Source organism: Artemia sp. Qi Xiang Cuo, chromosome 5, assembly GCF_049724085.1.
Source record: "Artemia sp. Qi Xiang Cuo chromosome 5, ASM4972408v1, whole genome shotgun sequence".
In the NCBI taxonomy this organism is placed as follows: domain Eukaryota; kingdom Metazoa; phylum Arthropoda; class Branchiopoda; order Anostraca; family Artemiidae; genus Artemia; species Artemia sp. Qi Xiang Cuo.
Window position 1 is genome coordinate 76583382 of NC_142798.1, and position 288358 is coordinate 76871739.

Here is a 288358-nt window from a genome sequence, read left to right on the forward strand (position 1 = left end):
GGCAGGTAGAGGTCTGCTACGGGGACACAGATTCTCTACTGTTAAAAGTAAAAACCCCAAACCTACTTGATGATTTGGCGCATGGTGAAATCATCAGCTCGCAGATGAACTACACCAATTGGAGTGGGCTTTACCCAGAGCTAGTAAAACGTTGGGTCCAAAATCAGCTTTTATTTTTTAAATCAGAAATGGGAAGTGACATGATTTACAGTGGTATGTTTGTAAATCCGGAAGTGTACTTTTTACAGACACACGACCAGGAAATCAAAAAACGTTGCAAAGGAGTACCCACGTGCTATGTGGATAAGAATTTCGACATGGACATATATAGGAATTGTATTGTTCAAAATTCAATTCCACGAGCCAAATTGTTGGCAATTCACTCACTCAACTACAGGAACTTCACTGTAAATATAGAAAAAATTGCCATGAGCACAATTTTCGACAAGGTCTATGTTTGTCAAGACGGTGTGACTACCCTCCCCCTGGGGCAATATTTAACTTACGACCGAGCCGAATGTGTTAGCCATAGGGAAAGTCTCGGTTTGAGTAAAGTCCAATAAGTTTTTCCCAAAACCTTGGGGGGCCTCGCAGTCTTGGGGGGCGCCCAGCCGGCCGCCAGCCGGGGGCGCCGCCACTACAAAGTTATTTTTTTTTACTTAGAGCAGATTTTTTTATGTGCTTTTGTAAATATACATGCTGCATTCAAATTAAAAAAGTGATATTATTTTTCATTAAATGTTGTATTTGTAAATACAGTATATTTATTAAAGTGCATTTTCTAGTGCATTTTTTAAAATTTTTTTTTATTATAAATTAAAAAAAAGTTCATTTTTCTTCGTTTTATGTAAAGTCCTATTTATAATACAAGAAATGCGATTGTTTTTTGTTTTTGTTCTTCTCATCATTACTATTGAATTGAGTAGTAGTAATAGGGGATATTAGTTATTCATTATACTAACATATTATACAGTTAGTTGTTTGGGTTAATTCTTAAGGGGAACTTTTTTCAATTTATAACACCATTCAGATCTTTTCTGTGTGGACCGTCAATGTCGGGCAAGACAAAACTCTTAACTAAAATAATTAAAAATTGTGATAAAATGTTTGTGGAAAAGCCGAAAAAAATCTAATATTGTTACAGTATTTGGCAGGAGTCATACGATAAAATATAAGCAATTGGCACAGCGGGATTGGTGCAGATACAATTCATACAGGGACTTGATGGTTTCAACATTATTGAACCAAACTCTTGGCTGATTATTGACGATCTGGCTAAATCTATTGAACAATGGTCCCTGGAAATGCTGCAATTGTTCACCGTTCGCTCTCATCATGAATAGATTTCAATTACTCTGGTTCTACACAATCTCTTTCATCAGAGCAAATGTATGCGAACACTTGCATTGAACTGCACCTACTATATCATCTACAGAGTTGTTCGTGATTTTAGCTCGCTAATAACTCTCAATAAACAAATCTATCCAGGCACCCCCAAATTTCTGCTCTCAGCGTACAATCAGGCAGCTAATAAACCCTACGGCTACATCCTATTAGATCTTAATCAAAATACACCCAAGGATTTGCGTAAAGTCCCAGATTTGTTTGACAATTAAATTATAGTATATCTCCCCATGAACAGTAAAAATACCTATTAGTTGCTATCATGACACTGAAGAAACTACATGAAAATTGACATTTATTTCCCCCTCTAAGAACTTTGGAAACTCCGATTAGAAAAACTATACTACAACATTCTATTGAAAATGATTTCATTTAACTAATGTCCGAACTTAGCTTAAATTTGATTGAAGGCAGTAGTCAATTGTCATAACCAGTTAAGCAGCGAACAGGATACCAACGTTTCATTTTGCGTACTGGGATCGTTAAAAGCACAGGAAAAGAAGTTAAAAGGAAACGACTTTTTCAGGCGGGCGGTAGCTTTTTCACTCTTTTACTGCCGATAATTGCAGGACCAGTAAACAGTTTTCTCTAGAGAGAATGGCAAAACCCTATAAATTGACTCCAATAGAACTCGCTCTCTCACCCGTGGAACACTTTGAGAACAATTTGAGTAAATTCATTGACAACGAGAATATTGAGGATGATAAAAACGGATTTTACTTCAAGATGCACTTCACTGAGTGGATAAACATAAGCCCTATCGTGTGAGGGCCAGTGGTGTTGATCACAGAAAAGAATCCTCTCCTCAGGATTCTGCTGCTGCTGGAACACAATCAAAGAAGAAATTGGATTTAATTGTATCGAAAATTAGAGATCTAATGCCCCACTCATATCTTGAACACAGTAAACGACTCATAACTTATCTCATGGAAAGTGGTCAAGATCATATTCAAGTTGATGGCAATGGGAAAGAGATTATAATTCAAGCCAAGAGCTATAAGCTACTTGATTTAATCTATGATATGGTTACAAATCGTAAAGGACTATTATCATTTGACGCTCATCTATACAACTTTCTAAATATATTAAACTTTCCCAAAAGCCTTAATAGCAATAGGCAAATTCTAAAAAATTAAATGAACATGCACCAACACCATTAAAATGAACATGAAGAAGAAGAAGAAGAAGCTTTTAAATCAATTTTGGAAAATACTAGCACACCTAGTGAAAACTTGATAATAAGGAAGAGCAGCAGCACACCACTGATAGCTAGACAAAAGCAAAGACGTATCAAGTCAACGTCACCACCACCACCAACCACCAGTGTACAAAAGGGTAGCGGACGTGACACTGCACGTTTACGTTCAAAATGGTTGAAGTTATGAAAGGTCTTTATGGAAATATTGGTGAAGCGGGTAAATATTGGTGAAGTTCCCACACCACTCTTTCCAAAGTCACTGGTGTTCACACTAAAAGTGTATAAGACTATCTACAAAATGAATCAAGTTAATCACTGCATAGAAATCATAGACTTCGTGCTAATCATTATCAAAAAACTAAAGCCTTTTTCCCATCGCATATAATGCAAGCAGATCTCTTAACTCTAGATGAGATTCAAAGACGTCACAATATACCGTACAAGTACATTCTACTTGCAATCAGTGTTTTTAGTCGCTATGCATATGCCATTCCATTGTGGTCAAAGAGAGGTGTTGAAGTGGCTCAGGCCGTAGAAAGTATTATCGAACAGGATTCGTATAAAAAAATTCAAACGGATCGCGGTAGTGAATTTGTTAATCCCCATGCTGCAAAAGTACTAGCAAAATATAATACACTGCTCTATCATAGTCATAGCCCTATAAAGGCTGCATTGGCCGAACGATTGATAAGAACTATTCGACTTTTAATTTCAACATATTGTACATTGAAAAATACATCTGCTTTTATTCATTATTTACATAAAATCATGTTGATTTATAATCAACGACCTCATCGATCGTTGTCCAATTCAACCCCAACGGAAGTTCATCATTCTGATCATGATATAATTGACACTTTTCTTAAACAATATTCCAATGAAACGAGTGTCAAGAAGAAAAATTCAATGTTGGTGATACTGTTCGAATTAATAGAACAACTAATTTTTTTGAAAAGGGGAATTACTTGTGGTACACAGAACTTTTTAAAGTGGCAAAAATCCTAGACACTAAACCCATAACTTATCGTTTGCTTGATAACAAAGATGAAGAAATTCTCGGCGGCTTTTATGACTATGAACTACAAAAAGTTAAAAATAATAGTGAAATCTATCAACTTGAAAAGATATTAAAGACTCGTACTCACGGGGGTAAGTAACAGTTACTTGTTCGGTGGCTAGGATACAACTCTGATTTTGATTCTTGGATCAGTGTTGAAGATATTGACAATGCCCAATGATTTCTATGTAACTTTTATGTCCAACGTTTCCGATCCTCTCTACAACGACTTGAATAAGACAAGTGATTTTTGGACAAAACTCTCCCCCACTATAAAATTTGACGGCACGTATGAAGTGGCTCTTGTCGACTGTATTCTCAAAAATACCTATGACATCCTGAGAAAGGATCGTGTGCATGATATAAACGTTATACCATTTGATTGGTCACTCTTTATCGACTCTGAATGGGTTGAAGCACTTAAATCTAGCGAATATCCACATGTCAAATTGAAATATATTGAATATGATGATATGAGAGATTTGTGTCGTGCAATCAATAGAAAAATCTCATATCGTAGGAATGGTACATTCCATTTTAATTATTCAATGGAACACGATAGGATTTACATTACATCACCTGTTGACAGTGAAATAATTATACTCAGTGATAATCTGAGAGACGTTCTTGGCTTTAAACACAATATGATAAATGGGGAAAATGCTGTCACCGTAAACGGGATGGATCAAGTTATTTTTGCTGATTATCCACCTGGTTTCGCCTCGGACTCTTGCTTATTTATCTATGCATCCTTTGAGGAAACATCGAGAGTTGGTAATTCAAATGTCCCCCTCTTACGTGTTCTTGAACGAAAAACAACCCATGAAATTGTTCATCACTATAATATAAAGCATCTTCAGTATGTTCCTGTAAACACTTCGTATTTGGAACTCTGTCAGTTAACACTAAGAAGTGAATTGGGTGATCCTCTAGCAATAACAAAAGGCTTAGCAGTGATTACATGTCATTTTCCACCCATTGTCGGCGACAGCACCATCACCTAAATTGAACAATAGAAGAATTCCATTTGTCTGTCCCGATATCGATTGCTATGCTGGTGCTCTGAGTCCACGTCAAATAGGTCATGGATTGTACTACTACAAGGGGCGTACTGCAATGTCTGGCTATGGTCTTGGTAGCTGGTTTGCTAGGCTATTTTGTTCTGCAATACCCCTGGCCAGAAATTATCTTGTACCTGCTTCATCAAATTTCGCTGCATTAACACTACAAGACTGGGGGGTTAGGAAAGAATTTCAAGGAGAGTGTTAAGGAAAATATTAGATCTTCAGCAAGAGCCGTTGGTTAGCAATTAAAATCTCGGCAAAATGGGGAGGGATTCAAAAGGATGTGTGCGCGTCATTCACTCATCAGTTTCCACCTAGGCGGGAAGCGAAGGACATCAACAAGGACTTCGAGAAATAAAACAGCGAAGACCAATAAGAAGAAGAAAAAGAAAAAGACTGTTAGATCAAAGAAGGATTTCTTCTCTTAAGATGACTTGTCTCCCCCACAAGGAATCATATCCATCAATCAGTTCCTCATTAAATCTATTCAATACTGAAAATCTCGATATCAGGTTCAAGTGTTGCTTCTACTAACAAGTTTACCCCCAGAGGCCCTTTTCAGAGGATATACACTCTCAAATATTTTCCATTTAATACCCATTTGTTTATGTTTTAACAGTATCAATAGATTTAAATGCTGCGGTGAATAAATAGTCAGATAATACAACTCCAAATGTTGGCGATGGTCTCTCCTATGAAAACTGTATTCTACACAACCTGTTCAAACAAATTAATGTATTTATTAATGATACATTGGTGAGCTCTAGCAATAATTTATCCAACTATGCAAGCTACATACAGTTTATGATGATGACACCAAAGGCATACAAGGAGTTGAGAGGACAATCATTGGGCTATGAATATCGATCAGGTGTTGATATTGACGGCGAGTTCACTACTGCAGTGACCCAAGAGTATCATCTGGTTGGAAAATAAAATCATGAGATATTCAATATATCTCAATGGTTACCCCGTAATGTCAAGATTGACATAAAGTTTCAACTGGCCCCATCGAATTTCATTTTGAGAAAAACACTTCCTGCAGCACCCGATGCAAATGTCATATCTCATCGGCAATTCTCCAAGTCCGAAAACAACAGGTTATGAGCTCTGTTGCATTGGCAGTGGAAAAGCTAAGAGCCAATGGCAACAACTTTAAACTTCTTGTTCCCCATACAATCACTAATCAACGTCACATTGCCATTGGCTCTCGTAGCTATAGCGATTCATCATTTATCAATGGAGAAATCCCATCAAAATTGGCTTTGGCCTTTGTGAAGAGTGGCAGTGCCGTTGGATCCTGGACTGAATGCCCCCATGATTTTAATTTTTTCGGTCCATCTAGCCTAGTGTGTAAAGTGAATGGTATTCCACTGCTCACTCTATTATTTGACAAAAAATCCTATAGAACTCTGTATGAGTTGACCATGCAATACCTAGATCATGACTCCCAACTATTTGAAAATGGAATAACCGATTCAATGTTTTAAAAAAATCATGGTGTAATTGTTTTTGACCTGTCTGGCACTCAAGATATGAGCATATTACGAACGGGGAATGTACGTTTAGAGTGCACATTTGCCGATGCTTTGACTGAGAGTATCATGCTAATATCATTGAGTCAATTTGAAACCTATTGGGAGATCACACCCGACGGCAGTGTTCTGCTAGACCTAGCACCATAAACGCAAACCAAATAATCAACATATTTAATATGGATCCATAGATGTCCCAGTACAAGTCCTATTGCATACCATTGGACTTCTTTGAAAAAATTCCAAGTGTTAACAATATCCTTACCCTTGTTAATAGTAGTCCATCAACATTAAACACCGGTTATTGGCTATGTATATTTCAAAGGGCGAAGAATATTGAATTTTTATCTCCTATTGGCTGATTATACAAATTCTACACTTTACATATCAGTAGCTTTATTGAAAGCAGTGGGAAAGCTATTATTCAAAATCAACGAAGAGTACAGGATTTAACAACTAAGACATGTGGCTTTCATGCACTACTCTTTTTCATGTTCAGATGTCGTGGCTATACCTACAAGCAGTTTCTCGACATCTACGTTAAATTACCTCGATTGAACGACTTTCTAGTGGAAAATATACTTACAAGCGTGTTTAATATTTATTTTTGTGCCCTACGAATAAAATATTCTAAAAATGTATTTTAAATTGTTTATTAATAATTGAAAAATGTATGTATTTGATAAAAACGACTTTTCTACTCTTTAGATTTCATCTTCTACTAGGTATTTGTCGATAACAACTAATGCAGGTAGATCATCCGAATTCACAGTATACTGATCCTGATGTACTGCAATGTCAGGGTCGCATTTTCTACAGTAGAGTGTAACTTCACTCTTGTCATATATCTTTGTATAGTAAATGATACTATTCTCATTCATTCTATAGAATTCACATGTTTCAATTTGTTTATTTGAAGTAATGTCACAAACAGTGTCACAATCATGCTCATCAATCATTGTGCAATTCTCACATGATGACCAGCTGGCCAGTGTGCACATACATAGTGGACATGTATGGAACATTTTTCATGTGTTGACAATCTCACTGCCACAATGAAACTGAGCCATCAGCAACAACAAATTGACTGGGATAGAGAGAGAGAGGAGTAAATCATCCTTGAACCCCATCTTTCTCATGAGAAAAAGGTCTAATGATGGAGAATCACTTTTCATTATATCGACAAGCATGCCTTGAGAAAATATCTTCCTTTGAATAGACAACTCTGTAAAATCATCATCTAGAATCAAATGTTTTTCCATAAGCACTAGATTCCCCATGATTCGCTCTTTCTCAAATCTATCCATTTTTTTAGAGTCCTAACATTCTCACAACCAACTTCAGACTAATCAGATTTTTTCTATGAAAATCACTCCTTTTATTTGCAACCAATCACCAATCAAGTTATCGTATATTGAGCAACCTCCGCTGTCTCTTATTGGCCCTAAAAAAATAGGCGTTGTCTAAAAGACAGTCCGGTTGAAAACGTGGAGTTGAAACATACTTGTGGGGGGAATCCCCGTTCGTACTGCTCACTTTTTTGCAATGTGTAGGAACCAGTGGGGAATTCCCGCTCGTTTGGAAAGGTACCAAGGAAAGGCAAGCAAATAGCATGTAGTTTCAAAACGTGTTTAATCATTTTATAGGTTTTGCATGCTTTAGGGAACATAAACCCTTAGAATGGCATGGGAGGGAACATAAACCCTTAGAATAGCATGGGGGGAACATAAACCCTTAGAATAACATGGGAGGGAACATAAATCCTTAGAATAGCATGGGAGGGAACATAAACCCTTAGAATAGCATAGGAAGAAACATCAACCAAGCAAATCCATAAGTACATGCTCTGGAAAGACACCAAGGAACATAAGGCAAGCAAATCCATAAGTACATGCTCTGGAAAGGTGCCATGGAACGTAATCCCCCCAAATAGCACAGAAAGGAACATGGTCGGCTAGAATTCCATAGATACATTCTACTGAAATTGTCTATCAATTCATCTTGGAACTGGGATATTGCTTGGGATTTATCCATGAGAAATTTGAACGAAGTGGACGATTCACCGACGTATTTTAAGCGGCTTATCAAAGTCAACGAGAACGTAGTTGATCATAGCCAAGAACAGTAAGGCAGCAAGCTTGGTACAATTTGGAGCCCCACACGTTATTTCAACCCATTCAGAGTTGATATCTCCGGCAAAAGCGCATAGATGACAAAAGTGCATAGATGAAAAAAACGCATAGAGGGCGAAAAACGCATAAATGTGTGACCAGTGTCACACACTGGTGAGGGCTTCTGAGAAAATAGACTATCAACAACAGGGTCTATTTTCTAGCCCCCATTTTTTTCAGGTTTTGTGCAACATTTATATTGCTGAATAAATCGAACGCTTTACGGCAATCAGCAAGAAGGGGCTCTATTATGGTGTTTTCCTGTCTAACCATTCAGTTATCAGGTGATAGATACGCACACGAGTAGGGCTATTTCCTTTGAAACAGTCATACTGGAAAGGGTCTATAGAAGGGTTGATTTGCGTCAGGAGTTCACGATATATAAAATATTCGGTGACCTTGGCGAGAATTGGAGCTATTGATATTGGATGGAGTTGTTCAAATGATTTTGGGTCCTTCACTTTAAGTATAGCCCGGACATATGCTCTCTTACATGCTTGAGGGAAGATTTGATCTCTGAAGCACTTATTTGTTACGAACGCCAAAGGTTTGGCCAGGAGTGGTGCATATTCAATTAGAACTTTGATTGGCAGTTCTCCGAGATATGAAGCGCAAATCTTCCTTAAATTCTCCAGTTCCCTACAAACTGCAAATTCATGTATCTCAGCAAACTAGTAGTCCAAAAGGCTAGCTGTGTGACTTTTGACATCTGTTTCAATAAGTGATGAGTAAGTGGAATATATATTTGCGAAGAATATGTTCACTTTGGCTGACGATAGAAGAGTTTTATCGTCTTTTTGTGCCTTCAGGTCACTGCTAACACTCTTACCAGAAAGCCACTTGACCTGGGTTGGCTATTTTCGGGGACCAGGTGTAGAAGTGGTGACACTTTATTGCGAACGCATACTTTCTGTGCCGGCCTGTTAACTTTCACGATGCAGTTACGGAGTTTCTTTGCAGCAACAGTTCGACCACTTGCGTGCAGCTTGCAGCGGGTCCTGATTAGGGTTTTAAGTTCCTTCGTTATCCAAGGCTTGTCGCTGTCGCTTACCACAACTGTCTTAGTGGGGGAAATGTTCGGGATATTTCTGCAGGAGTATAAAAGTTAGTGACTCGACTTTGTGGTTGATCTCTCTTAATGAACAGATAGACTCCTTAGTCATGGGTCGAGTTTTAAACTTCTTCTTCTATGGTCTGGGGAAAGTCGTTTTAGCTTCCCACAGAATGATAAAGTGGTTGGAGCTTTTTAGTGGACCGAGGGAACGGGGAAGGAGGAAATACTCAGAAGGGTTGGTAAGTACGAGATCCAATATACCACCACTCTGGTGGGTGGGAATTTCCACGACTTGCTGCGAGTTGAGCATGCTGGACACCCATTGTTTATGAGTTTGATTGAAATCGCCGGTAACGCACGAGCAGCGTACTGACGGTGCACATTGTCAATAAATGTTTTTAGATAATGTATGAAGTCTTTTCTGATCTTAGCAGTTTCAGGATAGTACACAACTGCGAGTATAAGACATGAAAATCGTCTAGAGAGAAAATTCGGCTTGCATTCAGCCCATATCACATATTGACGTGTGTCCGTAGGTTGGCTTAACAGCTTGCATGGTATGTTTTACCGAATTTAAACGCTAGCCTCGATCGCGCCTTGTATTGAAGATGTTTGTATAATCGTCAATACGGCAAGTTCCCTCAGTAATGTCCCAGCATTCCGTAACAGCTACAATCGGGCAAATCGTCTGTTTGATAAGAACTTCTAGCTCATCTACCTTGTTGTTCAGACACCTCGCGTTACAGAGCGATATCTTTGGCAATCGTGTCGGTGCTGTTTAAGGTAGCTTCAGGTTTAAGATAAGGTGGAGGCGTATATTGAACTAAATTCAGTATCCGAGGTCCCTTGCTTCCATGAGGTTTCATTCTGTTCTCTAAAATCTGACGGGAATCAAGAAATGCTGGTTTAGCCTCTCGCCATCTACGTCTAAAATTTGGCGTCAAGCAGGCGTCAAGGCGTCAAGCGTCTACAATTTATCCCATTTGGTGAGCTTTTGAGTTGGTGGGCTTAGAGTAGTTTAAGGAAGATAGATGACGCTGTGACCAAACAAAATGAATTAGCCTTGTGTAATACAGCTTATTCGTGTCAGATCGTCATGATTAATACACTTAAGGAAGCTAAGAGAAGTAGTTCTTCGATTACTTGCACTATTTCTCTTTTTCATTTCATTTTTACTTGGTCATGTTGTCGTACCCGAAACGAGAGTGGAAGGGTTTCAGCCTTCGATGTTCACTCCCAAAGATTTAAACAAGGTGTTTGTAAAAGTACCTAATATGATACCAGTGATAGCCTCCCCCCATCCTCCCCTCTTAATGCATTCATTGCTATTTTGAATTTACTAAAAACGATTTCTGTTAGACAGGAAGGATTTTATTTGTCACAAAAATCAACAACATCAAAATGATAATCACAGTACTAACCAACATCACAAGAAAAAAAGTTTTTTTTAGACTGATTACTCCCGTGACATCCACTCTAATCTTTCTATTTTAAAAAGACATTTTTGTTGTAAAAGTCTTTTTTATTGCTTTAAATTTCAACATGAACAAATTGATGTCTATTTGTTGAAGCAATATTTTGGAGGGATGAATCAGTAAATGATTTAACATTTGGTAAACACTGCTGACGCAAGTTGCAACACAGCTAGAGAAAAAAAATTATAAAAGCAACGAAGTATGGATACAAATTTACTGCTTGTTGAACTAATGGTACTTGAAGGGTTACCTAATTTTAAATTATAATGATATAAAATTTTAGAAGAGTCAGTAATCTTCAATGATGGAAGATAAACTATATTTTGTCCTTCTTGAAACGCGAATGACTATCAGGTCTTTGAAGGATTTAAGGTGTAATAGGCTGACAATTTTGCAGTAATTTATCTTTGTTTTAAGTTTGACTAATTTATCTATTTTAATTTCTGTTTTGTTTTAGGATTCATCTTTAATAATTTATATTTGTTTTGGGGGTGAATTATTTTATAATATATTTTTGCTGTCTTGTAATAATACTTTATTGTTACCCTGTTTACATAATGGGGTAAGATCACACTAAGAGGAGTATGAAAGAAAAAGAAAACGAAAAGCACACTCACAAAAATCATGCACAATTATTGACAACTTATCTTTTAAACATTCATTCAACAAGCACTTTTTGACAAATCTAAAAAACACCATATTGTCAAGAAATGTAACTAATACGAGTCCAAACATGGATACTGAGAAAATACTTGGAGAACCTAATGAACAATGATCGCATTTGCCTTTACTCAGAGCCGGAGAAAAGTTACCAAAAGAATGTAAAAAACAACACATGCGGTGCGAAAAACGCGTTAAATAGCCGACCAAGGCTTCTCTTACCAAATTTACCCTTTACCCTGTCGAGAAGCTCGTAAGATTTGCGTAATTTTTCCTTCAAAGAATAAATTTTAACCTGTCTTGTGTATCTAAATTGAATTTAAAAAAACAAGTTTTTTTTAACTGAAAGTAAGGAGCCACATTAAAGCTTACAACAAACAGAAATTATTATGTACATAAAGGGGGTTGCTTTTCCTTAACACCCCGCTGTTTACGCTAAAGTTTAATAGTTCAAAAAAAGGCTTCTTATTGTTCTAATTAAGCGAACATTGTGTTTCGGGAGTCGTTCCTAAAGAATTTGGACAGAATTCAAACTTTAGCGTAAAGAGTGAGGTGTTGAGAATCGATGTGCTCAATCGGACAAGATGACTCTCAAGTGTCGAAGACTACTCCTTCCATACGTATTGGCTTAAGAAAATATCACTAATCTCTAGAAGTATATCACTAATTGCGAAATTGACAATACACCGTATAATATGATCAGGGCGTCTTTTCATAATAAACCGAGGGGCCAAGGCTATACTTAACAAAAACTATCAAATTTCAGTGATCTATTGCCTTTTTTAATTCCAGCAGTTCCTTTTCATCTTTAAAGTATTACACCGGCCTCTTCCCCTGCAAATCCTGTAATTCTTATATTTGATTTCATTCTGTTCACAGAAACCAGACGATTTTCTGGCCTGACGCAAATTTGGACAAATTTTAACAAGGAAGAAAGTCCTATGATCACTATTCAATGTGACGGTGGTGTCGTTAAAGCCAAAAAATCCTTGTTAGTAGCAGTAAGTGATGTCTTCAAGGCTATGCTAGAATCAGATATGCTTGAAAGACGAACAAATCGTGTCTTAGCAAACGATGTTAACTTCGAAACCATGAAAACTATTATGGATTATTATAAAGAAGGAACTATTTCTGGTTTTGAAGCAATGAACGGGAATGCGTTTACATACATTGTGAATAAGTATATAACTTTCTTCGTATTAAAGAAGAAATTGCTGAATATTTGTTAGAAAAATATTTTATCAAACAAGATGTTAAAATTGTTGAAAGCATTTTTTCGCTTATGGTGATAAATGTAAGAAAATAATAGTCATAAAAGAGATTGCGCTTATCGTTGCAGGAGGGAAAGAAGCTCCCTAATTTGTTGTCGAATTTAATAGTTCTGAATTCATAGAATTTGCAAAAGTTTGCTGTGCTGCTTTGATAGGCAGTACGTTTGACAGATATCATATATTTTTTAAAACGCTTTACAATTGGGCTTCAAAAAAGCCTGAAGAACGATCGGTGGCGATTTTGGAAATTACAGGAATGACCGATATGGATTATTTTCAAAGGAAAATTTTCAAATTCTGCTAGAGAATCTGACACTTTCTCAAAAGTTTCAAGGACTCAAATCATTGCTTGGACAATTTGTAAGTCATCTTCCAAGCCCTAACTCTAAACTCTGGCTCAAAAGCCATGAAATTCCTGCTTGTAATTTCAGTATGTTTACAGAGATGAGTCGAGCTTCTGCTCTGACCAAAATTTTAACTAATTTTGATAAGAAAGAAAGCCCTGTGATTACTATTCGATGTGATGGTGGTGATGTTGAAGTCCAGAAATCCCTTTTAACAGCTGTAAGTCATATATTTAATGCATTGTTAGAACCTGATATGCTTGAAAAACCAACAAATATTGTTCTAGCAAATGATGTAAACTACGAAAACATGAAAACTATTATTGATTACTATAAAGAAGGAAGTGTTTCTGGTTTTGAAACAAGGAACAGGGATGCATTCACGTACATTGTTGAGAAGTACAAATTTCTTGGTATTAAAGAAGAAATTGCTGAATATTTGCTCCTAAGCAATTTTTTCAAACAAGATGTAAAATTTCTTGAAAATATTTTTTTCACTTATGGAACCAAATGTAAAAAAATAACAGTTATAAAAGAGATGGCTCTTATGACTGCAGAGGGGAAAGAAGCTCCCCAATTTGTTGCCAATTTTAATGCTCCGGATTTTTTAGAATTTGCTAAATGTTGCTATGATGCTTTGACAGGACATACATTTAGAGGATTCCGTGGTTTCTTAAATACACTTTACAATTGGCTATCAAAAAACTCTGAAGAAAGGTCGGTTGCAGTTGTGGAAATTATAGGAATGATAGATATACGAAAATTTTCTAGACGAAATGTTCAAATCCTTCTCGAGAATTTACATCTTTCACCGAAATTCCAAGGGTTGAAGCTTATACTTTTAAAATCCCTTAATTTTACGGAAAAAACAATATAAATTGCTCTCTGGTTTGAATTCTGGTTTAGATAAATGTGGTGTGCTCTCTTGTTTATCGAGTCGACCTCTTAAATGTAAAGCATGCGATCATGACTTTTGCCATCCATTCCATAATGATCCTGACTGCAGTGGAATTCATCAGTGTGACCATTCAGGTCATTTGGTTCATTCTGGTGCAAGTCAAAAACATTTTAGTCATCCAAATAAATCTTTTTTTAGCTAAGGGCTGCTTTCTATAACATATTGAATATGTTTTGAATTTTCATCAACATGTAAATTTAGGATTTTGAGGAAGATTTTATAATTTTGGTTTTGGAACTGAAACACAAATTCCGTGGTATGAAAATTTGTGTTTGATTGTTTAGACCATATCCAAAAATATTTTTTCATTTTTGAGTCCCTTAGTTATATTTACGGCAAGGAACAATTATATTGACAGTCTTTAAATTATTCAAAAACATTTTCTATGGTATATCGAGCATTTAATATAAATGAATGGGATCCAAACATACGGTGTTTATAGAAGTGTTTACAATCGTAACATTTCAACTGAGAAGAAACGAACGTAATCGTAAAAGTTTACTAGATGATGCAGGAGCTTGCATATTAAAAGGAAGTGGTAAAAAAATGTCAAATGTTGAATTGCAGTCATGATTCCAGCTACCCTCTCCGTAAAGATGATGACTGTCATGGTTGTTTTCTTCGCAGAAGGGATTGTAGGATTGATCATTTTGGTGCATGTTTGATGCATTCGGAAAACATTTACTCATCCAAATAAATCTATTTCCAACTAAGGACTGCATTCTGTAACATATCGAACATTTAGTGTATAGAATTTAGGATCTAAACTTAGAGTTTTGTAAAGTGTTTATAATTTCTAGTGTTAAACTGAAAAAATCAATGTATGATAGCAGTAATGACAATTTGGATATTTTTATTGTATATGATTTTGAATTCTTTCATTTGTATTTCATTGTTTGTAAATACTTAAGAATAAACTATTTTCATTTCCTTGTCAATTTCATTTCCTTGTCAATTATTTGAGGAGAAAAAGGGAAAATTAGACGACTGAAATCTTGAAACTACACAAGTGGTTAAGCAAAGATATAAACAGAAAAAAGTGCATTCAAAGCAAGAAACTATGATAAAAATCGTAAAAATCTAAGCAAAATTTAAGAAAGTGACTGACTAAAAACATACAAATAAAAATATTAAGCCGGCCTCAAGTTCTTAAGATTTGTAAAAGTATAACTCGAAAAACTGAATTGGGAGGAAACCAGCGAGATAACTTATTATGTGATTGAAAAGTTCTATTTTTATACTTTGCTCTTTCAGATAATTCTTTATGGAAAAATCTACTTTCATTTTCTCTTCAAGTATCTGAAAATCCCTCAGACGGCTTGTTGCCGCAAATAAAAGACAGGGGTGGCTTAAAGACATAAAATATGACACTATTGTACTTGAATTAGCGTTGGTAAAAATAAGTCCATATAAAGGTAAGCGAATAGTCTTATTCTTATTTTTATTCTATTACTATGGGAAAGAAAGGCAGAGGTAAACGCATGGGCGTAGGCAGCATATTGTCTAAGGGAGGGCAGTCGATAGCATGATGGAGGGGGGAGATGAGGTTATGTCCGCATGGGCGTACGTAGCTTCTTGCCGAGGGGAGGGGGCAGTCACTTCTGTGATGAAGGGCGGGGGGAAGGGGGAGTTATAAGCGGAAGTTATATTGGCAGTTCACAAAACCTTACATTGCCAGCAAGTTCTATCATACTTATGAAATCCTTATTAATAAGTAATCACCAAAAATTATAAATCATCAATATGCGTCAGCATTAATCTTTTTGGATTACAGCTAAATCTTTCCAAGATATTATGGATGATTGCTTCTTGTTTGAATTGAATAAATTTGTTTGAATAAATTTCTGTTTATTTCCAGTTTTTTCAACCGTCTACCTTTTATCAACTGCTTTTCCAACCATCTGCTTTTTCAGCCATATCTAATGTAAATTTGAAGGTCTATGGTGGGCAGCTGCCCCCCTGACTCCCCCTCCGTACGCCCATGTGTAAAAGTAATCGAATTGAAGCTGAATTACCGGACCCTGTGATGAACTCTACAAGTAATTCTGATGGTAGCGTTCTCGCTGATTGTCAGAGGTCAAATACAGAGAATATTCTTAAAATGGTTCTTAAAATTCTTAAAATTAAAATTCTGGAAATGGTTCAGTCCATAAATGCGAATATTGTGGCACCCAAGCATAATGCCTTGGAGATAAAAACTGATTTAAGTGCAGTGACCAATTGTGTAACATAGATTGAAAATAAAAATAATGTGCTTGAGCAAGAACTTGCAACAATAAGTACTTCTGGTCTTGAAGAATATTGTGGCAGGCTAATCTGAGATAATTAATAAATGTAACGAGGAAATGAATTCAGTAGTCAGTCAATCGTTTATTGAAGGAAATCGCAATAAAATGTGCAACTTATTATTTTGGGGCCTAAATAAAGTACCTATTAAGGATGATAGCGGAAATTTATTCATTTGATAGCGGAAATTTGCCGTCTTTTAGTGTTGTTCAGTGCTCTAAGAAATTTGTAAAAATTAAAGTGGACAATACTTACGTTCAATTTTCTTGAGTAATGCGAAAAAACTTAGAGGGAAACAATTCAATGTGTATAAGAATGTTTTTATTGGCGATGATGCTACGCCTCGTGTGCGCATTTGCGCAAGGAACTCTGGGTATACATAAATGTCTAGTGGAAAAAAGAGTGAAATGCTGGGTACCCCCTACCCTCTGTTAATTATGTCAAAAAGAAAACACTGTAGCTAAAGGGCCTTGGTACAATGCGGAGGGTGTGTTGATACCGTAATTTGTGCATTTTTGTTGATTACGTCTTATTGAAGTTGTGTTATATTAGTTTTTGAGTGATCTTTTGACCTTGGGGTTCGTGTAAATTACTAAGTTGTGAGCCGTTGCGTTAGGAGCTTGATGGATGAACGGGTTACAGGCAATATTTTCATGGCCTGATCTTTTTCTTATTAGTGTTTTGAAGTTGACTATTTTTGTTTTTCTTTTTGATGTCTGTTTGTTATCTTTATTATTATTGAAGTCATCGTCTTAATAATCTGGAAGCTTCTAATGTAGAATTTGGAGGTATATTTACGGAACAGCTACGTGTTCCGTAAGTGGATTATTATTGTTTTTCTTTTTGATGTCTGTTTGTTATTTCTAATATTATTGAAACCATGTACCGAGGGTCTTTTGGAATTTCATGACAATGCATAATTATGATCGTGATTCCCGGAGCATTAGCCATCTTTATAATCTGGAAGCTTCTAATGAAGATTTGGAGGTATATTTACAGAGCAGCTACATCGGGGTTATGACATTGGGGGCAAGGCAATACAAATTTATTAGTTCGAAATATTTGATTAAAGATGTAATTTAATCTGAATATTGTGATTTGAGAGGCCTCAAAGTCTTCTACCTTAATTGCCAAGGGCCAAATTCTTTGTTTAATTTTTTTAATGAAATATGCGAACTTTCTCTGTTTTTCAGGTTATCGGTCTTACTGAAACCAGGCTGAATGACCACAATTCAGCTCTCTTACAAATTCCAGGATGCAATTTTTACAATAGGAATCGACAGTTTAGACTACATGGATGAAATTGAGCATATATTCGAAGCGATATTGAGGTTTTGGTAAGAAACGACCTAGTAGTATATCAGGAAATGTTATTTGTATCATTTACTCTTCAGCTTAGGCTGAAACTTAAAGATATACTTGATACTAAATTATGAAGGCTGCTTTCTGGCTCCATACTAATATTTACGGATCTGCTGGATAAAGAGCTTTTGAAATTAATAGCTGGTTCACATCCATTTATGATGCTCGGGGATTTTAATATTGACCTTCAGGAGCTTGACACGAATGTTTCTATGGATTTTTGCAGCTTTGTATGTCCTATGGTTTATTTCCTACTATTAATATATGCACACGAGTCACCACCTCATCATCGAGGCTTATTGAAAATATTTTTTTTCAGATTTGCATTTTTCAAGTCCAAGAGTTATTATTATAGATGTAGATGATTTTGGGGTTTCAACAACACTTGAGGTTTGTATTCCCCCAAAGCCAGCACCAATAATTCCAAAGAGTCAGATGGCCGTGTTTAGCCAGAGTAACCTTAAAAAGTTTAAGCAGAAAATTGCTGAAGTCGATTGGAATAATTTGTTCGATCTAACAGATGATGTAAATACGAGTGTTCGAAGATGTTATGATATACTGACTTTGATAATAACAAAGACTTTTATCATGGCTCGTTCGCATCAAGAAAAAGAATCCTAAGAAATCATGGCTGTCACCAAGCTTGTTCCGTTGAATCAATGAAAGAGATCAACTTTATAGAAATTCCTTAAATAATGAAAATGATCCGATTTGTTCAAGAATTTATAAAGATTATAGGAATCCCCTTAATAAAGTACTGAGAAATGTGGAGGAAAAAAAATCGAAAATAAATTCACTGAAACTTGTGGTAACCCGGCAAAAACATGGAAAATAATTAAAAGCGTGATATCGTAAGAAAATTCTATTTTCCCCGATGAAGTAGTAATGCGGAATGGTTTGCCAACGAAAAACCAGAAGAAGTATGTGATGCTCTTTCTCAACATTTTACTAATATTGGAGTAAATTTATCATCCCGTATTGTAAATTCTGATGATGATCCTCCTTTGGAGTTTTTTTATGAAGACTCCAACTGATATTTCTATGTATATGAAACCCTTCTGTCATGACGAAGTAGAGAAAATTATTTTGGTGATGAAAATTACGTCGGTTAGTAGTGATTCACTGAATTTTCTTGTGTTGAAGACAGCGTTTCCTTATATTGATGATGTTTATACTTCCCTTATCAATGTGTGTTTGAAACAGGAAAGGTTTTCTGATTGCTTGAAAGCTGCTGGGATAACTTCTATTTTTAAAGGTGATAAAAAGAATGATCTTGGAAATTATCGGTCTATTTCGGTCTTACCTGTTATTTCTCATGTTCTAGAAAAGTGTATTAACACTAAAATATATGATCATTTGGAACTGCATAAAGTGTTAAATCCAATTCAATTTGGTTTCAGGAAAGATAGAACTACAGAGATAGCATTATCATATAAAACTTCATTCTTGATGATAATCTTAGCGTAGCTGGATTGTTTTTGGATTTGATTAAGGCATTTGATACTGTTGACCACCAAATACTATTGCAAAAATGCGAATTTTATGGACTAAGAGGGGCTTCTTTGGCTTTGCTTCCTGATTACCTCCAAAATAGAGACTTTGGCTTTGCTTCCTGATTACCTCCAAAATGGAGACTTTGGCTTTGCTTCCTGATTACCTCCAAAATAGAGACTTTGGCTTTGCTTCCTGATTACCTCCAAAATAGAGACTTTGGCTTTGCTTCCTGATTACCTCCAAAATTGAGACTTTGGCTTTGATTCCTGATTACCTCCAAAATGGAGACTTTGGCTTTGCTTCCTGATTACCTCCAAAATAGAGACTTTGGCTTTGCTTCCTGATTACCTCCAAAATGGAGACTTTGGCTTTGCTTCCTGATTACCTCCAAAATAGAGACTTTGGCTTTGCATCCTGATTACCTCCAAAATTGAGACTTTGGCTTTGCTTCCTGATTACCTCCAAAATTGAGACTTTGGCTTTGCTTCCTGATTACCTCCAAAATAGAGACTTTGGCTTTGCTTCCTGATTACCTCCAAAATGGAGACTTTGGCTTTGCTTCCTGATTCCCTCCAAAATGGAGACTTTGGCTTTGCTTCCTGATTACCTCCAAAATGGAGTCTTTGGCTTTGCTTCCTGATTACCTCCAAAATAGAGACTTTGGCTTTGCTTCCTGATTACCTCCAAAATAGAGACTTTGGCTTTGATTGCTGATTAACTCCAAAATGGAGACTTTGGCTTTGCTTCCTGATTACATCCAAAATAGAGACTTTGGCTTTGCTTCCGGATTACCTCCAAAATGGAGACTTTGGCTTTGCTTCCTGATTACCTCCAAAATAGAGACTTTGGCTTTGCTTCCTGATTACCTCCAAAATAGAGACTTTGGCTTTGCTTCCTGATTACCTACAAAATAGAGACTTTGGGTTTGCTTCCTGATTACCTCCAAAATGGAGACTTTGGCTTAGCTTCCTGATGACCTCCAAAATTGTGACTTTGGATTTGAGTCCTGATTACCTCCAAAATTGAGACTTTGTCTTTGCTTCCTGATTACCAACAAAATGGAGACTTTGGCTTTGCTTCCTGATTACCTCCAAAATGGAGACTTTGGCTTTGCTTCCTGATTACCTCCAAAATGGAGAATATGGGTTTGCTTCCTGATTACCTCCAAAATTGAGAGTTTGGCTTTGCTTCCTGAGTACCTCCAAAATCGAGACTTTGGCTTTGCTTCCTGATTACCTCCAAAATCGAGACTTTGGATTTGCTTCCTGATTACCTCCAAAATCGAGACTTTGGCTTTGCTTCCTGATTACCTCCAAAATGGAGACTTTGGCTTTGCTTCCTGATTACCTCCAAAATAGAGACTTTGGCTTTGCTTCCTGATTACCTCCAAAATTGAGACTTTGGCTTTGCTTCCTGATTACCTACAAAATAGAGACTTTGTCTTTGCTTCCTGATTACCTCCAAAATGGAGACTTTGGCTTTGCTTCCTGATTACCTCCAAAATGGAGACTTTGGCTTTGCTTCCTGATTACCTCCAAAATGGAGACTTTGGCTTTGCTTCCTGTTTTCCTAAAAAATTGAGACATTGGCTGTGCTTCCTGATTACCTCCAAAATGGAGACTTTGGCTTTGCTTCCTGATTACCTCCACAATAGAGACTTTGGCTTTGCTTCCTGATTACCTCCAAAATAGAGACTTTGGCTTTGCTTCCTGATTACCTCCAAAATAGAGACTTCGGCTTTGCTTCGTGATTACCTCCAAAATAGAGACCAGTACGTTAACCTTAATAGATTTTCTTCAAGTAAGTCTTGTTAAATGTGGTTTCCCCCAGGGCTCTGTATTAGGTCCTACTCTTTTTTCTATTTTTATTAATGATCTGCCAAATGCTGTTGCAACTACTTCTAGAAGTAGGGATTTAGTCGATCCTGCATCTTCTGGGTCCTGGATTACTACACCCTTATTTGCTGATGATGAGACGTTGATATGTGTTGCTTCAACTGAACAACTACTTACTTCTACAATTAATGCAGCAATGACCAAGACATGTATATAGTTGAAGGTAAGCCGGCTTGAAATATATATAAGTAAGTCAAATTTTGTTATCTTTTCACGGTCTCTAAGTTATTATTCATGGATTACTGAAACAGCTTCACCAAAAGGAATTGTTAAGCGGTCGAGTTCCGTTAAGTACCTTGGGATTATTATTGACGAAAATTTATCATTTAAGTACCATGTTAAAGCTATAAGTAAAATATTATCGCGAAATTTATGAATTATCCGAAAATTAAAACACTTTTTTTCTTTATATATCTTATGGTTATTATATTTTTTTTTCTGATGCATCCATAAATTGAGGATTCCTCACCTAGTCTCAAGTAGGACTGCTTTTTTAGTTATTTACAGAGGGGCAAAGTTGTGGAATAAGCTTATCCCAAGTACGAAGCAATTACCCATTAGCCAATTTAAATCTGAGCTCGGTGTGGGGCTGCTTGGTAAGTATACCTTCGAAACAGACTGAGGCTGATGGAATTAAAAATGACAATAATGTTTTCTTTTTTTATTCGAGATCATGATAATATGTTGTTTTATTGTGTATGAATTATTTATGAACGTTTTTTTTTTCGGTACTTGGTTTCACCCTTCTGCATACTATAGATTATCCTTGAGGCTTTTTAATTATTTTTTTGTCTTTTTTTTCTTCTACTTTTATCTTTTTTGTTAGTAGCACAATCTCACAAGCAACGCTTTTGGTGTTATACCAATTGATTTTGTCTCTTTTTTTTGGATAATAAATTGCTATTAATACTCTTACTACTACTAATGCACGGAACTAGTAACTACTTAACAAATAGTCAATTTTGTATTTTATTCAAAACTATTTTTTTAAAATATGCTTATAAAGGGTCCCCTTGGTGACTTTTCTTTTTAAGAATTTTACCGACTTTTTAGTCGGGAAAAGCTCAAAGATTTTTAAGAAAGTTTAGCAGTTTTTGCGTCACTTTTCATAGAATAAAAAAAAAATACTAACACTGATAACAATAGTAATAATAAATTACTTTCTAACCAATATACAACAGCGCAAGTACGAACAGAAATTATGATAAATAACGAGTCAAACTAAAAATAGCCGAAATTACATAAGCAGGGCCGATATCCCCCATGCCTTCTTAAGACCAGAATATAATCTGCACTTTACTGGAAAAATAAAAATACATTTTAAATATCTTAACTTTTTGAACTTTATCAATCGAAAAGGATTAAACGTTAAGGAATTTACTGTAATTAATGCGTCTTTCTTCAATAAAGCGCAAGTTATGTTCTGGTCTTGAGAAGGCAAGGGATTTACCAGCCCTACCCATGTAATTTCTGCTCGTTTGAGTTTCATTTATTTATTTATAGTGATTTGCGGTAGCTTTACACTTGGTAGATTACTCGATTTTATTTCTGCTCATTTTTTGGTTTAATAGCGTTATTTTCTTTTCTTGCTTATTTTGTGAATTTTTTTTTTAAATTGATTTATGTTCGTTTTTGTTGATATAGTCTTTTACATGGAAAAGGAATATAATACATTATATACGTATTTTTTTAGGGGGGGGGGGGTTCAAAAAGTTCGTGGTAACGAACTCCAAGGAAGGAGCGATGCGGCTCAGTAGTAACCGAAACTGTAAAAAACCAAATTTTCATAGCAATAGATATATCCAAAGAATTGGTTTATTATGCTGATTCCAAATACATGAGTTTCATTAAGTTGAGTATTACCCATAAAAGGCTACGAGTTCCAGAAAATTTGCCTGATTTTTGAAAAAGGGGGAAACCGGCTTAAAAGTCAAAGAATCCTTATGAAAATAGCACAATAAATTCAGCGCATCAGAGAGCCATCAGCGTATCAGTGAGGTTTCAGGTCTGATCTGCAAAAATGTCGAATTTTGTATTTTTGCTAGAAGAAAGATGAACGATCCGTTTTTATTTGTTTTTTGTTGTTGTTTTTTTTTCAATTTTTTCCAAAGGTGATCCTATCGACAAATTATTTTTAGAACACCGGGAGATGGCTCATTCAAACACAAATTAAAAGTTTTAGTGCCTTTTTTAAGTGACCAAAAAAACTGGAGGGTAACTAGGCCCCCATCCACGTTCCTTTTATTCCAAAAATCATCCGATCAAAATTTTGAGATAGCTATTTTGTTCCCGCATAGTTGAAAGGCCAATAATGGCCTTTTGGGATAACATAGCCCCCCATATTCCCTAGAGAAAGGTCTTTAAGTTGTAAAATACATCCATTATTTACATATAGTATTTGTTATTGCGAATTCTGTATACATTTTTTGGTGGGGGGGGACTAGTTTTCGGCTCGTAAGATTTTCTATGGGGGGAATTTGCCAGAATTCTTATTGCTTTCTTTGCCGACTCAATTTTACGCGTGGATGTTAAGGGTGATTGCCCAGGATAACTTTTCACTGGGATTAAATTGTTTAGGGAATATATCCATGGGGAGGTGTATTTTTCCGTGGAGATGCAGTCAGATTTCCTTGCATTATTTAAAAAGCAACCAGAATTTTTTTTTTTTAAACAAGTTTTTTCAACTGAGAGTAAGGAGCAGCTTTAAAACTTAAAGCGAGTATAAATTATTGCGTATATGAGAGATGTTGCCCCCTCCTCAACATCTCGCTCTTGTTTAAGTTTGAATTTTGTCCCAATTCTTTAAGAAAGACTCCTGAAACACAAGGGTCGTTTAATTAGAACTTTTAAGAACTTTTTTAAAAGTACTAAAAGCTTTATCGTGAAGGCAACACCCCTTGTATACGTAACTGTGGTAAAGCTTTCTAATTTAGTTAATTATTAATTTAGTAAAAATGTATAAGACGCAAATATGAAGTTTTGAAATACCACTTTTTATTAAGATAAGGAACATATCCTGCTAAGTTCTGCTTAACGGGAAATTGAGTAATTACCACTTCCTAGCGATTACGTGGGAAGGTGTGGTTGATAAAAATGTATAAAAGCTACATTTTATCGGAAGGGGGAATCTGACACTAACTTTATGCCAGACTGACCTCTGGTCCGTTGTTTTTAGAAATACCTTGGAACTTTGTCTTATCATTGTAAGTGTCTAAGTATCTATTTATATATTATTATTGTTTTTGAGACTTGTGGTCTACTTGGGACAGCCAGTCCCAGTAAACAGAATATATCCGATTATATTATAGGTTAAATGAATAAAAGCTTTGTATTTTAGACTACCTCTCTACGATTTACTGTTAACTCCTCGAACATACCCAGTTGGTACGTCTCATAAGTTCGTTCACAGCCTAAGGCACGCTACCAAAGTTTAATTACCTTATGGCCAGAGTTTATCTCCCCTGTAAAGGGAGAATAAAGGCATCTACGACTACAACCCTCAAATACCATAGAATAACACTTCACAACAACTCCCCCAACTACTTAACATAATTGTGTAAGTTATTACACAATGCTTATATATATATATATATATATATATATATATATATATATATATATATATATACTATGTTTTTATCAACTTTAAGTTTTAACTAGTGATTTAATTTTTATGTAAATGTTTGACCTCGAGTCAACGTATTAAAAAAAATTTTGTGAAATAATCAGTTTAGTATTAAGTTTGAAAGAATAATCCAGCAAGAAACATAATGTTTCGATTCAAGCGGGTTATTATTTTTGGAGTAATTAAAAAAGTGGAGAAAGTAATTAAAAGTAATTAACTTTCGAATGCATTGATATATACGTAAACTCAGTGTTTCTTTCTCCTATATATTTAAAAATATATGCTTTATGTATATATTAATTTGGATATTTATTTTAGATACAGCAGTAGCAATTTTTTTTGGAAATAAAATTTTTCTTAGTATCTTTTCGGATCCATTTTTCCTTCAATCATATTTTGACACATTTTTGGGAAGTAAAAAATTTTGAAGACACTTCAAATATATCCTGATACTATCATCTCATACTCGATCAACTGATATTTTGGAAACTATAGCAGTAATACAGACTTTACTACAAGTTCGTCAGAAAGTGAGATAAGATCAGAACTTAATTTAGGCCTAGAAAATGTGCTACATAGCCCAATGGCTTATGTTATTGAAATATGTGAAAATGCTTTGTGCTGGAAAAATATGTGAAAATTTAAAAATCAAAATGTTATATGTAATTTACCCAAGGTATTTCTAAAACAAAAAATAAACGGTATATCAACCACATCACACAGATAAATTAAATTATTAATTGGACTTAAATTTAAACTCAAATAATTCATAATCTCGTCTAATATAACTTGAAATCTAATTTTAGCGGAACCATTAATATTATGTTTAAGCCGCTTGGGGTCAAGTTAAAACAAAAGATGCATATGAAGAAGGATAAAAGAGTAATTTTCAGTCCTAGAGACAGAGAAAAAAAAGAAACAAGGATGAATTTCAAATTGAAATCCTTCGACAAAAACAAAAAAGAACATAGCCTATATTGGACCAAAAAAATAGCCCTAAGGAAGCCGAGTAAGGGTAGATGCACATAATCATCCAAAGATGACAGAATAATAGCTGTAAACGAAATTAAGTATTTTTAAAAAGCAAAATATTGAGAATTGGGACAATTCTTCTTTAAATGGAGAGTATTGTGGTAAAGCTTTCTAATTTAGTTAATTATTAATTTAGTAAAAATATATCAGATGCAAATATAAAGTTCTGAAATACCACTTTTTATTAAGATAAAAAACATATCCTGCTAAGTTCTATTTAACGGGAAATTGAGAAATTACCACTTCCTAGAAATTGTGTGGGAAGGTGTGGTTGATAAAAATATCTAAAAGCTACATTTTATCGGAAGGGGGAATCTTATACTAACTTTATGCCGGACTGACCTCAGGTCCGTTGTTTTTAGAAATACTTTGGAACCTTGTCTTATCATTGTAAGTGTCTAAGTATCTATTGTTATATTATTATTGTTTGTGGACCTTGTGGTCTACTTGGGACAGCCAGTCCCAGTAGACAGAATATATCCGATCATATTATATGTCAAATTAATAAAAGCATTGTATTTTATACAACCTCTCTACGATTTACCTTTAGCCTCTCGAATATACCCATTCGGTACGCCTCATTAGCTCGGGCATAGCTTAAGGCACGCTACCAAAGTCTAATTACCTTAGGGCCAGAGTTTATCTCTCCTATACACTATAAACTATAGGCATCTACGACTACAACCCCCAAATACCATAGAATAACACTTCACAACATAACAGTTTCTGTTCGTTTTAAGTTTTAATGTTGCTCCTTACTATCAGTTGAAAAAAAATGTTTTTTTTATTTAATTCTGTAAAAATCCATAGCTTGCATAAATTTGGGGGGTTAATATACCCAAAATCCCTAGAGACATGGCTAATGAACCGTTCAGCTATGTTGAACAAAATGGCTGTCTCAAAATTTGGATGGAAAGTTTTTGAAAAATTATGGGCTAAGGAGGAGGGATGCTTGCCCTCCAATCACTTTTGACTCTTAAAAGCATACTAAAACTTTTCATTTCCAATGAAATTAACTTCTTTAAAATTTCAATGATATTACTATCTATGATATAGCGGCACTGTCTATAATATTACTTATATGCCCTTTTAAAAACCTGCATGCATATAGTCTTTTCATGTAATTAATTAAAAAAAACTTTTTCAACAAAATAAGTTTTTCAAAGAAAATTAAAGAGCTCTATTAAACAAAAAATGAGCAAAAATAAAATCAAACAATCTACCAAACCTGAAACTACCACAAATCAGCATCGATAAATAAATGAAACCCAAAACGAACAGATATTACCATAAATAACCGAGTCAAACTCAAAACGAGCAGAAATTAACATAAGTTGGGCGCAAAACCCCTATGCCTTACCAAGGCCAGAACACAATTTGCACTTAACTGAAAAAAATATAAATGTTTTTACTTTTATAACTGTAATAAATCAAATAATTTTAACATTTTGATTACTAAATATCAGTATATGTATATTAAACTGACAATGCAGATTCATTTGTATTCTTTTCAGTAAACTGCAAATTTTGCTCTGCCCTTGGGAAGGCATAGGGGTTTTGCACCAAACTTATGTTAATTTCTGCTCGTTTCGAGTTTGACTCGGTTATTTATTGTAATTAATTAAAAAAAGCTTTTCCCACAAAATAATTTTTTCAAAGAAAAGTAAAGAACTCCATTAAACAAAAAATGAGCAAAAATAAAATCAAATAATCTACCAAACGTGAAACTACCACAAATCAGCATTGATAAATAAATGAAACCCAAAACGAACAGAAATTACAACAATTAACCGGGTCAAACACAAAAGGAGCAGAAACTAACATAAGTTGGGTGCAAAACCCCTATGTCTTCTCAAGGCCAGAACAAAATTTGCACTTTACTGAAAAAATATAAATGTTTTTACTTTTATAACTTTAATAAATCAAATAATATTAACATTTTGATTACTAAATATCAGTATATGTATATTAAACTGACAATATGCAATCATTTGTATTTTTTCAGTAAAGTGCAAATTTTGTTCTGGCCTTGGGAAGGCATAGGGATTTTGCACCCAACTTATGTTAATTTCTGCTCGTTTTGAGTTTGACTCAGTGAAATATTGTAATTTCTGTTCGTTTTGGGTTTCATTTATTTATCAATGCTGATTTGTGGGAGAATTAAGGGCGTGAGGGGGGGGGGGGGCTAGTTGCACTCAAATAACTTTCGACTATTAAAAAGGGTACAGGCCCTTTGAATTTCCAATCGAATGAGCCTGTTTTGAAGTTTCTACGACAACCCCTTCTATAAAAACCTTATATGTCCCCAGGGCATAACTTAAAACCCTTGCCCTGAGGGTTGTGAGGGAGGGCCCTCCTAAAAAAGAAATTTTCTATCTGTAAATCAACTACGCTTAACAAAATGGCTATCTCAAATTTGTGAGTGGCTGGGTTGGGGGGACTGATGGGCGTGGAGGTGGGCGCTAGTTGCCCTACAGTCACTTTCGACTATTAAAAAGGGAACTAGCGCTTTGAATTTCCAATCATATGAGCCTGTTTTGAAGCTTTTACGATAACGCCCTCTGTAATAACCTGATATACCCCCAGGGCATAACTTAAAACCCTTGCCTTGAGGGTTGTGGGGGAGTGTCCTCCTCAAAAACATATTTTCTATCTGGAAATCAACTACGCTGAACAAAATGGCTATCTAAAAATTTTGATTGGGTGTGTGGGGGAATGATGGGCGTGGGGAGGGGGGCTAGTTGCCCTCCATTCACTTTCGACTATTAAAACGGGCACTAGCCCTTTGAATTTTCAATCGAATGAGCCTTTTTTGAAGTTTCTACGACAACGCCTTCTGTAGAAACCTTATATGCCCCCAGGGCATAACTTAAAACCCTTGCCCCGAGGGTTGTGGGGGAGTGTCCAACTCAAAAAGATATTTTCTACCTGGAAATCGACTACGCTGAACTAAATGGCTATATAAAAATTTTTATTGGGTGTGTTTGGGGGAATGATGGGTGTGGGGGGGGGGGCTAGTTGCCCTCCAATCACTTTCGACTATTAAAAAGGGCACTAGCCCTTTGAATTTCCAATCGAATGAGCCTTTTTTGAAGTTTCTACGACAACGCCTTCTATAAAAACCTCATATACCCCAGGACATCCAATCACTCCAATCACCCTCCAATCACTTTCGAATATTCAAAAGGGCACTAGCCCTTTGAATTTTCAATCGAATGGGCCTTTTTTGAAGTTTCTACGACAAAGCCTTCTATAAAAACCTTATATACCCCCAGGGTATAACTTAAAACCTTTGCCCTGAGGGAGTTTCCTCCTCAAAAACATATTTTCTATCTGGAAATCAACTACGCTGACCAAAATGGCTATCTCAAAACTTTGATTGGATGTGTTTGGGGGAACGATGGGCATGGGGGGAGCTAGTTGCCCTCTAATCACATTCGACTATTAAAAAGGGCACTAGCCCTTTGAATTTCCAATCGAATGATCCTTTTTTTAAGACTCTACGACAACGCCTATAAAAACCTTATATGCCCTCAGGGCATAAGTTAAAACCCTTGCCCTGTGGATTGTGGCGGAGTGTCCTCCTCAAAAAGATATTTTCTATTTGGAAATCAACTACGCTGAACAAAATGGCTATCTCAAAATTTTGATTGGACGTATTTGGGGGAATAATGGGCTTGGAGGGGGGGGAGGGGGCTAGTTAACCTCCAATCACTTCCGACAATTAAAAAGAGTACTAGCACTTTGAACTTCCAATCGAATTAGTCTGTTTTGAAGCTTTTACGACAACGCCTTCTATAAAAACCTCATATGCCCCCAGGGCATAGCTTAAAACCCTTGCCCTGAGGGTTGTGGGGGAGTGTCCTCCTCAAAAACATATTTTCTATCTGGAAATCAACTACGCTGAACAAAATGGCTATCTCAAAATTTTGATTGGGTGTGTGGGGGAATGATGGGCGTGGGGAGGGGGGCTAGTTGCCCTCCATTCACTTTCGACTATTAAAACGGGCACTAGCCCTTTGAATTTTCAATCGAATGAGCCTTTTTTGAAGTTTCTACGACAACGCCTTCTATAAAAACCTTATGTGCCCCCAGGGCATAACTTAAAACCCTTGCCCCAAGGGTTGTGGGGGAGTGTCCAAATCAAAAATATATTTTCTACCTGGAAATCGACTACGCTGAACTAAATGGCTATATAAAAATTTTTTTTGGATGTGTTTGGGGGAATGATGGGTGTGGGGGGGCTAGTTGCCCCCCAATCACTTTCGACTATTAAAAAGGGCACTAGCCCTTTGAATTTCCAATCGAATAATCCTTTTTTGAAGTTTCTACGACAACACCTTCTATAAAAACCTTATATACCCCAGGACATCCAATCACTCCAATCACCCTCCAATAACTTTCGAATATTAAAAAGGGCACTAGCCCTTTGAATTTCCAATCGAATGAGCCTGTTTTGAAGTTTCTACGACAACGCCTTCTATAAAAACCTGATATGCCCCCAGGGCATAACTTAAAACCCTTGCCCTGGGGGAGTTTCCTCCTCAAAAACATATTTTCTATCTGGAAATCAACTACGCTGAACAAAATGGCTATCTCAAAATTTTGATTGGATGTGTTTGGGGGAACGATGGGCATGGGGGGAAGCCCTCTAATCACTTTCGACTATTAAGAAGGGCACTAGCCCTTTGAATTTCCAATCGAATGATCCTTTTTTTAAGACTCTACGACAACGCCTATAAAAACCTTATATGCCCTCAGGGCATAAGTTAAAACCCTTGCCCTGTGGATTGTGGCGGAGTGTCCTCCTCAAAAAGATATTTTCTATCTGGAAATCAACTACGCTGAACAAAATGGCTATCTCAAAATTTTGATTGGACGTATTTGGGGGAATAATGGGCTTGGAGGGGGGGGGGGCTAGTTGCCCTCCAATCACTTCCGACTATTAAAAAGGGCACTAGCCACTCCAATTTCCAATCGAATGAGCCCTTTTCGAAGTTTCTTCGACGACTCCTTCGATACAAAGTGCCCGGGTATGGAGAAAAAAAACAACACATATTGCCCACATCGTTCTTTACCTAGGCAGCACTAGCGCGCTGCCTATGATTTCTGTTCGTTTTGGGTTTCATATATTTATCGATGCTGATTTGTGGTAGTTTCACGCTTGGTAGATTATTTGATTATATTTTTGCTCATTTTTGGTTTAATGGAGTTCTTTATTTTTCTTTGAAAAACTTATTTTGTGGAAAGTTTTTTTAATTAATTTCTGTTCGTTTTATATTGACATAGTCTTTTCAGGGAAAAAGAAAATAACACTTTAAATCTTTTTTTTTTAGACTATAGTTTGGCCTGCTATTTGTATGCTGGAGGAAAATTTCCAGCAATTTTTAACAACATACACCCTTTTAAAAATCTGGACACCAATAGTACTGTTTAATTTAGTTTCATACCTTCTCTAGTTGACCTGAAATGGAAAACTTGATACCATTTGCAAAAAAATCTGTTTACTTTCTTTGATAGCTTGGATACACTTACGCTATTTTGATTTGGTTAAATTTTAAGAGCAGAAGTAGCCTCGAAAGTTTGAACATAACACCCTCAGTCGTTCTTGGGATACTGCTGAGATGCCTTATTGGGAATTAGCATTATCACAGTGCATTTTTATTTAATCTTAAGGCAACATTTAGTTTTTAAACATAATGGGTAAATGGGAGGGTGGGAGAGAAGGGGGATTAGTTGTCCTCTAATCACTTTCAACTATTAAAAAGGGCATCAGCCATTTCTATTTTCAATCGAATGAGCCCCTTTCGAAGTTCCCACGATAACTCCTTCGATACCAAGTGCCCTGGTCTAAACAACAACAACAACAAAATATATCACTAATTACTTTCGACTATTAAAAAGGGCACTAGCCCTTTGAATTTCAAATCGAATGAGCCCTTTTCTGAAGTTTCTACGACAAAACCTTCTATAAAAACCTTATATACCCCCAGGGCATACCTTAAAACCCTTGCCCTCAGGGCTGTGGCGGAGTATCCTCCTCAAAAACATATTTTCTATCTGGAAATCAACTATGCTGAACAAAATGGCTATCTCAAAATTTTTATTGGATGTGTTTGGGGGAATGATGGGCGTGGGGGGGGCTAGTTGCCCTCATATCACTTTCAACTATTAAAAATGGCACTATCCCTTTGAATTCCCAATCGAATGAGCCTGTTTTGAAGTTTCTAGGACAACGCCTTCTATAAAAACCTTATATGCCCCCAGGGTATAACTTAAAACCTTTGCCCTGAGGGTTGCGGGGGAGCGTCCTCCTCAAAAACATATTTTCTATCTAGATCTCAACTACGCTGAACAAAATGGCTATCTCAAAATTTTGATTGAATATTTTTGTTGGAATGATGGGCGCGGGGGGGGGGGGGCTAGTTTTCCTCCAATCACTTTCGACTATTAAAAAGGGCACAAGTCCTTTGAATTTCCAATCAAATAAGGCCCTTTTGAAGTTTCTACGACAACGCCTTCTATAAAAACCTTATATAACCCAGGACATCCAATCACCCCAATCACCCTCCAATCACTTTCGACTATTAAAAAGGGCACTATTCCTTGAAATTTCCAATCGAATTGGCCTTTTTTGAAGTTTCTACGACAACGCCTTCTATAAAAACCTTATATGCCCCCAGGGCATAACTTAAAACCCTTGCCCTGAGGGTTGTAGGGGAGTGTCCTCCTCAAAAACATATTTTCTATCTGGAAATCAACTACGCTGCACCAAATGGCTATCTCACAATTTTGATTGGGTGTGTTTGGGGGAATGATGGGCGTGGGGGGGGGGGCTAGGTGCCCTCCAATCACTTTCGACTATTAAAAAGTGCCCTGGCCCATTGAATTTCTAATCGAATGAGCCTGTTTTGAAGTTTCTACGACAACACCTTCTATAAAAACCATATGTGTCCCCAGGGCATAACTTAAAATCCTTGCTCTGAGGGTTGTGGGAGAGTGTCCTCCTCAAAAACACATTTTCTATCTGGAAATCAACTACGCTGAACAAAATGGCTATCTAAAAATTTTGATTGGATGTGTTTGGGGGAATGATGAGCGTGGAGGGGGGGGGGGGCTATTTGCACTCCAATCACTTGCGTGACAAACTAGTTCAAACATGCTTGGAAAATCCATTTCACCTGTGTGCTAATATTGTGATTTTTCTTAGAGAACGGGAAAAATAACTTAGTGCTTGGTAACGATACTAGATCGAATTAAGGACTAATGAAGGATTACATTTGTACATCGATAAGATCTAATATGTGAATATGGAAACCAAACATGAGAGGCTGAGAAAATACAAAGTGCAGAGTTTTTGCGAGAGTTTAATTTTAAAATGGATTGAATACCGGCACTTTCGCAGAAAGTTGATACAATTTCTGGACTTTCGGATAGCATTTCTGCCTTACAAGTACAAATAAATAACATTAGTAGCCTGCACAGCTATCTAGCAATGCTAAGACAAACGGAAGGATTAAAAGAGAGCTGAGAAATGTGAAATCAAACCTAGTAGTCACATCGAACGAGCTATTATTACCCGTAATGACCTATATCGACCAGGTACTCGTAATGTGGAACCCAGAGGAAGCCATTCTCCAAGAAAAGGGTTTGAAAACCTCGTAGTGAGTTTTCACAAGTTGATACAATTTCTGGACTTTCGGATAGCATTTCTGCCTTACAAGTACAAATAAATAACATTAGTAGCCTACACAGCTATCTAGCAATGCTAAGACAAACGGAAGGATTAAAAGAGAGCTGAGAATGAAATCAAACCTAGTAGTCACATCGAACGAGCCAACCAGCTCGAAGCAGAGCAGAACTAATTTAATTATATATAAATATACTTCTCAACACCTTGGCGAGTATACTGTAAAACAAGAAATAATGGGTTTATTAAACCATGCTGTGCCATCTCTCGAAGTAAATCGAGGTGATTTATGACATTTTTAAATTGAAATCAGGGCCGGTAGTAGTGAACTAAACTCGGTCGAAATCAGAGACCATATTTTAAGAAATAGTTCCTTATTAAGAAGGGTAGGTCTATCGGTGGCCCCAGATTACACGGCTACACAAAGGGAGGCCCGTAAACACTTAGAGAAAATCATGAATCTTGCGCGGAATGACGGCCGTGATACAAAGTTACGAGGTGACAAGCTGTAACTATTATCGGCATAAAAATTGAAAAAAAATTCTTGAATAACATTGTTGGTACAAAATCAACACCTGCAGCAGAACCTCATTTTTTAGAGAATAGATGGGCTCTGAAAGTTAGTCTAGGGATTCAAAAACTATCTATTTTATTATTTGCAGATGATATTGCTTTGGTGGCTAGTACGACGCAAGATCTGCAGACACTTCTGAATCTCATAGAGGAATATTTGCAGATGAAAAAATTAAGGCTGAATGTTGAAAAGAGTGAAGTTATTTATTTTTTTTTTTTTTTTTAAGAAAAGTAAGTGGCGAAGAAAATTATAGATTTACACTTAATAATAAGGAACTGAATATAAGTAAAAGAGTAAAACATTTAAGATTTGTTTTATCGGGAAATGGAAGCTTAAGAGTCACGTTGATGAAATAATGAATAGAGGCAAAGTGGCCATGTCTGCAATTTTAGAAACCCGACAATAATGGGAATTAAAATAGAATAGAATAGTAATAGAATATGGAGCAGAAATTTGGAATGGAGAAGCGGCACAGCAGCTGGAGTCCCTACAGCTGCAATATTATAAAAGACTGTTTGGACTACATCAGACTACTCATTCAGAGATTCTGAAAGGTGATATGGGCCTGTTTTCTTTAAAACTCCGTCGGTCTATGTTGATGCTTAAATTTTGGTTGAAGTTAATTAAGAAAAATGAAGATAGACTAAGAGCGGCATATGATCAGACGTTAAATAATGTTTTGAAAACTTCGTGGTCATCTCAAATTAAGTCATTACTAGAAACAGTGGGAATGCCTTACTTATGAAATTAGTTCCCATGGAATTACTTATGGTCTTAGTTCCCATGATTTAGAAATCCTGGTACGATTTGTTATAGAGGGTTGAGAAATGCAGTATTGGCAAGGTCTAGTTTTACATTCTACAACATTGAAACATTATTGACTGGCTAAACCTAGTTTTGGAGAGGAAGTTTATTTTAAATTTAATATACTGGCTGTGATTTTATGTCAAAGCATTCAGCTTAGGGCGAATTGCCTTCCAATTCAGAGCAGGCAAAAGCTGTTTGCAGAAAAGATAGTGGTTCCAGAAGTACAGTATAATTATACTCTTCGTAAAGATGAGGATGAAAACTTGGACCATTTTCTCCCGAAGTACCCGGGGCTCTTTGATTTAAGGGAAAAATATTTACATGGGATCGATTTGCTATTTCCTGGTATTATACGAAGTAGTAACCCAATCCCAATATTTCGAGTTGGTGTGTACATAGATAAAAGCTTAGAAAGAAGGATAAGTTTATACAATTAATCTATTTTGCCTCTACATTATGTTTTTGCGTTGTATTCTGTTTCTGTGTGCTTTATAATTTGGTCTGTTGATGATTTCCTTATTTTGTATGTATTTTTGTGTGTTTATGGCTCTTGTGCTTTTGAAATACGCTGATCTCTATATCTGTTTATTATTGTCTTTTGTGTAAAACAGTGTGAAAATTCATTATTATTTATTGCATCTTATTTTTAGTATTTAAAATTCTTGCTTTGTACGAATTTCACGAACATCATATAATAAAATACAAAAAAATCAACAAAATTTAATGCATACAAAACCAAAAGAAGTCTTCCAGATATACAAAATAAAAAACTGCTATAATTTCCTTTATTAGATTTCAAATTGAAGTACAAAATATCCATTAGAAAAATTAAAACGTATTTAAATATATATAATATCCAGAGAGTAGCCTTAAATTAGTACATATAACTCCAACAATGTTGCTAGTTAGTATAAAAGTCAAACAGTCGGAGTAGATTAGCTAATAATGAAAACAAAGTATTTTTACAGATACTACCAAGTCAAATATCTCTTCAAAATTTCGTCCATTTTATTATTATTGTTTCTCCCTAAACTATGTTCGTACATAACTCAAGATTTATTGTTTGAAATGAACAAAATAAATGTGGCAAGAAAGAAAGGGTAAGAAAGGTCCCGAGAAAGAAATATATACACAGATCTACTCTTTGTGGGTTGTGAGGTTGAGGTTGGTGATGGGGTTTAACCTAATGGGGGAGGAGGCCTAACACATAAAGGTGTCCCCAGTCCACCTGTAGTCCGACAAACGTTTACATATTTATGTGGAACCAAATTCTTTCATCCATTTTACATATTTTTCTAGATCGTCAGCTGAAACTGACTTATTGCATCTTTTGATTGCTTCATCAAAGTCTTCTCTGGTTACGGGTAAGTCTAACTCTTCTTTAGACAATTGCCGGATTTGATCTGGACGTAATCCAGCTATTTTCCTCCTCATCGACATCATAGACGCGTCCCTTGAAAGCAATAACAATTATTCATAAAACCATCATAATTATCGTCTAAAATCATCACAATCATTATAAGCAAACTATTCAAAAACTAGCAACATGTAATGGAGATTGAGATTCAAGCTCTGGTCTAGCGTGAAAGGCTTTCTACAAAAATATTATTAACATATTATCAAAATTTACTAATAGCTCCTCTCCTTTTTTTAATAGAGTTGACATAATAGACATAATAGAGTTATGACATAATAGAGTTATGTAACGTGAAATTCTAAAATGATAACTGATGAAAAATGAAAGCTTAATACACCAGTTAAAGGCTAAGGTAATTACGTAAAATACGTATATATTTATATTATTCCCCCTCCACAAGCTTGGGCCTTCACAAATGTGGACCGATGCCACATCCTTCCGCTCAGTGCAATCGAAAGCACAGGCCTTAAACTAAAGGGCTAATCAAAAATACAGAATGACATCACCTCCCTGCACTCACTACAGTCAGCAGCTTGGGGTTTCAGTCCTTGCAAATGTAACTAGCTCGGCTTGAGGGGTGCTTTGACCTTCATAACTGACACACTAATTATCATGACGTCACATTAAAAATAAATTCGGACTTTTATTGACTTCTTCGATCTTCGTGGTTCAGAAATTATTATTTTTCTGGTAATAATTACCAGATTTTATTATATTAGATAATAACATAGCATAATTACAGAGTCTATTATATATATTTTATTTATTGATTTATTTATTTCCCTCAAAAACGAGGAGTATATAAAACACATAAATGAAACTGCAAAAGAAAAACAAAATATTTCAAGAAACAAAGCAAAGAATGGATTAAAAATGGGCTTAATAGCATAACCGAATAAAATACGTAAGAAAAAACAGCAACAAAACATCAAACAAATTCTGGACAAAAGGGAAAAGGTTGTGCATAAAGAGAAAAATTTTCAGGCTTGTGAAAACATTATCCCTCTTAATCCTAGGTAATCCCAAAGGTTCTTTAATTTTTAATCTCAAGACTAATTCAGTGCTACTAAAACAAATAGGAAAACCAAGTAAAAATTTACAATATTTAAAATAGAAAACGCGCATTGAAAAAAATTGCAGATTTTAAAATCTCTGAAAAGATCGGTGGGATAGAGAACATGGGGGAGGGTGACAGCATTAAAAAGAGAACCTAAAATATCTCGACGATAGATATAACGAAGTCGTATTATTGAGCCAAATACCTTTCTAATTTTTTCTTGAATATCAAAATTAGCAATAAGCAAAATAGAATTATTACATAATTTTTGGCTTTCCTGGCTTCAGTAGTTTGACTTATCTTTCAGTACCTACGAAAAAGTGGGTACACCAACAAAGGGGAGGTTTCCAGTAGGCAACCTCCTACTTACAACCTCGAGCTTCAAATACAGACTAAAAAGTATTTTTGCAATTCCAACTTTTCTGTTCTATCTAAATGTATATAAAAAGAAAAATTTCACTATGAGGCCATTCAGACCATGAACTTTATCTGAACTACAGTCACTTCATGTTTTACCCTCTGTAGTCACAACTACTCTGATTCTGTTACCCTAATACTTTAGTTGACTTTTCCTATAACTGAGTAGACTCAGTACAAGGTCATTAGAATTTGTGGCTGTTCCAGTATGTCGTATATTCCAGTATGTATTCTAGTATGTTGAAAATTTTGCTTTTTGGATTCTGGGATTTTTGACAATGGTGGTCTTAGGGTGTTTAACATAGCCTCCATTTAAGGTCCCCCGAAAAATGTGTCTGATTCCAAGTTCAAAAAGAATCAAAATAGTTGACATAATTCAACCATCACTTACTTATTTTTTTTTTCGTAGATGTGAAATAAAAATACGATTTTTTTTCGACACGATAAATTACCTATTTACAGCTTTCGTGGGTTTTTGAAGGTGAGCCACAAGAACTGCTTTCGGTCCCCATTTTGAAAGAATATTTCTGCTAGCTAAACTATAAGACGTTTATCTAACCAGCTACCCTAAGCTACCTTAAAATTGAACCGGAAGTAGAGTGGCAACCATAACTAAAAAATTTGGTTGCGCAAGGATTTTTTTTTCAGCTCTTCAGTTTTTTTTATGAAGACAGAAACAAAATTCAAAATTTGGGGGGGGGGGTCGATTTTTCCAATGAAATTACCGAAACGGCATTGAAAATTGCGTATATTTTTAAGTTCCGTTCATTCTGCTTGAAATCGAAAACGAAAGATTTATGGTCGAATCACCTTTTACAAACAAAAGATTTGGTTTTAATTGATTTGGAACGGACAAAGCATAAAATAGCGTCAATCAGCTTATTCTCCGCTTACCTATTTTCAATTCTCTGCATATACAAACAAAGGGGTGGATTTGGCTTCTAGGGGCATCAAACTTCAATTCCAGGATTAAAAATATATTTTTTTCTCAATTTTTAGTTCATTATTAGTTCTAGGATTTGTCATTCCTATAGCATTTCATCAAGTCTAGACATAGGCATGTTGATTGACATAGACCCGTGAAAAACAGAACAGAAAAAATAATTGTGTGCAAAGCTTCATAGTTGTGTTTGCTAATTTTGTAGTATTATACTAATTTTGCCAATTAAACTAATTCTGTCTCATTATTGCACTAACAAAGACCAATACGCAAGAAACAATAGTTTTTGTTGTTTTGTTGTTTATTTTAAGTATCAATTCCCACTCTTGTGAGCTACTATACTCTTTCTACATGTCTACATAGGGAAAATAAATGACCATGTTGACAATGGACTACAATATGTGCATTTGGGCATCTGCATAGTGAAAATCTACATCTACATGATGAAAAAAAAAAAAAAATGTTGACTCGGCATTAAAATATGTACAATGATTGTACCAAAATTATAAAGTTTTTAGGGCAGAGTTACAATTTGGTCAGTGTTGCCACGTAGAACCGTGAAAATAAATAAGCAAGATTAATTCCTTAAATGTGACAATGCTGTGTGTTTATCAAAATTTAAACATTAGTAATCTGTTTACTCCCAAAGACAAATACACCTTTAAAGGAAATAAAATTTAATCAAAATTTGAAAACAAAATTTATGGGAATCTCAAAAACTAACTGGGAACATCTCAAAAATGGCGGTGGGTTAAAATAAAAAGTGCACCATTGGAATTCCATACAGGAAATTTACAGCCCCCCTCCACCTTGAATAACAAGGAAAATCACTTTTTGCATAGGTACTTTAACGAAGAACCATCTTAAAGAGTTATTTCTTTCTATGCTCCTTAGCTATGCCACTCCGTTTGTTTGTCTATTTTTTTATGCGCTCCTAGAAGACTGGACCACTTATGCAGAGATTCTAACTGGTAGGACTCATCCGGCTCTCTGGCAGTAGTAGATCAAGAACGGGGTATCTGGAGGGTGGCAGTAATATATCAGACTTTCTTAAAGCTTCTTATAGCAAATGACACCCTCTCTGACACAGAGTCTAGAATGGGGGAGAGCATAAGGAGCGGGAGCTGATGAAATGGTTAAGATAAGAATGGAGAATCGTTTTTGCTAGGGGAGGGAAGAACAAATTGATTCTTTTTCCAATTACTGGTTGAGTACAACCTCAAGTTTCTTATGGTCGAGAAAGGGTGGGGTACTTTGTTTGGGGGGAAGAGCTAGGGGAACTCAGAGCTTTATCTTCAATATTGGTACAATGGTATGATAAATCAATAATAAGCTAGAGATGAGGTACCAACGCCTTTAAAAGAAAGCTCGGCCTTCTTAACCTGATTGGCTTTATGGGTTTTTAGCTTATTTTTATTGACTTTTACCCACACTTTTTTTTTTTTTTTTGATACTCGCTTGAGGCAAAAAATCCTTCATTAAAACTCCATCTTGTTCATTATAAACTGAAGTTCCAATTTTTCCTTATTCTTTAAAATATACAGTTTCGTAATTTTTCACGTTACCAATTCAAGAAAATATATACCAACTTCACTCTCTGTGTTATTTTAATGACCGTCCCCCGTGCCCTCAAAAAATTCTCAGAAATCTCCACCTAGCAAGTTAGAAATGTGCACATCTATGGAACCACAGCCTATAAGCCATAGACAATACAGATTTCAAACTGAGCAATTGTTCGGTAGCTGATAAATCTGGGGCGTAGACTCGTTTGTCTTCCGTTTCTTCGAAAAAAAAAATAATTAAAGAACCTTGCCTATGAAAATTAAACTTATTTGCAGCATTTAATCTTTACAAACTAATTCGATAGAATTTAATATAACTTATGAAATAATCATAAACTTTCTGGTGATTAGGCTACTTATTGGTTTTGAACCTATGATCATTTGATATATATTGTTTAACATAAATGAATTGATGGTTTGAACAAACTGACCGTTCAATAGACGTGTCAACACTGTCTTCAACCATAAATCACCATCATGATGAATAGCTTCAAGACACACCTAATACCCGACACTCCGTTTTGACAATGTAAGATATGGCTTTTGGACATCTATACTCATCTTTTGTCTGTGCTATAGGGACACAAGGATAAATAAAACTTTAATAAAACTAAACAAATAAATCAATAATAAATTGAACTAATCAAAAATATACTACCTGCAAACGTTTGTAATGTCAGCTCCAGAATACCCTTCCAGCTTTTTGGCAATTTTCTCCAAGTCTACGTCTTCATCTACCTTCACCTCTTTTAAATTGATATTCAACAGGGATACTCTTCCTTCCAATGTTGGTAACGGGATATAGATCCTTTTTTCTAAGCGTCTTCTTAGAGCTTCGTCTACATCCCATGGAAAATTGGTCGCTGCCAGAACCATCACAACCTTGCTCGCATCATCACTGGAATTGGAAACCGCAACGTAATAATTGATTAACATATTAAATCAGTTCGTTTGTCGACCGATATTAATTGATTAATCGGATAATCTACTGAACTGATTAATTGAATTGTATTTGGATAGATGTACCTTCGTCTATATCCCATGGAAAATTGGTCGCTGCCAGAACCATTAAAACCTTTCTTGTATCATCACTGGAATTGGAAACCACAACTGAATAAATGATTGATTAACATATTAAATCAATTCATCTATTGACCGATATTGCTTGATTAATCCGATAATCTACTGGACTGATTAATTGAATTGATTAATTGACTAATTGATTCAATAGATTCATTCCAATGAGTCATTAATAAATCTAGAATTCGTAAAACGGTCAATAAATCAATCCACACCATTAATCAATCAATCATTACATGGATCAATCATAAATTATTCAATCAATCAGTTCAGTTAATTAGTCTATTGGTCAATTAATGTAGGCAAACAAACAATAGCAGCTTGAAGGTACAACGGTCGAATAGATTGTTTAATTGACTGATTGACGAATTACTTATTTATAGGGTTACCACAGGCTCAAGGAGTCAGAAATAAGGACTTTTTTTTGGCTAAAAAAAAAAACTTTTAGAGACCTTCCTTACACGAAAAAAAGGACAAAAAGGAACCTGGTCTAGCTGTTGTTTCCCGTATAAATAACGCACTCAACACCAGACTTTATGTTGAAACCGACCTCTCATAAGTTTGAAAACAGGAAGGACGACAATGTAGCGTCATCATTTTCTGGAAAGATATGGGTAATGTCAAGATGATCCGACCCCTTGGCTTTCCATATGGATCTTCTCGTGTTTCTTTTTTTTCTCGATTTTCAACTACACAGGTACAAAAATTTGAAAAGTACACAAGTAATAACTTTGATTACTGACCAGAAAATTATCACAAGACCGCACGATTCCAATATCACAAGCTTCTTTGGGGTCTTTTAGGGACCTTCTCCAGTTTTAAGGAGTTTTAGGGACACCCCAAGGGAAATTGGTCACTGCCCGGACCATTGCAACCTTGCTTGGATTATCACTAAAATTAGAAACCATAATTGAATAATTGACTTAATTTGTTTATTGGCCTATATTAATTGATTAATCGAGTGAATTGATAAATCAACCAATTGAAAAATGCATTTGGTCGGATGTACCTTCGTCTACATCCAACAAAAAACTGGTCGCTGCCAGGACCATTGCGACCTTACTGGGATCATTGCAGTAATTGGAAACCAAAACTGAACAATCGATTGATTAACAAATTGAATCAATTTGTTTGTTGACCTATATAAATTGATTAATAAAATAACTAAGTGAGGTGACTAATCGACTAAATTTGTTTATTGTCTAACATCAATTGATTACTACTACTACTAACAACTCACTGCAGCACCAAGCCATGTGAGGCCAACTCAGCTACGCATGCTCCTCCTCCATTCTTATCTATTCAAAGCCTCCCTCTTTACATCCTTCCAGAAGTTCCTATTTTCCTTAAATCTTTCTTAATGACTTCCTCCCATCCCAACCACGGACGACCTGCTTTCCGTTTAGCCTTAGACGGTTGGGCGAAAAAGGACAATCTTTGGCAATCTGTCATCCATCATTCGCAGAAGGTGCCCTAGCCATATCAGCCTTTCTCTTGTTATAGCCCTAGAAAGCAGGATTTAATCGCACTATTCGTACAGCCTATTGTTTGAAATACCGTCAGTCAGCCGGTTACCCAAAATAATCCATAGGCAATTTCTCTGGAAAACATCTAGCAAATTTTCATCCGTTTTTCATAGCACCCATGCTTCAGAACCATATTTGACCGCTGTCATCACTGTAGCTTCCAATACTCTAATATTGGTTTTCAGATTTATCTTCCTATTCTTGAGAACTTTTTTCAACTGTGAAAAAACACCCTAACATCTTTACTGCTCCCACCATCTTTACTAATAACACTACCGAGGGATATGAAGCTGTCCAGCGTATCTATTTTTTAGTTACCCAACGTTACCTTTTCATCTTCACTTATTCCTAGCCTTAGCAACTTAGTTTTCTCAACATTATTTTCAAACCTATTCTAGCACCCTGAACTTGCAAAACCTCTAAAATGTCATCCATTTTGTTCGCAATTTCATCTAGGATGCTTAAATCATCAGCACAATTTATGTCAAGGAAAGTTTTCCTCACCATTTACTTCCGTGTTCTTCCATTGCCTTTACTTGGCTGCTTAAAATAAAGTCCATCAAAATGATCCATATAAAGGGGAATAGAACAAAACCCTGCTTCACTCCTGATTTCATATGAAACCAGCTGCTAACATCATTTCCTACCTTAACCGCAGCAGTACTATTCTCGTACACAGCACTATCACTTTAATGTATTTGTCTGGTATACCATACAAGGATAAGACCTTTGCTAAAGCTGTTCTATCGACCGCTTGCTCATAATCTATAAAAATGAGGACTTGAAGTACTTGATAACTCAGGCGCTTCTCAATTATTAACCTAAGAGAGAAAATTCGGAAAATTTGGTCGACACATCCTCTACCCTTCCTAAAACCATACTATTCTTCTCTTATTACTTTGTCTACACCATCTCTCAGTCTGAAAAGTATTAAATTACTAAGTAATTTGCTACCTACAGAGACCAGGCTAATGCTTCGATAATTACAACAGTCACTCTTATCACCTTTCTAAAAGGGTGGCTTAATTAGGGTTTTCCCATAATCGCTAGGTACTTCCTCTTTTTCAAATATATTCATAATCTTCAGTAACTTATTTCTAACCTCAGAGCCACCATATTTGAGAAACTCGTTTACCACAATATCAGCACCTGGGGCCTCATTATTTTCTATTTCTTTTAGTACTGTCGCTAATTCTTCCTCAAAAAATAAATCTTCTTCACATCCTAGGTATCACAAACTGTTTCCTTTTCTTCTATATCTTTTCTTTGCAACTCTCAGTTTAGCACATTCTCAAAATGTTCTGCCCATCTCTCTTTAACTCTTTCCTTATCACTAATTGTGGCCCCGTTCCTATCTTTAACTGAGACAAGTCTTGATTGACTGCTCCCTCTTAATTTATTAACTTTTATGAGGTCTAGCCGTATTTTCCAGATCCTCGGCAATTTTATCCTAACTTCCTTCCCTAAGACATCATCAGCAACTTCAGAAAATATTTTCGTAAAATCATTTCATCCATCTTATCCATTATCAAATTTTTTAACTTTCCAGCTTGGTTTTCAACTGTTCCTGGAAAGTTTCTCTTAAATTCTCATCCAGCTGTCTACTAATATAATAACTTACCGGGGGTAGTTACCCTTCCGAAATTTCAGTTTTAATTGACCCTAGACACTACTAGATGGTTATCTTTACTTTTAATATCAATAACGACACTCCTATATGTCATATTCTTGTATTGATCCTGCCAGTCTTCAGTTTACAATAACATAATCAAGGTTGGCTTTCTTACCATCACGTGAATAAAATATTAACTTATGGGCCATTTTATGACCAAATACTATATTGGTTATAAATAGATTGTTATACCTCAAAATAATTGTAGCAGTCTGAAGCCATTACAATTTTTTTCCTAAATCAAATTTACCTACGCTTGGATACCATCTATCCCTATTTTTAACTGCCTGGGCCTTAAAATCTCCTAATAAAAAGCTATATTTCTACCTGGGAACCTGCCTATTTGCTCCTGTAACTGTAAGTAAAATTCATCAGAGTCAATACTATCTCCATCAGTTGGTTCTACGGGGCATATACCACTATAACTGCTACCCTGCAGTTTTTATTCATAAAATGAGCGATTAGTATTCTATTATTGAATACCTTCCCAGCATGGGCACCCATAAGGGGAAGGGGGGCAGGAGGGGGCGGCAGTCCCCTCCTGGCTGAATGATGTTGCCTTATTTTCTATATTTCTGTTTTGAGATGTCTATTATATTCTATTATAGCATTAAAATATTTCTATTATAGCATTAAAAGTGCCAATTAGACCAGGTAAGCCCCCCCCCCTGGAATTCAGCTTATGGGCGCTCATGCTTTTCAGTCTAAACAAGACTTATCAGCTTCCTTATTCATCATGAGCCCTATTCCCTGTCTATGTACCCCATCCTTCCTGCTTGAGTAAACAAATTCTATATCACATAATTTCATGCTTCCTACGCCTGGAATGCGCTTCTGAATCAATTGATTAATACAACAATTTGCTTAGCTCATGAATAGACTAATTGATTCATTGATCGGTTGACTATTTGATTGACTGGTCAATCAAGGGGATTAATTAATTGACCATTTGACAAATTCTGATCATTGCTGAAACTGGAAACAATAATCGAATAATTTATTGATTGACCGAACTTATGTATTGAATTATATTAATTGCTTCATATAACAGTTTATAACAGACTAATTTACTGATTCGTTAATTGATTAATTGATTGACTGATTAATCGAGTTGATTGATTGATTGATTAAAATGCTAAGATTCCAGTTGAAACAATGGTTTCTGAAATTTATGATGCAATGCATATTCAGTCTCATTCGGATTCTAAAACGGTTGAAAAATATGTAATAGCATGCATGCCCATAATTGATCTATTACAAAATCACGTAAATCAGCTTGAGTTCGAGCTATAAGACATAGAGCAGGAAGGGACAAGTAATTCTCTGTTGTTTAATGGTGTGAGGCCGATTCCTTCGTAGAGTGTGGGGGACACCATGAAGCGCATATTGTTGTCAAGATGGGTCTAACTAATATTAAGGATTCAGAGAAATGTTAGAAATAGAAAATGTTAGAAATAGAAATGTAGAGAAATAGTTAGTGTTTAGCGATTTAGAGTTGGAACAAATAATGCGCAAAGGCCAGATAAAGTTTCCCCTGTTCTCGTCCAGTTTCCATCAAAAGAAATAGCTCGCCATGTGTTTAAAGCGAAGAAGCAGTTAGTGCCTCAGGCTTATTGGTAGCTGAGAACCTTACGAAACGTAAGCGCAATCTTCTGAAGACTTCAAGAGATAAATCTGGAAATTGCAGTGTGCGGTCTGATCAAGGCCGTATTTTTGTGCGCGAAACTAAGACTGCTCCAACCAAGCATGTCTGGTCTAATGATTACCTTTAATAGAGTTTTTTTGATATTTGTATTATTTTTTTGTTATTTTTCTTTTTTTTTCTCTTTTTTTCAAGTGCTATTTCTTGTTCTTTTATATGAAAAAGCGATAATAATGTCTTATCAAGACCGATTTAGTCTTCAGGATTATTTATTAAGAAATATTGCCGGCGATGAGGATATACCGATTGTTGAGCTAAAGCCTATAAGTGAGAGCAATTCTATTTGGTTGCCGTACATTCATGATATAAATGATAAGAGTCTGCGATTATGTTCTTGAAATGTCCACGTGACTACAAGCTACCTGGATATTTTAGAATTAATTGAACAATTTTCTTCTTCTTTTGATATTATAGGATTATGTGAAACATTTTTTAGTTCAAACCAGTCTCTCTCACTGTATTCATTTCCAGGTTATGATCTTCGTGTTCAGAACCGAGTGGTGATGGGTCGTGGTGGTGTTGGATTCCTTATAAAGAATGGGTTGAATTATAATGAAAGGTATGATCTTAGTGTATGGATCGAGGGTAAGGTTGAAGTTTTTTCAATTGAAATTGAATTTGATTGGAGAAAAAATATAATTAGCATAGTGTATTAGCCGGCCAGTGCTCACTTGGAGGATTTTTTGGGAGGTATGAGTCAGCTGAATTCGAAGATACCGGCTGAAGCTAGTCATATTGTTTTGGGTGATTTTAATTTTAACCTGCTTGATTTGTGTAATCTTAATGTTGATTTTTTAAATTTTATGATATCGAATGATCTATACCCGCCTGTGAGTATACTCACGAGGATTTTTGGACAGAGTACATCCCTAATTGATAATATTTTCGTTCGTTCTGCCAATTTGAGGCTTTGGATGTTGTGGCCTTTCCTGGTTCTGACCATCTTTGATTGGTGAGTGTTATGAAGTGTCAGTTGTAGACCAAAGAAAAAGAAAATAAAGACAAGGTTAATGGAAAAAGGGACTCTTCTAAAGTTTGTGGGGGAGGTTTAGTTTTATCAATTGGACCCCTGAGTTCTCAGAAGAAGAATCCCCTGCTAGAGCATTTTATAATCTAATATCTGTTATTTTGCCCATTTATGATATTGCGTATTCTATTAAGGTAATGAAAGTGAAGAAACAGGAACCCCGTAAGCCATGGATGACGAGGGAAATACTGGAAGAAATAAAGCTAAGGATTGAGCTTTATCAAAGATATCTAGATGATAAAAGTGATGTTTCGTATGAATTGTTCTAAAAACAGGGCAATTTAGTGAACAAATTGCGTCGCAAAGCTATGGCCGAATATTACGACAGAAAGTTTTCAAATAGTAAAGGAAATATGAAAGAAACATGGAAACTAATAAATGAAGTAACCGATGGGAATGCTGAAATTGGAAGGAATGAAGTACAACTTGAAGGGTTCGCCACAGATGATAAGTCTGAATAGCAAATGAGTTTGGTAATTTTTTATCCAATATTGGTATTAAAGTGCAAAATAGTGTAAAAAATAGATGTCAACAGGTTCAAGAATACCATTATATGTGATAATAGAGGTGAGAGTTTCGAATAGCACTTTGATCCGTGTACATGTGTTGAACAATTTAAAATAATAAAATCTATGAATTCGAATTCTGCGGGAGTGGACGTCTTATCTCTTCGAGCGTTGAAGGCAATAATGCATTATATTCTACCGTCTCTGCTTTTTATTATAATCGTGTCATTTGATAAAAGGAATTTCCTTAACCAATTAAAAATGGTAAAGGTGATAACTTTTCATAAGGGTGGTCCTATAAAGGGAATTGATAATTAGAGATCAATTACGATCCTTCTATTGTTTTCGAAATTATTAGAAAAAGGTGTTCATAAGCGTCTATATAGTTTCCTACAGGCTAATGGTTTGCTGAGTGAGACCCAATTCGGATTTCACAAAGGGCACTCGACGACGAATGCTTTGCAACAACTTATGGAATCAATTAACAGAGGTATGGATAGAGGTGAAACACCTTTGTCTATATTTATAGATATTCGCAAAGCATTCAATACAGTTGATTTTCAAACACTGCTAAGTCGGATGGAGTCGTTAGGTGTCCGCGGAAAGTGCTTAAATTGGTTTTAAAGTTATCTCACAGGGAGATAACTTTAAAGTAGTGTTAAATGATGTGGGTTCAGCAGCAATTCCAGTGACGTGTGGAGTACCACAAGGATCAGTGTTAGGTCCGCTTCTTTACCTCATCTATGTTGATCTCATGCGTCTTTATTTGAAAGATAGGGGTCTTATCTCGTTTGCTGATTATACTGTTTTAACTGTGTTTGCCTCATCTGGGAAGGACCTGGTGAGAAAAGCCAATGTCGACTTGAAAAGGCTGTAAATTTCCACTTCATTAAGTCTATTGTGTATAAATGTTCGCAAGACATCTTTAATGACGTTTTGTAGAGTTGGTACATCACTGGATGTGTCTGACCAGGTAACTTTATGGGGTAATCTAGTTCAGCAAGTTGATCATCTTCGCTACCTCGGTTTTTATCTTCATTCCCATCTAGCATGGAAGTGTCACAATGACGCAATTTCGTCAAAAATTGCCCGTGGGGTAGGAATACTTTGACGTCTGCAGCACTTTCTCTCTCAAAGAATACTTTTAACTATATATTAAACGTTGGTTTATCCATATTTTTCCTACGGTTGTCTCTTATGGAGCAGTAACTTCTTATGCAGCTATAGAAGAGTGCAAGTTCTACAAAATAAAGCTGTTAGAACAATCGGTAGGTATGTCCAGGATGTACATGACACATGTGCTTGTTTTAGTTCCCTGAAGCTCCTTAATGTAGGTCAGATAAGAGATTACCAAGCTGCAGTATTTGGGTTTCAGTGTAAGAATGGTTTAACCCCTAAATGTTTTTAAGAATTTTTACCAAATCAATAGTGACCTGCATAATTATGGAACTAGGCAAAGTGATAATATGGTTGTTGATTTGCGTCGCGGCATCAGGTCTTCATTGTCAATGAAACACCTGGGTCCATCAGTATGGAATGAGCTACCATTGAGCATTAGAGCAGCGGATCATGTACCTCAATTTGAAAAGAATTTAAAAGGTTATCTTTTTTTTGGGGGGGGGGGGGAATTTGTTAATTATATTAGGGCTGGTAGGTTGGATAGGGGAGGAAGATGAGCTGGAGAGGTAAGGGCGGGTAGGGGCCAAGGTAAGGTTTGAAGGGCAGGGTGGGGGAGAGGGAGTTGAGCATTTTGAGTGATGGAGATTGGATTTGTTATTATTATTTTTCTTTTATATTTTATTTATCTGTTATTATTTTTAATTCAAGTATTCATTTATTTATCTATATTTTTTTCATATATATAGGTTATAGCTTATCTATTTTTGGTTTATTTATAATAGTTTTAATTAAATTGTTGTGGTTTATGTAGATAGTTGAGTTAATTGGTAAGTAGTTACGTGGACTTTCGCGCGATCTCAAACCTTCATAGGTTTTCTCCAGCGTGAAAGTGTTGTTTAATTTATTTATTTATTTGTAAATGTGGATTAATAAAACTTATGAACTTAACTTAATTGACCACTTGGCAAATTCTGGATTTATTAACTGACTCGCTGGAACTGGTCAAGAAAGACTCCATAGAAAGACGGCTTTCATTTTGTGAAAGTCCGATATTAGTATCGTAGTAACAGTTTAAAACCGCGTACCTGCTAGAGGCAATTCCATCCATTTGGACAAGAAGCTCCGATTTTACACGCCTGGAAGCTTCATGCTCACTTTCTGAGCCTCGTCGAGAGCATATTGAATCAATTTCATCAATGAAGATGGTACTAGGTGCATAGAATCTTGCCTAAAAAAGGAAAGGTTTAATTAGGAAATGGGCGATTTAAAACTGAAGACAATGCGTGAAAAAGGGGCATGGTGGGTTGCGAAATTATAGAACCAGAAACTTCTTTCTTTGGAGTGCCTGCGTGTGGGTGGGGGTTGTCGTCAAAACACGGAAAAAATTATTTTTTAGGTTAGAGTTTTTAATTTTTATGAGGAGGCCTTTGTTATTACTACAATACCACTTTAAGGTTTTTAAGGTAATTTTACTGCCACTTTAAGGTGTATTGTTAGGGCTTTTTGAACAAAAAACATTGACACTAAAACTTTATTATAAAACAAAACTTATAAAAACCTTATGAGAAACAAACTGAGCCTAAATGGACTTGGAAGGGAAAAGAGGGAAAAAGAAAAAAGACCGAACGAAGATTGAGCTACAAACATACAAAAAAGTAAGCCATATTTCTTCCGAGGGGATCCTATCCCTCCTGTTTTGCCGTTACCAATATTTTAAAGCACTCCTGATATGAAAGGCAAGAATGTATTAATACAACTTTAAGTTTTTTTGTATTTTTTATCAGGGCTTTCCGAAAATATTCTATACTAGAACTTTCTATTTACTAGAGGAAGCTTCAGAGGGACTAAATCGGCTTAAATGGTTCTTTGAAAGCATAAAGAAAGAAAGAAAGATAAAGCACAAGGACTTCAGGCAGATCGAGTTCAAGCATACACACAAATTTCAGCCCCCCCCCCCCCCCACTGTATTCAGGTATGCTGTTACCAAGATTTTAAAACTCTCCTAATATAAAACTCGTGACTTTTTAAATACGAATTTAAGGTTCTTTTGTACTTTTTATCGGGGCTTTCTGAAAACAGTGAAAACTAGATTTTCTATTTACTAGAGGAAGCTTCAAAGTGACTAAATTGACCAGTTCTTTGAATCGTTAAATAGAAAATGTGACTTTTTAAATACGACTTTAAGGTTCTTTTGTACTTTTTATCGGGGCTTTTAGAAAACAGTAAAAACTAGATTTTTAATTTACTAGAGGAAGCTTCAAAGTGACTAAATTGGCCTAACCGGTTCTTTGAACCGTTAAATAGAAAATAAATAAATAAATAAAAAATAAAAAAGCCGAAGACTTTGGACAGATCGAGCTCAAAACACATATTTTCATTTCTTCTTAAACTTTCTCTTTACTAGAGGAAGCTAAGTATCGGCTAAATCAGTTCTTTGAAGGCATAAAGAAAGGAAGATAGATAAAAAAAAAACAAAGAACAACAACTTTGGAAAATTCGAGCTCAAACACGAAAAAAACAAAAACTTTAAACCAAATATTTTCATTTCTTCTTCATTCATTTCTTCTGAAAGGACCCCCTCCCTCCCCACATTCAGGTATGCTGTTACCAACATTTTAAACATCTCCTAAGCTACTAAAAAGGGCCACTAAAACTTTCAATATATGTTTCAATGAGCCTTCACCCTATGTTCTAAGACCACTGGTTCAATACGATCACCCCTTAAGAAAAAGATCCATGACTGAAACATATCCAAAAAAAAGAAAAAAAATCCAGATCCACATTTCAAAAAAAAGCGCAATTTTGCAAATTCGGAAACTTAATGATTTTAACGTGATTATTCGGAATCACTACAAAAAGTCAATTCTTTTTATACCCATATTGTTATCCAAAATTAGATTTGTAAGAATTTCGGTTACTGTTGATACTATGATACTTATACAAAAGATGGCTGTATCTTTATCAAGATTACTGTTGCCGTAACTTGGGCAAACACATGGGTAATAATTGCAGTCCGCATCCCCCCAAGCATTCGCAAAAGTTTTTCTAGCTTTTTGGATTAACAGACAGATTTTCAGAAGCCGAAACTGCAACCTAATACTGTCAGTTTTCTTCCGTATACGTTGTTTCACCCACAGACTAGGAAATCTGAAACCACGGTATGACACAGATAACAAATGGCGAAAAAGATGAATAAAATAAAAAATATACAATGATATCCTATCGTTGAAATTTTTTCTCAGTACCACTCTGCTTCCGCAAATCCGGGATATTCCAGGGTGATATGCATAATTAAGTGATTCTTGATTTAATTGTTTCAATTGGCAGTAGGAGTCAATGGTTGATTAGAAATAAATACAAACAACAAGTAGAAACAGCGGGGAATTTTTTCTTAAGACAGAGGAACCTTATCCCTAAATGAATATTTCGACCCTATATCCAAGGGCAGTCCTCAGCAAAACAAATGAACATATAAAAAATTTTACATTAAAATAGGATCATTAAAACTGAAATCTTTTTAAAACAGTCCTAGCGTCCTTACTTCAGGGAAGTTCAACCAGGACTGGTAAATCAAGTGAGGTGAAAAAAGACAATTCATTCGAGTGAAATAAAAACAATTAAAAGCACACTTTCAATGCTGATATTACCTTTATGCCAGCTAGCCTCAAAGGTTTTTCTGTAACAGGTTCCGTGGTATTGTCTACTAGTTTTGTAATATAATTTGTATAATTTGAACTACTTCTATTACTACTACTTCCACAATAGCTTAGGCTATTACAACCAATTCCACTGCTACTACTACTACTAGTGCTATTAAAGTGGCCTAAGCTATTGTGGAAGTAGTGGTAACAGAAGTAGTAATAACAGTAAAATTAGTAGTAGCATGAGTAAAAGAAGTAGCATTAGGATGCAAATATTTTTTTTTATTAGTTCAACATCCCTCACAAGCCCTGTTAGTTTCAACTTCACACACCAAACTGTTCCTTAGATATTACTGTTACAACCTTTTGACAACCTGCATATAGACGGCGTGTTGTGATTCAGCTGACCTTCCCCCCTCGGAATTCCTTAAAAATATCATTGTCATACCCTTAGGCATAGTTGTAATAATAGTCACAGTATTAGTATTTTTTTACTAACAATAGTATTGAATAGCTGTAGTAAAGCAGCAGTAGTATTAACATATTGTCTTTTGGTCAGTAGAACATCACTCTCAAGTCAGGGATGTTTCAACTCAATACAATTAGCCATTGCTATGACATTGCTGATATGACCTTTTGATAACCAGTATCTTCATATACTTCTTGAAATTTTCATCTCAAAGCTCTTAACCTTACAAGTACTTGTAATATAAGTAGTAGTAGTAAATGTAGCAGTAACAGTAGTAGTAGCAGTAGTGTGCACATATTGCCTTTTGGTGAGATGATCTTCCCCTATAAGCATTTCTCTAAAAGTTCCAGCTTAATACCCAAATCAATTCTTGAGATATGCTATTTTTACAGTGAGCATACACACAGCGCTTTTGATTTAGTTCAAATTTCCCCTCAATATTGTAAATGAAGTAGCGTGGTAGTAGTGGTGGTGGTAGATGTAGAAGTATTGGTAGCATACTAATAGTGCCTTTTTGATCATCTTCCTTATCATTTCATGGATGTTCCAATTTAATATACTCAGTTATTCCTGTGTTACGCCCTTTTGACAATCCGCATACACATAACTTGTTTTGATTTATTTCAGCACTCAATATTCTCTGAAAGGCTCACCTGAATTCCCTTCATCTTCTTGGAAAGTTAAGTTCAAACATGCATACTTTTGCCAATAACATATTCTATGTGTAAACAATGAACGAGTTGACTAACTTACAGCCCTTGACGTGAGGACCGAGGGGAGGTTGACATCACCAAAAACATAATTACTGGACCTTTCAACAATGCTGACCGAAATAGCTCTTTTAAAATTTCGATCGGATGTGTTTTTGGGAATGATAGGCTTGGGGGGGGGAGGCTGATTGCCATCCATTCACTTTTGACTCTTATCCAGGAAACTAAACTTCCGACTTCTAAATCAAATGAGTTCCATCCGATCCAAAGTTTATGCGACCACCCGTTCCATAAAAAGATTGAAAGCCCCGTAGCATAGCTTGAAACCCTTGCCCATGGGCTCTGGGGGATTGTGTCCACCCTAAAGAGTTAGATGATTTTTGAACTAATGGTAACAAAATGGCTATCTCGCAAATTCAATTGAATGCGTTTCGAGAAAAGGGGATGTCAAGGGGGGGGGGGCTAGTTGCTCTCCATCCTGTTTGACTCTTAAAAGGGAACTAGAACTATACATTTCCAACCAAATGAGCTTCTTTTAAATTTCACACGACCACCCCTTCCATAAAAACCTTAGATGCCCCTAGGGCATAACTTACAACCCTTAACCCCAGACTCTGGGGGAGTCTTCAACCCCAAAGGTCTTATTATATGAATTTTGGACTATTTTTGAATAAACAGATATCTCAAAACTTCTATCAGATGCATTTGTGGAAAATACGACTTGGGAGGGGGCATGGCTGCCCCCGATCACTTTGACTCTTAAAAAGGGCACTAGAACATCTGATTTCCAATCCAATGAGCCCCCTTCTGAATTAATACGATCACTCTTTCGATAAAACCTAACATGCCCTCGGGGCATAACTTACAACCCTTGGACGGAGGGTTGGGGGGGTGTCATCATCAGACATAATTTCAAGACTTTTAAACTACGCTGAACAAATTGGTTATATCAAAGTTTTCATGGGACGTTTTGGGAATTAATGAGCGGGGGGGGGGGGGCTTGTTGCCCTCTAGTCACTTTTGATTATTAAACAGAGCACTAGCCATTTCAATTTCCAATCGAATGAGCCCTTTTCAAAGTTTCTACGACAACAAATGGTCATCTCAAAATTTCTATCAGATGCAATTCAGGAAAATACGATTCGGTGGGGGGTATCCACCCTCTGATCACTTTGGATCTTAAAAAGGGCACTAAAACTTCTGCTTACCAATCCAATAAGGCCCCTCCAAATTTTATACGACCACCCTTACTAAAAAAAAAAAATTATATGTCCCCCAGGACATAAATTACAACCCTTACCCCTAGGGCTGGGAGGGGGGGGGGGGGTGTCACCCTCAAAGACATAATTTCCGGATGTTTTAACTATACTGAACAAAATGGCTATAGGGGGCTTAGTTACCCTCCAATCACTTTCGACTATTAAAAAGGGCACTAACCCTTTCAATTTCCAATCGAATGAGCCCTCTTCAAAGTTTCTACGACAACTCCTTCGCACTGCCTTTGATGATGGTCACTTTATATATGACCGAAATATCTATATCACTGTCTTTTAAAAGATTCATCCTTATTTGAACTTTTATTTATTGTCTTATTTAAAAATCCTACCCGTTTGTCTGTATTTTCATTTCATTTAAATTGTAAGCAAAATTGTGGTTTGGGATTTCGGATTATGACGGTCACAGACACAGTATAAATATATTAACAGTAGCAAAAAGTCATATACTCTCCATTAAAATTTGTTGGCACACATCAGTCAAGACCTTTCTTCATGACTCCGCCTTCGCACACGTGCAATTACATATGTTTAGCGCATTACGAGATGCTTATGGGAACCCTATTGCTCTGACCCAGACGGATTTTCTGTTTCCGTGCGCTTTGATCCATGTCATTTCTGAAGAAAATTTTGCTACTGTTATGTATCTATACTATGGTCACGGATTTAAAATTATACTCTAAAAATTCTTTGCTCCACTGGCAACTCCGAATCTTGTTTTTCCCTCAGATTTGTGGGTCCCAACTTCTAAAATATACTGTATATCTTTTGACGGTAATCCATTCAACAATATGCTTAGTTTGAATTAGTCTGAATTTCAAACAGTTTGTTTTAACGAACTGTAAGTAAAGGACCCGGCTCAATAGTAACCGAAACTCTAAAAACAGATTTTAATACCAATAGATACATCAAAAGAATCAAATTTTAATGCTGATTTCAAATATATAAGTTTCATCAAGTTTAGTCTTACCCATCAAAAGTTACGCGCCTGAGAAAATTTGGCTGATTTTCAAAAAAAGGGGGAAAGACCCCCTAAAATCTATAGAACCTTAATGAAAATCACACCATCAGATTCAGCATATCAGAGAACCATACTCTAGATGTTTCAATGTCCTATCTACAAAAATGTGGAATTTTGTATTTTTTGCCAGAAGAAAGATCACGGATGCGTGTTTTTTTTTTTTTCCCAGGGGTGATCGTATCGACCGAGTTGCCCTAGAATATGGTGGGAGGGCTCAATGGAACGGAAATTAAAAGTTCTAGTGACCTTTTTAAGGGACCAAAAAATGGATGGCACCTAGGCCCCCTCCCACGCTCATTTTTTCCCTAAGTCACCCGATCAAAATTTTTAGATAGCCATTTTGTCATCATCAGCATGGTCGAAAATATGATAACTATGTCTTTTAGGATGACTCAATCCCCCAAAGTCCCCGGGGGGAGGGCTAAAAGTTATGAACTTTACCCAATGTTAACATATAGTATTGGTTATTGGAAAGTATACAGACGTTGTCAGGGGTGATTTTTTCTGGTCGTGGGGGGGGGGATGGGTCAGGGGTTATGTGGGAGGATCTTTACATGGAGGAAGTTTTCATGTGGGAAGGGACATTGCTATGCAGGGGGCGGGGCGCCGGATTTCCCAGCATTATTTTAAAAAAATCAGAAATTAAATTAAAAAAAAAACAAGTTTTTCAACTGAAAGTGAGGAGCAACATCAAAACTTAAAACGAACAGAAAATATTACGTATATGATTGGGTCCGCCCCCTAGTTAATACCTTGCTCTTTAAGCCAAAGATTTTTTAGTACTTTCATAAGAGCTATTTATTCTAATTAACAGCCTTTGTGATTAAGGGTCATTTTTAAAGAATTGAAACAAAATTTGAACTTTAACGTAAAGAGCGAGGTATTGACTAGGGGGCGAACCCCCTAATATACGTATTAGAAATATATGAATATAGAAATTCATTATTTAAGTTAGTTCGTAAGTTACGTATGTTTATTACTAATAAAAATTTCTCTACACTCAACCTTCCGCAACTTCTACACCTGTCTAAAGATAGATGCTCATAAAGACGCCACATCAATAACATAGTGAATGAAGAGGCCCCAAAACAACCTTCGAGGATGGATAGGACTTAAGTCAATCACTTATAGTCCTTAGAACAGAAGAGGTCCCAGGAAAGTCTGAACAATTATGGTGCTAAACTACACTTTTGCTAATCCAGGTCTGTCGGAAGAGATCCTGATACCTAATAAAAAATCCTTTGTTATATTGTTATAGATAAGCTTACAATTTCGAAGAATTACCATTTTGAATCGAGAGATCCTGATACCTAATAAAAATCCTTCGTTATATTGTTATAGATAAGCTTACCATTTCGAACTATTACCATTTTTAATCGAGAGATCCTGATACCTAATAAAAAATCCTTCAATATATTGTTATAGATAAGCTTACCATTTCGAACTATTACCATTTTGAATCGAGAGATCCTGATACCCAATAAAAAATCCTTCGTTATATTGTTATTAATTAAAAAAAACTTTTTCCACAAAATAAGTTTTTCAAAGAAAAGTAAAGAACTCCATTAAACAAAAAATGAGCAAAAATAAAATCAAACAATCTACCAAGCTCGAAACTACCACAAATCAGCACCGATAAATAAATGAAACCCAAAACGAACAGAAACTACAATAAATAACCGAGTCAAACTCAAAATGAGCAGAAATTAACATGAGTTGGGCTCAAAACCCCTATGCCTTCCCTAGGCCAGAACATAATTTGCTCTTTACTGAAAAAAAAATAAATGTTTTTACTTTTATAAATTTAATAAATCAAATGATTTTAGCATTTTGATTACTAAATATCAGTATATGTATATTATACTGACAATGCATATTCATTTTGAAGTTTTGAAGTTTCTATGACATCGCTTTCTATAATAACCTTATATACCCCAGGACATAACTTAAAACCCTTGCCCTGAGGGTTGTTAGGGAGTGTCCTCCTAAAAAATATATTTTCTATCTGGAAATCAACTACGCTGAACAATCACTTTCGACTATTAAGCAGGGAACTAGCCCTTTGAATTTCCAATCATATGAGCCTGTTTTAAAGTTTCTACGACAACGCCTTCTATAAAAGCCTTATATGCCACCAGGGCATAACGTAAAACCCTTACCCTGAGGGTTGTGGGGGAGTGTCCTCCTCAAAAACCTATTTTCTATCTGAAAATCAACTACGTTGAACAAGATGGCTATCTCACAATTTTGATTGGATGTGTTTGGGGGAGAGATGGGCGTGGGCGGGGGGGGGGGGCGGGGAGTGGCCCTCTGATCACTGTTGACTTTTCAAAAGGGCAAAAGAACGTTTAGATCCCGATTAAATGAGCCTGTTTTGAAGTTTCTACCAGACAGCTTTCTATAGAAACCCGATATGCCCCCAGAAACTAGCTTAATACCCTTGCTCTTATTCTTTTGGGGGAATCTTCTCAAAAGATATTTTCTCTCTGGAAATCAACTACGCTGAACAAAATGGCTATCTCAAAATTTTGATTGGATGTGTTTGGGAATGATGGGCGTGGGGGGGAGGCGAGTTGCCCTCCAATCACTTTCGACTATTAAAAAGGGCACTAGCCCTTTGAATTTCCACTCGAACGAGCCTGTTTTGAAGTTTCTACGACAACGCCTTCAATGAAAACCTTATATGCCCCCAGAGTATAACTTAAAACCCTTGCCCTAAGGGTTGTCGGGGAGTGTTCTCCTCAAAAACCTATTTTCTATCTGAAAATCAACTACGTTGAGCAAGATGGCTATCTCACAATTTTGATTGGATGTGTTTGGGGGAGAGATGGGCGTGGGCGGGGGGGGGGGCGAGTTGCCCTCCAATCCCGTTCGACTATTAAAAAAGGCACTAGGCCTTTGAATTTCCAATCGAATGAGCCCTTTTTGAAGTTTCTACGACAACACTTTCTATAATAACCTTATATGCCCCAAGGGCATAACGTACAACCCTTGCCCCGAATGTTGTGGGGGAGTCTTCTCAAAACGTATTTTCTTTCCTGAAATCAATTCCACTGAACAAAAGGGCTATCTCAAAATTTTGTTTGGATTTGCTTGGGGTAATTATGGGCGTGGGGGGGGGGGCTAGTTGCCCTCCAATCACTTTCGACTATTAAAAAGGGCACTAGCCCTTTGAATTTCCAATCGAATGAGCCTGCTTTGAAGTTTCTACGACAACGCCGTCAATAAAAACCTTATATGCCCCCAGAGTATAACTTAAAACCCTTGCCCTAAGGGTTGTCGGGGAGTGTTCTCCTCAAAAACAGATCAGGAAATCAACTACGCTGAACAAAATGGCTATCTCAAAATTTTGATTGGATGTGTTTGGGAGAATAATTGCCGTGAGGGGGGGGGGGCTAGTTGCCCTCCAATCACTTTCGACTATTAAAAAGAACACTAGAACTCTCGATTCTAATCAATCTCTTTTGAAGTCTCTACGACCACCCCTTCTATATGAAGTGCCCTGCTTTAAAGAAAAAAAAAAATAATAAAATGTACATTGTCAACATTGATCTTATATGCCCTAAGGGCATAACTTAAAACCCTTGCCCCGAGGGTTGTGGGGGAGTGTCCTCCTCAAAAAGATATTTTCTATGTGGAAATCAACTACGCTGAACAAAATGGCTATCTCAAAATTTTGATTTGATGTGTTTGAGGGAACAACGGGCGTGGGGGGGGGGGGCTAGTTGCCCTCCAATCACTTTCGACTATTAAAAAGGGCACTAGCCACTCCAATTTCCAATCGAATGAGCCTCTTTCGAAGTTTCTACGACAACTCCTTCGATACGAAGTGCCCGGGTATGGATAAAAAAAAAACACATTGTGCCCACATCGTTCTTTACGTGAATATTCTCCTAAGTCCCTATTTAAGGAAATATTTTTATTTATTATGAGCCTAATTTCGATTGATTCCCGGACTACCTGTTTTATCCCCAAATCACTACTACTGAGAGAAGATTTTTCAAAAAGTATTGTGTGGCTGGGATTATCAAATGTATGGCTAGCTAAAGCAGAATCAAAGGAGTTATTAGAACTATTAGCAATTAACGCTTTGTCTATGTCTTCTTTTTGCTGGTGTTTCCGTTTTTCTAGATTCTGATGAGTTCTGCCAACGTAGTAATTGCCACAATCGCATGGTATTTGATAAACCCCTCTTTGGCGAGTAACTGGGGTTTTATCTTTACCGGAGTTTAAGAAATATTAGTGAAAACTAAATACAGATTGTTTTTTGTGCAAATATTTTTTATTTTTGTTATGATTCTTGGTATGTACGGAAGATAGATTATATTAGAGGGTTTTTCTGGAGCCTCACATTGTGAAATATCGTTGATATTACGAAAATGTTTTTAGTCTACGGTTAATCGTATTATTGACAAAAGGAATGGGGTATCCGTTGCCAAAAAGAATATCTCTGATAAAATTTATTTCTGCTCTTATGTATGAATCGGAGCAAATGTTCAGGGCGCAAAGGTCAATGAGAGAAGTTACAACTGCTTTTTTAACTTGTGGGGAGTGATTTGAATTAAAATGAGGATATCTATTGTTTTGTGTTGGTTTTCCATAGATAGTGAAGCCCAAATTATTAGTATTACGGATAATTAGCACATCTAAAAATGGTAGTTTATTTTCAAATTCAATTTCTAGGGTAAACTGCTTATTTCTATCATAAGTATTAAGATGATCTAGGAAACCCCGAAATTAGGCTCAAAATAAATAAAAATATTTCCTTAAATAGGGACTTAGGAGAATATTCACTGAATTCTTTATACTCAAATTTAATTAAAAATGATCTAACAAAATATTTTATTAAACCAATTGACAATGGTATTGAACCCGTTACAAAAAGGCCTTTAAGACTAGCTGCTAAAAAAGCAAGATTAGCTTTGAGAACTTGCAGTTAATAATTTCATTTTATTTCGTTTGAATGAATTCATCCTCTCTCATTATTTTATTTATCAGTCCTGATTGAACTTCGTTGAAGTAAGGATGCTGGGGCTGTTTTAAAAGTTTTTAAGAGCATTTTTAGTTTTAAACTTCGTATTTTAATGTAAGTTGTTTATATATATATATATTTTTTCTTTAATGCTGTGCTGAAGACGGCGCTTGGACATAGGGCCGAAAAATTCACCGATTTAAATTGCACTGTCTTGAAAAAATTTCCCTATTGTTTTTAAGTTGTGTTTATTTGAATCTTTCGTTAAATTTCTACAGAGAAACTTACCATTTCGAACAGGAGCCGAACGATTTTTTCAGATTCTCCTCTATATTTTGACGTCGGGGTCAAAGATAAAACATTTAAATGTTCTTTTATATTCAGTGGCCATGACCACCAGACACAAATCTTTCGTTAAATTTCTGCAGAGAAACTTACCATTTCGAATCGGAGCAGAACGAGTTTTTCAGATTCTCCTCTATATTTTGACGTCGGTGTGAAAGATAAAACACTTAAATGTTCTTTTATATACAGTGGCCATGACCACCAGACACAAATCTTTCGTTAAATTTCTGCAGAGAAACTTACCATTTCGAACAGGAGTCGAACGAGTTTTTCAGATTCTCCTCTGTATTTCGACGTCAGTGTCGAAGATGATACATTGAAAAACGTTGTTTTACATTCAGTTGCAACAGCTTTGGCTAGCATAGTTTTCCCTGTTCCAGGAGGTCCAACCATTAAAATTCCTTTCCATGCTCGACGAATACCCTAGACAAGTATATAAAATTATCAATTAAGGATATATTTTCATACCTGCACAAACATTAAGAGGATACCTTTGAAGTACTCTGGACAGTGAAAATGAACTCTGATTATTTGAATTGGTTAAGAGAAAACTTTCACAACCGTATATATCTTTAGATAATAGAAGAAAAAAAAATAATTAGAAATTCCACTCCTAATGAGAAAGAACTTCACGTGCAGTTATGCGGCTTTTGGCTGTAGCGGGCGCCAATAATAAAATTAAGATACGGGAGTAGAAAATAAATTGAAAATATAGGGTACCAAACAGCTTAAGGAGGTGCAGCTTTTCTTTGAAGGTATACCTGTTTCAGAGATTCAACAGATTGTTAATGTATGAATTTCTATGGAAGAAAAGTAAATTTTAACTCACTGTTCGATTTTATCTAATTTGTTTGTTTAGCTGATAAAAATTATTATCATATACATTATTACCATATATCATATGCATTATATCATATATAAACATTGTTATCAATTTTCGCCGTTCAAAGTGGCAACACAGACAAAATACCCCAAAATTAGAGAAAAAGTAAAATATATATTTGAAATGATGGTTAACATTCCAAGGAGAGAAGAAATAAGGTTAACATTCATACCACATGTGTGGATCCGCAAGTGAAAACGTATTTCATTTGATGTATAAGGGTGAAAAATTGAAAGATTTAATGGAAGAATCTTAGGGGTATGTGAAAGGATGAAGTGTGTAATAATTGCGCTTAAGAATGTATTTTACGATACGATTAAGAAAGCAGGTATACTGTTAGCTATGCTTTGTTGGGCTAAATATGAAGTACATCGAAGATCACTTGGTCATGGGCGTAGGGAAGGGGGACAGGGGAGGGCAGCCCCCCCCCTAGAACTCCAAATTTACATAAGATATTAGCGAGAGTTTTTCGTATGTCGGAATTTTTCTGTTGGATTGTTCACTGGTAAATGGTCGAAAAAGCTGGAAAAGCTAGTGTAGGTGACATTAAAGTTTAAAATTAAGTGAAAAAGATTATTATGTCACCGAGAGGAGAGGAGGTGAGAAAAAAAAAAGCTGGAAATAAACAAAAAGTTCCAAATATCGTTTCTCATATAGATATTAACGTTTCGATAGTCATTATTGATTTTTGGTCGGATATATAGATAGGAGATTGGTCCACGATGGGCAGGCTTTAACTTTTTTAATTCTCCAGGAATTGATTCAAGCGGTAAAAAGTTGCAGAGTATGCCAAAGCAAAGGTAACTTATTCAATTTGAAGAAGAAAGAAAATTATTCCTTGAAGAAGAAAATTAAAAATACTGCACAACTTTTCCAACTAAAAACGTCTCTATGCAAGTAGTAAAAAGTGCCGAGCGTGGGCCACCCCAGTACTAATTTGACTGTCTCTGGTTTACGTTCGGCCACCTGACAAAAGAAAGAGAAAATCGGCCAAGGAAACATTAAAACTTTTCTGCTATAAAATTATGAAAGAATATGGTCAGTATAAGAAACTACAAATAAATTTCAGTAAGGTTTAAAAAAAAAACTAAAGAGCATTGATTTCAAATTGTAAATTGACTGATCACACCAAAAGTAAGTTGTTCCGCTAATCTTGATGTTCCACCTATCAGTGGTTGCAGTTTCATTTCAACTTCTGTCTTTAAGACACTATCCATCTCGTCAGATAGCGCAAAGTCTATTATTCCAGTCTCCTTCGGAAAGTGGACCTTAAGTTCTTCAGTTACTTCTTTTTGATAATAATATGGTGAACAGGATTTCCTTTCTTGCTCTTCAGCTCAACCAAAATGTAATCACCAGCCTTGACTTTCTCAGTGTCAAATTGGAAGTTTCTGATAGGGGCTCGTCTTCAACGTCCATACTGAAGTTTGAAGAGTTTTTGCATATAGGCTAATTTACAATCATCACTCCAACTGCAACTTTTGTTATGAGAAACATGCCTTTTGCTTTATAGCCTTTTCATTTCTGTGACATTTTTCCTTTCAAGGACTAGGACCTTCCTGGCAGATACAGCTTTTATCTCAGCAGTAATGCGTTCTTTCACAGGGGTGTCAGTGAGCAATTCTGACTTTTTCGTATTTTTTTTCCTGTCGATTATTCGTGTTCAGCCCTTTGGAAAGGGTTATACATGGACGATTTCTTTTAAGAAATCTTCTGCTGACCTTTGCTTCTCATTTAGAGACAAAACCTGTGCTGTGTCTGTTTCGGGATCTATGTTAAAGAAGGAGTCTAAATGTCACACAGTACTTGCGCTGAGCATAGAAACTTCTCTTGTAAGTGCTTCACTAGATGTGGTAGGCATTTTGTCTGAGACATATGACGAGAGGAACTCATAATCCTTTAAGACATCTCTGTTAGTGGGGTAGACCCCACTTGATCTGAATCCATTGACCATGGGCGCCCATAGGCTAAATTTCAGGGGGGGGGGGGCTTACCTGGTCTAATCGCCACTTCAGTGCTGTATAATTGAAATCTCAAGACAAAATATCAAAGGCAGCGCGATAGCGCTGTCTAATTAAAGAGCGATGTGGGCACAATATATTGTTGTTTTTTTTTTAGACCAGGCCACTTACAGAAAGAAATGTCATAGGAACTTGAAAAGAGCTCATAGAGGGCAACCAGCTCCCCCTCCCCCACGTCAATCAGTTCTCCAAACACATCCAATCAAAATTTTGAGACATCTATTTTGTTCAGTGTAGTTTAAAAGTCCGGAAATTATGACTTTGAGAAGGACAACCCCACAACACTCAGAGCAAGGGTTGTAAGTTATGCCCTGAGGGGATATAAAGTTTTATAGAAAGGTTGGTCGTATAAACCTCAGAGGGGACTCATTTGATTGGTAATCAGAAGTTCTCATTTGATCAGAGGTAATCAGAACAGTCAAAAGTGATTGGAGGTCATCCAGAACCCCGCCCCCCCCGTACACCAATCATTTCCCCCAACACATTCAATCATAATTTTTGAGATAGCCATTTTGTTGAGTGTAGTTGAAATGTCCAGAAAATATGTCTTTGAGGATGACTTTCCCCCCCCCATAGAGCCCTCAGGTCAAGGGTTGTAAGTTACGCCCTGGGGGCATATAAGGTTTTTATAGAAATGGTCGTCGTATAAACTCCAAAAAGGACTCATTGGATTGGTAATCAGAAGTTATTGTGCTCTTTTTAAGAGTCAAAATGATTAGGAGGTAAATAGCCCCCCCCCCCCCCACACACACACACGTCTTATTTCTCCGAAACGCATCTGACAGAAATTTTAAGATGCGCATTTGTTGTCATAGAAACTTCAAAAAGGGTTCAGTCGGTTGGTATTTGAAAGGGCTAGTGCCCTCTTTAATAGTCAAAAGTGATTGGAGGGCAACCACCTCCCACGCCCATCATTTCCCCAAACACCCAGTCAAAATTTCGAGATAGTTATTTTGTTTGACGTAGTTTAAAAGTGTAGAAATAATGTCTTTGAGGATGAGAACCCCCTCACAGTCCTCAGGGCAAGGGTTGTAAGGGATGCCCCGAGGGCATTTCAGGTTTTTATGGAAACGGTGATCGTGTAAACTTCGGAGGGGGCTCACTGGATTCGAAATCGGAAGTTGAAGAGCCATTTTTAATAGTCAAATTTATGGGAGGGCAGCTATACCCCCCCCCCACGTCACATTTTCCCCCAATGGATCCGATAGAAATTTTAAGATAGCCATTTCTTAAAAAATAGTCCAAAGATCCCACAACACGGCCTTTAGGGGTTAACACAACCCCCCAAAGTATGGGGATAAGGGCTTAAATTATGCCCCGGGGGATGTATGGCTTTTATGAAGAGGTGATCCTGTGAACTTTAGAGGAGGCCCATTTGATTGGAAATGCATACTTCTAGTTCAATTTTAAGAGTCAAGCGTGATGGAGAGAAAATAGCCCCACCCCTCTCCCTGATATCCTCTTTTTCCTAAATACATTTAAATCGAAATTGTGTGACAGCCATTTTGTAGCCAATAGTCCAAAGAGAATATAACAATGTCTTCAGTAATTAAATATAAGAAATATTTAAGCGGACGTTGAACTAAATCAAAACAAGCACCACTCTATAATAGCTAGAAATATCATTGAAACATTTAAAGAAGCTGATTCGATTCAAAATTTTCCCAAACACATCTAGTCAAAATTTTGAGACAACTATTTTGTTCAGCAAAGTAGAACAGTCCAGCAGCTATGGCTTTAGGGATATTGGGCATGTCAAACCCCCACAATTATGCCAAACTATGGATTCTTATAGAAAAAAAAACTGAAAAAATATAAAATATTGTTTTCGTTAAAACGACATTGTCAATAGAAAACGAACGTAAAATAATCTAAAAAACTTTTTCCACAAAAAAAGTTTTTCAAAGAAAAGTAAAGAGATGAATTAAGCCAATAATGGGCAAAAATGAAGTCAAGTAATCATCCAAGCGTAAAACTAGCACAAATCACTATCAATAAATAAATGAAACTCAAAATGAACAGGAATTAGAATAAATAGCTGAGTCAAACTCGAAACGAGCAGAAACTAAGATTAGTAGGGCTGATAACCCTCATGCCTTCTCAAGACCAAAACATAATTTGCGCTTTACTGAAAACAAAATATGTTTAAATATTTTCACTTTTTTACTTAAATAAATAAAAAAAAATGTTACTCACTTTTTTTACCCATTTTTTATTTTAAGGAATAAATATCAGTATAGGTATATTAAACTGACAATTCACGGTCATTTTTTTTTCAGTAAAGCCTAGGCTATGTTCTGGTCTTGAGAAGGCATGGGGGTTGTCAGCCCTAGTAATGTTAATTTTTGCTCGTTTTGAGTTTTGAATTGGCAATTTACTATAATTTCTGTTCGTTTTGAGTTTCATTTAATTGTTTATAGTGATGTGTGGTAGTTTTACTCTTGGAAGATTATTTGACTTTATTTTTGCCCATTTTTGGCTTAATAAAGCTATTTACTTTTCTTTGAAAACTTCTTCTGTGGAAAGTTTTTTAAATTAATACAAATATATGACACCGTCATTCAGCCGGGGGGGGGGGTGCCCCCCTTATGGGCGCCCATGCCACTGACTATATTCTCAAGAGGGAATGCCCTTGGATATGCTTTCCCCCGTAGCTCATCAATGTTTTAAACTGATATAGTTTTAAATTTATGAGTAGTCATAAAACTTACAGCTTTCTGGTTTTAGTAACCCTTAAGGGGCCCCATGACTATCCTTTCTAGAGGCTGTAGTTTGTGAGTAGTTTGGGTAGTGACAGTTAAAAGTACAACACCATTATTTTTAGTTAGATCAAGCAATTCAATGGTTTATCGGCTGATCTGGTTGTCTATTTTCAGAAATACAGGAGGGTTTGAATTGATTGATAAAATACTACAAATAAAGCAAAAAATGGGACACAGTCATCCAGCCAAAAGTATTTTCTGAGCCAATAATGATGGTTCCTGGTAAAGCTCCCTAAAGCAAAATTTACAGAGACTGCTTTCCGGGGGAAAATAAGTAGAGGTACTGTGTTGCCAATGCATTAACACCAGCACGAATCGTGGTCAACTGACTTTTTTCTGCTAACGTGACCTTCCTTATTTATTTTTGGCCTAACAGTGCAATGATATTCCAAGCTCGTGGATGTTTTTCAGACCCAATTCGTCAACATTCCAAATGTCTTGTGGTCTGAACATTTGTTTATCTAGGTCTCACTCCAGGTTGTCAAAGAAAGTTCCTGTACGATGACTGTTGAAAGCAGTTCACCATCATCCGCTTGTACCTTTGGGCGTTCTTACTGGTAGAGTTTTAAGGCGATCTATAAAACCATGGCGCCAATCTTTACCTGCAATTAACTAAAAAACACAAGTTTTTTTTAACTGAAAGTAAGGAGCGACATTAAACCTTAAAACGAACATGAATTATTCCGTGTTTGAAAGGGGCTGTCCCCTCCTTAACGGCTCGCTCTTGACGCTAAATTTTGACTCTTTCTCGCAACTCTATTTTTTTTAACAAAAAAAAACTAGTGTAAAGAGCGAGGCGTTGAGGAGGGAACAGCCCCTTTCATATACGGAATAATTTCTGTTCGTTTTATGTTTTAATGTCGCTCCTTACTTTCAGTTAAAAAAAACTTGTGTTTTTTAGTTAATTTCTGAACGTTTTTGAATTAATTGGCTCGCCGTACATGAATAATTAAAACGAAATTTGCATATTAATTTTCCTCTTTTTGGCTAATTGGCTTTCTCGAAATTTTGTTCTGACGTAACTTACGTAACGAATTTCTATATTCGTATGTTTTTATTACGTATATTAGGGAGTTCGCTCCCTAGTCAATACCTCGCTCTTTACGCTCACGTTCGAATTTTGTTCGAATCACAAACCCCTGAATTACAAAGGCCGGTTAATTAGAATAGATAGCTCTTTTGAAAGTACTAAAAAACTTTAGCGTAAAGAGCGAGGTATTGACTCGGGGGCGAACTCTCTCATATACGTTATAATTTTTGTTCGTTTGTTAATGTTGCTCCTTACTTTCAGTTGAAAAAAACTTGTTTTTTTATTCGATGTCTGATCGTTTTTTTAATAATACTGGGAAATCTGGAAATGCTCCTTCCCCCAAGGAAATATCCTCCATAGAAAGATCCTCCCCCGTAAACTTTACTCCGACCCTGACCCCCCACTAGAAAAAATTCCTCCTGAAAACGCCTGTATACTTCCCAATAACCAATACTATATGTTAACAATGGGCAAAGTTCATAACTTGCAGCCCTTCCCCCGGGAACTGTGGGGGATTAAGTCATCCTCAAAGGCATATTAATCAGGTTTTGGACTATGCTGAATATAATGGCTATCTCAAAATTTTGATTAGGTGACTTTGGGAAAAAAATGAGCGTGGGCGGGGGCCAAGTTGCCCTCCAATTTATTTGGTCACTTATAAAAGGGCACTAGAACTTTTAATTTCCGTTCGAATGAGCCCTCTCACGATATTCTAAGATAACTAGATCGATACAATCCCCCCTGAAAAAAAAAAAAAAAAAAAAAAAAAAAAAAAAAAAAAAACACGCAAACCTTAAATTTCTTCTGGCAAAAAATACAAAATTCAAAATTTTTTCAGATAGGAGCTTGAAACCTAAATAGAAGGGTTCTCTAATACGCTGAATCTGATGGTGTATTCCCACAGTGCAAAATTTCCCGTGAAAAGTTTCCTCCCTGGAAACTTGCCTCCCCAAGGACAATTTTCCTTGCGGAAAAAACCCAGCAGACAATTCGCCCCCCCCCTCCCAAAAAAAAAAGTGTATGCATAGTTCCCAATAACAAATACTATATGTATACAATTTGGAAATTTAAAAATTTAAGACCTTTCCATAAGGGCTCAAGGGGGAATTTGTTACCTTCAAAGATATATTTTTTGGGTTTTTCAACTATGCTGAACAGAGTGGCTATCTCAAAATTTTGATCAGACGAAATTGGAAAAAAGGGGCGTTGGAGGGGGCCAAGTTGCCCTCCAGCATTTTAGGTCTCTTAAGAGGGCGCTATAACTTTTAATTTCCGTGCGAATGAGCTCTCTCTTGATTTTCTAGGACCACTGGGTTGGTACGATTACCCCTGAAAAAAAAACAAAAAAAACATGCATCCGTGATCTTTCCTCTGGCCAGAAATACAAAGTTGCAGATTTTTGCAGATATGAGCTTGAAACCTATGTAATAGGGTTTTCTGATACGCTGAATCTGACGGTGTGATTTTCATTAAAATTCTTTCACTTGTAGGGGATGTTTCCCCCTCTTTCAAAAATCAGGTAAATTTCCTCAGGTTTGTAGCCTTTGATGAGTAATACTAAACTTAATAAAATTTATATATTTAGAATCAGCATTATAAGCTCATTCTTTTGATGCATTTATTGACATCAAAATTCCGTTTTTAAAAGTTTCAATTACTATTGAGCCGTATCGCTTATTTTTTTTTATTGTTTTTTTATTACGTATATGTTATTACGTATATGATGGGGTTCTCCCTTAGTCAATACCACGCTCTTTACGCTAAATTTAAAACTCTGTTTAAATCACAAACCCCTGAATCACAAAGGCCGTTTAATTAGAATATATGGCTCTTTTGAAAGCACTAAAAAACTGTAGCGTAAAGAGCGAGGTATTGACTTAGGGGCGAACCCCCTAATATACGTAATAATTTCTGTTCGTTTTAAGTTCTAATGTTGCTTCTTAATTTCAGTTGAAAATCTTGTTTTTTTTTAATTTAATTTCCGATCGTTTTTTAAATAATGCTGGGAAATCCGGCGCCCCCTTCATAGAAATGTCCCTTACCCAAGGAAACATCCTCCACGGAAAGATTCTCCCGAGTAACCCCCTCCCCCCTCCCCCTCCACCAGAAAAAAATCCTTCCTGAAAATGTCTGTATACTTCCCAATAACCAATACTATATGTAAACAATGGGCAAAGTTCATAACTTACAGCCGTTCTCCTGGGAGCTCTGGGGGATTAAGTCATCCCAAAAGACATATTAATTAGATTTTCGACTATGCTGAACAAATTAGCTAGCTCAAAATTTTGACTGGGTGACATTGGGAAAAAAATTAGCGTGGGTGGGGGCCAAGTAGCCTTCCAATTTTTTTGGTCACTTAAAAAGGGCACTAGAACTTTTAATTTCCGTTCAGATGAGCCCTCTAACGATACTCTAGGACTCCTGGTTCGATACAATTACCCCTGGGGAAATAATAAAAAAACAAAAAAAAAACAAATAAACAAACAAATAAACAGGCACTCATGATTCTTCTTCTGACAAAAAATACATAAGTCCACTTTTTTGCAGAAGGGAGCTTGAACATCCTATAGAAGAGTTTTCGGATGCGTTTAATCTGATGGTATGATTTTCATTAAGGTTCTATGATGTTTAGGGGGTTTTTTTCGTTTTTTTGGAAAATAAGGCAAATTTTCTCGGGCGCTTAACTTTTGAGGGGTAGGACTAAACTTGAAGAAACTTATATTTTTGAAATCAGCACAAGAATCCGATTCTTTTGATGTATCTATTGGTAAAAAATCCATTTTTAATAGTTTCGGTTATTATTGAGCTTGGTCCGTCCTCACTTACAATTACCAGGTTACCCGTTAGCACAAATTGTTTGATTCCACCTCGTCTCCACTACCTTTGCATTTCCAGTTATCCGGCACTTTTATACTCTTAGTAATGGCATAAGTGTATGCAAGCTTACGTGCTTCTAGGGGAGTAAAGTCGAAATGCACATCATTGTCAAGTAATTTCTTAGTCCTTTTACTTGTTGCTCTGTAAATATTTATCATATGTTGTAACAGGGTCTAAAGAAACTCAGGTCTAGACTTTGTAGAGGGATATTCAGCTTCTCAAATTTTTTCATGTAGTCTTGCAGCACTCCTCTAGGGACACCCATGGTACTTCCCGAGAATCCGACTGACTTTTTGTCGACTAAGACAGAAAAAACTCTTGTTTTCTTTTCTTCTGGATCCCAGCTGCCTTTCTTTCTTTTCTCTTATTTTACTTTTAAGCATTTTATCTTGAATGAAATTTAACAGGAAAAATAGAATTTCAGGTCACTTACTCGTCTGACAGGGTTAAGCAACGCCAGAATTAATCAATTTTTCGGTTTTGAGCTTGCCTCCAACCTTAAAATTTGCTGTTTAAACAGCTTTTAAAAACATAGCCCAGTTTCAGATACCTTGGTGCCGCATGCTGAACCTACCCCGGGTGTTGTGCCCAAAGATGGTAATCAACTATCCCACGGGATGATAAAATGCTAACAACAAACCAGTGAAGATCGTACGACTTGAAATCTGCCAAAAGACAGGCAAATAATAAAAGAATACAACGTGAGTTTATGGCTTTTCTAGTATTCGTAATTAAGCGTAGGCCTTCAGACAAAAATGAACAAAATTTCAGATTTATTCACCATAAAACGTGATTCGATCTGATATTTTTGGTAAAAGCATTAATCAAGGCCAGGCATTTTATAAAGATACATTGCCATCTCTCAGAGCTTTTATAATCCACCAGAAGTTCCAATAGGTTTTTGTATTTACATTATTTGCTTTGGCTAAACATGGGCCGTGCTGATCGTAGGCCGGTTTCCCCTATACTAGCTTTGATATTTAATATTGCCCAACTTTAAACCTTTGAATTGAATTCTTAGAACAAGAAGCTGTTATCTAATCGTAATGTGACTTGTGTTAAATCGCTTTTTGTATTTTCTTTTATGTTTTCTGGAAATTTGAAGTAGAATATTGGGTGTAATATATTATAGTATTCTGGGAAAAGTAGAATATGGAAAATAGTAAAGGCCGAGTTTTAGCGATATATAGAATGACAAGTTTCTAAAGACCTATGTTCAAAGGACCTTGGGAAGCATTTATAAGCCCCCACCCTCATAGAATCGGCTGCCTTCCCCTAGACAAGATGCTGCCTACGCCCATGCACACGGTATCAAATAATAGGACCCACGTACATGCTAATGGTTAGTTCACTTTCGAAAAGCTTGTACATCACAGGGTGAAAGTGTGTCACGCAGGTCAAAATTAGGGGCGGAATGGTAGAAGTGTGTCATTCAGGATACAAAGAGGTGCAAAACGGCGAAAGTGTGCTATCCTTTACGAAAGTTTGCTGCGCAAGGTAGAAGCGTGTGCACGTGACGCAAAGAAGAGCACCGGGGGCGGAGAGTGCGCTCTTGTGGTAGGAAGAAGCCCCCAAGCTGCAGACAAGTTTTTATGAACTTATTTTGGGATCGCTTAACCAATGAAGGTTGCTTATAGCAGCAGTACGTGAAAATTGTCTGACTTGTTTTTAGTAAGAAATTAGACATTTGATTTAGCCATAAATCAGTGCGAATAGTATGTGATAATAGAAACAATAATAATAATTCATTTTTGACCCACTAACACTACAGAAAAAAAAGTGGAGTAACAAAAGAAAATAAAAGGAAAAGATATACAAAACAAACATATGCAAAACAATATCAAATATAAAAAAAAAACAATGCAAATCAGAATCGCACGAGAGGATGAAAATGACCCAATAATAACAATAATAATAATTTATTTCTAACCCACTCATACGGTGGTAAACAAACGCATACAAAGTAATATGAAATAAAAAAAAAATCCTATGTCAATATTAATATAAAGAACAGCAAATGCAAATCAGAACAATCGCTCAAGAGGAATAAAAGGACCCAGCCGCCTGCAGGCCTATCATCTATATCGTCAATATATCAGTTGCATTAAACATTCGAATAATCTTACGGTTTCTATACCAACGAGGCAAATACAAAAGATATTTACAATCGCGGAAATACAAAACTCCAATATCCTGCATATCACTAGTATTAAAAAATGGGTGCAAACCTGCTAGAAAAAGAATGGAATGGTCACAATGTGTAGAATAAAGTTCAGCCAAGGCCTTACGAGAAAGTCAGCCACGATTTGGACAATTTTAGCATAACCTGCTTTAAGCTTATTCTTAATATTAGTAAGTGCACCAGCACGGATAGCTGAATCAGAAGAGCCGATACTAATCCCGAGCCAACGCAACGCAGGAACCAGCTTAACTGAAAATTAAATAAAAAAACAAGTTTTTTAAACTGAAAGTAAGAAGCGACATTAAAACTTAAAACGAACAGAAATTATTCCGTATATGAAAGGGCCTGTCCCCTCCTCAACGCCCCGCTCTTTATGCTAAAGTATTTTATTGTTTTAAAAATTAGAGTTTTGAGACAGAGTCAAACTTTAGCGTGAAGAGCGAGGCGTTGAGAAGGGGACAGCCCCTTTCATATATGGAATAATTTCTATTCATTTTAAGTTTTAATGTCGCTCCTTACTTTCAGTTTAAAAAACTTGTTTTTTTTTATTTAATTTCTGATCGTTTTTTATTTAATGCAGCTTTTATTTTGGCTCACTGTCATTGAATAAGTAAACTAAATTCGCATAAAAATTTTACTCTTCTTTTGCTAAATGGCTGTCTCTAAATTTGGTTCTGACGTAATTTACAAATTAACTTACGTAACGACTTTCTATATTCGTATATTTTTCCTCTGGCAAAAATACAAAGTTGCAGATTTTTGCAGATATGAGCTTGAAACCTGTGTAATAGGGTTTTCTAATACGCTGAATCTGACGGTGTGATTTTCATTAAAATTCTTTCACTTGTAGGGGATGTTTCCCCCCTCTTTAAAAAAACGGGTAAATTTTCTCAGGCTCTTAGCCTTTGATGAGTAATACTAAACTTAATAAAATTTATATATTTAGAATCAGCTTTATCAACACATTCTTTTGATACATTTATTGACATCAAAATTCCGTTTTTAAAAGTTTGGATTACTATTGAGCCGTATCGCTTGTTTTTTTTTTGTTTTTTTTTATTACGTATATGTTATTACGTATATGAGGGGGTTCTCCCCTTGGTCAAGACCACGCTCTTTACGTTAGAAGTTATAAAAACAAATTTAATTCACAAACCCCTGAATCACAAAGGCCGTTTAATTAGAATAGATAGCTCTTTTGAAAGCACTAAAAAAAACTGTAGCGTAAAGAGCGAGGTATTGACTTGGGGGAGAACCCCCTTATATACGCAACAATTTCTCTTCGTTTTAAGTTGTAATGTTGCTTATTACTTTCAGTTGAAAGGACTTGTTTGTTTTTTTTAATTTAATTTCTGATGATATTTCAAATAATGCTTGGATATCCGGCACCCCCTTCATAGAAATGTCCCTTACCCCAAAGAGACATCCTCCACGGAAAGATTCTCCCGAGTAACCCCCTGCTACAGCCCCCCCCCCCACCAGAAAAAAATCCTTCCTGAAAATGTCTGTATACTTCCCAATAACCAATACTATATGTGAACATTGGGCAAAGTTCATAACTTGCAGCCCTTCCCCTGGGAATTGTGGGGGATTAAGTCATCCTAAAAGACATATTTATTAGATTTTCGACTATGCTGAACAAAATGGCTATCTCAAAATTTTAGTTGGGTGACTCTGAGAAAAAAAATGAGCGTGGGAGGAGGCCTAGTTGCCCTCAATTTTTTTTGGTGACTTAAAAAGGGCACTAGAACTTTTAATTTCCGTTCCAATGAGCCCTCCTAAGATATTATAGGACCACTGGGTCAATATTATTACCCCTGGGGAAAAGAAAAAAAAAACAAATAAACACGCATCCGTGATCTTTCTTCTGGCAAAAAATAGGATAGGAGCTTGAAACCTCTACAGTAGGGTTCTCTGATACGCTGAATATGATAATGTGATTTTCATAAGGGTTCTATAACTTTTAAGGGGGCCTTTCCCTCTATTTTCGAAAATTAGGCACATTTTCTCAGGCTCGTAACTTCTGATGGGTAAGATTAACCTTGATGAGACTTGATGAAATCAGCATGAAAACCCGATTTTTTTATGTATCTATTGGTATAGAAATTCTGTTTTTTAGAGTTTCGGTTACCATTGAGCCGGGTCGCTCCTTACTTACAGTTCGTTACCACGAACTGTTTGATGAACTACAACTCAAATCACTACTTGGATTTTTAGCATTAAAAACTAAATATTCATATTTTTCAGCATTAAGCAAGAGGTCAATTTTTTCAAAAAGTTTAGAAACAAACTGGGTAGACTTAGCTAGGGTGAATTTTGGCCGGCTAATAAGTAAAGATCATCTGCATAAGTAATATAAGATAAATTAGTTAGGCCCGTAAAGCACGACGAAAAAATAGGAGAAAGCACAGGGTATAAACAAGCATTAAAAAGGCATGGTGACAACCCCCCCCCCCCCGCCTAAGTCCAGACCGAATAGGAATATTACCAAAAAAGATCTCTCCTGACCGAATTCACTCCAAGCTGGGTAAGAGAATACCATAGTTGGCTGTGACAAACTGAGTCAAAAGCTTTTGAAATATCTAAAGCACATAAATGCACTTCAGATCCATCTCATTGGATGAACTTGGCGAACTAGGCTCCAACTCTTAATTTTTTTATAGAAACGAATAAAGCTTTTCCGTTTTCACTTACTAAGTTATTGAAAACGGGATAATAATGTAAACTAGTGAAGCAAAGGAACATTAAAGAATGAAGAATTGGAAGCTGAATAGATACTTACATGTGGTAGTATGCAATTGAAATAATAATAGTGAAGAAAAAAAAATAGGCACACGCACAGTTGAACACTGGTTTTTAACCCTCAAGTCTAAAGGCATTCACAACAAGGAATTGCATATTTATTACTTTAATGATTTTTAACGGTCTTCACCCCTCTCCCCTACATTTTTAACAACTGCATATATTTAGTAGCTTCTAAGAATCATACTCATCATATTTTTCAATTTCCTATCCTTTGAGCTAAATGCTATTAATTTAATTCTTGGAATGGTTTAATTCATTAATTATTTGAATTTAATTCAATTCTTCATTTAATTCTCATATTGAAGTCTGCTTTAATTTTCAAATTAGTTTTTTTTAGTTCTGATTTAATTTAATTATATTCCTTAATTTAATTCTATAATTGTTAAATTCTTGATGAGATATTTTATGCACCGGTCACCAGCGGTCACAAGTTTTCTTAAAGACAAACCGCATTACTCCGAAACCGATAACTAAAAAGTATCTAAGACCCTATAACCAGGGGCGTCGTTTGGGAGGGGTAAGGAGGGGGCAGTTGCCCCCCCCCCCGTAATGCACAGAAGAGATTATTATATAGCCCATGCTCCTTGAATATCCAAAAGTAGACCCCTCTCCCCCCCCCCCCAATGCAAATGTTGTAGATTCACCCCTGCCAATAACTTCAGAAACGGTGGTAAAGAGCACAAAGGAAAGAATGCTAACGAATGGTTTAAGCATTAAATTTAATAGAGGGTGATAAGCTTAAATGTCCTGAATCAGGTTGAAGCGAGGGTGGGGGGGGGGACAATTCCTAATCTGTTGGAATTGATTGCAATTCGTGCCCATACACAAAAATTAACAGAGCTGAAAAGAAGACTGGAAAACTGGCAGATGATGCAGAAGAAATAAGGTGACTAGAATAGAGAAGACACCACTGATATGGGTAATGTCAGCCCATTTCAGGGATTATTAAATTTTTGCCAGATTCCGGAGTTAGTCACAGAGATGACAAGTCATAAAGGGGGGAAGTCACCTTGAATGTAGTAAATCAACTTTGACTGACAGTGAACTAGACCAACAAAAAAGCACTGTCTACGGTTAATACCCCGTCAACTGATTTATCAGCTTCTTTCAGCATGTTTGGGCAAATTGAGAAGGACTGAAAATCGAGTCAGCCTTGTTCCAACACGATTTTAGAAACGGTAAGACCTGGATGAAAATGATCAAAAGCACGAAAATATGCTCGAAGTCTCCCATTAACTTAAAATATGCTTTGCTACTAGTATGAAAAGGGTTAAAGCAGGCAGACATTCACTCCTGCATTAGCTTAACACAAAAGAATCCTTGCGAGACAAAGCGAATTGAGACAATTGTCCATTAAACTATTGACGACCAGCGTCTCGAAATGTTACCTGTAGGATGTGAAGTCAACCCAGCTGCCGACTATTATATGGGATGTTTCAAGGGCAAACACAAAAATATGACGAATAAATCACCTTGTGCAGGGCGGATTGAACGTCAAGAGTTTTCAGCTTTAAAAGAAGAATTTACCGAACCAGCTTTTCAGCAATTACCAGCAATTTACCGAACAAACAAATTTTGTATCTAAGACTATTCTAGAGTTTATGCAGGTACTGTCACTGAGGATAATTTACAATAGAACTTCAGAAAATTCTAGTAATACCTGGGATCATTCCTGTAGACCCCCAGCCCCCGCCCTATACCAGGAAGATGTTGGTATGATCTTATGATCAACAATGTTTCAATAATCCTTGCTTTATAATTGACTCCAGGCCGGCATCCATGGGGGGAGGGAGGTACCGGGTTTGAACCCCAGCCCCACTCCCCGAGAAAATTTCGACTCGTAAAAAATTAACAAAAATTCATATAATCAAATTTTTGATACGTTTTTTTTGTACCCCCCCCCCTCCCCCCCAAAAAACTGAATACGGCCTGGCTAGTCAGGTAAGATAATAAAAATAACAACAGGCAACTTTGTGGAAACGATTTTTATTGATTTATTGTTTTTCGAAGGGGGAATGGGCTATACTCTAGCGTGTTACACAGCTTTTTCGATTTCTTGTATTTCTGGCTATAATTGGAAAAGCCTAGAATAGAAGAGTCGACTTGGGAAATTGGAAAAGTGCCTAGGGTTTTTCATTGCAAGACTTAAAACTAGATACACTTTTTGCTAATGTAAAAAGCTTCTATTTTGAGAAAAAATAATACCCACTTTAATCTCTCTTAAGTTACAACCAATTCATATGGTTAAGAAAAATACATTTACCCATGCATAATTATCAAGACTAGTCTTACATGACCAGTATTGCTAGCCCTGTGGATCCTGAAAAAATGACAGTCACTGATTAAAAAAAAGCATAAAGATCCTACAGAGCCATTGATGGCGCATAGTATGTCGAAGATTGTTTGTTTCAAGGGAGAGGGGGGCACGTAGCAAGCCTATATCTCAAACTTGATGCAACTGGGATCAACCTCCAGGCTCCATATTGCCAAGCAGAGATCAATCCACTGCGTTACCACAAATATCTCGCCTTGTAATCAAAACCCTGATATCATGGTTTGTTGTATGTTCACATTGCCCCCCAGTAAGTTCATACAGTTTTTATAATAATTTACCTGTTCTTCCATTTTTTGCAATGGAGGTCTTACTCCTTTTTAAGGAGGTCTTACTCCTCTGTTACAAGTCTTATTCCTGAGTGGCAGCACACAGACGCAGCGCATCACTTCAGAGAGGCCTAGAAGCTACTCACTGGCACCCTGTGCACCTCTGGAGGAGCAAAAGTTAAGGTAAGGTCCTTACTCCTCTGTAAGGACTTGACCAAAAGTGTTTGCATCTGATCGTCGGCCTAAATCCCTTGTTTTCTTTACATCCCCTCCCCAATAAGGTATCCACTTCCTTTAAACCTTTTTTGTGGACTCTTCCAACCCCATTTCAGCTTGTCTTGCTTTTCACTCGACCTGCTAAGTTGTTGGCAACCTCTCATCGTTCATCTTCAAAACGCAACCCCTCTTTCTTAACTTTTCATGTTTGATAATCCTGTTGCTCAATCAAGTACAAAAAACTATCCTTAGGTTATTATTTGACTAACATAACTTTATTTTGACATTAGTCAACTATGAATAGTTATTAACCAGCTCTCAACTGGCTTCCCGCTATTTCTTAAAAGTGCTGAGCACTTTTTAAAACATGGCCCGAGATCTATCCAGAGCTCCAGCACAATTCCAAAAATTCTGTCTGTGAATTTTCTAAAACAAATTAAAAATCAAAGCTTGCCTTGAAGAAATCTGGAATAACCATTGGCAAGACCACAGCCTCTTCTAAGAGTCTTTTAGCTTGTAACAGATCAGCAATGTCATCCCACTTCACATTTGGATCACTTTGAACTATATCTCGCTCTGTAAAAAATAAATAAATAAACATTTTTACTGCTCCGAAATAAACAAAAAAGGTAGCAAATACCATAATGCCACGCATAGGTGAAAGGATACGGGATAAATGCCCCCCTCCTATAACGTTCTGACTTTTAACCAGGGACGTCAATTGTGGAGCGGGGGAGCCCAGGGTCATTCTAAAAATAAATTTTGCCCCTCTCCCTCTTTTATTTTTAAAAATTAACACCACTGCTTATTGTCTTTTCTTAGCTAAGATACGAAAAGTTTTTGTTTACCAATGAAAACCGGAAACTTTATTGATATCAAAAATTAGTAACGTAGTAAGTAGCCTATATCGTGGCTATCACGCCTCTTATAATTGCTAATCATAATTACCAAAAAATGTTTGCCAAGCTCTTGCCAAAGCAAAGATCAGTGGGGCAATGTAGATAAGGAGAATTGAATACACATCGCCCTACTGATCGTCCCTTTGAGAGCAGCTTAACAACGATTTTTGTCAGCATTCCAGGAGTTTGAAAATGTCATATAGAACCTTTAGGTGTGACAGCGACGAAATAACGATTCCCAAATACGGGATTTACACAAAATAAAAGGCATTTGTAATTTTTCGCTTTTTTTTCATCCCACTTTATTTATTTTGTTACTAAATCAATTATGTAATATAACTGACTCATTTAACAAAAAATTGATAATATAAACATGCTAAAGAATATATAGGCTGGTACAAACACACGTAGGAATTCCTTTCAACAGGAATGTGGGGGGGGGTATCAAGTCGTCAAAAGAGGCAACACCTTATATACATTATACAAAATGTGCCCGTGCCTGGTATCAAAACAAGTTTTGATCAATTCAACGTAGTAGCATTGACCTAGTAAAGAGCAATACGTCTTACAACTTTTTGTTAAGACCTCCCCACTCACCCCTGGGCTCATCAAATAGAACGGACAGTCGTAGAAAGTTGACGGAGTGCACTTTCGATCGCAAATTCTGGTTTTAGCATGCGTGTTTCCTAAAGGCTAAAAGGCTAAAATGGTGCCCAACTAATATCCTTTGCGCTCCCGGGCCCCCGCCGCCCCCCCCCCTCCCCCCAAGTGACAGGTAACATCCACAAGTGACATCGAAACGAAAGTTGGAGACAGCCATTTTAATCAGAACCTTGGAAAGGCCAAAAAACGTGCCTCCGAGGTGTAAAAGGTTGCATGTGTGTATTTCATACCTTTTGTTTGAATGAGCCGTTTCAATCTGGTGAGCATTGTGGGTGTGGCAGTACATCCTATCTAAATTACATGTTTTTGATAAGCATTTTTTTCCAAAAGTTATTTTTTTATTATAGAATTAATTGAAAACACCCTTGCAACTACTTCTCCACTCGGCAACGTTAGCATTTTCCCATCTATCTGTTTAATGTCTTATTCCAACTTTATCTTTCACCGAAAATTATCAATGCACCACTTTATAAGAAAATACACAAATAAATAAGATAAAAAAAAGTAATTTTCTTTTAAATATATTATTAAATAATTGACATGCTACTAATAAAAACCACAACAAAAAAACTGCCGCTCTTCCCATCCCAGGAAGTTCTCCCCCAAACAGAAACCTGTGCCAACCAGTGGCACAATTAAAGCACTTATCTGTCCAGTTCCACAAGTACACCAAGGAAAAAAAAACACGAAGCAACATACAAAAAAACGGGTAAATGAAAATATTTCGAACGAAACGTTCAATCCAGACAAGGCTGTAAACTGAGACGTTTTTCACCAATAAAAAAAAAGGTGCAACATATCATATCTTTGCACAAGTAAATACACTTTAAATCATACACAAAATAGAGTCAAGGATTCTCCAGCTTATGGTTTTTTACACTACGCCGTAGGACCTTTCACAACAGCCTATCTTAAGACTTTACTGTACTTTAAATAATCTTACGGAGCAAATTTTGTCCGCAACGTAGGGAGTACTAAGTAGACTCTAGTTCTGCTTAGAATTTACATTATGTCAATTTATGTTACGTAATGGGAAAGTCCATAAGTCAATAGAAAAAGTCCATCAGTCAATAGCCAAAAGTCCATAGCAGCAACAAAATGAAATATCTGGATGAGCAAAATTAGTAAAAATACTTAATTAGCAAAAACTAATGAATTAGTAAAAATTGTAAAAATTAATTAAATACTTTAGCAAAATCAGTAAAGTAATTTATTAAAAAAATTAATTAAATAATTAATTTATTTAAAAAATAATACAATCAATTTTATTAAAATATTAATAAAAATTAATTAGTAAAAATTAATAAAATACTTAATTAATAAAAATTGTAAAAATACTAATTTAAACCTACAAAAAGTAAGTTTCAGATTCAAATCCCTACCCAAAAATTACGCAAAAAAAACCTTATTTGGTAGTTTGTGTATGGTAATTTCGCTGTATGGTAACTATCAGCTTTTAACAAGATGGTAAGTACACAATCACAAGATAAAAGACATGGAAAAGACTTCAAAATGGGTCGAAAAAAAAAGACTTATAAATTCCCTTCTGTAGCAAGGAAAATTTTTTTTATTATACCTGTAGCATTAAAATTCGGTACAATTTTTTTATTTTTATATCGCGGTGGCTAAAATTGGCATACTAACAATGACCTGAAAAAAACGATCTAAATAGGTCACAACTTTGGGAAAATTGGAAATATATATCGAACTGGATCTACGGAAAGATATCAACACAGGGGATAGTTCTATGGTTCCTAGAATTCCAGATTCAAATCCCTCTCCAAAAATGTTAAAAATGACGTGCAAACAAACCTTATTTGGTATTTTGTGTATGGCAATTTGGTAATTATCCGCTGTTGGTGATTTGGTAATTTACTCTCTTATTTGAGACCGACTTACTAAATTAGAAAGCGACCAACTACGTGCGTAGAATCTTACTTTTTGTCTTTGATTTTTGTCAGGAAGCTTCTGAATCTTTTAGGAATTTTATCATCCTATTCATTTTACTGACCTTAAAATTATCTTTCTAAATTAGGTAGAGAACAGCCAATTTAACAAAAAATGTTAAAAACTACGCAAAAATATACCTTATTAGGGAATTTGTGTATGACCAAACCTGAAAATTTCACTTCCCCATTCCCTCAAATCCGCCAATTGACTTAATGGCTGGTTATGGCATGTTATTGGCATGTTATTCAGAATTTGTTACTAGAGTATAGCAGCTTTTAAACCATCCTGTATACTATGTTTCATACAACTCACCTCACAAACTCACCAATTAAACTTACAACTCACCAATTAAATCGACTAATTCTCTGTCGTAACCTGATGGATCAAACTTTTTCTCTCCAGAGTCACTGTTTTCCTCCTCCATTTTTTCGTCCTTTTGTATCTAAAAGAAAAAATCAAGGCGGGTAAGCTCCAAATATTATGAAGGGTAAATAAAACATTCAACCAATATAATCTAACATGTGACTTCAGAGAAGCTTCAGTGGATTTCTAGAAACTTGAGAGTTTCTAGGGGGGGGGGGGTACTAATTTTCGACTCAGTTTTTGACTAATTTAATTACTTTTTACTAAGGTTTTACTACTTTTCGATTAATTTTCGACTCGGTCAAAAATTTCGGGGGGGGGGGTTCAAACCGGGTTTAGATAATTTTAGACTGGCAGGACATCAACTAAGAACTTAGAGCATCACCAAAAAAAAATGCAATATCCTAGTAACAAAATTCACTTCATTCAGGGACTTGATTTCTTTTTGAAACTTTCGAAAGATTAGAAAGGGAGCAACTTGGTAATTAGCATATTGCCAGTTTTTCTTTCAGTTGTGGCTTGGAGGTTGTGAGACAGAGTCAAACTAAAGTTAAGAGCGGAAAGGCGTAAAGAGCGAGGCGTTCAGGAGGGGACAGCCCCTTTCATATACGGAATAATTTCTGTTCGTTTTGAGTTTTAATGTCGCTCCTTACTTTCAGTTTAAAAAAACTTGTTTTTTTATTTAATTTCTGATCGTTTTTTAGTTAATGCAGCTTTTATTTTGGCTCACCGTCATTGAATAAGTAAACAAAATTTGCATAAAAATTTTACTTTTCTTTTTCTAAATGGATGTCTTTACAAATTAACTTACGTAACTAACTTCTATATTCGTATATTTTTCTTCTGGCAAAAAATACAAAGTTGCAGATTTTTGCAGATATGAACTTGAAACCTATGTAATAGGGTTTTCTGATACGCTGAATCTGACGGTGTGATTTTCATTAAAATTCTTTCACTTGTAGGGGATGTTTCCCCCCTCTTTAAAAAATCGGGTAAATTTTCTCAGTCTCGTAGCTTTTGATGAGTAATGCTAAACTTAATAAAATTTATATATTTAGAATCAGAATTATAAACAAATTCTTTTGATACATTTATTGACATCAAAATTCCGTTTTTAAAAGTTTCGATTACTATTGAGCCGTATCGCTTGTTTTTTTTTTGTTTTTTTTTTATTACGTATATGTTATTACGTATATGAGGGGGTTCTCCACTTAGTCAATACCACGCTCTTTACGTTAAAAGTTAAAAAAAAATTTTGATTCCCAAACCCCTGACTCACAAAGGCCATTTAATTAGAATAGATAGCTCTTTTGAAAGCACTAAAAAAACTGTAGCGTAAAGAGCGAGGTATTGACTTAGGGGAGAACCGCTTCACATACGTTATAATTTTTGTTCGTTTTAATTTCTAATGTTGCTTCTTACTTTCAGTTGAAAAAACTTGTTTTTTTTAATTTAATTTCTGATCGTTTTTTAAATTATGCTTGGAAATCCGGCGCCCCCTTCATCGAATGGTCCCTTAACCCAAAGAAACATCCTCCCCGGAACGATTCTCTAGATTAACCCCCTCCTCTATCCCCCCCCCCCCTCCAGAAAAAAATCCTTCCTGAAAATGTCTGTATAAAAATAGCGACGAAGACCACACTGCCTTTCCATAACAAACAACAAAAGTACGAAGAACAATAGGGAAATATTTTTGCAAGACAGTGGAAAACAAGACAAAAAAGATTTCCCTATTGTTCTTCGTACTTTTGTTGTTTGTTATGGAAAGGCAGTGTGGTCTTCGTCGCTATTTTCGCCTCGCTTATGGGGAGCAATTGACCAATGATATCTTTTATTTTATTAATTTAGGAAAAAAAAAACACGCTAATATCATTAACCAGCAAAAATTTTTGGAATTTCGCATAATTAAAAATCTTATTCCCCATTCTTTAAGGTTCAGATCACACTTAAATACCCGGAAAGAAAAGCAATTTGCTCACACACTACAATTAAAAACATTAACAAATATCATTAAACACAAAAAACAAAAAAGATATACTATTTCCTCTGAAAGAAAATCCTTAGAAAATTTTTTATTTGAAAATTTGTCCTCTGTTTATTTTAGTCAGGTTGCTAGATTGGAAAGAAATTTGTTTAGTCATGATTTCCGCTTTATCTCCACTGTCTTGCAAAAATATTTTCCTATTGTTCTTCGTACTTTTGTTATTTGTAATGTCTGTATACTTCCCAATAACCAAAAAATAATGCTGGCAAGTCCGGCGCCCCCTTCATGGCAATTTCCCTTCCCCCATTTAAACTTCCTTCATGGACAGATCCTCCAACATAACCCCCGACCCACCCTTCCCTCCCACTACCAGAAAAAAAACCTCCTGAAAATTTCTGTATACTTCCCAATAACCAATACTATATGTTAACATTGGGTAAAGTTCATAACTCTTACCCCTCCCCCTGGGGACTTCGGGGGATTAAGTAATCCTAAAAAACATATTTATTTTATTTCGACCATGCTGAACAAAATTACTATCTCAAAATTTTGAACGGGTGATTTTGGGAAAAAAATGAGCTTGGGAGGAGGCCAAGTTGCCCTCCAATTTTTGGGTCCCTTAAAAATGGCACTAGAACTTCTAATTTCCGTTCCAATGACCCTTCTCACAATATTCTAGTACCATTGAGTCGATACGATCACCCCTGAAAAAAAAAAAAAATAAAAAAAAAATAAACACGCATCCGTGATCTTTCTTCTGGCAAAAAATGCAAAATTCCACATTTTTGTAGATAGAAGCTTAAAAACCTCTACAGTAGGGTTCTCTGATACGCTGAATATGATGGTGTGATTTTCATTAAGTTTCTATAACTTTTAGGGGGTCTTTCCCCCTTTTTTTGAAAATCAGCCAAATTTTCCCAGGCGCGTAACTTTTGATGGGTAGCACTAAACTTGATGAAAGTTATATATTTGAATTCAGAATTGAAATATGATTATTTTGATATATCAATTAGAATTAAAAACCCGTTTTCTAGAGTTTCGGTTACTATTGAGCCAGGTCGCTCCTTACTTAAATTTCGTTACCACGAACTGTTTGATTAATTAAAAAAAAACTTTTTCCATAAAGCATGTTTTTCAAAGAAAAGTGAAGAGCTCCATTAAGGCAAGAATGAGCAAAAATAAAGCCAAATATTCTTCCAAGTGTAAAACTACCACAAATTACTATCAGTAAATAAATGAAACTCAAAACGAACAGAAATTGAAATGAATAGCCGAGTCAAACTCAAAACGAGCAAAAATGAACTAATTTTGAAATTGTCTTTCTAAATCAGAAAGAGAGCAACTAAGTGGAAGTAGCTTGCCTTTTTTTCTTTTGTCTCTTACCGTGAAGTCAAAAGAAATTGCATGACTGCTTTTATATTTTCGTGCTCACTTTGCTAATATCTTATTTTGAAATTGTCTTTCTAAATCAGAAAGAGAGCAAGTAACTGGAAGTAGCTTGCCTTTTTTCTTTTGTTTTTTACCCTGAAAAAAAAAGTAGGACTTATTTTATCTTTTCATTTTCTATTTGCTAAAGTCTAATTTTGTAACCCTGAAATAAAAAAAAAGTAGGACTTATTTTATTTTTTCATTTTCTATTTTCTAAAGTCTAATTTTGAAGTCGTCTTTCTAAATCAGAAAGAGAGGAACTAAGTGGAAGTAGCTTGTCTTTTTTTTCTTTTGTCTCTTACCGTGAAGTCAAAAGAAATTGCATGACTGCTTTTACATTTTCGTGCTCACTTTGCTAATATCTTATTTTGAAATTGTCTTTTTAAATTAGAAAGAGAGCAACTAAGGACGCAAAATATTGCCTTTTTTTCTTGTTTTTGCGCAAAATCTCTAAATCTTTCAGGATTTCCCTTCTATCATCCTACTCACTTTACTAACCTTAGAATTATCTTTCTATTCTAGAAAGAGAGCAACGAAGTAGCAGTATATTGGCTTTTTTCTTTTCGTTTTTACCCTGAAGTTAAAAGAAAACTGTAGGACCTATTTTATATCTCCGTGGTCACTTTGCTTCTTTCTTATTTTGAAATTGTTTTTTTAAATTAGAAAGAGAGCAACTAAGTACGCAAAATATTCCCTTTTGTTTCTTGTTTTTGCGCAAAATCTCTGAATCTTCCAGGACTTTCCTTCTATCATCCTACTCACTTTACTAACCTTAGAATTATCTTTCTAATCTAGAAAGAGAGCAACTAAGTAGCAGTACATTGGTTTTTTTTTCTTTTCGTTTTTACCCTGAAGTTAAAAGAAAATTGTAGGACCTATTTTATATCACCGTGGTCACTTTGCTACTTTCTTATTTTGACATTGTTTTTTTAAATTAGAAAGAGAGCAACTAAGTACGCAAAATATTCCGTTTTGTTTCTTTGTTTTGGCCCAAAATTTCTTAATCTTTCGGGACTTCAATTCTATCATCCTACACACTTTACTAACATTGAATTATCTTTTTTATTTGGAAAGAGAGCAACTAAGTAGCTGTAGATTGGTTTTTTTTTTTTTTTTTAAATTGAAATAAAAAAAAACTGTAGGAATTATTTTATATCTCCGTGGTCACTTTGCTTCTCTCTAATTTTGAAACTGTCTCTCTCTTAATAACACTGTAATTTCTCTCTTATTTGAAACTGTCTTTCTAAATTAGAAAGCGAGCACTTAGGTACACAAAATCCTTCTTTTTGTCTTTGATTTTTGCCCAGAAGTTTATGAACCTTATAGGACTTTAGGACTAACGTGGACTTTTAGGACTAACGAAGAACTATTGGACTTTCAGACCTAACGTGGCCGTAAGAGGAGTTAAGAACTTCTCTTACGCCCACTTTATGTTAACGAAGATTCCATATTCTTCAGTTTACTTTTCTCTTTATGTCAAACTGTTAAAACCCTTCCTTTAAATTTTGATTACACCCAGCCTGATTAAAAAGGAAAAAAAAGAAAAAAAGGAAAAAAAAAACTTACACTCGGTCTTTTCCTGTCTGCACTTCAGACGAGGATCCACCAGAAGAAAAATCTGCCTACTTTGAGACAACAAGTACCCATCTGAAAACAAGAATCTGCCCATTTTCAGAATATTTCAGGTTGGATTGAAAGAACATTCATTTTTTTGAATAAATTCAAACAAATTGGAATTAAACTCAATTTAAGCGTGTTTACAATTCAACTCCTAATAAATCCAGGTCTTGGATTCTTATTTCTGAAAATAGATATATTCTTGTTTCAGAAAAGAAACCAGCTTTCGCTTTCGGCTAAAGCAAGCATACTTTTAAAAAAGTAACTTTAGCCTATCGTGCTTTTTCGTTTCTCTTTATGGTTCCTTTCCGTCTATAGCCAGCTGGAGCTTTTCTTCAAACACAACTACTAGCACGTTTGCCCATTCTTGCTCGTTGCTTCGAATTGGCCTTACCTTTTTTAGCTCTATATGTTTGTTAGCCGTTGAGCTTAATAGTCTGTCTTTTCAACTATTGCCCCTATCTAGTTTATTCTATCTTATCGTCCTTTTTCGCTTCTCTTTTTGATCTTTATCCATCTGCACTTGTAACACTTGAGCTTTATTTTTGATAAAGCGTTGGCGTTTTCTCTAGACTATGACCAGCGGCTGGTTAAGCGTCTTCCATTGGATTCTATCAAATTAGCCCTACCTCATTTTTGTAAGCTGTCTAGTTTTTTAGTGTGTCTTTTCAGTTATTCGTTTTGTCTCTTTCAACTAGCCCCATCTTCCTTACCTTGTCGTCTTTTTTCACTTCTCTTTTCGGTCCTTTTCCATCTGCACTGGGGACAGATGGTTTCTTTTCTGAAGGTGTTGGAGCTTTTCTTGAACTACTGCTACTAGCGGATTTAGCCCCTCTTGTCGGTGGCTTTGAACTAGCCCCACCTCTTTTAGCAGGGCGTCCAGGAGGACGTGGAGGAGGACCTGATCTGAAAGAAAGAATTGGAAACCCACATAAAACTCTGAGGATTTATGGCACTCAAGGAGTAGTGTCCATTAAAATCAATATAGCCCCGTCTCAGGTGGCTTTGCTCTGCGATTTTTTTTTGTTTTTGTTTGTTTGTTTTTTTGACAGCCAGCCAAAATGTCACAGTCACAGTGAGGTCAAACTAACAAGGCAAATAAAGCTGCTACCAAGGAAATAATCATCCCTACAAAAGTCTTAAAAGATGGAGCTGTATAAAGCATATTGTCTGACCCCATCTTCGGTTGGTAAAATCCCCATTACTCGAACAGTACCTAATATAGGAAATATACTTTAATTAGAGTGCATCTTTCGTGAACATGAACAATTTAAAACACTAATAAGAAACTAGCTTTGAACATAATATAGATAGTTTTAGACAAAGGTCAGCTACTTGGGATTAGCTGACTGCAATCTTGGATACTCTTTTTTTCGACATTTAAGGCTAAAGCAAAGCTTACTCTTATGGCCTGGTTCATTTATATACAATTATTCTCATTCACAAGACAAGTCTGTCCATTATTGACTCTGTCTGTAACTTCCATGCTTGGTTCTAACTTTAAGATCCTTGTGTCCGAACTTGGGCTTAAGCTAAAAATATGCATTTATGATTAGGCTCCACTATTAACTAAAAGTAAATTTGAAATCAGTAGAATTGTATGCGACTACAAAATTCACATTTTCACGGATGTCGTAAAAAAAGATTTAAGGGAATTGAAACTTCTTCTGAGGGTTTAAACGGAGCGTTTAAACGGACTGAAATGGGGGAAGAGCGCGCATAACAGTGTTAGCTTCAGGCGGCTTGGTGCTGCTTTGAGTGGTTAGCAGCAATTGTAGTATACAAGACATATTTGGCGGTAAATAGAGAGAGCTTCTTAAGAAACTAAAGGAAGAATTAGTTGCGACAATTCAAAAAGCATTATTTAAAAAAAAGAGCAATCATAAAGGAGGGTTAAAAAAAAGTACTTTTCCAGTTTTTCAACTGTTATTGATCACCAGTTCCTTATGCAAGTAAGCCTTTTTGACACATAAAAGGGAAAATATATTTCATTCAAGAACTCTCGTTTCAAAAAATTCTTACAAATGACTAGAATAAATATAATACGTAAAAAAACGAAAAAGAAACTACCAAATATTTGAAAAATTAATAAGGTCCAACAAAGCAGATTGATCCAATCGATCCAGAGTTAAAGCATCGGGTTTATTGTTTTACTAATTGATTTGGTTAATTGATTAATTGATTTGGTTAATTGGTTAATGGATTCTAATCGATCGGAGTTTAAGGGGGCGGGCTGTAAATATTGTTCTTTTCACACAGCCCTTTTTGTCTTACAGCAGCCAAGATTTGTCAACTTTTTCAACATGAACAATAAGTCATATTGAATCAGGAAACAGATGTAATTGTTTGCTTTCAAATCTTAACTCAAAGGTGGTATATGAGCTTTAACCTGTTTGCTACCAATGGTTAAAACGTATCCTTCCTGTAATATGCCATTATAAAGCCCCCACAAAGATGCTGCTCTTATTAAATATTAGCTTTAATCTGTTTGCTATCAATGGTTAAAAAGTATCCTTTCTGTAATATGCCATTATAAAGCCCCCTCAAAGATGCTGCTCTTATTAAATGTTAGCTTTAATCTATTTGCTCCCAATGGTTAAAAAGTATCCTTCCTGTAATATGGCATTATAAATCCCCCTCAAAGATGTTCCTGTTATAAAATATAAACTTTAGCCTGTTTGCTACCAATGGTTAAAAAGTATCCTTCCTGTAATATGGCATTACAAAGCCCCCTCAAAGGTTTTCCTCTTATAAAATATGAGCTTTAACCTGTCTGCTACCCATGCTCTTAAAGTGTACTTCCTGTATTATGCCCTTATAAAGCCCCCCCCCCCCCCCATTTGTGCGATATAAGGATACATAAGCAAAAATGGAGTTTTAGAAATGTATTGCTCCGATTTTTATTTCGAAACGATTGACTAAGTTGATTTATCCTTCAATTATCTACAGAACCGTTCCTAGGGTTGGTGGTGCCCGGGGCAAAATTAATCCCCTCCCCCTCTTAGTGGCTCTGGTTAGCATCAAAATTAGCATTCCAAATAATCATAAAGCATAATTAACAAATTTTACTTCTTTTACCGATTTTTTTTTCTGTCCTTAATATCCCAGAAAATTACTTTTTTTTTAAATTAATAAAGACTGATAGGTATTTTCTTATCTTCACATTCATCTTTAATATAACCATACACTTAATATTAACGAGACTCCAGATACTGGTAAAACTATATTAAGAGCCTCCTCCCTCCCTACTGTTGAACTAAATGGGTCTTACCTATGATCTGCACATTTCGGCGAAGGCCAGACATCAGGATCTCGAGAAGGACTTGCCCATGGACTGTCATCGACTTCAAAAGAACATCCGCCAGCACCAGCTACAGCTAAAAAGCGGTTGATTTGTGTAAAAACAAGGGACTTTTTTTTTGTTAACAATAGTCGAACACAAAATGATTTCTATATTGAGATCATAGTTTTTCCAAACTACTCCCCTCTCCATTGCGGGATATTTTGTTCTTTTTTTTGAAAAAAATCCCTAAGTTATACAAAAGCTGTGAAACTACCACCCAGAAAGATGTCATCCAACTGTCACCAACTTCCCTAAGTTAAAATAGTAACTACACGAAAATTCTTCCCAGAACAAACAACGGATAACAAATTCCTAACTCTCAAGGTCTGAGGCAATTTTTTTGGTCCTGACTAATCCCCGAAGTTGCACCAGGAACCTTCGGCGTGTCGCTGAGAATATATCAGTGAACAACAACCGCAAACGGTTCTTTTCTTTCTTTTTGGGATTAATTGAAGCCAAAATCTACTATTTTATGGCACACACGAAAAATTTTGCTTCTCTTTACTATGTTTTTGAATTTATTCATCTACGACGGTTTTGATTATCTTCCACTTGCTTATGTGTTCTTCGCTATAATCATCAGTTTTTGACACACTGAATACTCACTAACTTTCAAAAGTAGCTATTTTCCAAAGTTACATTTCCATTATATACTGTTCAATGAATCCTGTAACCAAGCTGACCAGTTTGGTAAAAGCTCAAACTATCTACCCTTGTAGTGCAGGGTGCAGAGGCGTTACCAATAGAAATACGATAAACAGTAAGAAATGATTCGTTTATATATATATATATATATATATATATATATATATATATATATATATATATATATATATATATATATATATATATATATATATATATATATATATATATATATATATATATATATATATATATATATATATATATATATTATTCTGCTTGACAGTATCCATGCAACTTTATAGCCCAATTCACTGAATAATATAAATTTAGGAATAAATGTTTTTGTCAGAAGTCGCTAATCTGTACCTTTACCGTCAGTTTGCCAAAAAACCTGATATAAGCAAAAGGAACTAGACATAGGATAAACAGTCAGAGGTGAATTGTTTATACCCTGCTTCTGCTGGACAGTATCGGTTCAACTTTACAGCCCAATTGACTGAATAATATAAAGTAAAGAATAAATGTTTTTACCAGGGGTTGCTAATCTGCAACTTTACCATCAGTTTTTCAAAAAATATGAAATAAGCAATAGGGCATTGACAACTCTCTAAGACAGAAAACACTGAACAATTAATTTATGATTATATGGGCTTAGTTATAGCCTGATTATAGCAGACGAGACTATTTGTTACAGACTTGCCCTCTGGCAAATGTTTGGTGTGACAAACCTGTGCTTTTTCCGGATGATGACAAATATGAACTGATGCTTGACCTATGTTCTCTATTATCAATTTTTTTCTACTACGGTTGATGCTCTTGAGAGACTCTCTCTACCCTAAAGAAAAGAGCAAGGAATAAGTCTCTCAAAAAGAAAGGAATAGGTTTGACTTTCGCTGCCCAATGGATGATCTCATGAAGACAGCTGCGCTTTTGGACCTCAAGATATTCAAGATATATGCGATTGATTAGCATCTGAGCGTTCTTGATTGTCCGCTGACAAAAAGTGAGCTTTTGCTTGAAATGACCAAGAGGCTAGAGTTGGAGACTGGCGTAAAAATTTCAATCTATCACCTGTGGGCCGACTTAGTCCAATCAATGCTTCAGCTGCCTCTACTTCAACTTGTGGGGAACATGCTAATGCGGCAGGAATTCTTTCATACAAGGAGGAAACCAACCATAAAGAGGGTGAAGATGGGGCTACAATATCTGGTGGTAGTGGAACATCTACCCCAACCAGTCGTGTGAATGTGGCTAGTGAGTTTTCTCAAAAGAGCAGCAACAATACACATATATCCTCGTGATCACACATCAAAGAAAATGAAGCAGCTTTATAAGATGATATATAAGGGCAGCAATGATACAGAACAGAATGAGAGTAATAATGTGACTGGGCGTCAAGAAGATTTATATCTTCCTGTCCTGGTTGATGCAATCAATCCAACCAATGCTGTTCGAAAATATCTTCGACTCGGCTGCCATGGATAGAAGATTTGGCAAGAGAATTTCTGCCATTGCCAACAACAAGTGCGGCAGCAGAAGGAGTTTTCAGTGGCACAGGACAAGTAGTTACTGCTAATCGTTCAATGTTGAATCCACACCGTTCAAACCGGCTTATTTTTATGTATCGCAACTACAAGATAGTCAAAGTTTTAAGGGTGAGAGTTTGAGTTTTTATTTCTAGTTAAGTGCCTTGAATATTTTATTCTGGCTCAATAAAGCAAAAACAACAGAAAAAAATAAGAAAAGAGCTACTAAAAAAGGTCTCAAAAGCTAAAGGAGAGAAATTGTACGCCGGATTGGAAAATGTGAAACCCAGTTTTCACTACGACGCTATTGAAGGGAAAACAATAGTAAAGTGGACATAAACATAGTTTTTCTAAATATTGGAATGAATGAAGAGGCCACAGGGAATTACAAGACTAAGAAATCCAGACATAGAATGAGATATAGCCACCACATTTCCTTGAGGGTTCATAAAGGAACCATTGCTATATGGTGCAAGAAACTTTATTTTGTCTATTTTGTTGGATCAATTGAATTCTCATGCAGTTTAAGGTCTCAAGAGTCAATCATTCGGACTAAAAGAATGTATGGGAGAAGTTAGGCTTGATGTCTCGTTCTTATTTTGTGCTAGAATCGGTCATGATAATGAAGCTGAAAAGGAATTGTGGATGCCAAGAACTCTAACTTAGAAAGAAGAAGAAATTCCGATAAGAACTGATACAGCTTTAGTTTTTGAAATTAAAACTTTTTCATGGCGTGCCGACGACGCCGTGTTGCCACGCATATTTGTGTCAATGACCGCAGAATTGAAATTCGGCACGGTTTCGAAGACTAGTCCTGGCCCAACAAACTGAAATAGATTAATTAGTGGTATTTCTTTTCGATTTGCCACCGACCTGATGCGGAACACCTGTACCGATTTTTGTCAGAACTTGTCAAATGAACGCACAGCAAGAAAACATAGTAAACACTAAGACACAGCATGTGGAAGGAAAGCGAGCTTTGCTATGGAGTTTTCTGGCAGCGAGTCCTGCAGCAAGTATTTGAGCAGCATATTTTTGCTGTTAATACTCACTACGGTAATTTCGATGAAATTTGTGTCAGTTTCGGCAAAGGTTAGTACACGCGTTCGTCACTAGGGAGATACAGCGGTCATAATTTTTTTTTTTTTACTTTTAAGGACAAAAAGTGTTATCAAATATAACTAATTACTTTTGGTTACTTGTTTTTACGGTCGAACGTGGGAACATTGGCAAAAATCTGAAGCTGTTCTATCAGCTTCACAGTTTTGAAACAACAAAAATACACGAAATCGCGGTTTTCAGGTATGACCGATTTATAATTTGGCTGGGAGTGGAGTGTAATCCATAGGGCCCAAGCCTTAAAAAAGCGTAGAGCAATATTTTTTGTGGGAAAATTAACTTAAGGTTTAGCTGGGTTTTTCCTAATTGAAGTTATTATTATACTGTAATAACGACCATGTTAACTTTCATGTATCATAAATAGTGAAACGAAATCTTATTATTTGATTTGGTAAAGTAAAGCCCAGGGGCGGATGTAGAGCAATATCTTGGGGGAGGCTCAATGTGACAAGGGTGCCAAAGAACAAAATCTCGGGGGGGGGGAGGCAATGTGACAAAGGTGTCAATAATTGACCCAACTGACAAATTCATTCTAAAAATAGACTAAAAAAAAGACAAAAAAAACAGGATAAGAGGGCGGAAGAAAAAATTTTGGGGGGCCAGGATTGCTTGAATTTTTAATGACGAACAGCGTTGTCAAATTTTACTGTTTAGTTTTGCTTGTTTATTTGCTTTTACACAGCTTTTTTCCTAAATTCTTTTCTTCACAACATCTACCAGAATGTGGGTATTGCCAATTCGATCTCTGTGGGAAGGGAATGATACCGAAATGCATGTTATCAGAACAATAACCAGAAAGGCTTATCAAATCTGAGTCGGATGTGACATTTGATGTGCTGCTTCTTTCTTTTGAAATTAGAAACCGATTTGACCTCCACGGGAGAGAAGGAAGGGTGACCACCCCAATATCTAGTGGTAAACACTTTCAGAAAGAGTCGTCGGATCTCAACCAAGCTCAGTGGGGAGTAGAATCTAGTATACCGACTATGTCCATTGGGAAATATGGCCAGTTCCGGGAGGCATGAGTTAGTGTACTAGTTGTACTTTTGGTATGTGGATTCAACCTAAACTTTGTGGAGATGAGGGGATCCCTAAGTCCATGTCATCCAAAAATTTGTGGCAATAGGTTGCTAAATCTCCATACAACTCACTGGAAAGCAAAACTGGGCAAAATGTCCTAGTTTTCCCTTTTGGATGTCAAACTGAGCCTACCTTGGCGGGAGAGGGGGTTACTTCATTCTTTTTATCGTGACATCTACCAGAAACAGATACCAGACACAAATAAAACTTGTTGGGCAATAAGATGTAGCGTTCATTTTGTACATTTCCAGGTACAGAGCCAACCTTACCTATACTGGTAATTAGGACAAAATTCTTATAACCATTATTATCTACCACAACGGGTTGCGAATGCTAGCCACCAAGTTACTTACCAAAAACGTTAATGCACCTCATCCAAGCTCAGTCAGAAGAAACAGTTAATGCCCTAGTTATAGCCGTTATAAATCAGTAATAAATACTAGTTATAAATCCAGGATCGATTCAATCTCTATTGGAGAGGAGGAAGAGATTCAGTTCTTTTCATAATAATATCCTCCATAACGAAAAGTGAGATCCCAATGGAACTTGATAGGAAGTAAGAGTGACGCTCATACTTGTATCTTTTGTGGTATGTATCTGATCAGAGCTCTAAGGGAGGCGGGTAACTGGAAGATCGAAATACTATTTATAAATCCAAGATCGATTCAACCTCTATGGGAGAGGAGGAAGAGGTTAAGTTCTTTCCTAATAGTATCCTCCATAACGAAAAGTGAGATCTCAATGAATCTTGATAGGAAGTAAGATTGACGCTCATACTTATATCTTTTATGGTATGTATTTGATCAGAGCTCTAAGGGAGGAGGGTAACTGGAATATCAAAACATTAGTTACAACTCCAGGATCGATTCAACCTCTATGGGAGAGGAGGAGGAGGTTCAGTTCTTTTATAATAATATCCGCCATAACGAAAAGTGGGATCCCAACGAATCTTGATAGGAAGTAAGAGTGACGCTCATACTTGTATCTTTTATGGTGTGTATCTGATCAGAGTCTAAGGGAGGAGGGTAACTGGAATATCAAAATACTAGTTATAAATCCAGGATCTATTCAACCTCTATGGGAGAGGAGGAGGTTCAGTTCTTTCATAATAATATCCTCCATAACGAAAAGTGGGATCCCAATGAATCTTGATAGGAAGTAAGAGTGACGCTCATACTTGTATCTTTTATGGTATGTACCTGATCAGAGCTCTGGGGGAGGAGGGCAACTGAAATATCAAAATCCATTCGTCAGGCAACGAAATTCCTTTAACAAAACATGGTCAAAATTCACAGTTGCGGTCCTCAGTGTCCGTGCTCCATCAGACCTCCTTGAGGTAAAGGCTTCATTCGAGTTGAATCTGGCATGCATTTTCGCTTGTATTGCTTCACTCCACTTTACATGGCCTTGTTCACCAACACGCTTTAATTTTGTTAACTTCAGCTGAAGACAGATCTTCACTAATCAGATTTTTTCACAATTAAAAGTACGTTTTTATGGGCTTAAAACAGCCCAGACTATGAACCTTCCGTATCTAAATTGGTAAAAACACATCCTTGCACCTGATAATTATAAAATGGTTTCTATTTTGGCTAACAAATGCATAGGCCTTCACTAGCTTATCAAAAGCTAACATGTATTCCTAATTCCTAAAGATTATGGTATTTCTGCAATAACCGAAGAAATATTTAGCTTTTTACCTGGTTTTAAATACATACCACATGACAAAAATTGAAGATTGTAAGCGCCTTAATACAGGCCAGCCCAGTTCACGACTTTAAAAACAGTTTTAAGCCCCTCAAACGTAACAATTTAAAAGCAATAAAATCTTACCTGAAGTATTAGTCTCTCTTTCTAAATCAGATCTTAAGGAGTTCAATGTATTTTGAAGTTGTTTGACTTGATCCAGCTCAATGGCAAGCTTCTGCTGAGCCTGAAATTATTTTAGCATTCAGTTCACTTTGTTCAAACCTAAAAACTTTATTGCTAAATGTTGGTAGAGTTATATTTAGAAGCCCAATATGATGAGATTACAGTTTAAATTATTCACATTAATGACAGAAAAACGTTTTGAAATACTTAATAGAACTACTGTAATTATGAATTGTTGCACATAGTGAATTTACAAAAATTTATTTTTAATGAAAAAAAGCGACTGGGGCTATTAGTTGTTCCTCAGGTATCTTGATAGGTTTTCCTAATAATTCAAAAAGCAACGTATTCAGGAGGGTGGGGGGAGGGGTTACTGGGTATGAAGCGCACCCCGAATTTTTAGTCGACTCGTAAAAAAGTAACAAAAATACACCTAAACAAATCTTTGATGCGTCTTGTATACTTTGTTTTTGTACCCCCCCCCCCTTGAACGAAAATGCTGGATATGTCCTTGCCACCAAGATCTCTTTAAGGCAAAAAAGCTGATTTCATTATTTCCAGAATTAAAACATACAAATTGTTATTCTGATACCGAAACACGGCAGATCTTGCGTTTTATTACTAGCTGATGAGAGGTGCATTGAGAATGAATATTGTCAATTGCTGTCAATATTGTATGACAACATGGATATTATCACTAGCTGGGAAGCGACTGGCACATATGCCAAAATTGGGTGTGCTGGCAATTTTATTTGCGGCATCCTCCCAAAAATACTAGTAAGAACCTAGATAAATATATTGAGGAATAAATAAGAAAGATTCTAGCGTCTTCTGATAGATTTCACGTCTCTAACAAAAATTAAGAGAAAGTAGCCAAACAAAAGCATATTGATTGTCGACATAAAAAGGGTGAATTGTTGGGGACGTCCATATAACAATAACAGGAATAATTATCTGTTTTCCCTCTGGAAATGCAAAAGAAATGCATGCTAGAGGAGCAAAATAAAGTGCTGCTACAACTTATGACAACTCACTGTGGCACCACCCACCCAAGACCAGAACAGATGTGCAAGCTCCTCCTCTATCCCAATAGGCTTAGACTGTTACTTTATATTTCCTCCCACAAAATTCCTATTTCTTTTAAATAATTTTGTATGGCCGTTTTCAACTCCAAGCGCGAGCGTCCGAGATTTTGTTTGTTTCCAGCTGGATTGGCAACAAGAATAATTTTGGTTGTCGGAATCAAAGCCGTATCCAGGGGGGAAGGGTTGGACCCCCCCCCCCCCCCGAAATATTTGTCCGAATCGTAAAACGTAAAAAAATGATTATAAACAAATTTGGTACTTGTATGATATAGCCCCTACTAGTAGTAATCAAGATTATACTTCTAGGAGACATATAGCAATTTCAATGTTATTCTGGACCTTGTATACACCATTTCAAAGAGATTCAGAGCTCCCTCACATGACCTTCTGGATTTGCTCGGAGGTATAGCTATTCCAATGTTATTCTACGGGATCTGCATTACACCTTTTCAAAGAGATTCAGAGCTCCCTCACATGGCCTTCTGGATTCTATGGAAGCTATAGCAATTGCAACGTTATTTTATAGAAGCTTTGCATAACGTGTTATGAAGGACAAGTTGTTCTGACGCAATTTACATGGATTAGATTTCTAATTCATGGTATACATGTCTTTTTCGGGATAAACCCGTGTTAGAAAACCAGCGCGTCTTGTTTAGCTGTTAATATATTCAATTATTTTTTGTATATATTCAGCTTTCAGATTAGGATCTTCAACAGTTTGAATAGTTCATTCAACCTATCAGTATCGGTACTTTTGCGATCATTGACATAGATATGGAATATTCTAAGCAGCTTCTGGTGAGTAAAATTGTCTCATTATTATAATAAAAAGAAATTGTCTCGCCATTAAGTCAAGGAAGAAATTCCTTCCTTATACTTTTTTTTTCACCGTGTTGTTACCTCTTTTAAAAAGCTTCCTTCTTTTAAATATTAAACGGTCCATGTATTTGAATTTTAGTAAATATTCAAAAAAAGAGAGGCATGTTCACTTTGATTTTGGCTCGTTGTATATGAAAAATTCAAATAGAATTTGCATATTAGTTTCGACAGATATGAAAGGTCGCCTCCCACCTCAATATCTTGCTGTTTACACTAAACTTCAAATTTCGTTCAAATCACAAAGGTTGGTTAAGATATCTCTTTTGAAAATGCTAAAAAAAAAAATCGTTTTACTCGTAAATTCAAATTTCAGGAGGGACTTAGCCCCCCCTCCCTTCCCACCAACAATACAAAATCTTAAAATATAATGATTATATTCAATAGAAAACGCTAAGTATGTTTTTTTCTATTATGTAAAACAAAAACCCACTCCCTCAATTGCTGTGTTACAATCATAATTCTTTAGTTTTAGTTATTTCGTTCAAACTGTGGCTTTTCACGTAATCCTCTTAACAATACAGCAATTTCCAAAGCTTAGCAGGTAATATCTTGGCTCATTGTCATAAATTGAAACCTGTTTCTGCGATCTTCGTCCTTCAAAGTGAAATTTTGAAAGACGTATTTATTAAGCTATTAATTGTTTAAAGCATATTCAAGCCTAGGTAGCATACTAGGACTCCCAAGGCTGTTCAGTATGATGAATGTATGTACGCGAAGGAACATTTGAGCAGAAAAATATTGATTTGTAAAAAGTAGCAGGCATTCTAAAGCACTAATAGATTGAGCACTACAAGTTTCAGAATCGACTTTATAGGTCAAATTATATCACGGGAAGAGGGTTTTAAAATCCCCCTTCCCTCCAAACTCAAAATTTTCAAAAATTTTATTTTAAAAGCTTTTTAAATATTTCTAAAGCACTAATAGATTGAGCACTACAAGTTTCAGAATCGACTTTATAGGTCAAATTATATCACGGGAAGAGGGTTTTAAAATCCCCCTTCCCTCCAAACTCAAAATTTTCAAAAATTTTATTTTAAAAGCTTTTTAAATATTTCTAAAGTGCTAATAAATAAAGCACTACAAACATCAGAATTGACTTTATGGGTCAAATTATATTATGGGGAGATGTTTTTGAAATCCCCCTTCCCTCCAAACTCAAAATTTTCCAAAATTTTACTTCAAAAGCTTTTTTTAATATCTGTAAAGCTTTAAGACATATAACCCTACAAACATCAGAATTGACTTTATAGGTCATAATATATTATGGGGAGATGTCTTGAAATCACCCTTCCCTCCTTCTCTTCCCTCCAAACTCCAAATTTTACTTAAGAAGCTTTTTGAATATTTCTAAAGTGCTAGAAACACCAGAATAAACTTTAGAGGGCAATGTATCTGTAAAAGAGGGCTTATTATTTCATTACTAAATTTTTCTTCTTTTTTAAGGATGTTGAGGTGGATTCATGCGATCACCCTCCCTCCGAAAAGAGACCAAGATGGGATGATATCACATCGATGCAAGCTGCAAGACCATCAGTCATCAGATTTGCTAGTCCCAATACACGTTCGATGGACCCTGGCAGGGACCCTTGCATAGGTCGATGGACCTATGCAACCTGGCAGGGAATTCAAGTCAGCCTCATCTGATCAAGATGGAGGGAACGCTCCTCTTCATGCCTTGCCAGGGACTTCTGATGTACAAGTGCAGCCAGAATTTGTAAGTGTATATAATTTTTTTTTCTTTTCCGTATTTTTCAAAAATAAAGTAGCAAATAGCTTATCATAGATTTATAAAACTTTACCAGTAATTTCTCTTTTAAGCAAGATGTTTTCTAATGCAAAAACCCATTATTTCATTAAACAACTTCTATATATAAACAAATTACTATTTCACTGTTGACAGTTGAACAACCACTCTTAAACTAGGTTATCTTTTGCACTAAGCTTTGTGCGTATCCGGTTCTTATCAAATGTCCCATCGAGAAGGTTGAATATTAATCCTACAGGTATAAATTCGAGTGTTAATCATTCGTTACAAAAGTGCGTTTCAAACGACTGGATGTTTATCTTCGATACGATATTAACACGAGAAAAAAGGATTCTTAAAATATGTTTTCGAAAAGAATTTGAGGCTGAAACTCTAGGGTCGTTATAATACACAAGTTATATTTGAATGGTATTGTGAAGTCCTCTATCCCAACACGAAAGATCACCAATCCGTCTACTCCAAAGGACGCTCCCAGCCCCCCAAAGGTCCCCCCCCTGTGTGAGCGGTACATGTGCCGCTTTTTTTTCCTTATATCCGATAATTCCAATGCTTCACTACATATCAACTGAATTGTATTTTAAACCGTCAAAAATTATGAGAAAATTAAGAATTTTTGAAGTAGAAATTCAAACATCGCATAATTTGTTTCCGCCGCACGTTTCTATCTGACTTCAGCGCATTTCTATCTGAAACTGTTTCCGCAGCACGTTATAGACTAATGGAATATAGACTATGGGGTTAGAAACACAATTTCAAGCTGTAAGAATATTTCGGTGTGTGTGCGTGAGTGTGTGTGTGTGTGTGAGTGTGTGTGTGTGTGTGTTCGTGTGTGTGTGTGTGTGTGTGTGTGTGTGTGTGTGTGTTTGTGCGTGTGTGTGTGTGTGTGTGTGTGTGTGTTTGTGTGTGTGTGTGTGTGTCAGTGTGTGTGTTTGTGTGTGTGTGCGTGTGTGCGTGTGTGTGTGTGTGTGCGTGTGTTTGTGTGTGTGTGCGTGTGTGTGTGTGTGTGTTTGTGTGTGTGTGTGTGTGTGTGCGTGTGTGTGTGTGTGTGTGTGTGTGAGTGTTTTATTAACAAAATTTGTAATATATTATACATTGTTTTGTAAATAATGCTATAAACAAAAATTTGTAATTTATTATGCATTTCGTCAAAGAAAAAAAAAACTTAATCCATTCATTTTCTAATTTCAGGGGGAAGCTGTGAAAACTTCTGCATTCCCCCGCCCGGGACTTCAAAGTATCATGGATAATTGTCCCCTCTCGCCGGATGATGATGTTAGTGAAGGTACGTTATTTGATATCCCCCTGGATTTTCAATTTACATCTGAAGAAATGGACAGTCTTATGCAAATTGTTGGGTCTAATTTTTCCGTGTGTGTACACATGTGTGTACATGTGTGTACACACTTTTACACCCTCCCTCTGCCCAAACTTTTTTAGCAAAACTGTATTCCTCGGGGGTGCAACTACGATCATGAAGACTATCATAAAACGATTCAATTGGAGGAATAGTTTCCTCGGCGAATCTCGACATGGAACAATAATAGTCATAAGGATGTATGCCGTTGACCTTCAACAAATCATATAAATCATTTGAAAATTGTTGATTGAGAAATGGGAAATCATTGCGGCCGTAGTCGATATTCTGCACTTGAATTAATTCGTTCAACGATCTGGGAAAAAACTTCATGAATCTAACACGTAAATTTTATTCGTATACTCAACGCTGTCTTCAACATATGTCCACATAAATCCTGAACCAATCATTTTTTCCGCGGACTTAGGCATAATTTTGTAGTAAAAGCTGTCTATCACCCATACATCATCTATTGTTCCATTTCTTTGAGGATTCACAACTGCTGGTAGCAGATACTTTATATCGTAGTTAGCATTGTGTATAAAAACTGGAAGAAAAAGTTGCTGTATGATTTTTAAATTACACGAACTGTGAGCCGAAACACAAGAGAAACTTTTTCCTGTTGAATTGGGATCAATCAGGTGATTATGATCCTGTAACGCGTCTTCTGGGGCAAGGGAACCCCCACATACCCAGCAAATTGTCCCCTTTTCCAGTGCCAGTTGCTCTTTATCTGACAATGTCATTGGATAGTTGGTATGACGTAATCGTGAAATTGCCTTGTTTGCTGTTTTTATTAAAGTTACCAATAACTTTTCCATACTGCCCTCCTCATCCATAGTAAAAAAAACTCTTCCAATTGCATTTTATTGTTGGAATCACGACGAGCGTGTGCGTAGGAACACGCAACTAGTTTGTGTTCCCTGACTATATTTGGCCTTGATGGATCTGATACCTCAACCAGTCTTGTTTCACAATCCAAAGACACTTTATCAACTTGTAGCAGGGAATTTTGGAAATTTTAAATTGTAAAGTGTCTTTGCCTTCTGCCGGCATTTCAATTCTTTGATTCCCATGAATTTTGCAATGGTTCATGTGATCCGAGAATGTTTGTTCATTTCGAAATGGGGAAAGGCACATGGGGCAATAGAAACGTTCTCCTTTTTTCACACCTTGAGATAGGAGTCGACTTATTGCTGTAACGGGAAAAAAATGACCATAGGAATTTACATCTTTCGGAGGCTCGTAAATAACCCATACCCAATTTTTAACATTTTCCACCATCGGTGTCCTCACTGAATACAAAACCCCTTTTTTATTTGTTTTTTTTTCCCCATCTACAAATTCAGTGTCATACTGGAGAACAACCACCCCCACCCCAAGATTTTATTTGCTTTCTCGAATATGCTTATTTCTTTCAAGAACACCGGATTCTTTCCCTCTAAACAATCAAAATTTACTTTAGGGAAATTTTTTCCACCATTACGTGCAAGTTCGTCGAGATTTTTCATTGACGACTCATTATATAATGGTTTATGGGCTGCTATTAAAAATGCGTGCTTAAAACTTTGCAGCCCCGTGTTAAAACTGAAACCCTGAACTCCTTTGGTAGCCGACAAATCTTGGTGGCATTTTATTCTTTTACCCCGCCCTTCTCTTAAAATAAAGTTTTTTTTAAATCTACTGTGATTCAGATCCATGTGTTCAATGTATAAAATGATGGACCCACTTCCCCTCTCATGAAACGTGTCCAAAGCTGAAATTAGTTTATTCACGCAGTTGAAGAAGTTGTGTTCAAATTCGTTTAGACCTGGGTAAAAAAGTCTGGCTGCCAGTTGAAACATGAAAATAAAAAATATCCCCAGATGTTCCCTTTTGTAAATAAGCTTTTTTATTCACTGATGCTTTAACTCCCCCTTGACCCCCCCATTTCTGAATCTGAATCTCAATTTTTGCTCGAATTCTGTCGGTGTAGCTATGGAGAACTTTCACTGGGTCAGTTAAAATAGTGCCCGCGTTTTCCTCGGGAGTGCTAAAATCTACCCTATATGTTTGCAAATGACTTAGAGCAGACCCTAACAAATAAAATTCACGCAATTCCGGGGACATAGCACTATTTTCATGCCCTGTACCTATTTGTACAGGATCCAATTCACTAATAGTAAAGTTATCGTTAAAAATGTCCCCGGAAAAATTAGACCCAACAATTTGCATAAGACTGTCCATTTCTTCAGATGTAAATTGAAAATCCAGGGGGATATCAAATAACGTACCTTCACTAACATCATCATCCGGCGAGAGGGGACAATTACCCATGATACTTTGAAGTCCCGGGCCAGGGAAGGCAGAAGTTTTCACAGCTTCCCCCTGAAACTAGAAAATGAATTGATTAAGTTTTTTTTTTTTTTTTGACGAAATGCATAATAAATTACAAATTTTTGCTTATAGCATTATTTACAAAACAATGTATAATAAATTACAAATTTTGTTAATAACACACTCACACACACACACACACACACACACACACAAACACACAAACACACACACATTCAAACGCACACACACACACACACACAAACACACTCACACACACACATACACACACACACACGCTGACACACACACACACACAAACACACGCACACACACACACACACACACAAACACACGCACACACACACACACACACACACACACACACACACACACACAGAAACACACACACACACAAACACACGCACACACACACACACACACACACACAAACACACGCACACACACACACACACAGACTCACGCACACACACCGAAATATTCTTACAGCTTGAAATTGTGTTTCTAACCCCATAGCCTATATTCCATTAGTCTATAACGTGCTGCGGAAACAGTGTCAGATATAAATGCGCTGAAGTCAGATAGAAACGTGCTGCGGAAACAAATTATGCAATGTTTGAATTTCTACTTCAAAAATTCTTAATTTTCTCATAATTTTTGACGGGTTAAAATACAATTCAGTTGATATGTAGTGAAGAATTGGAATTATTGGATATACGGAAAAAAAGCGGCACATGTACCGCTCACACAGGGGGGGGGGGACCTTTGGGGGGCTGGGAGCTTCCTTTGGAGTAGAAGGATTGGAGCTCTTTCGAGTGGGGGTAGAGGACTTCACAATACCGTTCAAATAGAACTTGTGTATTATAACGACCCTAGAGTTTCAGCCTAAAATTCTTTTCGAAAACATATTTTAAGAATCCTTTTTTCTCGTGTTAATATCTTATCGAAGATAAACATCCAGTCGTTTGAAACGCACTTTTGTAACGAATGATAAGCATTCGACTTTATACCTGTAGGATTAAAATTAAACCTTCTCGATGGGACATTTGATAAGAGCCGGATACGCACAAAGCTTAATGCAAAAGATTAACCTAGTTCAAGAGTGGTTGTTCAACTGTCAACAATGAAATAGTAATTTGTTTATATATAGAAGTTGTTTAATGAAATAATGGGTTTTTGCATTAGAAAACATCTTGCTTAAAAGAGAAATTACTGGTAAAGTTTTATAAATCTATGATAAGCTATTTGCTACTTTATTTTTGAAAAATACGGAAAAGAAAAAAAAATATATACACTTACAAATTCTGGCTGCACTTGTACATCAGAAGTCCCTGGCAAGGCATGAAGAGGAGCGTTCCCTCCATCTTGATCAGATGAGGCTGACTTGAATTCCCTGCCAGGTTGCATAGAGACTCCTGGCTGGTCCATCGAACGTGTATTGGGACTAGCAAATCTGATGACTGATGGTCTTGCAGCTTGCATCGATGTGATATCATCCCATCTTGGTCTCTTTTCGGAGGGAGGGTGATCGCATGAATCCACCTCAACATCCTTAAAAAAGAAGAAAAATTTAGTAATGAAATAATAAGCCCTCTTTTACAGATAAATTGCCCTCTAAAGTTTATTCTGGTGTTTGTAGCATTCTATGTCTTAGCACTTTAGAAATATTTAAAAAGCTTCTTAAGTAAAATTTGGAAAATTTGGAGTTTGGAGGGAAGGGAAGGAGGGAAGGGTGATTTCAAGACATCTCCCCATAATATATTATGACCTATAAAGTGAATTCTGATGTTTGTAGTGCTATATGTCTTAAAGCTTTACAAATATTTAAAAAAGCTTCTGAAGTAGAATTTTGGAAAATTTTGAGTTTGGAGGGAAGGAGGATTTCAAAAACATGTCCCCATAATATAATTTGACCTATAAAGTCAATTCTGATGTTTGTAGTGCTATAACTATTAGCACTTTAGAAATATTTAAAAAGCTTTTAAAATAAAATTTTTGAACATTTTGAGTTTTGGAGGGAAGGGGGATTTTAAAACCCTCTTCCCGTGATATATTTTGACCTATAAAGTCGATTCTGAAACTTGTAGTGCTCTATGTCTTAGTGCTTTACAAATATTTAAAAATCTTTTAAAATAAAATTTTTGAAAATTTTGAGTTTTGGAGGAAAGGGGGATTTTAAAACCTCTTCCCGTGATATAATTTGACCTATAAAGTCGATTCTGAAACTTGTAGCGCTCAATCTATTAGTGCTTTAGAATGCCTGCTACTTTTTACAAATCAATATTTTTCTGCTCCAATTTTCCTTCGCGTACATACATTCATCATACTGAACAGCCTTGGGAGTCCTAGTATGCTACCTAGACTTGAATATGCTTTAAACAATTAATAGCTTAATAAATACGTCTTTCAAAATTTCACTTTGAAGGACGAAAATCGCAGAAACAGGTTTCAATTCATGACAATGAGTCAAGATATTACCTGCTAAGCTTTGGAAATTGCTGTATTGTTAAGAGGATTACGTGAAAAGCCACAGTTTGAACGAAATAACTAAAACTAAAGAATTATGATTGTAACACCGCAATTGAGGGAGTAGGTTTTTGTTTTACATAATAGAAAAAAACATACTTCGCTTTTTCTATTGAATATAATCATTATATTTTAAGCTTTTGTATTGTTGGAGGGAAGGGGGGGGCTAAGTCCCTCCTGAAATTTGAATTTACGAGTAAAACGATTTTTTTTTTAGCATTTTCAAAAGAGATATCTTAACCAACCTTTGCGATTTGAACGAAATTCGAACTTTAGTGTAAAGAACAAGATATTGAGGTGGGAGGCGACCTTTCATATCTGTCGAAACTAATATGCAAATTCTATTTTAATTTTTTATATACAAGCCAAAATCAAAGTGAACATGCCTCTCTTTTTTTGAATATTTACTAAAATTGAAATACATGGACCGTTTAATATTTAAAAGAAGGAAGCTTTTTAAAAGAGGTAACAACACGGTGAAAAAAAAAAGTATAAGGAAGGAATTTCTTCCTTGACTTAATGGCGAGACAATTTCTTTTTATTATAATAATGAGAAAATTTTACTCACCAGAAGCTGCTTAGAATATTCCATATCTATGTAAATAATCGCAAAAATACCGATACTGATAGGTTGAATGAACTATTCAAACTGTTGAAAATCCTAATCTGAAAGTTGAATATATAAAAAAAAATAATTGAATATATTAACAGCTAAACAAGACGCGCTGGTTTTCTAACACGGGTTTATCCCTAAGAAGACATGTATACCATGAATTAGAAATCTAGTCCATGTAAATTGCGTCAGAACAACTTGTCCTTCATAACACGTTATGCAAAGCTTCTATAGAATAACGTTGCAATTGCTATAGCTTCCATAGAATCCAGAAGACCATGTGAAGGAGTTCTGAATCTCTTTGAAAAGGCATATACAAGGTCCAGAATAACATAGAAATTGCTATACCTCCAAGGAAATCCAGAAGGTCATGTGAGGGAGCTCTGAATCTCTTTGAAAAGGCGTATACAGATCCAGAATAACATTGAAATTGCTATATGTCTCCTAGAAGTATAATCTTGATTACTACTCCTACTGCTCAAATTGTCCATTCATTGATGGATTACAGAACCGGCTTTTTTTCGTTAGTTTCTTTCAGCTTAGCGTGAGACACGACAAAAAGAAGAGATAGATGGAAAATATATAACTTGGGCTATATGCTTCCAAATTAAGGGGGGGGTTAAGTATTTGGACAGTGTGAAGTTAGAAAACAATTCTTACTTCGAAATATACAGAATAATTGTACCTAACACATTAGGCATGCAGATCCGCTATACTTTACCCCTCCCCCCCTAATGTGCAAATATATAGGCCAAATTTGTTACCAATGTATTATATGTTTATCATACTTAGGTATATTTTACTAGGATTGAGCGTCAGAAAAACATACTAGAAGAATATTAAGTAGGGGCTATATCATACAAGTACCACACATTTTTGATACGTTTTTACAAGTTTTTTTTGTACCCCCACCCCCAAAAAAACCTTTTGTACCCCCCCCCCCCCCCCGAAAAAAAACCTGGATGCGAACCTGTAATTTTTCAGCAATAAAACGAACTAAATCAAATAAATACAATTATCTATTTAGCATTATTAATGAATAAGCTTTGTGTTGAGTAAAAAAAATCAGCTAATTTGGAGTGAGTGTAGGTCAGGCTGGATATTACATCAAAAAGTTTCTTAAAAATTGTCCTTCATGGCATATATCATAAAATGAAATGTCATTTATACTACTCTGACATTGTGCGCCTTAAATTACGTAAGTAGTTGTGTAAAGGCTTTGCACATTTAAAAAAAAGGAAACAAGTGACAGGTGTCAAGTTTATACTTACAACTTATACTTAGTAAATATTTAGAAGAACTACAATTTTATTTTATGCATTTCCTTAAAGACCAAAACTGTGATCCTCAATTTGGGACACACGCCCAATTGGGACAAATTGGGACACCAGTGGGACATGGGAACATTTTGGTGGGTAATAGGCAGGAACGTACACCTTTCGACGGACAATACTCTAACGTCAAAATAAAAAAAAACATTTTTCAAGTAAATGACGTCACCTTCACATACATTTAAAGATCAAAACAGATACATGATAGTAGTGCAACAATTTCAAGCATTTTATAAAAGGCGTTGAATACAGACAAAAAAAATTCATCTGCACAAAACACACCTAGAGAACAACTTGAAAAAAATATACCAAGTTAACAGCCTTTTAAACTTGCTTCAGGTGAATACGCATAAAATTTTGGGTAGCAAAATTTAGATATCACAAGGGAGTGCATCAGGATTTTAGAAATGCCATGTGGTGGATGGCCCAAAAATTGGTTGGGAACCACTGGTCTAGAATTATAAGGGAGCAATTACCACCCTCCATTAGGCACATTATGGTTGTTGCTATACTGTCTTTTGTTTTCTGAGCTAAGAGCCCTTGTTTAGACCACTAAGATATTGCATTTTTTAGATATTGCATTTCCCAAGATCTACTTACTTCAGTCCACTTGGATCTCTTCACTGGGTCGGTTGAACAAGATATAAGCCTGGATATTTGTAAAATAACTCCTTGATAATAGGCAGTAGAGCTATCATAACTTCCCAGTATTGCTGCTTCTCTGGCCATTTTCACATTGTCACAGATTTCACGATAAGATACAACTGAATCGTTCATTTTAACTACAGTTATATAACTTGCGTTCTAGAAAAGATTAAAAGTATGTGAATTACATCTGAACGCAGGAAGTAAAGGAATCCCCCTCCAAAAATTGTTATAAAGGACCCCTCCTAAAACAATTAAAAAGAGCTGTGCTTTCAATTTTAACCACCCATCCTGGGAAAAATGTTCTCATATTACCGGAAAGTCCAGCAAAATCATTACAACGCTGTAAAGAACGATGTTGGCACAATGTATTATTTTTTTTCTTTTTTTCTTTTAGACCAGGGCACTTTGTATCGAAGGAGTTGTCGTAGAAACTTCAAAAAGGGCTCATTTGATTAGAAATTGAAAGGGCTAGTGCCCTTTTTAATAGTCAAAAGTGATTGGAGTGCAAGTAACCCCCCTCTCACGCCCACCATTTCCCCAAACACCTGCAATCAAAATTTTGAGATAGCCATTTTTTCAATGTAGTTGAAAGTTCTGGAAATTAGGTCTTTGAGAATGACAACACTCCCCCCCCCACAGCCCTCATGGTAAGGGTTGTAAGATATGCAATGGGGGCATACAGGGTTTTAATAGAAAGCGTTGTCGTAGAAACTTCAAAAGGGACTCATTTGATTGGAAATTTAAAGGCCTAGTGCCCTTTTTAATAGTCGAAAGTGATTGAAGGGCAACTAACCCCCCATCTCACGCCCACCATTTCTCCAAACACATCCAATCCAAATTTTGAAATAGACATTTTGTTCGACGTAGTTGAAAGGACCAGAAGTTATGTCTTTGAGGATGACGACCCCCCCCCCACAACCCCCAGGGCGAAGGTTATAAGTTATACCCTGGGGGCATATAAGGATTTTATAGAAAGTGTTGTCGTAGAAACTTCAAAAAGGGTTCATTCAGTTGGGAATTGAAAGAGCAAGTGTTCTTTCTTATAGTAGAAAGTGATTGGAGGGCAACTAACCCCCCTCTCACGCCGACCATTTCTCCAAACACATCCAATCAGAATTTTGAGATAGCCATTTCTTCAATGTAGTTCAAAAGTTCTGGCAATTGGGTCGTTGAGGATGACAACACCCCCCCCCCCCCCACACACACACAGCCCTCAGGGTAAGGATTGTAAATTATGCAATGGGGGCATAAAAGGTTTTTATAGAAAGTGTTGTTGTAGAGACTTCAAGAGGGGCTCATTCGATCGAATTTGAAAGGGCTAGTGCCTTTTTTAATGGTCGAAAGTGATTGAAGGGCAACTAACCCCCCTCTCACGCCCACCATTTCCCTAAACACATTCAATCAAAATTTGAAATAGCCATTTTGTTCAACGTAGTTGAAAGGTCCAGAAGTTATGTCTTTGAAAATGACAACCCCCCACAACCCCCAGGGCAAAGGTTATAAGTTATACCCTGGGGGCATATAAGGATTTTATAGAAAATGTTGTCGTAGAAACTTCAGTTCACTGTCAGAGTTCAAAGAGTGAAGAGCTAAACCAGTTTAAAAAGGATAATAGTTTGAACTATTCAGATAGTGATTTCATTGTTACGAAATTAAATTTACCTGAATGCATTCATACAGGTAGTTTCGATTGCATCCTAACCTAGCTATTGCATGATTTCAAGCATTCATGAAAAATTTTTTGCGGATAATAACAGCAGGATAATCGTTTATCTGGAGAGGAGAATTGGCAAATTAGGAGCTGAATGTTCGAGATTTAAGCTGTTTGTCGTGGCTCAATTAACGGCCAATTAAGCAAATTGCACGTTTTGCTCCACGTGGGTAAAATAAGGAGCTTTCAAGGTGAGCACATTCTTTTGTATAGGCTACTTTAAATTTGTTGGCAAGGTTTCATTGGAGATGACAAAAAAAAGAAAGAAGCAACAAGAACTTGACAGTTCAAACATCTCAAATGTTTCTTCAGGAATATGGCTTGAAGAACTGTCAATCAAATCGTTAGCTGACAACATAGCTATTATTTTAGCAACAGTAAAGGACAACTCAACTGCTCTACAAGGTCTAACTGATAGTATGAAAACAGTGGAAAACCGATTACTCAGCCGTTTAAAACTGCAAAAATAGCGCCAATTTTTAAGTCAGGTGACCAAGAAAACCCCAGCAATTACAGACCAGTTTCACTGCTTGCGAATATAGCTAGAACAATAGAGAAGGTTTTATGCCTAAGGGTTGAGACATTTCTAGAAAAGAAAGGATTTTTCTTTAAGAACCAATTTGTTTCCAGAAAGAAACATTCTACAGAGCATGCAGTTCAGTTTCTTACAACGTTGGTTAATGATGGCCTTGATAAACATCTTAAAGTCATAATTGTATTTTTAGATATTTTAAGTGATCGATTCTGTGGACCACGAAATTCTATTGCGTAAATTAGATAATGCCGGTATAAGAGGAAGAGCTTTGAATCTGTTGAAGTCTTACCTAAGTGATAGAAAATTATATTTGGATGATGGAAAACAAGCTACATGTGAATATGATGTCGAGTCTGGAGTCCCACAGGGATCTCCTTTTGGTCTACTATTATTTGCTGTATATATTAATGATCTATGTAGAGTTTTATCTAGTATTGTTAATTCAGTAAACAGTGGACCCAAATGTGATCCCTGTAAAAGCGTTAGTTCTATTTGCTGATGATACAAATTTAACAGTATGCGCGAGAACTGAAAAAGAGTTGATCCGTGCAGTCGAACATGATATAAGTTTGATTGAAAAGTGGATTAGGTTGAATAAGCTGGAAAAAAATTTTAAGAAGTGTAATTTTGTGTTGTTTGCTCGTTCTAAAAAGTATTATCCTTGGGTAGATAAGTTAAGGTGCGGGAATTCATTTATTAATAGAGTACGCTCGACTAGGTATTTAGGCATTATTGTAGATGAGACGCTTAGTTTTTCAGATCATATAAATTGTATAACATCTAAAATTGCCCGTAATGTTCGAATTATTAGGAAATTGAAGCACACTTGTCCGAAAATTGTCCTTAGACTTTTGTATTTTTCATTTGTATATTGTTACCTTTTATATTGTTGTTCGGTATGGTCTTCAACTTTTAGATCCCATCTGAAAGGACTTAGTGCTTTGCAGAATTCTGCCATTAGGATTTTAGCAAATTATGGACCAAGAGATTCAGTGAGTAATGTGGACTTAAAACTGAATATTCTTCCTCTTGCAGGCATATTCCTTTTTTATCAATCTATGTTAATGTTTGATATTATTAATAACCTTACCTCAGAATGTTTTAAAGGCATGTTTATAACTGGTGTGGACCTTCACAATTATATTACAAGAAATGCAGATGGATTTTGACGGCCGCAGTGTGAAACAACCCGGTCACAGTTCTCTGCTCGGCATGTTTTGCCGAGCTCCTGGAGTCATTTGCCTATTGGGGTTGTGCGTGAGTATGACCGAAGTAGTTTCTGGGGGAAAATGAGGGATTTTTGCAATAATATTTATCAATTTGTTTGATTTTTTTTTTTTTTTAGTAGTGCCATAATAAAATTTTTGGTTGTGTTGTTTTGTTAGCCCGTCGGTGGGGGATATTGTTTTGTTTTTGTTGATTTATATTGAATTATGTTGGAAGTTGGAGTTGGCCTAACGAACCGAAAGGTTCCTTGGCTTTTTTGTAAATTATGTGTAAATAAAATTATACTCCTGGAAAAAAAGAGCTTATTCAATTGGGAATTGAGAGGGCTAGTGCCCTTATTAATAGTCAAAAGCCCACGCCCATCATTTTCCCAAACACTTCCGATCAACATTTTGATATAGCCATTTTGTTGAACAGAGCTGAAGAGTCTGAAAATTATGTCTTTGAGTATGACATCCCCCCACAGCCCTCAGGGCTAAGGTTGTAAGTTATGCCCTGGGGGGCATATAACATTTTCATAGAAGGCGTTGTCTTAAAAACTTCAAAAAGGGCTCATTTGATTGAAAATTGAAAAAATTGTTTTAAATGTTTTCATTTTAATTTTAAGAAATCGAAAATTAATTAAAATTTTAAGGAGTAAATTTCAGCATATGCATATCAAACTTACAATGCACTTTTTTCAGTAAATTTATTTGAATTTTTTTCAGTAAAGTATAAATTATATTCTGGCCTTTAGAAAGCATAGGGGTTTAGAACCCTACTCATATTAATTTCTCATCGTTTTGACTTTGACTCTGTTATTTATTTTAATTTCTGTTTGTTTTGGGTTTCATTTATTTTTTATACTGATTTGTGGTAGTTGTATGCTTGGTAGATTATTTGATTTTATTTCCGTTCATTTTGGGTTTAATGGAGTTCTTTACTTTTTTTGGAAACTTGTTTAGTGGAAAAAGTGTTTTAACTAATCAAAGAAAAGAGATGAAAGAAAACTTTTAAATTTTAGGAGAATTTAATATACATTACAATAAGCTAATGTTTGAAGAAGAATGTTGTTTTGATATCTTATAAATAGGCCTACACATACACAAACTTTTAAAGATACAGGTCAGATCACTTTTTCTAAAAGAAGGGAGAGCATTTTGCCTCTAAAACACTATTTTAGGCTTACAATATTGGTATTTTTGTGCTCATTCCAAATCTTTCTCAAGAGAAGGGGGAGTTCTTGAAATAGTCTTAGTAAAGAGACCGCCTGTCCCACGGCACTCGTTTTGTGATATGCTTCTATTGACTTTAAAAACAAATTCTTGAATCTGTCACAAACAATCAATTTAGCAAATCTATTCTTGACCCAAAAAAGGCTCTTATAAAAAGTTTGCTAAAATTGATAGATAGGCCAAAACAGTAAAACAATGGCAATCTCTTTTAAAGCAGTGTATAGATAGAGAAATTTTACAGTTGGACAGTTGGAGCTCTAGGGCCACTAATTTTCACCAAAAAATAAAGATAAAAGAAACCAACCCTAAAATTATGTTTTGTGTAAGCTATTAGTAAGTTTGTATGTGCAAACAGGTCTACACATTGGCGGGGGGAATCAGGTGGTTGACTCCTGGAAGCATGAGTGCTCATAGAGGGGGGGGGGTTTGCCCCCCCCCCTGGCTGAATGATGCTACCTTATATTTTCATATTTTTGTTTTAAAATTTCTATTATACAACATTGGAAGTGCCGATTAGGCCAGGTAAGCCCCCCCCCTAAAATTCAGCTTATGGGCGCCCATGCTTGGAAGGAAAGGGGCGTATGGGTCTAAAAGTCTATTTTTGCCTGAAATATTTGTTTAGCCATCCCCAAATTGGCAATCGAGATGCATAATTTGCAGTGACTTTGAAGTCACTACATATATTTTTGCCAACAGAAGCATGCCCACACCTAGCATGGTTTGAAATGCAGGTACCCAGGGTATTCAACTGGAGGGAGCAGAAGAGGGAATTTGCCTCCTAGAAAAATACCTTTATTATATTTTTGTTGCAAAATAAATATAAAAAAAAACAAATTCGTCTCCTTTTCCTTTATTTCGAAAAATCCATTTTGTCCAATTCCCCCATCCACCCCACACATATTTTCGTAAAATTAATGCCACTGTATGTAGCTTCTTAAATAAATTAAATCAAGCAAAAACTTGAACAAGTTTTTAAAATTGATTGTTTCATTGTAATTTGCCATGAATCTTCATTCATAGTTATTTTTAATCATTTTTGATTATTTTTTTTTTTACTTTTATAACTTTAATAAATCAAATAAATCAATAAATCAATTACTGAAAAAAATATAAATGTTTTTACTTTTATAAATTTAAAAAATCAAATAATATTAACATTGAATAATATTCACATTTTGATTACTAAATATCAATATATGTATATTAAACTGACAATGCACATTCATTTGCATTTTTTTCAGTAAAGTGCAAATTATGTTCTGGCCTTGGGAAGGCATGGGGGTTTTGAGCCTTACTCAGGTAAATTTCTACACGTTTTGATTTTAACTCCGTTATTTATTGTAATTTCTGTTCGTTTTTAGCTTTCATTTATTTATCGATGCTGATTTGTGGTAGTGTCATGCTTGGTAGATTATTTGATTTTATTTTTGCTCATTTTTTGTTAAATAGAGTTCTTTACTTCTCTTTGAAAAACTTATTTTTTGGAAAGATTTTTAATTAATTTCTGTTTTTTTTTATATTGACATAGTCTTTTCAGGGAAAAAGAAAATAATACTACAAATCTTGTTGCTTTATTTAAGACTTTAAAGTTTGACCTGGTATTTGCATACTGGAGAAAAATTGTCAGCATTTTTTAACAACATACACCCTTTTAAAAATCTGGATACAAATAATAGTGTTTAATTTATTTTCATACCTCCTCTAGTTGACCTGAAATAGAAAACTTGATACCATTTGCAAAAAAAAAAAATCTGTTTACTTTCTTTGATAGCTTGGATACACTTACGCTATTTTGATTTGGTTAAATTTATAGAGCAGAAGTAGCCCCGAAAGTTTGAACATAATGCCCTCAGTCATTTTTGGGATACTGCTGAGATGCATTATTGGGAATTAGCATTAACACAGTGCATTTTGATTTAATCTTAAGACAACAATTAGTTTTTAAACATAATGGGAAAATGGGAGGGTGGGCATAGGAGGGGGATTAGTTGCCCTCCAATAACTTTCGACTATTAAAAAGGGCATTAGCCCTTCTCATTTTAAATCGAATGAGCCCTTTTCGAAGTTCCTACGACAACTCCTTCAATACAAAGTGCCCTGGTTTAAACAAGAAAAAAAAAATTATAATAATACATTGTACCCACATCAATCTTTACTATAAAATGTCATGATCTTTACTATAATATGTCTTTACTATAAAAATTTCAAGCCTTCCAATCACTTTCGACTATTAAAAAAGGCACTAGCCCTTTCAATTTCCAATTAAATGAGCCATGTTTGAGTTTCTACAACAACACTTTCTATAGACACCTTATATGCCCCCAGGGCATAAATTAAAATCCTTGCCCTGAGGGCTGTGATGGGGTGGTCATCCTCAAAGACCTAATTTCCAGAAGTTTTAACTATGTTAAACAAAATGGCTATCTCAAAATTTTGATTGGATGTGTTTGGGGAGATGGTGGGCATGAGAGGGGTGTTGGTTCTCTCCAATCACTTTCAACTATTAAAAAAGGCACTAGCCCTTTCAATTTCCAATTGAATGAGCCCTTTTAAAGTTTCTACAACAATGCTTTCAATAAAAACCTTATATGACCCAAGGGCATAGCTTGCAGCCCTTGCCCTGAGGGCTGTGGGGGGAGGTTGTCATCCTCAAAGACTTAATTTTGAGAACTTTCAACTATGTGGAAGAAAATTGCTATCCCAAAATTTTGATTGGATGTGTTTGGGGGAATGGTGGGCGTGAGAGGGGGGTTAGTTGCCCTCCAATCACTTCCAACGATTAAAAAGGGCACTAACTCTTTCAATTTGCAATTGAATAAGCCCTTTTTGTAGTTTCTATGACAACGCTTTCTATAAAAACCTCATATGCCCCATGGCACAACTTAAAACCCTTGCCCTGAGGGCTGTGAGGGAGTTGTCATCCTCAAAGACATAATTTCTGGACCTTTCAACTACGTTGAACAAAACGTCTATCTCAAAATTTTTATTGGACGTACTTGGGGAAATTAAGGGCGTGAGAGGGGGGTTACTTGTCCTCCAATCACATCCGACTATTAAAAAGGGCACTAGCCCTTTCAATTTCCAATTGAATGAGCCCCTTTTGAAGTTTCTACAACAACGCTTTCTATAAAAACCGTATATGCCCCAGGGCATAAGTTACAACCCTTGACCTGAGGGCTGTGAGGGGAGTATCATACTCAAAAACATAATTTCCAGACTTATTAACTATGTCAGACAAAATGGCCATCTCAAAATTTTGATTGGATGTGTTTGGGGAAATGGAAGGTGTGAGAGGGGTGTAAGTTATCCTCTAATCCCTTTTGAACAATAAAAGTAGCAATCGCCCTCTTAATTTCCGATCAAAGGAGCCCATTATCAAGCCTCTACCACAAAAATGTCTATAAAAACCTTATAGGCCTCAACGGCACAACAAACACCCCTTTTCCCAAGGACTCTGAGGGGGTTATCATCCTCAAATATATAATATCCGGATCTTTCAACTACTTTGATCAAATTAGCTATCTCAAAATTTTGTTTGGATGTGTTTGGATAAATGGTGGGCATGAAAGAGTTGATACTTGCCCTCCAGTCACTGTCAACTGTTAAAAGGTGCACTAGGCGTTTCAATTCCTGATCAAATGAGCCCTTTTTGAAGTTTCAGCGACAATACTTTCTCTAAAAAACCTTGTATTTCCCCAGGGCGTAACTTAAACCCCTGACCCTAAGGACTGTAGGGGGGAGGGGGTTTTCATCCTCAAAGACCTAATTTTCAGAACTTTCAACTACGTTGAGCAAAATGGCTATCTCAAAATTTTGACTGGATTTGTTTGGGGAAAAGGTGGGCATGAGAGGGGGGTTTAGTTGCCCTTCAATCACTTTCGACTGTTAAAAAGGGCACTAGGCATTTCAATTTCCAATCAAATGAGCCCTTTTTGAAACTTCTATAACAAAGCTTTCTATAAAAACCTTATATGCCCCCAGAGCATAACTTACAACCCTTGCCCTGAGGACTGTAGGGGGGGAGGGGGTTCTCATCATCAAAGACCTAACTTTCAGAACTTTCAACCTCGTTGAGCAAAATGGCTATCTCAAAATTTTGATTGGATTTGTTTGGGGAAAAGGTGGGCATGAGAGGGGGGTTTAGTTGCCCTTCAATCACTTTCGATTATTAAAAAGGGCACCCTTTGAATTTCCAATCAAATGAGCCCATTTTGAAGTTTCTGTGACAAAGCTTTCTATAAAAACCTTATAGGCCCCCATGGCATAACTTACAACACTTGCCCTGAGGACTGTGGGGAGAGTGTCCTCCTCAAAAACATAATTTCAATCTGAAAATCAACTATGCTGAACAAAATGGCTATCTCACAAATTTGATTGGATGTGTTTGGGGAAATGGTGGGTGTGGAAGGGGTGTTAGTTGCCTTCCAATCACTTTCGACTATTAAAAAGGGCACTAGCCATACCAATTTCCAATCGAATGAGCCCTTTTCCAAGTTTCTACGACAAGTCCTTCGATACAAAGTGCCCTGGTCTAAAGGGGAAAAATAAATAATACATTGTGCCAACATTGTTCTTTACTTAGGCAGTGCGATTGTGCTGCCTATGATATGGCTTCAAAACTAAGTATCGAAGTGTCTGATGTGAGCCTTTACTGGTCTCAGAATCAGCAAATATAAGCAGTGTTTACAAACTGCACCTTTTTTGAAGGGGATACTTTCAATCAAGGATACTTTTGGAGCCATATACTTTAAAAATGTTGTCGTTTTGTCACTACACCCTTGACATTCAGTTAACTATTTCAGAAAGTTCAAGGTCCTTTCCTGGCTTCCAACCTACACATCAAATCTAACTTTCAAGCATCAGAAGTCTGGTCATGGAGTCAAAGGAGTCCAGACCAATGTCAAGCAAGATGATTACAGGCGCAGTGACTGAGGTGTCTTCTGAATGTTGGCCTGTATCATGAAAAGGATTACAAATGCTTTTGCTTAGAAGTTGTTCTAATATGTAAGGCCACTTATTTTGAAAAGTTAGCTTACTTCATAAATTTTTCAATCAGAGCATTCAAATATTTTTCAGAGGTTTAAATGCAAAATAGAAGATTTTTCAATCCAACAACCAATATGTGTTTTGTGTGGCTTTGTTGATCAATATCAGTTGCATTTTTTGTTCAAAACAGCCACAGGCCATCCTCCTACATCTTTTTCCCTTTCTCTAATTTGACTGTGTTTTTAACACATGAATTTTGACACCTTTTTCATCAGACTATGACCAAAAAAACACCCTAATTCGTATTCTTATGTATTATTGAAATTTAACTGCATTTCATAGCCTTAAATCCCAAAATGGGTTTTCAATTCTTGTAACCTTCACAGCTGCATAATTGTCAGCCATGTTTCATATTTTATTTGATTCTTATACTAATTTGAAGAGGAGAAAGGAACTACCTTGGAGGGTGTAAATAGGGAGGCTTTGAATAGATTGGGATGGAGGAGAAGCATGCATAGCTGTGTTGGCCTCAGGCGGCTTGGTGGTGTATTGAGTTGTTAGTAGTAGTATTAGATAGGAGAACTGACCTCAGAGTTGCCTTTTTCTTTCATTTCAGGAATTAGGAGAAAGGGCTTGGTTCAAAAAAGGGGAAAATGGTCCAAAGCTTCAAAAAAATAGGGGACAAAAATGCAACTATAGTTGTACAACAATCCATTCTTGCATACCTTGGCTCATCAGCAATCCTCTTCCTTATTCAACAAGGATTATATGGCACATATTGTTGGTTAAAACAAGGAACAATCATACAAGCTGGTTTTTTTTTTTAGTTATGAGATTAGAAAGTTGGTAATTTTAAAGCAGCCACCATAACTCTAATTCTTGTATCCATCTTCATTTCACCCAATCTTTCCCAAAAAATAAAAATTCTCCCCTTTCTATGTGTTTTCAATTTGAGGAAAAAAGACCAGTTAGACAATCAAAATATTCCTTTCTTAAAACTACTAAGTAAATAAAAACTTTCTGTAAAAAAACTACTCTGCTGTGCAGCATAGCTTATCCAATAGTTATGGACTTATGGCAGCTGCTTTATAGCTACATTAACTACATGCAACTTTTTTGAAAAAAAAATAATATAAAGAGATTGTAGACAGTTTTGTTTTCCTATTAAGATACCTGTCAATATCTATTGTGCTTTCATTTTAAATATCCCAGATTCATGCCAAGTCAAATCTTTGCAACAAAGCTTGCACTGCTTTCAACCTGATTAAACATAAGCACAATAAGCATGAAATAAGACTTGCCAGAGACTTAAGCAAAGGGGTGGGATGACCAAAGAATGACAATTCCTGGCTAAGGACCAGAGAGAGATCTTAGAAGTGGAGGATCTAGACCTTGAAAGATATATAAAAGATCTGTAAAGGGGAGAAATTTTATTAACGTGCAGAACATCCAATATATAATCAAATTATATAGTAAAATCAAGGGAACTGCTGAGAGCAACATTAACTCATAAAAAATAATTCGTTGGTAAATTTTTTTGGGGAGAGGAGCTACCCCCTTGAAATCCACCCCTTCTCAGAAACCAGTCTTTGTTAAGCATTTTAAGTATAACAGGATATCTTTGGAATATGAATACTATATTTTACACTTTGACAGTTTTATTCAGAAGAAAGTGTTGAAACTAAGGACATAACCCTAGTTTTGAACTTCCAGATGCTGTCTATAAATGTAGCTTCTTCAGATAAACTGCTCCAGGCTGACACTCAGTGAACTTAGAAGAAGTTACGATAAATTATTACAGAACTAACTTGCTGGCAAAGCTTCTTTTGAGTGCAACTTAAATGATCATAATTCCTCTATTAATTATGTCTCAGCAGTTTGAATATTTCTTAACAGCCTTCAGAGTGAAAAATTCCTCACAGTGAAGAGTCCTCAGTATGTTGGCACTTTAGTGGTTCTTCAAGCTATTTATTCAGCAATTATTGAGGTGTCAATGCATTAAATAGTGTAGGACTCAGGACAGACCCTGGTCTAAGACACACAATAAGCATATGAGATCACCAAATTCTCACACAACTTGGCAAGTACCACTGAGACAAGAACACTGCAACATTTACATTGCCATAAATACTTAAGTAGTTTTAACATTACACAACCAAGTCAAAAGCAGCTGAAACATCTATATAAAACATAAATAGGGAAGACCCCAAATCATGATTTTTTTTTTACTCCTTTGCTTTAGTAGTCTTTGAGCAACTGTACAGCTGAGGTTTCAGCAAAACCATTGCTGTTAGTCAACCCTGGATTTCTCAAAGATCTTGGAAAGAAGCAATAACTCTAAAATTTTACTAAGAGACTAGGCATGGCAATTGGCCTTTACCTAGAACACTACCTTGATTACTTTTATTCACACTTAGGAGCAATATAGGCCTAAAGTCCTTGCTGAATCTGTTCTGTTCTGCATCAATGATGGTAATTTGGAATGTCACTGTGTTGTGGGCCTAGTGATGTTGCATTAGTTGGCAGCTGAGACGGACAGACTGTCCCACTTATATTTCCATGGCTTTTTGTTCTATTCTTTGTCAAATCTTGACTTAAAGGAAGCACTAGTGTGTGCAATAATGGTTTGTCTTGAAGGTTGTTCCAGTTGTTGGAAATATGTTTGGTAAAAAAGTTTTGGTGCATTTTGGTTTTCAACTTTCCTTTGCTAGCTCCTGCATGTTTCCTCTAGTGTTGAGTTGACCTGTATGTTTTGTGAGGAGGGTGTTGCTTGGTTGACTATTATATTGTAGGTCAGCATCATATCACATCTGGGATGTCTGAAGACCAGTGTTGGTAGTTTTAGCATTCAGTCTCTTATCATACAGTATATTTTGCAGACCTATGAAAAGTGATTTTAAAACAACACAGGAATTATATGGCCACTTATAGATTGCCCAATGTCTCCTAAGAATGACAGCTAAGAGCTTGGTGTCACCTCTCTCTTTCATTACTTTTGCCTCATCAGTTGCATTCTGTTCAATGTTTCTATTATCCCTGATTTTTTTGAGATTTTCCCAAAATCTTGAAAAAAAAGCAGCAAAAATGATTAGGCCAAGAAGCATAACAGCTTTAAATCCAGGCCTGAGTACTGCAGTCTTTTTCCTATTGAGTAAAGTTATAATGCTAGGTGAATAGTGAATGTAACCTTCAAGAATGAGCCTTCATTGTAAATTAGAGCTTAGAAAGTTGTTTTCAAGTTCCAAGCTTACCCTTTTCCCTCCAAGAGCAAGTTCAAGGTGCAACAAAAAGCTAATAATATTAAGCTTTTTGCTCCAGGTGAGATTGAATTTTGTATTTAATTTTTGTGTATATGGTTAACTATCATATTTAGTAAATTAACTTCTATATTATCATCCTCAAATTTGGAAAATTAGAGGCAAATGACTAACTTTATGAGAATTGAAATTTAACATGCAATTAATGCTTTAAAATGCATATTTTACTCATCACTCATTGAAATTATCCTTTTTTAATAATCATTATAATATGTATTAAGGAATTAGTTATTAAACTGCTCCAGGTTCACTGCTAATTTGTATTAAATTTGAAGTAAATACATGTTACATTAAAATTTTCACCTGGAATATATTCTAAGACACTGATTTTTCATGATTTTGGAAAATTTGTTTGCTATAAAAACATGGTTTTCAGAATGACTCTATAGAAAATATTAATTAGAGAAGATGTTTTCAACCTTGAGTTTCTAGTTCTTCTTGGCTTGTAAAGTTTTAAGGGTTCTAGTAAAACTGACCATCAATTTGACTAAAAATTCAAGTTTGGCTGAGAAGCCAGCTCAAACCTAAGGAACTACCCTGGCAAGATCTACATTCCATGTGGATCAAACAACCTACCGAGCTTTGGAGAAAAATTGAAAATATTAAGATAGTCAGAAGCATGTCTTTTTTGTCAAGAACTTCAGTCAAGGGTAGAAGTCTGGTGTTGCCCTAAATAGTAAACCATTGCTTCAACAAATTTTTTCCTAACCCCTCTGTAGAGGACAGCTGTAGGAAATTTAGAGGCTCATTTGATTAAAAAGCAAAATCAGTGAGCTGTAAGAACAGCTGTTGAACAGCTGTTAGAACAAAGATGAGTTAAAAGAATGGAAATCCTTGCAGAAAGATGTGATCTTAGTGCAAAAGAATGGCACTATAACAAATAAAATCAGACAAATCTAACAGTGAAACAATCAGCTTTTAAGGGGGCAAAATAGAGAGGTATATTTTTACCATATCATAATATTGATCACAAATAACCTTCTATCGAAACAACAACATGGTTTCCGACCAGGCAGATCAGTCGAAACCAATCTGATTGACTTGTATAATTGCATAACTGAGCTCCTCGACCAAGGTCTCCCAGTGGATATGATCTTGCTAGACTTTGCTAAAGCCTTTGATAAAGTCTGCCATCAAAGGCTTCATTTGAAACTGAAGGCAATTGGAATTCAAGAGGGAGTGGTGGACTGGATCACGTCTTTCCTAAAGAGAAGAAAGCAGCAGGTCAGAGTTTTTGGTGAAGGTGGCAGAGCTTACTACTCCAAAATGGCTGAGGTCTTAAGCGGGGTTCCTCAAGGAACAGTTTTGGGACCTACACTCTTCAATGTATATATTAATGACGCTCCAAGAACCGTTACAAGCAAGCTTAGCCTGTACGCCGATGACTCAAAGCTCATTGGTCCTGTTGGAACTCAGCAAGGTGTGACCTCAATACAGTCAGATCTAGACAGCTTTAGCAAATGGGCTAAGATATGGAGGCTCGAGTTTAATGTCGAAAAGTGCAAGGTTCTCCATTTTGGAAGAAATAACCCACGATGGCAATACTGGATGTCAGCAAATGCTGGTGTGAGACACTCTCTGAGAGTCCCTCTGAAAGAGATCTGGGGGTTGTTGTAGACGAAGACCTTAATTTCAACTGCCACACCCGAGCTGCAGTAGCAAAGGCGAACCAAACTCTTGGTCTCATCAAACGTACAATGACAAGTAGATCCCCTGCAATAATCACAAAACTTTACAAGAGCCTGGTGAGACCAAGATTAGAATTTGGAATGTGTGTTGCCACGCCAATTAATAAAACAGACCAGATGGCTCTCGAGTCTGTCCAAAGATGGGTGTCAAAATGCATAAAGGGGCTCAGAGACAAAGAGTATGAATGCCAACTGCAGAGCCTCAAGCTACCAACTCTGACATACCGTTGGCGAAGAGGTGATATGATAATGACCTACAAACTGCTCAAGTCTGACAACAAGGACCTCTTTCAGCCTGCCCAGTTGTCAAGAACCAGGGGTCATTCAGCGAAGCTTTTTCGGAAGCGTGCTAATACAAGGAAGAGGAACCATTTCTTCTCCAACTGCATCATAAGCCTCTGGAACGATCTGAGCGAAACAACAGTGAGTTCACCATCCGTTGACAGTTTCAAAGCCAATCTTGATAAGGAATGGGAAACCAAACTATGGCTCACGCAATGGGATGAAGCTGATGTCCCGCGGCCCTATCATCACTAACTGGTGTACACTGGACTCGTCCATATCGCTAGCAAGTGTGATTTAAGGTAATTGACTTACAAATAAAGTGAATATACCACTCAATGCCTTTTTTATGCTCTTTCCAAAATAACAGGCCTAATCATTTTTTTGGAAATGAATTTTACCCCCACCCCTATAGCCTATATACCAATTCAGGGTATATATTTCCAAATTAGGGGAGTGGGGGCAAATTTTATTTCTGATATAAATGAGAGGTAAGTTTAAACTTTATACCTGTCCCCCTAATGTGCAAATATATACCCTGAATAGGTAGGCTATATAGAGGTGGGGGTAAAAATCATTTCTGAAGAAAATGATTATTATATTTGGAAAGGGCATGAAAAAAGGCATTGAGTGGTATATTCACTTTATTTGTAAGTCAATAATATGATTTTGTAAAAATTTACTGACATAGACTAGCTTACATAAAGTGGGCTGTAGGCCTATTTATCCATTAAAGTGGGGAGCAAAAGTAAAGAAACATGCTTTCATGAATGGATATGAAATAATTTATGGTTGTTTTACAGTAGTTGACTTATAGTCTCAATCATTATCAAGCTTCTTAGCCTAGACTCAGTTGTAAAGTTAAAGAATTAGGAGCCAAAGCTAAAATTCATAAATCCAAAAAGCTAAGTTTTTCCAGAACTGAAAGCAGCAGAAATCAAGTTAGCATACTTTTATTATATTGTCTTGTTAAGCTTATTTTTTTACGCTTTGTCACTTAGTCTAGTAGTAGACAAAACCTTCCAGCTCAACTTAAAATAGGCTAAACAAATTCTTCATGTTTTTTTCTCGATTAATAGAACGCATTGGTTCTGGCTTCTAGCGGAAAAAACAATAGATGACATCGCACTACCTATTACAGCTTGTCATACTAGCAAGTTGTTTTAACATTATGAAGATCCAAAGCACAGCCAAAATGCAAGGCCGTACCCAGGATTTTTTTCTGAGGGGTTTTACTCAGAAAAAAATGGGGCGGAGGGGGTACACAAAAAACCTTGAAAAACGCATACAAAATTTGTTCATGTCAATTTCTGTTACGTTTTTACGATTCAGACAAACATTTCGGGGGGGGGGGGGGAAGGGGTTCAAACCCCTACCCCCTGGCTACGGCCTTGCCAATGTATATTATAAAGAGGACCATTTGCGTAATTTTCTTGTGACAGATAGATTTAGTGCTTGTGCTCGTCTGTCTTCAGTTTTTCTCCAAGAGTTTTTATTAGGTGTATTGTATTTTAGATTGTTTTAATAGGCAATTATTGAGAACATTTGATTTTTACAAAAGAAGATCAAGAGAACTGAATATAAGTTATGAGATAATCATAAGTTTTCTTGTGAATATTATTAGATTTAGACCATTGAGCGTGCGATAAATATTGTTTAATTAACATCAGGTGGTCAATTCAATACGTTGATCTTTGAGTAAACAGGGGAACAATGTCTTCAAAAATGCATCACTATCATTACGAATAGATTCAAGGCACGCTTAGTACTCAATACATTTTTTTAGCATTGCAGCATAGACCGTTAGAAAACTGTATTATGTACCTTTTGTCTCAGCTCCCTAGAACATGACAAACTTTTGTACTTGGCAGTTTACGGACAAAACGCCAAATGAATCTCTCAAATAGAAACCACGTTTTCACGGGGTTTGTCGAAAATCGTTTTCTCTTAGTTTTATTTGTATATTATATTTACCTATATATCCGTAGACACCGAACGGTAACACAGCTCACTCTCTTTAAACTATTATTTTTGTCAAACTGAATCATTGTTAGGGAATTTGATGTGCAATATCCAAAGACTAACAATGCAGCGAAGCAGAATGACCCATTTTTAGCTATAATATAGTGAACGATTTTTATTAGCTAGTATTTATGTCTTCAAAGACAGACAGAAAAATGTTAGCAAGTATTCTTAGTTGATCAAGTACGACATAAAAAAAACTTCTTGTCAGACCTATGGATAGAACAGTCGATGTTTACACATGGTCTGTAGCCTTTAATGATTTTAACACCCTGCTTGTGCAACAAAGTGTCAATTTGAATGAAAAACATTGATTTCAAAAGTATTTGTCATTACTACTTTTATCCCATGTGTTTTCAAAAATAATGTGTCATAGCATATGTTCTTATATTTAGCTATACATAGGAAAACTGTCGTTCCATTTTTCCATCCATAGTACGGCTTAGAACTTTTGTCTTCAATTACTAGCCAGTAATTTTTTTCTAGGCTCTCTTTTTTAAATTCATTCTGTTTAAACGTTTTGAAAAAAAATTGGTAATCTACCCATCAATTTACCAATTGAAAATTTTTACCCAAGTGGACTCAACGGATTGCTTTAAGCTATTTGCTTTACAAAATAACAATAGGTGTATTAAAGTATCAATGTAATAAATATTTAACAATGTAGTATCAGTTTTCTAGACTATGGAACAAAATAGAGCATAAAGAAAAGATATTGACATAAAAATGTCGTATGAAATAGTAAAAGAAAAAATGTGTCTACTCTAAGAATTTATTGCTATTTCCTTTATACTTGAACAGCATTCTAGTTTATTTTTCTTTCTTTTTTTAACGATATAAATATTGACACATAATGATAAATATATTTATTTTCCGCGCCATTTTTTAAAAAAAGGTTTCCAAAAAAAAGCTTTTCGAAGAAATGTAGAGAGTCTTATTAAAATGTGAGAGGAGCAGAAATAATGTCATAAAATAACTCAAACTTCAACCAAACAGAAACTATTGCAAAATAAGCACTTCACTGACGTTCTTAAGCATAGTGTTTTAGATCGAACTCTTCCTCCTTCCTCAAATCAAAATTTAAGATTCACTTGACCCTTCCCCTTTCAAGTTCAAGTTCTTTATTAATCAATAAAAAAAAATTTTGACAAAATTATCAAATTAATTACCCACAGTGAGAATAACTCGTGTGTGGGTAAAAAACATCCCCCAAACACATCCTGGAAGGTTACACTTGATCTCCAAGGTCATTTCTGAGATATTATAAATCAATTGCAAACTAAAGTGCAGATAGTGTCTTTTGATTTACTTAGGTATGCCTGTCGTTCCTGGGTGTTTGACCTGCATAGCGATCTCTCAGAGCTTTTAACTGATCAGACAACCAAAACTAGACATTGCCACCTCTTCTACCAAAACATATGTGTGAACAATGAATAATTCAAAAACTAAGGAAAATAGGCATGGGGGGTGATTTTGTCTCCTTGTGCATATATATTGCAGCATTCAACATTTTTGCACACAATGACTATCTCAGGATTTTGATCCTATGTCATGGGTGTTACAACAAAATAGTAAGGGGCGGAGTTTGGTTGCCATCCGTCACTTTCGGCCCTTAGAAGGAGTGCTAACTTTTATCTCCATATCAAATGAGCACCCTCCCAAGTTTTCAAGCAACCCTTTCTATGATAAGTGGAAAAGAAAGAAATTTTCTTCCTTACTTGGTCACTTGATAGACCCAGTTTTGAACGATGAAATTCATTTTTTCTATTTTTCCTTTTGCATTTGGGTTCCCTTATAAGAAGAAATTAGTGATATAAGTTTCGAGCCGATCAGGGAAACATTTTTTTTTCCTATTTGAACCCTAATTCTTTGGGAGGAAGGACGTGACCCAGAGCAGTTTTTTTACATTAGGTTTTTCTTGACCCAGGAACTTATCAAACAGTTCGTGGTAACGAATTGTAAAGAAGGAGCGACCCGGCTCAATAGTAACCAAAACTCTAAAAACCGGAATTTTGACACCCATAGATACATCAATAGAATCAGACTTTTTAAATTTAGGTTTGACAATTTTGTTCATTTTTCAATTTTCCCATTGAAAATACCCAAAAACACCCAACCTGGGGGGGCGGGAGCCGCAAAGTTGGAGCCAATTTTACCAAATCTAGTGAAAATGACAGTACAAACTGAAAAACGAGCAATTCGGTACCATGAAAGTATTATATAATACTATAAAAGTGCTATAAATTATACTAAAGAAAACTGATCCGTTTCTGTATATAAATTTTATATAAAAAATCTCCCTATTGTTCTTCTTTTTGTTTATGATGGAAAGGCAGTGTCGTTCTTTGTCGCGATTTAAATGTTGAGATTTATACGATTGTGTACGATTTTTGCGATTAAGATTGATTTCAAATAGTAAAATTTATTTTTAGAGCTAACTGATTTTGTGGTTTATTGGAAATATTTTAAGTACTTTTTAGTGACTAAGGAAAAATATAAGGAATTAGTTTATTATTAAGAATTATTTTATAATTATTTTATTATTTTATAATTATAATTATTTCATAATTTTATAATTATAATATTTTATAATTACAATTAGGAGTTATTTTCGAAAAAAGGGGCAAACACCCCTAAAAAGTCATAGAACTTTAATGAAAATCACACCATCGGATTCAGCGTATCAAAAAACCTACTGCGGAAGTTTCAAGCCCCTATCTGCAAAAATGTGGAATTTTGTATTTTTTGTCAGAAGAAAGATCACAGATGCGTGTTTGTTTGCTTTTTTGTTTGTATTTTTTTCCCCTGAGGGTGATCGTATCGATCCAGTAGTCCTAGAATATCGTGAAAGGGCTCAGTAGAACGGAAATTAAATGTTCTTGTCCCCTTTTTAAGTGACCAAAAAATTGGAGGGCAACTTGGCCCCCTCCCACGCTCATTTTTTCCCAAAGTCACCTAATCAAAATTTCGAGATAGCCATTTTGTTCAGCATAGTCGAAAATTCAATAAATATGTCTTTGAGGATCACTTAGTCCCCACAGTTCCCGGGGGAAGGGCTGCAAGTTATGAACTTTGCCCATTGTTTATATATAGTATTGGTTAATGGGAAGCCTAAAGAAGTTTCAGGAGGGATATTTTTCTGATGGGGGGTGTGTTGGCGGAGGGGGTTACGGGGGAGGATCCTCCCATGGAGTCAGAACAAAATTTCGAGAAAGTCATTTAGCCAAAAAAGTAAAATTAATATGCAAATTTCGTTTTAATTATTCATGTACGGTGAGCCAAAATCAAAGCTGCATTAATTCAAAAACGTTCAGAAATTAAATAAAAAAACAAATTTTTTAACTGAAAATAAGGAGCAACATTAAAACTTAATTCGAACAGAAATCATTCTATAAATGAAAGGGGCTGTTTCTCCTCGATACCTCGCTCTTTACGCTAAAGTTTGAATCTGTCACACAACTTTATTTTTTAAAACAATAAAAAACTTTAGCGTAAAGAGCGAGGTATTGAGGAGGGGACAGCCCCTTTTATATACGGAATAATTTCTGTTCATTTTAAGTTTTAATATCGCTCCTTACTTTCAGTTAAAAAACTTTTTTTTTTGTTTTATTTAGTGTTTTTAAGATTCAAACCGATGAGGGATATGGAATTTTTTAGTTCACTTCTGAGCTCCCTTAAATCCTCCTCACTTACATTTTAAAATGTCTGATCCATTTTACCCAATGTCAACAACTACGGAAACAAAAAAAGTCTAAGCAAAACCTGTATTTATAAATATTTGGAAATTTGCCTGATTTATGGGAGGTTACAGGGGAAGAGCAAAACAAGGCAAGAGGGGAATGGTTTCCCTCCAATCTCAACTGGTTCTTAATGAGGGTGCTAGAGCTTCCAGTTTCTGACGGAATAAGCACACACTTCCATAGAAAGTGGCCGAGGATAAAATAAATAAAGAAAAATATAAAAAGTTGAAAGCACATGACTCTGTTTTTAAGCACGAGTTATGACTGCATATGACTGAGCGATTTATATCAGACCGTTTTGTGGTAGCGAGGCTTTTTACATTTTATTCATAGATAGAAAGTGTTCAAATGTTTTTTTGAGCACCTTGAATCGTTAAATCTAAAACTGTTAATTTTTGAATTCTCACTAGTAGTATTTGGACTTTTTGAACTGTTCAGCCTTTTCGCTTTTTTAATAAAATTATTAAATTAAATTTTAAAAATTAAAGAGTGACATTAAAATTTGAAACTAATATAAATTATCATCTATATGAAGCTCCTTCTCACTTTTTACACTAAATGAAGCTAGTGACTAACAGAAATTGTGATGGAATGAAAGAAAAAAAAAGTTTTTACTATACTTTAGCATAAAGAGCAGGTATTTATGAAGGTATTAATTCTTCTCATAAAAAGGGTTATTCCTGTTTGTGTTGACTTTTATCGTAGTTATTTAATTTAATTTAAAAAGGAACTTTTTAAAATTAATTTCTTTTCATTTTGAATATTATGATCAGACCTATGCAACAAGTTTTGATCAATTTCTTAATGTAGCTTAATTTGATAACATTAGCCAGTTTATATAACTTTCCTTCTACTAACAATGACAAATTCTATTCTGAACTTATTATTTTCCTGGAAGCATATTCGTTAATGTTTCGACCATTCTGGTTAAAATCTGTATATCAAAACTTTGACACAGTGCTATATTTAGCCACAATAGAAACCAGGGGAGAAAATTGGTTCTGTGGCCTCAGTTTCTATTCGATTCGATTTCAGTTTCTATTAGCTCTAAAGAGAGCTCTAGAACTCGCAATGTCAGTCCAAAACAGGCTTTTTCCATAAAGTAAGGCTATTGGTTCGATATGATCAACAATGTTTGCAACGAAATCCTTATTTTAAATTTAATGGTATCCAAAATTAGAAGGTGTAATTTTCATTCAGATTGTTACATTTTAAGGGGACATTTTATTTAATTTTAGAAGCACGGCAGAGAAATTCCGACTAAAAATATTCCCCCAAGGCAATATTTAGCAGATTTAATGCAACAAAGAAATATATAGATAAAATTTACTCAAAATCTGGGATTAAACCGTGAATTTTTAAGAAATGTAATTGTAGGATGAAGCTCTGAAGTGGAGATTGAGGAAAGCTTCATCTTTATTAGCATTTTTTAGGGCAAGCCTTGTTAGAAACGCTGAATAATCAATGCTTGTCTTGAACCGAAAGACATATAGAGATCTGGAATAAGGCACGTCAAAAGAATAAGAAAGTAGATAGCCAAACAATAAGTAGTAACATATGACATTTCTACAACATGTGCTCTCATGGCTCATGCTGGCCCTTCTCTGCATTTTGTGTAACAGCAAATTTCCGTCTTTGGTTCTTTTATGGATTGCCTGTAAGTTTTCTATAAATACCTATCATAAAATATTACTGCACAACAGCACATACATGGCGCTCAAAATCTTGTAAACAAATTTTTTGGCGGGGATTTTGATCTGAAGTGAAGAAAATTTGTTAATCCTGATGGTGAAAGTGTGAAATTAAAACTTTTTTAACAATGTTCTATGCACATTTTGTTCTTGCGAAGAAAGGCCCTTTGGCCAGAATCTGGTTGGCAGCCCATTGGGATAGGAAACTTACTAAAGCACATGTTTTTGAAACTGATATTGGAAAATCTGTTGAAGGGATTTTGGAACACAAGGTTTGAACATCAATTTTTACTAGTGTAAATTTTAAAGTCTGGTCACATATTTTTATTAGCTTAGGGCTAGAGATTTATGTTAGTCATTTCCTGAGTAGCCTAGGTCCTAAGGAATATGTCTACAGTAGCTGATACAATTGCCTCATAAAAACTAGGCTTAGCCCAATTTCTTCAATGTTTTAAAGTAAAGTGTTATTCTTAATGAATAATACTTTCATGGATTTCCCAAAATGGGTAGGCCTAGGCTAATTGATAGGCCTAAGGGCTGATTTGCTAGCTTGGGGATGGTGAATGGTTGGGGCTGTTGAGAAGGAGAGACTAATAAAATTGCTGGTAGCCCACATATCTCCCAGGCATTTTTCCATTTCTTCTTTACTGTTAAATCTTTTTGTACAAAAGAGTAGCCTAATAATAAAGAGAAAAATAGGTAAATATTTACCAAATCATATTATTGAGTAACTAGTAAAGTGAATAGGTAAATTTCTACCAAATCATATTATTGACTTACGCCTAAAGTGAATAGGCCTATAGGCCTACCACTTGATGCCTTTTTTTATGATGATTACACATATAGTAATAATTTTTGTCGGAAATGAATTTTAGCCCCCATCCCTTATATATACCAATTCATGGTATATATTTGGGTAAAGTTCTACCAAATCATATTATTGAGTTAGGACTAAAGTGAATACACAATTTGATGCCTTTTTTTATGCTGATTACAAATATAATAATCATTTCTTTTGGAAATGAATTTCAGCCCCCCCTATATTTGCCAATTCAGGGTATATATTTATACATTAGGGGGGGGGTGGCTTGTAAAGTTTAAACTTACCTCCCATTTACATCAGAAACAAAATTTGCCCCCCCCCCTCTAATGTAGAAATATATACCCTGAATTGGCATATATAGGGGGGGGGGCTGAAATTCATTTCCGAGAGAAATGATTATTATATTCGTAATCAGCATAAAAAAATGCATCAAATGGTGTATTCACTTTATTCCTAACTCAATAATATGATTTGGTAGAACTTTACCTAGCCTATATTTCTACATTAGGGAGTGGGGGTAAATTTTAAACTTACCTCCCATTTACATCAGAAAAAAAATCCCCCCCCCCCAAATGTAGACATAAATAACCTACCCAGAATTGGCATTTATAGGGGGGGGGCTTAAATTCATTTATAATAGAAATGATTAACATATTCGTTATAAGCATAAAAAAGGGCATCAAACGATTTATTCACTTTTTTCTTAACTCAATAATAGGATTTTGGAGAGATTTACCTATATTTGCACATTAGGGAGTTTGGGGTAATTTTATTTCTGATATAAATGAGAGGTAAGTTTAAACTTTCCCCCCACCCTCTAATTTGCAAATATATACCCTGAATTTGTGTATATAGGGGATGGGGGCTAAAATTCATTTCCAACAAAAATGATTATTATATTTGTAAAGAGCATAAAAAAAGGCATCAAGTGGTACATTCACTTTAGTCATAACTCAATAATATGATTTGGTAAATATTTACCAAAAATATAATTTGAGCCAACCAATATATTTGCACATGTAGGGAGGAAAGTGAAGTGCTAGGTTAGGAATGATATAAGTAACTGTTTTAGGATTTCTAAACTTATTCAGAATTGTATTGTGTTTCCTTTTCAACATCCCCAACTGTACACTAGAACCTTAGTTTCACTCACTGAGGCTTAATTCAATAAATGCACCTATTCATAAAATACCTGTGTTATGAAGAAAGAAATTTGATGAGGCTACTCTAGTCCTAAAATTTTGAACATATCAGTTAGGCTAGGCCTATGCATTAGGTAGAATTCTTTATGATGGACTTTTTGATAGACCAACTTAGGAAGAAGCCTTGTTGAGTTAAGAGAATAGGTAAAATTACAGTTGGGCAGTTTTCTTTTCTAAAGAAAACATTGCTTTTAATCATGCCCTCCAGTGGTCAAGGTAAACCTGTAGCCACTAGGTCAGTGTTAAGGTAAGCAAGAGCATCCCTTGCAGTTTGCCATGGTTTTGCACACTAATTTTGTTCAACTGACTTTGACAGTAGGCTATTAAAACTAGCCTAGGGACAGTCACTTTTTTTTTCAGCAAGGAAATTCTACATGTTCATGATATGGTCTGAGAAGAAGTTGTCATGGTTCAGTTGCTAAAAGTGGCAAGGGTGCAGAATAGCAGCTCTCCAGGAGGAATGAAAAGAAAGATGTTTTTAAATTGCCAAGTTTTAAAAAATAACTTTAGGCTATATAAAAATCTAACATAATATTTGAAGAAAACTTATTTAAGAACAAGTTAAAATGGGGAAGAAACAAAATAATATGATTCATTGATACTTGCTGCATACCAGGAAGTAAGAACTTCATAATTTTTGGCTAGTTTTTATATTGCCCAGGGCTCTATGAGACCATTTTGGGGGAGGATGGATTGTAGAACCCTTGAATGAAATCAAAGCAATGACTATAAAATTAGCAATTTTAGTTTCTCTTTTTTTTCTAGCATGTCTTGTTCTGGGGAGCTGCTATTCTATACTTTTACCATTGTTTCTCAGCTTTGTGTTTGCTCTTCTTCAAAATAACTGAATTGGTTAGCCCCTTGCTCTGGCAGCATTATCTGGCTGAAAGAGGAATTCACTATTTCAGAAATTAGCCTACAATGACCAAGTTTTTTTTTAACTGCACTTCATTCAATGTCCTGTACATGTTGTTAATAAAAACAAAGTCAAGACTTGATTCTACAAGAATATATAAGCATTTGAACAAGAAAGTCCCCCCCCCCAAAAAAAGAGAAAATTTTCTGAATAGTGGCATTTTAGTCAAAATATTTTCAGCACAACCTATAGTTTTTATCTCACCAAACAATAGATTGCTCTTTTTCGAATCAAATCATGTATTTACATTCTATACAACTGATATTCTTAACCAGGAAAAAAAAAAACAACAGATGCCTTGTTCTGCAATTACATGCACAAATTTGGTATATCTTTTTATGCTTTATTTGAATTCTGCTTGTCATTATGAGTCAAACCATGTGCTTCTTTTCCGAAAAATCTTAATTCTTGAGCAACTATTTAGTTTTTCTGTAGTAGTAGATACCATCTGGCTTACATAGGCTCATATACGAGCCTCAAGGTGGTGAAGCCATGTGAACATGTGGTGTAGAGGTGACTAAGGCTGATTTGAGATACTATTTTCTTTAATTCCCAGCATAGCAGGGGCCAATGATCCAATCAGGTCAATGGCCACTGATGTAGTAGATGGTAACTGTCATGATCAGCTGAAAGTAAGGTTTAGACACCTGCATTAGCAGTTTATTATCAAAACAAATTAAAAATCAAATATTTAAAACTGAACATGAAATGGTGGCTCAAATTTCTTTGTCTTCTTCATCTTTTGACTTGTTCTGGTTCACATTGGAAAATAGGCATTTTTGGGGGATCACACTTGCATACACTGTCACAGAAACCTATTTTGGAGCATTTGCACCACAAGCTGCAATGTATCTTGTCACAGTTGCAAAAAGAAAGCAATGCTAGCCCATGTAGCATTGCAGAAACTAGGTCTGGCTTCAGTTCATGATGTTCAATTCTCCAGCCCATGTTGGCAACCTGAGGTAAATCAATACAGGACTTCTTTCAATTCAAATCAGTGACTAGAACATGCACCTTTTCAAATGAAACAGAAACAAGATATAAGTTGGTGGTAAATGCTGCAAATCCTCCAATCTTGGGTACAAATATGCCCAAAGGTCATTAAGACTATTGAAGTTATTTGCCCTTTGTTCATACACTGTAACCCCAAGCTGCTTACAGACATTGACTAAACTATCACTGCACAGATGATGGTTTCTCTGCAAGGGCTCAAACTTCATCACCTAAAGACCCCAACAAAGTTTCCAAAGACTTTGCAGCTTGAAAAAAGCAGACATTTCCAATTCCATACAGAAAGCTTGCAGTGTCACATCCACTCAAGCTGTGGACAAAAGGCAAAGCGTTGCAAAATGTTACTCCTAGGTTTTGTGCTGCCATATGAATAGGTATGCAGTAGGACATAAACTTAACCCAAAGCTGCTTGAGGCCAAGACTAGCAAGATGCTGGAAGTATTATGCAGCTAGTAAGACAATATCAGTATCGTTGGTTTGTATTATCACAAGTGTGCTCTTTCGTCTTGCAGCAACTGCTGTGTGGTATAACACCCATGTGTTTGCTTCCTCATGATCAGACAAGAGATTGCCATCAATTGAGCTTCCATGGGGTGTAATGGTATCAGCTTTATGTTGACTCTCAAAACCTCTAGCAAGATGAACCATCAGATGGGTCTAAATTTTGTACTCCCAGACCTCAAAAAGAACTTTCAATAGTCAACCTTTTTTAGTTGGCTGAGGGACTACTGAGAATCCCATCCCAGAGTGTTGCAACTTTGCTGGAGGAAGTGAATGGGCTGGAAATATTTTATCTGAAATTTCCTCTTCTTTCACAACATCTAGATGCTTCTTTGAGGTTGAACAAGTAGTCATCATGGGTTCTATTGTCACTAAGACTGTCAGTGGTATCTTCATGAAGTTTCATTGCCTTGTCATCCCTATTCAGGTTTGCTTTCAACATTCTGGTGACTGCTGCAAGAAAGAGGAGAATAGCCAGATATTGATCCCTGACATTTTCATTTGCTGTTGCACCAACAATACCAGAAACTCCCTGATGACCTTTGATGTCCAGATTCATGGTCAACTCTAAAACCAGATTGCATGCAATGCTGCAAAACAGCTTTGTTATTTTCCTAACAACAAAATTGTCACTTACAAACTCTCTGTGAACTTCTGGTGCCTTTTCAGGTGGTGTAGCATTTCTTCTAGGTAGTTAAGCACAACTGCATTGTATTTATGGTTTCCAGATGTGAAGAAAATTGGGATCATTTCTTTTGTGGTGTTTAAGTGTGATCCCCAGTCCGCAGCTCTTTCAGCATAAAGATAGTTGTTTTCAGTATAGATAAGATCTAAATAGTTGATCCAGAGGCTATGGTTCCTCATGGTAGATCTGGACTTGTTGTACTTTGAGAAAAGCAGAGCAATGCTCTCCAATGCATCTCCTATCTGTTTACATGCTTCAGAATTAGTTTCACTTTTGAAGTGTTCAATTGCATCACTCAGGATTTGAAGTTTCTTAACTGTAGAAGACACTAAAATGAAGCAGAATGTTTCAAGCCAATTCTCAAATGCCTCCCACCAGAGTGCATTCATTCCTTCATAGACCTGGAAGTGAGCATGTGTAGTGATAAAAGAAATTTTGTAGCTATAAAAGAAAGGACTGAGACAATTGCGGTAATAAATATTGACCGCGTCACATCTAATATTGTACTTTAAAGCTGTGATCTTACACCTTAAGTTCTCCGATAGCGCCGCTTATAGTGCTAAAGATTGTACCATCAAGGCATGCGCCACAGCAATGGGGAGTCAAGTAAATTTATGACTGCGCCACCCTCAATTATTGAGAGAAAATAAAATGTGTAGCCATATAAATGTGACCTCTTTTCCTCGTGCTATCTGGATATCAGATTCCTGGGAACGTACCTTGGAGATATACGAACTAATTACCTGTCATTAGACAAGATACAGACATATAAAATGAAATAAACACAGGTAAAAAGCAATAGATTTATTGAGACATATTTAGGTGAACAGCGGTGGGTCACTTCAAATGACAACAATGGTGACTGAGATAACAACAATGGTAGAATTGCAAAGCTTGAACGCCAAAATAATTCTGTCTATAATAATGAGGCCCGAAAAACACTTTTCTTTACTATATATCCTACATCCTGATCATGTGCTGTGGGAGCTACCCCATGATTGGCCTAAGTCCTTAGGCTGGCCAAACCCTCCGTCCAATAATCAGTCTTAAATATTTCTGATGATTCAAACGTTCACACGGCTCTTATAATTTAAACTTCCTGAGAAACTGTGTGTGTGTAGCAACTTTTTTATTGCCCACTATCTTAGCAAAATCCAAAGCTGGATAGCACTGTTCTTTGTCTAAGGCTAAACTGCAATTTTTCTCTTTGCTGATTAAGGACTTTTCTTTTTTTGAAACTAGATTCAAACTTAATTAGAGGAAGTCGGAATTATCTTTAGAAAGAAGGAACTTTATTCTTTGTATTTTAAATATATCATTTTACTCACGGTACACACGGAGTGCCTGGTACATGTCCTTTCCTGTAAGGACCTTTATTCACAGTACCTTCCCTGAGAATCTCTGCCGCAAGAATAACTTCTTTTAGTCCTGTTCCCTCCATGGGAGATCCAACCGCTGTCAAATAGTTCATGAGCTTGTGAAAACCACCCAATAAGAGAACTAGATCAGAGAATTTTATGGGCTGGGACTTTCAAAGGCCATTGCTTATTTCATAAATAGCTTGATCCTGACTGATGACTGTGTACTTGTTTCCAAGCTTTGCTGCTGTTTTTTGACAGATGCTAATGGCAGAGGCTACGACTTCACAGAATATTGGTGAATAAAGAAGCAAGGGTAAGTAACCTACGGTGGTTTTGCTACACCAGAAATGAACGATTCTTGCGTTGATAAATATCCTAAATCAGATAAATATCCTAAATCCTTTCCTTTTATGTCGTAGTTATCAGTACTATATGCAATAGTCAGTGATCCAAGGCAAAAAAGGGACGGGGTGGCTCACATCAGCCACAGTTGGTTTGAGTACAGATTCTGGGGTAATATAAGGTGCTTAAAACGAATATTGGGGTGCACATTCTTGCACTAATTTAGAACTTGACGATTTTAGCCTATAAAGGAGAAATTAGCCTTTTATGGCTAAGTACTTTATGCAACTAAAACCCAATATGTAAGATCCTTGGATTTTTTTTTTATTGCTGTGCAAACCAAATTCATGAATGCAATCACAGAACAAGGTATCTGTTGTTGTTTATTTTTGCCTGGTTAAAAATATTAGTTGTATAGAATGTAAATACATGATTTGGTTCAAAAAAGAGAGATCTATTGTTTGATTAGATAAAAATTATAGGCTGTGTTAAAAATATTTTGAGTTAAGTGCCACAATTCAGAAAATTTTCTTTTTTGGGGGGGGGGGATTTTCTTGTTCAAATGCTTATATATTCTTGCAGATTCTAGTCTCGACTTTGTTTTTATTAACAACGTGTAGAGAACATTCTGACGGTTCGAATGATGTGCAGTTTGATTCTTTTTCATTTTTCTTAACCGCTAAAAAAATTAAAAAAACTTGGTCACCGTAGGCTAATTTCTGAAAACTATTACGTCATTAAAAAAAAAAAAAAAATATTAGCTCGAAAATTCAGATTTTTTGGAAAAGAGGCAAATGCTTTGACTCATGATGACGAGCAGAATTAAAATAAAGCATAAAAAAAATATGCTTATGCAGGATATCATTTCAGAAAAACAAAAAAAACTAAGAAAAAGTATATTAAAAAAACCTTGTTTTCAAAATTAAACAGGGATTAACTAAAAAAAATAAAGGTTGTGAAAAACTAAAAATACTAGGTGAAATTAATTGTTCTTACGATTCAGAATATGTCAAGTTTATAAAGTTTTCAGTTTATTTTACCATGTAAAAAAAAAAAATCAAGATTTGTATGATGTTGTTGTAGGCCAAATTTGAATTTATAGGCTAAAATGATCATGTTCTACATGCGTGCGAACTTTTGCACCCCTATATTCGTTGTAAGCGCCCCCGATTACCCTAGGATCCACCCTCAAACCAACTGTGGCTGATTTGAGCCACCCCTCCCTTTTTTGAATTCTAGCAAGCCTTGGATCACTGTCTAAAAAGAAACAAGTAGAAACTTTTCTGTTTACAAACAAGCTAAACCAAACAGTTGTAACACCAATGGGTTCAGTTGAGCTATTGAACAAATATAGGCTAGTGGGAATATGTAAAGATTATGCTGTAGAAGTAGTATTTTGAATTGATAATATTTTGACGACTTTGTACTTTTCCACTTAACCAATTTAATTAATTAGGTTTTATTTTTAATAGCCTTACAAAAATTCAAATTTTATGGTACTTACAAAAAAAAACTAAATTCATATCAAAGAATAAATGAAACTCAAAACAAACAGAAATTAAAATAAATAGTCACATTTTTTTTCAAAAAAAAATCACTATGATAATAAAGATGACTGGAAAGAATTATGGAAAATATATTGAATATCTACTATATAATAGGGATAATTCTTGGAAATCTCAGAAGTTCAAGATTTTATTTAACAGCAATTTTATTGTTCATTCTTCAATGTTACAAATTTAAAAAGATGTTTAAAATATATAATACTTTGTATTTTAAACATCTTAAAAAGATGTTAAAAATATAGTCCTGGTATTTATAATTTGATGTGAGTATTCATTTTAATTTCTGTTTGTTTTGGGTTTCATATATTCTTTAATGGTAAGTTCTGGTTATTTTAAGTTTTAATATGGCTCTTTACTTCTCTTTTAAAAAATTTCTTTTGTGGAAAGTAAAAAAAAATCTGTTTGTTTTTGAGTGCCAAAGTTTACTATTGTTTAATATATTAAATTTTTTTCTGGTTTTCAGGTTTTTGGCCTAAAAATTAAAAAAATGGGCTCAAAATATAATTCTTAAGTTGCATAAGGTGACCTCAGAATTTCATTGTATTAAGTGTAACCAGTATGAATGAAAGACTGTTAAATAAGAAACATAACTTAAATTATTTTACACCTGCAAGTTTTTTTTTTTTTTTTTTTTTTTTTTTTTTTTTTTTTTTTTTACAAAGTTGTTTCAATGGAAAGGTTGTATTTGTTTCTGATTTGTCTTCATTACAGTTTCAGCATCAACTTGATCTTTAGTTACATTTAATTGCAGAAGTTTGATATATCCAATTTCTTTCTGTACTTAGTTTTAATGTAAAATTGTAAACCATAGGCAAAAATCTGCCCTCATATAGATGTGAGCTAATAAAGAGGAGGTTTCATAGCTTCATCAAACATGCAAGGATAGTTATCAGCAACTGAGAGCCAGAATTTCAATAGCTGTTTATAATTAAAGCTATTTTTCAATAATGTATCTTTGATAAATCAATGAGTTCTCCACATGCTTTTGTTGACATACTAGTTGGTAAGTTGTCTTGATATGGGTTACAAATCCAACTCAATGAATCAAACTTTTTCATCTCTTCCTCGAAATAGTTGTGAAAATTGTTTTTTTAACACTAATAAATGGCTTGATATTTCAGACAGTGTGTTCATCTTAGGCTGCACTTGGTCTTCAATAATAAAAGTTTCAAGTGTTTCAAAACAATCATACTTGCCATTGTCAATGCAACTTTTCCACAGCATAAGCTTTTTCATGAGTGGTCAAGTTGTATTGTGAACTGTGAAAATATCATATCCATTTGAATCTTGCAACTACAAATTGAGTTTTTTTTTTAATTTGGAAAGTATATTTGCCAAATAAGTGAACTTTAGAATGAATTCATTGTCCAGTAGATGTTTAATGTGTTCAGTTTTTTCTTCCAAGTAAATTGTAACTTTATTACACAATTCCACTAATTGTGTCAGTACTTTTCCCCTGGATAACCAGCAAACTTCTGTATACAGAAGAAGAAATGTATTGCAGCTACATATTTCTTCACACAGTTTTTCAAGTTTGGTTTTGGAATTATTGGGCAATTCTTTGGAAATCAGTGCTTCTCTATGAAGGCTATAACGTGTCCACAAAGCACATGGACTTTGTTTGAGAACTCTCGTAACCACACTGCTATTTTTCCTGCACATAGGTCATGCACTGTCAGTGCATATATCAACACAGTTCTTCCACTCTAAAGCTTTTTCTTTTATATGGGAATCAATTGTATTGAGGATTACCTCAGCAGTTCCATGACTTATTGGCTTGCAGAACAAGATATCTTCATGCATGTTGTTCTGTCATATATAACACACAAAAACAAGCAGTTGAGATAGGCCTTGCACATTGGTAGAATTATTTACTTGTAGAGTATGACATTTACTCCCTCTTTTCTCTCAGACAGCAAGAAGGTGGGTCCCAAAATTGAAAATTTTTGTTAGATGGGATGGGTTGGAGCCCAGTCAACTTTGAAAACCATTACTTATCAGGAATAATACCACATCAAAAATTGATCTGCAGATTGGTCTAACATTGCTTGCATCTGAAGTCCAAATTTCTCCTGTCCTAGATCTTCAGACTCACCATACTGCAACCTTTATTGAAATTTGTGCAGCAAAATACATTTCTCTTCTCCAAAAACCAACTAGATGGTACAGAATATTCAACTATCATTCTAGGGGGAGATATTGAAAATGAAGCAAAAAATCTAAGTGATGCACTTTTAACAGCAGCAGATTTTCCATTAAGAAATTTTCTGACCAAATGTCCCCCTCTTTGCCAAAGAAGTCTAGCAAAATCTGGTCGAATAAAGACTGCGAAAGAGCGTTTCAAGTCTTAAGAAAGCAAGGTACCTCCTCCAGAGACATCTAAGCCAAGAAGCTTTCATTGCTCTTAAGAAGGCTGAAGTATTAGTGAAGAAAATAGTTTTGGAGGCAAAGTGCTCAGCCTGGATTGACTGTGCTACTGACATTTACCATAATGTATCTCAAATAGAATATATTGGTTATAAAATAATGACTGTCTGTAATAAAACTAGCAAAGATCCCCTTTCTTACAACAATGGAAACCACCTTAAAGACTGGCAAAGACATTGCCAAAGCATTTTCTATTTATTTGCAGGCTGACACATTAGTGAAGAAAACAGTTTTGAGGGCATGTGTTCAGCCTGGAATGACTGTGTGCATTTAAAATTGACTATAATTGCCTTCAAATAAAATCCATTTATTTGTAAATAGAATGGTCAGCAATAATAAAACTAATAATTCAAAGATTACTGCAATGAAAACCACCTTAAAGATGTTGCTAAGGCATTTGCTATTCATTTCAAAAGAAAGGTGTCCACATCACATAGATAAGGCCTTGTGTATATAGTCTGCATGAGAAGGGAAATTTCAAGCAGAAAATAGTATGTCTATTCACTAATTAAGAGTTAGCTGTGACAACTTGCAACATGATTTCATGTTTTGTTCCAAAACAATGTATTTTCGAAATTTAATCCTTATGGTTTAATCTGTTTCAAGTTGTATTTCATGCTGAATTTAATTTTGAAGTGTCAGGGGATTGGGCTCAAATCAGCCCCTCCCTTTGACCCTAAGCAAATTAAAGCCTGTTTATTATAAATAAATAGAATGAGTATTAATCAAATTCATGTGTCCTAAACTAAATAGTTTTTAACAAAACTTGGATTCTTTTACGTTAAGAAAATTTCTATCTTTTGGTTTTCAGAATAGAGGAGGGGTATTACGTTTTTAACCCTTGGAAAATCAAAATCTTAAAAAAAACTTTCATTAAAAGCTGAAAAAAAGATAGACACAAAATAAATGCTCAACTGGTCTTCTAGCTACAGGATATCTCTAAAACAGCAGTTTTACCCTGTATTTCCTAGGGAATACTGTATTTTATCAATTTTACCTATGGTTTTTTTTTATTTTATGCCAATTTTACAACAGTACAACTTGTAACTGCAACTTCTTGCTACATAATTCCATGTTTTGATCCATAGAAATTTATTGTCAAAAATCAATCTTTATGATGTAACTCGTTTCAAATTGTATTTTATGCTGAATTTATTTTTCAGGTAAAAATAGCACTGAGAACATCAGGACATTTGCTTTTGGGTGTTGTTAGAATCTATTCAAGGAAAGCCAAATACCTTTTGGCAGACTGCAATGAAGCCTTTGTTAAAATTAAGATGGCCTTTAGGCCTGGAATGGTGGACCTACCAGAGGAGAACAGAGAAGCGGCTATTAATGCTATTACACTGCCAGATGTTTTCCAAGACTTTGACACAGCTGTTACAGACTTCAAGTATGTATCTTTCAATACCACTCTTCTACTTTACATTTCAAATGCCTTTCCAAGAGTTTTCAATGCTATTTTTATAGAATTTTTTTTTCAGCACTTCTTCTGAAAAACAGCACCTCAAATCCACAATAGACTCCTATTGGCTTCTTGCAGTTTTCATCTGAATATTCATTTGATGTTTCAAATACCAAAACAATTATATAAACAAAAAGGCTCTTTTTTCAACATCAACACAATTTTTATACTAACTTAAGTTTTTGTTTCTGCTACACAATTATGAAGGATTATAATACTCTTGGTATTATAACAGCTAACAAATGCAATAACACAAAACAAAAGGAAATTAAGAAACTTTCATTTGATAATTAAAAAATTTAATCCTAGTGGTTGTAGACCTATGTACAGAATGGCAAAAGTGCAGACTAGTCTATAACGAGGGTTTGAATTTTTCTTTTCACAAGGGGAATCTGAGACTCCCACAAATGGGGTCTAAAACTTCAAAATTGTATTTGTAGTCTTGAATTTCCCAATATTTTCTTGATAATTTGGAATTTTAAGGTAAGATAATGGACCAGATGCTGGCACCTAGAAATATGGTTTTAGCTTTGAATAAAGGTATGTCACTTATGATCCACTGAAGTTTAAAAAAGATGCACAGCTGATCACTGTAATGCCATGCTATGGAAATTTGAGAAGTTTTTGGAATTTTTTTTTTTTATTTGTAAATACTAATACATCAAAGGTGTAAAACCAAATGTCAAGCATCAGCAGTTCTGATGGTAGAGCATTAGACTCCCAATCATATGATCATGGTTTTGGGTCCGATGTGTTCTTTTTTCTTTTAGCCCAAAGTTGCATTTTTTAGAAGAAAAAAAATTGGACAGACTTGCCCAAAATGGGCATAATTTGCCTTGGAAAGGGCCAAACTTGACTGTAATTCTTTGCAAAACCCAAACTTGTTTCATTTTCATAAACTGGCCAAAATCAGTTTTCTGAATAATTTCTAATTTTCTGATTGGAAATTTTGCCCCACAATTTTTTTGGGCTCTTTAATTAAAAAATAAGTTTTGAAAATACCAATCTAGAAGATTATGTCTATTTCAGGTAGGTGATTGATGCTCCTTAAATGTCATGGTTCTAAATAATAAAAACAGCTCTACAATTCATTTTAAGCAACTTAGTCTCATTTTAAATCCTCCTTTTGAAGATTTCTCTAGTTCTTAAACTATTTTACATGAAGATATATTACGAATTTAATTGCAGCTTGAGAACTTGCTCCTCCCACAAGCCAATCAAATTTTGTATTTTGCTATGATTTCTTTTTAATGTGTCAAAAAAGGAAATTGTACAAAAAAAAGGAGAAAATAGTAGTCTTGTCTTGTAATGTTAAAATAATAACTTGAAATAATAGCCAAAAGGGGCCCATTTAAGAATCCAGGTATTTATTTATGAAGAAGATGAAGAATGATGAAAAGGGACATGGAGATCTGTTCTATGTGTAAACGAGTATTTCTGCAGTTACAGTTTACCCTGTTTTGTCTCATGACTAGGGGGTTGAGTTGAGACCATAGGGACAGTTTGATGTTAACAGTTTAACAGGACAGTTTGATAGGACAGTTTATTGTTAAATGAAATATCAAACATGCCACCCATCTTCTCTGCCCATATAGGCCACCACATGATACAAAAAAGGGTTATACTTACTAAGTGATCCAAACCTGCACTAGCTGAAGTATTTTCTGCTGTTGGATACCACTCCAAATATGCCACACATCTTCTGTGGCTATATAGGTCAACTAGCCAATCTTTTAGGTACGCGTTTAAGCCACTGTTGGGAATATACCATATTTTAATCTGCAAAAAATGAGTTACTTTTAATTTAAATATTACAATATTTTTTATTAAGTAAAATGCCATGTAAACGATGTTAATTTTGTAAAAAGCACCAAAACACTCATCGAAGTCTTACATATCTATGCAACATCACCCAAAGGATTTCTTCTGGGAAGGAAACAAATCTAAAGGAATGTTTGCAAGAGAGAGTCTGCATAATTTTTTTGGGAGTCTATGTTTGCATAGATATGTTTCCAACACTGCAAGTTTGGACATAAATATGAGTGGCATGAGTGTCAGAGAGACAAGGAGGACTTTAAATTTACTTTACTTCTTTACTTCTGTCAGCAAACAGGCTTTTGGCTAGCATAATCAATATTGCTATCTAATTTGTAATTGTATTGAATTGTATATTCTCAGTGAACCACTGCTGACAACTACCAAAAACTCAAAAACGCCCATAAATGGAATGATTTGGATGAAAAATTGTCAGTAAATGATGATAAAAAGGATGGGAATAACACATTTTGCTGGTTAATAGCAATAAGGTCATATCTACACTTTATCAAATTTTGTGAAAAACTGCAATTGGAAAAATCGATTTTTATGGAGCTGAATGTAATGGTATATAAAAAATAAATTAATCACCAGTTTAAAGCCACTAGTCTGGGAGACCTGTTGGCAGAATTTTGGTCCTGGTGGGTGAGATTTACTAGGTCAAACAAGAAACAGATATGACATTTTGCCCATCATTTATGTTACAACAAAAGTGCAGGACAGCGCATGGGTTCTTTTTCCACTGTGTTACAATAATTTATCACCAAGGTTTTCTCAGGAATAGCCATTTGCTCAAACAGGGAGTTTCTACCTTTTTTGCTCCTTTGATCATTTAAGCTGAACTTTCATTTAAAATGATTATAAATTAACTTCATAAATTTTGATATCAGGATTAAAACAACAAAGCAAGGTAACTGATTAGGCTTTTAATGAATGCCTTCCTGCTTCTCAGCTTTTTCGGTGCGGTGGAGGGGGGGGGGGGGCAGATTCTTCTTCTGGGCATGATATCTGTGCTTTGGTGGGTGGGCAGTTGTTGTCTAGGCTAACGATAACAAAAACATACTTCTAGTATGCCACATTTAAAGGAGCCATAAACCTGTAGAGTGATAGCAGGTTTTCTGACCCAAAAGCTTTGGGACTTCAAGAAACTCAACCACTTCTGTGGAAAAAGTGTTTTCCTTGCTTAAAAGTTTAGCCCCCACAGCATTAGTTATTTTAGTGACTGATTTTTCAGATGATGAAAGTTTATAACCGGCTCTTAGAGTGGTCGTGTATAAATTGCAGTTATTTTTTGAAAAGTTGACATTAGAGTAGCCTACTTGCAGCTCTAGAAGGCCTGCTGAAATTCCAGCACTTTGTTCATTTGGATGATGATTTACGGATCCTTACGGCTAACTTTTTTGAGCTGCTTCACCTAGTCCAATGATGAATGTACCTCCAGAATGCTTGAGACTTCTTTCAATACAGCTATGGAATTTATCTACTTCCTGTATGCTCGAGTTACCTGGATGACAGTATTTCATTGTTACTTTCAACAGTATATGACACTTACCCATTACGTCCTGCATTGCAAAGCTTATGATTGAATTTCTACTCTACAGAACACATGAATCCAACCAAGTGATAATCTCGGGAATGTTGGGATAGTTAGACAGAATTCTTTCAAACATGAAGACAACACCACTTGTTAGTTCATTCGCTCCACGACCTGCAACTGTTTCTGACTGCACAGCACAGTAAACAACAAAGGGGGCAGCAAACCACGCAAAAACAACAAAGATTGCAATTGGGGGTGTGCAATTCGTAACTGTATAGTTACAAAAAATGTTGCTTTCACAAACAGGAGAAACACGCACTTACAATAAAGTTGTATTGTTGATTTGCTCAGCTAAGGGGCATCTTACGACAAAACGAACTATACCACTAGAAAGCTCGTAAAAAAATAACGATAGATAGCGTTCGTATCTCAATTTCGACCAGGAGTGTCAGTTATGGCCTTTTGCTATCAACTTTGATTTCTGGTAGAATATTATCCTACCAGCAACATTAACACCTGCTTTTATGTGCTAGGGAGCTATTGTAATTCTCTTGAGATTTGTCCTGGAGAAATCCACCCGGCATGATTCTTGTAAGAATTTTTGGAGTAATTTTACCTTTGTTTCATATAATTCTTAGCATGTTCAGTTCAACTGTGACAAAATGAAGCAGGTTCTTCGGAAAATAATTTCTTAGACCACACTGCTTTTCCATTTACAAAAAATTTAAACAAGAAAAACGGGTTTTAATTTTTATAAAGCAGTGAATATAGCTTTATAAAAATTAAAACCCGTTTTTCTTGTTTAAATTTTTGTTCTGCGGAAGGGAAAACAAGATTATTTCCAGCCAGAAAAAAAGGATAAATATGTTGGTATTTTGGTCGAGACCTCTCCTTGTCTGTCCTCAGTGCACAAAAGTAAATAAAGCGTAAAAAATATACAGTTAAAAGTCCGAAGGGCAACACGACCTTCTTCTTCTTCTATTTAACAGCAGGCGGGCTTTTCAGTGATACTATTTAGCCCTTTTCCTTTTGCTTCACTCTGTGGGCTGTAGAGCTACTGGCTTGATTGCCTCATGATTATTAGATATTTTCAGATATCTTTCAGTAGATCTTTCGACTCTAGGAGTTCAATTATGAGTTGATAGATGTCGATTTCTATGCTTTGTGTGCAGGTATAGTTGGCTAGGCTCTTGGCTGATAGTGCGATTTTGTGGTGTTTGAAGCATTTTAACAGTTTGCAAAGCAAGGTATTGTGCAGACGTCAGCATATTACATTCAAATAGGCAATGGTCAATTGTTTCATTATTCATATTACAATGCCTGCAAAGAGGGGACAGGGGAACAGGGACCTTCAAAAACGAACCACTAAATTAAAATAGGCAACGGTGAAAGGGTAACGAAATAATTGCATCAAGCTTTGAAAGGCTATTCAAAAAAGCTTTACACAAAATGACTTCCCAGGTTTGGATAGCTAATCAATGCTTGATGCTTTTATTTAGTCAACCTTTTATTTTTTAGTAGGTGTTTTTTTAGTTAACCTTTCACCGTTGTTTAGAAAGGGTCTATTTTAATTTATTGTTTTATTTTTTAGGTTTGTTCCAAAACTACTAAACTAGAGTGAAAATTTTTTCTTTCTGAAGAGAATTGAAGGTTTTGATTTATGCTTGAGACAATTCCAAATAAAATTTACGCTAGGTTCACATAGAGAAGAATATACTGTAATCTATAGGAAATATTCCTGATTGAATTAATGAGTATTCTACTATGATTCTCACATAGGATTGTCTCTTCCATATCTGTTTCTATTACTTACAAAAACTAACCCTCAATTTACATGGCTATTGTTGTTGTTTAGAAAAAAAAAATATTTTGAAAAACTTTTTGATAAAAGATGAAGTTCATTAAGTTGTAGTTCTGCAACTAAAATGAATTGCTTGACAAAGCAATTAAACTTACTTTTATTTTGGCAACTAAGCTGTTGTTTAGGGGGGTGGGAGGGGGAAGCTGTAAAAACCTCTGTAAACTAAACTGGTAACTGACAACTAAGGTGCTGCATAGAAAAAAGCTGGAAAAACTTCTTAATAATAGATAAAGCGCCATGAAGTTCATTAAGTTGAAGTTCTTCAGCTTCATATGTTGCCTGACAAAGCAACTAAATTTACTGTTATTTTGTCAACTAAACTGGTAATTGACAACTAAGCTGTTGTTTAGGAAAAAAAAAATACTGGAAAAACTTCTTTGTAAACTAAATTGGTAACTGATAACTATGGCGTTGCATAGAAAAATGCTGGAAAACTTCTTAATAATAGATAAAGCATCATGAAGTTCAATAAGTTGCCTGACAAAGCAATTAAATTTACTTTTATTTTGGCAACTAGACTAATAACTGGCAACTAAGCTGCTGTTTAGGGAAAAAAATGCTGGGAAAACTTCTTTGTAAACTAAGCTGGTAACTGACAACTAAGGCATTGTGTAGAAGAAAGCTGGAAAAACTTAATAGATAATGATAGATATAATAGATAAAGTGTCATGAAGTTCATTAAGTTGAAGTTCTTTAACCTAATAAGTTGCCTGACAAAGCAACTAAATTTACTGTTATTTTGGCAACTAAACTGGTAATTGGCAGTTAAGCTGTTGTTTAGGAAAAAAAATGCCGGAAAACTTCTTTGTAAACTAAACTGGTAACTGACAACTCTGGCGTTGCGTAAAAAAATGCTGGAAAGCTTCTTAATAATAGATAAAGCATCATGAAGTTCATTAAGTTGAAGCTCTTCAACTTCATAAGTTGCCTGACAAAGCAACTAAATTTACTTTTATTTTGGAAACTAAACTGGTTACTGTTAACTAAGCTGTTGTTTAGATAAAAAAAACATGCTGGAAAAACTTCTTTGTAAACTAAACTGGTAACTGACAACTAAGGCGTTGCGTAGAAAAAAGCCGGAAAAACTTCTTAATAATCGATAGTGTCATGAAGTTCATTAAGCTGAAGTTCTTCAACTTCATAATTTGTCTGACAAAGCAACCAATCTTACTTTTATTTTGACAACTAAATTGGTAACTGTTAACTAATCTGTAGTTTAGGAAAAAACTTCTTGATAAACTAAACTGGCAACTCACAAATAAGGCGTTGTATAGAAAAAAGCTGGAAAAACTTTAATAGTAGATAAAGCAGCATGAAGTTCATTAAGCTGAAGTTTTCAATTTCATAAGTTGTCTGACAAAGCTACTAAGCTTACTTTTATTTTGGTAACTAAACTGGTAACTTATAACTAAGCTGTTGTTTAGGAAAAAGCTTTTTGATAAACTAAACCGGTAACTGGCAACTAAGGCGTTGCGTAGAAAAAAGCTGGAAAAACTTCTTAATAATAAATAAAGCGTCATGAATTTCATTAAGTTGAAGTTCTTCAACTTCATAAGTTGTCTGACAAAGCAACTAAACTTACTTTGATTTTGGCAACTAAACTGGTAATTGGCAACTAAGCTGTTGTTTAGGGGGAAAAAAATGCTGGAAAAATTTCTTTGTAAACTAAATTGGTAACTGACGACTAAGGTGTTGCACAGAAAAAAGCTGGAAAAACTTCTTAATAATAGATAAAGCATCATGAAGTTCATTAAGTTGATGTTCTTCAACTTCATAAGTTGTCTGACGAAGCGACTAAACTTACTTTTAATTTGGCAACTAAACTGGTAACTGTCAACTAAGCTGCTGTTTAGGGAAAAACTTCTTGATAAACTAAACTGGTAACTGGCAACTAAGGCGTTGCGTAGAAAAAGCTGAAAAAAGTTCTTAATAATAGATAAAGCATCATGAAGTTCATTCAGTTGAAGTTCTTTAACTTAATAAGTTGCCTGAAAAAGCAACTAAACTTACTCTTATTTTGTCAACTAAACTGGTAACTGACAACTAAGCTGTTGCTGACAAAAAAAAGTATAGGAAAAACTCCTTGACAAACTTTACCCATTAAAAATGGGTAAAGTGTCATGAAAGTCATTAAGTTGAAAGTCTACAACTTAGTAAGTTGCCTGGCAAAGAATCTAAACTTTCTTTGCTCCTATTTAAAAAAAAATGCTGGAAAAACTTCTTGGTAATAGATGAAGCGTCATGAAGTTCTTCAATTTGATAAATTACCTAACAAAGCAACTAAACTGACTTTTATTTTGACAACTAAACCGGTTCTATTCCGTGTGGTATTTGAACATGGCTCCTATTTTTAGTGACGGTGTTGACATCCAAGCTCAGTTTGCCCTAAATCAAACCAGAACTGAGGACATTACAATGCGAGAAGATTATGGAATGCGATTTGTACCCGAAGCTTTTGGTGACATTGGATTTGATACTGCTGAAATAATGAGAGATGGAGACAATGGCAGTTATATGTTTGGGGAAAGTTTCTCAGACATGACGCGAGATGGCAGATTTGTTAGGCACTCGACAACAATGGAAATTGACGCGCCTTTGAAAGATGATGGTTTTGGTGGACAGCTTGGGCAAAATTTAATGTGTGAGTAATTATCATCACTTCATAAATGCGAAGTCAAAACTTTTGGGCAAGGACTCAAAAAATTTTAATGTCTCAATATCCCCATTGCATAGGTGTATACTGCATGTATAACTGTTCCTGTACGGGGATTTTTGCAAAAGTAAGGATCAAAGCCGAAATTTAAAAAAGGGTAATAGATAAAGATTAAAAAATCTAAATTAAGAGATAAAAATTTGAAAAAGTTAAATTAAAAGATAAAAAGTCGAAATATTAAAACTTAATATGAAAAATATTCCTATGGCTATAAAAAAAGTTGCTTCAAAACTTTTTTTTGAAAGATTGTTAAAAAAAAATCTTTAACCTAATCTTAGGGATAGGAGGGAATTTTTTCATGGAGGAAATATTCTTTGACAAGCAATGTATTTGTGTTTGATGCCTGTCAAAATTTCTATGCAGTTAAAAAAACAAATCAAAACAAGAAAAAAATGACCCAAGTAAGAAATTAATGTTGGTTTTTCTTTGAGAAATGACTAATAGATGCAAAAAAAACAGTAGAAACGATTTATGGGAAATTATCGTTTGTCAGACAATACCCTAGGTTTTGAAATAGCTGTTTGGGCTAAAAAGAATCAAAAACATACCATTTTGCTTTTGATCAGGGATGGCAAGGTGTGTTTGACCATGGGTGATCAAGGGTGTCAAGTTGTATCAAATGGGAGTCTTTCATCCTTGAGAGATACCCAATTTGGGTTAAAAAAACGACGAAAAATATTAGAGTTGCTAATTGGCTTTTATCTGTGTTGGAACCTGCATTAAATTTTGAATACTATCTTTCTTATATTCTCATTTAAAAAGAAAAAACAAACACCCCCCCAGGTTTTGAAATAGCCAATTTGTGCCAAAAAAATCAAAAACATACCATTTTGCTTTTGATCAAGGGTGTCAAGGAAGAATGGGATAGGACCTACCATAGACTTAAAGGACAGTGCTTCTTAAGAAAAGGAAACAACTTAATTACTTATTTATTAAAAAGATTTCTCAAAAGCTGTATCAAATGAGAGTTTTTCATTCTTTAAAAATAACCAATTTGGGCAAAAAAAAAACAACCGAAAAACATCAGAGGTGCCAATTGGCTTTTATCTATGTTGGAACCTGCGTTAAATTTTGAAAACTACCTTTTTAAATTCTCATTTAAAAAGAAGAAGAAAATACTAAAAAAACGCCCCCCCCCATATATTTTGAAATTGCCCGTTTATAGAAAAAAAGGCTTTTATATACGTTGGAACCTCCCTTAGATTATGAAAAATACCTTTTTTTATGTTTTCATTTAAAAAAAAAAGAAAAGAAAAAATGTCCCTCCACCGCCTCCTGGACTGTCTACATGAATCCACCTCATCCAATACCTGTAACAGCTCAGATTCATAAAAATGCGCAGGCAATGCCTTCTTACGATACTGAACAATACACAGAACTGATTAAAAAATTACAAACTGGTTAACTGGAAGGATATTCAATATAACATCAATTATCTATTAAAAAATTAATTATTTATTAAAAAGATTTCTCAAAAGCTGTATCAAATGAGAGTTTTTCATTCTTTAAAAATAACCAATTTGGGCAAAAAAAAAAAAAAAAACGAAAAACGTCAGAGTTGCTAATTGGCTTTTATCTATGTTGGAACTTGCATTAAATTTTGAAAACTACCTTTTTTAAATTTTCATTTAAAAAGAAAAAGAAAAAGCTAATCAAAACGCCCCCCCATAGATTTTGAAATTGCCAGTCTATAGAAAAAAATACTTTTAGATACGTTGGAGAATCCTTTAGATTATGAAAAATACCTTTTTTATGTTTTCACTTAAAATAAAAGAAAAAAAAATGTCCCTCTGAGACTTTGAAAAATACACTGTTTATCTTCAATTAAGAAATTCGAAAACTCCCCCCCCCCACTCCCACTCCCCCCACAGTTTCGTGAATTGGTGCCACTGCTTTTAATTCAGTTGGAGGTTTCAATTGTATGATGTTGCCGTAGGATTTTATTAGCTCTAAAAATGTTTTTATCAGTTATCCTTGATTCAGAAAAGCTTGCTAAAAATAGGTAAAAGAACAGTAAAAATGGGTAGAAAAATATATAGATTTGGAAGAATTTTGTAAAAACCAAATAAATTTATAAAATAAAACAAATTTTAGAGTTCGGCATAGATGACGAAATCAACGTAGAATTTATTATAAACACATTTTAGTTGAGGTTTTTTAAAAATTGTTTCTAATAAATTCAAGATAATACTTTTTACTTTTCTGTGAAACTGATACTGGTGAGCAGTCAATTTTATACTTGGTTTGAAAACAAGAATTTTGGTGATATTAAATTCTTGAAACTCGGTTATTTTTTTTTTATTTTTTTTTTTTTATACTGCATTCTTTTAGAAAGAAGCATATTATAGCTGAGGAAATTGCCGGAATATAAAGTTTGTTATGTTTTTTTTTTATGCCAACTTAAGATCAGGTTCAATATACAAAACTGTCAAAACTACACTTCAGGTCTTGGGAAGAAAAGAAAATTTTTTGTTTCAACTTTTCTTCATTCTTACCTCTAAATTGTGCTGATTTATACACTCATTGGAAATTGTTAAGGGGCGTTGTCTTTCATTAGGAAAAACAGATGCTTTTCTTTACACGGAACATTGTAGTTTTAGCTTTAAGATGTTTATTATTGTTGAGCCTGGTGAAAATTCATATATTATCTGTGTAAATTCATTCCATTTGAATTTTTGGATCCATTGTGACATATCTTCTTAATTGTATATGTTCAGTTTGCAAAATAATTACAATATCCATATTTTTCCAAAAAAGTGGGTGCAACCTAAATAACATACAATCAATTTTGACTGACAATTTCAGTGCAGAAAATAGACTCCACAACATGAGAGTATTTTTGAACTTGAATGCGTTAACCCTGTTGCGGTTGAAAGTCTCAGACTGTTAGTGCCCAAAATAGGGTGCAAGTATTTTTTTGTATTCTTTTATCAATAAATATATATAATTACAGCTGGAGGTTTATTTGACGAGGGTCCTGACGCTTTGTTCAGTGAAGCTCCTGCTCCACCACCCCTTGCTGAACCAGAGCCTTCTCCTCGCCGGCCTTCCCCTGTGGCTATGGAAGAAGAAGAGGAAGATTTTGATTTTGGCGGTCCTCCGTCTCCTGCTGTTAGGTAAGTGAAGACAACATATTCTTGGGGGGCTATAGCCCCTTATTTCTTTACAAACACCATGAAAATTTTGGTCTATTTCTCATTTTATGTTGTATGAACTTATATATTTTTGATATAATGATTTACGAGTAAATTCAGCAACCTTTGAGGGCTCCAAGATCGCAAATTATAGTATTTGGATACAGTCAATGATAGATAAAGTAAAGAGCTTGTAATGGACGAGATATAAGTATTATTATAAAATTATTATCATCCCTTTTATGTTTAATATAAATTTGAGTTTAAAATTTCAAGAACATTTTTGTATTGAAATTATTAGTTTTTTACTTGTCAATGGGACACCTGCTTCTAACGATTAAGGTGTCCAATATCTAGTTTCGTTGATGTTGTAGAACTCGAAGCGAACTTAGGAGATGATACTGGTGTCTCAGTCCCCTCTAACGTTAGCATCAGTAAATACAGCAAACTCAGTTTGGTAATAATTATTGATGGTTTTAAAATGAAATCATTTTATTAGAAATATGAATTTTATTTTTTTTTTTTTTTTTGAGCATATAAGTTAGTTTGACCTATATTTTTTTCTCGTTTCTTTTAAGTTTTGCAAGATAGTTCTGTATGAGCCCTAAAATTTGCTTTAGATTAACAACTTAACTGAATGGTAGTTAAACAAGTCTGTCAAATAAACAAATAAAAAAAGACAAGGTTTTCCGAAAAAAGAAGTTTTTGAAACAAAAGTAAAGAGACATGTGAGACCCTAAGACGAGCAGAAATAGTCATATTTGACTATTTCAATTTGAAACGGTTCAAATTTGAAACCGGGGCTTGAGGTGTCAAAAATCTCAACAGATTGAAGACCAAAATATTTAGATCCTTCTTCTCTGCCCTCCCCCCAAGTCAAGAGGTCCATCCCCGCACCCTACGACAACCAAGGCGAAGTATGGCTGCCTTTTCTATTAAGAATCATATGAGAACAATGAGTAATTTAAATAATTTGGGGCTATTACCGCTGGGGCTGCAAGGATGATACTGACATCAGAAGCATACTAAATAGACCTTTTGACTATCTTGAACATAGCTATTTAAAAATTTCGATAAGACGTCACGAGGATTACAGAGGGGAAGTGGGTTGCAGAAAAGGACACGGAAAGGAGTCGGTTGCCCTCCAATCATTTTCGGCCCTTAAAAAGGGCATTTGGGCTTTTAGTTTCCAGACGAATGAATTCCATCTCAAGTTTCTAAAAACAACCCTCCCATACGATGTGGCCGGAAAAAAATGATGTTTTGAAGGCACGTGGCTCTTTACTATATGCAATGCTATAGCGTTTCCTTTATAGCATTCCTAGAATTTTGTCTAGCCTGCCAGAAAATAATCCGCTTCGTGATATGAATATTTAGCACTTGTAAACAGTTGTTTAAGTATGAAGTCACATTTTTATTTTATTTTATCTAAAGCTTCCAGAGTATTTATAGATATACATATTTGGTGGATTAGATCTACATTTCAGCTAAGTTTTTCTTCGCTAAAATTGCAAGGTGTGTACAGCAATAAATATGGTCTGAAACCACACTGGCCAAACATGACATTCGATAAAACAACGAAGAATGGAAAAAAAGGGTTAGAAACAAAAACCAAATGAGGGTGATTTCCAGCCACTAAATAAAAGGAAAAGATATAGCAGATATTTCAACAACGGCCTCCACCAAGCAGTCCTCAGTGCAAGAGAAAAAAAGGAACAAAAACTTTTTTGCACTGAAGATGGCTTGGCAAAGATATTCGCCGAAATATCTGCTTTATCTTTTCGTCTTATTCACTGACTGAAAACCCCTCTCGTTTGGTTTTTGTTTCTTAATTATTTTCTTCGTTCTTCGTTGTTTTGTCGTATATTGCGCAGCAACATGTTTTTTTGCCAAATACAGCATACCATGCTTTAGTGCTTTGCTGTTTACTTGTTTTTATACCGTTCAATGTATTCATTTTAGCACTCCATCGTCGTCCCGAGCGCCTTCAGCAGCCCCACCCCCTATTGCAATGGCAGCACCAGAGCCCGTTCCAGAAGAAATGCCCCCACCTCCTTCTGTTCCAATTGAAGAACCTGTTGCTCCAGAGGCCCCTCTCCCAATGGAAGTTGAGCCAGCCCCAGAAACACCTGCTCCTGAGCTGAGAGAACCCACGCCTCTTCCACAAGCACCAACTCCGGCTCCAAGTATTTTGGTTGCTGCTGAGCAGACGACGTTGCTGCAAAACGAAGAAGAAAGTTTTGCTCTGGCACCAGTAGACGCTTCTGCTTTGAGAGGTAACTGACAATTTGATTTTTTTTAAGCTGAATCTAGAATTGTTAAAATTTAATCAGAAATCTTGATCTGGAAGCTGAACATCTTTTATTGATTAGCAAGTCGGGCAAAGAACACGCGGGAGGCGGGGCTACTATGAAGTTTTAATTATAACCAGGAAGATATCAGGGCAAATTCTTGATATTTTGTTAGTGCTGTCATTGATTCACAGTAGCAAGATGTTGACACTTGTATCCTTACTGACTTATGTCAAGTTGTACATAGGATTAAACCCAAAGAGGTGAGGAGAAGGGGCTACGAGCAGTCTTCCTGATGTAAAATCATAAAATTGCATTTTCTGGCCACTATTTTTCTATTTTTTGAGATGAGGATGAAGAATATTGCAAATTTTTCAGCGAAAAGTAGTGAGGAATAGTAGCTGATTTGTGGCCACTATTTTTCTATTTTTTTCAGATGGGGATGGGAAATATTACAAGTTTTTTAACGAAAAGTAGGGAGTACTACTAGCTTATTTAATTTGCTTCCTGTTGTTGTTATATGACTTACTTGCCACATATCACATTTGCCACGTATCACAGGAGTTGCCACATACCACTTACTTACCACTTACAGGACTTGCCACATACCACAGGAGTCGAAACCTCGTTAAGACCGTATTCGAACCTTTCTATTAACGTTTTTATCTTTTTACGTATTCCACCTGTTTTTCTTTTTTCTGTGACATGGTTAATGATCTAATAAACTTTGTCCTAGGAGGTCAAATTTGCTCTTGAACCTTATGATTAAAAAGGTTTTTCCCCTTCGAATTTTGGCCCTCTCCTACCTCCACCTGGATTTTGAGAAATACCTTTTTTTGTTTTTTCATTGAAAAATGTTTTTTTGTATATCCATTTGAAAAAAAATCGAAAAATCAACAAATCTGCCCACCTCCAGATTTTGGATGACGCGTTGTGACGCGTTGATTGGGTAGAAGCTGAGCATCTTTTATTGATTAGCAAGTCGGGCAAAGAACACGCGGGAGGCGGGGTTACTATGAAGTTTTAATTATAACCAGGAAGATATCAGGGCAAATTCTTGATATTTTGTTAGTGCTGTCATTGATTCACAGTAGCAAGATGTTGACACTTGTATCCTTACTGACTTATGTCAAGTTGTACATAGGATTAAACCCAAAGAGGTGAGGGCAAGGGGCTACGAGCAGTCTTCCTGATGTAAAATCATAAAATTGCATTTTCTGGCCACTATTTTTCTATTTTTTGAGATGAGGATGAAGAATATTGCAAATTTTTCAGCGAAAAGTAGTGAGGAATAGTAGCTGATTTGTGGCCACTATTTTTCTATTTTTTTCAGATGGGGATGGGAAATATTACAAGTTTTTTAACGAAAAGTAGGGAGTACTACTAGCTTATATAATTTGCTTCCTGTTGTTGTTATATGACTTACTTGCCACATATCACATTTGCCACGTATCACAGGAGTTGCCACATACCACTTACTTACCACTTACAGGACTTGCCACATACCACAGGAGTCGAAACCTCGTTAAGACCGTATTCTAACCTTTCTATTAACGTTTTTATCTTTTTACGTATTCCACTTGTTTTTCTTTTTTCTGTGACATGGTTAATGATCTAATAAACTTTGTCCTAGGAGGTCAAATTTGCTCTTGAACCTTATGATTAAAAAGGTTTGACTACATAATCATATGGAGCTGTGACATCAATCTGATTAAATTAGTTTTCCTATTATCCATGCTAATAGAAACTGTCTAGACATCTCCCGGTAAATAATTTGTAGTGTGACCTCTTGGCAATTGCCACAGATTCTGACGAAAGTCAGGCTCCGTTCCAGCTACTTATGAGAAACCCGCATATCGATATACGTGAAAAAGATGCGCAGATAAAGCTGCGGCACCTCTCAAACGTATCCGCTGAGGTGTTACTAAGCATTGGTCAAGTAATCCGAGTATTTTTTAAGCTTAACGACGATCTAAATTTTGGTACCTTCTATGGCTGCAATGTGAGCACCCTCGTTCCGGTTGGGTTTCAAATATTCCTATTCCTAAAAAAAGTAAATTTGTAAAAGAACTGTCTACCCACGTGAACCTGATAGTTGAAGAGGCGTCCCAGCAAGCTTCTCAGTCCCAAAATTCTTTCTCGAGAGATCCTCCCAGTGCCTGCCTATCTGCTCAATATATTCCTGATTCCAGGTGGAATATATAAGTACATTATAACATATGTACATTATAACATGCTATTATAAGTACATAATAAAAAAACAATATAAAATTTGACACTTGTCTGACGAATGTTTACTTTCGGAGTAAAACAATTATAATAAACGTTAAATATATAGGACTATATAAATATATAGTGCCAATTTCTTGGCACTTTTTATTCAAGTTATCAAATAAAATGTTTATTTTCATTATCCCCCTCCCCTTCACAAAATCCCACTAATGAAAGTATCCGCTTTTTCAAAAAAAAATTCAGAGACTCATCTTTGATACGGATTCTTTGAAATTTGCGAGGAAATGAATATCTAGAGGGAGACTTTTATTCCTTAGGCTAATAACTAAATAGAGAGCGGCCAGTTCCAGTAGGGCTGGAAGATATATCTAGTACAGCATTTATTCTGATTTTAAGAAAAGGTATGGACCTTTCTTTTTCGAGCTACCTTTTCATAGGGATTGTATTCATCTGATTTGTTTTTTAGCCACGCAGAGAGCTAGAAAGAGGAAAGTAGATGAGGAGAAGAATATATCAGTTCCCTCGAAATCATAATTTTCCCCAATTTATTATCCCCCCCTCCGCCAAAAAATCCAACTAATAAGGTATCCATCTTTCACTAAATTTCAATGACTTGCATTTGATACAAATTCTTTGACATTTTGGCCAAAGGAAACTTCTATTCCTTAAGCTACTAACTAAATACTGAGACTGCCAGTTCCAGTAGGGCTAGGAGCTATATTAACTACAGCATTCTTTCCATTTTCAAGAAAAGGTATGACCCTTTCGTCTTAGGCACACCTATGTATGGATTATATATGTTACCGTGAATGTCTAAAATCTGGTTAATGTCGACATTCACCAGTGAATGTCCGAAATTCCGCTTTCTCTTCTTGGATTCAATTAGCTTTGCGAGTCAGCTTTTTCAGTCTTATGTAAGGTATGATGGTAAAAGTTACAGTTAGGTTAGATTATGTTAGTTAAGGTTAAGTTAGGCTATATTAGGTTAGGTTAAGTTAAATTTGGTTATAAAAATCAGAAATGGGTTAAAAACCTAACATAAGCTAACCTAACCCAACCTAAACTCACTTAACTAAACCTAATCTAACCGAACCCATCATGTCATCATCAAACTGCATTAAATTGAAAAGGCTGACTGGCAACACCAACTAAATCCAAGGAGAAAAAAAAAGTATTTTGGACATTCACCAATTTGCTTACATTTATATATATATATATATATATATATATATATATATATATATATATATATATATATATATATATATATATATATATATATATGTATATATATATATATATATATATATATATATATATATATATATATATATATATATATATATATATATATATATATATATATATATATATATATATATATATATATATATATATATATATATATATATATTTCTGATTCTTTTTTCTAGGTATGCAGAGAGCTAAAAGAAAGAGGAAACTTATTGTAGACGAGGTGAAGAATATTTCGGGAGACGAGATGAAAGCTCAACTATCAGATACAAGTGATATAGTGACAACCCTGGATTTGGCTCCTCCCACAAAAAGGTAAAAATTAGGTAGACTTCCTATTTTGATAACTTGAATCTTTCTTAGCGAAATTATAATTTTATGTTTTAATTAAGCTTTCATGTCCATGTCTTTTTATTAGTTAGATTTAAATTAAGTGTATTTTATTAAATGATTTTTTTGCACTTTAAGTTACTCCATTGCAAATAAGCAAACAAAATTTTCGGTAATGTTTTTTAAGAGATGTTATTCTAATCCTATTAAGAATTTCAGCTGTTTAATTATTAGCAAAGGTTCATTGCCTTATAATTCTTAGTATTAGCAAGACAGAGTTCTTAATGTTCTTCGTAGTGGGTCGATGCACACAGTATCCATCTATCCATTACTACTAACACTAACACTATTACTACTAACATTTTAGCGCAATACCGCGCCGCCCAGGCCAACAAAGCTGTGCACGCTCCTCCTCAACCCCAATCTATCCATTCAACCGGAATTGTGGACCAGAGACAGCGCTAAAGGCTGATCTTAGAGGTTTTTGCAGTGGAGATGCATTGTTCAAAAGACAACACAGCGTTGCTTTGGAGTTCTAATGGTCGATATCAACTAAGATATTTGCCATTCGGTTTTTGGGTCCCTCTTACATCAGCCTCAGCGGTTCAATTCGTTCACGATAGGGGCGTAATTTGCTAAGGGGCAGGGAGGCCACTGCCCCTTCCAGACCTCAGTTTGCCCCCTAGCTAAAATTTAGTTTCTTGAAAAATGTTGTCAAAGCTAAGGAAAGCCTGCATAATGTAAGTATCCAGAGAAATGTGTCAGTTTTCTTTATTATATCTTTGCCTATATGGAACTATATGGCTCACTTATCACTGTTATTTTCACTTGACTTTGGAAGAATTGGCTCCAACTTTGCCCCCTCCTGGATTTTGATGAAATTACGCCACTGGTTCATGATACGTTAAATTCAGTCAGGATACAAACTTTCTTACGTTGGATTCCTTCGTCTTCCCCATCCAGTATGTTTGTCACTTTTCAGCTGATAAATTTGTGTTTGATTTTGTTTTGCATACCAAGTTTTATTAGAAGCTTCTTTTGTAACCAATACCCAAATACCCATCTTAGATGTTTTCATACCTGAAAATCATAATTTTCTAAGATTTATTTTTTGGTGTTCTCGAAATTGTAAAGTTTTTAGTGCAGTGCTGCGTTGTCAGTAATATGTTGAACCGTGAAAATAAGTTAGTAAAACTGTTCCGTCACAAATTTTGCAACTTTTTTCTTCAGTATGATATAAAACGTTAACAATCTGTTGTTTCCCAAAGACAACTACACCTTCAAATGAGAGCTAAACCTTCTTAAGCTGTTTGGTGCTTAAGATGTATATAATTATGCTACCTTAAGTCAATTTGGCTTCTTAATTAAGCTTATTTGGTGAGTTTGAAGGACGGTAGACGTGATTTATGGCCAAATGTTAACACGGAACGCATGTGCCATTAAATAGTTGTGTAAGTTTTTTGGTTTAGGGATTAAACGTACGAAATCATGTTTGAGGGGATAGCTTGTTATGATTTTTAGGAATTGAGTTTTATTATGGTTGAATTGAGTTTTATTATGGTTGAATTGAGTTTTATTATGGTTGAATTGAGTTTTATTATGGTTGAATTGAGTTTTATTATGGTTGAATTGAGTTTTATTATGGTTGAATTGAGTTTTATTATGGTTGAATTGAGTTTTATTATGGTTGTTTGTTGGTTAAAATGTTGGACCCTGTTGTGTTTTTTGTTCTTTTCTTGGTTTATAGTATATAAAGTTGTATTTTGTTCCTCGAGCTTTGTTGGTAGGCTGTATTTTGTGTTGCTATGGCCCGTAGGCCTTTTGCAATAAATCTATCGTCGTGTAAGGTTTTTCTTAACCCATTAAAAGAATCGGTTTTTGATTTTAATATCCTTTGTACTTTAGGAGTTATTTTGTTCGTAAGATGCCTGCTTTTACAGGGATGAAGTTAGTAAAGTATTGTCTGGCTTTTCAGATATAAATTGTAGTTTTTATGAATTTTATCACATTTTCAAATTAAATCAGATAGTTCATTAAACGGCGCTGCACTTAAAATGCTGTCAGCAAGAAACCTTATTATTAAAAAACCTTGTCCTGTTTTTTTTTTTAGGTTGATGCATTGGAAGGAAACTGGCGGTGTTGAAAAACTGTTCGCGTTACCGGGAAGAAGCCTACCAGCCAAACGTCTTTCTAGACTTCATTCGAGACACTTAACGGCACAATATGCGGACATTGAGGATTTTGGTAATTCCTTTGATTGACCTTCCAAACTTATAAATAGATTTTCCATGTTTTCATTCCCAGATAAATTTTCTCTAGGTCTCTTAGCCATACTTGCACATAACAAGAGAGTGGGAATTCCCTGCGAAAATTGTGGCCTTAATGAGCTTTTTTTTTATTCTCTCTCTCTTTATAAAGGACCAGATGACTGGCCCTCGATTCCCCCATTGTACTTTCTGGATGGGCCACACATAGAAAATTTGGGTAATTCCTTTTATTAGCCTATTTATTTTTTTAGCCTATTTTAGTAGCTCGGTATTTCCTTATAAACAGATCTTTCGTGCATCTAAAGTTCCAAACCGGGAAAAATTTTGTTTAGGGTCTCTGAGGCATGCTTGCACATAAGGAGAGACTGGGAATTCCCTGCGAAAATTGTGGCCTTAATGAGCTTTTTTTTATTCTCTCTCTCTTTATAAAGGACCAGATGACTGGCCCTCGATTCCCCCACTGTACTTTCTGGATGGGCCACACATAGAAAATTTGGGTAATTCCTTTTATTAGCCTATTTATTTTTTTAGCCTATTTTAGTAGCTCGGTATTTCCTTATAAACAGATCTTTCGTGCATCTAAAGTTTCAAACCGGGAAAAATTTTCTTTAGGGTCTCTGAGGCATGCTTGCACATAAGGAGAGAGTGGGAATTCCCTGCGAAATTTGTGGCCTTAAAATGAGTTGTTTTGTATATGTTTTTATAAAGCACAGGACTGCTATCCTCAACTCCTCCCCCCTTCCGCATTGCACTTCCTGGCTGGTGAGTCATGCATCGGAGATCAATACCACCAGTTTGGACTATAAAATCCAGTGTCGTTTGTATTTTCTTTTATTATATTCTTCTATCCCTTCTCCTCGTGCCCTGAGGCTTGTATTTCTGTAGCTCCGTTTTCAGACCACCTATATCCAGCGCGGAGTTTGACATGGGTTGTGCAGATTACCGTTTCGAGTACCGTGTTCAACACGGGTTTGGTCTTCTCAGAACCCGGGTGTTCAACTTTGCTATTCTGGCGCGATACAATTTTGAAGAACCCGTTTCCAAGACGCTTGGAACTCGTATTATGAAAACACAACTTGTGTATTGTTGTACATAAATTATTTTAGTACATTGAATTATTATATAAATTATTTAATAATAATATATGAATTATTATAATTATTATTATTATTATTATTATAATTATTATAATAATATGAATAAATAGCATTCGGTTAAATGTAGTCCTTTTCTTTTAATGTTTATGATCCTTATGCAAGTTTTTGTTCAATTGTTTTCTTACAGTTCTACTAATGTTTCAATGTAAGATCAGGCTTCTGCAACCATCTGCTTGCTGGCATCCAGCTCCATCTTCCTACTGAATTACAGTTTTGTTACTTGCATTTTCAAAGCTTCCCTGTTTTTTTTCCCTATTTTTTTCCTATTTTTTAAGAAAGTGTAGATCATACTCCAAGAAAAAGACTAAGCAATATCATAATTCTGGCTCGGTGATAGCAAAGTAGGTAATATAATAATAAAAATAATTCTGGGGATGGGGAGACAGTAATAAGAAAATAATTTGAATAAGAAGTGGCTAGAAATTGAAATAAAAATAAAGGATTTCGGAAGGGGAGGGAGGAGGAGAGGTATAGGTAGCAAAGTATTGAATACAATAATATAAATATATGTCGTTCCGATGCAAGCTACAGCTGTGGCCTTTTTGTAAAAATCGGGAACGTGTGCCTTACTACTTGCGTGATCAAAAAGGGCTATGTTTTCTTCTTTACGAATTATTTTGCCATTTCATGAAATAGAGAGAAGTCAATGTGAAGCTCGTAAATGATTGACTGTCCGCTTTATAAATTGTTAATCTGATTTTTATTTCATTAAATTTTGGAGCTATTAAAACTTCAGGAAGTTGAATTTGCAATCAAACTTAAATTCGTAAAATAACATAATATTGTATTTAAAGTTCCCTGGGCCCAAGGCTCGGATTCTTTTTATTCATTTGTTTGTGTTTGTTTTTTTATTATTCCGGAAACGTAAGGCACGAGTTTAATATATCTTTGTTTACTAATTTATTTATTTTCTTTCAACTGTAAAATATATCTTTATCTATAAAATAATTTAACCAGTAATTGCACATGTTACCGGTGCTATCTTACTGGCGTACTAGCTACCACTAAGTACGCTAAGCTTTCAGCAGTCTTTTGGTGGTAGTAGGTCACACATTAACAACATCTATATCAAGGCGATTAAAAATATATGGCGATGATGTTTACTACGATATGGAAATCGTAAATGTTCGACATCTCCAGTGCAGTGGCACAGTGGAATTGCTTAGTATACGGGACCTGGAGTTTGATCTCAGCTGGCGCAGTCCATAATTTTCTGCAATAGCGGCTCCAAAAAATAAAAAAAAAGAAGAAAAAGCCATTTAAAAGTGTAATTGAAAATGGCATATTCTTCTTGATGTATAGCACGCTGTGTAAAGTCATAACTCTACTCAGTTGTAGCTGGTGTATTGCAATGTGGTAATTTAACAATGATAATCGAAATTATAGGTCAGTTGCATGAAAGAGAGGTTTTAGACTGGTTAAACAGGCCTCCGCCTACTTTAGAGCCAATGGAACCACCGGAAAAGATTAAAGGCAAACGAGGGAGAAAACGAGCTTTTCCAGAAACAGACGAGGAAAAGGTAGACTCTTTTTAATGCTATTTGTTTCTATTTTTGGTCGTTCTTTCTTTCTCTTTTTTTTTGTCATTTGCTTTATTGTTATTTTTTATTTAGTTTTATTTTGCTTTTTTTTTTAAAATGGAAGCTGAAAATTTGCTTTTGTTATTTTTCATTTCGTTTACTTTTAATTTTCAATGCTTTCAAATGATGATTTTGAACAGAAAATTTTTGGTGCATCTTTCAATATATTCATCAATAGATCTTCAATAATTTGGAGAGTTCTTAGAGTTCAAAATAAGCATAAACCAATACCCCAAGGGAATGACAAACTAACCAAATTTTGAGCTTTCTGAAAAAAAAAAAAAAAAAAAAAATAACATAAAAATAGAACTTCAAACTTGTAGAATCTGAAATCTGAATGCTACGTATGTGATGTGTAACTTTTTTTTAACCTTTTCGTCTAGCTAACAGTCACAACGAGATGGTTTGGGTGATGACGACACAGGATCAAAAATCCTAGCTCCGCGCCCTGGCCAAGGACCACTAGAAAAGAGGGTTGGGGTGGGAGCAGCATTCCCAGCATGGAATACCAAAAATATATCGCTCATAGCTTAGCCCTCGCCCCAAGCAGAAGTTCACACATTTATGACAAAAATATTCGTTTAGCCTCTGCCCGGTTATAGGTGTCAATGTTTTTTTTTTTTTTTAGTTTTTCCTTGAACTAACTTTATTTGTTAGATTACATCACTGTTGATTCGTCGTGAAGTTTAAATAAAATAGTGTATTAACGTGTCATATAATCGTGTCGATACAATCGTGTCATATAATATTGTTTGTTCCCTCTTTTGCCAATTTACTTTCCCCTTTTTCAGTTTTATTTCACTTAAGTTCAATTTTCATTTTATGTATATTTTCTAAAATCAAACAGTTCGTGGTAACGAACTGTAATTAAGGAGCAACCCGGCTCGATAGTAACCGAAACTCTAAAAAAAGAATTTTTATATCATTAGATACACCAAAAGAATCAGATTTTTATGGTGATTTCAAATATGTTAGTTTCATTAAGTTTAGTCTTATCCATCAAAAGTTATTTTCGAGAAAATTTGCCTTATTTTCGAAAAAAGGGGGAAACACCCCTAAAAAGTCATAGAACTTTAATGAAATCACACCACCAGATTCAGCGTATCAGAGAACCGTACTATGGAAGTTTCAAGCTCCTATCTGCAAAAATATGGTATTTTGTATTTTTTGCCAGAAGAAAGATCACGGATGCGTGTTCATTGTTTTTTTTTTTTCAGGGTGATCGTATCTAACCAGTTGTCCTAGAATATCGCGGAAGGGCTCACTCGAACTGAATTTAAAAGTTCTAGTGCCCTTTCTAAGTTACCAAAAAATGGAGGGCAACTAGGCCCCCTCCCACGCTCATTTTTTCCCCAAAATCATCCGATCAAAAATTTGAAATGGCCATTTTGTTCAGTATGGTCGAAAAATGGTGGAACTATTTTATGGAGGATAATGTAATCCCCCATAGTCCCCAGGGAAAAGTCCGCAGGTTGTGAACTTGTCCCAATGTTTACATATAGTATTGATTATTGGCAAATATACGGAAGTTTTCATGGGGGGGGGGTCTGGTAGTTTGGGGTAGGGGCAGGGAGATCGGGGTTTACGTGGGAGGATCTTTTCATGGGGGAAAGGACGTTGCTATGAAGGGGGCGCCGGATTTCCCAGCATTTTTCAACAAAACGATCAGAAATTAAATAATAATAAAAAAAAGTATTTTTTTCAACTGAAAATAAGGACCAACATCAAAATTTAAAACGAACAGAAATTATTACGTATATGATTGGGTTCAACCCCTAGTCAGTACCTCGTTCTTTACTCTAGGGTTTTCTTTGTACTTTCATCAGACCTATTTATTGTAATTAACTGCTTTTATTATTAAGGGGTTATTATTAGGGAATTGGAACAAAATTTTAACTTGAGCTTAGAAATCGTGTTATCAAATCGGAAGCGAACTCCCTAATATACGTAATAAACGTATACGAATATAGAAGTTCGTTACGTAATTTAATTCGTAAGTTACGTCAGAACAAAACTTCGAGAAAGCCATTTAGCCAAAAAACGTTCAGAAATTAAATTAAAAAAAAACTAGTTTATTTTAACTGAAAGTAAGGAGAGACATTAAAACTTAAAACGAACAGGAATTATTCCGTATATGAAAGGGGCTGTCCCCTCCCCAACGCCTCGCTCTTTACGCTAAAGTTTTTGTTGTTTTAAAAAAGAAAGTTGTGAGACAGAGTCAAATGTCGCTTCTTACTTTCAGCTACAAAAACTAGTTTTTTAAATTTAATTTCATTAAGTACCATTTTGGTAAAAAGGCTTGTTAAGAATTGTATTGCATTATTTTATTTGTGTGTTTTTATTTATGTTACTTTCCTTTTTTTAAAATTTAGTATCATTTGTTTTAATACGTGTATATAGAATGAACCAAAACCTTCTTTTTTCTTCTTTATTTATTTATTTTTTGCAGCAAGCTAAAGCTCAGGCAAAAGCAATGGAAGAAATGGATTTCAACACAAGGCGAGAATTAGAATATCAACGACTCCTTGCACCTAGCCCTCAGGCTATACAGGTGCCACCACCAGCCCCAAGTCCTGTGCCTCAAGCTATACCCCCATCTGTGACACCAGTGCCGCCAGTAGCGCCATTGACACCACAGCCTCCTATGGTAGCTCCTTCCACGCCGCAGCCAGTTTTACCACCTCTTACCCCACAGCATGTGTCTGAAGTACCTCCATTTGTAGCTTCAACTCCAGCTTATGTGGCACCAGAACAACCACTATTGATGCCGCCGGCGACACCGGTGTATCAAACTGAAGGAAATGTAGAGACCACCGCTCTTCCAACCCCACAAGTGAGTGATAGGCTACTTTATTATCACTGAGATTATTTTACTAAAAATCTGCTCTTTACACTGCTCTATTAACTTGTATATACTTTTTGTGTACCTTATACGTTAACATATATTTTTTCGCATATACTATAACAATGAACATTCAGAAGTCTTGTGATATTGACGAAGTGGTCAAATTTTTCTTCGTCAGCTTTGATTATACCCTACAAACTTCTCTAAATCAGGGAAATCGAAGTGTAGTTTTTTTTTGGCCAAAGCTATTGTTCAAGTTTATGGTTTTTGATTTTTTTTTTTATTCTTTGCATTTTTTTTTATTTGTATTCTTTCCTAACCCGTCCATAACATGCGGTCATTATGTAGTTTTTTTTTATACAAACCTTACCGGTTTCTTCGTGTTGACTTCGTAAACTCGTTTTCATGACTGATCTTCCCTCTGCAAGTTTTGTATGCTATTTTCTATTTTGAAATACTATTTGTATGCTACTTGGGTTTATAAAGTAATAAACAACCCTTCGGATTAACAACCCTTCTTGCAATGGCAATGGAAGCAATGGAATTCTTGAATATTGAAGTCCCAGCGTCGGCTCTGTAGTGCATTGCTACAGCGGGGTTCGATTTCTGAGTCCTATATTACCAAGCTAAGTTCAAACCCACTTCGCCACCACAGGACATTTGGGGTTTATCCATCTACTTAATAACATTTTTCAAGTTTATTTTGTCTTTTTTTAGATTAAAAAAATGCTCTGAAAACATGCGAAAATATATGAAATTTAAGCAAGTTTATAATATTTTATATGTTTTATAATATAGAAATATTTTCTGTAATATTTATAATATTGTATAATAGAAACTATAATATTTAAATAAATATATAAAGTATAATATATAAAATAATACAATGTATAAAATAAAAGTATAAGCCGGGTTCGGTCCAGAGATCGAACAGCGGAGTTCGATCTCTGGGTCCCATATTACCAAGCCAAGTTCAAACCCACCACGCCACCACAGGACATATGGGGTTTATCCATCTACTTAATAACATTTTTCAAGCTTATTTTGCCTTTTTAGATTAAAAAAAATGCTCTGAAAACGTGTGAAAATATATGAATTTTCAAGCAAGTTAATAATATTTTCTATATTCTATAATATAGAAATATTCTCTATAATAGTTATAATATTTTATAATAAAAAAAAAATATAAAATCTTATACATGAAAAATGTAAATATAAAATATGAAAATATAAAATTATAAATAATAAAAAATATATAATATAAAATATAAAAAAATAACTGGTCCTGACCAGTTTTCCTTAAAGTTTGCAAAACAAATAATTTTACAGTGTTTGCTGATCAAAAATAGATAATTCTAATAAAAGTGCTCTTTTGGAATAATAGCTAGGTAATTTTTTGCTTATAGTCTTTAATTTTTTTTTTTTTTTTTTTTATTTCTGACCTTAATAGAAGTCACATTTTTGAAATAACTAAGTGTGGAAATCTTAAACACTATTTATTTTTCCAAGATCTAAAATTCAAATTAGTAAGCCCTGTCAAGGTAGGGAAGTCATGGTCCAGCTACCCCTCAGAAATTGAAGATTAGTAACATATACAGTAAGGCGTAAAAAGAACTTCGGAAACTGTTTCTAACATTATTTTTGTGTGACTCTGAATATAGAACACAAATGTTTTAATAATTATTATAATTCTGTTATAAAAAATAAGGAAATAGAAATTAATTATAATTTGTTACAAGATGTGTATTAATAATATGCCTTCACAAAACATATTTGCAACTCTACAGCATATTTATAACAGTACTATACAATAACAATGCACTTTTAAGAGTCCTAACATATACATCCAATCGGGTAATTGGGCTTGTGCGATTCACTCAAACCTGCATAATTCGCAAACCAGCCAATGTTGATGGGCATCTGAGAGGGTGAAATCAACGTGTTTTGATGCCCTATTTACTCCTCCAATTGTATATCCTTGATGAAACGGAATTCTGTGTATTAATAGAATTGTTAAATGTATTTATTGAATAGATTTCTGAAGTAGATTTAGGCTATCAGATTTATTATATTTGCTTATTTTGTATATTTTATATATATATATATATATATATATATATATATATATATATATATATATATATATATATATATATATATATATATATATATATATATATATATATATATATATATATATATATATATATATATATATATATATATATATATATATATATATATATATATATATATATATATATATATATATATATATATATATATATATATATATATATATATATATATATATATATATATATATATATATATATATATATAATATGTTATTTTTGCTATTGACCTGTGTATGGATATTTGCGTATTTCTTTTGCTCCCGAGTTTTACCAATTGGTGTTCTTGCAAAATCAAGCCATCGAGACGATTGAATTAAAGTTTGTTGAAAATTTCGTGAATTCCTAAAAAAAAAAAAAAAAATGCGATAAATTAGTCTACCACTTTTCAATTGGCCATTTTTTTTCTTTTGCATTTGACGTTTCTGATGATTCAGAAATATTTGCATTAATATCTTGAAAAATGTCCTACTGTTAACAATGGAAGTGGTTATAACTTAATTTTATTTTTCAGACGCTGCGTGAAGAAGGTCCTGTTGTAAGCCCCCCTTCGGCTATACCTCCACCACTTATGAATGGACACGTAAGTCAATTGCTTTTATTTCATGGTGTTGCGGGAGCAACACACTAGCTACTTTGTTTTTTCTCCTTAGCCACATTTTCTAGTTTATTGCAAGAATGTTGTAGGTAGGTGTCTAACCTCCGCTTTTACGGTGAGTGTGGACCTCAGGCTGAGAGTAATGTATATAACATCGTGGAAAAGAAGTAACAAAAAAGAGCTGTTTCTAAGTTTTTGTCTAGGACTAAAAGGATGGTTTTTACTTGTCCTTAAGCCACGACCTACAGTTCGAGCTTAAGCGGAGTTAGCAGTTTAAGTTTGAGAGAATTGTCTTAAGTTATTTGGCTAAGCTTTCGATTCCGCCAGTCATGATTTTGCTTTCAGGTGAGAAGGTCTCTTCTAGAGGGTAAACCCTTGTCAACAAATTTAACTAAATAAGAGACTGTAAAATAAAGACATAGTAACTTAATATTATTGCTATGAACTTACTTCATAATATTTTGTAGTAAATTATGTTGGGCAAATTTATATTTCAATTCTGAAAGCATTTTTTTTTACCGGGAAAAACAGTTTAACAATATAGTTAGTTTATATTAAAGAAAGACATTTATCAAAAGCTTCTTTTTTTATTTTTGACAGAAATTGTCGGAGTAATCAAGCTGATTTATAACAGTTTTAGATTATACTCCATTAACAAGAAGGTCCCAAAAGATCTACTGCTTCTTTTATTCTAGGAATTTCCAACTGGGCATTCCCTTCTTATTCTTTATGAGAAAAATGTGCTCATTGCTTTATCATGGTTGTAACAACAGCTGCAACCATGATAAAGAGCGAATCATGGCCAATAGTAACCAAAACCTCGCAAATGAGTTAAAAAGAATTTTCTGTAGAAAACAAATTATATTTATAGTTAATTCAGGAATGGTGATTATGTCAATTAATTTTAGGTTGGTTAATTGTTTGTTAAATTGTTCAAAATAAACCCATTCTCTGTGTTTTAAATAAGTGCATAAACTACTTTTGAGTTGATAACATTGGGATAAAATTATTGAAACAAATATTCAAATTCACAGAATTTAGCAGTGGGCATTATGAAATTTATGATGTTACAACCGTTGCTTTAGTAATTTTAATTTGTTACAACAGTAAATACAACCTATGTGACAGGTAATCATATATATTCGAGGTTTTTGGTCAATGGTTCATCAGAAATTCCCAGTCGACCGTTTTCTGTGAGTTATAGGGCGGCTCTGTCAAGTGTACTATGGCTACGCTGACGATTTACTATGTAAAGTATATATTAAGGTGCAATAAAATTACTGAAGTAAATTATTGGGGAGTAAAAGGATACGGAAATCTCCCTAGAAGATTTCTTCTCATGATATGGAATGGTTTTTCACCAGCATGTATCTTCATGTGAATCGTCATCGTCAACGTAGACTTTTGAGTAAAAATCGTCTTGTATATTTTGCATTGACAAGGATTATTGTCATTGTGATTTTTTGTATGTTTAGCCATTGCAGTCTCCGAAAAAAAGTCTGTAAAGCATATAGCACAATCGTATTATTTTTCTTTCATCTGTAAAACTTGATCTTCATCTAAACCTGATGTTTTGGGAAGTGTCATCTTTTCAGCACAGTCCATTGATTTCATATTTGTTTTTTCCTTTTTTTGTCAAATTGTCAGAAAAAATTTCTTGATGAAATTTCATCGGATTCTGCAGTCAGATTTGGACACTGGCGCATATAAAGTAAATTAGTTTCACTTAATACCACCGAAAGGCAAGCTGAAACTTATTCCTCGTTCACATGATATGCGGAAGCTGCCGACTGGCACCGAACCGAACGGCAAGCTGAATGTTTTTCCTCGTTCACTTCTTAAAATTAAGAAGTATTGTACTTTTTTGCAAAGACAGGTTATTACAAAAATACTCAGAAATTCGACATCTAAAATCATGAAAAAGGGTTAATAATCTAATTAAAACAAAAAAAGAACTAGCGATTTTTCTGCATTGGAATCGCTATTGTCAAAAACCATTAAGAAAAAACTTACAGCTCCTTACCTTGGACAATCAGGAGAATGCCGGTTGTGCATGGGTAACACTGATGCCTCCTCTTTTTTGTGCTGCTGCTGCTGCTTTTATTTTTCGTCGCAAGCAGGCTACAAGCTAGAACATCATAGAAAGCTGTTTAATGATTCATTTTAAAAGTTAATTTCCATTTCTAGTCGCTGTTTATAAATCTGACTTCATAACACCATCATAATATTACACCCTAAAAAAGCATTCTGAGTGTCACCAGTTATAATCTGAATAGAGAATCAAGTTGTTATATGAATAGTGTATTTTAAGACTGTTTGAGTGTCTGTCATCAGGTTTCTTGAGGCATACCATTTTAGGATTGGCAACTGTTGGGCTCAGTAAATGGCGAAGCTTGGTGCTCTCCCAATACTTGTCCACATAACTGACAAACAGTTGCTCAGTAAATGGCGAAGCTTGGTGCTCAGTAAATGACAATAAATGCTCAGTTGCTCAGTAAATGACAACTGGGCTCAGTAAATGGCGAAGCTTGGTGCTCTCGCAATATTCGTCGACATAACTGACAAACAGTTGTTACGCAACCTAACGAATTAACAAAGAGCTAAACTAACAAATTAATTAACAAGTTGTTAATAACAAATTAACACATAATTAACAAACAATTGTTGTGCAACCGAATAGTTGTTACAAAAATGCATATAAACTTGTTTTGATCCATTTTGAAAAGTTTTTGTTTTAATGAAAAAGCTCCATACCCCCCTCCCTGGAACAGAAATACTGGAACGCCCTTAGTTAATGGTAAAATTCAAGTAAAGATAGATTACCTAGATTTCAATTTATGTATGGAAGCAACACAATGAGCCAATTGAGGTGTATCACTATTTCTAGACATTTTGGTGACTTTTTTTATTATGTCCAGCCTGAATGGTTTTTAGTATAGTTCGATCAAGTCAGCTTAAATAAATTAAGAGTGCTTTTCAGAAGCTAGTAGCTCTGTCAATAAAAAGAGAAGAGAAAGTGCTATCTTTTGCTGGCAATAGTTAGACGACTTTCCTTGTTGTCCGATCACTAACTGAGGAGTCAACCCCTTTCTTTAGAGCTTCTGCTAGAATCTTCTTGCCTCAAAAAAAAAACTTGTTCATTGAATTTATTTTAGGTTTGTTAAATACCTTACGCATATGTCCCCTTGGACCAGTAACTTTATTTCCCCAAAAATTCAGACTCTTTTTTCCAGCTACAGTTATTGATAAAAGAGTGGAAATTTTCACATTTCTGCTAGTAAACTTAATCATGTTTGGTCTTGTTTGATCCTGTGAGTGTAAACATTGCTTTTTTCTGTTCATTACATTATTTTTCCTTTATTTGTTTTTTTTTCTTCTCTTTTTTTTCTTATGTTGTACTCTGTCATTTGGGGCATCGGCGCCCATTTTTGTTTTGACAGGTTATAAATGGTTTCAATTGCTATAGTTTCTGTTTTATTCCAGCCATAATGTTACTCCAGCTTCCATTTTCTGAAGATATAAATTGTAAATTCGTTACCCAGTAGTCAAATAGAAAATTTTCTTTCCACTAAATAGTTTTATTTACATGGTCTTATTTATATAGTTTTATGACTGTATAGTTAACAATTTAGCTTTTTGAGGAGGGTTGTATTGTTTTCAATTTTTGAGGAGGGATTTTTTTTTGTTTTTTAGGAGGGTTATATTGTTTTCAATTTTTGCTACTAAACATGTATTTTATTTCAATAATGTTAAATTTAACAAGATATTGAAATAGTGTAAAAAGGCAATTATTTTAACTCTAAAATATAAAATAAATGTTGAAATTTTTCGAACTTTTAATACGTCTTTTTTTAATATCGTACGTGCAAGATGTCTTGTGATGCAAAATAGGTGGAAGATAAAACATTGAGAGACATGAAGTACTTTCTATGGAGCCCACCCCCCCCTCCATGATGAAACGCAAACTGGTTTAAACCAGAATCCACTTTTTTTTCAAAATTTGGAAATGCTTACATATAACTGGAAAAATGCAGATACGACTTTGTATCTCCCAGGGGTTGAAATATCACTCTCGTCTCTCCTTTTCAATAATTGCACGTTTGGTATTCTGTTTTATATGTACTCTTTATATATATATATTATATATATATATATATATATATATATATATATATATATATATATATATATATATATATATATATATATATATATATATATATATATATATATATATATATATATCTATACCGTACCTTCTTTGTTAAATATGTGATGTACCGTACAAAATTAATACTTAACTTTTTGTTCCATATTTATTAAATTCTTTGCTTTAAATACAGGCCCTAGAAGCTACTTACAGCACCTCTGCTGGTGTTCCTACCCCTGTTCGGGCCTCACCTGTGCCTCAAGAAGAATTACCAAGTTTACTGGAACCGCCTCCGGTACCAGAAGTGGCACCGCCACCTTCAGTACCAGGACCAGAGCTGGAGCCTCCTCACGTGGAAGGAATGGAAAATATGGGATTTGACCAGGTGAGCTAGAAAATTATCTTATTCCGTGTTTAAATGATGGGCTGGAAGCGCTTTTGATGATGAACAGGGACCTGGATTACCTAACTGGGTTTTCAAGCTCAGGATTTACAGGGTCCAAAGTTGACTTTCTTAAAGCACTTATTGTTGATAGTGTCACATTTTTGAAAAAATTAGCACTCTTAATAAAACGTTGGAGTGGTCCAGTACTGCCCTCTCAAAAGTTTCTTTTTTACCTTTCAAGCAGTCGTGTTTATTTAACAATCACCTTAAACCACTCTAGATAGATATGAACAGTATGATCGTTCCCTATCTCAACCACTAGACAAAGCCGGACCGAAATGCAACTGCTCCGGAGAACATATAAACAAGCAGAAACGTAAGCGACATTAGATTTTTTCATGGGTAGGCACGCGTGTGGCAAGGGTATTCACAGGCTGAGCAGCAGAAAAAAACAGTGATAAAATTTCAAAAAAAAATATCAGATATTTCGGTCACATGTGCCGTGACCGTCATCAGTAGTAAAACTAAACTAAAACAATTAAGAACAACAGTTTATATACGAAATAAAATAAAACTACATATTGTTTAGTAACTTAATTCTTTTCAAAGCACAAGCGGAAGCTTGTCTCTTTGACCTTCTTGGAACCAGTTCACTACCGTTGAATGAACTATCACTTGGACAGAGCTTAACTACATTAACCTCTTTAACTACGTTAACCTCTTTAACTAAACTCTAAGCATCTCTCTCTCTCTCCCTCTCTCTCTCTGTCTCTCGGTTTCTCTCTCTCTCTCTCTCGGTCTCTCGGTCTCTGTCTCTCTCTCTCTCTCTCTCTCTCTCTCTCTCTCTCTCTCTCTCTCTCTCTCTCTCTCTCTCTCTCTCTCTCTCTCTCTCTCTCTCTTTCTCACGCTCTCTCTCTTTCTCTCTTTCTCACGCTCTCTCTCCCTCCTAATACCTTTTTCTTTCTGCTAATCTCTCTTTTTTTCTCTCTCTCCCTCTTAATATATATATATATATATATATATATATATATATATATATATATATATATATATATATATATTAATAGTATTAATTGAAACAGAATTGAAACAGACCTTGGCATGAAACAGAATTTGGTCCTCCCTCAGTTGGCCCACCCTCCGTCGGTCCTCCTTCAGTTGGTCCTGTAAGTTTCTTAAATAATTCTTTTCAATATTTGTGATTTTTGAATCCACCTACGAATCGACTAGTCTGCTGAAGTGGCGGTTTTATATTAAACTGCCAAAGACAATTGTGTCGAATCTTTTCCAGTAACAGAGGAATCTGGTTTTCAAAATAGAGGAGGGGTTTTACCCTTTTAAGCCTAGGAAAGTCAAAACCTTAAAAATTTTCATTAAAAGCTGAAAGGATTATAGACAAGAAAAATTACTCATCTGGTCTTCTAGCTACAGGGCAACTCTAAAAAAGCGATTTACCATATATATATATATATATATATATATATATATATATATATATATATATATATATATATATATATATATATATATATATATATATATATATATATATATATATATATATATATATATATATATATATATATATATATATATATATATATATATATATATATATATATATATATATATATATATATATATATATATATATATATATATATATATATATATATATCTTTCTCTTCCTTCAATGTTTTTCCTTAATCTTGGCATTAAAGCAATTCCAGATTACAGGTTCAGAGAGACTATTGGTTTGGAGGGATGGAAAGGTATGTTATTTTCTCACCATCGCATATGGTCTTATACATTGATAAAGATAAGGCGAAATCTGCTCTTTGCAGTGTGTGTATAAGCTTCCTAAGGTTTAAAATTCGTATGACCATTTTTGCACCAACTAATTCTGTGTTTAAAATCCGTATCTGGGCTTAAGGTCTGTTTTATTTTTGTAAATGTGCTAAAAATGATAACAAGTTGCCGTTTTAAAAAGGCGCAGATGAAGTAAAAGCTGGCACAAGTTGGTGTAGAAGAAAAAACACAAAACAAGTGTCTGAAATCGCTATAAATCACATCCATCTTTTTGAGTGACGCGTTGATTGGGTAGATTTTTCCCCTTTGAATTTTGGCCCTCTCCTACCTCCACCTGGATTTTGAGAAATACCTTTTTTTGTTTTTTAATTGAAAAATGTTGTTTTGTATATCCATTTGAAAAAAATCGAAAAATCAACAAATCTGCCCACCTCCAGATTTTGGATGACATATTTTACCCTCCCCCCCCCCTCCATTTTTGTAAACTGAAACCCCTAGCAATAAGAGAGCAAATACAAATTCCTCACCGAGATTATCGTCATCAGTTATGAACAGTGGGTAAGCAAACCCTATCAGCCAGGGCCCCATCTAATATTGAAAAAAGAACCTTACTCTTTTAAGGTTTGCAAAGCACATCTTAATTATTACAACGATTCGGAATAAGGTATCTGACTTATTGTCTGAAATTAATCTCTTTTTAACTATGTTACTATTTAAATCTTTTTAGACATTGGCAGCTCCAGAAGTGAGACCACCTAGTGCCCCACCTCGGACGCCAGTGACACCAGGAACACCTTGGCATGAAACAGAATTTGGTCCTCCCTCAGTTGGCCCACCCTCCGTCGGTCCTCCTTCAGTTGGTCCTGTAAGTTTCTTAAATAATTCTTTTCAATATTTGTGATTTTTGAATCCACCTACGAATCGACTAGTCTGCTGAAGTGGCGGTTTTATATTAAAGTGCCAAAGACAATTGTGTCGAATCTTTTCCAGTGACAGAGGAATCTGGTTTTCAAAATAGAGGAGGGGTTTTACCCTTTTAAGCCTAGGAAAGTCAAAACCTTTAAAATTTTCATTAAAAGCTGAAAGGATTATAGACAAGAAAAATTACTCATCTGGTCTTCTAGCTACAGGGCAACTCTAAAACAGCGATTTTACTCTATATTTGCTAGGAAGTAGCTTATTTTACCAATTTTACTCACCGGATTTTTATTTTACGGTAATTTTACAACAGTAGACAGTGGAATTTAATCTGATTGTTTGAAGCGTTTAAGAAGAAACTTACGCAACCATGCATATGTTAAAAAAAAAATTAGAAAAAGTTTGGAATTCAGTTTTTAATGAAAGAGCTCGTATGCAGTTAGGCAGTTTCTGGTAGTAGCAGACGCCGAATTTAAAGAAATAGAAAAATGGGTGGAAAAATCGGCTAAAAATATTTTACACCAGACAGCATAAGGGAATGGAGCTTTCATTTGAAGTTGTAATTATCTCTGGGAATCAGCATATGGTTTGCGTTTGAATTCTCACGAACGGAAAGCGTTGTCTAATTTAACTATCAGGGGTGATTGTGTTTTTTCAAGGTGGCAACACTGACAAAAAATCGGCACTGCCCATTTTTGCCAAAAAAAACTTTTCGCTCAGTTTTGCCAAAAATACTGAATTTTTGAAAATAATCAAAAGAAAAATCTTAATAAATTGTGGTTTTCTGCTATGAATAGACGTAAGATACACCCGGAAGGCAAAAATGTTATTATTTTGATATTTTTGGTACTTTAGCTAAACTTTAAGCAAAACTTTAAAGTTTTGCAATTTTTTGGGGGGTACTGGGGAATGGTGCACTGATTATATCAACTTTAGGAATGTTGAAAATTAGGTCGTGATATTGTTTGTATGAACATTATGAATTTTCAAAGTATTTATGAGCGTACTTTACAACAGTATGTACTTCTTGAATTTTAGTAGACTGTAAGCTAGTAGATTAATGCCTAGTTAGTAAATAATAGTAGATTGGTAGTGGTTTGTAATTAAGTTATTTAGTAAGTAGATTAGTGTAATTTAGTAGAGGGTAGTCAAACCCCGTTGTTTTTAGTTAATAGTAGATTAATAGTAGTTAGAAATTAAGTTATTTAGTAAGTATATTAGTGTAATTTAGTAGAGTGTAGTCAAACCCCGTTGTTTTTAATTAATAGTAGATTAATAGTAGTTAGTAATTAAGTTATTTAGTAAGTAGATTAGTGTAATTTAGTAGAGTGTAGTCAAACCCGGTTGTTTTAATTAATAATGGATTAATATTAGTTAGTAATTAATTTACTTAGTAATTAGATTAGTGTAATTTAGTAGAGTGTAGTCAAACCCCGTTGTTTTTAATTAATAGTAGATTAATAGTAGTTAGTAATTAAGTTATTTAGTAAGTAGATTAGTGTAATTTAGTAGAGTGTAGTCAAACCCGGTTGTTTTAATTAATAGGCCCGTTTTTTAGCACTAAGATCTTACATCTTTCTGCAAAGATTATGATTTTTTAAATCATATTCGTTCTGAGATCTTACAGCTCACAGACGTTACTAAAAAGTGTGAAGACCGCCACTGTTTTCCCATATATAACAATGATAAGAGAACTTTGATGATCTAATCATCATTGTTCTCAGACCGCTGTTCAGATCAAAATGATGAAAGACGTTTGCACAAAAACGGCCAAAGATGTAAGATCGTTGTTCAAAGATTACACTTTTAAGCGTTTTCTGACAAAAGATGTAAGATCTTAGCACATTGATGAGTGAAAAAACAGGCCTAATACTGGATTAATAGTAGTTAGTAATTAAGTTATTTAGTTATTAGATTAGTGTAATTTAGTAGAGGGTAGTCAAACCCCGTTGTTTTTAGTTAATAGTAGATTAATAGTAGTTATAAATTAAGATACTTAGTAAGTATATTAGTGTAATTTAGTAGAGTGTAGTCAAACCCGGTTGTTTTTAATTAATAGTATATTAATAGTAGTTAGTAATTAAGTTATTTAGTAAGTAGATTAGTGTAATTTAGTAGAGTGTAGTCAAAACCGGTTGTTTTAATTAATACTTGATTAATATTAGTTATTAATTAATATATTTAGTAATTAGATTAGTTTAATTTAGTAGAGTGTAGTCAAACCCCGTTGTTTTTAATTAATAGTAGATTAATAGTAGTTAGTAATTAAGTTATTTAGTAAGTAGATTAGTGTAATTTAGTAGAGTGTAGTCAAACCCGGTTGTTTTAATTAATAGGCCCGTTTTTTAGCACTAATATCTTAAATCTAAGATCTTACATCTTTCTGCAAAGATTATCGTTTTTTAAATCATATTTGTTCTAAGATCTTACAGCTCACAGATGTTAGCAAAAAATGTGAAGACCGCCACTGTTTTACCATATAGAACAATGATGAGAGAACTTTGATGATCTACTCATCATTGTTCTCAGACCGCTGATCAGAGCAGAATGATGAAAGACGTTTGCACAAAAACGGCCAAAGATGTAAGATCGTTGTTCAAAGATTTCACTTTTAAGCGTTTTCTGACAAAAGATGTAAGATCTTAGCACATTGATGAGTGAAAAAACAGGCCTAATACTGGATTAATAGTAGTTAGTAATTAAGTTATTTAGTTATTAGATTAGTGTAATTTAGTAGAGTGTAGTCAAACCCCGTTGTTTTTAATTAATAGTAGATTAATAGTAGTTAGTAATTAAGATATTTAGTAAGTAGATTAGTGTAATTTAGTAGAGTGTAGTCAAACCCCGTTGTTTTTAATTAATAGTAGATTAATAGTAGTTAGTATTTAAGTTATTTAGTAAGTAGATTAGTGTAATTTAGTAGAGTGTAGTCAAACCCGTTTGTTTTAATTAATACTGGATTAATATTAGTTATTAATTAATTTACTTAGTAATTATATTAGTTTAATTTAGTATAGTGTAGTCAAAACCGGGTGTTTTTAATTAATATTATATTAATAGTAGTTAGTATTTAAGTTATTTAGTAAGTATATTAGTGTAATTTAGTAGAGTGTAGTCAAACCCGGTTGTTTTAATTAATACTGGATTAATAGTAGTTAGTAATTAAGTTATTTAGTAATTAGGTTAGTGTAATTTAGTAGAGTATAGTCAAACCCGGTTGTTTTAAAGTCAAAACCAAAGAATATTGGTGACTTACAAAAGTGGGAACTGACACTAAAACTATCTAGGCCGACTAGCGTTTGGTGACACTTTACTTTTTTTTCAGTGCAATAATAAAAATAATTAATTTAATTTCTGTAGTTGGTAAAACTAGTGTTCTAGCAAGTGTATGATAAGTTAAGAAATGTTTGGAGGAGTGCCACTTCCTCTTTGAACCTGAAATTGAGGCTCTTCAATAGTAATGTCCTGTCAGTTCTAATGTATGGTTCTGAAAGCTGGGCGCTGACAAAACAGCTAGAGAAAAGAATCCAAGGTTTTGAAAATAATTGTTTTCGAGGGAATCCCGGAACCAACTGGACGGACAAAATAACTAACTCATTCAATAGAGAGAAGACTGAACAGCCACTTGTTATTGGTAAACTCATAAGCAGTTGGTGGCGATATTGGGGACACATGGTTAGAATGGGCAGCAATCGTCTGCCTCATGATGTTTGGTGTTGGACTCCTCCAGGAGTTCGACGGCGCGGACGACAGAAGGCTACACTTGGACGATGCCTAGATAAAGACGCAGCGCTCTCGAGAACATCACTCGATGATCTTAGGCCGAAGACGCTGGAGAGGTCATCGTGGAGAGGCATCGTTGCCGCCTTATGTGCCGACCGGTGTAGGAAGTCTAAGTAAGTAAGTGTCGCCAAACGCTAGATGGTGTTGAAACAACAATGAAATAAAGAAAAACGGGAAACAACATAAAAAGGACTCAACAATCGATATAACAAAAAAAATTCTTCAACCACCCTCATGAACCTTAGAATCAAAGTTATCATTACGCCACTTTGAGATTATGTACTAAAAGTGGTATAGAGACAAACTTATCCAGTAAATTCTGGTTTCAGTACCAATAATGGTAGCAGCGATAGCTGCAACCTAGTAAAGGACGAACCACAGCCAATGGTAAAAAAAATTTAAAAAAAGCATTAGTAAAACTGGCAAGTGAGAAGAAATGGCCATTTCTAGCTAATACAGGAATGATAGCCTTTATCTAAATTAATCTTAATAGTAAAATATTATTTTGAAATAAATTTATGGGAATTTCGAAATATAGCCTGAAATCCCTAAAATTGATGTCGGATCGTAACAAAAAGAACGTATTGGAATCGCCATGACCGAAAGCTATATACCCTTTTTCGCATTGGTAGCAATGAATTGTCCTTTTTCGTGGTCAAAGAAGCAAAAACTTACCAGGAATATGGCACACACAGGGTGCTACTTCTGCATCGAATGGCAGAACAGGGACGGAACAGAAGAACTGTGGGCTCTAACTCCTTTTTTTTTTTAGCCTGATGAGGAACAACAAGAAGACGAGACATATGAGCAGTATGAGGAGCGAGTGGTTAACAAGAGAGCAGCAATGATGTATAATGTCATTCAGTCGAAATTAGAGACAAAAGAGTCTGTCGGATTTAATGAACTCCTTCGTCGAAATACAAAGAAGCAGGTAATCATAGCTGAACAACTTCATATATATATATATATATATATATATATATATATATATATATATATATATATATATATATATATACATATATATATATATATATATATATATATATATATATATATATATATATATATATATATATATATATATATATATATATATATATATATATATATATATATATATATATATATATATATATATATATATACATATATATATATATATATATTGTATCTCTTCTTGTTTATATTTGTTTCAATAAATTAGGGTAATCTTCAACCCTGGCATATGGGTTTTTTGTTGATTGTGGGTAATTTTGACTAATTTCTTGGAAGGTTTTTCACTGATAGGAATTGTGAATTTTTGGCGGATATTTAATATACAAATAAAGGAGGTAATTTTCAGGGTGTAATTTTTCAGACAGGTGAAGAAACGGTTAAACAGTATATTAGGCTCCTTTGTATGATTAGTAATGTTGGTAGGTCCCAACTGGATACCGTGATGTCATACAACGTCATATATATGAAAACCAATGAGCCAATGAGGAGGAAGTTAGTTTCCCGTTTGCTGATTGGCTTAAAATTTCATAAAGGACCAATTAGGTTTCACTGAGGTTAGGTTTTCATCCAACAAAACATTATACAACTTGTTTCCATCAAATTTTTTTTTTTTCTGTCTGAAAATATAAAACCAGACCCAATCTACGTTGTTATTTCTAAAATTTGTAAGAGATACAAGCTAGCGAGTAGCTAAGGTGTCTTATGTTTCTGTGATGATATGACGTTTTTGATAATTTTCAGAGCGTTTCCTTTTTTTTTTGTCCATTAAGGGAAGTCAGGGTTTTTTAATATAGAAATTACATAGAGCCAGGTTTCATTAAAAGGTGACGAGTTTTATTATTTGGTCTACCTTGTTTGTTTGGGTCTAGCCAGTTTACCCTGTTATGCCTCAAAGCTGGCGGATCGAGAATCGAGATGATACTTTCAGGTAATGTTTTTTTTTGGGGGGGGGAGGGAGGTAAGGGGGCTTTGAATTGTTTGTTGGAGGGAAGGGGGTAAAATATCTTCTCTGGTCCTGGCTAAGAGTAAGTGCTCTTTTTTTCCTTTTTATGTCTATCAACTGACAGATTCTTTGGCGACAGAACAGTCGAGGGTTAGCGAGGTCATGATTAAATTAAAGTCTAAATTTTGAGCAAAAGAAGTATATTGCACCTATGCAAAAGACTATTCCACAAAAAAAAGGGAAAAATAGGACTCCGTTATTTTAACTTAATTTTTGGCCATAGTTCGAGGCCACGTTACCTTCTATGCCTATTAATTTGAGAGCTAATTAGAGACTTTTCGTTTTATCAGTATTATAATTCCAGGCGAATTTGGATCCAATTATTTAATTACAGGTCTATTATTTATACCAAATTAGTAAATAGATAAAATGGTATATATTTAATTAATTAAACAAACTATATTATATTTATTAAACAAATGTTATTTGATCAATATATTATATTCATTAAGGCCTTAAATTTGGATGCAATTATTTATAATTATAGATTTAATAATTAATGCCAGATTAGATTAACAAAGAAATTGGATTTATTAAATTAAATTAATATGATATTAAAACGTATTAAGCAAAGAAAAAGGAAAAATAATAAATGAAAAATAGAATAAAAAAGCAGAGAAAAACGAGGGTAGTGTCAGCCAGTGGAAAAACCTGAACCGAAAATAAGCGGATATTTCGATGAGAACCTCCGCTAAGTCGTCTTCAGCGCTCAGAAAAAATAGAAAACAAAAACAAAATCTAACCTTTTGAAGTAAACTTCACGAGAAGAGAAATAATTGAAACTTATTAATTCGACTTTTCTTTGGTTTCAGGTTGCCCAAAAGTTCTACACCCTTCTTGTTTTGAAGAAACAAAAAATCATCAATATAAAACAAGATGAATCGTGTGGACCTATAGAATTAAGTCGAAACATTAATTTTGAGAATCCAACGTTATAATTCTGAACAATTTTCAAATTGTTTTTATTTTGTACTAAATCCTACCCTTGGCAAAAATTTTGAAAGCTAGTACAAAGTGAGCCAGGGTGCTGAAGTAATTGGACTTGTTTATAAGAAATGATGTACAAAATTGTATAAATACTTTCGTGATTGTGGTTAAGGCGTTGTGAAGGATTTGTGAGTTTTGTTATCTTTGTTTTGTCTAAGTGTTTTATTTTTATATATCTGCCATTTTCTTTTTGTTTAATTGCACCTTGTCAGCATGTATTTTGTGAGATTGGCGATTATTGATTGCGAGGAATTTTTCCGCAACTCTGGGTGTTGTTAGCAACTCTTTTAGAATTCCTGATGGCGTATGGCATGGCTGGTATATAGTTTTTTCTTGCTTTGCTTTCAAATATGTTTGGCTTCTGAACAGGTCAAATGGGGAAGCGTACAGGGGCGCCATTCGCGAAAAAATGGGGGGAGGCAACTTTTTTTTCATTTACCATGGTTTTTCTGTTTTTTCGCTAAAAATAGCAAAAAATCCGTTTTTCTTAATCTAGAGGGGGGGGGGGTAATTGACGCACCTGAATATATAAAAGCTATACTTCGCCAAGTCTCGATTATTTTTATTTCTCATTCAAAATGAAGCAATGAAACCGACCGTCAACGTTTAGCGACTTGGAATACTTTCTGCTAGCGTGTGGAAACAGGTTTTAGCGGTCAATTTTTTTAAGTTTTTTTTTATCCCAGAAAAAAGCCTAAAATGTTAGCCTATGATCCAACGTTAAAATGGACGTTTTATCTTCAAACGGAAGTCCTCTTTGGATTGCTAAAAAAGATATTTCAAAGATTATCATTAAAAAATAACACTTCTTAATTCATTTACTAATGCAGAGGTACCAATAGGGAGGCGACATTAGACTTTCTCCTAGATTTTTTGGAAAATAATATTTTTTTATTTTCATTTAGAAAGAATAAAAAAAAACAGAATTGCACCCCTCCATAGATTTTGAAAAATTCGTTTTTTGAATCTACTTTTTTGAAATCAGCCCCACCCCATCCACATTTTTGTGAAATATTTTAGAACGAATCAAGAAGAATATCTATGATTATAGATTAATATCGAGGTAAATTTTAACTTTTAAGTTTAACTATTTGAAAGCTTATAAGTTTAGAAGCCTTAGATTTTTACTGAGATTTCTTTTTTAGCCTTTTAACATTTCGGCGCTTCGCTGTAAAGTTCAAGGGGCAATTTATTTTAAATGATCCGAATCGCAAACTAATTTTTGATGAAGAAAGAAAAAAAAACATTTCAACAAATTGTCCCTTCTCTTCTCTTTCTTCTCTTTACTAATCATATTTTTAGTTTTACTAAAGTTGAAACTAAAAAAGACAGGTATTAAATTTTTGCCCCCGATTAAAGTAATATTGATTAAAATATATTTGACATTAGCCCATTAAAATATATCACAAGTTTAAAATAATATGTAAGCTCTAGTCGTGAAGTAATGAAGGATTTAATAGAAAACCTAAATTAGTGACTAAAACTGTAGATGAAATCAGTGACAAAAAAAATTAATTACTGGTAGAATTTAATCAATTAATGACAGAAACTCAACAAATAAACGATGAACAATAGACAGTTAGTTTTTTTTTTTTTCAAGGCTTTGACGGAAGAAAGATTGACCTAATTTTTTGACTAATGGATTTAACTTGACTAGCAGGAAATATTTATATTAGTAGTGTCAAGTAATCCTCTCTGTCATAAACCGTTGGAAGATGGACCTCTCAAATAATTAGAGACTGCTTTAATGTTTAAAATTCTAGTTCTTTTGTAAGCTATTAAGCTGATAACTCGAGTTGTCAGCTTTGTCAAAAACATGAAATGTGTCGATTCAAGTGGTTAGTCCAAACATGTACTTAAGGCTAAATAACTATAGAAGTTGCCAAGATCCGTGGGTGTGTCTAAGGTTCAAATCCATACTAATTAAAGCCCGCTTATCACCCACCAATGGCATACTCTCCGTCTCAGACTTGGACAAGTGTGCAAATATGATTTGTTATTTCATTAAAAAGCTTATTTGGAAAGTACAGCCATAGCTATGTTGTAAATGTATATTTTGATAGAAGTAATTTTTTGCCAGTCTCTATCAAATATGATTCATTTCTTTTTTATTAATATCATATGATGTTACATAACATATTTTTAGCCCAAGGAAAGACCGATATTCTGTATGTAGTTTCAGTTGTAGATGGCACTCCTTTGATGAGGAAAAATATTTTAGACAAACTGATTTGGTGTTTATTTATACGCCGGAGAGAGACAAAATACGTGGAACAAAGTCGACTACAATCGCCATGTAACTATCTTGGCTAATTCACAAGATCAGATTATGCAATTAAATATATATACATATATATTTTTTCTACCTATAAAAATTATTCGTGTATTTCATTCCAAGTACGATGGTTTGACAAGGTTTGAGCGGCCGTGTCTTGGATGCAGGGCCATATCCAGGATTTCTTTTAAGGGGGGGGGGGGGTACGAAAAAAGTTAGTGAGTATCAAGTGGTTTCTGTGTGCGAAAACTTGTTTACGTGTGCAAAAATTTTTTTTGCAAAAAATGTCTGTGTGCAAAATTTTTTTTTACTTTTGTATAAGTCGGACAAAAATCAAGGGTTTGGGGGATAAACAGAGTAACTACTTTCCCTTGATACGGCGATGCTTGGACGCAATAACATTTCAAAACAAATTACAATCAAATCGAATCCTTCAGTAGTTTGTCCAAAATTTCTTTTGTTTCAAAAAATTGATTTATTTACATTTTTGCTATTTTATTTTGATGTGTTGATTAATTTGGTCTATGATTAATTAAATGGAGTTTTTGCTAACATTGGACCCTTCTAAGTAGTTTTTGTAAAAAGAAACGGGAACGTCACTTTTCTCGGAGGAAAGATTTTTTTTTATTTAAGAAAATGCATTGTATTAATATTTATGTTTATGCTTTATTGCTGACAAGAAATAGGCTTTAATTTGGAATAGTCTAATCTTGCCAAAGCTCAAGAATCTTTGATTTTAACAGACAAAATTTTTATGTCTTCTAAAATTTCTTGTAATTGCTAAGTTATTCAAAAATTCAAAATACCGGCGTATTGTTGTTTGAAACTTTTATGTTTTTGCGGAGAAAAATGATGAAATAAGACTATTGGCATATCGCTAAGCAATTGATGACAATAGAATTGTCATTCTGACAAGACAAGAAAACTGATTAAATTCATATACTTGGGATATTTAGAGCAGGGCCACCGAAAAGGGTACTACCAAGGATCTTTTGTCGCTGGCCCGGCATATTAAACGGTCCAACTTCCTGGTCCTATCTTTATTGCGTGAACAAAATAATTTCAAGAAATGAGCCCTTTTCTGGCATCAGAATAGTTACAAACAAACCAAGATACGAAAATTTTGACTGTATAACCAATATCTGTCCTAATCAACAAGTAAATGAAAACACGAAAAAATTACGATTCTTCATGGGCATAATTCACACTATTGGCTACCTTGCCAACCAATGACAACCCAAAGAATGAATGCACACTATTCATTGGAGTTCTGTCTTTTAAAGCCAATGTATATGCAGAAGAAAAACAACTTTGAAAATAACATGGTATCAGAGCAAGGCCGTATCCAGGGGGGGGGGGTTACCCGGTTTGCACCCCCCCCCCCCCTAAATTTTTTACCGACTCGAAAATAAGTCGAAAATTAGTAAAACATAGGTAAAAATCAGTAAAATTAGTCGAAAACTGAGTCAAAAATTAGTAACCCCCCCCCCCGAAAAAAAAATCCTGGACCCGCCCTTGTATCAGAGGCATGAAGCAATAAAAGATTTACTTATCAAGTCATAATTTGATTTTTGTATTGTATCGGATTAACGGTGCTTCTTGACTTCTAAGGTCCTTGTATCGGCCCTGCAGCATATTGTCTAGGGGGGGGGGGGCAGTCGATAGTGTGATGGAGGGCCTTTTATCAACTGCTTTTCCAACCATCTGCTTTTTTAGTCATATCTAATGTAAATTTCAAAGTGGGGGGGGGGGGCAATTGCCCCCCCCCCCCTCTCTACGCCCATGCTGCAGTGTGGTGCTACAGTTAAGTTTGATCTAGCTATGCGGTAATTTTACGTAAATCATTATTCGCCAAGTTTTACATGTGTTTACTTTTCGAAAATTAAGGCTCGTTCACAATGAGATTTTACTAATACCAAGATTAAGCTAGCGCTAATTTAAGTCAACTAGAATTTTTCGCTGGGTTTTTCAACAATCAGAAAATTCTATGAAAAATCTTCATATGGCTCAAATTAGCTCTAGTTAGATCTTGGTGTTAGTAAAATCTGATTATAGTTGGGGCATTATTGTTCCTGCTGGTCGTATTGGGGATATTTTAGTGTAACTCCAATTTATCAAAATATGACGAAGCAACCTATCTGGTTTATATTATTTGTTATATTTTGAAATAATGGACTATTTTCTTTTTTTCTCTTTTTTTGTTACAAACTTATTTTAATTGGATATAGTGCATGCATTAGATCCAGTTTAACTATTTCCCTGTATTTTAGTGAGCACTGTATTAATTATATTGTTTAAATCAATTATGATTGCATGTCAACAGACTGAACTTCCAATGAGTGATGTTTTTCTACTTTGAGAGTCAATTTTCAATACTCTTTCAGCACTAAAAATCAAGACATGAGTCAGGCGAGATGCTAAGTACCTCTCTGCAGAGCCATTGAATGTCTGTGTAGGGAGGGGGGCTGACGTAGGCGTGGGAGTATAGAGAAAACTATATTGAAAGCGTAATACGTCTTTAAAATTTTAAATGTAATAGCCGAAATGTCCTAAGTTCGAAAAATAAATCTTGTAATCGAAATTTTAATTAAGGATGAGTAAAAGGGGTATCCATGATTTATATTCGAACATAATTAACGCTATAAATTTTATAATTCGCAATAATTACCTTATTATTTAATAACTTAAATATTTAGGAGTTTCCAGATGAGAAGTTTTAAAATTTGCTGCTGTTTCATTAATTTCAATGATATCTACACAATTATTCTTCTTTGTTCTTTCAGAAAAGAATTATTTAAATGTTGAGTTATGAATTAATAAAAAAGAATATCGATTATAGATAATTATGATGCAATATTCTTTTTCTTTCTTACTATATCTCGGTGATTGCAAAAGGAATTGACTTTAGAAATATAAAGGCCTATATGGGCCAGGTTTTGAATACGCTTTTTCGAACCATCAAACCCCTGCCCAAGCCGAGTGGCTAGCGCACTAGACTTGTAACATTTTTTCTGCGAGGACAGGGGTTCGAATCCGGGGGTCGCTGGTTATTTGATTTGGAACATGAATCAGTAGTGTGACTGCAAGCCCAGCCAGGGGCGGATCCAGGAGTTTTTTTTTAGGGGGGGGGGGCGCAAAAGAGGTTGATCCGACAAACTTGCGTTAGGAGCAAGTTTAATTAACGCAAACTTGAGTTAGTTAACTATATTACACTACCTTAGACTACGCTAAGGGGGGGGGGGCGCCCCCTGGATCTGCCACTGAGCCCAGCCAGAGTCGACCCATCTCTAAATAGATACCTGGAGACATCTAGTAAGAAAATACAGGAAGCGTCGGAATGATGTGTCCCCAACCGCGCATAATGCTCCCAGTCAAAACGGGAGAATCAGGAGATCGGTACCTGCGCTACGCACCACAATTGGTCAATATGCGAAAAATTTAGTTTTCTTTAATCCCTACACTAATAACACTCATTATCCCCTCGCCAAGGTGTAGATGGAAGAACTTGAAATTTTAAATGAAAAGAAATTCAGGGGAGGGGTTAGGAGGTTTGAACCTTCTCCCCCTCAAAGATATGTCTGCCCGACTCACAAAAACAACATAATTTAAATGCATTAAAACACATTTTTGATGCGTTTTTTGTACCCCCCCCCCCCCTCCGAGTAAAAATCCTGGATACAGCCCTGGAAGAGATATACTTACTTTAAGCAGGGATGAAAAGAAACGCAGTGTTTTGTTATTCCGAATCTTAGTGAGCTTCTATGTTTATTTATTTGTTTGGCTAAAGGTTTTAGCGAAATCTTCTTTTCTTATGGAGTAGGCAATTACATACTATCCCTATTTTTTGAACAAGAGTTATATCTGCAAAATAAGTGCCTTTGGTTGCAAAAGCACTTGACAATTATTATACCAGTTCTATCTTGTGAGGGTTTCTTTTCAGATTTTTTTTACTCCATACTGGGAGTTTTGACTAAAGTCAGGTGTCAGTTTGCTATTATCTCATTTCCTCTTTTGTCTACTTCGCTTTTGTTTTTTACATTTTTTGTTGGGCGGACTGGTGTATCTACTATTGTCGCAATTTGGATATCAGTTATTCTGTTTTTTAATCTCTTTTTCCAGTGACGATAAAATGTAATAAATAGTGTTGTATATTTTATAGTATAATAAATGATTTTAAAACTTTTTGGGGTTTTTTCTTTTGAAAGAAAAAGGTCCTTTTATTAACTCAAGTGATGGCCAAGAATACTTTATTGGAGATGAATTTTTATGAGTTAAAAGTGATCGAAGGGCAACATTCCCCCTCTCACGCCTTTTCCCCCTAAATGCATCCGGTCAAAATTTTGAGATAGCAATTTTGTTCAGAACAGTCCAAAGGTTGAATAACTAGGCCTCTGAGACTGACAATGTACCCTTAGCCCCTGGGGAAAGGGCTGTAAATTATGGAAGTTGCTCAGATTTGATATGTACAAGTCGTTTTTCTTCTCACAAGATTTGTATAAGTAAGCCAATTAGGTAAGCCAATTTTTTCTAACAAGCTTTACATAGGTAAGCCAAATATTTGAATTAGGTAAGCTAACTGGCTGTATTATATCCTCATAGTAAACTATGAGGCTAAGTGTATAAATAAGGGTAGCTGCATTATAGTCCCGTTGCACATTGACCTGTTCTGCTCAAGCCGATTTTTATTTCCAATAAGATTTGCATAGGCAAGCCAATTATTTGAATTAGGCAAGCTAACTGGCTGCATTATATCCTAATGGTAGGCTATACATTACATTTCAACTGAGGCACAAGTTGAAGAATACTTTGAGGTATAAGTAGCCTATACCTTAAGGCATACTTATGGTATACCTTACATTTCAACTTATCTTACTTTCTATGCTTATTTAGTTATATTGATTTACTTAAACACTAGGTAATGTATATTTAGCTATACATTATTTATTTCAATGCATTCCTGTTGTTTGAATTTTGCACGTATTAATCGTGACCCTGACTACCCCCTGCTGTTCAGTCTTGTGTGGGTTTTTTCATTGGTGCTTGACAATCATGTAAGAGTATGCCCCTACATTTTTGGGTATGCCCTTACATGACTCCCTCATTTAAGGATATTTGAGGTGTATTTAATATTATTGCAATTTGGATATCAGCTATTCCTTTTTTTCCTTCCTCGTTTTTTTTCCAGTGACGATAAATGGTAATAAATAGTGTTGTATATTTTATTGTATAATAAATGATTTTAAAACTTGGAGCTTTTCCTTATAAAAGGAAAAAGGTTCTTTTATTAATTTAAGTGATTGCTGAAAATCTTTTATTGGAGAAGAATATATTGTTCTTTGCCCAGATTTGAGCCATTTTTGCCAGATTTGCCAGATTTGCCAGATTTGAGCCATTTTTGAGCCTTATAAAAGGAAAAAGGTTCTTTTATTAATTTAAGTGATTGCTGAAAATCTTTTATTGGAGAAGAATATATTGTTCTTTGCCCAGATTTGAGCCATTTTTGCCAGATTTGCCAGATTTGCCAGATTGCCAGATTTGAGCCATTTTTGAGCCTTATAAAAGGAAAAAGGTTCTTTTATTAATTTAAGTGATTGCTGAAAATCTTTTATTGGAGAAGAATATATTGTTCTTTGCCCAGATTTGAGCCATTTTTTATCTACAAAATTTGCTCAAGTAAGCCAATGAGCCAGCTAGCCAACTTATTAGATATGCCAGCTAGCCAGCTTATGTCTTTTCCCCATACCTCGAGTAGCTGTGTGAAGAACTCGATATGAATTTTCATAACCACCGATCTACTCAAATTCATTTTCTGTTCCCTCGTTGTATTATTGATGCTGTATTAGCCGAGGTGTGACAAAGCTGTAAGGATACAAGTAGTTCTGTTTCTCTGAGACTAGCCTCCTTGTTGAGCTAACTGTATGGCAAGCCAAATGGAGTTTATAGGTGAGTCTCATCTTCTTGATAAAGCTTCTGAAACTCTTGATGCGTGTGACAACCACTTTTTTCCAACTGTGCATTTACTCTATATTGTATTCTACTGCTACAACGACATCTGTGTATTGTTCATCTTATTCCTGGAATACCAGAAGAGTTTTCTGAAACTCTTGATGCGTGCGACAACCGTTTTTTTCCAACTGTGCATTCACTCTATATTGTATTCTACCTGTTACCACGACATCTGTGCATTGTTCATCTTCTTAGAATATCATGGCTTCTGGAGTCCACTTCGGTCTCCTTTTGGCTTCACGACGATTTTCAATCTGCAGGGGATGATGGGTCAGGAATAAGTTTTATTACCATCTAAGTGATTTAATCGCAGATATTGTTATGTCTTAGGAAATTGAAAATACTTTTGTGTAGATGTCTTTCAGTTTTAGCTGGTAGGCTTGCAACAAGTTGATGTCAGGCTGGAGGTTTGCCTCACTGAAGATTCTGCTAATTTTGTTTACTTCCAGCTGGATACATTGATATTCAAAAATCAGGTGGTTCAAGGATTCTGAAATAGAGCTGTAAAGTCTGCAATATGAATCGGCTTGTTTATGCCAAGTAAACTCCTCTTTTCTTAGGATCAAAGAGTTGCTTTTGATTCTATAATACAGAATGTTATCTGCCCTTGATGGAAATAAGGATGGAATTGGTATTTTTGTTCTTTGGAGGAACTCTTCTTCTGAGTATGTCTATGAAGGTCTGGGCCTTCAAATTGGGATTAATTGGATTATGAAAGGAGCTATTAGCTAGCTGGTTTGCTGCCTCATTATATGTGATGCCTTGGTCGATGGGGTATGCTGGAACTTTACTTCGATAAGGCCATTTTGGAGACTGAATAATTGATCTCTGATTGTCCTCAGGTCTGTATCCATGGCACTCCAATGGATATTATCAATGAGCTGAAGGGTGCCTTTGGACGCTAAAGCAGGACGCTCCATTTGGCACGCTAAAGTAGCTTCAAATAAACCTCCAAATTTAGACAGGAGAGAGCAGCATGAACGGTCTTGTAAACATGTCTATTAATTGCAATGTCAAAGTGGATATTGGCGATGTTTTAAGCGACTTTGGAAGGAAATGAGGACGGATCAAAAATATAAGAAGTATTTACAGTGCTTGTGGTGATTTGTATCTGATTCAAGGATTAGCAAGATTAGATCTCTTCAGTTTGGTTAATTGGACTCATTATTTTATCTTTTTTAGCAGCATAGTAATAAATAAGCTCAAAAAGGGGAATGTGACAGTAGTATTTTTAATTGCGGGTAAATTTCTGGACTTCCCGTAGTTCTGAGCTGGTGTCCCTCCTCCCCCCTCCTGAAAAAATCCTAAATACGCCACTGGTAAAGATAGATGTTTCATTACATCTTTCCAGGACATGGTTTAGGCTCTGGAAACACTATTGAATGTTTCATTTCATCTAATTCGACTAGTCTCAAAAATGGCAAAAAAGCCCCCTTTCAAGGATTTTCCCACAAAAAGACTAATCTTGGATACACTGTAAAAATGACAGAGTCGAAAGGTCACCCATCCTCCACAATCTTGGTTACATCTTTAAGTTAGAGCACTACCTACTCACCTGTGCATGACTGACATGCACCCTTCCTTGCGTAAGGTTGCTCAAACTTCTCTAAACGCATGCGTACTCTACCAAACCTTCCAAAATTGCTTTTAAATCTCTCATATAACAACCTACTGTCATATATAAATAAAATATTAAATTGTACAAATATTCGGTCAAACATGAGTGTTAGATGCCTTTCTCAGTTTCTCTTACGTAACGTCACGTAACTACATACTTTAGCATACATACATAAAATGCTAAGTACTAAAATACTCTAAATATTACATACGTAACTAAATACTAACTACAATTTCAGGATCCAACTTCAGGTCTTATCTTGGCCACCTTGTGTGAAGTCAATGTTTTTGGAACCAGCGACAGGGAAAGAAATTGCTAAAATTGTTATGGGATTGAAAAATTGTTCGTCGTCTGGCCCTGATAATATTCCTACTAAAGTAATTAAGTTCAGACTTCCTTCCATTATTTCTCCCTTAACAAAACTTATTAACCTCTCCTTTCAGCATGGTATTTTTCCCGAGTAGTCTCAAGCGTGCTCGAGTCATCATATTATATAAGGGGGGTGGGAGACACAAAACGATCCAGCCAACTATCGGCCAAATTCTTTGTTGTCCGTGTTTTGCAAAATATTTGAGAAGGCGATGCCTTCTCGTCTTAATAATTTTCTTTCTTCTAAAGATTTTTTTCACGATTTTCAATTTGGTTTTCGAGCAAATCATTCGGCTGAGCATGCTTGTGCAGTTTTACTGAATTATCTTCACTCTGCCATAGACTCCCATTTGATTCCTGCTGCTTTGTTTCTGGATGTTCGTAAAGCCTTTGATTCTTTAACCCACAGTGTTCTTCTATTTAAACTTTCTCATTTTGGCGTAAGAGGTAGTGCGTTTTATTGGTTCAAGTCTTTCTTGTCTGGTAGAATAATGTCTGTTGATCCACTTTTTCGCTAACCATCAAGTGTTGACCAGGGGGTCCCTCAAGGGTCAGTTTTAGGGCCGGCAATGTTTTTAATTTATATAAATGACCTAATTTTTGTAGTTGGAAATAAAAATCCTCTTTATTGCTGTCGTCTATGTCATCCAATAGTCTCCCTTACCCATAACTATTATTTGCATACCTCGGATTCTCTTGTTACTTTCGCCGATGATACCACCCTTATTACTTCTGGGAGAACAGAGGATGAGGTTCGTACAACGTTAGTGGACCTCTTTGAGAGAGTTTCAATTTAGTTTGATGCTAACTCTCTTGCCTTAAATGTTTCTAAAACTAATTTTTTAGTTTTTTCTCGTATATCCCAGGCTTGTCCTCAATTATCTGAAATTCATATATCCAAAGGCTTTATTAGTAGACCAAAGGATGGCCATGTCCGTTTCCTAGGTATCCTCCTAGATGAAAATTTATCTTTTAAACACCATATTGATTTGATTAAAATGAAGGTATGCAGAAACCTCGGTATTCTAAGAAAACTAAAACATATCTTTCCAGGACCAATTCTACGAATCCTATTTCATAGGTTAATTCATTCTTATGTTTCCTATTGTTCAGTCATATGGATGTCTACTTTCCCTTCTTTTCTCAAACCACTTTCGAATATTTATGATAAAGCTATAAATCTTATCCAGGATGTTAATCGTTCGGCAACTAAACCGTTATTTGATATTAAAAAACTTTATATTCTTTCCTGTGCGTCTTTCGCTTTTCTTCAGCTCCATGGTGATATTCCTAGGTCCCTTAGATTTACGTCTTCTTTTGTATCTGATCGGTCAAATTATCAACTCCGTAGTTCTCTAAATATCCAAATTTCCCATACACCAACAACAAGATCCGATTTTAATCCTCTTGTTGCGTGTCATTTGACATGGAACGCCCTTCCCGATTCGGCGCGAGAATGCCACTCGTTTGGCACCTTCAAAAGACTAGTAAAAAAAATATTTGTTTTCATGTGATTAATTTTCTTTACTTTTGTCTGCTGCCAATAGTTTTTTTTCATTTAATTGCTTTTTTTTTTTTTTTAGAAGTTATGATTCACTGTAGTTTGATAAAGCTTATTTAGTGAACTCTCCTTTTTTTCGTTTTATGAAGCAAATGCTTTACATGTTAAAAGTTCAAATGCTTATGTTTATATGTTTAAAGTTTAATCTTATGTTTATATTGTTTAAATCTTAAGCGTTTAAATGTTTGTTTATTTGATCTTTTCATAATCCCCCTCCTACAGGCCATGGAGCCTTTGTGGGGATTTGTAGATTGTTATGTAATTATTTTACTGATATATGAAAATAAATCTATCTATCTAAATCTATCTATCTATCTATCTATCTATTACATAATTTTGTCAAAATCCTCAAGCCAAACTCATTTCCTTTACAAATTTTGGTAAAAAAAAAATTCAACCGTTGAATTGGACGGTAAAATAAGACATATTATGACTGTCGATGTTGAGTATCGGGGAGATACCTGCCTAATCAAATCAAGAAAATAATCTTTGATATTTTTTCTGGTAAATGAGTTTGGGAGCTTATTCAAAGTGTACCCAACTGAAAAGGACTTAAATTAAGCTTTCGGATCAGAATAGGATGATGGAAACGCGCTATGATGGAAACAGGGACAAAAATGTGGACAATATATGACAAGACTTTAAATGTTTGCTTTTTGTCTTTTTCAGGCCGTTCTCTCATCAAACATGTACAGTTCGACACAAAATGCAACCTGTTGGTAACTTTAGGTAGATCATGTCTACTTTTTCCCTTTTTTAATTAAAATGAATCTATGAGGCGTCTAATATGGGATATTTGTACAATTTAGGGCCTTTATCCTCAAATTTAATCTATCCATTTCACAGATGAAAAAACTAGAATAAATTTGAGAGCGAACATGGTTTATTGTTGCTTATATCTTCACCCTCTTCACCTATTTGGGAGCGTTATTTTTCAAGCGAAGATCAGGGGGGGGGGGACAAAGTTGAAGCCAATTTTCCCAAATCAAGTGGAAATGACAGTAAAAACTAAAAAAAATAAGCCGTTGGATACCATAAAGGTACTACTTAGTACTTTAAAAGTACTATAAAGGTACTTTATAGTGCTATATAAAGGTAACTTATAGTACTATAAAGGTAAATATGTACTAACTGATCTGTTTCTGTTGATGCTTGAGTTATGTAGGTTTATCTTAGTTTTCACCAGATTTTGGAAGAAACTAAAATTCATCTGGGGGGGGGGTGGCAAACTCGGGTCTGGTGGGGCAAACCGAGGTCTGGGAGGGGCAGTTGCCCCCTTGCCCCACATAAATTATGCCCCTGGTGAAGATTAGGTTGAAATTCTTTAGATGCCTTGTTTGTGTTCAAAAATACTTCCTTTCTTTCGTGAATATCTAGTATCTAGAGCGAGATTTCTAAAGAAACGAAAGCTAGATTATATATCAGAAGAGGGATCGCAAATTGTACAAAGATGTGCTTGAACAGTTAATTCGTACCCGGTTAATCTATATATTACCGATTTGTAGCATGACCTCTAAATTTTACCTAAAAGGTACAACTATACGGCTTTGGCATAGCCGATGGTAACTATTGTATCAGGTAGTCTTAATCGTAAAAGTTTATTCGGAAAATAAACCTATGGGATATAAAAAAGAGCCCCAAACTCCCGGAAACTGTATCCTATCGAAATGAAAGTGACCATTGGAATCATCGTAGTTGAAGACTCTATGCAGGGAAATATAACTCTATCTAGAACAATAAAAAAAATTACTTCTTTGCATGGAGTGATCTTATATGCCCCTTTTTTCTTCTTCGCTGCTAGAAGTGTGGGGCACTTGAACATCACACAGAGCTGTTAAGAGTTTATTTGGAAGCTAACTTTTATATCAACATGCTTCTTATAAATACATTTTGATAAGGTCATCATAAGGTGCAATTGGGCTCCGGAAGTGACTCTTTTTGGTGTCGTTTCTGGAGTGGAAAGGCTAGAAAGCATTGAAAACAGCCTACCATCATAATCTCAATGATTGAAAAATATAAACGTGAGATTTAAAATTCACATCTTGGCTGCTCCCTTCCCCAAACCTCTTAGTAAGTTCCATAAATCGTCTTTCGACTAGCAGAACTAGCAGCCTACTGCAACATCACGGAGAAATATGGCCAAAACCCTAAACTGGAGGCTCTAAGTCCTACATCTTGAAAAACGAGGTAAATGAGTTGGAAGGATATGCCACAGTGAGGATAGTTTTTCATTCACAATTCGTCTGATATCCAGCAGGCTACTGTAACATCATAAAGATATGTTCAATGGTTCAATTTGAAGCTCTTGACTGTATCTACGTTCTTTTTGTGAGTTCTTCTTGAGAACATCATTTTAAAGTTTCATATGGTGCCACAAACGGCAATTTTTGTGCAATTTCTTGGGTTGAAAGTCTGGAATGGAAAAAAGCGTATTCTCCATGGTTGAAAACGTATTCAATAAATATTACAAAACATCTTTGCCTAACATACAGTAGGCGAAGCAAATAAAGAAGTCAACATGAGTTTTTGTTAAAACAGGATATAACTATAGGTCTTACTTCACCATGTTCTTAATCCTTCCGCACCTTTCATAAATTCTGCAATTTTTTCACATAATCAAGAAAATAAAAAAATCAATTATATATTAATTATTGTCGTATTTCAGATATATAAAGATTCTAGAAAACTGAAGAACATTAATTGAAAGAATTCTAGATGTGTAGTTGTAATACCTTTGATATTTTAGCTTTTGGGTTTTCTACAGGTGCGAATATTTTAAGAGAACTGACCGTTAAAATCATATTATTATGAAGAATACGACAAGGAAAAATAAGATTTTATTAATCAAACAAAAGTAGAACATTAAACAACAATCATTCCCCCTCCTCAAAAGGCTTTATGGCCAGGAATGCAGGAAGAAACGGTTAAACAAAATAAAAAAGAGACAAAAGTAACAAAGGAGACAAAATAAAGCACATACTAACACACACAGACACATACACTAAATAAATTGAAAAAAAATCTTCAAATTCGGGGGGAAACTGCCCTCTCCTTGCCCCTAAATGACGGGCCTGTTCATGACGCCAAGCCATGACAAATTCAAAAACGCCTTGTTGTGATGGAGGAAGTAAAATCCCTTTGTTCAAAATTTACGTTTGGCTACACATTTCACCGCTCTCAAGTAGTCCCAGGACCCCGCTAGTTCTGAAGAAAAAAATAAATAGATAAAAAGAACTCAGGGTTTCAAGCTCTTTTTTGAAATTACCGAAAACGTATTGAACAAATAAACGTTCCAATTTTTTTATTTTTTATTACAGGCTTCACGGCTCCATCACAAATGATGATTTGCCGCTAGTCCAAGCAACTACCTTATTTTGCAATACTAAGGCACTTGTTATACTTTCTTTTGAACGCGTCAAGGGAAGTATTTTCGGTGATTACTTCTCCTGGATATTTATTCCATGCGACAAACGATCGCCAGGCGGATGTCATTTTTAAATATTCTTGGCGGGGAGTACCCTGCTCAAGGTAGTCCTGACCAGCTGCACTTCGGCGAGTTGATCGCAAAGGGTTTGCTTTCAGGATAACTCCTAATTTCTTGTTGCAGTAGGATCTAATTTTACTGAGATGCTCAGTCCATGAGAGATCCAACGAGAAATTAACTCCAAGTAGGCGCAGTGCATCAACTCGCGTTATTACCTCTCCTTTGAACCCGAAATCAGGATAAGCTCTCACATTACGCGCCTTACAAATTAGGAGCTCTTTCGTTTCCCATATGTTAAAACTTACAAGCCATGCATCTGCCCACGCCTCAATTTTCACCAAGTCAGCCTAAAGCTCCTTGTGGGGTTCACTGGGATCTTCGTCTTTTACAATTGATGTTTTTGTTATTGTGTCATCCACAAAGTGGCGAGGTTTTTTCACAAGGTTTTCCCCTAGGTCATTTATGAACACTAAGAAAAGAGTTGGCCCATGAATACTTCCTTGTGGTACTCCTGATAAAACTGGGTCTTCTTCTGATACATCGAGGACAACCTGCAACGATCGTTGACGAAGAAAGTCAGCAAGCACGTCAAATAGTCGACCATGAATTCCATAGGCTTTCAGTTTACAAAGAAGTCCCTTGTGCCATACACAATGGGAATAAGTCCATTTATTTAGTCAGTGAAAACAGGTACAGAAGTATTTCGATCACATATGCAGCGATCGTCATCAGAAGAAATACTAAAGTGTTGAAATTGAAACTAACATATTTATGTAAATCAAATTGTTAATTTTCGGGACATTTATTTATATTCAGTAAAAATATATTTGTGTATTTAATCTGGTTTCAATTTAAGTGTGCCGGTTTCAATTTCCCGTCGCCGGTGCCATTGTACCCGCCGGGAGAGTCTCCCTTAAACTGCGGGGATCAGGTGGAACGAGGGCTGACGCTTCCCTTGTTTATTGGGGTACATCCCAGGATGCTGCCAGAGGGACTAGTACAGAATGCTGCTCTGAATTTTGCCGTATGGGCGAAATCAAAAGGAAATGCCAAAACCGATATCATCAAAACTGGTTGCGATTTTTTCGCCAAAGATATGGTAAACGAAGTAAAAAAAATATTTGGTCAGTGGCGAGATATGCTACTCGGCATATTGAGAGGCAGAAAGTTGCTGACACTTTTGCGGACATTTTGAAAGTTCTCGACTATTGTGATAAGAATTCAATGGCCCTACCAAAGTTCGTTATGTATGAAACAGATGAAGTCCCTACGATTCTTGGCGAGGCAAGCACTGCGCTAACCCGAAAGGTAAACGATTTATGCTCAGAATTCAAGAGGTTTGTTTCTACAGCTAAAGCACAAGGTCTATGCTGTTCCTCGACGAGTAGAGCCCCAGCCCTTACTAATCCAGTAGCTGTCTATCCCCAGCCATTTTATGTTGTTGTTCTCAAAATGCTAAAATTTCTCGATAACCCCGATGTTCGTAAGCAGTTTTTGGACAGCGTTTGTCTCGACTCAGCGGAAATTAGTGAGCTAAGAAAGTTGAAACAGGACTGAAAACTGTACGTAAAATTTAAATCATCTGCTGAGAAAATTGTTGAGAAAATGAAAGCTAGTAAGCTTGAGGTTGCTGCCATGCTTTAAGAGAAACTGTATATTGCCGCCCTGAATCGGGTTCCACCTAACATGACTCATACGGATGTAGAATCCCTTGTTCCAAGTGCATCAAGGGCAATAGAAATCAGAAACTTTGAGCGTTCCAAAGTGTTTAAGCTGTATTTTGGGACCAGGAAGGATCTTGAAGATTTTCTTGAGGCATCATTTGGGGTCGGCTTTGAGAAGCTGCCTGCGGAAGAGTTTAAGTTTCTCCCAAAAAGGTATTTTTCCTGCCATGGAGTTGGTCACATAGGGGCTGACTGCGTACTGACGCCTATTTGTGGTTGTTGTGGTGCTTCTGACCAATCCTCCACAAAGGATAATAGGTGCACGAAAGATATGTTCTGCATCATGTGCAAAATGAAAGTATGCTACAGTGTAAGGTATTCGGCTAATAAGGAGATAAACAGTGCTAAACGCCTATCAAAATGAGTCTAAAATCTGCCCTCATAAGGTTTGATGAAAAACTGAACCAAGGATCCCCCATCTCTTATGCGATTAAATAAAAAAACAAGTTTTTAACTGAAAGTGAGGAGCGACATTAAAACTTAAAACGAACAAAAATTATTCGGTATATGAAAGAGGATTTCCCCTCCTCAACGCCTCGCTCTCTACGCTAAAGTTTTTTTTTAATGTTTTAAAAAACAGAGTTGTGAGACAGAGTCAAAATTTAGCATAAAGTGCGAGGCGTTGAGGAGGGGACAGCCCCTTTCATATACGGAATAATTTCTTTTCGTTTTAAGTTTTAATGTCGCTCCTTACTTTCAGTTAAAAAACCTTTTTTTTACTGATGTATTAACTGAAAGTAAGGAGGGACATTAAAACTTAAAACGAACTGAAATTATTTCGTATATGAAAGGGGCTGTCTCTTCCTCAACACCTCGCTCTTTACGCTAAAGTTTTTTTTGTTTTAAGAAATAGAGTTGTGAGACAGAGTATAACTTTGGCGTAAAGAGCGAGGCGTTGAGGAGGGGATAGCCCCTTTCATATACAGTATAATTTCTGTTCGTTTTAAGTTTTAATGTCGCTCATTACTTTAAGTTAAAAAAAACTTGTTTATTTTATTTAATTTCTGAACTTTTTTGAATTAATGCAGCTTTTATTTTCACTCACCATACATGAATAATTAAAACGAAATTTGCCTATTAATTTTACTTTTTTTATGATTTTTCGTACGATACGACAGATACGATACGATCGAATTTTGTTCGAATCAGGAACCCCTGAATGACAAAAGCCGTTTAATTAGAATAGATAGCTCTTTTGAAACTACTAAAGAAAACTTTAGCGCAAAGAGCGAGGTATTAACTAGGGGGCGAACCCCCTCACATCCGTAATAATTTCTGTTTGTTTTAAGTTTTAATGTTGCCCCTTAATTTCAGTTGAAAAAAACCTTGTTTTTTTTATTTAATTTCTGATAGTTTTTTAAATAATTCTGGGAAATCCGGTACCCCCTTCATAGAAATGTCCCTCCCCCATCCAAATATCCTCCATGAAAAGATCCTCACACGTAAACGCCTCCTCCGACCCCCCCCCCCCTCCACCACCAGAAAAAAAATCCCTCCTGCAAACGTCTGTATGCTTCCCAATAGCCAATGCTATGTCTAAACAATGGGCAAAGTTCATAACTTGCAGCTCTTCCGCCGGGAACTGTGGGGGATGACGTCATCCTTAAAGACATATTTATTAAATTGTCGACTATGCTGAATAAAATGGCTATCTCAAAATTCTGATCAGGTGACTTCGGGAGAAAATTAGCGTGGGACGGGGCCTAGTTGCCCTCTTAGTTGCCCTCTCTAGTTGCCCTAGTTGCCCTAGTTGCCACTTAGAAAGGGCACTAGAAATTTTTGTTTTCATTTAAATGAGTCCTCTCACGATATTATAGGACCACTGGATCGATACGATCAAACCTGAAAAAAAAAAAACGCATCCGTGATCTTTCTTCTGGCAAAAAAATACAAAATTCAACATTTTTGCAGATAGGAGCTTGAAACCCCTACAGTAGGGTTTTCTGATACACTTAATCTGATGGTGTGATTTTCATTAAGATTCTACCACTTCTAGGGAGCGTTTCCCCCTTTTTCGAAAGTAAGGCAAATTTTTTCAGACTCATAACTTTTGATGGATAAGACTAAACTTGATGAAACCTATATATTAAAAATCAGCATAAAAATCCAATTCTTTTGATGTGTCCACTGGTATCAAAATTCCATTTTTTATAGTTTTGGTTACTATTGAGCCGGGTCGTTTCTGACTTACAGTTCGTTACCACCACAGTTTATAGAATTATCCAGTAAGTTTATCGCAGATCATTTCTGGTCTTCATTCTCGGTGCGAACAAAAAGCTCCTCCCACTGATTTCTGCATTAGCGGGTTAATCTGTTTCCGTCAATCAATGAGAAATGGTTAGAGAAATCTGACTTGTCTACCCGTGAAAAGATCTAATGCCGCTTATGTTTATATCTGCAAAAACGTTCTCTGGAGCACTCTCACCTTGGTCCGGGTTTTTATAATGGGTGAGATAGGGAATGATCATACTGCTAATTCTATAAACTGTGGTTACCACGAACTGTTTGATTATCTCATGGAATCTAAATGGAAATTTGCTAAATCGGTCAGTGTTATTAAAGGACTTTATATCTAAATGTGATATAATATATGTTCAGGAGCACCTTGTAACTACTTTGATCCTGGACCTTTTGGAATTAAAAACCAATCATAAAGTGTACTCGGTCACTGCACGCCACTCTCAGTCTTATGGCCGGCCTTGTGGTGGTCTAGCAACCAATAATAATAATAATAATATATTGAAAACCCGTCGTATACAGTAAATGTACAATGACAGAGTATACAAAAATGTGAAAAGAGGAAACAAAAAGAAAACATACTAAAAAATAACAACAAAAGCAACCACTTCTTAAATAGTATGCAAAATAGTACGAAAAGAGGAAACAGAAAGATAACATACTAAAAATTACAACAGAAACAACAACTTCTTCGAAAATAGCAACAAGGACAACAACTTGTGAAAGGAGACAGAAAAGGGAAACAAGAGGGAAAACTTAACAAGCAAACTTGCCCACTCGTGCCCTAGAATTGCTGGTTTTATTTTTTGCCGGCTAATAAGTGTCTCAATAGCTAGATTTGGGTCCGCTAGGCTGAAGCACCTAATCAGAAAACTATTTTTTGTCCATGGTGGCAATTTTAGTAGGTACTTGGCAAAATGGAAAAATAAAGAAAAGATTTTAGACTTTTCACTGTTTACCAATAATTTCCAGAAAGGGGTCACATATAATATATATGGCAGAGCGGTAGCGTTGTAAATACATGCCAGTAGTGGACGGTTAAATCTCAGAGTGGATTTAACGATCAAAGCATAGGAGCTGGAAATTTGCCGTTCAAGATGTGAGATCAGGAGGGAGAGGGTATGCTGTAATGAGGTACCTATTGGCAGCCCCAGATATACTATTTTTATCAACTGGTTTTACTGAGCAATCACCCAGTGTGACACTAGTAGGAGGGTCATTCTTCCAATTGTAAAGCAAGACTTCCGACTATTGGGAGTTAAATCTCAGACCGACTTTCTTGTAATTGGACTGCAGACATGAGAATATTTCTGAAAGGCGGTTAAACCTCCGGCTGAGATTCAGCGTGTCATCAGCATAGTATACTAGGGAAATGTCAATGGAACTGAGAATGCATGATGAAGGACAGCTGTCTTGAAACTCAATAATGTAGTTGTTTGTAAAACTGCCCCCTGACGGGCACCTTTACGGACTGGTATCAAAGCTGACCGTGGGGCTGGCGGAAGGCCTTTATCGGGAGGGAGCTTGAGTCGCGCGCGAAGGCGAGACTAAAGATCACGGAAATCTCGAATGATATTAGAGTTCACTCCTCTTTTAGCTGAGTTTAGCAACATAAGCGCATGAATCAATGAATCAAACGCTCTCTGCAAGTCTAAGCCACCGATCGCTAGACCTTCTCCTGATTTGTGTGCACCCAGGAGTGCATATGCAACGACATGGAGCGCTTCAGTACAACCAATGCCGCGTTGGAAACCAAATTGTCTTGGTGGACTGCAACACAGTTTCTCAAACTCATCTAAGAATAAAAGTTCAAATAACTTGCAAAGAGAAGTAGCAATCGTGATTGGACGGAGAGGAGCATTGCATAGTAATTTTTCCTTTTTTAGGAACTGGCGTAAGATCTCCAATTGAGAAAATGGTTGGGACAATACCCTGAATGAGGATAATCTGCATCAGGAGAGTTAGGTGACTAATGAGAGCGGGCCCACCACTTTTTAGATGGAGTGCGCTGATCTTATCAATCCCCAAAGATTGTTTAGGTTTTAGGCGAGAGATGGCCTTGCACACAGCTCCCTCTTTTACAACATAATCACCCTGAGGATAACTATCTAAGAAGTCGTCCAACTCAGCTTCGTATCTTTCGTTGAGGGCTGGGTCAGGAGGCAAAAATTCTGACCCATAGTACCCGTACCATTCAAAATCAGGGATGGTAGATGCGGACAAAGACTCATCACTTTTAGAGGACAGAAAACGCCAAAGGAGAGAAAGATTAATTTTGGCCCTTGCAGATTCGATATTAATCGTCTTTTTTCTGTGAGCTTTTAGCTCCTTCGCGAATTTTTTTTTTGTAAGCAGGCGGATTCAATTGACTACCCCCGAACGGGGTCGTCCACAAGAAATCCAAAGCTGAAGCCAAAATTTAGACTTAGAATGGGTATCTACTAAATCTGGATTTTCAGACCAGCCAGGAAGGGTAGGATGACGGGGTCTACTTAGAGGGATGGCAGCTTTTTCAGCACAGCGAAGGGCATGGCCAATTTCTGCGCAATAAATATCGACTGATAGTTGTGTTTCCTCCTTTGAAAGAGCAGTTAATCTAGAGAGAAGATGAAAAGGGACACGGATCTTACTAAGGACTCTGGCGGCTTCTTCTTGAAATAAAACAGGGTTAATTTTACGCCAATCACGGCGAGACCTAGGAGGTGTTTTCGAAGTTGTTTGCGTTTGTGTATCTGAGCTGTGGCAAGGAATCTCGGCTGAGAACTGTATTGGTAAGTGATCAGATAGCTGAAAATCAAGCACAACTTTGACAGGCGAAATCCTGAGATTTGCGGACACAACGCCGTGATCGAGATCTGATGTAGACACTGAGGAATGTGAAGTCATATTTTTCTTCGTCTATTTTTTATTCAGCAAGTGACTTTTTAGCAATAGAATCCAGAATTTTGTTGTGCTGAACATTTATCTGCCCACAAACTATCGTGACGACCCATCTCAGGGACTTTTTGCCATTATTGCCGCTCGTTTATCTAAATACTTGCTAAAAATAAAAGAGCAGGGTTTATGCTGTAACGCGACTAGTGACTTCAATTCTGATGATTATGATCGCCTAAGTATTATTTTCGGTCTGTTCGATGATGATTATGTAGTTGCACCGAAGAATGAGAGTTTTACTTACGTCCATAGTTCGCGTAGTACATCAAATTTAGACCATGTTTGCCATGCATCATCCGTAGCTATTGTGGAGGTTTTTGTTAGTGATTCCAATTTTACGTCAGATCATTTTCCTTTGTCTTTTAGTGCTCAGATTGGTGATCGTGGCCTTTGTTCTCATCGGCTTCTTAAATAGCTATCTGTATTTTATGTTAAATATTGATAAAGGGCATCTCCAGATCTTTTCCAGAATTCGTGCAATGATGCTACTACTACTACTAACAACTCATCGCAGCACCAAGCCACCTGAGGCCAACACAGCTACGCACGCTCCTCCTCCACCCCAGTCTATTCAAAGCTTCCCTTTCTACACCCGCCCACGAAGTTCCCATTTCCTTTAAATCTTTCTTTATGACGTCCTCCCACCCCAGACGGGGACGACCTGCTTTCCGTTTAGCCCTAGATGGTTGGCCGAAAAGAACAATCTTCGGCAATCTGTCATCCTTCATCCGCACAACATGCCCTAACTACCTCAACCTTTCTTTCATTATAGACCTAGAAAGCGGTATTGAACCACATTTTTCGTATAGCCTGTTGTTTGAAATACGGTCAGTCAGCCGGGTACCCAGAACAATCCTTAAGCAATTTCTCTGCAAAACATCTAGCAAATCTTCATCTACTTTTCAGAGAGCCCTTGCTTCAGAGCCATATTGGCCCACTGTCATTATAGTTGCTTCTAATATTCTAATCTTGGTCTGCAGACTTATCTTCCTATTCTTCCAGACTGTTTTTAACTGTAAAAAAACACCCTCAGCCCAGGCTCTTCTATTTTTAACATTTTTAACACTGCTCCCACCATCCTTACTAATAATACTACCAAGGTAAGTGAAGCTGCCCACCTGATCAATCTTTTCATTACCCAACATCACCTTTCATCTTCACTTATTCCTAGCCTTAGTGACTTAGTCTTCCTAACATTAATTTTCAAGCCAATACTAGCACCCTGAACTCGCAAAACCTCTAAAACTTCATTCATTTTGCTTGATTTGTTGGTGCGGAGTTAAAAAAAAGAATATGCGTGATTCGCGAGTTAGTCTGAACATTTACTGTAGTGAACTTACTCATGCCTTAGCTCTTGCAAAAAAATCGGCAGTACCTATTAGGCGGGTAAAAGTTGGAACTGAAGAGCGCGGTTGGTGAACTACTTATAATTTGCGAAATGCCTGCTTTTCTGCTAGGTTTTGGCTTTCAGTTTGGATTGAAGCGGATAAATCGCACGAAGGGTGGCAGTGAAAACTGTTTATTTATACTAAACGCCAGTTTGCAAAGCAGCTTTCTCGGCATCGGAAATCAATTATATCGTCTTGTTCGGAAGAAGTTCGGTCTCGGCCAAATAAGTTGTGGTCCAGTCTTGCAAAAGATATGCCCAGTAAAACACCGTCTCGTACATCACTTTCCTCATGGGTTGAGCATTATAAAATAGAATTTTCTGCTCCAAATCCACGCCTGAAAAAAAATTTATAAATTGAAACTCTGAGATTTTTTAAGCATGCTTCTAGTCCGGGACTCATTATTACAAAGAGCCTGATTATTTCTGCAATTGGTAAACTGTCGAGAAAAGTCTAGAGGATTTGATGGGATATCCGCACAGCATTTGTCATTGTGTGGCGAACTGTTTCTGGAGCACTTGTCCTCCTTTACCAAATGATATTTAATCGGTGATTCGTCCCTGATTCGTTTTCGATTGGATGTTTTTCTCCTATCCCTAAGAAGAATACACCTCTTTCTGAGCGTTCGTCTTTTCGCCCAATAATAGTTGCAACGTTATTTTGTAAAATTTTTGAGAATTTGATAATTGATGAGTTGCAAACTAAATGTACAATTCAGGCCCACCAGTTCAGTTTCCAGTCTTGCCTTGGGTGTGGTAATGCCTTTTCTGCTTTGGCATCTGCTTTAGTTTCAGTAGAAAAACACGGTGAAAATATTGCTTTAGCGGCCCATGATGTAAGACACGCTCAATTCTCCACGAGGAGATTATATTTGATTTAGGTTTGGCTGATGTTGAACCCGGTATCCTAGCCCTGCTGGCTGATATGTATGAAAATCTGAAAGCGGAACTTAGGCTCCCTCTACTAGCTAATGAGCGCATTCGTTTCTTATATGAATTTGCTGTTTCTCCGCGTGGAAATCCTCTTCTCCCGGGAAAGAAGGGGGTAAGACAAGGTGCTATTCCGTCACCGACAGCATTTAATAACTGTATTTTAAAGCGACAATCAAAGTAACATATGACTTATATTATGCGTGGTATTGATTTATCCTTAATTGGTTATAGGGATGATGCACTGAACCTGAGCCGGTCTCTGCGTGGTCTCAAGTTACAACAAGAGTAAGCCCATATTGGACTCCAGTTTAATGCTGAAGAGTCTTAAGTACTACTTTTTAACTTGAAATCTGATGCTGGTCAGAGCATCACATTTGGTGATTCTATTGTTGTGCTCGTGGATGATATTGTATATCTGGGCCTCCCTATTGGATGCTCAATACTAGAGACGCGAAGGTTACTGCTTTCTCATTTTCAGAAAAAGTCTCCTTTTACGTATACCTGTATAGTGGCAAATACGTCTGTCGGCCCAGTTGTACAATGCTATGGTTTTGCCTCACTATCCATGCCTTAGCCCATTTTGGCGCATTTTTATGGCTACAGATAATACGAAATTGCGTTCACTATACTACTAGCATGAACAGTTTTTGTCCGTTTACCACCGTGGACAAGCAATAGGTATGTTTCGCGCCAGTACAGTGTTACCAACCCTGAAGAAGTGATTCTGTTTCTTTCGCAAATTGACCGATATAATTCGTCTGTCAAGACCCACCCGTGGGCCAATGTTTTACAGCAGTCATAGTTGGTATTTGTTTCTGATTGTTTTGTTTTGTTTGTGTCAAAAGAATTCGTGTCTTGTGCTTTTTTGTTTTGTTTTTCATTTTTGTGCGCTATCTGTTTTTATTTCTAGATATTTCGATCACATATACAGCGGTCGTCATCACTAGAAATATTATAACATATTTATATAAAACAAACTAATTAACTTCAAGGTTATTCACAAAATAATGAACTTCCGGGCTATTCACTAGATTTTTTTTTCGGAGAGAGTCCAATGCCAAAGTTCATTCAAAGTCTTGATATAAATTTTCTTCTTTAATCTTGTCTAAATGTAAAATAAATTTTCAATGAAGGTGGCAAAATGTTCCATGTCTTTTAGTTGCAAACAAAATATTGAGTTTATAGTTGTATACTTGGTTGGTCTCATTCCCCCATATATACGACGTATATTCGACGTAACACTTTAAATTAAGTATCCTCTTCTCAGACCACACTGCCTTTCTATAACAAACAAATAAATGGATTTATCTCCATTTGAAGGTTTATTTGTTGTCATAGCAAGGCAGTCTGGTCTGAGAAAAGGATATTTATTTTAAAGTGTTGCATCAAAAATACGAAAATGTGATTTAGTACTTAACTTTTATCGTTTGACAATTTTATTTTAAAGACATGCTTTTAGCTTTAATTCACTTATTGGGCTAGGAGGAACTTAAAAAGGCTGAACTTAAAAAGGGAGTTTTAAATATAAAAAATGACTGAGCTCATAAAACTGAGCTTAGTTGAATTTTTGTTTTTAGTTCTTAAAAAAAAACTGTCCCTGAAATGTTTTTTTTTCTTGGACTATAGTTTGATGAAAATTTAAATATCAATTACCACGTAACACGTGGTAATTGGTAATACACAACGAATTTTTGACGTAACATGTCATATATATGTTGTAAGGTCTTTTTTCTGTTGAAAGGATTTTAAAGGTATCCCTATCCCTTTTCCCATAGGATTTCTACAACGTGCCCTCTGACGTCACGAAAAGCCCTGGCAAGATTCCCACCCTGGGGACACAGCTAGAGACACACCCTCGCCTTTTAATGGTCAGATAGGCAAATAGCATGGGATTCCTGTGACACAGATAGGAAATTAACATGGGATTTTAAACGCACAGATAGGAAAATTAAAACAGGATTTCAAACGCAGCCCTATCCTTTTTCGCATAGTATTTCTACAGCATGCCCTCTGACGTCACGACAAGCCCTGGCAAGATTCCCACCCTGGCAAGATTCCCGGAATTCCAGTTGTTCCACTAATTTCTTTTATATGAGTAACCGGAGTGTGGTTAGTATAATACACAAAATTGGCAAACGATAAAAGTAGGAAAATAGCACGGGATGCTTGTGAGTCACAAAAATTAAAATCCTATGTTAATTTTCCTATCTGTGTCACAAGTGTGACACAGATAGGAAAATTAACATAGGATTTTAAACGCACAGATAGAAAAATTAACATTGGATTTTAAATGCATGGGATTAACATGGGATTTTCAAGAGCATGCAAAGAATATTTTTCAGTATTGGCAAGATACCGAGCGCTTGCCCTGGCAAGATTTTCGGGATTCCAATATTTTTATATGATTAATTGGAGTGTGGTCGGTATAATACACAAGTAGCAATAATAGGGGTTGCTAGCCTATCTGTTCTAATATACGGAACACAGCTAGCGACACACCCTCGTGTTTAAATGGTCAGATAGGGATATTAGCATGGGATTTTAAAGGGTCAGATAGGGAGTCTACAAGTGGAGTTCCTAGTCGCACCTGTACAATGCTGCTCCTGTTTCCAGGTGTAATATGCTTGACGCAATCTTTTTTCAGATTGCGAGATTCCCACGACGTACCCCTCTGGACTCCAGTGACTTACCCCTCTGGACATCACACGACTTACCCCGTTTTAAACGGTCCTAACGTGTAATATGGATAACCCAATTTTATGTAACCTTGCGTCAGAACCCATGGGGAATCCCCAATTATAACCGATCACTGCACACAACTGGGTGCTGCGTAGTGACAGCACTCATCTTAACTAATTTCAGTCCACGCATCACTGTCACATAATACTTCTTGACATTTTATTTTTTCGCCAAAACGTTCAAAGCATTTTTTTTCTTTCTTTTAACTGAATGGTGGTGCACACTTTATGTAAGGTCAGCACACGCTGCATAATGACGGTGTGCAAGCTATATAATGACAGCGCAACCATCACTGTCACATAATATTTTTTGAAATTTTATTTTTTAGCCGAAACGTACAACGAGTTTTTTCTTTCTTAGACCTTGCTAGGGCTCAAAAGGTATATTTCCTTCCAATGGAACAACGTTCCAAGCAACAGGACTAAACCGCTATTCCCAATATTTTGTCCAACTCAATATATTCCAGAAATAACCTATTGCGCGACATCTAAGATTTCCTATTTTTTGCATACGCTAGAACAGCGTGTTTACTGCAAAAATTTGGCACGCACTCGAATAATATATATCTCCAGAGACAATTGCTCTCAGGGTATTTTTAGTGATAAAGACAAAAGGGATGCTTAAATTTTTAAACACCTAGGTATTAGAGACGCATCCTAAACAATAAATCTTGAAAAAACAGACAATTTAAATAAAATTTCTATTAATTAAAACAAATTTACCACAATATTAAAACAATGAGAATGCAGTTAACAAGCACAACAAACAAAAAATAAAACGTGAAAAACATGGGAAATGAAAAAAAAATATGAATAGAAGAAACGTATGACCCCTAGCAGCTAATTCCAGGGGAAGCGGGCTTGTTGTTATGTCTTTTCTTAGGAAAATGGTCCATTATTTCAAACTTAATCTTAACTAACTGAAAGAGTGCATAAGTTCTTTATTTTACTCACATTTTAAGGGTAATTAAGGAACATCTAATTTATTTTTCTTTTATAGTGTGTTTTCTTAGCCCTGCTAATAAAACAGAGAAATGCCCCCCCCCGCTTTGTAAGATTTAGCATTAACTAGCTGAATTAGTCCATAAGTTATTCATTTCTAGTCATTTCTATTTTGTTTTTTTCTTACAGAAATGGCCACGCTATGCAAAATTTAGCCTCAACTTGCCAAAAGACAAAATATGAGTAATTTGTTTGGTGAATGAAGTCAGAGTTGGACTCGGCATTTTGAAAATACATCGTTTCCTATGATAGTTTTACGCTTGGTAGATTATCTTTGGAAAAAGGGATTTTGTTTCCCTCCGAAAATAAGCTGGTGAACCTAAATTAACCAGTATATTTTTTTAACAGTGAGAAGTCGGCATTTCTTTCGCTTGTTGTGTTGCCTATATTAGTACAAATGGGCTAGTAACCCTTATTATTGCTACTTGTGTATTATGCCAGCCACACTCCGGCTGCTCATAAAAAAATAGTGAAATAGCTAGAATTCCGGGAATCTTGCCAGGGCTTGTCGTGACGTCAGAGGGATTCGTTTAAAATACTGTGTTAATTTTCCTATCTGTGCCTTTAAAAGCCGTGAGGGAATACTACTCTTTGAAGATAACATGAGCCCACAGTTGAAAAAGTTGTCCATTCTTTGCGTATAGTATTTGTTATTTTGAAGTGTGCATATATTTTTCATGTGGGTAGGGAGGATCAATTTTCTACTGGGGTGATTTTCCACGAGGAAAACGTTCCATGGGGATTGGTATTTCTGGGGGGTGAGTTGTTTAGGAGAAATTTTACACTGAATGAAATTGCTAGAATTTTTATACGAAATTCTTTTATGTGTCTTACTACCTCTTTGCCAACTCAGTTTTATATGCTGAGATGATCAGGGTAATTGTCTGGGTAAAGTTTCATTGGTATTGAATTGTCTAGAGATCTTTCCGTGGTGGGAGGGGGATTTTTCCGTTGAGGCAGAGCCACAAATCCGGGTATTGTTCATCATAATAATCAAAATGACTGAATTGAAGTAAAGAAAGTAGACTAACCGTTTAATACATGAAAATGTTAGTTTCCGGAAATCTCAGCAATTTTGTTTTTTCAATGTTATAATACACAAAATTTCTTTCAATATGCATTATCATGCAGAAAAAATTAAGTGAAAAAGAACAGACAGGAAAAGGTCCATAGCTATTGGACCCTGAAACTATGTTGAAAAATATGGATATTTCAAAATTTTGATCAGACAATTTTGGGAGAAAACGAACGTGGGATGGGGGTCAGTTGCCCTCTAATCTTCTTGGTCACCCAAAAAGTCACTAGAGCTTTTAATTTCCGTTTGAATTAGCCCTCTTCCAATTTCTGTAGATAGGAGCTTAAAACCTCTAAAGTAGGGTTGTTGGATATGCTGAATCAGATGATCTTGACTAATCTTAACTAACTGAAAGAGTGCATAAGTTCTTTATTTTACTCACATTTTAAGGGTAATTAAGGAACATTTAATATATTTTTCTTTTATAGTGTGTTTTCTTAGCCCTGCTAATAAAACAGAGAAATACCCCCCCCCGCTTTGTAAAATTTAGCATTAACTAGCTGAAATAGTCCATAAATTCTTCATTTTTAGTCATTTCTATTTTGTTTTTTTCTTAGATAAATGGCCCCGCTATGCAAAATTTAGCCTTAACTTGCCAAAAGAAAGAATATTAGTAATTTTTTTGGTGAATGAAGTCAGAGTTGGACTCGGCATTTTGAAAATACATCGTTTTCTATGATAGTTTTACGCTTGGTAGATTATCTTTGGAAAAAGGGATTTTGTTTCCCTCCGAAAATAAGCTGGTGAACCTAAATTAAACAGTATATTTTTTTAACAGTGAGAAGTCGGCATTTCTTTCGCTTGTTGTGTTCCCTATATTAGTACAAATGGGCTAGTAACCCTTATTATTTCTACTTGTGTATTATGCCAGCCAAACTCCGGTTGCTCATAAAAAAAAATAGTGAAATAGCTAGAATTCCGGGAATCTTGCCAGGGCTTGTCGTGACGTCAGAGGGATTCGTTTAAAATACTGTGTTAATTTTCCTATCTGTGCCTTTAAAAGCCGTGAGGGAATACTACTCTTTGAAGATAACATGAGCCCACAGTTGAAAAAGTTGTCACTTCTTTGCGTATAGTATTTGTTATTTTGAAGTGTGCATATATTTTTCATGTGGGTAGGGAGGATCAATTTTCTACTGGGGTGATTTTCCACGAGGAAAACGTTCCATGGGGATTGGTATTTCCGGAGGGTGAGTTGTGTAGGAGAAATTTTACACTGAATGAAATTGCCAGAATTCTTATACGAAATTCTTTTTATGTGTCTTACTACCTCTTTGCCAACTCAGTTTTATATGCTGAGATGATCAGGGTAATTGTCTGGGTAAATTTTCATTGGTATTGAATTGTCTAGAGATCTTTCCGTGGTGGGAGGGGGATTTTTCCGTTGAGGTGGAGCCACAAATCCGGGTATTGTTCATCATAATAATCAAAATGACTGAATTGAAGTAAAGAAAGTAGACTAACCGTTTAATACATGAAAATGTTAGTTTCCGGAAATCTCAGCAATTTTGTTTTTTCAATGTTATAATACACAAAATTTCTTTCAATATGCATTATCATGCAGAAAAAATTAAGTGAAAAAGAACAGACAGGAAAAGGTCCATAGCTATTGGACCCTGAAACTATGTTGAAAAATATGGATATTTCAAAATTTTGATCAGACAATTTTGGGAGAAAACGAACGTGGGATGGGGGTCAGTTGCCCTCTAATCTTCTTGGTCACCCAAAAAGTCACTAGAGCTTTTAATTTCCGTTTGAATTAGCCCTCTTCCAATTTCTGTAGATAGGAGCTTCAAACCTCTAAAGTAGGGTTGTTGGATATGCTGAATCACATGATGTGAATTTTCATTAAGATTCTTTGACTTTTAAGCGACATTCACATGCGTGTCAAGCTAGAATCCCATGTCCATACAGTGTCTGGCCAAACATAAATGTCTAGACAACTACCGTTCACAAGTAAGATTTGGTGCTTGGATAGACAAGTTACAGCTAAACATCCCGTTCTAGACTCTGGAACTCAAAGATTTTTGATTACAACCTATCAGAAAGTGTCAAGTCCCACTGTTTTCATCATCTATGTTGACATTTTTAAACTGAAATTTAAGTTTTGTCTTCTCATTAATTGTATTTTTCATTTTAGGCAAATTTGCAACACCAGACATAAAAGTGAAGCATACTAAGGCAATTGTTTGGCTTGTCTCATCCATTATCTTGTGACAGTAAAAATAGGGATTATGATTTTGAAAGTTTTGTCCGCATAAGCTCTCTTGATTGGCTAGAAATGACAACTGTAATCTATTTGAATTCTTCCTGTGAACGGTAATTTCTTTTACATTGACTTCTGGCCAGACACGTGTCTAGACATGATATTCTAGCCAGACACGCATGTGCACGCCACTTTAGGGGATGTTTCCACCCTTTATTGAAAATCGGGCAGATTTTCTCAAGCTATATTTAGAATCATATTTAGAATATCTAGAGTCAGCATAATATTTTGATATTTTTGTATGTGTGTTATCCCTATGATTGCTGAGGAGTTGCAAATAAAAAAATCAATTATATATTTATTACTGTCGTATACCAAATATGTAGATATTCTAAAAAACTAAAGGACATTAATTGAAGAGGTTTAGATGTGTAATCAACATAAGTCAGGGAACTACATTATTATTATCACAATTTTTCTACCACGATGATGTGAAAGATTTTGAGCTTCTCATTAGAAAGTAATACCTTTTGATATTTTTGCTTCTTGGACTGTCTACAGGTCAAACTTTTTAGGAGAACTGACCGTTAAAATCTTGTTATTGTGAAGGACACAACAAGAAAAATTGTGTTTATTTCTCTGGCTTAAAATTTCACAGAGTAGAATCAATGACTCAATCAGGCTTAAGAAAAACATGGTTACCCCGGCTCACGCTTAAATTATATTGATTAGAATACGAAAATAAGCCACAGAGTTTAACCAATAAATTTTTACACACCTTTTAACCCAGAAGTATACAAAAGTAATCACTCTTATTCTCTTTAGTCAAACTTTTTATAGTTTAGATAAGAGAATCAGAAAAAAATTATATAAACACACAGAAAAAAATCCGAGAAACTAAAAATAAATGAAATGATAATAAAACTAAAACAAAAAGTAATACGTAGAAAACAAAAAAGAGGTGACAGGTTATATATTATATATTACATATTATATATATATTTTTAAATATATATATATATATATATATATATATATATATATATATATATATATATATATATACATACACACACACACACACACACACACACACACACACACACACACACACACACACACACACACACACACACACATATATATATATATATATATATATATATATATACATATATATATATATATATATATATATATATATATATATATATATATATATATATATATATATATATATATATATATATATATATATATATATATATATATATATTATATATATATATATATATATATATATATATATATATATATATATATATATATATATATATATATATATATATATATATATATATATATATATTATATATATATATATATATATATTTTTATATATATATATATATATATATATATATATATATATATATATATATATATATATATATATATATATATATATATATATATATATATATATATATATATATATATATATATATATATATATATATATATATATATATATATATATATATATATATATATATATATATATATATATATATATATATATATATATATATATATATATATATAATAACGAATAAGTTAGTGACAACCTAAAAACACTCAATGGCTGGAAAAGTAAATTTAGAGTAAACTTTAAACAAGTGTAGTTTTCTCTATATTTGAATTATCGTAAAGTACCAAGGACAGAAAAATAAAAACATTTTTTGCTTCCACCTTAACTGTGCTTAAACCCGAATGCTGCAATTTTCAATGATTTTTTTTTATTATTGTTTCAAAATTATGAAGTTTTAAGGCATAAACACTAAGGTTTTCAATCATTCTGAAATATGAAGTTTTCCAACAGATCTACACCTGTAACTTTTATTGAACAAAAGCCACAAAACAAAAGATATTTGTTAAAATGAAAGATTGCATGTCAAATGTTGCATATAAGGAAATGTCTGAGCACAGGTCTCATTAGTAAGTTCAAAAATGAGTCTATTCTTGTTAATTTTAAGTAATGTAAGGTTTTTGCTATTTGATAATATATAGTTTTTATATGAAATAATATCAAGGTTTACCAGATAAAACTGTTTTCAAAAATACAGAACCTGTTTACCTGTTTCCAGAAATATAATGTGAAAAGACATTTTTTTCATTTGCTTTGGCTATTTATATTACCTTTATATATATTCCCTTTAAATACATGTTCCCTTTAAAATAATAAAATCTATATTCCCTTTACATTAAATGACACTCAAAGCAGCTTGTTTCTTAAACCCTAGAGATATCACCTACTTTATTTATGCTGATAGCCTTCCCATGATAAGTAGGGTAAATTTCAGCTTATTTTATCTTTACAAAATTGTGTGAAAGTTCTTCGTAGTATTAGCTTTAGTATTGGTTTGAAAAGTGTGATTATTCAGCTCTTAGTTTTATTAATTTAAAAAAACAAAGTTTTTCCGAGGGAAGTAAAGAGCGAAGTTGAAATTTAAAACGGAAAAAATTATTACTTCACAGCCTATTTAATATATATTAATATAACTAGTACAAATAAACCAACTAATTATGTTTCTCTGTGCTTTTATGATTATACAAAACTAGCGCTTTACTGAAAACACGAAATAATATAGGAGTTTTGGTACAGTAAAGGCAAACCAATTAAGGATACTTTTTACAGAATCAAAATATTGTCAATCCCTTTTATGATCAATCCCTTTTAAGATAATGGAAAAATCCATTTTAGGATTTTCTTTATTTTTTTTTACGTTTAATTTGGTATTACTTCTGCGCAATGGCTCAGTTCAATGACTGGCTCTCTTTTTGGTTCTTAAAGGGACATGTAATGATTAGTTTGTACACAAGTTCAAAGTAAGGCCATGTTAATAGTACTAGGACTAAAGATTAGCTTTACAATTTGTATCATAGCTTGAAATTCACTCTTGTATAGAGAAATAATCAGACTTCCAGAGTTCATATCATGTCTTACTTGGTCTTTATTTCAAGTGATACTAAAACATATTTCTTACAATTTAAGACTTTATATTACCCACTATTGGTATAATAGCTGGTGAGAGCAAAATACTGCTTGATAAATCAATCCAATATTTCTGTATATTGTTCAATTACTTCGCGGTTATTAAAAATATTTAGTTTTACGCTTATGTTTTTAAGACAATTTTAATTGTATACTGAAAGTTACTAATGTCACAACTGGTGTAAGACTATGAAAAACTTTATAGATTCATTTAGTGTTGTCAGGCTACATAATTACTTTTGACTCTTAAATCAATAATCCTGTTTTTTATACTTGACTTTTGTGTTTTCAGTAAAGCGCTAGTTTTGTATAATCATAAAAGCATAGGGAAACCTAAATAGTTGGTTTATTTGTACTAGTTAAATTAATATATATTAAATAAGCTGTGAAATAATGATTTTTGTCTGTTTTAAGATTCAACTTCGCTCTTTATGTCCCTCGGAAAAAACTTCGTTTTTTAAATTAATCTTTATTCGTTTTTGATTAAAACTTAATGCAGAAACAATACTGCCATGATCTTCTTTATTTATACGGAATAATGTATGTTCGTTTTAATGTCACTTCTTAGTTTCAGTTGAAAACTTATTTTTAATATAATTTCTAATTATCACCGATCTCGGGGAGATAAGACAGCTCTAAAAAATACCGCAAACAACCTTGACAGCTAAGAAAAACTTTCAGTCTATAACATAAAAGTTCATTGTCCATGCTTCACAAAACAAAACATGTTTTTCAGGAACATATTTTTATCGATGAGCGAAAAGCTGCTTTTACTCGGCCAACATTGCTTGAAAAAGCCATAATGAGGACAGGGCTTTATAAATCACATACTTACGAGCAGAAACTAGAAGGCTTCAGCAACAAAAGAAAGCTGTTTAAGGGCTCATTTAAAAGCTTATATTTATACTTAATCGCTTTTTACAAATTTGACTTGACAGCACATTCCCACAAAGTGCATTTTCTGCTGTTTCTCCAACTTCTTTAAATGAAACAAGTGCTTTTTCCAATGCAATGACCAAAAAAGGTCTTTTCAAAACACAGCCAAGAGCAAAAACTAAGGGGGCAAGAGTAGATATCTATGTTTATTTCTTTAGAGGCCATAGGAACCACTGAAGCATATCAAATTGAATGAACTTTGTCAAGGTCATCCCCTAGGGCACTCTTGAGGTTGAACGAACTTTATCTAGGTCTTCCCCTAGGGCACTCTTGAGGTTGAACGAAATTTATCTAGGTCATCCCCTAGGGCACTCTTGAGGTTGAATGATCTTTATCTAGGTCATTCTCTACCCCTAAGGCACTCTTTCATAATCTGGTTTTGAACGTAAGGGAGCGCCCTTGAGTCACTTAACTCTTACATAACGGATTTCTTTGGCCTTGAGTATGGATATAAATATTCTTCTAAGATTTTGTAATGTCATAATTTCAACTGTGTTCAGTAAGGAAACAATTATGTCAGACAAAAGGACTATTGATGATTTAACCGATGATGATAATAATGTAAGTTATCATTGAGTTTTTTATCACATTTTCCCTTAGAGTAAACGAAACTTGTTCTATAAACATTTTTTATCTGACAATATGCTAGGTTTTTTTTTTTGATTCCACCTTTTATTAAAAAAAACGAAAAAAAAAACTATGTTAAGTCAACATGAATTACTGTTTTAATGTAAACAACTTCTTCCATGATTTGTTTTTTTCTTCTTCTATGTCATCGTTGGATTCAGTCACACAAAACACTGTTTTAATGTAAATTAGATCATCGTCTTCTATAAGATCTTCACCCTTTTTTCTTCTTCTTCCACAGCCATCATTAACAAGGTTTCGTCGTCAGATTCCGTCAGCCCTAATTCAGCCCAAATATCCTGCCCGTCAGTCCAATTTTGTTCCTATAATAGAATACAATATTTTCACTGGGGTTCGAATGACCTGCTTATTTTTTAGGGGTTTAGGGTTTAGGAGTGTACATTGTTTTGCTTTTATGAATTTTAGAAACATTAAACCTGAGAGAGAGAGAGAGAGAGAGAGAGAGAGAGAGAGAGAGAGAGAGAGAGAGAGAGAGAGAGAGAGAGAGAGAGAGAGAGATAAAACCTTACGTAGATACAGTTTCATTTGTTAATATTTACGTTTCCCGTGCAGTCTCTAGTATGTTATTTTTCTGTTCTTCTTCTACGGTTTTAACATATCAACGAGAAAACATTTTTTATATCATTCCATAGCTGAGATTCCGCCTTATCTATCTGGAGAATTACATTCATGAAACAGAGAATTTTAATTTAACCCTGATATTTTTTTAAGACTTTAGGGAGGGGGGTACATTTTTTTATCTTTTAAATTTCATAAAGACAAAATAGACGCGTGAGAGAGAGAAAGAGAGAGAGAGAGAGAGATAGAGAGAGAGAAAGAAAGAGAACTTACAGTTGAAACTTCATCAATTGGAGTTCCTTCCATTGCGTTCATTGTGCTACTAATATATTTTCTAAATCTTCATCTAAATGTATATACGCTTTTTTTGTTTAATTGTAACACATTGACACTTCTGTATACAGTTACAAAAATTGTGTAAAAACGAATAGCATATTATTTGTCAGGATTTGACATGTTATTTATCTACGTGTGAAGATGTCTAATTGAGTTGTTCTCTCCATTACAAATCAACTTACCATTTTATGTTCCAAATGCGTGAAAAACTGCAATTATTCAAGCGATTCATACCACACTTGGGCTTATGACTTCAAATTAATACTTGATCATGCGCTAACAGAAAGTTTTTGATATGCCTTTTTCAAAGATTATTTACACAAGTAAACACGATACAATTGTGTTAGCCATGGAATTCGTGGTATATACTTCGCATATTTTTTCCCTCGCTTACTCTTTGGATTCTGTCAATAATATAAGATATATGAAAAAGATCTTAATCCCTTGTCGTAAAACGTTGATACATTCATATGCACATGCGCATGTTCATACATACACTCAAATTTGGTCTTTATGTAGGGCAATCAGGGGATTTGTCTTGAATGGGAGACAGTAGGGCTAAAAATCTAAAACAAATGCATTTGGCAGATGAGATTGTTCTCCGTGCCAACTTTATGTAGATTTAAATAAAATAAACAAAAATTATTACGTATATGAGTGATGCACCCCCCCCCCCCAACATATGGGGAAAACAAATTCCAAAGCATGGGGGGAGGGGGTGTTAAAAGACACAAAATTTCCTCACCTTCTAACTGAACTGAAAAAAGAACTATCTCAAAATTTTGATTAGATATGTTTTGTGAATTGATGGACGTGGGGAGGGTTTTGTTACCCTCCAATCGCTTTTGGCAACTTAAAAGCCCTTTCAATTTCCAGTCGAATGAATCTTTTTTCGAAGTTCCTATGAAAACAAATGACCATTTAAAAATTTCTACAAGTTGTATTTGGCAGATGAGATTTTTCTTAATGCCAGCTTTATGTAGATAAAAAAAAAGAACAGAATTTATACGCATATGAATGAATGCACCCCCCCCCAACATATGGAGAAAACAACAAAGTATGGGGGGGGGGTCAAAAGACACAAAATTTTATCACCTTCTAACTGAACTGAAAAAGAGCTATCTCAAAATTTTGATTAGATTTGTTTTGGGAATTGATGGACGCGGGAGGGGTTTTTTACCCTCCAATCGCTTTTGGCAACTTAAAACCCCTTTCAATTTTCAGTCAAATGAATCGTTTTTCGAAGTTCCTATGACAACAAATGACCATTTAAAAATTTCTATAAGTTGTATTTGGCAGATGAGATTGTTCTCTATGCCAACTTTATGTAGATTAAAACAAAAACGAACAAAAATTATTATGCATATGAGTGATGTATCCCCCCAACATATGGAGAAAACAACTTCCAAAGTATGGGGGGAAGTCAAAAGACACAAAATTTCCTCACCTTCTAACTGAACTGAAAAAAGGGCTATCTCAAAATTTTGATTATATATGTTTTGGTAATTGATGGACATGGGGAGGGTTTTTACCCTCCAATCGCTTTTGGCAACTTAAAAGCCCTTTCAATTTCCAGTCAAATCGATCTTTTTCGAAGTTCCTATGACAACATTTAAAAATTGCTATAGGTTGCGTTATCGGAAAAAAATTGGTTTGGGGAAGGGGATGGGGGGAGGGGCTTACAACTTCCAATCACTGAATCTTGAAAAAGATACTAGAAATTCCGATTACCAATCCAAAGAGTCCCCCTACGAAATTTATACGAAAACCCTTTCTACAATTATGAAGAATATCAGTAGTGAGTACCTATTACACCCGGCGAGTATAACTTCCCTCTTTTTTGTGAAAGTTCTAAAAATTAATACATGCATTATCACAATCAATATAACTGGGTCCATATTCTAGGACAATATTTATTCATCAGAAAAAAGAGCAAGGAATGAAGAGCTCAACTTTGAAGTTATTTTAGAGGAAGGTGGCATACAGTCTCCTGGTAATTTGGATATGTCAACATTAGATGATGTATTGGCTATGGTAGACAGTATTCAGAATCCTCGAGAATTCCATTCTTCCCCCTTGATAACCATGGACCCATTATATAAAAAATTGACCAGCTCTTCTGTTGGAAACGAAGAAAAAATTAAAATTATCTTTCCGCCCCTCTTGTATGTATGTATGTGTGTGTGTGTGTGTGTGTGGTTGTGAGTGTATGTGTTTTGTGCGTGTATGTGTATACTATTAACAAAATTCGTAATTTATTATGCATTTGTTTGATAAATAATAATATGAATACAAATCCAATTAAGAAAAAATGCATTCGTTTGATAAATGATATGAATACAAATCCAATTAAGAAAAAAAAGTAATATGAATACAAATCCAATTCAGAAAAAAATAAGGAGTGTGTTATAATTGTGATAAAACTTTCCTCAAAGAAAAAAAAAACTCAATCCATTCATTTTAGTTTCATGGGAAAACTACAAAAACAACTGCCTCCCTGACCCAGGACTTCAGCATATCATGGGTAATTGTCCACTCTCGCCGGAACAATCAGATAATATTAGTTAGGGTAAGTCGTTTAGTATTTCCCCGTATTTCCAGTTTACAGCAGTAGAGATGAACAGCTTTATAGAAATTGTTGGATCTGATGTATCCGGGGACATTTTTGACGATGATTTTATTATTAGTGAATTAGGTCCTGTGCAAATAGGTGTCGCGTCCCCGGAACTGCGTGAATTTAATTTGTTTGAATCTGCTCTAGGACATTTACGAACACACAGGGTAGTTTTTAATCCTCCTGAGGAAAACTTGGTTGATGGGGGTGTCATTTTAACAGACCCTGTCAATGTTCTCCATACCTGCATCGACCGAATTCGAGCACTTATTGAGATTCAGATTCAGAATTGTGGCGGTCAGGGAATATTTTTATTTTAATTTTTCAACCGGCAACTAAACGTTTTACCCTGGCCTAAATGAACTTGAGGTTAATCTTTTCAATTGGGTCAATAAATTAATATCAACTTTGGACACATTTAATGAGAAGGGAAATGGGTCCACAATTTTATACATTGAATATATGAATCTGAATCTCAATAGATTAAAAAAAACTTTATTTTAAGGGGGGGGGGGGGGGGGAGAGGTAGTCGACGAATAGAATGCCAACCAGATTTTTCGGCTACCAAAGGGGTTCAGGGTTTCAATTTTGACACGGGGTTGCAATGTTTTAAATATGCTGTTTTAGCTACAGCTCATAAAACACTGTAAAATGATTCAACAATAAAAAATAATGGCAGACTTGCACGTAATGGTGGGGACAATTTCCCTAAAGTAAATTTTCATTGTTTAGAGGGAAAGTATCCGGTGTCCTTAAAAGAAATAACCAGATTTGAAAAAGCAAATGAAAATCTTGGGTTGGGGTGGTTGTTCTTCAGTATGACAAGGAATTTGTAAATGGGGAAAAACCAAACAAAAAAGGAGCTTTATATTCAGTCAGGACACGGTTGGTAGATAATGTTAAAAAATGTGTTTGGATTGTCTATGAGCCTCCCATTTTTTCCCCCTTACGGCAATAAGTCGACTCTTGTCTCAAGGCGTTCAGAAAGTGGAACGTCACCATTATCCCATGTTTCTTTCCCCATTTACAACTGAAAGAACATTCACGGATCATAAGAAATATTGCAAACTGCATGGCAATCAAAGGGTAGAAATACTGGCAGGAGACAAAGCTACTTTACAATTTAAAAATTTCCAAAATTCCCTGTTGCAGATTGATGAAGTAGCTTCGGATTGTGAAGCAAGACTGTTGGAGGTATCGGACCCATCAAGGCCAAATATAGTCAAGGAACACAAACTCGTAGCGTGTTCCTATGCCCATGCCCGACGTGATTCCAACAATAAAATGCAGTTGCAAGAGTTTTTTGCGACTATAGATGAGGAGAGTAGCATGGATAAATTATTAGTGCGGTTAATAAAAACAGCAAATAAATTTTTCGCGATTGCGTAACACCAACTACCTTATGTCATTATCAGATAAGGAGCAAAGTGAAATAAAACAGGGGGCAGTTTGTTGGGTTTGTAGGGGTTCTCGTACTACGAAAGATACTGTTCAAGATCATAGTTGGCATATTGACACCACTTCAATGGGCAAAGGTAACTTTCAGGGATTGGCTCACAATTCATGTAATTTTAAAATTCAACAGCAGCTCTTTCTTCCGGTTTTTATACATAATTCCAACTACGATCAGAAGTATGTGCTACCAGCAATGGCACATCTTCAAAGAAATAGAGCTCTGCATGATGCATGGGCGGTAGACAGCTTTTCCTACAAATAACACCTAAATCAGCGGAAAAGTGGCTTGTTTTGGAATTTATGTGGAGAAATGTTGAAGATGGTGTTGAGTATACGAATAAAATTCGCTTTTTAGATTCCTTCAGTTTTTTCCCCAAATCTTTGAGCAAATTAATTCAAGTGCAGAAAAACAATAACGGATACAACACTTTTCCCTTTCTCAAGCAACAATTTCCAAATGATTTATATGATTTGTTGACTGTCAAGGGCGTGTATCCTTATGATTACTAAAACTCCATGTCGAGATTCGCCAGGGAAACTATTCCCTCAATCGAGTCATTTTACGACAGTCTACACGATCGTAGGTGTACTCATGATGAATACAGTTTTGCAAACTAAGTGTGGGCAGAGGGAGGGTGTAAAATGGGCTTGACCACTGAAATTTGTGTTTATCAAGTGATATGCTCACACTTATTGAAATTGTGTGTAAAAATACGGACAAAATGTATGAGCAATTTAATTTTGATATAGGGTATTATTTTTCATCTCCTCATCTGGAAATGGACCTCATCCTAAAAATTGGCGGTGAAAAAATCGGGCTGGTCACTGACATCGATCAGCACCTGTTTATCGAGAAGTCAATGAGGGATGGATACGTTTTTCATGGGGATCGTATCTTGGAAACTGATCCAACTTTTGAGAAGACGGGAACAAAATCGGACGCAGTTTTCGTTGATATGAATTCCCTATACCCCACGACTATGTCTCATTACGCGCTACCCTGCGGTGTCTATTAATAGCTCAATGACCCTCAAGCCTCCGATTTCCCAAATATTGGCTGTGTTGATGACAATGAGCCGGTTGGATGGTTTTTTGAAATTGACGGGGCGATACCAGTGGAGCTTCATGATTCGGTAAAGGATTTTGTTTTTCCATGCATCAATAGACCTGTGTGTAGGGACTCTTTGAGTCCTCAAAACAGACGTTTGGTCGAGGTGGAGGGATTGCATTGGGCACCTTCGAAACAAAAACTTATTGCCGACCTCCTGCAGAGAAAAATATTGTCGTACATCATGTGGCGTTAAAATGGATGTGTAACAACGGTTTCAATGTCACAAAGATTTATAGAGCCCTCCAGTTCAGTCAAAAACCCTATATGAAAAGTTTGTTGACACTTTTGTCAAGAAGCGTTCTGAAGCGAAAACAAAGGTCAAAAAAGAAATATATAAGCTCATTTTAAAGTTGGCCTTTGATAAAAAGTGCGAAAATGTTCGCAATAGGGGTCTTTGCGACGTTGTGACCGATCCCGAACAATGTGCTCAAATTATTGCCGATCCAAACTACACTTCCTTTACAATCATTGGCCCGGACATGGTACTATTGAATAGAAAAAAAAGAAACATTGTCCTGAATAAAAATATTGCTGCAGGCAGTGCCATCTTGGAAATTTCTAAAAAGCTCATGTTGGAATTCTACTATAATGTGGCTAGGGTACAGTGGCCGGGGAAGGGACAATGAGAGGTCTGCTATGGGGACACAGATTCTCTACTGTTAAAAGTAAAAAATCAAAACCTACTTAATGATTTGGCGCACAGTGAAATCATCAGTTCTCGGATGGACTATACCAACTGGAGCAGGGAGGTCTATCCAGACCTTGTCAAACGTCGATCACGTCGGCCGGGTGCCCTTCGGCCACTTGGCCGGCCGCCAGCGAGGGGGGCTGGTGCCGCCACCAACGGTATCTTTGAATGACTTAGAGCAGATCTTTTTTTACTTTTGTGTATATACACTTTGTTGTTGTTATATATTTTGTTAAAGAGTTTTTTTATGCACAAGTCTTTTTTTACTGTTAATTTTTTTTGTATGTAAATATATTTAATATAGTAAGCTATTGGGTTTTAACTCAGTTGTTGATGTTCATTGAATAAGGGTCACAAGCACACAAACAGAGAGAGAGAGAGAGAGAGAGAGAGAGAGAGAGAGAGAGAGAGAGAGAGAGAGAGAGAGAGAGAGAGAGAGAGAGAGAGAGAGAGAGAGAGAGAGAAGAGAGAGAGAGAGAGAGAGAGTCTTAGATTATGTACAAGTTTATAGCACCCTTCAGAGCTTTTCTCTGTGGGCCATCAATGAGCGGGAAAACAAAACTTATGATGAAAATGATTCAGAATCGACGTGAAATGTTGTTTTTCAGAAGCAGTTCAAACGTCAATAAAAAATATATACTATTGTTATAGTGTTTGGCAAAAGTCATATGATCGAATAATGGCAATTCAACCTCAAGTTATTTTCATCAAGGGACTGGATACTGTATTCAATTCGTTGGAACCAAATTTTTTGCCTATTATTGACGATTTGGCCGAATTGACAGAGCAATGGTCTGAGGAAATGATTCAATTGTTCACAGTACGTTCTCATCATGAAAATATTACCGTAACCATTGTCCTATACAATCCCTTTCATCAGTGTAAATGTAGGCGAACTCTTGCATTGAATTGTACTCATTACATTTTGCACAAAGTTGTTCGTGACTCAAGTTCCCTCATAACTTTAAATAAACAAATTTATCCGGATTAACCTAAATTTCAGCTTTCAGCTTACAATCAGGCTGCTAGCAAACCATATGGATACATTGTAATTGACCCTAATCAAAATACACCTGAAGAACTACACGTTGTTAGAAATATTTTTGATCGTGAAATTACTGTATATCTACCGGTGTCCGATAGGAAAAGATGTTAGTTGAAACTATGGCGCTGAAGAGGTTACATCCCAATACACAATTTCTCTGTGTTTTGAGTAATTTAAAACCACGACTTATTAAGGCCATACCTAACAATGTAGATCGAGAATTTATTAAACTCATTTCCAAACTGTGTTTAAATTTAACTGCAGGCAATGTTAAGCCACCAGATTCTATTAAGAAACAGACATCAATCCATTGTTCGTGCAGTGTCCAAGAGAAAAGCCAGTCAAAAAAGGAAAAGAAAAGGTTTAGTTCAGGCGGGAGAAGGTTTTTTCACAGTTTTATTGCCAAAAATTGCCAGTTTTGTTAACAAGCTTCTTCTTCCATAATCATCGTCGTCATCATAAGAAAAAAAATATGGCTAAACCATATAAATTGACTGCAATTGATGAGGCTCTATCTCCACTGCAAACTTTTGAGGGTAATCTCACAGATTTCGTTAATAGGAATAGTATACCTGATGATAAGAAACTTTTGATTTTTCAAACGACACTTCGACGTACTGACAAACAAAAACCGTATCAAATAAACCCGTCAGTGTTGTGAACGTTGTAGATAAGACACAAGAGTCAAGTAGTTCTTAAACAGCAGCAGCAGTACCATTACTATCGGACATATCAAAAATACTAGATTTATTACCAGTTTCCTATCGGGAGCGGGGTACAAATCTCCTGAAATATTTAAACACATCAAACTTTCCGAAAGCACTTGTGTTAACAGGAACATTTAAAAAGAATTGATATCAGAAAATGATGATGATGATGACAGTTCTGAACAGGATGAGTTTAACACGGTATTGCTAACAAGTACACCAAAATCAATCTACAACAGTGATGATGATTCAACTTTAAAGGGTAGAAAAAAAACATCTTTCCACCATCGCCACCGCCGCCAGCATACAAAAGGGTAGTGGAAGAGGAAGTACACATTTACATGCAAAATGGATGAAACTCTGAAACGTATCTATGCAAATGTTGGTGAGAAAGGAAGTCTTAGTCCTCCCAGTACACTTGCTCGTACCTCTAATGTTCAACAGAGTGTAGTAAAAGAATATTTTCAAAGTAAACCGAGCTATACTCTTCACTGAAATCGTAGAGTTCGCAGTAATTAATATCGAATAACAAAGGCCTTCTACCCACTGCAAATAATACAAGCTGATCTTATGATCTTGGATGAGATACAGCGAAAATACAATAAACCCTATAATTACATTCTATTTGTGATTAGTATTTTAGTCACTATTCCTATGCAATGCCATTGAAATCTAAGTTTGGGGAGGAGATTGCAATTGCTCTAGAAACAATACTTCGCCAAGATTCCTATAGTAAAATTCAAACAGATCAAGAGAGTGAATTTGTCAATCCGCATGTAAACAAAATTCTGTTGAAATATGGTAGAGAGTTGTATTACAGACAGCGCGCTAGCGCTGCCTAAGTAAAGAACGACGTGAGCAAAATGTGTTTTTTTGTTTTTTCTCCATACCCGGGAACTTTGCATCGAAGCAGTCGTCGTAGAAACTTCGAAAAGGGCTCATTCGATTGGAAATTGGAGTAGCTAGTGCCCTTTTTAATAGTCGAAAGTGATTGGAGGGCAACTAGCCCCCCCCCCCCGTCATTCCCCCAAACACATCCAATCAAAATTTTGAGACAGCCATTTTGTTCAGCGTAGTTGATTTCCAGATACAAAATATGTTTTAGAGGAGGACACTCCCCCCTAGCCCTCAGGGAAAGAGTTTTAAGCTATGCCTTGGGGGCATATAAGGTTTTTATAGAAGGTGTTGTCGTAGAAACTTCAAAACAGGCTCATTCGATTGGAAATTCAAAGAACTAGTACCCTTTTTAATAGTCGAAATTGATTGGAGGGCAACTAGCCCCCCCCACGCCCATAATTCCCCCAAATACATCCAATCAAAATTTAGAGATATCCATCTTGTTCAGCGTAGTTAATTTCCAGATATAAAATATGTTTTTAAGGAGCACACTCCCCCAAAAACCTCAGGGCAAGGGTTTTAAGTTATGCCCTGGGGGCATATAAGGTTTTTATAGAAAGCGCTGTCGTAGAAAATTCAAAACAGGCTCATTAGATTGGAAATTCAAAGGGCTAGTACCCTTTTTAATAGTCGAAAGTGATTGGCGGGCCCCTAGCCCCCCCCCCCCAACGCCCATCATTCCCCCAAACACATCCAATAAAATTTTGAGATAGCCATTTTGTTCAGCGTAGTTGATTTCCAGATAGAGAGTTTATTTTTGAGGTGGACAATTCCCAACAAACCTCGGGGCAAGGGTTTTCAGTTATGCTCCAGGGGCATATAAGATTTTTATAGAAGGCGTTGTCGTAGAAACTTCAAAACAGGCTCATACAATTGGAACTTCAAAGGGCTTGTACCCTGTTTAATAGTCGAAAGTGATTGGAGGTCAACTAGCCCCCCCTCACGCCCATCATTCCCCCAAACATATCCAATCAAAATTTTGAGATAACCCTTTTATTCAGTGTTGTTGTTTTCCAGATAGAAAATATGTTTTTGAGGAGGACACTCCCTCAGAACCCTCAAGGCAAGGGTTTTAAGTTATGGCCGGGGGGAATATAAGGTTTTTATAGAAAGCGTTGTCGTCGAAACTTCAAAACAGGTTCATTCGATTGGAAACTCAAAGGGCTAGTACCCTTTTTAATGGTCAAAAGTGATTGGAGGGCAACTAGCCCCCCCCCCACACCCATCATTCCCCCAAACACATCCAATCAAAATTTTGAGATAGCCATTTTGTTCAGCGTACTTGATTTCCAGATAGAAAATATGTTTTTGAGGAGGACATTCCCCCACAACCATCAGGGCAAGAGTTTAAGTTATACCCTGGGGAAAAAAAGGTTTTTATAGAAGGCGATGTATTTTTGTTATGTCCGATAGTAATGGTACTGCTGCTGCTGTTTAAGAACTACTTGACTCTTGTGTCTTATCTACAACGTTCACAACACTGACAGGCTTTATTTGATACGGTTTTTGTTTGTCAATACGTCGAAGTGCCATTTGAAAAATCAAAATTTCTTATCATCAGGTATACTATTGTCATTAACGAAATCTGTGAGATTACCCTCAAAAGTTTGCAGTGGAGATAGAGCCTCATCAATTGCAGTCAATTTATATGGTTTAGCCTTATTTTTTTCTTATGATGACGACGATGATTATGGAAGAAGAAGATTGTTAACAAAACTGGCAATTTTTGGCAATAAAATTGTGAAAAAACCTTCTCCCGCCTGAACTAAACCTTTTCTTTTCCTTTTTTGACTGGCTTTTCGCTTGGACACTGCACGAACAATGGATTGATGTCTGCTTCTTAATAGCATCTGTTGGTTTAATATTGCCTGCTGTTAAAGTTAAACACAGTTTGGAAATTAGTTTAATAAATTCTTGATCTATATTGTTAGGTATGGCCTTCATAAGTCGTGGTTTTGATCTACACAAAACACAAAAAAAGTATCTATTGCGATGTATCTTCTTCAACGTCATAGTTTCAACTAACATCTTTTCCTATCGGACACCGGCTGATATACGGTTATTTTACGATCATAAATATTACTAACAGCGTGTAGTTCTTCAGGTGTATTTTGATTAAGGTCAATTACAATGTATCCACATGGTTTGCTTGTTGCCTGATTGTAAGCTGAAAGCAGGAATTTAGGTTGACCCGGATAAATTTGTTTTTTTAAGGTTGTGAGGGAACTTGAGTTACGAACAACTTTGTACAAAATGTAAATGAGTACAGTTCAATGCAAGAGTTCGCATACATTTACTCTGATGAAAATGATTGTGTAGGACAATGGTGACGGTAATATTTTCATGATGAGAACGTACTGTGAACAATTGAATCATTTCCTCAGACCATTGCTCTATCTATTGGGCCAAATCATCAATAATAGGCAAAGAATTTGGTTCCAATGAATTGAATATAAAATCCAATCCCTTGGTCAATATAACTTGAAGTTCAATTACCCTTATTCGATTATATGACTCTTGCCAAACACTATAGCAATAGTATATATTTTTTTATTGTCGTTTGATCTGCTGCTGACAACAACATTTCACGTCGATTCTGAATCATTTTCATCATAAGTTTTGTTTTCCCGCTCATTGAATGCCCACAGAGAAAAGCTCTGAAGGGTGATATAAGCTTGTACATAATCTAAGAATCTCTCTCTCTCTCTCTCTCTCTCTCTCTCTCTCTCTCTCTCTCTCTCTCTCTCTCTCTCTCTCTCTCTCTCTCTCTCTCTGTTTGTGTGCTTGTGACCCTTATTCAATGAGCATCAACAACTGAGTTAAAACCCAATAGTTTACTATATTAAATATATTTACACACAAAAAAAAATTAACAGTAAAAAAAAACTTGTGCATAAAAAAACTCTTTAACAAAATATATAACAACAACAACGTGTATATTTACAAAAGTAAAAAAAAAATCTGCTCTAAGTCATTCAAATATACCGTTGGTGGCGGCGCCAACCCCCTCCCCCCGCTGGCGGCCGGCCAAGTGGCCCAAGGGCACCCGGCCCGCCGTGCCCAACGTTTGACAAGGTCTGGATAGACCTCCCTGCTCCAGTTGGTATAGTCCATCCGAGAACTGATTATTTCACTGTGCGCCAAATCCTTAAGTAGGTTTTCATTTTTTACTTTTAACAGTAGAGAATCTGTGTCCCCATAGCAGACCTCTCATTGTCCCTTCCCCGGCCACTGTACCCTAGCTACATTTTAGTAGAATTCCAACATGAGCTTCTTAGAGATTTCCATGAGACTGCCTGCAGTAATATTTTTATTCTGGACAATGTTTCTTTTTTTTTCTATTCAACAGTACCATGTCCGGGCCAATGACTGTAAAGGAAGTGTAGTTTGGATCGGCAATAATTCGAGAACATTGTTCAGGATTGGTCACAACGTTCCTATTGCGAACATTTTCGCACTTTTTACCAAAGGCCAAATTTAAAATGACTTTGCAGATTTCTTTTTCGACTTTTGTTTTCGCTTCAGAACGCTTCTTGTCAAAAGTGTCAACAAACGTTTTCATATAGGGTTTTTGACTGAACTGGAGGGCTCTATAAATCTTTGTGACATTGAAACCGTTGTTGCACATCCATTTTAACGCCACATGATGTACGACAATATTTTTCTTCGGCAGGAGGTCGGCAATAAGTTTTGGAAGGTGTCCAATGCATTCCCACCTCCTCAACCAAACGTCTATTTTGGGGGCTCAAAGAGTCCCTACACACAGGTCTATTGATGCATGGAAAAACAAAATCCTTTACCTAATCATGAAGCTCCACTGGTATCGCCCCGTCAATTTCAAAAAACCATCCAATCGGCCCATTGTCCTCAACACTGCCAATGTTTGGGAAATCGGAGGCTTGAGGGTCATTGAGCCATTTATAGTCACCGCGGGGTAGCTCATAATGAGACATAGCCGAGGGGTACAGGGAATTCATATCAAGGAACACTGCATCCGATTTTGTTCCCGTCTTCTCAAAAGTTGGATCAGTTTCCAAGATACGATCCCCATGAAAAACGTATCCATCCCTCATTGACTTCTCGATAAACAGGTGCTGATCGATGTCAGTGACCAGCCCGATTTTTTTCCCGCCAATTTTTAGGATGAGGTCCCTTTTCCAGATGAGGAGATGAAAAATAATACCCTATATCAAAATTAAATTGCTAATACATTTTGTCCGTATTTTTAATAACTATTAGGGATAGTTATGGATGGTATGATTCGGGGGTCATACCATCCTTGACAATTTACACTTGACATGAAGGCTGAACATAGATGGTGCAATAGAGACAAGAATTTCATGTTTAAGGACAATGCCAACAATCCCCTGTATTGGAAAAATCTTTTTAAATGATTCATGGCTCCTTATAATTTTTATCTGTGATGCAACATCCGAGTTGGGCAATTTCAATGCTACCTTGGGACCCAACAATGGATTTTTTCATTGCTAAACAGCATACTGTTAGCCATTATGATAGGTATCAGATAGTTCACGCATATGGTTGCACTAAAGTATGAGAAAAAAAGTTTGAAAGTGTTTGCAAAAACTATGAGTATTTGGGTCAAAATTGCGTGTGCATTTATCCCCCACTAACTTCAGAAAAAAAATGTGAAAAGAAAGAATCCCGTGCGCTGCCCACTTACCCATCAAAAGTATTTGGAGGACATATTCATAAGCCATGAACAAATAAATCTGCAAAAGCTAAGAACATCCAGTTATGTACTCAGTGGATTCAGCCTCCGAAATGTCAAATAGCTGTTGTTACAATAGCGGAATTTAACCTAAACTGTAGAGCAGGAAAATTTGGCGTGAAAAATTTATGAAACGGATGAGAAATATAGATGTGGACGAAAAATAAAGCCTGGATTTAAATTTATCGGAAAGGCAGATCTGGTCGTTGATCTCCGGTCATGATTAAAGCCAAAAAACAGAAAAGGATACGTGGCTTTCAATGTATCATTTGACTTAGACCCAGCTTGTGTAAATCGTACTTTTGGATATGAAGAATGTCCTCATGTGAAGTATACTGATGGGTCTATTGCTGTTCCCATACGTCATTTTGCGTCCAATTGTGGATCACTCTTTAAGTTTCCAGGAGCTAAGTCAGTTCGCGCTGCTACCAGGATCTCTTATCAGGAACCCTCGAGGCTAAACAACAAACAAAGGCAACCTTTTTATCGAGGTTTTATTGAAATCGTAGATTCGAAGGAGACGAAAATTAAAAAAACCATTTTGGAATATTTCAGTCGTGTTTTTGCCAGAAATGAAATGACTGTCTGGTTGCAAACTCTACCGACAACTCCTGAATGTAAAATTGCTCTTTGTCCTATTATGACGGATTAGCACTAGAAGCTGAATAACTGCATTGTATTCTAATAGTAATTATCAAACACATGCTTGGCGTCTTAATTAGTAAATCCACTAAGTTAGTTATGTTTGTGTTTGGTTAGTTGCTTCTGAATATAACAACTGCTTTCGTAAATTGTCCTTTGTAGCCTATGCAATTGTACTTTTCAAGGTTAGATGCAAAATTCTTTGAGATCGAATACTTGGTTGGTTTGATTTTGGAGGAGAGGGATCTAAGTACTTAATATGATTTACAAATTTTGGGTAAAAATTCACCAAATTGGGTGAAAAAATCCAGCGGAACTTAAAAAGAAATCACCTAAGTTAAATAAAAATATTCTATTTTATTTCTAATAGTTCAATTAGTGTACACTCAACCGTTATTACCTTCATTATTCTCAAATTATCTAGTGCGAAAAGTAGTGAAACAATGGTGACTAACAGCGATAATCAAAAGCTGTACAGCTGTTTGTACAGTGTTTTCACATTACAAAACCTTGGATAGGTAGAAATCTAATACAGATTAAATGCTGAACGTCAAAATTACAAAATTTGGCACAAAAGTTTTGGCTGTAATTATTAGGGCTGCCAAATGTTGGTGCCAACGATGTCCTAAAGATCCTCAGAAAGCAAAAAAATTCAAGGTGCTGTTTTTTATAGATACAGCTACATAACTAATTATTAAATTGTAATTAAGAATCCGAAAAAAAAATTATAAAAAAACTAAAAAGAGGGGATTATACATTATATTTTATATATTATGTTATATATTATAATGAATAAGTGAATAAAAACCCAAAGACAATCAATGGTTAGAAATGTAATTTTAGACAAAACATTAAACAAATGTAGTTTTTATTATATTTGAATTTTTGTTCCAAGGACAGAAAAACGAAACAATTTTTACTTCCTAGACCCATTTTGTCTTTTCATACCTGAATAATGCAATTTTCTAAGATTCTTCATATAATCAATTCAAAATTATAAAGTTTTAAGGCAGTATTTCATTTTTGTCATAAACACTAGGGTTAACGTTCCTTCTGGAACATGCAATTTTTCAACAGATCTACAGCTGTAACTTATATCGAACAAAAGCTATAGCACAAAATGTATTTGTTAAAATAAAAGATTGCATGTCATCTGCAATATATGAGAAAATATCTAAGCACTGATCTCATCAGTAAGTTCAGAAATGTGGCGATTCTTGTTACTTTTGAGTAATGTAAGTTTTTGCTATTTTATAAATCTGAGTTTTTTGCATGAAATAACATCAGGGTTTACCAGACGAAATCTGTTTTCCAAAAATACAGGACAACTTATTTTTAAGTAGGTGTTCAGACGCTGCATTCCGTCTCAGACTCTGTCCAAGTTTCCCGCTCAGAATGGCTGAAACCTCAAAATAGGAACTATCGAGCAACATTTTCTGAACTGAAAACATCTATTTAGGTGACAAATATGATTGTGAACATTCTTTTTCTGAAAATACCTTCGTTTTCCAACCATTCTGAGCAGGAAACTTGGACAGAGTCTGAAACAGAACACAGCGTCTGATTGCCCACTAATGGCACAGATTACCAGATAAACCTGTTTCCGAAATATAATGTAAAAAGACATGGTTCAATTGCTTTAGCTGTTTATATTCCCTTTATATACATTCTCGTTAAATATAGATTCCCTTTAAAATAATACAATACATACTCCCTTTACAGTCAACGATACTCAAAGCTGTTTAAATTTCAAACACTAGGAATGTCTCTTATTTAGTTTATTCTGACAGCTTTCTCCTGAAAAGAAGAATAAATTTTAGATTAGTATATCTTTACAAAATTTTGTAAAAGTTCTTTGTGGTATTGGCTTTGGTGTTGGTTTTAAAAGTGCGATTATTCAGCTCTTAGTTTTAAATGCAGTTTATCCAAATTCCAATTCATTTGAAATTCCAATGTTTAATAATTCAATTTTGCTGAGATTCTGTGTTGGTTATAGAATTGCTAAGTATATTTTTCAATCGCTTAATTGTGTCAATTTGAATATGTCAAAAAAGGCTATGTTTCAGAGCTCAGTTTACCTCTTTTATGAACCATAAGCGTTTTAGGGGCTAAATTAGTAGCTTTCCACCATTTTAGGTTGAAGTTAATCTCATATAATTTATTACATTTGATAACTAAGTTCTGAAACACACCCTAAGAGTTGGGTATGCAAAAACAGAAAAAGAGGCCCTAACTACTAAACTTTTTCTTATCTTTTTAAAATGCAAACTACAATGTAAATTGGAAGGTCAAACGAGTCAGGTATTACATACCTTTTAAATTTCTTAATTTAAAGAGTGCTTTGGACTTAAAAGGTACATTTAAAAGATACCTTACAAATTTCGTAGTTTCAAAATTGAAAAAATAATCTTCCGTGTTTAAAGGCTTTGTTCAACTGACATTTTACGAATGAAGGTCTAAAATAAATATTGTTAATATTCATGTACTGTTAGTATTATAATATTGTTAATAATTTTATAAAATGTATATAGTCCTTAAAATGTATAAACTCTTGTATTTCTTTTCATCCACAATCCAGTGCACCACACACAATGCACCACAATGCACCACAATCCAGTTTGGTGCAATTGGTGTTGAACTATCTGTTTTTTTTTATCCTTACTGTGTACTCCCCTTGTTTGTATTAGAAGCTGGTTATAAATAAACTATTATTTTTCTATATTTTATTACCATATATTGTTTTGTAATAAATACTAATTAACATAAATAAGATAATTGAAAAAATATACACATAAGATAATATACATTATTTACATATTTTTCATCGTAAAATTAGGTCTAGCCATGAAATAAAAGTACCAAGAAAAATAGAAATCAAATCTGATTGTTTCAATTGATAAAATGGGAACAAACAAAATCATATAAATCTTCTAAGAAATTCGGAGAAATCAGAAATCCAATTTTTAAATTAAAAAGAAGTCCGTTTGATTGTATGAAGAAAGAAGAATGAAATTCTTTTATTTGAATGTATAAATGAAAAAGAAGTATGAATGTATGAATGAAAAGGAATTCCGTATGAAAATTATGAAATTTTCGGTGAGAAAGGGTTTCAAATTAAAAAAAAGAAAACACGGGTGAAGAATCATTAAAAAAAGCAAAATATTTCGTACTGAACAGCTTAAGAAGCCGTGGAATTCTTTGTAGGTGTAGTTGTCCTCGGTAATCAAAAAATTGTTATTTTGTCCCGCGGTTAAGTTTTGTCAAATTAACTAATCAGTTTTGAATACTTAGTTGTAAAATTTAACGTAGCAACAATAAAGAAATTTATAATTTTGAGACAACCAAAATAGAAATCCTAGGAAATCATGATATTCTTGTTTTGATGCCCTCTATAGTCATGACTAGCAAGGTTTATCTAATATAAAACACTTAAAGCTATTCAGCTTTATTATATTAACTCCTAAATTTTTGAATCTTTAATACGATTAATAACATTGGCGGTAGAGGTTGTTTTTCCTTTTTTCTAGTTTATTTTTTACTGTTACGAATACAAATCAAAACGATGGTCCAAGTATTAAATTGGTCCACCAAAGTTTTCATTGTTAAGTTATAGCAGCACAACAAGCATCTTCACCATGTCAATTTACAGGATACACATAACTATTTTTTTCCAATTTCTTTTCTTTCCATTAACCCCCAGAGCTTCTTAAGCTAGCAGTCATCACTTTAGTACTGCATCATAGGCACTTTACTATCGTCTTTCCTATCTTTCTGTATTTTTTATTTATTTCCAATACTCTATTCCTATGCCCTTCCTATAGTGTATACTTTCCTACAATTACTTCCTATTGGTATTTTTTTATCTTCTTTTATATCTTCTTTCCTATACTTTTATATTTTTTTTTATTTCTAATACTCAATTCCTATATCCTTTCTATAGTCTATACTTTCTTATATTTCTTTCCTATGGTTACTTTCCTATCATCTTTTATATTTTATTTCCTATACTTCTGTATTTCCATATACTCTATTCCTATACCCATTACTATAGTCTATATTTCCCTATACTTCTTTCCTATTGGTACTTTCCTATCTTATGTTATATTTTCTTTCCTATACTTCTGTATTTCCAATACTCTATTCCTATAACCTTCCTATAGTCTATACTTTCCTATTAATACTTGATATTGTTACTTGATATCCTAATTTTCAATGGTATGAAACCAAACATCAATGTTGAACTGATGAATAGTCTTGTAAGAATGTAATATTTAAAAAAAATGGACCTCTTAAAAGCTAATTGTTTCTGTATGCCTTCTAATCAAATAAACAATGTTAAAATGATCCCGTCCTAATAAAATTTTCGAGCTGATAATGCTCGACAAATGTTTGCACCGAGAAGTAAGCTCCCTTTGTCTATTTTTTTTTTGGGTCTGAAAACCTAACTAAAAAGCGTGGCGATCTATTAAATGTGGCATGTAGTACCTTTGACCCAAGAAATACTTGGTCTGATTATGGACACGTTTTAGCCAAAGTTCCGGTTGAAACTCGTACACGTAAAATTAATTATTTGCATAAATGTATCAGCCTGTGACTTGTTAAGATTTTTCTTGATTTGTAAATGCCTTCCGGTTAGGTTCTGGTTAATAATTTTGAATGAGCTTCTTTATTTTCATTTTCTTTTTCATTTCGTAGGCCGGTGCTATTTTTGATTTATATAAACGGTCTTTTTTATGTAGTAAGAAAGCAGAAACTTATTAATTGTGGTAAACTTTGTCATAAGCCTTCCCTTGCCCATAGTGGCAACTATAGTTCACCTTCACTTTGATGTCCTTGTTTGTTTTGCTGATGACACCACACTTGACGCTTCGGAAAATTGCGAATCAGAGCTTCAATTAAATCTAGAAAATTTATTTGAGAGAGTAATTTTATTCCTCAATGCTAATTATCTTACCTTAAATATTTTAAGTCAGTTTTTTTTTCGCATGTTTCTCAGGTTTATCCCCAGTTATCTGAAATTCACCAGCCAAATGGGATAAATCATAGATGTAAAGATCGATCTGTTCGCTTTCTGGGCATTCTTGTTTATGAAAACCTGTCCTTCAACCGTGACATTGATGTGATTAAAATGAGGATATACATGAGTCTCGGTACTTGAAGGAAGTTTAAACATACTTTTCCTGGATCGATGTTGAAAATCCTTTTTCACTGCTTGATACAATCTTATGTTTCTTACTGTCCAATAATATGGATATGCAAACCTTTCCTTCTCTATTAAAACCACTTTCCAAGGGTTATAATGAATCTATAAATATTATTCAGGAAACTAATCGTTCCCTTTTTTCGTTCTCAAATAACTGTATATTCTTTCTTGTGCATGTTTTACTTTTTCTCAGCTTCATGGTAACCTCCCCCAGTCCATAAGTGTTTCGCTATCTCTTAAAATTGATCAGAATATTTATTATCTTCGCAGTAAAAAAAATATATATTCAAATTCCTTTTAATTCTAATGTAAGGTTTAATTTTAATCCTTTAATGGCGAGTCATATTGTATGGAATAAGTTGTCTGAATCAGCTCGAAGGTGCTACGCAATCAGGTTGTTAAAATTTTTTTTAAAAATTCTTTGGCTTCTTAGAAGCTATTTTTGTTTATTTATTTTTCTTATATTTTAGTATTTTACTGGAGTCTATCTAATTTACTTAATTAATTTAGACTTTTCAATCTATTTAGTTTCGTGATCTATCGTTTTTATTTTATTTCTATTTTTTTCTCCATTTTGCTCTTCTCTTTGTGAATAAGTGATTATTTTTTTTCTCTGAGTGAGTAAATCGTTTGTCTTCCCCTCCTCAACAAGCCGATGAGCCTTTGGGGGAATAGTAAATGTAATATTGTGTGTGTATTTCATGATGAAAATTTTTTATCTTATGTTATAGCTATTAAGCTTTAAAGATTATCTTTTGGAGCCTTTATCGCGGAGATAATTGAAATCTCTTATCCATCAAATAGTAAAGATTAGAACAACAATTATGAGTCAAAACGTATTATGCAATATTTTCTTACAGCTTGCAAAGATTTTTTTTTCAGTTTTCAAACACAATTTCTTAGATCTCTGCTAATATTATTTACGATTTTTTTTTTGCGTAATTTTCAAAATATGTACCTTCAGTCAGTGTAGGTGTATGTAACTGAACATGTCAAATAGGAATATCAATATTCAGGGTTGCAACCTTTCATACATGTCTACCATTTCAATTACATTTTTATAGGCTACCTAGATGGTGACACCAGCCATTGGTATGCAAGAAGTAATTAAAATTGTTCATCCTAGTCTGATAGACCCACTGACTTCTAGTGTGTTTCGTATGAAGTCAAATACTTTATGCCTAGTAAAAGAGCATATCCAGGTTTTTTTTAATCTGGGGGGGGGAGACTTTAAAAACGCATCAAAAATTTGTTTATATGCATTTTGTTACGTTTTTACGAGTCAAACAAAGATTTCGGGGGGAGGGATTCAAACCTGACATCCCACTCCCCTGGATACGGCATTGGTCTACTGGCAGCAACGTAAACTAACGTCAAAATACGGCTGAGTCTAAATAAGACTCACAATGAATTCGTATTTAGCTTTGCTCTTGAATATACAGGTACAAAATTAAAAGCTTCACAAGGTAAAAACGGTTGCTGTATTCGATAAGTGGCTTCAATGATCGATAAAGAAATTTATTTACAGTTACATAAGTTCTTATTAAATATTGCAATCGAGTGATAAACAGGAATAAAGATAATTTTAAGTTCACCATTGCCATGGTGAGATTGCTGCATTTATTGGTGTTTCATTTTGTATTAAGAGTTCAAGCTAGATTAGTCACCCTACAATGGATACATCTATTTAGTTTAGGGGCTGGGAATGAAATTTCGTAAATCATGCAATTATGTAACCATAGAGAAACAGACGGACTACTTATAAAAAACCTTGTGACTCAATAATTTGTGTTCTTTTTGCTGGTTTAATGATGCAAAGAGACAGGAATATCTGGCTTTCCCTTTTCTGACATTTAATTTAGGAATAATGTAACCAGCTTACGAAAACTGTCAAGAAGTAAACCAGTTAAATTAAAATACACTTTTTACCACATAATTCTAAGATGGTAATCTTTCTTTTTATCTTTGATGCATCATTGATCATCGTGAATTTGTTCTTAATATTTATATTTAGATACATGTGTGTTTAATATTTTTTTTTACAAAAATAAAAGCAATCGTTTGCTGTATACTAGGCTACATCCATGCCTAGTGGAGCACATTTCGATATCGTTAGAGGCCACGAGGAGGCTTTTTGAAAGCAAAAGCTTCTGATGCACCAAAATTGTATCTCAGACTAAAATATTTTTAAAAGGCCTTTGAGCTATCTAAGAGTCAGGAAATATCTTTTCTATCAATTCCAAATTGCGAATTTGAAGTGACAAAAAACTCAAGTCGATCTTTCTAGGGTCGGGGATAAAGCCGTCGTATGAGCTGATATCTTATAGTAGCCAATTTTTTCTAGGTACTATACGTCAAAACAGCTGACTGGCTCTGGATAGGTCAGCCCAGGGACGCTCAGATAAATGAAAGTGAACTTACAGCCCAGGTGATCGAGGTGGAGTCTCCATCTCCTTACCAGACAATTGACAGCATATTCCGTACAAATGAAACATGGGATAACCTTGACCGATATAAAAATAAAGAGGGTTTGATAAAAAACTGGCCAAGGATAAAAGGCTGGCCTAGGCTATGGTCCAGACAGAGTAATGGCAAAGTTGTTATACCCTACAAAATTGATAAAAGTTTTAATGATATTAGGCAAAAAAATCGTCTTAAAAATATATTTAATACATTCAAACTCTGGGAAAAAGATACATGCATTCGCATGACTCCTTGGGATGGAAAGAAAGGTAATATTTCTAACTGGGGGTGGCTTTCGGTTGTCAACGGAGGCTACAAAAGATGTGCGTCATTCATTGGGAGGACATATAACACAATGCAAGAGGTATACATTGGGGTTGGTTGTCCGACCCCATATATATTAGGACTTACGCTTGGTCTTGATGCTGAACACAGGCGGTTTGATAGAGACAAGTATTTGATGTTTAAGAAGAATGTTAACAAACCCAAGAATCGGAAAAAGCTTCCTAAGCGTTTTATGGCTCCTTATAATTTTTTATCTGTAATGCACCCTCCAAATTGGGGAAATTCATGGTTACCTCGGGACCCAACAATGGAGTATCTCATTACTGAATATCATACGGTTAGCCATTACGACAGGTATCAGATAGTTCACGCGTATGGCTGTACTAAAGTATGGGAAAAAAAGTGTAAAGTTCGAAACTATTGCAAAAACTATGGGTATTTGGGTCAAAATTGCGTGTGCATTTGTCCCCCACTAACTTCCGGAAAATCATGTGAAAAGAAACAATCCCATGCGCTGCCCATTTACCCATCAGAAGCATGTGGAGGACATATTCATAAGCCGGGAACATATAGATCTGCAAAAGCTAAGGACATTCAGTTATGTACTTGGTGGATTCAGCCTCCGAAATGTAAAATAGCTGTTGTCACAATAACAGAATTTAACCTAAAATGTAGTTCAGAAAAACTCGGCGTAAGAAGTGCTAGCATTTATGAAACGGATGAGAAATATAGATGTGGACGACAAATAAAGCCTAGATCTAAATTTATCGGAAAGGCAGATCTAGTCGTTGATTTCCGGTCATCATTCAAGCCAAAAGATAGAAAAGGATACGTGGCTTTCAATGTGTCATTTGAATTAGACCCAGCTTGTGCAATTCGTACTGTTCGAGTTGGAGAATGTCCTCGTGTGAAATATACCGATGGGTCTATTGCTGTTCCCATACGTCATTCTGCTTCCAATTGCGCATCACTCTTTAAGTTTCCAGGAGCAAAGTCAGTTCGCGCTGCTACCAGGATCTCTTATCACGAACCCTCCAGGCTAGACATCAAACAGAAGGAACCTTTTTATCACGGTTTTGTTGAAATCGTAAATTCGAAGGAAACTAAAATTAAAAAACCCGTTTTGGAATATTTCAGTCATGTTTTTCCCGGAAATGCAGTGACCGTTAGGTTTCAAACTCTACAGACAACTCCTGAATATAAAATTGTTCTTTATCCTATTATGACGGATTAGAATTAAAAGCTGAATAACTACATAATGCAATAATAATTATGAAACACATGCTTGGCGTTTTAATTAGCAAATCTACTAAATTGGTTATGTTTGTCTTTGTGCTTCTGAATAAAATAGCTGCTTTTATAAATTTGTCTTTGTAGCCTATAAGATTGTGCTTTTCAAGGTTAGATGCAAAATCCATTGAGATCAAATACTTGGCCGGTTTTAATTTGGAGGATAGGCTTCAAAGTACTTATAATATGAATTCCAAATTTTGGGTAAAAATCCACCAAATTGGGTGAAAAATCCTGCGGAAAATAAAAAGGAACCACCTAAGTTAAAGTTAAAGTATTTTTCTTTTTTTTTTATTTCAATATGTAAAAAAGTCAAGGAAGTTTTCAATACAAACCAACTTTAGTCCCTGACTCTCCAAAAGGTTTGTGACACTGGTGGGGCCAAATGAGGGTGTATAATAAAATGCATTACTCAATCGTCATTACCTGCATGATAATCAAATTCTCTAGAGTGTGAAAAGTAGCGAAACAATCGTGACTAACAGCGATAATCAAAAGAAGTAACGGCAAATTTCAGATTAAAAAACCTTGGATAGGTAGAAATCCGATACAGATTAATTGCTGATGGTCGAAACTACAAAATTTGGCACCAAAGTTTTGGCCGAAATTATTAGGGTTGCCATAAAACCGCCCAAGTTTTGGTGCTAACAATGCCCTAAAGATCCCCAGAAAGCCAAAAAATTAAAGTCACTGTTTTTATAGATACAGCTGCATAACCAATTATTAAATTGTTATTAAAAACCCGAAAAACAAAAATAATAACTAAAACCAAATATTTATTTTTAAATTCATATAAAATATTATATTTATATTTGATATTTTGTTTTTAACATTATAATACTATATGTCATAACGTTATATATATAACGTTATATATTATAATGAATAATTTAGTGAAAACGCAAAAACACTCAACGGTTAGAAATGTAGTTTTAGACTAAACTTTGAACGAATGTAGTTTTCATTATATTTGAATCTTCGTGACGTACCAGGGACAGAAAAACAAAATAATTTTTCCTTCTTAGACCCAGCCTGTCTATTCACACTTGAATAATGCAATTTTCTAAGGTTTTTCTTATAATTGCTTCAAAACTATAAAGTCTTAAGGCAGCATTTCATCTTTGTCATAAACACTAGGGTTAACGTTCCTTCTGGAACATGCAGTCTCTCAACAGATCTACAGCTGTAATTTATATCGAACAAAAGCCACAACACAAAAGGTATTTGTTAAAATAAAATATTGAATTTTAACTGCAGTATATAAGAAGAATTTTAAGCACAGATCTCATCAGTAAGTTAAGAAATGTGGCGATTCTTGTTATTTTTGAGTAATGTAAGGTTTTTGCTCATTTATAAATCACAGTCTTTGCATGAAATAATATCAGAGTTTACCAGATAGAGATGTTTCCAAAGGTATAGGTTACCAGATAAAGATGTTTACAAAAATTAATTAAAAAAAACTTTCCGAAAAAATCAGTTTTTCAAAGAAAAGTAAAGGACATTTTAAACTTAAGCTCAGCATATAAAAATACATTTTAAAATTCAAACTCAAAACGACCAGAAATTACCATTAAAGAATAAATGAAACCCAAAACGAACAGAAATTAAATAAACAATCATAGCGAAAACATACAACAAATAGTAATATAAATGAATAAATAAATCGTAAAGCGAGTAATGCTTGGATCGAATATGAAAATCCAGCTTAAATCGAAAAAAATATTTTGCTATTGAAGTATAAGTCAGACTGAAAACGAACAGAAATTAAATAAACAATCCATGCAAACAAACATACAATAGATATTAATGTTAATTAATAAATAAATCTTAAAACGAGTGGAACTTAAATTGAATATGCAAATTAAGCTTGAAACAATCAAAAATCCCCACAAACAAGAGTTTGGTAATGACCTCCTTCTCTCACTGTTAAATTCTAAAACCTACTGCGTCATTGGCGCTTTACTGAAAACCAATTTTATGACAAATATTTTCTTTTGTACTTATCTCTAAAAATGAACATTAAAATTATATTAACATTTTGAACTGATGAGCTTTCAGCAATTAATATCATTATACATAAAATATTCAGTTTAATTTATTAGCTCTTTTTAAAGTTGTTAAAGACGAATATAGTTTCCCTACAAACAAGTGATTGGATACTGCCTCCTTTCTCCACTGTAAATAAAAAACAAAAGCCTACTGCGTCCTTGGCGCTTAACTGAAAACGGATTATATTACAAATACTGTCTTTTCCAGTTCTTACAGTATTGAAAATAAAAATACAATTACAACGAAATAAATTCTTGAACTGATGGATCTTTCAACAATTGTTTTCATTATACATCAAATGTTCAATTTGATGTTGTTAATACTTTCCAAGACTGTTCAAGACGCATATAGTTTTCAGTAAAGCGCCAATGACGCAGTAGGTTTTAGAGTTTTACAGTGAGAGAAGGAGGTCATACCCAAACTCTTGTTTGTGGGGATTTTTGTTTGTTTCAAGCTTAATTTGCATATTCAATTCAAGTTTCACTCGTTTTAAGATTTATTTATTAATTTACATTAATATCTATTGTATGTTTGTTTGCATTGATTGCTTATCTAATTTTATGTTCGTTTTAAGTTTCCTTTGTACTTCAATAGGAAAATATTTTTTTCGTCTTAAGCTTAATTTTCATATTCAATCCAAGCATTACTCGCTTTAAGATCTATTTATTCATTTATATCATTACTTGTTGTATGTTTTTGCTATGATTGTTTATTTAATTTCTGTTCGTTTGGGTTTCATTTATTCTTTAATAGTAATTTCTGGTCGTTTTGAGTTTGAATTTTAAAAGTTATTTGTATCTGCTGAGCTTAAGTTTAAAATGGCCTTTACTTTTCTTTGAAAATAGGATTTTTTCGGAAAGTGTTTTTTAATTAATTTTTGTTTGTTTTTGATTGCACAAAATTTCAAATTTTTAAAACTTCCTTATTTCAAAATCAAACTTTAAAAAAAAATCAAATATTCTTCGAAGTGTCAAACCTGATATCATTGTAACAATATCAAGGTGAAAATATGGGTTTGTGTCTACCTCGGAGTTTTCATTATCTTATGTTTTTTAACAAAATTGCTATCACAAAATTTTTATCGGATGGGTTTGGGAAAAAGGGCGTGGGGGGACTAGATTAAGCTTCAGTCTCTTTTGACTCTTTAAAAGTGAACTAGAACTATCTATTTTCAATCAAATGAGCCATCTCTAAAGTTTATTCGAGTATCCCTTCTATAAAACCATATAAATCCCCAGAGTATAACTTACAACGCCTGTCCCTCGGCCCTGGGAGGTTGTGTCGAACCTGGAGTTTCAATATCTGATGGTTGAACTAATTTTAACAAAATGGTCACCTTAATTTGTTATCGGATGGGTTTATCAATCCAATACGCCCAAAGGCGTGGAGGGCGGGAGGGGCTAGTTGCCCTCCGATCTTCTTTTACTCTGAGAAAATGAACTACAACTTTTAATTTCCATTCAAAAGAACCCTCTTTGAAGTTCATACGAACAGGTCTTAAAAGATAATCATATATGCCCCCACAGTAATACTTTAACTGCCCGCCCCAACCCTGGGGGGTTGTGTCAACCCAGGAGTATTTCTCATCTGGCAAGCAAACTATTTTTAGTGAAATGACCATAAGTAAAGCATTTTTATTACACGATCTTTGAATTATTTTTAACAAAATGGCTACCTCATGTTTTTTATCAGATGTATTTGGGGGAAAAGGGTTTAGGGGGGGGTCAGTTGCCCTCTGATCACTTTTGACTCTTAAAAAGGGCTGGATTTCAATATCCAATCAAATGACCCCTCTCTGAAGTTTACACGAGCATCCCTTTCATACGAACAATATATGCCCCAGGGCATAAATTGAAGGGCCTGTCCCTGGGCCCTGGGGGGTTGTGACGACACCTGAGTTTTTGTTATCTTGCTTTTGAGAAATTTTTAACTTAATTACTATCTCAAAATTTGTATTGGATGCATTTGGGGAATAGGGGCGTGGGGGGCTAGTTGCCCTCCAATATCTTTTGACTCAATAAAACTTAACAAGAACTTTCAATTTACAATCAAATGAGCCATCTTTGAGTTTTTTACGAGCATTCCTTCAATAAGAACCATATATTCCCCAAGGGCATAACTTACAACACCTGCCCTCAGGCCCTGGGGGTTGTGTTGACCCCTGAGTTTTCGTTATATGGTCTTTGAACTATTTAAAAAAAAGATATCTCGAAGTTCATATCGGATGGGTCTGAGGAAAAAAGGGCGTGGCGGGGGGGGGGGCGAGGTGTCCTCGAATCTCTTTTGACTCTTAAAAAGTGAACTACAACTTTCAATTTCCAATCAAATGATACCTGTTTAAAGTTAATACGAGCATCCCTTCCATAAGACCCATATATGCCCCTAGGGCATAACTTATAAAGCCTGCCCCCGGGCCCTGGTGGATTGTGTCAACACCGGAATTTTTGTTATTTAATCTTTGAACTATTTTTAAAAAAATAGCAATCTTAAAATTTTTATTGGATGCATTTGGGAAAATAGGATTTAGGGGGGGAGGGAGCTGGTTACCCTCCAATATCTTTTGATGCTTAAAAAGTGAACTGGAACTTTCAATTTACAATCAAATGAGCCCTCTCTGAAGTTTATATGACAATGTTGTCTATACAAAACGTTATATACCCCCAGGGCATAATTTATAATCCTTACCCTGAGGATTTTGGGGGTGTTGTCATCCTCAAAGACCTAATTTCCAGAACTTCAAACTACGTTGAACAAAATGGATGTCTAAAAATTTTCATTGGATGTGTTTGGGGAAAAGGTGGGCGAGAGAGGGGGGTTAGTTGCCCTCAAATCACTTTCGACTATTAAAAAGGGACTAGCCCTTTGAATTTCCAATCGAATGAGCCTTTTTTTGAAGTTTCTACGACACCGTCTTCTATAAAAACCTTATATGCCCCCAGGTTGTAACTTAAAACCCATGCCCTGAGATTTCAAATCGAATGAGCCTGTTTTGAAGTTTCTACGACAACGCCTTCTATATAAACCTTATATGCCCCCAGGGCATAACTTAAAACTCTTGCCCTGAGGGTTGTGGGGGAGTGGCCTCCTTAAAAATATATTATCTATCTGGAAATCAACTACGCTGAATAAAATGGCCATCTCAAAATTTTCAATTGGATGTGTTTGGGGGAATGGTGGGCATGGGGGGAGCGGGGGGCTAGTTGCCCTCTGATCACTTTCGACTATTAAAAAGGGCACTAAAACTCTCGACCCCTTCCGTATGAAGTGCCTCTGGAAAAAAAATAATAATAAAACTTTGGAACCATATGGCCTTTACTAGGGCGTGGGGGGGGGGGGGGCGAGTTGCCCTCCAATCAATTTCGACTATTAAAAGGGGCACTAGCATTTTGAATTTCCAATCGAATGAGCCTTTTTTGACGTTTCTACGACAACGCCTTCAATAAAAACCTTATATGCCCCCAGGGCATAACTTAAAACCCTTGCTCTGAGGCTTGTGGAGGAGTGTCCTCCTCAAAATATATTTTCTATCTGGAAATCAACTACGCTGAACAAAATGGCTATCTCAAAATTTCGATTTGATGTATTTGGGGAAATGATGGGCGTGGGGGGGGGGGGCTAGTTGCACTCCAATCATTTTCGACTATTAAATAGGGCACTAGCCCTTTAATTTCCAATCGAATGAGCCTGTTTTGAAGTTTCTACGACAACGCCTTCTATAGAAACCTTATACGCCCCCAGGGCATAACTTAAAACCCTTGCCCTGAGGGTTGTGGGGAGTGTCCTCCTCAAAAATATATTTTCTACCTGGAAATCAACTACGCTGAACAAAGCGGCTATCTCAAAATTTGATTGGATGTGTTTGGGGTAATGATGGGTGTGGGGGGGGGGTAGTTGCTCTCCAATCCCTTTCGACAATTAAAAGGGGCACTATCCCTTTGAATTTTCAATCGAATGAGCCTCTTTTGAAGTTTCTACGACAACTCCTTCTATAAAAACCTTATATGCCCCCAGGGCATAACTTAAAACCCTTGCCCCGAAGGTTGTGGGGGAGTGTCATTCTCAAAAACATATTTTCTATGTGGAAATAAACTACGCTGAACCAAATGGTTATCTCAAAATTTTGATTGGATGTGTTTGGGGAAATGATGGGCGGGGGGGGGCTAGCTACCCTCCAATCATTTTCGACTATTAAAAAGGGCACTAGAACTCTCGATTTCCAATCGAATGAGCCCCCTTTGAAATTTCTACGACGACCCCTTCCATATGAAGTGGCTCTGGAAAAAAACCCACAAAACAATGGAGCCGTATGGCCTTTACTATAGGCAACGCTACAGCGTTGCCTCTGATGCAGATAAATTTGTTCACAATGACACAGATCAAACAGTTCGTGGTAACGAACTGTAAGTAAGAATCGACCCGGCTCAATGGTAACCGAAACTGTAGAAAACGGAATTTTGGTACCAATAGATACATCAAAATAATCAGATTTTAATGCTGATTTCAAATATATAAGTTTCATCAAGTTCAGTCTTACCTATCAAAAGTAACGCGCCTGAGAAATGTGTTTGGGGAAATGAGATGTGTTTGGGGAAATGATGGGCGTGGGGGGGGGGCTAGTTGCACACCAGTCATTTTCGACAATTAAAAAGGGCACTAGAACTCTCAATTTCCAATCGAATGAGCCCCCTTTGAAATTTCTACGATGACCCCTTCCATATTAAGTGCCTCTGGAAAAAAAAAACATAAAACAATGGAGCCGTACGGCCTTTACTATGGGCAACGCTACAGCGTTGCCTCTGATGCAGATAAATTTGTTTACGATGACACAGATCAAACATTTCGTGGTAACGAACTGTAAGTAAGGATCGACCCGGCTCAATGGTAACCGAAACTGTAGAAAACGGAATTTTGATACCAATAGATACATCAAATGAGTCAGATTTTAATGCTGATTTCAAATATATAAGTTTCATCAAGTTCAGTCTAACCCAACAAAAGTTACGCGCCTGAGAAAATTTGGCTGATTTTAGATAAAAGGGGAAAAGACCCCCTAAAAGTTACAGAACCTTAATGAAAATCACACCATCATATTCAGCGTATCAGAGAACCCTACTGCAGAGGTTTCAAATTCCTATCTACAAAAATGTGGAATTTTGCATTTTTTGCCATTTGCATTTGTTTATTTGTTTGTTTGTTTTTTTTTGTTTGTTTTTTCCCAGGGGTGATCGTATCAACTCAGTCGTCCTAGAATATCGTAGGAGGGCTCATTCGAACGGAAATTAAAAGTTCTAGTGCCCTTTTTAAGTGACCAAAAAATGGAGGGCAACTAGGCCCCCTCCCACGCTCATTTTTTCCCAAAGTCACGCGATCAAAATTTTGTGATAATCATTTTGTTTAGCATGGTCGAAAATATAATAAAATTGTCTTTTAGGATGAATTAATCCCCCGAAGTCCTTGGGGGGAGGGCTAAAAGTTATGAACATTATCCAATGTTAACCTATAGTATTGGTTATTGGGAAGTATACAGACGTTTTCAGGGGGGATTTTTCCTAGTAGTGGGGGGGAGTGGGTCGGGGGTTATGTGGGAGGATCTTTCTATGAAGGAAGTTTTCATGGGGGAAGGGACATTGTATGAAGGGGACGTCGGATTTCCCAGCATTATTTAAAAAAAGATCAGAAATTAAATATAAAAAAAACAAGTTTTTCAACTGCAACAGCAGCAACATCAAAACTTGAAACGAACAGAAAATATTACATATATGATTGGGTTCACCCCCTAATCAATAACTCGCTCTTTAAGCCAAAGATTATTTAGTACTTTCATAAGAGCTATTTATACTAATTAACGGCATTTGTGATTAAGGGGTCATTTTTAAAGAATTGGAACCAAATTCGAACTTTAGCTTAAAGAGCAAGGTATTGACTAGGGGGTGAACCCTCTAATATACGTATTAAAAATATTTGAATATAGAAGTTTGTTATTGAAGTGAATTAGTAAGTTGCATATATTTATTAATAATAAAAACGTTCGTTTATAAAATTAAATAGGTTTCGAGAAAGCCATTTAACCAAATAAAAGTAAAATTAATATTCAAATTTTGTTTTAAATATTCATGTACGGTGAGCCAAAATCAAGACCTGCATTAATTCAAAAACGTTCAAAAATTAAATAAAAAGAACCAGTTTTTTTAACTCAAAGTAAGGAACGACGTTAAAACTTAAAACGAACAGAAATTATTCCGTTTATGAAGGGGGCTGTCCCCTCCTCAACGCCTCGTTCTTTACGCTAAAGTTTGACTTTCTCACAACTCTATTTTTTTTAAACAAAATGAAACTTTAGCGTAAAGAGCGAGGCGGTTAGGAGGGGACAGCCCCTTTCATATACGGAATAATATCTGTTCGTTTTAAATTTTAACGTCGTTCCTTACTTTCAGTTAAAAAAACTTGTTTTTTTTTATCTAATTACCAGATAAATCTGTTCCCAAAAATATGATGTTACATTCTTTGGCTAATGCTATTCAATTGCCTTGGCTGTTTATATTATCTTTATATGCATTCCCTTTAAAATAATAAAATATATATTCCCTTAACAGTTAACGATACTCAAAACTGCTTGTTTCTTAAACTCTAAGGAGGCCTCTTACTTAATTTATGCTTGTAGCTTCCCCCTTATAAGAAGTATAAATTTTAGATTATGTCTCTACAGAATTTTTTGAAAGCTATTAGTTTTTTGAAAAGCTTTTAAAATTTTTTGAAGGCAATCTCATATAATTTATTGCATTTGATAACTGAGTTCAGAAACACACCCTAAGAGTCGGATATGTAAAAACAGCAATAAAGGTCGTTTTAACCGCCACGTGCTATCAAAGTTATTAAATTAAAAAAAAAAGGTTTTTTCAACAGAAAGTAAGGAGCAACATTAAAACTCATAATGAACAGAAATTATTACGTATATGAGGGGGTTCGCCCCCTAGTCAATACCTTGCTCTTTACTACGCTAAAGTTCAAGTTTTGTTCGAATCACAAACCCCTGAATCACCAAGGCCTTTTGATCTAAACAAATAGCTTTATTGAAAGTACTAAAAAAAACTTTAGCGCAAGCGCTGAATCATTAACGAGGGGGCTATCCCCCTTAAATCCGTAATCATTTCTGTCTGTTTTAAGTTTTAATGTTGCTTCTTACTTTCAGTTGAAAAAACTTGTTTTGTTATTAAATTTCTGATCGTTTTTTAAAAAATGCTGGGAAACACTTCAATTTACGCTCTTCTGCTCTTAGAATTTAACCAAGTCAAAATAGCGTAAGTGTATTCAACCTATCAAAGAAAATAAGCATATTTTTTTGCGAATGGTATCAAGTTTTCCATTTCAGGTCAGCTAAAGGAGGTATGGAACGAAATTAAACACTATTATTTGTGTCCATATTTTTAAAAGGGTGTATGTTGTTAAAAATTGCTGAAAATTTTTCTCCAGCATACAAATAGCAGACCAAACTATAAGGTCTTTAAAAAACGAAAAGATTTAAAGTACTATTTTCTTTATCCCTGAAAAGAATGTGTCAATATAAAACGAACAGAAATTAATTAAAAAAACTTTTTCCACAAAATAAGTTTTTCAAAGAAAAGTAAAGAACTCCATTAAAAAAAAGAGCCAAAAAAATCAAATAATCTACGAAGCGTAAAAATATTGCAAATCAGCATCGATGAATAAATGAAACCCAAAACGAACAGAAATTACAATAAATAACCGAGTCAAACTCAAAACAAGCAGAAATTAACATAAGTTGGGCTCAAATCCCCTATACCTTCCCAAGGCCAGAACATAATTTGCACTTTACTGGAAAAACACAAAGGAATGTGCATTGTCAGTTTAATATTCATATACTGATATTTAGTAATCAAAATGTTAATATTATCTGATTTATTAAAGTTATGAAAGTAAGAACATTTATACTTTTTCAGTAAAGTGCGAATTATGTTCTAGCCTTGGGAAGGCATAGGGGTTTTGAGCCCAACTAATGTTAATTTCTGCTTCTTTTGAGTTTGACTCCGTTATTTATTGTAATTTCTGTTCGTTTTGGGTTTCATTTATTTATCGATGCTGATTTGCAGTAGTTTCACGGATCGTAGATTATTTTATTTTTGCTCATTTTTTGTTTAATGGAGTTCTTTACTTTTCTTTAAAAAACTTATTTTGTGGAAAAAGTTTTTTTAATTAATCAGAGAAAAAGGCCAAGTACGACATCATATGAACAAATTCTTTGCGGAGATAGGGGAAAAACTGCTAATAGTGTTACTTACTGCCCTGTATCACAGTCTTAGAAGCAATTCCTAGGCCCCCAGGCTTGAAATCAATTGTTGTTGAGGACGTTACGGTGCTGGAAATGTCAAATATTGTTTTGTCTTTAAAGAATTCTTCAGCAGGTTTTGAAAAATTTCTGCTAAAGTAATTAAGTATATCCCTTTAAAAATCTGGTGTATTTAAAATATACCCTTTTAAAAATCTGAACACAAATAATAGTGCTTAATTTCGTTCCATACCTCCTTTAATTGACCTGAAATGGAAAACTTGATACCATTCGCAAACAAATCTGCTTACTTTCTTTGATAGGTTGGATACTCTTACGCTATTTTGACTTGTTTAAATTCTAAGAGCAGAAGTAGCCCCAAAAGTTTGAACATAATACCCTCAGTCGTTCTTGGGATACTGCTGAGATGCCTTATTGGGAATTACCATTAACACAATGCATTTTGATTTAATCTTAAGGCAACATTTAGTTTTTAAACATACAGGCAAATGGGAGGGTGGGCGTGGGAGGGGGATTAGTAGCCCTCCAATCACTTTCGACTATTAAAAAGGGCATTAGCCCTTTCTATTTTCAATCAAATGAACCCTTTTCGAAGTTCCTACGACAACTCCTGCGATACGAAGTGCTCTGGTCTAAGCAACAACAATAACAACAAAAACAACAAAAAAATCATACATTATACTCACATCGATCTTTACTATAAAAATTTCTTTACTATTAAAAAGGGCACTAGGCCTTTCGATTTCCAATCGAATAGGCCTTTGTGAGTTTCTACGATAACGCTTTCTATAAACACCTTATACGCCCCCAGGGCATAAATTACAACCTTTACCCTAAGGGCTGTGAGGGTGGTTGTCATCTTCTAAGACATAATTTCCAGAACTTTCAACTACGTTAAACAAAATGACCATCTCAAAATTTTGATTGGATGCGTTTGCGAAAATGGTGGGCGTGAGAGGGGCGTTAGTCGCTCTCCTATCACTTTCAACTATTAAAAAAGGCACTAGCCCTTACAATTTCCAATCATATGAGCCCTTTTGAAGTTTCTACGACAGCCCTTTCAATACAAACCTTATATGCCCCCCAGGGGATAACTTACAACCCTTGCCCCGAGTGCTGGGGGGGGGTCGTCACCCTCAAATACCTAATTTTCAATACTTTCTACTACGTTGAACATAATGGCTATATGAAAATTTTCATTGGATGTGTTTAAGGGAATGATGTGTGTGAAAAGGTGGTTAGTTACCCTCCAATCACTTTCGACTATTAAAAAGGGCACTAGCCCTTTCAGTTTCCAATTGAATGAGCCCCTTTTGTAGTTTTTACGACAACTCTAACTATAAGAACCTTATGTACCCCCAGGGCATAACTTATAACCTTTGCCCTGGGGGCTCTGGGGGGTTCGTCATCCCTAAATATATAATTTCCAGAACTTTCAACTACTTTGAACAAAATGGCTATATCTAAACTTTGATTGAATGTATTTGGGGAAATGGTGGGCGTGGGAGGGGGGTCAATTACTCTCCACTCACTTTCGACTATTAAAAAGGGCAATTTCAATTTTCAAACAAATGAGCCCTTTTTGAAATTTCTACAACAACTTTCTATATATACCTTATATGCCCACAGGGCATAACTTACAACCCTTGCACTGAGGGCTCTGAGGGGGTTATCATCCTCAAAGACCTGATTTCCAGAACTTGAAACTACGTTGAATAAAATGGCTATCTCAAAATGTTGATTGGATGTGTTTGGGGAAAAGGTGGGCGTGGAAGGGGTGTTGGTTACCTTCCAATTACTTTTGACTATTAAAAAGGGTACTAGCCATTCCAATTTCCGATCAAATCAGCCCTTTTTGAAGTTTCTACGACAGCGCGTTCTATAAAAACCTTATATGCCTCAGGGCATAACTTACAACCCTTGCCCTGAGGGCTGTGGGGGGGGGGGGTCATCTTCAAAGACCTAATTTCCAGATCTTAAAACTACGTTGAATTAAATGGCTATCTAAAAATTTTGATTGGATTTGTTTCGGGAAAAGGTAGGCGTGAGAGGGGGGTTAGCTACCCTCCAATCACTTTCGACTATTAAAAAGGGCACTAGCCTTTTAAATTTCCAATCGAATGAGCCTTTTTTGAAGTTTCTACGACAACGCTTTCTATATAAACCTTATATGCCCCCAGGGCATAAGCTACAACCCTTTCCCTGAGGCCTGTGGGCGTGTATCATTTTCAAAAACATAATTTCTATCTGGAAATCAACTACGCTGAACAAAATGGTTGTCTCAAAATTTTGATTGGATGTGTTTGGGGGTATGACTGGCGTGGGGAGGGGGGGGGGCTAGTTGTCCTTCAATCACTTTCGACTATTAAAAAGGGCACTAGACGCTGCAATTTCCAATCGAATGAGCCTTTTTCAAAGTTTCGACAAAAACTCCTTCGATACGAAGTGCCCGGGTATGGAGAAAGAAGAAGAAGAAAAAAAAATAATACATTGTGCCTACATCGTTCTTTACTTAGGCAGTGCTATCGCGCTGCCTATGATAAGTTGATCGTCTACCATAACAGATTTAGTAAGATCTTCTAGTTCTCTGGATGACCAACTAACTTCCTTAATCACGTCCAACGTCTTCTTTATATTTTTACCGCAATAAACGAATCTCTCTGTAAAATATACTTTTTTAGCTCTCCGAATAATTGATTTCAGCATATTACTGTACAACTTAAATGCTTCTAATTTAGCATCACTTGGTCTGTTTTGGTACTCTTTCTAAGGGCTTTGGTTCCTATTTATTGACTTTAGGACTCCCTATCTTAACCAGGGAGCCATGGGTGTTGATCTTTTTGATCAAGGATTCCTTAAAGGAGTTTTTAGACAATAAGACGTGAATTTTTCCTTGACAGTGTCATAAAACTGGCCAAATATATCGTTATAATTGCCCTAATTTCTATTTTCTGGTAAAGAAAAGTCCCATGAAGATGTACTCAGATCTTCTTTCAGTCCAGCTCCACTGGTGACCAACAGAATCTCGGTGTATCCTGGGGGACTAATCTTTGTGGATTTTGGCAAATGGTCGTAAGTATCAGAAAGCAGTACTTCGTTCTTAATGTAGTGTAGTGATGAAAAAATATTGTCAATTAATGTTGCTGACTGGTTAGAAATCCTTGTCGGTATGTTTATACAAGGAGCTAATCCATATGAAATTAGTAAAGAAAAAAGATCAGAAGCCTGTCTAGATGACGGTTCAGCCAGGTCAAGGTTAAAGTCACCCATCAATACAACTTCGGATTTTTCAGCAAAACTTTTCCAAGAACATCTTCTAATGTTTCCATAAATTGAGTTATACATCCACTTGGAGAACGATATACTTCGCCTATTATTACCCTTTCCTTAGCGTTGATTGGGAGTTTTATAAAAAGTGACTCAAATACCTTTTCATTATTTGTACATAAATCGTGTCTTAGTACAGCCTGAAAACTATTTCGGATATAAAATCCGAGTCCACCTTCTTGGGCCGTCTTGCGGTTAAGAAATATCGACATATAACCGGGAATATCCAAAGTACCTGATTTTTCTCCCTCAAAAATGTTTCACAGAGACCGATAATTGCAGGGCACGAAGTCCTACATAATAATTGAATATCATCAAACGAGGAATTTAGGCCCTAAACGCTTATGTGCACAACTGGGAATGCATCACCCCACTGAGCTCTTGAGTCCCAAAATCTCAGCTACACCACAAACATACTATCAATAATATTCTCAAAATTTTCATAGAAATTAATATTGGGGGCTTTACCATCCGGATTATTTATAATTTCATTAAAATTAACTCTCCCAAATTCATAATCATTTAATTTCCATACTGTTACGTTAGCTTTAATCCTCAACAGAGAATCAATCTCAACCATAATTACTTACCCATTCAGGTGACAGAGAGCCATGCTGTAATCACGTGAACACCAGTGACGTCAATCTCTTAATCCGTAATAAAAAGGCTATGACATGAACTTGATTATTTCGCTCTGAAAAAAAAGTAACAAGTAAAATAGCACAGGAAGGTGTAAGTACTGAGGGTAAAGAAAGACAAATGAAAGGGAAAAATACAAAAAGACAAATAATATTAACGATTAGCACATTCTTTTGTAGATATAATATATTGAGCGGAAGCGAGCACTAATAATCATGCGTCAGAGTCGAAATCAGTATTGGCCGAGGGAGAACTAGGGTAAGCGGATCTTAGCATGCGTAATCAACCTTGATCCAGTTAGAACTAGAAGTCTTTTTAGATTCTAGCCATAACCTAGTCACTTTCTGAACCACTTTGGTAAGAGACACATTATTGGAGGCAGCTTTACAATTTCTTAAATTATAAGCAGTACTCAAAAGTTCTTTCTGACGTTTAGCCAGCTCGAATGGAAGGTCAATACTGACGCTTTTCCCCCTATTTCTTAGATTACCAACACAAGCCATAATATTGTCCTTATGTCGAAGATTTAGGACAGATACAAGAATAGGGTCCGATGCCGGACGCGACTCTTGTTTCCTGGGACTTATAGCCTTGCTTCTAAGTCTATAGATGGCCGTGATTAATATCCCTGTAGTTCCTTACCAACATTTCTGACAAAAATCATTAACGGTTTCTTCAATATTTTCATTTTCCTTGTTAGGAATTCGATGGATCTTGCGTTTAACATACAATTCAGTTCTTAAAACCTGGTTTTTAACTCTCACAAGAGCAGATTTCAAGCCAGTGTTCTCTGGTTTCAACGCTGCGGCTGCATTCTCCGTACGAAGATTTTCAACCAGTTGCTTTAAGTTGTCCATACGCTCATCGAAATACTTTTTCGTGAGAGACATCGCTAATTATATTGTATCGGTAATTAATATATCGCTAAATATATAGTACGCTCGCTTCTTTCCTCAGCTCATAAAAATGACATTTTAAAGAAACTTATGGGCATGGGCCCCTTTCTTCACAAACTCAAAATATGAGGGGCCCCAGAATCAACAGTGCAATAATTGAAATAAAACTGGATTTTGCAGTTGCGAGAACTATCACGAAGTACAAGGGATGTCTTGCCTTGACAAGCTCTAGCTCAGTACAGTGCTTTAACAAAGTATTTCTTGTATGGCTAACAAAGTAATACTTGTAGGGCTAAGAGCATTGAGATGAAAATTTCAAGAAGTACATGAACTTACAGTCTATCAAAAGGACATATCAGCGATGTCATAGCAATGGCTAATTGTAGTAAGTTGAAACTTCCGAGACTTGAGGAGAGGGAGATGTTCTACTGACCAAAAGGCAATATTTTAACAGTACTACTGCTAGGAATACTACTGCTCTTTAATGCTATTACTAGTGATATCATTACTACTATTGTCACTGCTATTACATCTATGCCTAAGGGTATGAATGTGAAATTTTCAAGGAATTTTGAAGAAGGTAAACTAATGTTTAAAATTTAATTTTGTTATAAACTTATTTGTAGTATTTCTTTGTCCTAACACTACTTGTTACATGACAAAAAAATACCACAGATAAGTTTATATCTGTTCTTATATGTACATTCCATTAAATTATCTATTTTTTTTTAATATAATTAAAATGACGTTCTGTATACATAGATTGGTTTCAAATTTTCGACTCAAAAGCCCCTAAAATCACTAAAAATCAGCTTAAAAGTTACGCATAGGAAATTTTGTACCCGGACTTTTCATAATTAATGAAGGGCTTGTTGATCTTCACTCGAAAAATGGCCTTAATCCAAATCAGACCTTAAAGTCTGAAAATTACAGAACTTGGATTCGCCCCAATTTTCACCCCCAAAATTTCCAAAATCGCAATTTTGACATCCTTTCAAAGAGGACGAAGTAAAAAAGTGAGTGAGTGAGTGAGTGAGTAGCCCTAACGCTGGTACTATAATATGGTCTATGTTAATTAATAAGGAAAATAGTTCCTTCTCCTGATATTTATACACTATTGACCTACCATTCTGATGAATGATGGACTAACCAAAAGAAAATATTTGCATCCTAATGTTACTGCTTCTAATTGACTATGACTACCACTGTTACTATTATTACTATTTCTATTACTGCTACTGCTTAAAGCATAGGCTAATAAAATTGACTCTACTGATACTAACTACTACTGCTACTAAAACTAAGGACAGTACTAACTACAAGCAGCCGTTCTCTCAAGCCCATTGATTTTCCAAACACACCCCGTCAAAATTTTGAGGCAGCCATTTTGTTCAGCATATTAGAACGGTCCAGCAACTATATCCTTAGGATTATTAGGTATGTCAACCCCCCATAATTATGCAATTTGCCTATTATACTTTAAAACTAAATGTTGCTTTAAATTAAATCAAAAGGCATTCTGTTTACGTTTGCCAATCGGACACCTCAGCAATAAATCGATAAAGACTGGGGATATTAAGTTGAAAGTTTTAGGGCTGCTACTATTAGTAGTTCTGCTCTTACAATTAAAATAAATAAAAAGAGTGTAAGCGTAACCACTTTGCCAAAGTGCATAGATAGAATCTTTAGGGAATGATATCAAGTTATATTTTTCAGGCCACCTTCAGGAGTTATGAAATTAAATTAAACATTACTTTTTGTGTCAGGATTAAAAGTTGCTGAAAAAGTTTCTCCAACATACAGATAGAAACCCAAACTATGGATTTTTGTAAGTTTGAATTAATTATAAGAAAAATCTTAGAAAATTACACATTTCAGGTGTGAATAGACAAGATGGATCTAAGAAGCAAAAATTATTTTATTTTTCTGTTCTCAGTGCTTCACGAAAATTCAAATATAAAAAAAGGTACATTTTTTAAATGTTTAGTCTAAATTTACATTTCTAACCGTTGGATGTCTTTGTGTTTTTATCAACTTACTCACTATAATATATAAAGTTTTAAATGTAACGTTATGATATATAGTACTATATCGTTAAATGTGATATATAAAATATAATATATAATCACCTCTTTTAGGTTTTGTTATTTTTTTTTCGTCTTTGGGATTTTTTTAATAACAATTTAAAAAACTTGAATTTTAATTTAAAATTACTGAACACTAAAATATGAGAAAACATTAATATGAGTAGGGCTGATTAACCCCATGACTGCTCAAGACCAGAACATAATTTGTGCATTGCTGAAAACAACATATGTTTTAAATGTTTTCCCTTTTTTACTTTTATAAATAAGAAATCATCAACAGTTTAAGGAATAAATATCAGTATATGTCAATTAATCTGACACTATCGTATATTTTTTTGTTTTCTTCAATAAAGCGCAAATTATGTTCTTGTCTCGAGATGGTGTGGGGGTAATCAGCCCTAATCATGTTAATTTCTGCTGGTTTAAGTTTGACTCGGCTATTTACTGTAATTTCTGTCCGTTGTGGGTTTGATCTACGTACTGATAGTGATTTGTGGTAGCTTTACTCTTAGAATATCGTTTGACTTTATTTCTGCTCATTTTTGGCTTAATGGAGCACTTTAATTTTCTTTGAAAAACTTTTTCTGTGGAAAATATTTTTAAATTAATTTCTGTTCGTTTTTTATTGATATAGTCTATTTCGTGAAAAACAATAATATTTTACATCTTTTTATGCAGCACTTCATTTTTTGCATCAACAGTAAGGTTAACGCTCCTTCTGGAACATGAAATTTCTAAACAGATCTACAGCTGTAACTTTTATCAAACAAAACGACAAAACAACAGTATTTGCTAGAATAAAAGATTGCATGTCAACTGCAGTTAATAAGAAAATTTCTAAGCATAGATCTCCTCAGTAAGATCAGAAATGTGGCGATTCTTGTTACTTTTGAGTAATGTAAGGTTTTTACTATTTTATAAATTTGAGTTTTTGCATGAAATAATATCAGGGTTTACCAAATAAAGATATTCCCAAAGACACAGATTACCAAATAGTGATATTTCCAAAAATAGATATAAACCTGTTTCCAAAAATACAGATAAATTTGTTTTCAATGGCACAGATTATCTGATAAACCTGCCCAGTTGGCGTCAGATCAAAATGAAAAGACTACCATTGGAATCAGGACGGTCGAAAATTTAGCTACGGAAAATTACAACCCCCCTCCTTCAACAAAAAGGAAAGTGAATTTTTATATGGGTAGCACTGATCTGTCTCCCGTTTTTGTTTATTTTTTCTTTTTTTTCTAGCAGGGCTAAGGGGTGACCAGAAAATCATAGAGAGATGTATAATAGCTTATTCGAACGCAAATCAAATTTGCTAGTGCCACTTTTATGTGACCAAAAGAATTAGAGGGCAACTAGCCTCCTTCCCTTATTTTCCCATCCCTCCAAAGTCATCCAATCATGTTTTTGAGATAGCCATTTTGTTCAATATAGTTGAAAGGTGAAATATCTTTGGTTTTAGTGATGATATGACTCTCCATAGTCCCTGGGGAAAGGGTTACACACTGTATTGGTATCGGACATATTTATGTATCGCGTATCAGTATGAGAGTATTGTTACTGGGCGTTTGGGTATCGCAGGTATCTAGACAGATTTTTAATAGCTCATATTAAAAATTTCAGTGGGCATATATCTCCAGAGTGATAGCATATTTTTGGATTTATTGAACTTTAAAACCAGCTGTGAAATTGTATTAATTCAGTGCCTTGAGCTTTAATATAATTCAGTGACCTTGAGAATTACAGAAGTTTGACAATGCTCTGCTACGGATTATAATCTAAAGTAGACTTATTGATATGGACTAATTGCTTTGTTTAGATTTAGTTATACGGTAGCAACAATAGATCGTCCTATTATTTTGTGTGGCGTTCGAATTACTTTGAATTAGCTGATTAGGGATGCCAGAGTACGGTGGGGAATAACAAAGCAGGTTCCGCGGACCACCGGGCCAGCCGTCAATTGCTGATTGCCACTGCTGCCGTGGGCCTGCCTACTGAAATTTAAGTTGATGTTTCTTCTCTTTTTGTTTGGTTTTTCTCATAGTAGCGAAGTAATGTCAAAATTCCAACAGTTCCAGCTTGCGTTAGCGAATTTCATAAAATTCCCGCTGTGGCCCGTAAGAATTATCCAAGTTTCAATGGATAAAAAAGGAATCTTCAACTACCTAGTTTTTGCGTATGGAGATCACACAGAGTCGCGCCTAACGGAGAATAGTCTCATCTCGTTTGAGGACAATTACTGCGAAGCATCTACAAAAACTGATAAAAATGTTGGAAGTGCGTTTAAAGAGGTTAACCAAAACCCGGACATTTATAAGACGGCTTCCAAAAATTTCGTGTCGCTGAAAGCAGTTTCTTCTGAACCATCTACCGCGGATTTGCTAGCTAAAATAGTCGCAACTGAGGAAGAAATCGCTAAGACAAAAGAATCAATGATGAGCGCGATTACTAAGCAAGTTCAAGATAAATGCGGAAACGACCGAACTCTGAAAACTTCTGTTGAGACTATCGTGAGTGAAATATACTCGTCAGTGTCGCTTGAGTTTAATCCGAAGCTAGAGCAATTGTTGGTATCAGTAAAGAATATCAAAGGACTGATTGAAAATTTAGAGAACCGAATTGCAAAATTAGAAGTGAAAACTGATGATTATGAGCAAGAAAAACAGCTTAGAACTCTAGTTCTTCACGGTATTAAGCAGCAGCCGGGTGTTGACTTGAAGTCGACCATTCTGAATATAGCCTCGCAAAAGCTGGGGCTTTCCAGTATCTCTGATTGTGATTTTGCTATGGTTTACAGGTCGAAATTGAATAATCCAGGGTCGGCAAACGATAAAGTTGCACCAGTGTTCGTGAGATTTTCTACCTGTGAGACGGCCCGTAAAGTGTTTGCGAGTAAATCAAAATTAGCTGGTTCGAAAATATTTTTGTCTGAGTCTCTAACCAAGCGCCGTCGTGATATCCTGAGTGCCGCGAGAGACAAGTTTGGCGTGAAAAATGTATGGTCAGATCGTGGCCAGGTTCTCGCAATGCTTCCGGGTGAGCGAGCTGCTCGTCGAATAAACTCGCTTTCAGATTGTGTTTAGTTTGTTGTTTATGTGTAGTTTGGTAGTGTTTATCTCGTTAAGATGTTCTATATTGCTCTTTATTTATATTTTTATTTTGTTGGTTATTTTTTGATTGTTTATGAGCATAAATATCGTCCCGTTTGAGCGCGGAAAAGGGATGAATTATAGGATTCTTTTTTGTGTAAGTTGATATGAGTAGTAGTTTACGTGGAAGATTGAGTGATTTGCAAAATAATCCATTTAATGTTGATGATTATTTTTTAACGGATATCGGAAATGATGGGTCGCAAATTAGTTTTCGTCCATCTTTTGATAGTAAATATCGCCAGTTATCAGCTTTGGAGGAATTAGACCGGTCTGGATTTCATGCATGTATATGGAATTGTCATTTAACGTCTTCTTACCATGAGATTTTTGATTTTATTTCTCGATCTAATAATTTACATATAATGGCATTATTTGAAACATTTTTGGGTCATGATAGCCTTCTCTCGTCCTTTAACTTTCCAGGCTATGAACTGATTGCTCTAAGTCGATCATCAATGGGACGTGGAGGCCCGGCTTTCATTGTCCGACAGGATTTGAATTGGAAAATTAGAAAGGATTTGGACATTTGGAAGGAGGGTAAGATAGAAACCTTTAGTATAGAAATTCAGTTTGAAAATCGAGCTTGTATTGTTACTGTTGTATATAAGCCACCAAGTGCATCCTTTGAAGAGTTTGCTGAAGGATTTGAAGGTCTTGCTGCAAAGGTAAATAGATCTAGTCAAGAGTTTATATGTATGGGAGACTTTAATTTTGATTTGTTAAATATGCGTGGACCAAATTTGGATTTTTTGAGCCTGATGATGTCAAATGATTTATACCCGACCGTGAGCATTCCAACGAGAATCATGGATCATTCTGAAACGCTCATCGATAATGTGTTTGTGTCTTCAGCGATACTAAGTAAAGCGTGCTGCTCTGTTGTTATAAGCCCAGTCTCTGACCATCTTCCGGTTGTTTTGCATTTGAATTCTGAAGTGAAGAAAAACAACAGAAAGAATAAAATACCAATGCGTGACCTGAAGCCAGTTAATCTGAAAAAATTTGAAGAACAAATTAGTGTTATTAACTGGGAAACAATGAAGATCATCCGTCGGAAGCATTTGAAAAGTCTAACCAAATAGTGTCGAATATTTATGATAGCACGTGTCTGCTTAAAGAAACAAACCCCAGAAAGAATAAACCGAGAAAACCATGGTGTGATGATGAGCTGCTTAATCTGTTTAATATGATAAATCAGGCGTGTGAGGAGAATCTGAATCATCCGCAGAATAATGAGCCCCATGTGATGTATAAAGAGCTAAGGAATAGGGCAAATGCCCTAAAAAGGAAAAAAAAGAAGGCATATTTTACAAATGTATTTGAAGAAAGTAAAGGTAACCCCAAAGCAGCATGACAAGTTGTGAATGATCTTCTAACAGGTCCTACGAAGTCATCGGAGCCAAAAATCGTGCTAAATAATATGACCTTAGAAGAAACTGAGGAAATCTGCAATACATTTGGACAACATTTCTCTGAAATTGGCTGCAAGATTCAAGAAGAAACAAGAAACTCCCATATTTCTGAATCAAGCAGTTTTGTGGATGAGCGAGGAAGAGATTTCAAAATGAATTTACAGCCTTGTACTGAAGAGGAGGTACGCAAAATTGTTAGCACGATTAAGTCAAACAGTGCAGGAGTTGATGGAATAAGCCTTAGAACGCTCAAGTCGGTTCTGGTTTATTTGCTTCCTGTCCTCGTATACCTTATCAATATTTCTATAGAAAAGGGGATGTTTCCGAGTGCGCTTAAAATAGTTAAAGTTGTACCGTTGCACAAAGGTGGAGTCAAGACTGACATATCTAATTGGAGACCAATATCAATTCTCCCGATTTATTCAAAAATTTATGAAAAGATTGTTCATCACCGGCTTTACGAGTATCTGATGAAAATCGGTGTTTTAAGCGATGGTCAATTTGGCTTCTGGAGAGGACCTTCAACGACGCAGGTAGTCCAGTATCTTCTGGAAAATATTAACTCAGCACTTGATAATGGCGAGCAGTGCTTGGGTGTTTTTATTGATTTTAGAAAGGCTTTCGACACTGTTGATTTTAAGATTTTATTGGAAAGGCTGTATTATTTAGGCATGAAGGGTAGTGTTTTAAATTGGTTTGAATTGTATTTAAGTGAAAGGAAGCTACGAGTGACTTTGAGTAACAAATCTTCTCAGCCGTATCCCATAAACTGTGGTGTTCCACAGGGCTCAGTTCTTGGTCCTCTCCTGTACCTGATATTCGTAGACACAATGAGATTCTACATTCCCGGAGCTTCAGTTACTTTGTTTGCTGACGACACGGCTTTAGTGATTGCAGCAAAGTCGCTGCAAGAGCTCTTGTTCAAGGCAAATAAGGCGCTTGATGGCCTACATGAATTTGTTTGTGCTAGCCTACTTAGCGTCAATGCATCAAAAACAAATTTTATGATGTTTACGAGGGCTAGTTCTGCTCCCACTCTCCCTGGTGTCAGTATTTACAATGGCCTACTGCTCTCCCAGGTCGAAGAGACCCGATATCTGGGATTCATCCTGGATCGAAACTTGAGTTGGAGAAAACACTGCGACTTCATAGCATGCAAGCTGGCGCAAGGCCTTGGAGTTGTGAACCGTTTTCAAAATTTTTTTACCTTTGAAAATTCTGCTTTTATTGTATTTTTCCTTAATAGCGCCTTATATAAATTATGGTTGTTTGATTTGGGCGAGTAATTTTAGTTGCAATTGTAGAAGAGTTCGAGTTCTGCAGAATAAGGTTATAAGGTGGATTGGAAGGTATCATCGTGGTATTGATAGCACTGAATCACTTTTTAGAAAGTTTAAAACTTTAAAGGTTGGTGAAATAAGGGGTTATCAAATTGGAGTATTTGCATTTTAGTGTCTGAATGGTCTCGCACTCAATTTTCTTACAAATATTTTTAAACCTAATTCGTTTTACCACGATAATTCGACTAGGAGTGCGGATAGTCTTGCATCTGAGCCACGGAACACAAAGAGAGCGAGTCAAGTGACCAGACACATGGGCCCGTCAGTTTGGAATTCGTTCCCAGATTCTGTTCGTCAAGCTGAAAGTGTGCCGCAACTTAAAACACGTATTAAAAATCATTTCTTTTCAGGAATTTGGTAGTGTTAAAGGTTTGAGAGAAGGCTTTTTTTTGTAGATATTTTATTTTTTATTTTTTTATATTTTGTGCCATTATATATTTATCATTAATTTCATTTATTATTATTGTTATCCCCTTTTTTCATTTTATTTGGTGTGTTGAATTGGCATGCATGATATCCTACCGGTCGCTTTTTCAAGCATCTTCTTGCTATAGTGCGGCTTGTTGTCACGTTGAGTTGTTTTTTTGTTAATAAAAATGTATGAACCTGAACCTGAATGGCATAATTTTGTCAAAATCCTGGAAGGGGGGAAGTTGGAAACAATTTTCCCAAATCAAGTGAAAATGATAGTGATAACTGAAAAATGAGCCATATATTACCATAGAGGAAAAAATATACTAAATAAAACTGACCAGTTTCTTAGGATACTTCAATTATGTAGGCTTATCTTAGTTTTGACAAGATTTTTTGCAGAAACTAAATTTCAGCTGGGGGGGGCACAATTAGGTCTGGTGGGACAAACTTGGGTCTGGAGGGAGCAGTTGGCCCCCTGACCATTAAAAAGTTACGCCCCTTTCTACGTCCTTCCTATAAATTCCACCATCAGCATGTTCCAAATGGCAGTCAAAAATACAGTTTTGGTGCCATGTCTCAAGCGGAAAAGCTGGGGCTAGTGGGCTACCGGAACTTTTTAGAGTGACGTTTAATGATTTGTTTGGAAGCTTTTGCTTGTATATACGTGATGTTTATCAATTCTATTATCTGTGAGTATGATATAGCACTAAAAACAACACTTTTGATATCACTTCTTAAGTAGAAAAGCTTGGAAGTATAATACGATAGCACCATTGTAATAATTATGGTCCAAAACCATTAACCGGAGGTTTGCAAGAGAACCTCCCGTATGTTCCTCCTCCAAGCCGCCTTAATAAGCTACGCAATTAAGGTAAAAGCACTAATATACCAAATTAGATTATTAGGGGCTTGGTTCTGTCGGTATAGCGTTTGACTTCGAATTAGAGTTGCTTGCGTTCGACTCGTGCTTGTTTTTTTTTTCAATTATGGTTTATTATTCAATCACTTTCAAAAGTTTATTGCGAAAAGAAATATATGTGGATTTAAAAAAAAGCTTTAAACACCTCAAAAATGGTATCAGATCAAAATGAAAAGTCTACCATTTGAATAAACATGATCGGAAACTTAGTTTTGGGAAATTACAACCCCCCTCCTTGAACAACATGGACAATTACTTTTTTCCATAGGTAGCACTGATCTGTCTCCTGTTTTTTTTTTAGCAGGGCTAGGGGGTGACCAGTACGTCACAGAGAGATGTATAATAGCTCATTCAAACGTAAATTAATTTTGCTAGTGCCTTTTTGGAGTGATCAATGGATTGGAGGGCAACTAGCCCCCCCCCCCGTAAAACCCCCTTCACATAAAGTAATCCAATCACAATTTTGAGATAGCCATATTATTCAACATAGTTCAAAGGTCAAATCTCTTTGGTTTTGGTGATGATATGACCCTCCATAGTCTCTGGGGAGTGGGCTTCACACTGTATCGGTATCGGACGTATTTATATCACACGCATCGGTATGAGCGTATTGTTATTGGGCGTGTTGGTATCTCAGGTATCTAGAAAGATTTTCAATATCTCATATAAAAGATATTGCTCAAATCTACGCCCAGTGGCGTAATGTCTTCGAATTTTTTTTTGGGGGGGAGGGGGCAAATTGGGAGCTCATTTTTCCAAATCAAGTGGAAATGATAGAGAAAACTGAAAAATGACCCATTTATTACCATAGAGGCAAAGATATACAAAAGAAAACTGACCTATTTCTTTGGACACTTGAATTATGCAGGCTTGTCTTAGTTTTGATAAGATTTTTTTAGTTTCACTAAAATCCTTAACACCTCCAATACCTCTTAATGAATCCTTTTTTTAAACTCCTTTGACACTCTTGTTTTCTTCTTTTTTTTTTTAATGACTTATTTTATTGTATGCCGTTATATGACAAAATGTATACCTTTAATGTAGGACCTGTTTGATATGACTTTATTCTAGTCACTTTAATATTTTTCCTAATTGTTTAATTTCTATTTGTTTATTTTATGTCTGTTTATATTTCTTAATGTTTTGTTGTCCCTGAACCTAATTTCATTGAAGTGCTTGTGATGGTTGTTTTTTACTTCATTTTTTTTTTAAACGAACTTATATTCGGAGATATATCACTTGTGAAAAGTTTTAAAAATAAAGCATTATTTTATATTCTATTCTACCTGTCTTTTTTACATTAACCGCCAACATTCTTAAGGAAGTAAACACACTTAAATAATTTAATACCATATTTACATTATTAATTAACTCATCCACAGAAACACCACGAAAAGAAATAGCAGCGTCATCTGCGAAAGAAGTAAGACACGAACCACGAAGGTAAAATCTCATAGTATCATTGAAACCAAAAATAATAAAAGCGGACCCAGCACAGAACCCTGCGGAACACCACAATTCACAAGATATTGACTAGAGGTTATACTATCAATTACAACCTTTATTGACCTCCCTTTTAAAAAAGAATCAAGCCAATTCAAACAAGCTCCTTTAACCCCTAAAAGCTTTAATCTATTTAATAAAATACTAAAATCAACCGTATCAAATGCCTTTTTAGTATCTTAAAAAACAGTGAGAGGTATTTGTCCACTATCAAGACACTGATTCACAAAATCACATAAGTGCAACACCGCATGTGTAGCTGGGTGACTTTTGTGGAAGCCAAACTGAGTATCACTAAGGATACCATGATATGTCAAATACTGGTGGAGTCGTCAATGAACAACTTTTTCAAGTACTTTTGAGAAAAGGGGAAGGATGGAGATTGGCCTCCAGTTCCCAATATCAGATCTTGAGCCACCTTTGTGAAGGGGAAAAACCTTGGCTGTTTTGAGGCCTTCAGGAAAGATTCCCGTTTTTACCGACAAATATATTACATGAACAATACGAGGCAGAAGGTAAATCAAAACAGACTTAATAGCTCGGAGGTTCATTCCATCTATTCCCGCTAAATTGGAGCTCATGTTTCAAACAATTTTAAGTAGTTCATCACAGGTACACCTCTCAAACTCAAAGTCTAATATGTCCCCTCTATCATCTTGAAACTCATACTCGCGGGAGGATTCAGGACTCTACAACTCACTTTGGTGCCATGGCTCAAGTGTGTAAAAGCTAGGGCTAGTGGGCTATCAGAACTTTTTAGAGTGACGTTTAATCGCTCATTTGAAAGCTTTGCTCATATCTACGTGATGTTTATCAATTCTATCATTCATAAGTGTGATATAGCACTAAAAACATCATTTTTGATGTAACTTCTTAAGCAGAAAAGCTTGTAAGTATAAAACGATGTCATCATTGTCCGTATGTCAGGTGTCTGAATGTCACACCCAGTAAGCCCCCCCCCCCCCTCCCTCCCTGCATACGGATTTGTACAGCGAATATATTACTGCTTAACATACATTTTAACGTTCATTTTTTCAATTAGAAATTCAATGAAACAAATGTTGAAGTTTCTAGAATATTAGATATTTTCAGGTTTTCTGTGTTTTCAGAAAAATGTGTTTTCAGTGACGTGTTTCTTGTGAGAAAAATTTCAGTTTTTTCTGCTTTTCTTCTTTAAAGTTCCTTTGAAATCAAAGATGATCCAGATTTTGGACAGATTTGACATCGGACAATCTATGAATTATGGTCCAAAACCCTTAAGAGGAGGTTTTCAAGAACACCTGCCGTATGCTCCTCTTCCAACCCCCTTTAATAAGCTACCCAAGTAAGGTAAAAGCACTAATAAATCAAGTTAGATTATTATAGGCGTGGTTCTGTTGGTACAGCGTTCGACTTTGAATTAGAGTGACTTGCGTTCGACTCTTGCTTTATTTTTGTTTTTTTTCAATCATGGTTTTTTCCCTTCTATACAATCATTTTCAAATTATTTCACTGTGTTTGTAAATGTTATGCACTTATTTTTAACACATGTCCCAGGAAAGTATTTGGTAAAGCATTTTGATTTAAAAAGGAATAGAGGTCATTCAGTCCATGTTTTGCAACGACATTCTGGGTAGATCACTTAATCCATATCCCAACGAGTGGCGTAATTTCGTCAAAATCCTGTGGGGGGGGGGGTCAAAGATGGAGCCAATTTTCCCAAATCAATTGAAAATGACAGAGAAAACTGAAAAACAACCCATACAGCAGTAAAAAAAAGGTAAAGATGTAGTAAAGAAAAATGACCTGTTTCAGTGGATGCATGAATTATGTATGCTTATCTTAGTTATATAACATTGTTGGAGAAGCTTAATTTCAGCTGGGAGGGGGTTAAACTGAGGTCTGGAGGAAAACTGAGGTCTGGGAGGGGAAGTTGCCCCCTCCGCTCATAGCAAATTACGTCCCTGACCCCAACCCCCTTCCACATAGTGGTTGGAGAAGTGCAGGCATGTGGTTCTCTCAAAGTGGAACCACTCAAAGTTGTATATTAAAAGAAGGATTACTTATTGTTATACTCATTTGTTCAAATTATTTACTTGACAATTTTACCGTACTGTTCTCTCCATACGTGTGATTTCGTGTCCAAAGAGGAAGAAAGACAAATGAAAATAGTCCTAAAGGAGAATTCAGGTAATTCTTCTCAAAATTGTTGAAATGAAAACAAACTTAGTTTATAATACCGTATATATATCGTCAGTCTTCTTTCGGAGTTCAGAGTGACCACATCTAATCTCGGATATTATTAAACCAATCTATTTTTCAAGTGAAGTAATTTATCATTTCGTAATAACAATTGGCTTAGTTACACTTACCTATAGTCCTGTTCTATGTTCATCAATTAATTCAGTGACCTTCAGTGATTATAGAATTTTCACAATTGGAGAAAAGCCATCAAACTAAGCAATACGAATATAAATTGGACATACGATACGAAATAAGCCAAAAATCAAAAATAGTTTTCGGAACAGTATAGGCATTTACGCTGCAGGAGAGAAGTAGGCAGAAGAGGGGTGAGAGAGTTGTCTGCAAGAGCCGTGGTACCCGCTGGGCTTGCCCCTTAAATTGCGGGGACAAGGTAGGCAGCCTCCAACGCGTCCCTAACTTCTCTAGTAAGTGAATTTCTGTCTATTCATTTGGATTGAATTATTTCATTTGGATAATTAGAAGGCGTTTATTCGAAAGGGGGGGGGGACTTAAAAAAGCCTCCTTGCGGGCAAGTCATTGTTTTGTGACTTTACTTTAAGATTTAATTACGCTTAGAACTACGATGGCTGAAAGTGAAAAAATTATTTTGAATCCGTTACTGAATTGTGTAACGAGAGCACTAACAGATGGAATAAAATTGGAGTGTATCGTAAAAGCGTGTGTTGCTTTCTATACACATGAAGATTTTATAAAGGCAAAGCGAATCCTTCATACTGAGTTGAATATTACGAATCGTCTTGTGACCTACTCTAAAGATGAAGACAATATCATTGAAATATGCAAAATTCTAGTTTCAGCTGCGAAAAATAATGTGAGCATGCCAAAATGTGTCATCTTCAACCCCTACTCGGTTCCGGTCATCGGAGATGCGGTGAATGCAACAGTTACTGCGAAAGTAAATGAACTCTCTCGGAAGCTTGATAATTTTTTGGCCACCCAGTCCGCTCCAGTCACCAGTATTTTCACAAGCAGTCGTAGTGCACCTGAAACGTCCAAGCCCAGAAACTCTACCTATTCTGTCGTCTTGAAAAATCCCCCCAAGGAGCTCAATGGCCCAAATGACCGGAAAGCTTTAATAGACAGTTTCTGTGACAATACAAATGACATTAGCGAACTTTACAAATCTGCAAACGAATGGAAGCTTGTGGTCAGGTCGAAAGCTGCAGCAGCGAAAATCGTTGATAAAGCGAAATCTTCCAAGCCGCATCTCAAAATTGCTGTTCGAGAACCCCTGCACATAGCTGTGCTTCGAAATTTGCCTGAGGATATAAACTGTGAAAGACTAAAAAATATAATCCCTAATAGTACGAAGACTGAACACTGCAGAAAATCCCGTACTTGCAAAGTGTATTTTAACACTCTCAGTGAGCTTCAACAATTTCTGAGTGTTTTGGTGATTATCGGCTACGAGCGTCTACCTGCTGATCCGTTTAAGTTCTTGCCATGACGATGCTACAACTGTCACAAAATCGGTCATCTCGCTTCCCAGTATACGGCTGAACCTTTATGCTCTAGATGTGCCTCAACTGAACATCGTTCTACGCGAGATGAACCATGCAGACAGCCGACATTCTGCGTTGAATGCAAAATCGGCAGTCACACGTGTTACAGTGTAAAATGTCCCTCAAATAGTAATCCACAAAAGAAATGACATCTGAAGCTTATGCAGTTAAATGTTTATCGTGGAACATTAATGGCTCGTTCACGAATAAAATTCCGATCTTAGATGTTGTTTTTGAGCAAAATGAAGTTGTCTGTTTACAAGAACATTTCGTCACAAGCCGCAGTAAAAGTATTCTTAGTTTTAATAGTTCAGTATCGGTCTATTCAGTTTCAGCGAAGCAGCTAAGTGGAAAAGGGCGACCCTCCGGTGGAATTGCCATTTTTGTTCGTTCGACTCTAAGATCTAGTGTATTTGAAGTCAATGATAATTTTCTGGTGATTCGTGTTGAGGGCTGTGTTTTTATTAATGTATATTTGCCTACAAATTACCATGATGAGCGTTCGGAGCGTGCTTTTACTTATTCTAGTGATAAACTCGGCCAGGGTATTAACCGTATTAGATCCTTAAGCCTTGAATGCATACTAGTTGATGACTTCAATTGCGACTTGAATGAACCGCTCTTATCTAGGTCTTTACGTTCTGCGTTGTTGCTTAGTATTTTTGGAGACCAGTTTGACCTCAAGTGCAAAGATTTAAATTTTACACATGAACACAACTCAATGTCCACATCAGATCTCGATCACGTCGTTGCGTCCGCAAATCTCAGGATTTCGCCTGTCAAGGTTGTGCTTGATTTTCAGCTTTCTGATCACTTACCAATACAGTTCTCAGCCGAGATTCTTTATCACAGCTCAGATACAAAAACGGAAACTACTTCGAAAATACTTCCTATGTTTCGCCGTGATAGATGTAAGATTAACCCCTTTTTATTTCAAGAAAAAGCCGCCAGAGTCCTTAGTAAGATCCGTGTCTCTTTCTATCTTCTCTCTGTATTAACTACTCTTTTAAGGTAGGAAACACAACTATCAGTTGAATTTTATTGCGCAGAAATTGGCCATACCCTTTGCTGTGCTGAAAAAGCTGCCGTCCCACTAAGTAGACCCCGTCATCATACACTTCCTGGCTGGTCTGAAAATCCAGAGTTAGTGGATACCCATTCCAAGTCTAAATTTTGGCTTCAACTTTGGGTTTCTTGTGGACGACCCCGTTCGGGGGTAGTCAATTCAATCCGCCTGCTCACAAAAAGAAAATTCACGAAGGAGCTAAAAGCTCACAGAAAAAAGATGATTGATATCAAATCTATAAGGGCCAAAATTAATCCTTCTCTCCTTTGGTGTTTTCTTTCCTCTAAAAGTGATGAGTCTTTATCCGCATCTGCGATCCCTGATTCTGAATGGTACGCATATTATGGGTCAGAATTTTCGCTTCCCGACCCATCCCTCAACGAAAGATACGAAACTAAGTTGAACAACTTCTTAGATAGTTGTCCTCGAAGTGATTATCTTGTAACGGAGGGAGCTGTATGCAAGGTCATTTCTCACTTAAAACCTAAACAATCTTTTGGGATTGATGGGATCAGTGCACTCCATTTAAAAAGTGGTGGGCCCGCTCTCATTAGTCATGTAACCCTCCTAATGCAGATTATCCTCATTCAGGGTATTGTCCCAACCACTTTCTCAATTGGAGATCTTACGCCAGTTCCTAAAAAAGGAAAAGTTACCATACAATGCTCCTCTTTCCGTCCAATCACGGTTGCTACCTCTCTCTGCAAGTTATTTGAACTTTTATTCGTAGATGAGTTTGAAAAACTGTGTTGCAGTCCACCAAGACAATTCGGTTTCCAACGCGGCATTGGTTGTGTGGAAGCACTCCATGTCGTTGTATATGCACTCCTGGATGCACACAAATCAGGAGAAAGTCTAGCGATCGAGGGTTTAGACCTGCAGAGAGCGTTTGATTCATTGATTCATGCGCTTATGTTGCTAAACTCAGCTAAAAGAGGAGTGAACTCAAATATCATCCGGGCTTTCCGTGATATTTATTCTCACCTTCGCGTGCGACTCAAGCTCCCTCCCGATAAAGACCTTCCGCCAGCCCCACGGTCAGCTTTGATACCAGTCCATAAAGGTGCCCGCCAGGGAGCAGTTTTATCCCCCAATTTCTTCAATAACTACATTATTGAACCTCAAGACAGCTGTCCTTCATCATGCATTCTCAGTTCCATTGACATCTCCCTAGTATGCTATGCCGATGACACGCTGAATCTCAGTCGGACGTTTAACCGCCTTTCAGAAATATTCTCATGTCTGCAGTCCAACTACGAGAAAGTCGGTCTGAGATTTAACTCCCAAAAGTCGGAAGTTTCGCTTTATAATTGGAAGAATGACCCTCCTACTAATATCACACTAGGTGATTGCTCAGTAGAACCAGTTGATAAAATAGTATATCTGGGGCTTCCAATAGGTTCCTCATTACAGTCTACCCGCTCCCTCCTGATCTCACATCTTGAACGGCGAATATCCAGCTCCTATGCTTTGATTGTTAAATCCACTCTGAGATTTAACCGTCCACTACTGGCAAGTATTCACAACGCTACCGCTCTGCCACATATATTATATGTGACCCCTTTCTGGAATTTATTGGCAAACCGTGAAAAGTCTAAAATCCGCTCTATATTTTTCCGTTTTGCAAAGTACCTACTAAAATTGCAACCTTGGACAAAATATAGTTTTCTGATTCGGCGCTATAACCTCGTGGACCCAAATCTAGCTGTTGAGACACTTATTAGCCGGCAAAAAACAAAACCAGCAATTCTAAAGCACGAGTGGGCAATTTTACTTGTTTAAGTTTCCCTTTTGTTTCCCTTTTTATTTTTTTTATTTTTTGAATTTTTTTATCCTTTAAAAAGTTTTTTTCTTTGTTGCTATTTTAGAAGAAGTTTTTTTTTATGTTTTAATCTTTGATTATGCTATATTTAAGTTTACACTTTTCGTACTTTTTTGTATACTATTTAAGAAGTTGTTGCTTTTGTTGTTATTATTATCGTTTTGTTTCCTCTTTTCGTATTTTTGTATACTCTGTCATTGTACATTTATTGTATACGACGGGTTTTCAATATATATTATTATATTATATCGTAGCTACATACACAAGAAACGATCATTTTTTGAAATTCCATTCGTTTCCTAGTCATGAGTGACTTTTTATTTAGGGACAGGTCGAATAAATCCCTAAGCATAAAAACACGTTTCTGTTGAGCTAGCAAAATTTTTGCAAGTATGTCGATACAAAAGCCTTTCCGCTCAGTTAATCTTTTATGCCGTAGTTACTCGCCTGGAGCTACTTTCTTAAGTGGTACTAAATTTAGTTTACTTCCATACGAGGGCACTTCGTATCGAAGGAGTTGTCGTAGAAACTTTGAAAAGGGCTCATTCGATTGGAAAGACTAGTGTTCTTTTTAATAGTCGAAAGTGATTGGAAGGCAGTTAATACCTCTTCCACGCCCATCATTTCCCCAAACACATCCAACCAAAATTTTGAGTTAACCATTTTGTTCAGCGTGGTTGATTTCCAGATAGAAATTATGTATTTGAGGAGGATACTCCCCCACAGCCCTCAGGGCAAGGGTTTTAACTTATGCCCTGGGGACATATAAGGTTTTATAGAAAGTGTTGTCGTAGAAACTTCAAAAAGGCTCATTCGATTGGAAATTCAAAGGGCTAGTGCCCTTTTTAATTGTCGAAAGTGATTGGAGGGCAACTCTCATGTCCACTATTTCCCCAAAGACATCTAATTGAAACTTTGGAATAGCCATTTGGTTCAACATAGTTGAAAGTTCTGGAAACTAGGAAACTAGGTCTTTGAGGATGACAACCCCCCAACAGCCCTCAGAACAAGGGTTATAAGTTATACCCTGGGGGCAAATAAGGTTTTTATAGAAAAAATTGTCGTAGAAACTTCAAAAGGGCTCATCTGATTGGAAATTGAAATGGCTAGGGCCCTTTTTAATAGTCTAAAGTGACTGGAAGGCAATTAACACCCCTTCCACGCCCACCATCTATCCAAACACACCCAATAAAAATTTTGAGATAGCCATTTTGTTCAAAACAGTTGAAAGGTCCAGAAATTATATCTAAGAGGATGATACTCTCCCACAGCCCTCAGGGTAAGGGTTGTAAGTTATATTCTGGGGGCATATAAAGTTTTTGAAAGCTTTGTCATAGAAACTTGAAAAAGGGCTCATTCTATTAGAAATTCAAAGGGCTAGTGCCCTTTTTAGTAGTGGAAAGTGATTGGAGGGCAACTAACCCCTCTCTCACGCCCACATTTTCCCCAAACACATCCAATCAAAATATTTAGAAAGCCATTTTTTTCAACGTAATGAAAGGTTTTAGAAATCAGGTCTTTGAGGATGATAACCCCCTCACAGCCCTCGGGGTGAGGGTTGTAAGTTATGCCCTGGGGGCATATAAGGTTTTTATAGGTAGTGATGTTGTAAAAACTTCAAAAAGGGCTCATTCAATTGGAAATTAGAAGAGCTTATGCCCTTTTGAATAGTCGAAAGTGATTGGAAAATAACTAACACTCCTCTCACACCCACCATTTCCCCAAACACATCCAATCAACATTTTGAAACAGCCATTTTGTTCAACGTAGTTGAAAGTTCTGGAAACTAGGTCTTTGAGGATGACAACCCCCCAACAGCTCTCAGGGCAAGGTTTATAAGTTATGCTCTGGGGGCAAATAAGGTTCTCATAGAAAGTATTGTTGTAGAAATTTCAAAAAGGGCTCATCTGATTGGAAATTGAAATGGCTAGTGCCCTTTTTAATAGTCAAAAGTGATTGGAAGGCAGCTAGCACCCCTTCCATACCCACCATTTATCCAAACACACCCAATCAAAATTTTGAGATAGCCATTTTGTTCAAAGTAGTTGAAAGGACCGGAAATTATATCTAATTGGATGAAACTCCCCACAGCCCTCAGGGTAAGGGTTGTAAGTTATGCCCTGGGAGCATATAAGGTTTTTTTTGAAAGCTTTGTCGTAGAAACTTGAATTAGGGCTCATTCGATTGGAAATTCCAAGCGTTAGTGCCCTTTTTAATAGCCGAAAGCGATTGGAGGGCAACTAACCCACCTCTCACGCCCACTTCTTCCCCAAACACATCCAATAAGAATTTTTAGATAACCATTTTTTCAACGTAGTTAACAGTTATAGAAATTAGGTTTTTGAGGATGATAACCCCCTCCGAGACCTTGGGGGAAGGGTTGTAAGTTATGCCATGAGGGCATATAAGGTTTTTATAGATAGTGATTTTGTAGAAACTTCAAAAAGGGCTCATTAGATTAGAAATTGGAAGGGCTTGTGCCCTTTTTAATAGTCGAAAGTGATTGGAGGATAACTAGCACCCCTCTCACACCCACGATTTCCCCAAACACATCCAATCAAAATTTAGCCATTTTGTTCGACGTAGTTAAAAATTCTGGAAATTATGTTTTTGAGGCTGACACTCCCTCCAAGCTCTCAGGGCAAGGGTTGCAAGTTATGCCGTGGGGGCATATAAGGTTTATTTTTATAGAAAGCGTTGTCGTAGAAACTTCAAAAATGAAACATTCGATCGGAAATTGAAACGGCTAGTGCTCTTTTTAATAGTCAAAAGTGATTGGATAGCAAGTAACCTCCCTCTTACGCCCACCATTTCCCCAAACACATCCAAACAAAATTTTGAGATAGCCATTTTGTTCAACGTAGTTCAAAGGTCTGGAAATTATGTCTTTGAGATGACGACCCCTCACAGCCCTCAGGTCAAGGGTTTTAAGTAATTCCCTGGGGCATACAAGCTTTTTATAGAAAGCGTTGTCGTAGAAACTTCAAAAAGGGCTCATTCGATTGGAAATTGAACGGGCTAGTGCCCAGTTTAATAGTCAGAAGTGAATGGAGGGCAACTAACCCCCCTCTCATGACCAACATTTCCCCAAACAAATCCAATCAAAATTTTTAGATAGCAATTTTCTCGAACGTAGTCGAAAGTTATGGAAATTAGGTCTTTGAGGATGACACCCCCCCCCCCCGCCGTCAGGGCAAGGGCTGTAAGTTATGCCCTGGAGACATATACGGTTTTTATAGAAGGAGTTGTCTTAGAAACTTCAAAAAAGGCTCGTTCGATTGGAAATTCAAAGGGTTAGTGCCCTTTTAATAGTCAAAAGTGATTGGAGGGCAACTCAGCCCCCTTTCACGCCCACCTTTTCCCTAAACACATCCAATCAAATTTTTGAGATAGCTATTTTGTTCAACGTAGTTGAAAGTTCTGGAAACTAAGTCTTTGAGGATGACAACCCCTCAACAGCCCTCAGGGCAAGGGTTATAAATTATGCCCTGGGGGCAAATAAGGTTTTCATGGAAAGCGTTGTCGTAGAAACTTCAAAAAGGGCTCATCTGATTGGAAATTGAAATGGCTAGTGCCCTTTTTAATATTCGAAAGTGACTGGAAGGCAACCAATACCCTTTCCACGCCCACCATTTATCCCAACACACCCAATCAAAATTTTGAAATAGCCATTTTGTTCAAAGTAGTTGAAAGGTCCGGAAACTGGTTCTAGGCGAATACCCCCCCCCCCCGGCGAATACCCGCCAGAAAATACCCCCCCCCCGGAACATACACCATCGCGGAAAATAACCCCTCCGGAAAATACCCCCCGGAAAATACCTCCCGCTGAAAATACCCCCCGCGGAAAATACCCTCCCCCCGTGGAAAATACCCCCCAGGAAAATACACCCCGGAAAATACCCCTCCCAGCGAAAAATACACCCCCCCTCCCGCAGAAAATACCCCCCCCCCCCCGGAAAATATCCCCCTGGAAAAAAACCCCGAAGTTCAGCCCCACATTCTTAGAAAATTTCAATTTTTCACAAATTTCCAAATTTTTGGGTCACTTGCCGGAGACTCTGGGTGGGTGGGAGCCCCCAAATATTGTCCCAAATTCCTCTCTCAATTTAGAACTTGTTCGTGGAAGCCCACCGTCTCCAGTCACTTTCCAAATAGTATATAGTCTGTGACTCAGCCCATTACATCTATCTGTTCAAATTTAAACTTTTTCAAGCTTCCGGTCAGTTGCATGAGACTCTGGGCAGGTGGGAGCCTCCAGAAATTTTCTTAAATTCCTCTCTCACCTTAGAACTTATTCATAGATGCCTAAATCCGTGAACGGTTAGACTGTTTCCCTGGCGGTAACCATGCATGCGCTACACACACCACAGTATATATAATAGCAGTATGATCTTTCCCTATCTCATCCATTATAAAAACCCGGACCGAGGTGAAAGTGCTCTAGATAACGTATAAACATAAGCGACGTTAGATCTTTTCACGGGTAGACAAGTCAGATTTCTGTTGAACGCGAAACTTGGCTTAAACGTTGGAATACTAATTTTGAAGAAACTAATTTTAAATTAATTTATTCCAATACATACATGAAAATCGGTAATTAGTAATGCAATGTTATTATTAGATGTCTTTAGGAATTAAAAATAGGTTTCGAAGTCTCAAGTCGGTTTCAAAGGCATTTTGAAAAAGTTTCTGTCAAAATACGTGTTCCAGGGTAATTGGACCGCTGATGGCAGATCAAATGAGAGGAGCTGTTTGTATGCGCCGATATATATATATATATATATATATATATATATATATATATATATATATATATATATATATATATATATATATATATATATATATATATATATATATATATATATATATATATATATATATATATATATATATATATATATACGGCGCCTACAAACAGCTCCTCTCATTTGATCTGCCATCAGCGGTCCAATTACCCTGGAACACGTATTTTGACAGAAACTTTCTCAAAATGCCTTTGAAACCGACTTGAGACTTCGAAACCTATTTTTAATTCCTAAAGACATCTAATAATAACATTGCATTACTAATTACCGATTTTCATGTATGTATTGGAATAAATTAATTTAAAATTAGTTTCTTCAAAATTAGTGTTCCAACATTGAAGCCAAGTTTCGCGTTCAAGAGAGATCTGACTTGTCTACCCGTGAAAAGATCTAATGTCGCTTATGTTTATACGTTCTCTGGAGCATATATATATATATATATACATATATATATATATATATATATATATATATATATATATATATATATATATATATATATATATATATATATATATATATATATATATATATATATATATATATATATATATATATATATATATATATATATATATATATATATATATATATATATATATATATATATATATATATATATATATATATATATATATATATATATATATATATATATGTACTACGAAAACTTTACGAAAAAAAAGTTTTTTTAAAGAAAAGTAAAGGCCATATTAAACTTAAGATCAGTAGAAATAGAAGCCTACAATAACTCAAACTCAAGAAGACCAGAAATTATTATTAAAGAATAAAAAAGGAAAGGAGAATAATTGGTATGGCTGTAACACTGCATATAAATTTATATAAATGTATATATAGTGTAATAATGCAAAAGGTAAATATAACATTGGTTTAAGAATGGAAAGAAAGACAAAGAATGAATTTACAACGATAATCAAGTTAAAAATAAGTTTTATTTGAACAATACCATAAAGCGATGACATTTGACTATGATATTTGGTGCTTCGCATTCAAATTTCAGTTATAAAAGTTTTATCACTTTTCTGAAAACTCCCTAAGAATTTTACGAAAAGCACTTCTTAACAGACGTTTGGTATTTTCTTGGATCTAAATTCACAAAGTGCAAAGATTTTCAAACAGAGGTGTTTATTGTTTAATAAAGTTCAGGAAAGGTCTGCCCATTTCATACGAAACATTGATTGAAAACGAAACTAGTCTTATCTCGGCTCTCTGGCAAAATAGGTAATTAGCCTTTTCAAGTTTTACAGGAACTACAATCTGAGAAAATAAATATCATGACGTGAAAAAAAAGATAAACCATCCAGTGGCGGATCCAGAGGGGGTGAGTGAGGGGTGCCTCCCAAAGTAGTCTAAAGTAGTGTAATTTACCTAATTAACGCAAGTTTGCATTAATTAAACTTACTCCTAACGTAAGTTTATCGAATCAGCATATTTTGCGCCCCCCTCCTAAAAAGCCTGGATCCGCCACTGAAACCATCACACCTATTCCACCAGTTATTAGAAGAAAAAATGTTTCCTTATTTTCACAAATTTCATCAACCCCCCGCCCCCTTATTTAAAAAATACTAAAAATTCAAAAAAGTTGAGTCCACAGTAAATAAATAATATAATAATTAAAAAAATTTATATAAATTAATTAATAACAGTGAGATGGGACAGTTGCAAACCACTTGGCCGGCTCACCAAGTTTTTTTTCTGCTTTCGCAATTACGAATAATGCAATTTCTAACCATTTCTCATTAATTGACGCATACACACTAACCCTCTAATGCATAAATAAGTGGGAGGAGCCTTTTGTTCGCACCGAGAATTAAGAGCCAGAAATCATCTGCGGTAAACTTACTGCCTAATTATATAAACTGTGACACAAACCAACAATATTTTTCTCATTTTCACATGGGGTCCCAATCTAGCCGATGTCCTTCGCTTAACATTCAGGCCTTAAAAAATAAAGCCCAGATAGTCAGACCCCAACGCTCCAATCTGAATACTGAACGCTAAAAATGTCAAAATTTTGTCCAATAATTAATTAAAAATTGGCATCCTGAACCCCTGATAATAATCCACAAACCTTATATGAGGGGGTCACTATGCATTGAAAATAGTGAAAATGAAATTTGCTTAGAATGCTTGACTGAGCTTATAGTCGTGAATGGTTAGACAAATGCTCAGGCGGTAATCATGCACTGCACACACATCAACAATATTTTTTCATTTTCACATGGGGTCCCAATCTAGCCCACATTTGCTGCTTCCATTATACAAGCCCAATTTTTTGCGTTCTATAATTGTACCCTTTTATTTTGCTTCTCTTTGCCTAGTCTCTCTCCAATCATCTTCCAAATAGTACCTATGCATTGCCTAAGCTTGGCCCCGCAATCTGAGCAAATTTCAATTAATCACAAATTTTTCAAGTTTTGGGTCACTTGCCCGAGACTCTGGGCAAGTGGGCGCTCCAAACAATTGTCCCAAATTCTTCTTCCACCTTAGCAGTGGTTAACAGAAGCTTTAGGTAGTGAATGGTTAGACTGTTGCTCAAGTGCTAACCATCTGCAACACACATGGTTACCGCTAGGGAAACAGTCTAACCATTCACTGCTTTAGGAATCCATGAATAAGTTCTAAGGTGAGAGGGGAATTTAGGACAATTTTTGGAGGCACCCAGCTGCCCAGAGTCTCAGGCAAGTGACCAAAAACTTGAAAAAGTTGAAACTTGCTCAGATTGCTGAACTGAGCTGGGCAATAAATACATACTATTGGGAAAGTGATTGGAGACGATGGGCATCCGTGAACAAGTGCTAAATTAAGAGAGGAATTTGAGACAATATTTGGGGGCTCCCAGCCGCCCAGAGTCTCCGGCAAGTGACCCAAAAATTTGAAAAAGTTGGGAAAAATTGAAATTTTCTCAGAATGTGGGGCTGAGCTTAGGGGGGTATTTTCAGCGGGGGGGGGGGGTATTTTCCGGGGAAGTTTTTTCCGCGGCGGGTATTTTCCGTTTGGAATTTTCCACGGGGGGTATTTTCAGCGGGGGTATTTTCCGTGGGGGGTAGTTTCCGGGGGAGGGTATTTTCCGCGGGGGATGTTTTCCGGGGGTATTTTCCCGCAAGGGGGTATTTTACGGGAGGGGGTATTTTCCGGGGGATATTTTCCGCGGGGGGTATTTTCCGGGGGTATTTTCCAGGGGGGTATTCGCCGGGGGGGGGGGGGTAAAAGCCAGCCACCCCGGAAATTATATCTAAGAGGATGACACTCCCCCACAGCCCTCAGGGTAAGGGTTGTAAGTTATATCCTGGGGGCATAAAGGTTATTATTGCAAGCTTTGTCGTAGAAACTTGAAAAAGGGCTCATCCAATTGGAAATTCAAAGGGCTAGTGCCCTTTTTAGTAGTGGAAAGTGATTGGAGGGCAACTAACCCCTCTCTCACGCCCACATTTTCCCCAAACACATCCAATCAAAATTTTTAGATAGCCATTTTTTTCAACGTAGTTAAAAGTTTTAGAAATCAGGTCTTTGAGGATGATAACCCACTCAGAGCCCCCGGGGCAAGGGTTGTAAGTTATGCCCTGGGAGCATATAAGGTTTTTATAGATAGTGATGATGTAGAAGCTTCAAAAAGGGCTCATTCAATTGGAAATCGGAAGGGCTTGTGCCCTTTGAATAGTCGAAATTGTTGGAGGATAACTAATACCCCTCTTACACCCACGATTTCCTCAAACACATCCATTCAAAATTTTGAGATAGCCATTTTGTTCAACTCTAGTTTCCATTCTGGAAATTAGTTCTTTGAGGATGACAACCACCCAACAGCACGCAGGGCAAGGGTTATAAATTATGCCCTGTTGGGCAAATAAGGTTTTCATAGAAAGCGTTGTCGTAAAAACTTCAAAAAGGGCTCATTTGATTGGAATTTGAAATTGCTAGTGCACTTTTTAATAGTCAAAAGTGATTGGAAGGCAATTAGCACCCCTTCCACGCCCACCATTTATCCAAACACACCCAATCAAAATTTTGAGATAGTCATTTGGTTCAAAGTAGTTGAAAGGTCCGGAAATTATATCTAAGAGGATGAAAGTCCCCCACAGCCCTTAGGGTAAGGGTTGTAAGTTATGCCCTGGGGCTTTTATTGAAAGCTAAAAAGGGCTCATTCAATTGGAAATTGAAAGGGCTAGTGCCTTTTTTAATAATCGGAAGTGATTGGAGGGCAACTAACCCCCCTCTCATGCCCACCATTTCCCCAAATACATCCAATCAAAATTTTGAGATAACAATTTTCTTGAACGTACTTGAAAGTTCTGGAAATTAGGTCATTGAGGATGC

At 35.5% G+C, this 288358-nt stretch overlaps 3 protein-coding genes and 2 pseudogenes across 3 annotated transcripts; 3 read left to right on the forward strand and 2 right to left on the reverse strand.

Moving 5' to 3' along the window:
- Positions 1-13299, forward strand: part of LOC148952544 (uncharacterized) — a 17976-nt pseudogene extending 4677 nt beyond the window's left edge.
- A 34-nt stretch (positions 13300-13333) lies between these two features.
- LOC148952545 (uncharacterized) lies at positions 13334-18460 on the forward strand (annotated as a pseudogene).
- A 17265-nt stretch (positions 18461-35725) lies between these two features.
- Kat60 (katanin p60) lies at positions 35726-125867 on the reverse strand. Its single transcript, XM_089089945.1, has 11 exons — positions 125732-125867; positions 109773-109976; positions 97244-97343; positions 90966-91071; positions 88408-88600; positions 82648-82744; positions 79245-79366; positions 61657-61836; positions 50067-50209; positions 41008-41247; positions 35726-36409 (listed from the first exon to the last, which is right to left on the reverse strand). Exons 2-11 carry the CDS (start codon positions 109947-109949, stop codon positions 36211-36213), a joined length of 1557 nt encoding a protein of 518 aa, XP_088946071.1. The 5' UTR covers positions 109950-109976; positions 125732-125867; the 3' UTR covers positions 35726-36210.
- LOC148952547 (uncharacterized) lies at positions 101161-106267 on the reverse strand. The gene is made up of 3 exons (XM_089088641.1): positions 106002-106267; positions 104498-104738; positions 101161-101243 (listed from the first exon to the last, which is right to left on the reverse strand). Exons 1-3 carry the CDS (start codon positions 106182-106184, stop codon positions 101161-101163), a joined length of 507 nt encoding a protein of 168 aa, XP_088944767.1. The 5' UTR covers positions 106185-106267.
- Positions 125868-132260: 6393 nt separating the features above from the next.
- vtd (RAD21 cohesin complex component verthandi) lies at positions 132261-190319 on the forward strand. The gene is made up of 14 exons (XM_089089946.1): positions 132261-132505; positions 144230-144459; positions 152099-152385; positions 155411-155573; positions 157554-157867; positions 161548-161683; positions 163809-163942; positions 166509-166642; positions 169152-169535; positions 172197-172265; positions 176624-176815; positions 179352-179489; positions 184098-184256; positions 186140-190319. The coding sequence occupies exons 1-14, from the start codon at positions 132362-132364 to the stop codon at positions 186263-186265; spliced, it is 2610 nt and encodes an 869-aa protein (XP_088946072.1). The 5' UTR covers positions 132261-132361; the 3' UTR covers positions 186266-190319.
- Positions 190320-288358: the final 98039 nt, after the last annotated feature.

Excerpts from the sequence above, each read along its gene's own strand:
- LOC148952547 (XM_089088641.1), bottom strand. The coding sequence starts at position 106,184 with ATGCAAGCTGCAAGACCATCAGTCATCAGATTTGCTAGTCCCAATACA. Across the intron at positions 104,739-106,001 it reads TACAAGTGCAGCCAGAATTT|TTTCAGGGGGAAGCTGTGAA; the intron begins GTAAGTGTATAT and ends TTCATTTTCTAG. Across the intron at positions 101,244-104,497 it reads ATTGGATCCTGTACAAATAG|GATTAATATTCAACCTTCTC; the intron begins GTACAGGGCATG and ends TTATACCTGTAG.
- Kat60 (XM_089089945.1), bottom strand. The coding sequence starts at position 109,949 with ATGAACGATTCAGTTGTATCTTATCGTGAAATCTGTGACAATGTGAAA. Across the intron at positions 91,072-97,243 it reads AAGAGAGACTAATACTTCAG|CTGTAGCTGGTGCTGGCGGA; the intron begins GTAAGATTTTAT and ends ACCGCTTTTTAG. Across the intron at positions 50,210-61,656 it reads TTCGACTCCTGTTCGAAATG|GCAAGATTCTATGCACCTAG; the intron begins GTAAGTTTCTCT and ends TTCCTTTTTTAG.
- vtd (XM_089089946.1), top strand. The coding sequence starts at position 132,362 with ATGTTCTATGCACATTTTGTTCTTGCGAAGAAAGGCCCTTTGGCCAGA. Across the intron at positions 132,506-144,229 it reads AAGGGATTTTGGAACACAAG|GTAAAAATAGCACTGAGAAC; the intron begins GTTTGAACATCA and ends TTTATTTTTCAG. Across the intron at positions 184,257-186,139 it reads GTCGAAATACAAAGAAGCAG|GTTGCCCAAAAGTTCTACAC; the intron begins GTAATCATAGCT and ends CTTTGGTTTCAG.